This window comes from Erinaceus europaeus, chromosome 7 (genome assembly GCF_950295315.1).
Source record: "Erinaceus europaeus chromosome 7, mEriEur2.1, whole genome shotgun sequence".
Lineage (NCBI taxonomy): Eukaryota > Metazoa > Chordata > Mammalia > Eulipotyphla > Erinaceidae > Erinaceus > Erinaceus europaeus.
This window is the reverse complement of record NC_080168.1, coordinates 76,922,379-77,184,657: the sequence shown is the minus strand read 5'-3', so window position 1 is coordinate 77,184,657 and position 262,279 is coordinate 76,922,379. Positions and strand designations below refer to the sequence as shown.

The 262,279-nt window shown below is 39.5% G+C and overlaps 4 protein-coding genes and 1 non-coding gene across 6 annotated transcripts; 3 read left to right on the top strand and 2 right to left on the bottom strand.

The window, feature by feature from the left end:
* The first annotated feature begins 19,458 nt into the window (after nt 1-19,458).
* On the top strand, nt 19,459-19,653 carry LOC132539648 (small nucleolar RNA SNORA73 family). Its single transcript, XR_009550980.1, has one exon. It is a non-coding gene; the product is annotated as a small nucleolar RNA SNORA73 family (small nucleolar RNA).
* Nucleotides 19,654-23,138: 3,485 nt separating this feature from the next.
* GTF2F2 (general transcription factor IIF subunit 2) lies at nt 23,139-216,965 on the bottom strand. 2 transcript variants are annotated; one of them, XM_007526608.3, is made up of 8 exons: nt 216,682-216,921; nt 194,906-194,979; nt 187,260-187,278; nt 185,464-185,608; nt 126,198-126,279; nt 67,209-67,308; nt 47,028-47,171; nt 23,139-24,323 (listed from the first exon to the last, which is right to left on the bottom strand). In XM_007526608.3, exons 1-8 carry the CDS (start codon nt 216,745-216,747, stop codon nt 24,207-24,209), a joined length of 747 nt encoding a protein of 248 aa, XP_007526670.1. In that variant the 5' UTR covers nt 216,748-216,921; the 3' UTR covers nt 23,139-24,206. The 2 variants fall into 2 exon arrangements, with proteins under 2 accessions (XP_007526670.1, XP_060050796.1); XM_060194813.1 differs by lacking the exons at nt 23,139-24,323; nt 47,028-47,171; nt 67,209-67,308; nt 126,198-126,279 and adding an exon at nt 182,734-182,869 and having other exon boundaries at nt 216,682-216,965.
* KCTD4 (potassium channel tetramerization domain containing 4) lies at nt 130,692-141,304 on the top strand. Its single transcript, XM_007526607.2, has 2 exons — nt 130,692-130,910; nt 139,424-141,304. The coding sequence occupies exon 2, from the start codon at nt 139,539-139,541 to the stop codon at nt 140,382-140,384; it is 846 nt and encodes a 281-aa protein (XP_007526669.1). The 5' UTR covers nt 130,692-130,910; nt 139,424-139,538; the 3' UTR covers nt 140,385-141,304.
* On the bottom strand, nt 179,231-180,028 carry LOC103116665 (THAP domain-containing protein 1-like). The gene has a single exon (XM_060193449.1). The coding sequence runs from the start codon at nt 179,970-179,972 to the stop codon at nt 179,364-179,366; it is 609 nt and encodes a 202-aa protein (XP_060049432.1). The 5' UTR covers nt 179,973-180,028; the 3' UTR covers nt 179,231-179,363.
* LOC107522712 (large ribosomal subunit protein bL33m-like) lies at nt 215,891-216,373 on the top strand. Its single transcript, XM_060194819.1, has one exon. The coding sequence runs from the start codon at nt 215,923-215,925 to the stop codon at nt 216,118-216,120; it is 198 nt and encodes a 65-aa protein (XP_060050802.1). The 5' UTR covers nt 215,891-215,922; the 3' UTR covers nt 216,121-216,373.
* Nucleotides 216,966-262,279: the final 45,314 nt, after the last annotated feature.

The window sequence follows — 262,279 nt, the reverse complement described above, 5'->3', positions numbered from 1 at the left end:
CCAGTCCAACAAGAAATTACCAGAGAAACTAATAGAAAAGGGAAATACTGAATGGTATCCCTCACATAAAGGTAAATAAACAAAGCTGGCTGGCAAGAGAGCTCACCTTGGAAGGTGCCTACTTTGCCACAAGTGTGACTCAGGTTCTAGCCTGGTCTCTGCTACACTGGGGGAAGCTTCAGTGCTATGGCTTCTTTCTTCTGTTTATATGAAAAAATCTGCCTGGGGGCTGGGAATTAGTGCAGTGGGTTAAGCTCACATGGTGCTAAGTGTAAGGACCCACACCAGGATCCAGGTTCAATCCCCTAGCTCCCCATCTGTAGGGGGGTCACTTTATAAGCAGTGCAGCAGGTCAGCAGGTGTCTATCTTTTTCTCCCTGTCTTCCCCTCCTCTCTTGATTTCTCTCTGTCCTATCCAACAGCAATGGCAACAATAAAATAACAATAACAAGGGTGACAAAATGGGGAAAATGGCCTTCAGGAGCAGTGGATTTGTAGTGATAACCCTGGAGGCAAAAAAAAAAAGTTTGCCTGGAGCCGTGAAGCCCTTGTGACAACAAAAGAAACAAGGCGAAGGAACAAGCAAAGTCAAATGAAGACAAATCTTTGGACTCAGTCTGCAGAACTGAGGCTACCAAAGGGTGCTTTGGGGTGGGGTTGCTGCAAGGGTGCTACATTAGTATTTTGGTGGAGGTGTGAGGTTATATTTACACATTTATATTCTTGCAAACCAAGGGCACTTCAAAGATAAAATCATCACTAAAAAAGTATTAAGCGTATATAGTATTAAATAAATATAATGGAGACCATGAAACCTCAGGCTTCACTTCCTAGTTTCTGTCCATGTTCTTTTCTAGTACATCCTATACTCTAGCTTTGACCAGTCATGGGGGAAATGAACTCCATCAAGTCTTCCTGCCTCAGTACATCAGGCTTTCCTGCCTGGGAATGCAGGTTCCTGGGTAGATAACCAGGCTGTAACCATGTTCTGTGGCCTTGGGGCCATGACTGATACTGTGCATGTTTGCAGTCCTGGCCTCCTGGTGAGAGGCTACTTTTGTTCTCATATGCAAAAAGGGACAGGGAGAAGCCCCTAGGAGAGAATTCTGGGGATCTTTGGTGTTAGCGAGCATAAATCAAACCACCATCCACTGTAAGGAAGCAAAGATGTTTATTGACGAATTGCAATCCGGGCCGAGATGGTGACTGGTGTTAGTCTACCAAGCTCGACCCCGAACAGGGCTCAAACCATACAATTTATAGGAATTCAGACTACACTCAGGGAGGGGGAGCACATCACCTTATCAACCTACATCCAATAACAGGCTATAGCAAACACAAGATCCAATCATTTCAAACTTAGCAAAAGCATGATCCATTCAAAGCAAAGCGCGGGCTAGTTTCAAATATAGTAAGATCACACAACCAATAGAATTCAACCAGGCAGGGTCGCCACATCCTCCTGCCATTGGCTATGACCACCCATCCGGTAGGCAGCACACCACAAAGTCTGTTCAAAGGTCCTGATAAGGCTTGTCCCCATGTAGGGTCCTTCGAACAATGGGTGGCCTTCACTGATTAGGTCCTGTTTATTCAAGGGGGAAGGGGCAAGGAATTTTCCACCTCATACTACAAGCAACTCATACTAAAAGCACTTAACAAACAACTGCATAAAAAGGGAATTTCAAGGCTACTGCCTTTTACATTTGGGAACCTAGATAGGGTACTGCTGCTGCAGCTGAGATGTTGGGGCACTGAGGCAAGGAGCAGTTGCTGTTGCTGCCCGGGGAACTGACCCGCTTTGCTGACCTAGAGAGCAACTGCCTAGATGTAGAGCTGCTGAAAAGCTCCCAGCTGCAAGCCTGAGGGAGCAGCCTGGGCTTAAGCTGCAGATGTGAAGGGGAATTATGCTAAAACGGCTTCTGCCAGAAAATGTATGCCTCAGGGTTTCTCTTATCTGAGAGAGAAGAGGAATAAAATGGAAGGACTTGGAAGTGATAATAGGTGTAGGTTGACTTAAGAAGGAAGTGAAGTTAGGATGGCAGAAAAAATGGACAAATGTCGGGCATTAAACCAGCTCCCCCTACTCCATGCTGCATTGCTGATAGCATGGCCTATTTATATAATCATGGTTTGCCTGAAAGATTCCCCACCCATTCCTTTGATCTATCTTCTTTTTACTTTGAGACCCGCCTTGCCTGCAGGGTACATTAATCCTGACAGTTAAAACCCTAGCAACCATTGCTATAGAAGCTTTCTACCTTCCTGCTCTTTCTTTCTCCACCCCCTTTCCCAGCCATCTCTGTTCTGACTTGCCACTTCAGGTTTTACCCTGTAAAGCCCACTTCTGTTCCTGGTTTCGTTCTTTTTTCTTTCTTGTGTCCAGACCTGGAGAAGGGCTGGAGTGCAGAGCAGGAGGTGGCCATTGAGGTTTGGCGCCACATGGCTTAACCCACTGTGCTCACACCCAACTCTGGGGCTCCTGCCTGAATAAAGAATTGTATTACCAAACACAGACTTAAAGTGAAAGGATAGAAAACTATCGTATAAGCCAATGGCACACAAAAATGGGCAAGAACAGCTATTCTCATATCTAACACAATAGAATTTAAAATAGATAAGATATAAAAAGATAGAAATGGACACTACTTAATGCTCAGAGGATCAATCAAAAGCACTTAACAATTATTAACATCTATGCACCCAATGAGAAGCCATCTAAATATATCAAACTTCTACTGAAAGAGCTACAGCAATATATTAACAGCAACACAGTCATAGTAGGGAACTTCAACACCCCACTTTCTCAACTTGACAGATCATTTAAGCAGAAAATCAATAAAGACATAAGGGAGCTAAATGAAGAGATAGATAAACTAGAACTATTGGACATTTTCAGAGTCATTCATACCAAGAAAATGGAATACACATTTTACTCAAATCCACATGGGTCATTCTCAAGGAGAGACCATATGTTAGGTCACAAAGACAGCATCAGCCAATTCAAGAGCATTGAAATCATCCCAAACATCTTCTCAGACCACAGTGGAATTAAACTAACACTTAATAATCAACAAAAGATTGGTAATAGTCCCAAAATGTGGAAGCTCAACAGTATACTTCTTAAGAACTTCTGTGTCAAAGAGGAAATCAAGGAAGAAATCAAAATGTTTTGAGAGTTCAATGAAAATGAAGACACAAGCTATCAAAATATTTGGGACACAGCTAAGGGAGTACTGAGAGGGAAGTTCATAGCTATACAAGCACACATTAGGAAACAAGAAAAAGCACAAATAAATAACCTGATTGCACATCTTAAAGACGAAGAAGAAGAAGAAGAAGAAGAAGAAGAGGAACAACAACAACAACAACAACAAAGGAACCCTAAAGCAACTGGAAAGACAGAAATTATTAAAGTCAGGGCAGAAATCAATAACATTGAAAATAAGAAAACCATACAAAAGATCAACGAAAGTAAATTTTGGTTCTTCGAAAGAGTAAACAAAATCGACAAACCTTTAACCAGACTCACAAAACAAAAAGGGAGAAGACCCAAATAAATCGGATAGTAAATGAAAGAGGAGATATCACAACAGACACCAAAGAAATTCAACATATCAAGCGAGGCTTCTATGAACAACTATATGCCACCAAGCTAGAGAACCTGGAAGAAATGGACGATTTCCTAAATACCTACCAACTTCTAAAACTAAGTAAAGAGGAAGTAGATAACATGAACAGGCCCATCACAGCTAATGAAATTGAAACAGTTATCAAAAATCTCCCCACAAATAAAAGTCCTGGACCAGATGGTTTTACAAATGAATTTTACAAAACCTTCAAAGAAGAACTAATACCTCTACTTTTAAAGGCCTTCCAGAAGACTGAAGACACTGGAATAGTCCCTGCCAGCTTCTATGAAGCCAACATCACTCTGATACCAAAAGCAGACAGGGACACAACCAAAAAAGAAAACTACAGACCAATATCTCTGATGAACATAGATGCGAAAATATTGAACAAAATCCTAGCTGACCGGATACAGCAGTATATTAAAAAGATTGTTCATCATGAATAGACACACTGACCAGTGGAATAGAATTGAGAGCCCAGAAATGAGGCCCCACACCTATGGACATCTAATCTTTGACAAAGGGGCCCAGACTATTCAATGGGGAAAGCAGAGTCTCTTCAACAAATGGTGTTGGAAACAATGGTTTGAAACATGCAGAAGAATGAAACTGAACCACTGTATTTCACCAAATACAAAAGTAAATTCCAAGTGGATCAAGGACTTGGATGTTAGACCACAAACTATCAGATACTTAGAGGAAAATATTGGCAGAACTCTTTTCTGCATAAATTTTAAAGATATCTTCAATGAAATGAATCCAATTACAAAAAAGACTAAGGCAAGTATAAACCTATGGGACTACATCAAATTAAAAAGCTTCTTCACAGCAAAAGAAACCACTACCCAAACCAACAGACCCCTCACAGAATAGGAGAACTTTACATGCCATACATCAGACAAGAGGTTAATAACCAACATATATAAAGAGTTTGCCAAATTCAACAACAAGACAACAAATAAACCAATCCAAAAATGGGGGGAGGACATGGACAGAATATTCACAACAGAAGATATCTGAAAGGCCAAGAAACATATGAAAAAATGCTCCAAGTCTCTGATTGTCAGAGAAATGCAAATAAAGACAACAACGAGATATCACTTCACTCCTGTGAGAATGTCATACATCAGAAAAGGTAACAGCAGCAAATGCTGGAGAGGGTGTGGGGTCAAAGGAACCCTCCTACACTGCTGGTGGGAATGTCAATTGGTCCAACCTCTGTGGAGAACAGTCTGGAGAACTCTCAGAAGGCTAGAAATGGACCTACCCTATGATCCTGCAATTCCTCTCATGGGGATATATCCTAAGGAACACAACACACCCATCCAAAAAGATCTGTGTATACATATGTTCTTGGCAGCACAATTTGTAATAGCCAAAACCTAGAAGCAACCCAGGTGTCCAAGAACAGATGAGTGGCTGAGCAAGTTGTGGTATATCTACACAATGGAATACTGCCACGGACCACTCAGTGGATGAGCAGCAGGAGGGTCAGGGGTCTTGAAGGCAACCTCGCAGGTGGGTCAGGAGTAGGCGAGGGAGAACAGATAGACACCACACTCTACTGGAGGGTGAATCTGGACTCATTTTAATAGTGAAACTGCATTAGCTTTTATACCTTTTTCAGGTTACCTAAGCAACCAGCTCATAAAGAAATAACAATAGTCTTGTGGCTTTGGCAAGCTACATGTTATTCCCCCATAACTGTAAAGAATGGGTACAATACTTTGTATCATTCTGTTCTCAGGGGAGGTCATACCCAGAATTGTTTTAGACTTTTGCTGAGGGCTATCTCTACCATTAATCTTTAATGGGGGCATACAGATCTTTGCCTAGTCGTGGACCACTGCTCATCTAGGTCTGGTACAGTTTAACTATTAATCTTTCTTTGTTTCAATATGTCAACTTGTACCTGGGAGGCCTCAATCTCTGTATTGTTTCTATGAGGGGCAAGTCATAATATGACTTGTTTTGTCTGTCTATGTTGACCCACCTTCTCTGCTTTCATAATGTAACTTTCAAATATGCTCCTGTGTAAGGGAGAGGGGGTGCTTCTGACTCTCCATTTCCACCAGGCACTGCCAAAGCATTATTAATCATTTGTGACAGTATAATTGTTTGTAGCAATAACGGGGAGAGAATGCGTCGACCCATTCCCGTCCTTCTGCCCAGCTTCTTTGAAGTCTGAATGCAGGTCCAGAGGAGATGACTTTGTCAGTCTCTCTGGTGGTCGTGACGGGGCGGCGCAGAATACTACTCAGGTATAAAAAATGGTGACTTCACTGTTTTCAGCCGATCTTGGACGGACCTTGAAAAAATCATGTTGAGTGAAATAAGTCAGAAACAGAAGGATGAATATGGGATGATCCCACTCTCAGGCAGAAGTTGAAAAACAAGATCAGAAAAGAAAACAGAAGTAGAACCTGAAATGGAATTGGCGTATCACACTAAATTAAAAGACTCTGGGGTGGGTGGGTGGGGAGAATACAGGCCCAAGAAGGATTCAGAGGACCTAGTGGGGGTTGTATTGTTATATGGGAAACTGGGGAATGTTATGCATGTACAAACTATTGTACTTACTGTTGAATGTAAAACATTAATCCCCCAATTAATAAAAAAAATTTTAAAAAGAGAGGAAAAAAAAAGAAAAGAAAAAAAGAAAAAAAAAAGATTGTTCATCATGACCAAGTGGAGTTTATCCCAGGCATGCAAGTTTGGCTTAATATACATAAATCAATCAGCATGATCCACCACATCAACAAAAGCAAGACCAAAACCAAATGGTCATATCAATAGATGCAGAGAAAGCCTTTGACAAAATGCAACATCCCTTTATGATCAAAACACTTCAAAAATTGGGAATAGAAGGAAAATTCCTGAAGATAGTCGAGTCTATATATAGCAAACCTACAGCCAACATCATACTCAATGGTGAAAAACTGGAAGCATTTCCCCTCAGATCAGGTACTAGACAGGGCTGCTCACTATCACCATTACTATTTAACATAGTGTTGGAAGTTCTTGCCATAGCAATCAGGCAGGAGCAAGGAATTAAAGGGATACAGTTGGGAAGAGAAGAAGTCAAACTCTCCCTATTTGCAGATGACATGATAGTATACATAGAAAAACGTAAGGAATCCAGAAAGAAGCTTTTGGAAATCATCAGGCAATACAGTAAGGTGTCAGGCTATAAAATTAACATTCAAAAGTCAGTGGCATTCCTCTATGCAAACACTAAGTTAGAAGAAATTGAAATCCAGAAATCAATTCCTTTTACTATAGCAACAAAAAACAATAAAATATCTAGGAGTAAACCTAACCAAAGAAGTGAAAGACTTGTATACTGAAAATTATGAGTCATTATTCAAGGAAATTAAAAAAGACACTAAGAAGTGGAAAGATATTCCATGTTCATGGACTGGAAGACTTAACATCATCAAATGAATATACTACCCAGAGCCATATATAAATTGAATGCTATCCCCATCAGGATCCCAACCACATATTTTAGGAGAATAGAAAAAATGCTATAAATGTTTATCTGGAACCAGAAAAGACCTAGAATTGCCAAAACAATCTTGAGAAAAAAGAACAGAACCAGAAGCATCACACTCCCAGATCTCAAATTGTATGATAGCGCTATTGTCATCAAAACTGCTTGGTACTGGAACATGAATAGACATACTGACCAGTGTAATAGAATTGAGAGCCCAGAAGTAAGCCCCCACACTTACGGACATCTAATCTTTGACAAAGGTGCCCAGACTACTAAATGGGGAAAGAAGAGTATCTTCAACAAATGGTGTTGGAATAAATGGGTTGAAACATGCAGAAGAATGAAACTGAACCACTATTTTCCACCAAATACAAAAGTAAATTCCAAGTGGATCAAGGACTTGGATGTTAGACCACTATCAGATACTATCAGATACTTCTATCAGATACAAACTATCAGATACTTTGAGGAAAATATTGGCAGAACTCTTTTCTGCATAAATTTTAAAGACATCTTCAATGAAATGAATCCAATTACAAAAAAGACTAAGACAAGCATAAACCTATGGGACCATATAAATTAAAAAGCTTCTGCACAGCTAAAGAAACTACTACCTAGACCAAGAGACCCCCTCACAGAATGGGAGAAGGTCTTTACGTGCCATACATCAGACAAGAGGTTAATAACCAGAATATATGAAGAACTTGCAAATCTCAACAACAAGACAACAAATAAACCCATCCAAAAATGGGGGGAGGACATGGACAGAATATTCACAACAGAAGATATCTGAAAGGCCAAGAAACATGAAAAAATGCTCCAAGTCTCTGATTGTCAGAGAAATGCAAATAAAGACAACAATGAGATACCACTTCACTCCTGTGAGAATGTCATACATCAGAAAAGGTAACAGCAGCAAATGCTGGAGAGGGTGTGGGGTCAAAGGAACCCTCCTACACTGCTGTTGGGAATGCAAATTGGTCCAACCTGTATGGAGAACAGTCTGGAGAACTCTCAGAAGGCTAGAAATGGACCTACCCTATGATCCTGCAATTCCTCTCCTGGGGATATATCCTAAGGAACACAACACACCCATCCAAAAAGATCTGTGTACACATATGTTCTTGGCAGCACAATTTGTAATAGCCAAAACCTGGAAGCAACCCAGGTGTCCAAGAACAGATGAGTGGCTGAGCAAGTTGTGGTATATATATACAATGGAATACTACTCAGCTGTAAAAAATGGTGACTTCACTGTTTTCAGCCTATCTTGTATGGACCTTGAAAAATCATGTTAAGTGAAATAAGTCAGAAACAGAAGGAAGAATATGGGATGATCTCACTCTCAGGCAGAAGATGAAAAACAAGATCAGAACAGAAAACAGAAGTAGAACCTGAAATGGAATTGGTGTAGCAAAGTAAAAAGTAAAAGACTCTGGGGTGGGTGGTCGGGAGAATACAGATCCAAGAAGGTTGACAGAGGGCCTAGTGGGGGTTGTATTGTTATATGGAAAACTGGGAAAATGTTATGCATGTACAAACAATTGTATTTATTGTTGAATGTAAAACATTAATTCCCTAATAAAGAAATTTTAAAAAAAGCCCTGCTATTTACAACAATCCTGTTCTGCTTTTCAGACCTCCGAGGTCTGGTATGGGTTTGCAACTGCTTGTGACATACACAGGTGCTTTTATTTAGGTGATCTAAACTGGTGCACAAACTGGGTGTGTGTGTGTGTGTGTGTGTGTGTGTGTGTGTGTGTCTTCAGATGAGTCTATGTGTAGGTGGTTCACAGAATGTGATCTCAGAGCTGACTGACGTTAAAGTTGGACTTGTTGATGCTGTCTGAAGGTGATTAATACTTAAAGCTTCACGCAACTGAGCAGACCCACTTTCCTGGGCTCACTGAAGTTGACAGCTGGGAAGACATACTCACTCTCTTCTAAGCTCCTTGGCTTGGTGCAGGAGGGGGAAATCTCCTTATCCAGAATGAGCAGGAGTGAGAAATGTAGTTACCATCAGACTAGAGGCATTAGCAAAATCTCCAGCTCCTACTCTTCCATGTTCAGGAAATCTATCTTTGTTTTTTCTCTGCTTTACAAACAACACGACTCTCACCTATCTGATGACAGCAGAAAACAATTACTCAAAATGGTTCACTCAGACCTTTAGCAAATCAAAAAAGATGTACTAGGTTTCTCCATTCTCTGTGCCACTCATTTCTCTAGTTTGTTGTGGGTGTACAAGTGGCTCATGCCATTGTTGGCTCTGTGTGGATGCCATCCCAGTGGATTTATCCATCAATGTATAGTCCAGACACTTTCTTCCCTTCCAGAGATGAAATCTCTCATTATTACTCCTAGGGGAATCTGCCAAGGTAGCAGAACAAGCCTCTAACACTCTAAACCAGTCCCAACCAGCTTCTTACCTCTTACCCAACAGCAGCATTCTGTGGTCTGAGATGTTCAGTGCAGAGTAAGTGCCAGGTCTCCCTGGCATCCCAGCACTTAGCGTGGTGCGAGCAAGGTGAGATCCAGTCAGTATGCAGTGAGTGCATATATTCTGTCTGCTAGGGAAAAGCTCTTCCTTAATGGCATGACTTCGGATATTTTCTGACCTAAGCACCCACTGGGGTAAAAATAGTTATGTATTTCTGGGGCAGCTTTTGGTGAGTTTGCTTCAGGAAAGGTATGCCCTCTTTTTGGATATTTCCAGAATATACATATATTCTGAGTACTTCTTCAGTGTACTAAACACACACAAAAAGTTTGGAATAGGGAGGCTTAGCATTGGTGCACCCAGTTGAGTGTATGTACATGTTATCATGCACAAGAACCCAGGTTCAAGCCTCCAGTCTCCACCTGCAGGGAGGAAGCTTCACAATAGAAAAATAATGCTGCAGATGTCTCTCTTTCTCTATCAATTTCTCTGTCCTTTGTAGCTATTTATTTATTTATATTTTGCCAGAACACTGCTCAGTTCTGGCTTATGGTGGAGCGGGAATTAAACGTGGGACTTCAGAGCCTCATACATGACAGTCTGCATAACCATTATGCTAACTTATTCTCCCCCCCACCTCAATTTCTCTGTCCTAACACACATTTAACAAAAAAAAGAAAAGAGAAAAATGGCTGATAGAAGTGGTGAGTTCTATGTAGGTACTAAGCCCCAGCAATAACCCTGGTGACAAAAACAAAAAACAAACAAAAACAACAACAACAACAACAAAAGAAAGTTGAGTTTGATATGGTATTTGCATATTTACATGCAGACTTTCCTTTTTTTTTTTTTTTAACGACACCTGCAACATTGCTTCACCAATTGTGAAACCTCCCCCCTGCAGATGGGGACCAGGGACTTGAACCTGGCTCTTTGAACATGGTAATTAATGTATGCTCTCAACCTCATCGCCACTGCTTGGCCCCCAGATGTTCCACAAACTTGCTTTTTTATTCCAGAGAATAAGGAACTCTTTCCTTGTCTGTGTCTTTTTAAATTTTATCTTTTTTGTTATTATATTTATTTATTTATTGGATAGAGACAGGCAGAAATCAAGAAGGAAGGGAGTGAAAGAGAGAGAGAGAAAGACAGAGAGACACCTGCACCCCTGCTTCACCACTTGCAAAGCTTTCATCCTGTAGGTGGGGACCAGGGGCTAGAACCTGGGTCCTTGAGCATTGTAACACATGCGCTCAACCAGGCGCACCACCACCCAGCCCCTTAAAGTATTTCTTTATTATTTCATAGAGAAAGAGAAATCAAGAGTAAAAGATAAGATAGAGTTAGAGAGACCTGCAGCACTGCCTTACTGATCATGAAGCTTCCCCCCTACAGATGGAGATTGAAGGGCTTAAACCCGGGTCCTTGCACATCATAACATGTGTGCTCAACTAGGTGCAACACCCTCTGACCCCCCATTCAGTATTTTTTTTTTTTTTTACCAGAGTACTGCTCAGCTCTGGTTTACAGTGGTACGGGGGATTGAACCTGAGACTTTGGAGTCTCAGGCATGTGAGTCTCTTTGCATAGCCATTATGCTATCTACCCCTGCCCCCCATTCAGTATTTATTCAAATATTTCATTCATTCTTGAAAGAGTTGTAGGTATTTCAGAATACAGATAAGCTATTGTTTACCTAGCCTTTCCCTGCTGATAGATGGTTGCTCCCGATTTCCATTCAGTTAAATTAAAAAAATTTTTTTTTTTATTTAAGAAAGGATTAATTAACAAAACCATAGGGTAGGAGGGGTACAACTCCACACAATTCCCACCACCCAATCTCCATAACCCACCCCCTCCCCTGATAGCTTTCCCATTCTCTATCTCTCTGGGAGCATGGACCCAGGGTCATTGAGGGTTGCAGAAGGTAGAAGGTCTGGCTTCTGTAATTGTTTCCCCGCTGAACATGGGCGTTGACTGGTCCGTCCATACCCCCAGTCTGCCTCTCTCTTTCCCTAGTTGGGTGGGTCTCTGGAGAAGCTGAGCTCCAGGACACATTGGTGGGGTCTTCAATCCAGGGAAGCCTGGCCAGCATCCATACGAAGCCAAACAAATTGTTGAGCATAAATTTTTTTTTTAAAGCCGAGTTTACTGACACATGCTTTGTATACAGTATAGCTCACCTTCCAAAATGTGCAGGCTCAGTTTTAATGAAAACACACAGTCCCCCTGCAACCACCACCACCACCACAATCAGGCATTCTATTACAACCTGAAGTTTCCTTGTGTCTCTCTGAAGTCAGTCCCTCCATGTACTCTCAGCCCCACAAATAGGAACCTGTAATTTTATCTTTATAAATTGATCTTTACTAGAATTTTTTTTTTAAAAAAACCATTATTTTATTTCATTTTCCAAAGCACTGCTCAGCTGTGGCTAGTGGTGTCAGAGACTGTACCTAGGACCTTGGAGCCTCAGCCATGAGTTTCTTTGCATAATTATTATGCTATGTACCCCGACTCTAGGATGTTTTTATATGATATAAATAGAAGCACACAGCAGAGGCTCATGAGACTGGATTTTCACATGGCATAGAGGCACCCACACTGTTATATAACTAGATCTTTAGTTTTTTACTGGTGAGCAACATTCTCATGCATGACTACAGCACAGGTTATTTTATCTAATCACAAGTTGGTAGTTATTTGAGTGGTTTTCAGTTGTGTTTTTGGTGGGCTTTGTGTCCACACAATTCTACCACTGTCAGTGGACTGTTTCCCTCTAATTTCAGACAGTGAGGGATAGAGAGACATCACAGCGCTTCTACACTGTTTATGAAACTTCATTCCCAGTGTTGTACTGTACACGGTGTTCCTAATGTGGTAAATGGGGTTTGATCCTGGGTTCTTGCAGATGGTAAAGTATGTGTTCTATCAGGTGAGCTGTCTTCCTTCCAACTCTTGGTTTCATTCTTTTTAAAATTTTTAATTATCTTTACTTATGTATTTATTTAATGGATACATAGAGGGAAAGAGACAGAAAGACACCTGCAGCACTGCTTGACCTCTCGTGAAGCTTCCCCCCTGAGGAAGCTTGAACCTGGACTGAGGGCTTGAACCTGGATCCTTGTGCACTGTAACGTGCACTCAAGCAAGTGTGCCACCACCTGGCTCTCTGACCCTTGGTTTCTAGGTTTTTGATAATAAGAGTGAAAGTGGCTATACTGCATGCTTGTTGGTACTACCAGGTTCCTGATTTTTCTTTTATAAAAGACTTATTGAGGCATAGAAGTTGACACATTGAATAAAGCATTGGATTCTTAAGCACAGGGTTATCAGTTCAATCCCTGGCATCGAATATTAGAATAGTGCTCTGGTCTCCTCCCTCCCACTCAATTTCTCATAACCAAATAAATCCTTTATAATACTTACTTTAGTGAGGGGGGAGAGGAGGGACAGAGAGAAAGGAAGGGAGGGGGAGAAGGAAAGAAGAGGGAGACAGGAAAAGAGAGAGGAAGGGGAGGGAGGAGAGGAAGGAAGGGAGGGAGGAGACCCTGATCAAGGCATTTCTCAACTCTGGCTTATGATGGTACTAGGGATTGAACCTGGAGCCTCAGAATCTCAGGTATGAAATTCCTTTTCCATATCTCCCCAGCCTTTTTGTTTGCTTTTTAAAGACAGTCACTTTATGAGAGAAACAAAGCCAGATGCTCTGCCAAAGGAGTGCCAGGGATTGAACTTGGGGTCTTGTGCATACAAGGCCTATCCACAGAGCCAATTCCATTGGCTGCAGGGTTTCTAAAATTGTAGCCACTTTGATAGGCATGGAACACACACTCTTTTGCCATGTTTTTTTTTTCTTCTTTTTTTTAATATTTATTTTTTTATTCCTTTTTGTTGCCCTTGTTTTTTTTTTTATTGTTGTAGTTATTATTGTTGTTGTCGTTGTTGGATAGGACAGAGAGAAATGGAGAGAGGAGGGGAAGACAGAGAGGAGGAGAGAAAGATAGACACCTGCAGACCTGCTTCACCGCCTGTGAAGCGACTCCCCTGCAGGTGGGGAGCCGGGGGCTCGAACCGGGATCCTTATGCTGGTCCTTGTGCTTTGCGCCACCTGTGCTTAATCCGCTGCACTACAGCCCGACTCCCTTTTGCCATGTTTTTATATTTTCTTAATGACCAATGATATTGAATAGTTTTTCATATGTTTATCTCACCACTTACACCTTCTTGTGAGATGTGTACTTACAATTATTGCCCATTTTAAAATCATTATTGAATTTTGAGAGCTCTTTATACAGTCTCAGTACAGTCCTTTGTGTTCTATATTTTTCTACAGGATTTTTTTTTTTTAAGTCTCTTGGCCTGGGAAATAGTGCAGTGGGTGGTGTCTGACCTGTGAGCCTGAGGTCCTGAGTTCAATCCGTGCTGTAACATGTGCTAGAGTGATACTCTAATTCTTCCTCTTATTGATAAATAACAATTAAAGTTAATTTATTTTCCATTTTGTTACCCTTTTTTATTGTTGTAGTTATTATTGTTGTTACTGATGTCATTGGTGTTAGGACAGAGAGAAATGGAGAGAGGAGTGGAAGACAAAGAGGGGTAGAGAAAGATAGACACCTGCAGACCTGCTTCACTGCCTGTAAAGCAACTCCCCTGCAAGGTCAAACCGGGATCTTTAAGCTCAAATTGGGATCCTTAAGCCGGTCCTTGCGCTTCTTGCCATGTGGACTTAACCCGCTGTGCTACCGTCCAACTCCCAAAAGAGCACTGATTTCTTTTTTTTTTTTTTTAATTTTTTTATTTAAGAAAGGATTAATGAACAAAAACATAAGGTAGGAGGGGTACAACTCCACACAATTCCCACCACCCAATCCCCATAACCCACTCCCTCCCATGATAGCTTTCCCATTCTCTAGCCCTCTGGGAGCATGGACCCAGGGTCGTTGAGGGTTGCAGAAGGTAGAAGGTCTGGCTTCTGTAATTGCTTCCCCGCTGAACATGGGCGTTGACTGGTCGGTCCATACCCCCAGTCTGCCTCTCTCTTTCCCTAGTAGGGTGCGTCTCTGGGGAAGCTGAGCTCCAGGACACATTGGTGGGGTCTTCGATCCAGGGAAGCCTGGCCAGCATCCTGGTGGCATCTGGAACCTGGTGATTGAAAAGAGAGTTAACATATGAAGCCAAACAATTTGTTGAGCAATCATGGATCCCAAGCTTGGAATAGTGGAGAGGAAGTGTTAGGGAGGTACTCACTGCAAACTCAAGTGTACTTCTGCTTTCAGGTATATATTTTGCAGTAGTTTATGGATACGTGTGCACATAAGCTCTCTCTCACAGAAACTGGTGTATATCTAGGTTATGGGACTTTGTTAGAAAGTGAACTACCTGAGATGAAATTAGAGTGTACTATAAAAGGAAAGGTCTCACCCGAGTAATGAAGCTGAAGGGTTGTCATTCCACACGTGAAGTCTCTGGATACAGTTTGAGGTGAAGCATGTTGAGGTGGCAATCGTTGCATTGGTTAGGTTGTGATCAGCGGATGCAATATTATTTGGTTTGGATTGGGAGATGCATACGGGAAAGTGGGCCCTATCAAATGCAGCTTCCTGGGCCAGTGGGGGGTGGGAGTGGGCGGGAGGGATGGGTCACAGTCCTTTGGTGGTGGGAATGGTGTTTATGTACACTCCTAGCAAAATGTAGACATATAAATCAGTAGTTAATTAATATGAGAGGGGAGAAATCAATTGTATGTCTCAAAGTTTCTCAAAAGACAAACTGAATCTTTTTAATATATAGGCTATGTATTTGATATGTGGACTCTCTCAAAAGCCTAGACCAAGTAGATTAGAAGCATCAATAGCACAGCTATATACAAGATACTGGATACTGTACAGCAAACCATAACAAAGGGACTTTTCAAAGTTAACCCAATTAACAAATAATGTGATGATAATATTAACTATCGATTGTCTTTTTGAACCCTAAGACAGCAGGAACCTCACATCTCCACTATAGAGCCCCTACTTCCCCCAGTCCTGGAAGAGCACTGATTTCTATCAAGGGAGACATCTCAGGTGTGGTCTGAGGCCAGTGCCAGGCTGCCCCTAGCCAGTGGATAAGTGGGCAGAGGGCTTAGGAGCACTGGCCTCTCAAGCTGAAGGTCCTGAATTCATCCCTTGCATCATCCAGGCCAGAGTCTAAAATTAATTTTAAAAGTCTTCCTTTCAACACTGCTAAAGGCTATTGTTAATTAATTTTTTTTTTTTTTTTTTTTTTTTGCTTCCAGGGTTATTGCTGGGGCTCAGTGCCTGCATTATGAATCCATCGTTCCTGGCGGCCATTTTTTCCATTTTGTTGTTTTTTGGATTGGACAGACAAATAGAGGAGGGGAAGACAGAGAGGGGGAGAGAAAAATAGATACCTGCAGACCTGCTTCACCACTTGTGAAACAACCCCTTGCAGGTGGGGAGTGGAGGGCTTGAACTGGGATTCTTGTGCGGGTCCCTGCCCTTGGCACTATGTGCACTTAACCTGGCATGCCACCGCCCAGCCCCTATTTTTAACTTTCTTTAAAAATATTTATTCTCTTTTGTTGCCCTTGTTGTTTTATTGTTGTAGTTATTGGTGTTGTTGTTGTTGTATAGGACAGAGAGAAATGGAGAGAGGAGGAGAGATAGACAACTGCAGATCTGCTTCCCTGCTTGTAAAGGGACTCCCCTGCAGGTGGGAGCTGGCAGCTGGAACCTTGAACCGGGATCCTTATGCAGTTCCTCGTGCTTTGCGCCACCTGCGCTTAACCAGCTGTGCTACTACCTGAATCCCTATTTTTAACTTTTCAAAGATAAGAGACAGGCAGAGAGAATGAAAAAGACCACACTGCTAAAGCTTACTTTAACAAGGTGGGAACTAGGCTGGGACCTGGGTCACATGACTAAGCAGCACACTATCCAAGTGAGCTACTTTGCCAGCCAAGATGTTAATTCTTTACTGCTATGATAGTTTCATACTATACTGGTGTCCCTCTGGAAATGAACATCTGACAAATATGTCTTGAGCATTTGTGGGATGGAGTTCACTCATGTCTCAGTTGCGTCCTGGCAGTAGGCTTTATTTGACAGTCTACTATTCAATTATCTGATTTTTCCAAAGTCTGTATTTTGCTTTTTCTACAGACTTACTTTATTGTGTTCCCTTTGTTCTTTTTTAAAATTTTATTTATTTTCCTTTTTGTTGCCCTTGTTGTTTAACATTGTTGTGGTTATTAATGTCGTTGTTGTTGGATAGGACAGAGAGAAATGGAGAGAAGAGGGGAAGACAGAGAGGAGGAGAGAAGACAGACACCTGCAGACCTGCTTCACCGCTTGTGAAGTGACTCCCCTGCAGGTGGGGAGCCGGGGGCTCGAACTGGGATCCTTACGCAGGTCCTGGCGATTTGCCCCACGTGCGCTTAACCCGCTGCGCCACCGCCTGACTCCCCCCTTTGTTCTTGAACCTTGATGTTCACTCTCCATGGCGAGACTGTCTGTGTTCGGGAAGACCAGCTGCCCTACATTTTTCACCTCCAAATGTTAAGTCAGGCCATGAACCCACTAGCAGGTAGCCTGTCATGTCTGAGTACAAGGATAAAGAGCTCTCTTACACTAGTCTCATCTCTCAGCTTGCTCCTCCACTCTAGCTAGGTGTTACTAGCTCTCCATTACTTCAGTGGATCATGGCTCCACAGTGTCTACTCCTCATTTCTCTTTACTGAGTAGGATTTGCTGTGGTGAGTGGTAAAATGACTGGGTTGTCAAAATGCAATTCTCTAAGGATAGTTTTGACTGCTTCTAGTTGAACAACATTAAAGAAAATGTATTCAGGGATGAATCAAAGTGAAAAAGGATGCTGGGAGTAAAGGAGTAATTGGGTTGTTTGCATAATGCTGAACTGTACAACTGAGAAAGGCTAGTGCTGCCAAGCCCCTCACAATCCCATTTGGGCTTAGGGTGAAATATAACTACCACAAAAGTTCTTCCATCACACTGAAGTTGCTTTCAATTAGTCTAGCTGTAACCCATTACCATCCTGCTGTATCTTTAGTGCACTAAAGGTGTGTTTAGCTTGTTACTCCACTTTGTGAAGTAATGCTATTTCATAATGCCTTTTTAGTCACCAGGATCATGGTTAGCACTCATGTTTGTATGAGGCCACTGTTCCCAGCAGCCATTTTTTTCTTTTTCTATTTCTTTCTTTTTGATAGGAGGGAGAGACAGAAAGACAGAGAGATATCCGCTGCACTGTTCCATTGTTGCTTATGATGCTACCCCAAGCAAGTGGGGACCAAGAGGGATGAACCCTGATTATTATGCATGGTAATTATGCATATTTTATCTGATCAATCATCACTCAAACTTTTTTTCCCCAAGATTAATGAGAGAGAGAGAGAGAGAAAGAGAGAGAGAGAGACAGAATATCAGGGCATCACTCTGGCATATGCAATGAATGCCAGGGACTGAATTTAGGCTATCATGCATACAAGTATGTATCTTATGTACTTTGAAGGTGTGTCTAGCTGCTACTCCACCCATTGTGCCACCTTTCTGGCTGCCTCTGCACTTGTTCTTTCTGTATTTCCTATTCTACTCATACTTAACTCTTACACTCCTTCAAAATCCAGTTTAGATATAGTTTTTTCTAAGCAAGATATACATATGGACCACAAGCATATGGAGAAATGTCTCAATTAACTTATCATTAAAGAAATGCAAATTAAAAACCACACTGAGATTCCACTTCAGACCAGTGAGAACAGTCTACATCAACAACAGGAAATGACAAATGTTGGTGAGGATGTGGAGAAAAAGGAGCTCTGTTACACTGCTGGTGGGGATGCAAACTGGTGCAACTCCTGTGCAAACAGTATGGGGATTTAACTAAAGATGGAAGTAGTTTATGATCCAGCAATACCACTCTTTGGCATATATCCAAAGGGCATGAAAACACTAATTCAATAATAGGAATCCTTATGTTCATAGCTGCATTATTTATAATAGTCAAGGAGTAGAAGCAAACTGAAAGCCCACTGACAAAGACACCTGGATACAGAAGTTACGGGATATATACTCAATGGAATACTACTCTGCAACTCAAAAAAGATGTTCTACTCTTTGTGCCACAACAGATGGGACTGGAGGTGAGTATGCTTAGTGATGTGATTAAGGTGAAAGACAACTACTGGGTGGTTCTGCTTTTCTATCAACAGAGAACTGAAACACGAAGCAACAAGGGGGAGCAGGGGCAACCAAACTGCTTCTAAGACTTTCTGAGAAACTACAGTAATTATCCTTGGGTGGAAGCACAGAACTTTGGTGGTGGGTGGAGTATGAAATTATATTTCTGCAGTTTTTTATTTATTTATTTATTTTTTTACCAGAGCACTGCTCAGCTCTGGTTTATGGCAGTGTGGGGGATTGAACCTGGGACTTGAGAGCCTCAGGCATGAAAGTCTCTTTGCATAACCATTATGCTATACCCTTACCCTCATTCCTGCAGTTCTATAGTCCTATAAAGCACTATTTACTAATAAAAAAAATCAGTAATAAGAAAACTCCCAAGTCCAGTTCAGATACCAGCTTCTCTAACAAGGCTTTCCTATTCCCCAATGATGTAGTTACTTCTGTTATTCTCTGTGATAGCTCCAGAAATTACACATGATAAAAATAATACCGGTCACTTTCTATGTTGCATAGTGTTCTAAATGCTTTACATATATTAACTCATTTAATTTTCCCCACAATGCTAAGAGACAGATGCTGTTATTATTCAGATTTTGAGATTAGGAAACTAGAACACTAATGGTAAGCAACTTGAGTTGCTTTCAATCCAGGTTATTCTTAAAACATATTGTTGGGCCAATGCGGATACCCTGGGGGTCGCTCTCCCAGGCTCTGTCAGGTGGCAGTGGGAGTGCAGGGCTCTGCCCTGTGATGTAGTCCCTTTCCACAACATCTGAGATGAAGCTAGGCCCCAAGTCCGCGCCTGCATATTCCTACAGCTCAGAGTCCCATGGACCGTGACTGAGGAGATAAACCATGCAGGAAACAGTTTACCTGAACACCCTGCCTGGGTGTAGGCTTTTTTTTTTTCCTTTTCCTTTCCACTCTTATAAGTCTCTGATTTAAGCTCTTGTTTTTGCAGCTCTCACTGGGAATTCCAGGTGGCTGGCTTAGAGCTCTCACGGGGAATTCCAGATGTCTGGCTTACAGGGGAGATGTCTTCACTTCCTTCAGTTACTTCGACTATATTGGGATCCTTTATCTGGCAGGTTGCACAGTGAATTATGAATTGAAAGTGTGTCAAGATATAGCTCACTAGTACAGTCCCTGCTAGTACAGCCCTCGCACTATCACAAATGGAGGGCAGGACTCTTAACTGGGAGACAGAGCAGCAGGTGCCTACTAAGAAGGGTAACTCTGGGAACTTAGGTGTCTTTCAGGAGCCAGGGAGGTGCATCACCCAACTTAGTGCACGGGACCCTTGTTCCCACTTGCGGGGTGGGAACTGAATGTCTTTTCATTTCAACCAAATTCTAACTGTATAAATAATAAATGAACAGATCTGTGTTTCTGTGATTGCCAAGCCCAAATAAAAATTAAATTTTTATAGATTTTAAAAAAAAGCATACTGTTGGGTTGGGGAGATAGCAAAGTGTTTATGCAAAATACTTTCACGCCTGAGACTCTGAACCCCCTGGTTCTATCCCCAGCATCACCATAAACCAGAGCCAAGCAGTGTTCTGGTAAAACAAAACACTTTCCAGCTTATGATATAATGGAGGAAAAAAACCCACATCCTGCCATGTATTTTTTAATAAAGATATTCTATTTATTTGATAGAGGCAGAAATTGAGAGGGAAGAGACCTGTAACACTGCTTCACAGGCTGGGAATCAGGGGCTTAAACCCAGGTCCTTGTGCATTATGGCATGTGTGCTCTACTGGGTACTACCTGGACCCTTGGCATGTTTTTATTGCCGCAGTAGATGGCCCATGTTGCCACTGACCTGTTTCCAAGTCTTCTTCATTATGTGTTTTTTTTAAATTTTTTTTATGCCTCCAAAGATATTGCTGGGGCTCGGTGCCCGGACTATGAATACACTGCTCCTGGAGGCTATTTCCTCCCTTTTTGTTGCCTATGTTGTTGATTGTTGTTGTTGTTGGATAGGACAGAGAGAAACTGAGAGGAGGGGAAGACAGAGAGGGGGAGAGAAAGAGAGACACCTGCAGACCTGCTTCACCGCCTGTGAAGTGATCCCCTTGCAGATGGGATGCCGGGAGCTCAATCTGGGATTCCTATGCCGGTCCTTGTGCTTTGTGCTTAACCCACTGCACTACAGCCTGGCCCCCCATTATTTTAGTTTTTGAGAACAAGGACTTAACTTATTTGTTCATCTTTGTATCACCATTATTGGCATCACCAAGTTGATGGACTTCTTTTGCACTTAATAAGTCATGGTAAAGACGTCTGCAGTGACCGGTTAAGTTAGCAGCTTTCTCATAAGCCGGTGAATGAACACTCACTGGGTAGTTTAGGATGTAAGTAAGTCAAGTACATTGATGATTTGTAAACCTGGGAAGCATCAATGGAATATAGAGAAAAACAAATAAAGCACATCATCCCACAAATAATCTCCAGAACCCGAGCAAGAAATCATATCACTTTGCTGTTGTGTGCACCACCCAGGTTCAAATCTCTAAAGGCAGCAATAACTGGTACAGTTATTATGGAGAATTCTTAAATAAAAATGAAAATACCTTATGGTCCAGCAATACTACTCCTAGGCATTTATCCAAAAGACATGAAAACACTAATTTCAAGGGATATATGCACTTCCATATTCATAACTACATTATTCACAATTGTCAAAACATGGAGGCAACCTAAATGTAAGTAGGAAATTATGGACGTTAGCAGAGTTGGCATTTGCTCCTTATGGTCTATGAACATATTTTCCTTGAAGCCTACTTTCCTCATTTTTTTTTTTTACTTTATTTACTTTTTCTCTTTTGTTGCCCTGGTTGTTATTATTGTTGCTGTTATTGCTGTCATTGTTGTTGGATAGGACAAAGAGAAATGGAGAGAGAAGGGGAAGACAGAGAGGGAGAGAGAAAGAGACACATGCAGACTTGCTTCACTGCCTGTGAAGCGACTCCCCTGCAGGTGGGGAGCCAGGGGCTCAAACTGGGATCCTTATGCCGGTCCTTGTGCTTTGCGCCATAATTTCCTACTTACAGTGGAGGAAACAAAACAAACTTCCCCAAAATCTGCTTCCTTTGTTAAGATGTATCACTTTAAAAGTTATTGTGGCAACACATAGTTTCAAATATTCTCAACTCCCAGCCCTATATTCCTATTCCATTTGTCAGTTAAATCTTCTAAGTGTGTGTACTAAGTGAATATTATATTCTCATCTATTAGTAGTAGATATATCCCTCCTGTCCTCTTATGATGGGAAACTTCACCTGATCTTTATCTCCCTCATCAGCCTTTCCTCACAATCTCAGCACTTACAAGGGCTCAGGATTCTTACTTCCTAAGATTTGGGGTTATCAAAACATATTTATCAGAGCAAGAAAGTTTAGAAATAAAAGAATAAGAGCGCCTTGGTGAAAGGAAGTCTATGACCACAGTCATATCTTATTGACAGTATTAAATAAAAAGGCAGCTTAGGGGCTGGTAGAGTGCACACTTCACCACACATAAGGACTTGGGTTTGAGCACCTGATCACCACATGGGGACAGTTGCATGGGGGAAGCTTCACAAGTGGTGGATCAGTGCTGTGGTGGTTTCTGTTAGTCTGAATGGACGGAAGAAAAGGAAGGAGAGGGAGGGGAAGGAGAGAGAAAAGAAGAGTGTAATGGGGGTAGTGGAATCATATAGGTATGAGACCCAGCAATAACCTTAATGGCAAAGCAAATACAGAAACAAAACAAGATAAAATATGAAACTTAAAAATGGCACCAACCAAACCTGCATTCTCTCATGGAACTGATAAACTAGCGTTTAAGAGGTTCAAGAACAGTGCCAGGTAAGATAAGGTAATAAGTAACTGAAACAAATAAATCAAGTTTATAGGCTGGGAGGTGGCACACCTAGCACACTCACCTTGAAGTTCTGTTATTGTGCTGTTGAAAATCAAGTAGTACAAAAAATTATCTTAACAGATAGGTCTTTTCTTGATTTGTTTGGACCACCTAGAAAATTCTCCTTCATTTTAAAGATTTACATATTTATTTATTGATGAGAGAGAGAGAATGAGAAAATATTAGTGCATGAATGGCACATGTGATGCTGAGGATGGAACTCACGACCAGTGTCTCATCCACTGTGCCACCTCCCAGACTGCCTACCACACATTTTCCTGCTTCTTGGTTGCAAGCACACAGAAAACAGGTAACAGACAGAAACGAGCAGATAAACATCTTTTCACTTTTTTTTTTTTGGTTGCTAAAGCTTCTTTTGTTTTGGTGGTCTGGTTTGTGGGTATGATTACGAAAATTGCCTAGTACGACCAGAGACTGGAAATAAAAACTTTGACCATGAAGATTTATTGTTTTTATTTGAAATTACTTAAAAAGAGCTAAAAGAAACACCTCCATTCCCCAGGAATTGACATCAATCTCCCCATATATACAGTATCAGCCTCACTCCTATGGCCCTCCTGAAGTCTGTTAACATCTTCAACACCCACCTGCTGCATGTGCAGTATAATACAGAGGCTCCATTACTTTGAGATTTGCTGGACAGGGGAGACATTTTTTGAAAAATACCTAATTTCCAACTCTTTTACTAGCAAACAAACAAACAAACAAAAGAAAACAAAACTCACCATTACCATGGTTTTATTTTCCATTTCATATGTCACTATCACTATGATAAAATAATGATGGAAAAATGCTATCTTAATATTAACATAACTAAGTTCCTTTTACTAACATATGCAAATGTCAAGCATGATCATCTGCAATAAAAATGATAGCTTTGCTCTTTGTCAACTCAAATTAGGGACTCTGGGCTATTTCTTTTAGGAGTTTCTGTAATTGACTACTTTTTCCTTGCTATGCCATTTACTCTGAATATCCTTTTCCTCAGCTTCTCAGAGAGAAAAATGAGGACAAAGAGAACTCAGAAAACATTTTTTATTTTTCTTTTTTAATATTTTATTTATTTATTAATAAGAAAGATAGGAGGAGAGAGAAAGAACCAGACATCACTCTGGTACTGCTGTCGGGGATCGAACTCTGGACCTCATACTTGAGAGTCCAAAGCTTTATCACTGCGTCACCTCCCGGACCACCAGAAAACATTTTCTAACTTACATTTTAGAAGTTTTAAAAAGAAAACATCTAATTTCTAGCTTCATCATGAATAATTTGACTTAATACAAACTAAATATATAAATAAATTAGTTCTTTTTCCTCAAAAAACATTTAGGCAGCATACAAGAATTATTGGTTTAAAAAACTTAGCTAGAGAAAAATTCAAGTACCAATCATTTTATCCCAATAGCAGATGGTACTCAAGGATTTGAGTATCAGTGCTGTTTGCTTATGATTACAATACTCTTGAGTTGTTCTGTTAGCATGTTGGGTTAGTTTTCTTAATCACTCTTTTCTTCTTGGTAATGTCTGTACTCTGGCTTTAGCTCCCATCTGTTTTTGTAGATCCCTTTTATATTCTGAACACCAATTTCATTCAAGATTTCCTTCAGGTAGCCCTGGAAAAAAACAAAATGAAGCAAAATAAAAAGTCTTAGTAGACTGAGAAGGCAGGAAACAAAATTAAATGTAAAATGACATGCCAAAGCACATTTATAAGTAATAAAAATCATGATTTTGAAAGTTCAGTATGTTTCAATGAATTTGATAAAGAAGTTTGATAGATAGCCTTTTGGTTGGTTCTATATGTGTGATACATGACAACTGCATTAAATAGGCAACATTATTTGCATTAAAGGAATCTAGATGTCAACAACTCTAGAGCTAAAAAAAAAAAAAATGTCTAACTGAAAATACACAAGGAAAGGCTGGATGGTGGTGCCTCTGGTAGAGTGCATATATTACCAAACAAAAGGACCAAAGTTCTCAAGCCCTTTGCCCCCGACTGAAGGGGGAAGCTTCAGGAGCAGGGCTACAGGCATCTCTTCTGTCTCTGTCTTGCACTCTATCAAAAAGAAAATAAAAGAAAAGGGGGGGGGAGGCCACTAGGAACTGAGGTAGAATCATGCAGGCACCCAACCCCAGTGATAACCCTGGTGGCAATAAATAAATAACAAACCAACCTTGGGGGGGAAAAAATGAAACATACAATAGAAAATTATTAGTGCCAAGTATTCATTAAAATGACCTAGTGTGGGGGCTGGGTAGCAGCGTACCCCAGGTTAAGTATATATAGTGCGAAGCACAAGGACCTATGCAAGGATCCCAGTTGGAGCCCCTGGCTCCCCACCTGTGGGTGGTGGGGGTTGCTTCACAAATAGTGAAGCAGGTCTGCAAGTGTCTATCTTTCTCTCCCCCTCTGTCTTCACCTCTTCCTCACTCAATTTCTGTCTGTCCTATCCAACAACAAAAACAACAGTAGAAAAAAGATAGCCACCAGGAGCAGTGGATTCTTAGAGCAGGCACTGAGCCCCAACAATAATCCTGGAGGTAAAAAAAAAAATGACCTAGAGTAGCCTGTCTTTGAGTTAAGTGGGCTCACTTTCTTCATAGCCAGATGAGATTTTTTTTGGGGGGTGGCAACTGGTCATTTAAAAAATAGTAGCTTAGTGGCACACCCAGTTGAGTGCACATGTTACAATGCACAAGGACCCAGGTTCAAACCCCCAACCCCCACCTGCAGGGGGAAAACTTTGTGAGTGTTAAATCAGGCTGTAGGTGTCTCTCTGTCCCTCTCTCAATTTCTTTCTTTTAAAGATATTTAAAAATATATATTTTTATTTTATTCCCTTTTGTTGCCCTTGTTTTATTGTTGTAGTTATTATTGATGCTGTTGTTGTTGGATAGGACAGAGAGAAATGGAGAGAGGAGGGGAAGACAGAGGGGGGAGGGGGGAGAGAAAGACACCTGCAGACCTGCTTCACCAATTGTGAAGTGACTCCCCTGAAGGTGGGGAGCCAGGGGCTCAAACCAGAATCCTTACACTGGTCCTTGCACTTTGTGCCACTTGTGCTTAACCCACTGTGCTACTGCCCGACTCCCTCCTCTCAATTTCTGACTGTCTCCATCCAATAAATAATGAAAGATAATGAAAAACTTAAAAAAAACAGTATCTTAGAAGGCAGGGGAGTTAGCACACTGGCTATGCAAATAGACTCTCATGCCTGAGGCTCTGAGGTCCCAGCTGAGCACTGCTCTAAAAAAAAAAAAGTAGCTTATATGAAAAAGTGACAAATCTTTTTTTGAACTTTAATAGTCTATGAAGCACATATATAATATGCTTCCAGAATTCTCAGTTATAAGGCAAGCTCTCAACTTCAGGCTACTTACTTCTATGTAATATAGGCAGACGTTATTTGTAGTCTTATTTGGATCATGACCAGGCTTGCCAAGACAGGTAAAGGTTAACAAGTGATAATTAGCCATCCTGGAGGTGGCATAGTGTTTCTACAACTTTGGTCTTAAAAAAAAAAAAAGTATGAGGTGGTGGGGCTGGCATTGGTGCATCTGGGAGAGGACATAAATTACACCAGGCATGAGGACCTATGTTCAAGTCCCCAGTCCTACCTATTTGGGGGGTGCGTGAGACAAAGGGAGAGAGTGAGTGTGTGTGAAGCTTCACAAGCAGTACAACAGGTCACTTTCTGTCACCTCTATTTAAAAAACTGGCTATCAGGAATGACAGCTATGTAGGCAACATTTTTTTTTTTTTTTTTACTCCCAGGGTTATTGTTGGAGCTCAGCCTGCACTATGAATCCATAGCTCCCAGAGGACATTTTTTCCATTTTGTTGTTTTTATTGTTGCCACTGCTACTGTTATTGGATAGGACAGAAAGAAATCGAGAGAGATGGGGAAGACAGAGCGGGGAGAGAAATATAGACACCTGCAGACCTGCTTCACTGCCCATGAAGCAACCCCCCTGCAGGTGGGGAGCCAGGGGCTTGAACCAGGATCCTTATGCAGGTCCTTGTGCTTCATGCTATGTGCACTTAACCTGCTGCACTACCACCTGGCCCCCAGGCAAAAAATTTCTAGCTATAGCCCTAGTGGCAGGGGGAAAATAAAGGATATGGCCACACAAATTCAATCCTGGGCACTGCACATGTCAGAATGATGCTCTGATTCTCTCATGTTATTAAATAAGTACAGTGATAATAAGTGGCCTGGGAGGTGGTTAGAGTAGTTAGAGAGTTGTACTTGAAAACTTGAAGACCCAAGTTTGATCACATGTTCTGGTTCTTCCTCTCGCTTGTGTTAATAAGTTAAAAAAATATTTTAAGTGACAATAAGACATGATAAAAACCATGGGGGCTGCAGTTTTAGGCTTGAAAGAAAAGGAAAGAAGTGAACAATGATTAAAGGCAGAACACTCTATTATGGTTATTTTAGGTTCCTGGAAATCCAATAGTGAAATGATGGTAATAAAAATCTAATACTCAGAAACCTATCATGGAAAGCTAAGAAACTGCACTCATGTGACAAATGTACCCATGTGACAACTACTACTGTGTAAATTATTAGTGATCTAGTAAAACAACAAAAATATAATATTAAAACTCACCTTTGCTTGCTAATTTCCAAGACCTACAACTATCCCACTATCAGCTGACCAATATAAATTATAGCACTTCCTTCTTGAAGTGGAGAAAGAGTAACTTTTGGGAGTTGAGCAGTGGCGCAGTGGATTAAGCGCACATGGTGCAAAGTGCAATGACCGGCGTAAGGATCCTGGTTTGAGGCCCTGACTTCTCACCTGCAGGAGAGTCACTTCACAAGCAATGAAGCAGGTCTGCAGGTGTCTGTCTTTCTCTCCCCCATTCTCCATTTCTCTTTGTCCTATCCAACAATGTCATCAATAACCAAAACAATGTTAAACAACCAGGGCAACAAAAGTAAAAATAAATAAATAAATATATAAATAAAGAGTAACTTTTATGTGCATCCTTCAGGGAACAGTTATAGGGCTGGGGAGATAGCTCTGCCTGTTAGAGCACCAACTTATATGTCTAGGCCCCAGCATCCCTTCTGCCAGAGCTGAGCAGTGCCCTGGTCTGTTTCTCCATAAAATACACAAACACCCAGCTATAGTATATACTGACTCACCCATTGATTGAAGAGATTATTTGTTAATAGTTGAAATGAGGCACTGGCTGGAAAAATAGAAGTTCTTAGCTAGATAATGTTTTTTTTTTTTTTTATTTTTTTTTCTTATTTTATTTTACTTTTTTTAATATTTATTTATTCCCTTTTGTTGCCCTTGTTGTTTTTATTGTTGTAGTTATTATTGTTGTTGTTACTGATGTCGTCGTTGTTGGATAGGACAGAGAGAAATGGAGAGAGGAGGGAAAGACAGAGAGGGGGAGAGAAAGACACCTGCAGACCTGCTTCACCGCCTGTGAAGCGACTCCCCTGCAGGTGGGGAGCCGGGGGCTCGAACTGGGATCCTCACGCCGGTCCTTGCGCTCTGCACCATGTACTTTTAACCCACTGTGCTACCACCTGACTCCCTTTGCTTTGTTTTTTAACCATCCAGGTTACCAATGGAGCTGAGTGCCTGCTCAACTCTCCTGCTCCAGCAGCCTTTTTTTTTTTTTTTTTTTTTAGATAGAGACAAAAAGAAAAAGAGAGGGGAGAGCTAGAAAGAGGGACATCTGCTCCACTGGTCGTGAAGTTTCCCCACTGCAGGAGGGGAAACTCAAGCCTACCTGTTCCTCACATATCACAATGTGTTACACTCAACCAGTTACACCACCACCCAGCCCCCTGCATTAAAAATTTAAAATAAGAAAAAGCAGAAGTGCAGACAGGCCTCCTTGCTCCCTCAAGGGCCTCTCCTGCTGGCCATGGAACGTGGAGTGCTCAAGCCAGATATTTTGGCTACAACATCAATGTTTTCCCCAAAGCATTTCTGGTAGGGAAGAAGGGACAGTAAAAACCTGCCAACACAGAGGGCAACCGAGAAGCAAATTTTGAGCTTTGTTTTACCTGCAGGAGAAAAGATTAAAAAAAAAAAAGGGGGGGGGGGTCCAACATGCGGTCTGCCCCCCCCCCACATACACACACACACACACACACGATAGGAGTGGAAAATGGAACTATTGATTAGCTCATTTGGAGTGCCGACTCTGATTTTGTGTATGTCACCAAAGTGATTAACTGGAAAGATTAAGGTCCCTGGGGGTGGGTAGGAGGTAGGGAGGGAGTGTGGCCGGCCGCAGGGGCTGGGCCTGGTGGCCAGGAAGGGAGAGGCAGCCTTCAGGGTGGGGCTGACCATGACAGACTGGATACCCTGCCTGCATAAAATGACTGTGACCCACCCACCACCACAGAGAAGGATGCTGCCCCAAGCCTTGCTTTATCCTCTGGGCTGCTGAAGCCCCTTCTCTATCCTCTGCCTGTCAGCATGTGCTCTCACCTTCTGGAAACTGCACCCCAGTTTCCCCCTTGGGGAAGTCTGCTGCCCCTGTCCCATGTGGGTTGAAGGACCAGATTGGGGACAAACCAGAGTCCCTAGATAATGTTTTAATGTTTAAGGCAATGCATTCCTCTGTGGAGCTAGATCCCCTGCATCAGAAACTTGTGTGTGTGTGTGTGTGTGTGTGTGTGGGGGGGGGTGAGTATTAAATAAACCCCATTTTAGGAGCCTAAATATTTGGGCCAGACCTGGGGATCTGCATTTTAACAACCCTCTACAAGACTCTGATTTATCTATACCAATGTTCCAGAGAATGTTCTGTAGATACTCCCTAGGATCTTCAAGCCTTCAGAATGTTGCCTAGTTCCCTGAGACTCATCACTGGTGTGGCTGAGCTTCATTGACGGAAGACAGACCACCTGGGACTCATGGCTGGGTTGTAGGCAGTATTTATTTATGCAGGACGCAGCGCAATCTATACCAAGCTAAGCTAAACTAACAACTAACTAAAACGAACAATGTTGTCTTTATATATACTTCGCAAGTAGGGTGTGAACAGGATGTGACGCAGAGAGGGTGGAGAGAAAAGTGAGTGGTGAAAATCAGGGTGTGACAAGGAGAGGATCAGGGTGTGACAAGGAGAAGGGGTGGAGCAGGTGAGAATTCTATCACTAAACCACCAATGCCCTGGAGGGAAGGTGGTGCTTGTTAACAGAGGTTATGTAAATAGAATGAAGTGTTAAGCAGTGGGGATTTAAAACAAATGAAACAGAAGGGGTTTTTAAAAGCATACCAACACTGGTGGAGACTCTGGGGGTAGCCAAGACAGTCTAAAACCACTTTACCCTAAAGTAAGAAACTCTGCAGTTCCTTGGTTGCTACCTAGAAACAAGGATTAGCACTGGAACTACTTGCACAGCCACAGGACAGATTAGTTGTTTCTCAGCAGCTTTCTCAATCCAGCAGCTGAGCTCCAGCAGGTGGCAGCAATGAATCAAATGAGTCCTGGTTTCTCCAGGAGGTAGCTTGACCGCCCTGCCCTGTCCCCCACACCTTTCCTTGTTGGCTTCCCTAAAAGACCCCAGTGAATGAGGAAACATAAAGACCCAGGACACCTAGGTGATTTGCATGCCTGCCACCTACAACTTCAAATGATATTTTAAAAAAGGGGCACTCTTCATAAACTACTTTCTGGCTCATAAATGAAAAATGATTGTCATGTTACTGCCAAGAATGACATCTTTGTAAACCTCCAAAGAATGGTTCATTGTGAGGCTGACTAAGACTCTGTGCACAAATAGCCACACAACTGTGGGGAGAACACAATGGGTCAAAAATGAAAACGGTGGCTGGGCAGTAGTGCAGTGGGTTAAGCGTGTAAGGATCCGGCTCAGTGTAAGGATCCGGGGTTCAAGCCTCTGGCTCCACACCTGCAAGGGGGGCACTTCACAAGTGGTGAAGCAAGTCTGCAGGTATCTCACTCCCCCCCCACCCGTCTTATCCAACAACAACAGCAATGGCAACAATAACAACAAGGACAAGTGCAACAAAATGGGAAAAATGGCCTCTAGGAGCAGTGGGTTCGTAGTGAATGCATACCGAGCTCCAGCAATAACCCTGGAGGCAAAAACAAAACAAAACAAAACAAACAAACAAAAAAACCCAGCGGTCACTGGGCACACTGTGGTTATCTCATAGACACTGCCTTGACTTTAGGTTTTACAGGTGCATTATAATCTGGACAGAAAACATGAATAACTCATAAACAGTTAATAAAAATTGTTGGATTGTTGGTATGCTTCTAATTCTGCTTCTAAAAACCCCTTCTGTTTCATTTGGTTTAATCCCCCCTGCTTAACACTGCATTCTATTTACATAACCACTGTATTCTATTTACATAACCACTGTATGGCATTGGCTTAATCCCCACTGGTTCATGATGTCTTTTTGCTCCGCCCCCTCTCCTTGTCACACCCTGATTTTCACCAGTCACTTTTCTATCCACCCTTTCTATGTCACATCATGTTCACACCCTACTTAGAAAGTATATATAAGGAAAGCATTGTTCGTTTTAGTTTTAGTTTAGCATAGCTCGGCTTAGATTGTACTGTGTCCTGCATGAATAAAGAGATACTGTGTACAACCCAGCCGTGAGTCCCTGGTCGTCTGTCTCCACTCGTGAAGCCAGCCAGACAAAAAATATTAAGGAAGTTGGAAGTATACAGATTCAATTGCTTTCATGTGATATCTAATGCATAATATATAAGTGATGTATATGATAAATGAGTACAATAAGGCTGTGGAATATTTTATTTTTCACAAAGTTATCACCATTTCCCTTTGTAATAATAACAATGGGCAAGGAGGCAGGCTCAGAAGTAGACTGCATGCCTAGAATGTTGAGGCCCTAACTTTGATCCCTGGCAGCACATAATAAGAAAGGTAGGACTAGAGAGATAGTTCACTAGGTAGGGTGCCTACATTGCTTCATGTGCAATCCAGTTTCAAGTCCCAGCTATGGCAAAAGGAGAAACTTCAGTGCTGTGGTGCCTCTTTTCTCTCTATCTAAATGAAAAAGAAAGGAGGAAAGCAAATCAGCCAGCCTGGTGCAGGGAAATTACACATGTGCAACGCCCTGGTTCCATCAACAAACAAAAACAGATATATCAAAAATCAAAGGAAAAATAGCTGCAGAGGAGATAGCCCAGTGGGAGACTCCAAATATGTGTGAGGTTCCCAGTTCAATCACCAGCACCATCCATATCAGGATGCTATGGAAGCTAGTTTGGTTGTTTCTGGTAGAGGGTGAAGTAGTGCTGCATGCCTTTCTCCCTCACTCTCTATTAAAAAAAAAAAAGAAGTGAACGAACAAACTTTCAATGTCACTTTTTCAGATAAATAGTGCTGAGGACAGTCATATTGTAGCCCTTTACTTACATATCTTCTATCTCCCATCAAATATTGAATTCTTATGTCACTGCCTACTCGCCTATCCACCAGAGGCCCTATGCTCTTACGAATGACCAGAAGTGGCTTAAGAGTCAAAGGGGGGAGGGGTTAGGCGGTAGCATAGCGGGTTAAGCACACGTAGCGTGAAGCAGGTCTGCAGGTGTCTCTTTCTCTCCGCGTTTCCCCTCCTCTTTCCATTTCTCTCTGTCCTATGCAACAACGATGACATCAAAATGAACGATAATAACTACAACAATAAAAACAACAAGGGCAACAAAATGGAAAATAAATAAATAAAAAAAGAGTCAAAAGGGAGTAGTCCGGGAGGTGGCGCAGTGGATAAAGCAGCGGACTTTTAAGCATGAGGCCCTGAGTTCAATCCCAGGTAGTACACGTACCAGAGTGATGTCTGGCTCTTTCTCTCTCCTCCTATGTTTCTTACTAGTAAATAAATAAAATCTTAAAAAAAAAAAGTCAAAAGGGAGAGCTAAAAAAGCTTGAGGGGGAGGGAGAGATTTGGCTTAAGGAAGACAGTTTAGAAGTTTCACAGGAATAATCTATATGAACTTCAGTTTTTTCCAACTCCAAATGGATTAAAAATTTATGTGTCAGGAAAGAATAAAATACATAGAAGAAAATGTCAGCAGGATACTATACAATGTCTGCATTGGAAACATATTTTAAGACTCACAGCAAGGGGAGAAAAGGGCAAAAATAAACCAGTGGGATTAATATTTCCAACAAAGTATGGTAAGCTTTGCGTAGCCATTCATACTTATGTGCTGAAAAATATGCTACATCTGACAAGATCCCACTTCAGGATAAAGACAACATACATGAAAGATAGAATGCTAGGAATGCTATGGAGATGGAATTAATAGTTCTAACCAAATGAACAATAGTATCTAGATCTATTCCTTAACTTCCCAGCTACCTGAGGCATTCAATTTTAGCTCTGTTTAAGCTAGCCTGATGAGTTTCTATTCCCTGCAACCTAAAGAGTTCCAAATAATTAACAGACCTGTAATATCCTGCACTTGTTAAAAAAAATTCTTTTTGGGGGGGAAGAAATGCTCAGCATGTCATATTTTATAGACACTTTGCTAGTGCAAGTGGTGCAAAGCATAAGGACCAGCCAGCATAAGTATCCCAGTTTGAGCCCCAGGATCCCCACCTGCAGGGGAGTCGCTTCACAGGCGGTGAAGCAGGTCTGCAGGTGTCTATCTTTCTCTCCCCCGTCTTCCCCTCCTCTCTCCATTTCTCTCTGTCCTATCTAACAACAATGACATCATCAACAACAATAACTACAACAATAAAACAACAAGGGCAACAAAAGGGAATAAATAAATATTAAAAAAATCTTTAACAAAAGGTTATCTTGCATCTTACTTACAAAATTTGATGCTAAATTTTGGTGAAACTACCTCCATTCAAGCCTTTGACATGTCCGAAAACAAACCGAGGCTAGGTTAACATTAACTTATTGCAAGCTGCCTGGGCTTGGTTTACCAAAAGCCTGCTTTGTGTGAATAAGCAACTGCCTGTTTAGTGTTATTTAGTGCTGGGAAACTTGAAGTATGGGTACCACGCTGCTGCAAAATTAAAGCCATACAAACATTTGCCCATTTTTTTTTCCCCCTGTTGATTTAAACTTACACCGTTGTCATTCTTCTTCTTATTATTATTGTTTGTGTGTGAAACTGGGGCTTCACACATGTGCAATTTCATTGCTCCTAGGCTGCTTTTTCAAACAGAGAGACTAAAACATCAGAGTTTCCCCCAGTGTCACAACACCTCCCACGTGGTGCTGGGTCTAACTTGGGCCATGTACATGGCAAGAAACTTCCTCTCTGGCTGTAACCTTAACTTTAATAAAAGCAAGAAAGTTCCTTAATTAAATACTCTGACTTTAAAATTCTCCACTGTGTTGAGGAGATGCCTCAAAAGGCAGAGCACAGCACTTGCATAAGTAGGGAGCCTTAGACTTAATTTTAGGCATTGCATATGGTCTCTCTAAACAAACAAACCATTCAGGGTGGGGTAGAGAGCATAATGGTTATGCAAAGGGATTCTCATGTCTGTGGCTCTGAAGTCCCAGTTCAATCCCTTGTACCACCATAAGCCAGAGTTTATCAGTGTTCCAGTGTGTGTGTAATAAATAAAATAAACATATATAAATAAAATATTTTTTGAAATTTAACCTGAAACTGGAGTTGATTATGAAATAAGAAATGAGTTGGTGTATTGCACCAAAATAAAAGACTCCGGGGTAGGGGGGAGGGTTCAGGTCCTGGAACATGACAACAGAGGAGGTCCTAGTGGGGGTTGTATGGTTATGTGGAAATATTATGCATGTACAAACTATTGCATTTTACTGTTGACTATAAACTATTAATCCCCCAGTAAAGAAATAGTAATAAAAAAAGAAATGAAAGACAAGTACTAGATGATTTCACTCACATGTGGAATACATTTCATAGATAACTAAAACAAATGAAATAATAATAGTACATACTGACATTTAGGCTTTGTGAAAAGTAGAGTGGCATCCGCATAAACAACCTTGATCCATACTTTCAGTGGGGGAGAAGTGATAGGATAAAGATAAGAGGACTACACTCCAGCTCCATCAGCACCCAGAGACACAGAGACAGAGAGACAGAGAGAGAGAGAGAGAGAGAGAGACCTCCATCAGCACCCAAAAGGAGAGGGACATATGGAGGTAGTTATGATGTCATGAGTGGCTTAGAGGGAAACAAGAAATTCAGATAGTTGTAGAGAAGACAGTCTGCCCATGTCTAAAACTTTAGGGGGAACTGTGGTGAATTGTAGTGGGGAGAGTGAAGATTCAGAACTCTGGTGGTGGGAATGGTGTAGATTTAAACCCCTGTCGACATGTAATTCTGTAATATAAAAATATAAAAAATAAAAATAAGTAAATTTAAAAATAAAAGTAGGATGGCATTAGGCAGGAATGGAGTGTTGGGGAGAAATGGGGGTGGTGGAGACTCTTAACTACTGTGATGGCATGGAATTCTGACAGTGGGTGTGGTGGTGAGTTATATACACACATGCAGGTGTGAAATACAACACTAAGATCTCCAATACCATAAACCAATATTGTCAACTGTTAAGTCAGTTTACAAACTGTTTTAAAAACATATAAAGATACAAAGACTTAAATTTAAAAAGACATACTTGACTTGAAGGTGGGTGGCTAGAGGATAAGGAAATTAAGAGGTTCAGCTTTCGATTCAACTTCCGGAGGTGGAGCTACGAGCAGCAGATCTCTTCCTCTCCCCTCCCCTCCCCTCTCCTCCCCCCTCCCCTCCCCTCTCCTCTCCCAGATCAACTAGGAATACCAAAGGAGACCACCCAGGACTGAAACAAGACAGGACTAGAATGACCACAGGAACCCAGTAAATCAACCGTGAGTACAAACACGTGTGGCTGGTGACAGAGAGGAGAGAGGGGCCTAAGGAGAGATTAAGTGACTGCTAACAGTTCAGCAGTTTATCAGTGGAGACACCACCTCCAGTCTGCTCCACCAACCCACCACTGTGAACCCTTTAATTAACGTACTTAGACACAAGTCAATCCAGGCAATAGTGATCAATAATTTGAAAAGTACTGATAAAGGGAACTCATAACATAATATATAAAATGGTTAAAACAACAAGAAAAAACATTGGAGACTCGAACCAGGACAAGAGTCCAGCTAAAAGTCCTCCAGAGGGTGAAGCACAAAATAACGAGTTCAACATCCAAACATTAGCTAAGGAAATAATAACAGGAGTGAGTAAAGAATTTGAAAAAATTATAATCAGAAATACAGGAACAACAAATGAGAATATGGAAGAAAATACTAATTATCTCATGGTTATTAGAGAGCTGAAAGCTGAAATCACTGAGCTAAGAAGGCAACTAGCTGAACAAGCTAAAACAGTATCAGAGCAGGGCAACAAAATAGATGAACTCCAGAACACAGTAGAGAGCAGAAAGAATAGAATCTATGAGGCTGAAGACAGAACTAGCAAGATCGAGGATGAATTAGAGACAACTAAAAAAGAAGTAAGAGATCTCAAAAAGATATTAAGAGATGCTGAAAACAACAACAGAGTCCTATGGGATGACTTCAAAAGAAACAATATATGCATTATTGGCATACCAGAGGAAGAAAGAGAAGGAGAGGAAGAAAGCATTGTCCAGGCCATAGTAGCTGAAAACTTCTCTAATCTAGACAACATCAAAGATATAACAATTCAAGAAGTACAGAGGGTCACAAACAGAATTAACCCAGACCTAAAGACACCAAGACATATCATACTTAGAATGGAAAGGAATAAGGATAAAGAAAGGATCCTGAAGGCTGCAAGAGAAAAACAGAGTCACCTACAAAGAAAAACCCATAAGATTAGCAGCAGACTTCTCCATACAAAAACTACAGGCCAGAAGAGAATGGCAAGATATCTATTGAGTGCTCAATGAGACAGGCTTTCAGCCAAGAATACTGTATCCTGCTAGACTGTCATTCAGACTAGATGGAGGCATCAAAACCTTCTCAGACAAGCAACAGTTGAAGGAATCAACCATCACCAAACCAAGCCTGCCCTGAAAGAAGTTCTGAAAGGTCTCCTATAAACAACCAGACCACCACAAATAGGACATATATCAAAACACTCTAAAACTCTACAAGAATGGCATTAAAATATCTTCAATCTTTGATATCAATAAATGTCAATGGCCTGAATTCACCTATTAAAAGACACAGAGTAGGAAGATGGATGAGAAAACACAACCCAACAATATGCTGTCTACAGGAAACCCACCTAACTCAACAAGACAAACACAGACTTAAAGTGAAAGGATGGAAAACTATCATACAAGCCAATGGCCCACAAGAAAGGGCAGGAACAGCTATTCTCATATCTGACATGATAGACTTTAAAATAGATAAGATTAAAAAAGATAGGAATGGACACTACTTAATGCTCAGAGGATCAGTCAATCAAGAGGACTTAACAATTATTAACATCTACGTACCCAATGAGAAGCCATCAAAATACATCAAACGTCTACTGAAAGAGCTACAGCAATATATTAACAGTAACACAGTCATAGTAGGGGACTTCAACACCCCTCTCTCTCAACTTGACAGATCATCCAGGCAGAAAATCAATAAAGACATAAGGGAGCTAAATGAAGAGATAGAAAAACTAGAACTATTGGACATTTTCAGAGTCATTCATCCCAAGAAATTGGAATACACATTTTACTCAAATCCACATGGGTCATTCTCAAGGATAGACCATATGTTAGGCCACAAAGACAGCATCAGCCAATTCAAGAGCATTGAAATCATCCCAAGCATCTTCTCAGACAACAGTGGAATTAAACTAACACTTAACAATCAACAAAAGATTAGTAACAGTGCCAAAAAGTGGAAGCTCAACAGTACACTTCTTAAGAACTTCTGTGTCAAAGAGGAAATCAAGGAAGAAATCAAAATGTTTTGAGAGTTCAATGAAAATGAAGACACAAGCTATCAAAATATTTGGGACACAGCTAAAACAGTCCTAAGAGGGAAGTTCATAGCTATACAAGCACACATTAGGAAACAAGAAAAAGCACAAATAAATAGCCTGATTGCACATCTTAAAGACCTAGAAGAAGAACAACAAAGGAACCCTAAAGCACCCAGAAGGACAGAAATCACTAAAGTTAGGGCAGAAATAAATAACATTGAGAATAGGAAAACCATACAAAAGATCAACGAAAGTAAATGTTGGTTCTTCGAAAGAGTAAACAAAATCGACAAACCTTTAGCCAGACTCACAAAACAAAAAAGGAGAAGACCCAAATAAATCAGATAGTAAATGAAAGAGGAGATATCACAACAGACACCACAGAAATTCAACATATCATGCGAGGCTTCTATGAACAACTATATGCCACCAAGCTAGAGAACCTGAAAGAAATGGATGATTTCCTAGAAACCTACCAACTTCCAAAACTAAGTAAAGAGGAAGTGGATGACATGAACAGGCCCATCACAGCTAATGAAATTGAAACAATTATCAAAAATCTTCCCAAAAATAAAAGTCCTGGACCAAATGGTTTTACAAATGAATTCTACAAAACCTTCAAAGAAGAACTAATACCTCTACTTTTAAAAGTCTTCCAGAAGATTGAAGACACTGGAATACTCCCTGCCAGTTTCTTTTTTTTTAAAATTTTTAATATTTATTTATTTTCCATTTTGTTGCCCTTGTGTAACATTGTTGTGCTTATTGATGTCATCATTGTTGGATAGGACAGAGAGAAATGGAGAAGACAGAGAGGGGGAGAGAAAGAGAGACACCTGCAGACCTGTTTCACCGCCTGTGAAGCGACTCCCCTGCAGGTGGGGAGCCGGGGGCTCGAACCAGGATACTTATGCTGGTCCTTGCGCTTTGTGCCACGTGCACTTAACCCGCTGCGCCACCGCCTGACTCCCCCCTGCCAGTTTCTATGAAGTCAACATCACCCTGATAGCAAAAGCAGACAGGGACACAACCAAAAAAGAAAACTACAGACCAGAACTCTGATGCGAAAATATTAAACAAAATTCTAGCCAACCGGATACAGCAGTATATCAAAAAGATTGTTCATCATGACCAAGTGGGGTTTATCCCAGGCATGCAAGGTTGGTTTAATATATGTAAATCAATCAATGTGATCCACCACATCAACAAAAGCAAGACCAAAAACCACATGGTCATATCAATAGATGCAGAGAAAGCCTTTGACAAAATACAACATTCCTTTATGATCAAAACACTACAAAAAATGGGAATAGATGGAAAATTCCTGAAGATAGTCGAGTCTATATATATCAAACCTACAGCCAACATCATACTCAATGGTGAAAAACTGGAAGCAATTCCACTCAGATCAGGTACTAGACAGGGCTGCCCACTATCACCATTACTATTCAACATAGTGTTGGAAGTTCTTGCCATAGCAATCAGGCAGGAGCAAGGAATTAAAGGGATACAGTTGGGAAGAGAAGAAGTCAAACTCTCCCTATTTGCAGATGACATGATAGTAAACATGGAAAAACCTAAGGAATCCAGCAAGAAGCTTTTGGAAATCATCAGGCAATATAGTAAGGTGTCAGGCTATAAAATTAACATTCAAAAGTCAGTGGCATTCCTCTATGCAAACACTAAGTTAGAAGAAATTGAAATCCAGAAATCAATTCCTTTTACTATAGCAACAAAAACAATAAAATATCTAGGAGTAAACCTAACCAAAGAAGTGAAAGACTTGTATGCTGAAAATTATGAGTCCCTACTCAAAGAAACTGAAAAAGACACAAAGAAGTGGAAAGATATTCCATGTTCATGTGTTGGAAGAACTAACATCATCAAAATGAATATACTACCCAGAGCCATCTACAAATTTAATGCTATCCCCATCAAGATCCCAAGCACATTTTTTAGGAGAATAGAAAAAATGCTACAAATGTTTATCTGGAACCAGAAAAGATCTAGAATTGCCAAAACAATCTTGAGAAAAAAGAACAGAACTGGAGGCATCACACTCCCAGATCTCAAACTGTATTATAGGGACATTGTCATCAAAACTGCTTGGTACTAGAACATGAACAGACACACTGACCAGTGGAATAGAATTGAGAGCCCAGAAATGAGGCCCCACACGTATGGACATCTAATCTTTGACAAAGGGGCCCAGACTATTACATGGGGAAAGCAGAGTCTCTTCAACAAATGGTGTTGGAAACAATGGGTTGAAACATGCAGAAGAATGAAACTGAACCACTGTATTTCACCAAATACAAAAGTAAATTCCAAGTGGATCAAGGACTTGGATGTTAGACCAGAAACTATCAGATACTTAGAGGAAAATATTGGGAGAACTTTTTTCCGCATAAATTTTAAAGACATTTTCAATGAAATGAATCCAATTACAAAGAAGACTAAGGCAAGTATAAACCTATGGGACTACATCAATTAAAAAGCTTCTTCACAGCAAAAGAAACCACTACCCAAACCAAGAGACCCCTCACAGAATGGGAGAAGATCTTTACATGTCATACATCAGATAAGAGTTTAATAACCAACATATATAAAGAGCTTGCCAGACTCAACAACAAGACAACAAATAACCCCATCCAAAAATGGGGGGAGGACTTGGACAGAATATTCACCACAGAAGAGATCCAAAAGGCTGAGAAACACATGAAAAAATGCTCCAAATCTCTGATTGTCAGAGAAATGCAAATCAAGACAACAATGAGATATCACTTCACTCCTGTGAGAATGTCATACATCAGAAAAGGTAACAGCAGCAAATGCTGGAGAGGCTGTGGGGTCAAAGGAACCCTCCTACACTGCTGGTGGGAATGCAAATTGGTCCAACCTCTGTGGAGAACAGTCTGGAGAACTCTCAGAAGGCTAGACATGGACCTACCCTATGATCCTGCAATTCCTCTCCTATGATATATCCTAAGGAACCCAACACATTCATCCAAGAAGATCTGTGAACACATATGTTTTTGGCAGCACAATTTGTAATAGCCAAAACCTGGAAACAACCCAGGTGTCCAACAACAGATGAGTGGCTGAGCAAGTTGTGGTCTATATACACAATGGAATACTACTCAGCTGTAAAAAATGGTGACTTCACCATTTTCAGCGGATCTTGGATGGACCTTGAAAAAATCATGTTGAGTGAAATAAATTAGAAACAGAAAGATGAATATGGGATGATCTCACTCTCAAGCAGAAGTTGAACAACAAGATCAGAAAAGAAAACACAAGTAGAACCTGAAATGGAATTGGCATATTGCCCCCAAGTAAAAGACTCTGGGGTGGGTGGGTGGGGAGAATACAGGTCCCTGATGGACGATAAATGACATAGTGGGGGTTGTATTGTTAAATGGGAAACTGGGGAATGTTATGCATGTACAAACTATTGTATTTACTGTTGAATGTAAAACATTAATTCCCCAGTAAAGAAATAAATTAAAAAAAAAAAGAGGTTCAGCTTGCATCACAACTGGTTTTCAGCAACATTTCTGACAGAAATGCACAGTTAAAGGAACACTGACAAATGGCTGCTGTGTTAGAGAACAGTGTTTGAGAGCTCAAAGTGGTGTTGGCAGTTTGATGTTTCAAAGGGAGCAAGTAGGTACATTTTCTAATGGTCTGTACTTTAGAAAGAAATGCTCTATATGCATCTATTTTAGACATAACAATATCAATAAAATTTGGCATCACACATTAAAGGCAAGAGATAAGAGACTGCCAGGTGAGAGATAATAACTTGCTATCATAATTCACACTGTACGAGGGGAAAAAAATCAAACTTAAACACTTATTTAAGTAGATATAAAAATACTTTAAGCGAATGTTAAGTTTCTAATTGTACATCAGCTTATTAAAGTTTGGTCTTTAAAGGGCTTGACAATTAACTTTAACTCTTTGAATGATTACTGCAGGGGATCCTAGTGAACGAAGCGGAAAAGACTAGCCCAGGGAACAGTTTCTCTAATCAGTAATTTTGTTTGTTAAAGTGATGGTTTCAAGGAAAGACAGAAATGAAGGAACTAGAAAAACAAGATAATGCTTTAGATTCATTAAGAATATGTCAAAAATGACATTCTAAAGGTCAGAAAGCAGATGGTTACTTGAGAATATACTGTTAGTGTTAGTAACAGAAAGGATGTGTTAAGATCAAAAGTGGCATGGAACTGTAAAATTGAGAGGATGCCATTAAATTCATATACCAATGAACCGATTAAAATGAATAAAATCTCTTTTACAAAGAACTCAACAATCTGTTTTATAATGACACTAGTACTAAATTTAGCTATTAAAATACTGTGCAGGTGACAGCATACTTTTCATAGACATTAGTATGACATGGTTACATAAACTAGCTATTTTTAAACAGTTAAATATTTTATAAACATTTTAACATAAATGTAACACTTAACAAATTTAAACATAAAGTTAAGATTTAAAAAAATTATTATTATTATGTTTATTTATTTTCCCTTTTGTTGCCCTTTTTATTATTATTATTGTAGTTATTACTGTTGTTGTTATTGATGTCGTCGTTAGATAGGACAGAGAGAAATGGAGAGAGGAGAGGAAGACAGAGATGGGGAGAGAAAGATAGACACCTGCAGACCTGCTTCACTGCCTGTGAAGTGACTCCCCAGCCGTTGGGGAGCTGGGGAGCTGGGGGATAGAACCAGGACCCTTCTGCTGGTCCTTGCACTTTGCTCCAGTGCGCTTTACCCGCTGTGCTACCGCCCAGCTCCCAAGTTAAGATTTTTAAATTTTTTTTTTTCCCTCTGTGGGATCAAGGAAAGAATCTGAGCTCCTGAGCATGAATTATACCAGTGCCAAGTGCCCAACTTTATTTTTGAAAGAGCAAAGAGAGAGGGTTCTTCCATGCCACTCTACCATTCATGGAGCTCCCCTAGTGCTCCCATGTGGTGTCAAGTCTCTAAACCAGGGCTTCATGTGCCTGGTATATATGCTGCCAGGTGAGTTACCTTTTAGTCTCTAAAACTTACTTAGTGCTATATTACCATATGGTAAATAAATCAAAAATAAAAAAGTGTATTATATATATTTAATGTGTGATTTGCCAACACATTTCTGCTGAGATATACGGCAGAACTGGAGTCTATGGTGACTACTTGCCCTTTCCTGTAGACAAAGACAAATACAGCTCTGGTCTACTTACGATTGCTGCAGTCATTCCACACTGGCTCTGTCACTTCCCCCACCACAAATGACACAAGGCTTGTTGAAATCCATCTTAGGAAAATACAGTGGTCCTTGGATACTGAAGGTCATTTTCCTTACTTCAAATCAATTCACCAAATATTTCTGAATTCCTAATATGTTTGTGCTGTGGAAGTGTATGAATGCATAGAAAGGAATAATACCCAGTACTGCCTTCAAGAGTCTTATTCTTGCTAAAGTAATTTAGTTCCTACGCAAGAACACTAGAGATTCCTAGGCCCTCTATGAAAATCTGATATGAACTATGAATTTGGTGCCTGAAAAAAAATACCATACACTGTTGTATATACTAAAGAGATTAGTGGATTCACTAAAGTCTACTTATCACTATGAGTTAGAAAGCTCCATTATAAGGAATTCTCTTGCCCCACTAGGGAAAGAAAGAGACAGGCTGGGAGTATGGATCAACCTGTCAATGCCCATGTTCAGTGGGGAAGCAATTACAGAAGCCAGACCTTCCACTTTCTGCACCCCACAATGATCCTGGATCAACACTCACAGAGAAAGAATAAGAAAGCTTCCAATGAATGGGGATGGGATATGGAATCTGGTGGTGGGAAGTGTGTGGAGTTGTACCCCTCTTATCCTATGGTTTTTATCAGTGTTTCCTTTTTATAAATAAAAATTTAAAAATCACAATCTTTGACTCAAAATGAATAAACTTAAAACCTCAAAGCTGCTTTAACCTGTCATCATCTGAATGCTTCTGGTTTTACAAAGGCTTATTTTTCTCCGTATGTCTTCGTTGAGTTATTCCATGAGACTAATTAATATTAATATTAATTTAATTCAAAGTTGCTAAATGCCCTTTTCATATATAAATATGTGTAAGACACAAGGAAAAATAATCTTCATTAAAACCAGAGGAGGCAGAGCTTAGCTAATAAATTATTCTATTTCAAATTCCTAGCTTGGAATGCTGTTTCTAAGACTTTGATGCTGAAGGGAGCAAAATCATTAAGATAAGTTGATAATACTACAGTATGACACTTTCCTCAGTTAGAAAAGTTCTTTTAGACTTTTATAGTTCATATTAAAAATCATAAATCTGTTACTAAGACTTTGAATAAATCAGAAAATTATATAAAGCTCTTTAGTAAGTAGTTGTTTTTATGTAAAAATGTCTTCAAAATAGTGTTGCTTGTTGCATATTTTGTAATCCAGTAAATAGAGCATTTAGAACTAGCATATTTGTGCAAAGATTCATTGACAAGGTATAGGACTTGCCTGCATGAAAGTCCTGGTTTGATCTGCCAAGCTATACATGCTGGAACAGTTCTCTGGTTTTCTTTTTCTCATAAAGTACATATATCAAAGTTAGAATTATCATCCTTAGTATACTGACAAAGCAGACAAAATGATAAAAAAAATTTTTTTATCAAAAAATTGATAGAAAATAAAAGGGGTTTTACATTTTTTTTTAAAACTTCTAAGCAAATTCTTGTTATAATTCAATTTATATTTTGGTAACATTAAGTGTAAAAAAGCTAAATGGAAGGAAATGTGACTCAAATGCCATAGAAAGGATGTGGATTCTTGGTTACTTGTTACCAGAAACTAAAAAAATCTTTTTCTTTCTTCCTTCCTTTCTTTCTCTTTCTTTCTTCCTTCCTCCTTCCCTCCCTCTCTCTCCCTTCCTTCCTTCCTTCTTTCCTCCCTCCCTCCCTTTTTCTTCCTTCCTTCCTTCCTTTCTTTCTTTCTTTCTTTCTTTCTTTCTTTCCCTCCAGGGTTATAGCTGGGATTTGGTGCCAGCACTATGAATCCACTGCTCCTGGAGGCCATTTTTTTTCCATTTTAATGGACAAGACAGAGAAATGGAGAGAGATGGGGAAGACAGAGAGGAGGAGAGAAAGATAAGACACCTGCAGACCTGCTTCACCACTTGTGAAGCGACCACCCTGCAGGTGGGGAGCTAGGGGCTTGAACCCAGGATCCTTGTGCCAGTCCTTGTGCTTTGCATTATGTGTGCTTAACCTGATGCACTACTCTCTGACCCCCCACCCCCTGCTGCTGTTTTTAATTTTATGCATTTATTATTATTTTTTTGATATAGACAGAAATTGAGAGTGAGACAGTAACTAGAGGGGTGAGAGACAACTGAAGGACTGTTTCATGGCTTGTGAAGCTTCCCCTTTGCGGGTAGGGTCTAGGGGCTTGAACCTGGGTGCCTGTACATTATATTATGTGCTCTATTACGCATGCCACCTACCACTGAGCCCCACTATCTGCATTTTTTTTTTTTGCCTCCAGGTTTATTGTTGGGGCTCGATGCCTGCACTATGAATCCACTGCTCCTGAAGGCCATTTTTTAAAAAATTTATTATTTAATATTTATTTATTCCCTTTTGTTGCCCTTGTTTTATTGTTGTAATTATTGATGTCGTCATTGTTAGATAGGACAGAGAAAAATGGAGAGAGGAGAAGATAGAGAGGAGGAGAGAAACACAGACACCTGAAGACCTGCTTCACTGCTTGTGAAGCAACTCCCCTACAGGTGGGGAGCCGGTGGCTCAAACCAGGATCCTTATGCCAGCCCTTGTGCTTTGCTCCACTTGTGCCCAACTCTCCTGAAAGCCATTTTTTTCCCATTCTGTTGTTCCTGTTGTTGTAGTTACAGCTATTGTTGTTGGATAGGATAAAGAGAAATTGAGAGAGGAGGGGAAGACAGAGAGGAGGAGAGAAAGATAGACACCTACAGACCTGCTTCACCACCTGTGAAGTGACTCCCTTGCAGGTGGGGATATGGGGGCTTGAACTAAGAACCTTATGCCGGTCTTTGGGCTTCGCACCATGTGCACTTAACCCGATGCGCTACCAGCCAGCCCCCTCTATCTGCATTTTAAAATGGCTAAGAAATGAAAAGCAAACAGGCATAAAAATTTGGATAACAGATAAAATGGTTATAGTATATAAACTTTAAAATCAACAACTAATTTTTAAAAAAAATATTTAATTTATTTATTATTGACAGAGACAGGAGGAGAAAGAGAACCAGAGCATAACTTTGGTATATGTGCTATCCAAGATCAGACTTGGGATCATATGCTTGATAGTCCAAACCTTTATCTACTGTGCAACCTCCCAGACCACAATTTGACCAATTTGTAGTAGTGTTCTATCAGCATAATGTCCCTGGGATAACTTAAAAAAAAATTTTTTTTTAAATATTTATTTTCACTTTTGTTGCCCCTGTTGTTTTTTATTGTTGTTGTTATCGGTGTTATCGTTGTTAGATAGGACAGAGAGAAATGGAGAGAGAAGGGGAAGACAGAGAGAAGGAGAGAAGGATAAGACAACTGCAGACCTGCTTCACCACCTGTGAAGGGACTCCCCTGCAGGTGGGGATCCGGGGGCTCAAACTGGGATTCTTACACCGGTCCTTACACTTTGCGCCACGTGCGCTTAACCCGCTGTGCTACTGCCTGATTCCTAATAATTTTAAAAGTTCTTTAAAATGGAAACTAGGTCAACTAATTTTTTAAAAACAACTAATTTTTAAAAACTAATTTTTTAAAAGTTCTTTAAAATGGAAACTAGGTCAACTAATTTTTTAAAAGTTCTTTAAAATGGAAACTAGGTCAACACATTTCAGTCTCAACAACATGCATCTCACACATGTGCATCACCATTGGCCTACCCACCCAGGCCCATTTTTTTTCTATCTTTAGAATGAGAGACATCAATGTGCATTATTATATGTCCTCTCTATGTATAGAGTACACACGTGTACACACACACACACACACACACACACACACACACACACACGCACTCCCAACCACTGTTTTGTAATCTGTAGAGTTCAACTTGCTGCCCCCATGAGGGGGCACAAAGTTAGGGAGCACATGGCGGGGCAAGGAATATGTTCCACTAGCTGAGCTATCTCCCCAAAACAGGTCATTTTAAAAGGATCAGTGTGGCAGGGTAGATAGCATAATGGTCATGCAAACAGACCATGCCTGAGACTCCGAAATCCCAGGTTCAATCCTCCACACTACCATAAACCAGAGCTGATCAATGGTCTGGTTTAAAAAAAAAAAAAAAAAAGGATCAGTGTGTACGTATACATACCACAGGCTGTTTTGTGATGTCCACCAAATCCTTAAGTGTGTAGTACTGATGTTTCTCAAAAGCTGAAAATAGCATGTCCAAAACGTGTTGTTTATCAGCTCGAGCTCGTTTTCCATCTTCTTTCTTTTTCCTTTCGTATTCAATCTGTGTGCAAAAGCAAAAGAAATGAAGGCATCAATTCAACATGATGACTCTGAAACACTGGAGTTCTCTTTTCAGTATTCAAATAGCAATTCTATTTTAAGCTACAAGGCAGCAGGTTCAGAACCTGAGGTACTTGTTGCTCTCAGGGCTCTTTCAGGCCTTTAAGACTCTTAAGATGATATAAATGTCAATTTATTGATACAAATAATTTTCATAATTTTCTATAGCTTTATATTACGTTTTCCCTCCCCAATTTTTCTTTGCCAAAATTATATCAATTCAATGTGGCTTCTTAGCTAGTTTATGTTAACAAGTTTATGATCTTATTAGTTTATGTTGATCAGAAACTTTTATTTTTTATTTATTTTTTAATATTTATTTATTTATTTATTGCCTCCAGGGTTATTGCCAGGGCTCAGTGCGTGCACCACGAATCTGCTGCTCCTGGAGGCCATTTTTTCCCTTTTTGTTACCCTGATTGTTTTACCATTGTTGTGGTTATTGTTTTTATTGATGTTGTTGTTGGATAGGACTGACAGAAATGGAGAGAGACGGGGAAGACAGAGAGGGGGAGAGAAAGGTAAGACACCTGCAGACCTGCTTCACCGCCTGTAAAGCGACTCCCCTGCAGGTGGGGGTCCAGGGGCTCCAACCTGGATCCTTCCGCCGGTCCTTGTGCTTTGTACCACGTGTACTTAACCCACTGTGCTAACGCCCAACCCCCAGAAACTTTTATTTTTTAAGCATTTTTTTATTTGCTTGACCACTTGTGAAGTGACCCCCCTGCAGGTAGGGAACTGGGGCTTAAATTGGGATCCTTAATGCCAGTCCTTGCATTTCGCACCATGTGCACTTAACCCACTGCGCTACTGCTTGCCCTAACATTTTTTCTTTTTTAAATTTTTTTAAATATTTATTTTATTCCCTTTTGTTGCCCTTGTTTTATTGTCGTAGTTATTATTGTTGTTGTTGTCATTGTTGTTGGATAGGACAGAGAGAAAAGGAGAGAGGAGGGGAAGACAGAGAGGGAGAGAGAAAGATAAGACACTTGCAGACCTGCTTCACCGCCTGTGAAGCGACTCCCCTGCAGGTGGGGAGCCGGGGTTTGAACCGGGATCCTTATGCCGGTCCTTGTGCTTTGTGCCACCTGCGCTTAACCCGCTGCGCTACAGCCCGACTCCCTTTTTTAAAATTTTTAAGTATTTATTTATTTTCCCTTTTGTTGCTTTTTTTAAAATTGTTGTTGTAGTTATTACTGATGTCGTTGTTGTTAGATAGGACAGAGAGGAATGTCGTGAGGAGGGGAAGATAGAGAGGGGGAAATAAAGATAGACACCTGCAGACCGATGCATTGCCTGTGAAGCAACTTCCCTGCAAGTGGGGAGCTGGGGGCTGGAACCGGGATCTTTAGCCAGTCCTTGTGCTTTGTGCTACTCAATATTTTTCTTCTTTATTGCCACCAGAACTATTTCTTGCAGGATGAATCCACCTCTCCCAGTGGTCATTTACCTTTCTTTTATTTGATCAAAGAAAATTGAGATGAGGAGGAAATAGAGAGGGAGAAAGAGAGATACCTGCAGACCTGTTTCACTGCTTGTGAAGTGTCTTCCTGCAGGTGGGGACCAAGGGCTTGAAATGGGTCCCTATGCATGGTAATGTGTATGCTTAAACTAGCCTCATTTATTTTTGATTATCCACAATACAATAGAATATTTTATTCAACAGATAGATTCTGATAGGTAACATCCTTCAAACCTAAGACTTTGGGGGGAAGGCAGATTATAGGTCACGCTCTCTAAGCAGCAAACAAATGTTTAGGATTCATTGGTTAAAAAAAAGAGTATGGTCAATAACTTGGGTTATTTTTTTCTCATTTCAACACTGATCTTGAACTTTTTCCTTCTCTTACAAAATGAAGCAATAGCAGTAAAATAATGTAAAAATGCTCTTAGTGTAACCACCCAGAAATCTGTATATTTGTAAACAAAAAAGGAAAAAAACCTGTTTATTAGAAACATGTAACTTAGATGCACTAATTTCAGTTGATTAAGCACTAAGTTTTCAAGGAAACCATTTTGATAAAGCATCAGGAATTATTATAAATTATTATAAAAAGAATTTATTTATTTATTCCTGAGAAAGATAGGAGAGAGAAAAAGAAGCAGACATCACTCTGGTACATGTGCTGCTGGGGACTGAACTCAGGACCTCATGCTTGAGAGCCCAATGCTTTATCAACTGTGCCACCTCCCGGACTACAAGCATAAGGAATTTGTTAGAGGAGACACACACAAACTGCAGCAGTCAACCTGGCAAATAAAGCCTCGATAGGTTATGGCCTGGGAGATGACATAACAGAGCACTGGGCTTGCAAGCATGTGGTCCAGAGTGCAATTCCTGGTGTTACATATGCCAGAGTGATTTGGTGGTGCTCTTTCTCCTAAAGAAATCTTTTGGATTCTCTCTCTTTTTTAATCAGAGCACTGCTCAGCTCTAGCTTATGGTGGTACAAGGAACTTTGGAGCCTCAGACATGAGAGTCTCTTTGCATAACCATTATGCTATCTACCCCTGGCCCCTCCTAAAGAAATCTTTAGAAAATATTTATTTAAAAACTGAATCAAGGGTGGGGGTATAGCATAATGATTATGCAAAAAGACTTTTATGTCTGAGGCTCTCAAGTACCAGGTTCAATTCCCCATACCACCATAAACCAGAACTGACCAGTGCTCTGGTAAAAAACAAACAAACAAACAATAAACAAAGCCAACCAACCAACAAAACAAAAACAATAAAAAAGGGCAGAAGGTAGACTGCATAATGGTTATGCAAAGAGACTCTGATACATGAGGTTCCAAAGTCCTAGGTTCAATCCCCACAATACCATAAGCCAGAGCTGAACAGTGCTCTGGTTTAAAAAAAAAAAAAGGGGATGGAGGGGGGGACAGTTGGTGGTACACTTAAAGCAACTGTTACCATTCAATTTGAGTTTGAGCCCCCACTCCCCACCTGAAGGGGGGAAGCTTCACAAACGGTAAAGCAAGTACTGTCTGTCTCTCTTCCTATGTCCCCTTCCTCTCTTAAATTTCTCTTTGTCCTATCAAATAAAGGGGTGTGTGTGTGGTGGATTTGTCATGCTGGCACCAAGTTGCCCCAGCAATAACTCTGGTGCCAAAAAAAAAAAAAAAAAAAAGGCATAAGGAGACTGAGTGAAAACTGTCAGAGAACTGAAGTGGAGAAGAGAATCTCAAGGCAAAGAAAGAGTTAACTAACCAAACTGTAGGAAGGAGAGAACCCCCAGATAACAGAAGACCTTGTGAAAGGTAGGCCCCCCACCCACCTACACCTAGTGGTGTATCTTACCCTGACAGGTCATGAAGCTTCTAAGTCCTGAGGCTAAACTTTCCCTAGACACAGCAACCCAGGAAAAGATAACAGTAACTAAGGTGACCAGACCCTGAACAATGGGTACAAGTCCCACCCCCTTAACTTTGCAGCCTCTGCTTTCTGTTCTCAGCCGTGTAGCCTCCTATGTAAGCTGTACCGTCCCTTTGTTCAGAGCCCAGAATTCTTTAAGAGCATGAGCTCTTTCCATGGCCTGTTAACATTAATAAAGTTCATCCTCGTTGGATCCACTCACTGTCTGGCTCTGAGTCTTGAACCCACAATAGAACAATCTCCTTCTATACATTAACTGAAGTGGTTATAATACAGAGATTAGCTTTAAAAATAATATAATACATTTTGCATTTCAAAATTTATAAATATATCTTAATACATAATTAGAGATTTTAACTGACAAAAATAATCTTTCAATGAAATAAATTTAGGAAATAAGGGGGGAAGGCCTAACTTAATTAGCTTACATTTTTAAATACACACACACTGGAAGTAAAACTTAAATCCACTGATCTCCTTAACAGACCAAGTATGGACTACATATATTAAGATATGAGGCAGGGTGGGTGGGGGAGAGGTATCAGGTCCTGGAACATGATGGCAGAGGACCTGGAACATGATGACAGTGGGGGTTGTACTATTATGTGGACAACTGAGAAATGCTATGTACAAACTATTGTATTTACTATCAACTGTAAAAACATTAATCCCCCAATAAAGAAATTAAAAAAAAAAAGATATGAGGCAAACAGACTGTCTCTTTCAAAGATGTCTCTTTGTAAAGGCTCATGGGTTAACACAGAGAAAGGGTCCTCAACATTTTAAAGTTAGTAACAGAATACTAAAACAAGATCATAATGGTTAAAAAAAAAAGTAAACACATGACAAAGGCTCTGTTGTTAGGTTCGGAAGTATGAAATCGAGCTCATCAAGATTGTCTGTATAAGGACAACATGAAAGAAAAATAAGCATGAGCAACTTTGAAGGACTGGATAGAGAAGAGTAAAATAACTAGAAGAGTTAGAAGTCAGACTGGAGAGGGGACAGGCCAGAGAAACCAATGATCCAGGAAAAGAAATCCAAATATTTCCTCCCAACATGGGGAAGACAGGAAAACAAGTGAAAACATATACATAAAGACAAAAGCCTGTCCTCATTCTTCCCTTCTCCTTCACAGAGAATGAAGATGCAGTACTAAGAACAAAGACCAAAACAGAGCCAAGGTTTATTCAAGAAAGACCCCCACCCCCCACCCCAGTCCTATGGCCCAAAAGACAGAACTGGGAAAATGGCTAGGCGAGCAATAAAAAAGCTACAAAGGGGGGTCGGGCGGTGGTACAGTGGGTTAGGCGCACGTGGCGCAAAGCGCAAGGACCGGAGTAAGGATCCCGGTTCGAGCCCCCCCCCCCCCCCCCCCCCGCCCTGCAGGGGAGTCGCTTCACAGGCGGTGAAGCAGGTCTGCAGGTGTCTGTCTTTCTCTCCCCCTCTGTCTTCCCCTCCTCTCTCCATTTCTCTCTGTCCTATCCAACAACGAACAACATCGACAATGGTAATAATAATAACCACAACGAGGCTACAACAACAAGGGCAACAAAAGGGGGGAAAATGGCCTCCAGGAGCGGTGGATTCATGGTGCAGGCACCGAGCCCAGCAATAACCATGGAGGAAAAAAAAAAAAGCTACAAAGAGGAATGATATAAAACAACTTAAGGGTTCAATTTTTTAATCCCTGCCTTGCTGACCAATGTGTGAAACTTCTCACGTGCTCCTTGTTTGCAACTTTGCATACACTGTTGGAATGCACTGCTTATGTTTTCTATTATGACTGATAGTCCAGAAAGTGTAAGTGGCTAAGAGTAGGAAAGTCATAAGCCAGGGGACAAAAATATCACAACAATTCCTCTGGTCAAGAGTGAAATATAGGACACAACTTGGAAAAGAGAGGAAGATAGAATTAGAGTAATGAGGGGTAAGGAAAGTCCTATTCCTTCCAGGTCTTTAAAAATTATTTTATTATTACTTTTTGTGGCATTGGGGGCCTTGCACATGTGTGATATCATAGCTCCAGGACCACATTTTTCATTCTTTTTATTTCAGATAGAGAGGGAGATGGCAAACGCTAGAAGAAGAAGATAGAGAGGGAGAGATACCACAGCACTGCTCCACCATTAATGAAGTTCCCCTCAATGCCCTTTGTTACCATGTAGTACTGGAGCCCAAATTCAAGACTTCATGTATGATAAGGTACACACTACACAGGTGAGGAGCTTCCAGCCCATTACAAGCAGGATGTGGGATTTTATATAGCCAAAGGTCATTGGTCCTTGAGAAAAGCAATACCAAGGAAGTAGGTACCAGTCAAAACATCAGTGCTAAGCTTTTGCATCCTCTGTAAAGAGTCAAAGTTCCATGATATTCTGCCTGTCTGTCATATATTTTATTAAATTTTATTTTAGGGGATTGGGTGGTGGTAAACCCCATTAAGTAAACACATTACTGTGCAGAAGGACTGGGTTAGTATAAGTCCCTGGTTCATGCCTATAAGGAGGAAGCTTCATGAACAGTGAAGCAGTGCTCAGTCAGCCTCTTTCTCTCTCACGGTGGTGCAGGGGATTGAACCAGGGACTTGACAGAGCCTCAGGCATGATAGTCTGTTTGCATAACCATTGTGCTATCTTACCCTCCTCCACTGTCCTATCAAATTAAAAAATATATTTAAAATTTTGTTTTATTAAAAAAAAGTCAGTTCTATGTGTCTCACACATATGTATTTTCATCACTTCTTGGTTGACTTTTTCATTCTTTTCATTTCAGAAAACCACAACACTGGAATGTTAATTCCCTGGTGCAGTGGCACATGGTAAAACACATGCCCTACTAGGTAAGGTATCTTCTGGACCCTCATTTTAAAAATTAAATCTATTAATCAGAGAGATAATCAAAGAGACATTGAGAGGAGAGATATACAGACGAAGAGAGACAGACACCTGCAAAACCTGCTTTATTGCTTGTGAAGCTTTCTCCCTACAGCTGGGGATGAGAGGCTTGAACCCAGGTCCTTATGCATTATAAAATATGAGTTCAACCTGGTATGTTACAGCCTGGCCTTGGTCCCTATATTTTACAATTAAAATAACTCATCAAGCACAATTCATTTTTCTCTCATAAATTATTCAAGACTAAGATGCATTTTTATTTTTTAATTGTCAACAGGATGATTACTGGGGCACAGAGCCAATACTACAAATCCACTATCCTGGTGGCCATTTTTCCTTCCTTCCTTCCTACTTTATTATATTTTATTTGATAGGGCATAGAGAAATTAAGAGGGGGGGAGATATACAGAGAAAAGAGAGAGAGAAAGCTACCTACAGACCTTCTTCATTGCTCATGAAGCTTCTTCTCCCATGTAGATGGGGAGCGGGGGCACAAACCCAGGTCCTTGTGCTTGGTAATGTGTGCACTCAAGTAGGTGAATCACGGCTTGGTCCCCTAAAACTAAAATGCACTATGCTTGTGCTATAGAGATACTCAACCACCATCACTGAAACCTTAATCACTGACTAAAATTATAAATGCCACCCACTGCCAATTAAAATATTATAATACAGATGCCTATAAATATCTGGTCTGGATTGTTGTTTGTGGAAACACTTTGATTGCTTTGTCAAGGCAGTTTTTGTGGAGGCTTTTACTTCAGCTTTTGAAGTGATCATGACAGACTTGAATATCATGGCTTGCATTTTAAACTCTTATGAAAGATTCTTCTCACCCCTAATATATCTATTTTTGTCTCATGAGTCCTTATCACTAGGGAGGAAATTAATTCTCTAGTCATTACTGTTTAGTATACAAATTCAAATGGACTAATTATATAACACTATACACAATAGGTGAATGTCAAAAAAATATGATAAGTGCTTCAGTACCTATTTTCATTAGTAAAATTTCAAATATATATAACTTTACTCCCCACCCCAATTTACTTCTGAAGACTAACATGTTTAGTAGTCACACAGAAGGAAATAAAAGTATGCATAACAAAATAACTTTGACAGGGAGGGCAGAAGTGTATTTGGTTGAGCACACAGACTTTACCATGAGCAAGTACCCCGGTTCAAGCCCCAACTCCATATCAGCAATGAGGAAACTTCATGAGCGGTGGAGCAGTGCTGCAGGTGTCTTTCTCACTATCTCCCCTTTCAATTTCTATCTGTCCTATCAAATAAAACACATTAATAATGTGTGTGTGTGTGTGTGTGTGTGTGTGTGTGTGTGGTGTGCGTGTGTGTGGTGTGTGTCTGTAACTCTGTAGTTCCTGGGGGCTAGACTCAACATTTTATGTAATGATTCTTTTCTTCCCAACAATAGTTTTCTAGTTTCCTGTCATTTTCTGATCAACAATTCTTGCCAAGCAACTAAACAAAAAAAAAGGGGGGGGGGAGTGAGATTCAAGGGGCTGGGGTGGTGGTGGTAAAAGATAGCTCACCCAGTAGTGTGTTCAATTTACCATGTGCAAGTTTAAGCACCTAGCCACCACACTGACAGCAGCATGTAAAGGTGAAGCTTTATGAGCAGTGAACAGTGTTGCTGTGTCTTTCCTCTGTCTCTCAGTCTCTATAAGGGGTGGGAGTGGGGCAAAAGAGAAAGCGAGGAAGAGAGAGGCAGGTGGAGGAAGAAAGAATCTGTTGGGAGTGATAGAAATCATTTAGGTATGAAACCCAGGAGGCGGTAGTAGAATTGTTCTTAAAAGGGCAGGTACCAAATACCAACTAGAGTATTATAATTATCATTATGACAACCTTTATTAGAATAATAAAACAAGTAAATGTAGTAAAACTTAAGGTTAACTTAGACTGCACTAAAATCCTTCCCAACTTGAGGCCATACCCCACAAAACTAATACCAGTTTGGATATAACAAATGGCGCTCAATTCATTAACTGCTTGGAGCTCATCAAATAAAGAAGGGACTACAAAAGCTGGAAAAGGGCAAGAGACTGGCTCACTTAATGATGGCCTTTTTGGTTACTACCAGGCCACCCCATCACCTGGGGCCCTAGCCAGGGAATCCTTGGCTTCCCCCATAGATAGAGGGCCTAGACCTCTAATAGATCCCTCTCTCCACCATCACTGGCCACTTCCATCAGGAATGTCATCGTAAGCCCTGTTGAGGACCCCTCAAGGACCTTGCCCTGACTATAAAGTAGTAATGGTAGGAACTGCCCCATTCTCCAAAGAGAAGCTGGGTCATCCTACTCTGTCACTTGAGGAAGACTAGGCCTGAAATGAATGCAGCCTAGAATGTTCTCAGCTGTAACCATGGACTGTGAGTTCAGAGTGACAGGGACTCAGAGTTTATACAGGCTACAAATATGAGTATAGATGGGCCCTGGGTCAGATTCATATGTAAACAGTTAATGGTATTTATATATCTTCTTCAAGTTTGGGAGCTGCTCTGCCCTAATCCAGCTTTCCAGTTCTATTCTCAACTCTGACACCAACTTCCCAGACAGTATATTTATTCTACCTATGCTAGTTATCAAGCTTAAGCAAAAATTACTGAAGTCAGTGCCCCCTGGGAACATACCTAAGATAGATTTCCTAGCTTCTTTCCACCCTACAATCCCTATTCTCATCTGCTCTATTCCTACCTTTTAGTTTCTGTTTATTAAGCATCTTGTCCTGCTTTATATCTTACTGCCTTTCAGCCACCAAGTTGCAGATGTTACTATGATTCCATCCTGACCTCCCCGGGCAGATGACCTCACTACTTGGGAAAGACATAAACAGGCTTAGTATGGATCAACCTGTCAACGTCCATGTCCAGTCGAGAAGCAATTATAGAAACCAGACTTTCCACCTTCTGCATCCCAAAAAGAATTTTGGTCTATACTCCCAGAGGGGGAGAATTACTAGAGGAAGATGACTAGAGGGCTCTGAACCCCAATTCCATCAGAACCCTGAAAGAGAAGAGGAAAAAGGGAAGGACACTTGGAAGTAGTAATAGGTATAGGTATGACTCAGAAAGGAAGAGAAGAAGGATCATAGAAAAAAAAAGGCAAATAAATAAATAAACTATAGTTACAGAAATAATAGTCAACCCTATCTGTGACCTTGGGAGAACCATTGCAGTTTTGAATGGAGGGAAGAGGACACAGAACTCTAGTGGTGCGAACAGTGTGAAATTATACCCTAGTATCTCATAATTTTGTAAATTGTATTAATTCACTAATAAAATTTTTAAAAGGGTAGGTAATGAAGACAAGAGATGATATAGTTACTTCTTAAATTTAGATAGTGACAGAGACAGAGAACACAGGACTAAAACTTTCTTCAATGTGGTAGGGGCCATTCTTGAGCCTGGGTCATAGCCATTGCAAACCAGTGCACTATCTATGTGAGCTACTCTACTGCCCTACAATTCTTTTTTAAAAATCTTAGGTTTGATACAAAGATACTTTTTCCGGGTGTCTCCCCAGATACTTTTGTGCACCCCCCAAAAGGAGATGGTAGATTTCTCTCCCCCTCTCTCTCTGTCTTCCCCTCCTCTTTCCATTTCTCTCTGTCCTATCCAACAACAAAGCAACGTCAACAATGGCAATAATAACCGCAACGAGGCTGCAACAACTAGGGCAACAAAAAGGGGGAAAAATGGCCTCCAGGAGCGGTGGATTCATGGTGCAGGCACCGAGCCCATCAATAACCCTGGAGGGGAAAAAAAAAAAAAATTCCTGTCAGGAGTTGGCAGTAGAGCAGTAGGTTAAGCACAGGTGGCACAAAGCGCAAGGACTGGTGTAAGGATCCCAGTTCGAGCCTTCAGCTCCCCACCTTCAGGTAAGTTGCTTCACAAGCGGTGAAGCAGGTCTGCAGGTGTCTATCTTTGTCTCCCCTTGTCTTCCCCTCCTCTCTCCATTTCTCTCTGTCCTATCCAACAATGACAACATCAATAACAACAATAACTACAACAATAAAAAACAACAAGGGCAACAAAAGAGAATAAATTAAAAAAAAATTTCCTGTCTCTTTGGGTCTATACTGTATGCAGGAATTAACCCAGGAACTTAAAAAAAAAAAAAAGTTAAGGTAGTTGGCCTTTACTTTAGATGGATTAAACTAATCTCTAGAAGTATTGTTCTCTTTTAATGCTGTTCAGATGATTTTAGTGTATAGTATGTACAGAGAATCAGTACTAAGATAAGAAAGGGTATGATTCCTTATAGAAAGGGGATTCCTGAATAAGAATGTAAACAGGGAACAGGTGGTGGCACACCTGGTACAGTGCACATGTTATTATGCAAAAGGACCAGGGTTCTAGCCCCTCTCCCCACTTGCAGGGGCAGGAAAGACAGCTTCACAAATGGTGGAACAGTGCTGCAGGTGTCTCTCCTTTGTTTTTCAAACTCTGTAAAGAGAGAGAAAAGGAGAGAGAGAGAGAGAGAGAGAGGAAAAAGAAGGAGGAGGAGGAAGAGGAGAAGGAGAAAAGAGAGAAGAGAAAGGAAAAGGAAAGGGTCACCAAGAGCAACAGAGTCATGCAGGTACTGCATCCCAGCACTAATCCTGGTTGGAGTGCGTATGTGGGGGAGAACAAAGGTTTAAGGATGCTGTGAAAATCACACAGGTTACCTGATGATGGCCACGAAAATCAACCAAAATATGCATACAGAATCACACCGGCAAGAGATGAGAGCTAAAAGGAACCAGTTAACTTCCACCAGCAAAAAATCTTAGCACATGAATTATATGTATAATCTATTTGTAAATGACAAAACCACAGTGTATTAACATGCCTGGATATTATAAAGGAAACACAAATGAAATCCAAAGTAATGAAATAAGAAGTAACAGATGACTTTATGACTAAGCTTCCATTTGCTAAAATTATAAAACACTTTTGCTTTGCTTTCAAATTTGTGATTTGTCTCTGATTTCTGAATGCTGGGTTTTAATTATTTTCTCTATTATGATAGACAGAGAGAAATAGGGCGAGAGGAGGAGGAAAAGGAGAGAGGAAAGACACCTGCAGCCTGCTCTAACCACTTGTGAAACATCCCCCCTGAAAGTGGGGACCAGAGGCTCAAACCTGGGTCCTCATGCATAGTCAACTTGTGTGCTTTACTGGTTGTGTCACTGCCTGGCCCCTGAATGCTTGGTTTTTAAATGAATTACAAACTGTGATAGCTTTGTACTAGCAATGTAATGAAATTTAATGTAAAGTACAACACACACAGAGGTGAAGGGTCTCTGTGTTACTTACTGCAACAAGCTTTTACCTCTAGACTGTAAAAGTGGTGGTGACAGGACCTGCAGGCACCATTTCCAAGATTTCCCTCCCCAACTGCTTTCTATTTGGGGTGCTGCCAATGTAAAACTAAAACAGGAGAAAGAGAGATCTTTCTGTTTTTGTGCTTGTGGTAGCACTATCTGTAGCAGCAGTTTCCTGATCTCTGGTAACCACCCTGTCCCGCTTTTTTTTTTGCCCCCAGGGTTATTGCTGGGGCTCATGCCTGCACTACAAATCCACTGCTCCAGGAGACCATTTTTTCCTTTTTGCTGCCCTTGTTGTTTATCATTGTTGTTGTTATTATTGTTGTTGTTATTGCTGTCATTGTTGGATAGGACAGAGAGAAATCGAGAGAGGAGAAAGACAGACACCTACACACCAATTTCACCACCTGTGAAATGACCCCCCCTGCAGGAGCCCGGGGCTCGAACTGGGATCTTTGAGCCAGTCCCCGTGTTTCATGCCATCCATGTGCGCTTAACCTGCTGTGCACTGCCCGGCCCCCTGGCCCACTTTTTACAACTCTAGCCTTGCTATTCAGTATTTATAAATCATCTGTAACCAATTCCCTATGTCAAATTCATTTCAGTTTGGAACATCTAGAGTTGTTTTTACTTCCCTGTTAGACACTAACTAAATCATCATCAAAGACAGGGAATGGCAAGTTATTAACATATTTATTTTTATAGTGGGTGCTGCATATGCAGATTCCACAGCTCCCAGCTGACTTCTTCATTTTTTATTTCAGATAGAGAATGAGAGAACCACATCAACATCCTTAGAATTTCACTCCATGCTATAATGCCAAGTGGTGCTGGGGTTCAAACTAGGAATAACAAGCAGGATATGGCACATACTGCACTATCTCCTGGCCCCAAGAAGCCATATTTAAAATGATATTGACAATTCCCTTTCACTTGGAAGGGCCACCTTTGTCAGATCTGATCCTATCATCTAGCTACCTGGTAAAATTACTGACACATGATTTTAGAAGATGAGTGTCAATTATTCTATTTTCTTTTTTTTCAAAAAAGAATTTATTTATTTATTAATGAGAAAGCTAGGAGGAGAGAGAGAAAGAACCAGACATCACTCTGGTACATGTGCTGCTGGGGATTGTACTCGGGACCTCATGCTTGAGAATTCATGCTTTATCCACTGCGCCACCTCCCGGACCACTATTCTATTTTCTTATTCACAGTTGCATTATTATCTTTAATTTACAGGCTAAAATAAATATTGCAACCTATAAATCCTTGAATATAGCAACAAACCTAAATAACTGAAAGCAAGGCAGAGGAGATAAATAACTGTTATGCAAATAGACTCTTGTGCCTGAGGCTCCAGGGTCCCATGTTCAATCTATGCCCTGCAGTACCATAAAGCAGAACTGAGCAGTACTCTAGTGGGGGGAAAAAAAAAGTAAATGAAAATGTGAGGTGATGAAAGTACTACGGTCAGTCCCTTTGTGCTATCTAATTTCTGTTTTACTGCTGAAGAATGACTGTCTAGCATGCGAACTGTATAAGGGTGGCAAGGTCAATTTACACAGCCAATTAATCAGTTCAACTTTCTTTTAAGAATCTGATGTAGTGGTGGGGCACCCAGTTAAGCACACATATTACCATACTCAAGGACCTGGGTTCGAGCCCCTGCTCCCCACCTGCAGGAGCAGGAGGCCTTCATGAGCGGTGAAGCAGGTCTGCAATTGTCTTTCTCCCTATCTACACTTCCCCTTCCAATTTCTCTAACCTACTGAATAAAATAAAAAAAATTTTAAAAAAAGAAAGAAAAATAGCTGCCAGGAGCAGTGGATTTGTAGTGCCAGAACGAAGCCCCAGCAATAACCCTGGAGGGACTAACAATATAAAAATTAAATAAAGTAATTTGATGTAGTGCCTCACTATTTGCTATATCACTAAGACCTATCTTCCTGATTAGCAACATCTCTAGAACTTATTTTATATTTTTATAAGAAAGAGAGGGAGACAAAGCACTGCTTCACCATTTAGGGAGTTGACTGCAATCAGGTTCTCTCTCATGGAAGCATGCGCTCTTCTCACTGACCTACTTCCCAACCTCTACAGTGTAAATGTTTCTAAAGTTATTTTTCTTTTCCTTCTGTAGGTGAAAAGTAAGATAATACATTTTATTTTAGCCAGACTACTGCTCAGCTCTGGTTTAAGGTGGTGCTGAGAACTAGACCTGGGAGCTCAGAGTCTCAGGTGTGAAAGTCTTTTGCAGAATCATATGCTAGATCCTCAGTCTCAACAATAAGATAAACAGAAGCTTCCTATTTCACTATTTTGCTCATTCACTACTCTGGAAAACCATTATCCTCCAAAGATTCTTTCACTACTTCAAAGGTTGAAGGTAAGAAAATCTGATGGGGGGGCCAGGTGGTGGTACACCTGGTTGAGCATACATGTTACAATGTGCAAGGACCTGTGTTCAAACTCCTGGTACCCACTGGTACCCACCTGCAGGAGGAAAGCTTTGCAAGTGGTGAAGCAGGGCTACAGGTGTCTCTCTCCTTCACTATCTCCCCCTTCCTCTCAATTCCTGGCTATCTCTATACAATAAATAAAGACAATAAAATATTTTTTAAAATGATGTTCAAATATTTGCAAAGTGCAGAATTAATCACATTCCTAAGGTTAAGTGGCCAGTAATTTTGTAGGAAATAAAATTAAAATCTGCAAGTTTTTTTTTTGCCTCCAGGGTCATTGCTGGGGCTCGGTACCTACACTATGAATCTACTATTCCTGGAGGCCTTTTTATCTGTTGTTGTTATCATTGTTATTATTATTGTTGTTATTGCTGTCATTGTTGTTGGGTAGGACAGAGAGAAATCAAGAGAGATGAGGAAGACAGACAGAGTGAGAGAAAATAGACACCTGCAGACCTGCTTCGCCTGTGAAGCGACCCCCTGCAAGTGTGGAGCCGGGGGCTCCAATCGGGATCCTTACACAGGTCCTTGCTTCGCACCATGTGCACTTAACCCACTGTGCTACCACCTGGGCTCCCCCATTATTTTTTAATAAAACATCTTTTAAATATGACTCCTCCTCTGTACCCCACCTCTGGCAGTCCTCCCTTCCAATATGGTGGTGAGGAATGAGTGCTTGATATCAGTATTGAGTTAGACAACTTTTTCATTCTTTGAAGGAGAAAGAAATTTAGTGGAAAGAAGAAACACAGAGAGAAGGCAGACACTAGAGTAGTGCTCCATCATTCATGGAGCTCCTTTGTAGTGCCACCCACGGTGCTTCTATATGGTATTTGGGTTTGAACCCAGTCTTGTATCACACCCACACACATATTTTTTATTATTAATAAATAGTGATTTATAAGACTATTTGCTAATAGGAGTATATATTAACACCATTCTCTCCAGAAAAGATCTGTGTCCCTACCCCCAACCCCCTATAGTGAAGCTGAAAATCTGTCCTCCTCTGCCTCCAGACTTTTTTTTTACTTTGGTGTAATAATCCAAACTCAGTCAAATTCTGCTTTGCATTTCCTTTACTGTTCTTCTTTCTCAACTTCTGTTTATTAAGTGGGATCATGCCATACTCATCTTTGTCTTTCTGACTTATCTAACTTAACATAATTCCTTCTAACTCCATCCAAGATGGGTCAGAGAAGGAGGGTTTATTATTCTCTGTAGCTGAGTAGTATTCCATTGTGTATATATACCACAACTTTCTCAGCCATTCATCTGTTGGGCACCTGGGTTGTTTCCAGGTCTTGGCTATTACAAATTGTGCTGCTATGAACATAGGTGTACACATATCTTTTTGGGTGGGTGTGATTAAGTCCTTAGGATAAATCCCTAGGAGTCATATCTTAATCCCAAACAACTTTTTTTTAAAAGATGTTCACAAAGTTAATAATTATAAAAAATATACTTTTGAAAACGTTGACCATTATCAATCAGTTCAAGTTTCAGAAACTTTATGAAGATCTGAGCCAGAGGAAAGGCCACTAAGGGAGAAACCTGACAAGCTATCTAATAGTTTTCAGGCTTTCAAAAAAAAAAAAAGTATTCTAGGCTAGGGAGGTAACACAATGATTGTGCAAGAATACTCTCATGCCTGAGGCTCCAAGGTCATAGGCACTTTTCCTCACACCACCATAAACCAGAGCTGAGCAGTGCACTGGTAAAAAAATAAAGAAAACAAACAAAACAACAACAAAGGAATGAAAGAAAGAAGGGGAAAAAAAAAACACTGAAGAAAGAAGGATTCTAAGAGAATGCTAACAACATTAATTCTTTTTGGCTCAGTAAATGTTTTTTGAATGGCAAATATCATAGGTATTCTAACCCTGATAGCTTGTGAATTAAGCAGACATATTTCAATTTAGTGTATAGAATAGCTCCATATACAAAATGGGAGTTAAAATATTTGGAGATGATGACATATGTATGTAAATTTATGTATGTACCATAGGTGGATGAAAACATTGCTAGGGGTAAATAAATGCAAGGTGGTTTCTTTCTGATCAAATGCAGGAAGTACTAAAAATATTATACTGCTTTCCACTGCCTAGCTCATTTTCTGTATGTATCCCTTATTTTTATCCTGAAGATTGCATTCAGAGAGCCTCAACTGTTAAAATACTGGGCCTCATATTTACATGGCTTCATGTGGCAAAACTCTGAGAACATTTCAATATTATATTTTTTAAATTGACTATCTTGATTATACAACCTCTAAGCAATTCTTGATGAACTGTGCTGATGTTTCTCAACCTCTGAAAAGTCAATGTTTTCTGATGACAAAAGTTCATATACTTCCTACGAGCTGATAATATAAAAACGAATATGCTTTTAAAAGCTATATTGGTACCTCCATTTACTGATACTTGCCATGGGGGGTGAGATAATCACTAAGCATTCAAATAATGTTATTGTAGCAGATTATAGTCAATTTTTGTATTTATATATACAATTTTTTTTTTTTTGCCTCCAGGGTTATTGCTGGGGCTCAGTGCCTGCACCATGAATCCACTGCTCCTGGAGGCCACCCCCCCTTTTTTTTGTTGTCCTTGTTGTTGTAACCTTGCTGTGGTCATTATTGTTGTTGCTGTCGTTCGTTGTTGGATAGGACAGAGAGAAATAGAGAGGAGGGAAAGACGGGGGGGGGGGGAAGATAGACACCTGCAGACCTGCTTCACTGCCTGTGAAGCGACCGCCCGACCCCCTATATACAAAATTTTAATGAATGATTACTTTGTGACTCATTTAACTACAATTGCATTAGTATAATGATTAACTCACACTATGGAAACTGAAATGTCACTTAATGTAAGTGGTTTTATAGTTTATATTTTAGCAGGGAGCTCAGACTACAAAATATTTATACAAAAGGACAGTATGAAGACATGACATTTCAAATATATCTTCATCTGCTAGGTAGATACACTTAGAATACCAACTAGACAGAAGCCAAAACTTTGATATAAACAGAAGTGCCAGTTTTGACTGATCTAAGAGGGATTTTCCTTTTGCCTCAGAAATGATGTTCTGTAGCAGTATAGCAAACTGACACCTGTATTGAAATTTTGGAAAAGATGGTTCTCAGATAGAAATGTAGCCTTCAAGTATCAAAGAAAATATAGATTATAGCTCAGCTGAGGAATGGAAAGGCAGGACTTGAGACTGAAAGAAACAGCTGTTTCTTAAAAGATAAGCATTTTTATTTGTTTTACCAGGAGTAGGTATTTCAGACACAAAGAAGAAATTGAAAAAAATATATCTTGTGGGACTGGGAGATAGCTTACCAGGTAGGACAGGGACCTTACCAGGCATGGGACTCTGGCTTCAAACCTTGGTACAACATGAGAGCACCATGGTTGGCATCAGAGGAGCTCCGTGGCTTGTGGAGCAGTGCTGTGTTCTATATTCTGTCTCTACCTTTCTGCATTCTCTCACTCTGTATAATAGATGGACAAGACAACTTATCTGAGGAAGGCTGCTGAACTGTGGTATTGCATATGCACAAGGCCCTATAGCCATGTTAAAAAAAAAAATCTGTTAAGACAAATCTTGAGTCTAATACTGTCAGGACCAGGTATACACTTTTCTAATTTTCTTCCCTCTACCTATGCCAACAGAAAAGCTGCCTGCAATAATTCAAAACAATTTTTTTGACATTGGCTTTCAATATTTTCTTATATTAAACAATACAGGGACATTATTGGCCCAGGAAGTGGGACTATAGATAAAGTATTGGACCTCACGCTTGGAGGTCCTGAGTTCAATCCCTGACATCACATGTGCCAGAGTGATGCTTTGGTTCTCTCCCTCCTTTTTCTAGTCTCTTCCTCATCAGTAAATAAATCTTAACAAAGAAAAGGGGGGGGGCTGGGGGGGTGATGCACCTAGTTAAGTGCACACATACAACGTGGAAGGACCTGAGTTTACATCTCTAGTTCCCATCTGAGGGGGAAGCTTCATGAGTGGTGTAGCAGTGTTGCAGCTGTCTCTATATATAATCCCCCCTTCCCTATCAATTTTTCTCTGTATCCAGAATACATAAATAATATTTAACAATTTTTAAAAGAGGATCATTACTGTGTACACACACACACACACACACAAACATGTTGACCAGTGAGTGCACTGTTCAACTCCAGTTTATGATAGTGTCAGGGACTGAATCAGGGGCCATGGAGACTCAAGCATGAAAAGTCTGTTTGCACTTGGTCCGGAAGGTGGTACAGTGGATAAGGTGTTGGACTCTCAAGCTTGAGGGTCCCCAGCTGCTGGAGGGAAGCTTCACAAGTAGTGAAACAGTACTGTAGGCATTTTTCTTTCCCTTTCTATGTCCCCAATTCCCTCTCAATTTTCACTGTCTCTACCCCCCCCCCCCCAACAAATACACAAAGCCAAATACAGAAGCCAGGCCCATAGGCAGAGAAAGAAGCATAGTTAGGGGCAATAGAAAAAGCTTATCAATGAAGAAGGAAGGCAAAGACAATCTATACCTATACCATTTTGTTTCTATTTTCACTTGGCTCCAAAAAGTATGTATTCTTGTCCAACAGTAAGAAGGACTACATTAGGAGAAGAAAAAGAAGTACACCTTTACTGACATGTCTAAACAGGCAATATAAATATCTCGCTTGGATAACTGGACATATCTATCTCCAACTTATCTTACTTCCTGCCTGCCTCTCTGCCATCTTCCTTCATACTTTATTAAGTTGAGGTAACAGCAGTTCATATCACTACATGTTTTAGGAGCCTTTTCATACTTCAAAAGCAAACTGTCATCCTCTGCTTACCACCATGTGGAGCTCACCCCCCCACCCCTCCCTGTCCTAATGGATTCTCTCTACCACCAATTGCACTTTGACCGTTCCCTTGTTTCTTTATATATTATTTATGAGCGAGATCATCTGGAATGCCTCTCTTTCTGATTTACTTCACTTAGCATCATACCCTCTAACTCATCTTCTTATCCACTCATCCATCTACTGTTGGGCATGTGGATTTTTTTAAAAAAATTATTATTTTAAATATTTATTTTTTTATTCCCTTTTGTTGCCCTTGTTTTATTGTTGTCATTATCATTGTTGTTATTGATATCGTTGTTGTTGGATAGGACAGACAGAAATGGAGAGAGGAGGGGAAGACAGAGAGGGGGAGAGAAAGAGAGACACCTGCAGACCTGCTTCACTGCTTGTGAAGCAACTCCTCTGCAGGTGGGGAGCCAGGGGCTTGAACCGGGATCCTTAAGCCAGTCCTTACACTTTGTGCCACCTGCGCTTAACCTGTTGCACTACCGCCCGACTCCCAGGCATGCAAAGTTTTTCCATTATCTTGACCATTTAATTAGCACTAGAGTGTACACAGGAGTGCGTGCATCCTTCCAAATTACAGGCTTTATATTATCCAGATAGATACTGAGGAACAGAATTGCTGGGCATTACTGTAAGTCGGTTTCCAGCAGCTTGACGTCATACTGATTTTCTTTTTTTTTAATATTTATTTTATTTATTTATTCCCTTTTGTTGTCCTTGTTGTTTTATTGTTGTAGTTATTATTGTTGTTGTCGTTGTTGGATAGGACAGAGAGAAATGGAGAGAGGAGGGGAAGACAGAGAGGAGGAGAGAAAGATAGACACCTGCAGACCTGCTTCACCGCCTATGAAGCGACTCCCCTGCAGGTGGGGATGATTTTCAAAGAGGCAATATCAATTTATATTTTCACCAACAATGTACTAAAGGTTCCTTTTTCTCCATAGTCTTACCAACACTCATCGTTTCTGGTCTATGTGATCTAGACCATTCATACGGATGTTAGGTAAGACAGATGACTGAAAGAAAAAACACAACAAAGACTTACATTGTATTGATGATTAGCAACAGGCTTGTAATTGGTTGTCACAACTTTGTCAAGTTGTTGTGATAGTCTTACAGGTTTGGACGATTCTTCTATCTGCAACCTAAAAGCAGAAAACACTATTAACAAACATGCTTGTTGAGCAGAGTGAAACCTGAATAGGCATTTCTGTAATTTTTCTTATAACACAAGTAGTAATGCTTGATGGAGAGGGAGACAGTATAATGATTATGCAAAAGACTTTTAGCTTCCAGTGTCAGACAAGCTCGAGATTGGGAGTGCTCAGGATGGTATGGCGTAGATTGCAAAAGACTTTTGTGCCTGAGGCTTTGAGGCCTCAAGTTCAATTTCCCACACCACCATCAATCGCCAGAGCAGAGCTGCGCTCTGGTAAAAATAAAATAACACTTTCTATCTATAAACAATCTCAGAAAGTGTACAAATCTTAATATTTTAAAAACACTGTATAGGGGAGGGGCTAGGCGGTGACATACCTGATTAAGTGCACATGTTCCAATGCATAAAGACCTGGGTTCAAGCCCCCGTCCAGCTTCATCAGTGCTGAAGTAGTGCTGCAGGTGTCTCTCTGTCTCCTCACTATCCCACTTCCCTCTCAATTTTATCCTATTCTATCAAATAAATAAATAAAAATTTAAAAACTTTACAAATAAAAAAAAACACACTGAATAATGGCTATAATACAGAAACCAGACCATAAACTTAGAATACAAATTATCTCCTTATAATTCTGCAACTTCTTTTTTTTTTTTTGCACCCAGGGTTATCACTGAGTCTTTGCATCTGCACAAGATTCCACTGCACCCACCCAGTTTACTCTATTTAAAATTTATTTTATTTTGAATTATTTATTTATTGGATACAGAGAGGAACTGAGATGGAAGGAGGAGTTAGGGAGAAAAATAGTGAAACCTGCAGACCTGCTTTAATGCTTGTGAAGCTTCCCTCCTCCAAGTAGGGACTAAGGACTTGAACCCAGGTCCTTGTGCATGGTAATGTGTACACTCAGCCAGGTGCTCCAAAACTGGCCATCCTTTTGTTTGTTTGTTTACTTAAAGAGAGATGTTGAGAGACAGAAGGGGACAGAGACAGCAGACCACCAATGCAATATCTGTGGAGCCTCTTCAGTCCAGATGTGGCCAGGAGCTCAAACTAGATCCGTAACATGGTAAAGTACGCATTCTACTGGGTAAACTTATTCTTAAGGGGAGGGAACTACTGACACATTTGATTCCAGGGATTGAACTCAGAACCTCTTGCCTGAGAACTCAGTACTTTATCCACTGTACCACCTCCCAGGCTGCATAACTTCCCCCATTCCCCCCCCCCTTTTTTTTTTTTGCTTCTAGGGTTATTGCTGGAACTCAGTGCCTACACAATGAACCCACTGCTCCTGGAGGTCATTTCCCCCCCATTTTGTCGCCTTTGTTGTTGTTGTTGTTGGATAGGACAGAGAAAAATTGAGAGGAAGGGTGACATAGGGGGAGAGAAGAGAGACACCTACAGACTTGCCTATGTTTGAGAGGGAAGTCTCACCATTCATGAGGCTTCCTCCCTGCAGGTAGTAGGGATGAACTAGAAAGGAAGTGAAGGCAGGACCATTGAAAAAATAGGAAGAAAAAATATATATGTATATATTTTACAATATATATACATATATATTTTACAATTAAAAAAATATATGTATATTACAAATTAATTATTTCATTTAAAAGGATATTTTACTTATTGACTTATTGAATAAAAACAAAGAAATTGAGAGGGAGGGGGAGATAGAGAAAAGAGACACCTGCACCAGTGCACTACTGCTCATGAAGCTTCCCCCTGCAGATGGGAAGTAGGGGCTTGAACCTAGGTTCTTGCTCACTGTAGTAAGTGTGCTCAACCAGGTGTGCCACTGCCCAGCTCTGACTACTTCATTTTGTATATAAGTACAGTAAAATCTGAACCAGGTACTAGGGTTTGAACTTGGGGCCTCTGGTACCTCAGGGAAGAAAGTCTTTTTGCACCACCACTATGCTCTCTCCTCAGTCCTATAATGGACTTAAAATGGTTTGGTTCAGTGAAATAAAAATTAGAAAGAACTTTAGCTTAAGATTGCTTCAAAAATCACAACTTGCAGTATAAAAGGTGTGTTTGCATAAAATTCTTATTAAGTCTTTAAAGTTTATCTTCTATTTCTTCCTAATTTTAGGTATATATAAAACCAAATTACATAGAATGTATAAGGTATCTACCAGTTGTTTCTTTAATTGGAAGGCTATAAGAACTGTGGTTTTATGATAATCCCTAAATTCACATGCAATCAAGTCTATATGAAAAGAAGTATTTTAATTCTTTTTTTTTTTTACCTGTTTTACAGCTTTTTTTAAAAAATTATTTTTTATTTAAGAAAGGATAAATTAACAAAACCATAGGGTAGGAGGGGTACAACTCCACACAATTCCCACCACCCAATACCCATCCCATCCCCTCCCCTGATAGCTTTCCCATTCTCTATCCCTCTGGGAGCATGGACCCAGGGTCGCGAAGTATTTTAATTCTTGCAATGATTTAAAATCTGTATCTATCCTTTAAATACATGAAAATGTTATAAACGGGTAGGTACGTTTCTTATAAAGAAATCTTTTAGAAACACACAGTAAAAGCAACTATAAATTTACATTCAGATTTTGATTTTCCTGTGCCAAATCTCTTTCTAGGAGCAAAGTTGAAAACACTAGCTAGAAGTCACATAACATCATATCCTTGTAGAATCTAGGATACATCTTGCTTATCTCTCCAGGGTTATCCACTGTTCTTCCATATCTGCACCAGTCTTCAGCTGTGCTAAGACCAAGATTAGGAATCACGTCTTGGCAATTATTTGGCAGCAAAGAATGGCTCTACTAGAAGATAAACATTATAATGCTTTCTTGTGACTAACTGCAATACTAAAGAGGGGTGGGGGAGTTGGCATTATGGGAATTAATTGCATGCTACTATGAAGTAAACAACCCTAAATAAACATGTGATATTAAAACAGTTCTGCTGATTCTTTTTTTTATTTTTCTTTATTAGAGGGGGGACTGATGGTTTATAGTCAACAGTGAAATACAGTAGTTGGCACATGTGTAACTTTAAAAAAATTTTCTTTATTGGGGGATTAATGGTTTACAGTTGACAGTAAAATAACAATAGTTTGTACATGTGTAACATTTCTTAGTTTTCCATATAACAAACACTATAAGCCCCCATCTAGGTCCTCCTTCATCTGTTTATTCTTATATGAAGTGAGGCAAAAGGTGAGTAGAAATGACTCCTTTAAGCTGAGATGTCTCAAAGTTATTTAGAGAAAATTCTTTAGAGAGAAATAGGTAATCAGAATGAGAGAGAGAGAGAGAGAGAAATATGGCAGCCTGTTTCTGAACTCACCTTTGTTCTAACCTTATCTCTAGTCCCCAAAGTTAGCAGTTCTTCTGGGGTGGGTCGACATCTCTAAATGGTGATCTTTCTGTTATACACTCACTAAATTTTCTTCCTTGTTTGAATCACCTTACTCCACAAACTGATTTTAGGAGACATTCAAAGAGGGAGACATGTACTAGTTTCTTACTTTCACATTCAATGCTTGTTCCCCATTACCTCACAGTTTGAAATTTTCTCAGGGTTTCCGTTTGTTTAGGTAAATGCTTCTTTATAAGTTGAAGTGGTAGCTTATTCTTGTCATCCTCTTACAACACTTAGATTTATTTGCAGCCACTGCGTTCTGATTCAGATTTATGTGGCATACTTTCCTTTCAATTCTAGTGCAACAGTTCTAAGAGCCAATTCTATCACCCATAGCCAATTCCATCATGTGCCATTTTTACATTCTTAAAGTGTTTAGTCTTCTAAATACAGAAAGGAAAAACACTGAATTAACTTTTAAAAACTAAAGATCACATACAAAATTAACCTTATTATACATTAAAAAAAGTCAACTTCGAAAGTTGTGTTTTAATGAAAAGAGGGTATCTTATGACTTAAAACCAGAAAGGTTAATCTATGGACTGAAAATACAATGTATTTTTATAGAACTAATCCTTAAAATACTTTATTTGACTTGACTACTTTAAAATAATATAGCAGGGTTCTTTACTTAACACTAAATAATTCATTTGCCATGATTTCATGAAGTGTCAGAACAATTTGCAGCTTCATCTTACCAGTGAATAGCACTAAATTAAACACTATTGACCTCATCATGTCTTCAAAGCAAAAATTAAGTCTACCTAGGTTTGTCTAAAATGATAGACATTGGAAATGCTTTGTAAAGCAGAGCAGCAAACTACACTCAAAAGTTTTTAGGACAAGTCAAACATTTCATTGTCTTGGTCACTAAAAACAACAACAATAAAACACAAATAAACCAACCAACCAAACAAACAAAAAAAACAAGTTTTAACTTTTCAAGAAATTTAAAATTATTGCAGTCTGGGAGGTGATGCAGTGTATAAAGCATGGACTCTCAAGCATGAAGTTCTGAGTTCGATCCCCAGCAGCACATGTACTAGAGTGATGTCTGGTTCTTTTTCTCTCTCCTCCTACTTTATTAATAAATAAATAAAATCTTAAGAAAAAAAAGAAATTTAAAATTGCCACCAGTGTAATTGCTGGGGCTCAGTGCTGGCACTACACATCTACCAGTCTTAAGAGGACATTCTTTCCCAATCCTTTCTATTTATTTCATAGGACAGAGAGTAGTTGAGAGGGAGAAGGAAGAAACACCTGCAGACCTGCTTCACCATTTGTGAGGCTCCCTCCCTGCAGGTAAGGAGTGGGCTCTCAAACCCAGGTCCTTCCTGAATGGTAATGGGCACTCGACCGGGTGTCCACTGCCTAGATCCAGATGGTGCTATTTTCAAGAAACAGTGTTAGAAGTGTCAGGGAAATTGTGAGGATGTGGTTGAGCTTGGCAGGGCTTGACCTGAGGAATGCGTCTATCCTGTCAGTCTCTCTCTCTACTGAGAGGTTGAGCAAGGAGGGACAAGAGTAACCCTAAAGGTTTGCCCATCTATCAGACTCCCTGCCTCAAAAAGCACCTTGCATTTCTAATAATATGGCCATTAAATAAAAAGAAAGGGGGAGATTTCGGGAAATTGTGAGGAGCCTCACAAAGCACCCTGCAATCCTGATACTATGGCCTATCTATATAATCATTGTTTTGACTGAAAGATCCCCACCCATTCCATTCCTTTGATCTATCTTCTTTCTACCCTCAAGACCTTCCCTGCCTGCAGGGTAATATTAATCCTACCAGTTAAAACCCTCGCAACAGTTGCTAAGGAAGTTTCTGCATTCCCAGCCCCTTTTGCCTTCCTTCGCCCCTTTCCTAGCCATTTCCGTTTCCGACTTGCCACTTCCGGGTCTGCCCTTTAAAAGCCTTGGCTCTCTGATCAATAAAGAATTGCATTGCCTTGCCTACGCCATGAGCTTGGTTCATGAGTCATCTCCCTCATGGTGCTGAGTGAGTAGCAGTCCAGGCTGGCTCCGGTCACGTTCTTTCCAATCCAGAGAGTACCCACCTGGGAAGAGGCACCCCCACGCTGGCCCGACAGAAGAGTATTATTTTGTGGTTATTTAGGTACAGCCAAGTCTTTTTACAAAACATTAAAAAGATACATGTGGTTATCTTCACTTCAGGACAATTTAGAATATACCTCCACATTAGAAGGTTAAGGCTCACTGAGTTGCTTGCCTTTCTAAAAAAAGAATCAGTTTTATTTCTTCCCAGCAAAGTAAAAGCTTGAGGACTGTATGACCTAAAAATTGCAACACTAATAAAATGATAATATATATACATTTCAAATGACAAGATATTTAAGGAGTACTCATTAACTGTATTTGTTCTGAAAACATACAAAGAATTTTCTATATCACCTAACTTTCTTGTTTTATTCCATGAAACAAAAACAGAACTGGAATTCTATTTTTTTTTTCCTTTACCCCAAAGCAGTGAATATAAAATATCCTTAAAAAATAGATGGGGGAGATAGCATAATGGTTATACAAAGAGACTCTCACACCTGAGGCTCTAAAGCCTCAAGTTCAATGCCCTGCACCACCTTATGCCAGAGCTGAGAAGTACTCAAGAAAGAAAGAAAGAAAGAAAGAAAGAAAGAAAGAAAGAAAGAAAGAAAGAAAGAGAAAAGAAAAGAAAGGAAGGAATAGGTGTGACTTAGGAAGGAAGAAAAGGCAATGCCATAGACAAAAATGGGCAGATTATATATATATTTATAGAAATAACAGTCAATCAATATCTGTGACCTTGGAAGAACTACTGCAGTTTCCAATGGAGGAAATGGGGACACAAAACTCTGGTGGTGGGAACAGTGTGGAATTATACCTGTTATGTCATAATTTTGAAAATCAATATTAAATCACTAATAAAAAGAAATATATATCTACATTATACATATAATATATACTATATATATTCATTCAACCCATAACCATGATCTTGGGAGAACTATGGTTGTTACTGTTAGAGGAGGGCGCAGAATTTTGGTGGTGTGAATGGTATAGAATTATACCCCTATTATCTTATAACTGTAAATCACTATTAAATCACTAGTGAAAAAAAGGATTATCACAAAAAACTATTTAAAATCATATAAAAATATTTAAATTGAGTTCAAAGAAAAGCAATTTTGGGAGTCAGGCGGTAGTGCAGTGGTTTAAGCACATGTGGCGCAAAGTGCGAGGACCAGCCTAAGGATCCCGGTTCGAGCCCCCAGCTCCCCACCTTCAGGGGAGTCGCTTCACAGGTGGTGAAGCAGGTCTGCAGGTGTCTATCTTTCTCCCCCCCCCTGTCTTTACCTCTCTCCATTTCTCTCTTTCCTATCTAACAACAACGATATCAACAATAAAAACAACAAGGGCAACAAAAAGGAAATTAAAAAAAAAAGAAAAACAATTTTCCTCTTTATATTGCCACCAGGGTTATTGCTGGGGTTTGGTATCGGCTGTAAAAATTCACGTCAGGAAAAAAAAAAAACCTAGTATAGTCATGGGTTCTTTAGAACATAAAATAGGACTTCTAATTATCTACAAAATGGAGACCCCCCCCAACTCTTCAGTCTTTAGGTTCATGATTAGTCAGCATTTTTTGGCTCTATATGTTAACTCTTTTTTTCAGCCACCAGTTTCCAGATGCTAAGATGATGCCAGCCTGACCTCCCTGGGCAGATGACCCCACCAATGTGTTCTGGAGTCTCTCCCCAGAGCCCCACCCCACTAGGGAAAGAGAGAGACATGCTGGGATAATGGATCAACTTGCCAATGCCCATGTTCAGTGGGGAAGCAATTACAGAAGCCAGATTCTCCACCTTCTGCAACCCACAACGACCCTGGGTCCATACTCCCAGAGTGATAGATAATGGGAAAGCTATCAGGGAAGGGGATGGGCTATGGAGTTCTGGTGGTGGGAACTGTGCGGAGCTGTACCCCTCTTATCCTATTGTTTTTGTCAAGTGTTTCCCTTTTTTTTTTTTAAACTTTTTTTTTTAAGTCAGGCTGGGGAAGTAGCACAGTTCTTTTATTTATTTATTTTTTATATTTTTAATTTTCCCCTTAGCTGCCCTTGTTGGGGGGGTCTTTTTTTGGTGTTGTTGTTGAAGTTATTATTGTTGTTGTTAACTATGTTGTCATTGTTAGGACAGAGAGAAATGGAGAGAGGAGGGGAAGACAGAGAGGGGGAGAGAAAGAGAGACACCTGCAGACCTGCTTCACTGCTTGTGAAGCGACTCCCATGCAGGTGGGGAGTCGGGGCACAAACCCGGATCCTTAGGCTGATCCTTGTGCTTCGTGCCACCTGCACTTAACCCACTGTGCTACCGCCCGACTCTCCAGTGTTTCCTTTTTATAAATAAATTTTTTTTAAAAATCCATGGTTGCTGGCGGTATTTCTCTTTCTTCTCTCCACCTGCCCCTCCTGCTCGCCCCAGATAGGATAGACAGAAATTGAGACAGGAGGGGAGATACAGAAACATCTGCAAACCTGTTTTCACTGCTTATGAAGCTTCCCCCCCTGCAGATGGGGTGCAGGAGCTGGAACCTGGGTCAATGCATATGTTAATGTGGATGCTCAACCTGGTGTGCCGCTGCCAGGGCCCCTTTCCTCAATATTTATTAACATGCCTTCAATTGTACACACACAGATATATAGAAAGGAAAGCATAATCTTCTTTAAAACAACAGAAAAATTTTTTATTAATGTTATAGGCATTAAACTATAATAATGGTCCTGAATTAACCATAGAAAACTACTTAAATATCTTTATTTCTCCACTTATCAAGAAAAATTGTAATGAAAATTCAATTTTCAGACTGTACTGATACATTCTGAAAATGTAGTAAGATCCTTGCAACAAAAATCAGAAGTAGCATATACATTATTCAACCATTTTCAGTATGAACACTGGCAAGATATAACAAAAGGCTGGTAAAATTCTATTGCTGTAAGCTGTTGGGAGGTCATGAAAGAGAAGCCTATACTTTTTTTCTTTCATTTAAAAAAATATTTTATTTTAGTGAGAGAGAAATAGATACATAGAGAAAGGCCAAAGCACTGCTCAGCTCTGACTTATGGAGGTACTGAGGACTGAACCTGTGGCCTTGGAACCTCAAGCACAAAAATCTTTGGCTTAACAATTATGCTGTTTCCCCAGCCCAAGTCAATGCATTTTTAGTTAATAGATTCTTATGTGAAAGTGAAGTAACTCAATAATAGATGTTTCTTTGTTCTTTTAATTTCCCCCCCCTTAATGGGGGGATTAACGTTTTACACTCAACAGTAAATACAATAGTTTGTACATGCACAACATTTCGCAGCTTTGTATATAATACTACAACCCCCACTAGATCCTCTGCCATCCTTTTTCCAGGACCTGTACTCTCCCCCAACACAACCCAGAGTCTTTTACAACTCCAGTCCTACTTCTGCTTAGTGTTTTCTCTTCTGATGTTGTTTTTCAACTTCTACCTGGGAGTGAGATCACCCCTATTCATCCTTCTGTTTCTGACTTACTTCACTTAACATGATTTTTTTCAAGGCCCATCTAAAATGGGCTGAAAATGGTGAAGTCACCATTTTTGATAGCTGAGTAGTATTCCATTGTGTATATATACTACAACTTGCACAGCCACTCATCTGTTGTTGGACACCTGGGCTGCTTCCAGGTTTTGGCTATTACAAATTGTGCTGTCAAGAACATATGTGTACACTGATCCTTTTGGATGGATGTGTTGGGTTCCTTAGGATATATCCCCAGGAGAGGAATTGCAGGATCATAGGGTAGGTCCATTTCTAGCCCTCTGAGAGTTTTCCAGGCTGCTTTCCACAGAGGTTGGACCAATTGACATTCCCACCAGCAGTGCAGGAGGGTTCCTTTGACCGCACAACCTCTCCAGCATTTGCTGCTGTTACCTTTTCTGATGTATGACATTCTCACAGGAGTGAAGTGGTATCTCACTGTTGTCTTTATTTGCATTTCTCTGACAATCAGAAACTTGGAGCATTTTTTCATGTATTTCTCGGCCTTTCGGATCTCCTCAGTGATGAATATTCTGTCTATGTCCTCTCTCCATTTTTGGATGGGGTTATTTGTTTTCTTGTGGTTGAGTTTGGCAAGCTCTTTATATATTTTGGTTATTAAACTCTTGTCTGATGTATGGCATGTAAAGATCTCCTATTCTGTGAGGGGTCTCTTGGTTTGGGTAGTAGTTTCTTTTGCTGTGCAGAAGCCTTTTAATTTGATGTAGTCCCATAGGTTTATGCTTGCCTTAGTCTTCTTTGTAATTGAATTCGTTTCATTGAAGATGTCTTTAAAATGTACGTGGAAAAGAGTTCTGCCAATATTTTCCTCTAAGTATCTGACAGTTTCTGGTCTAACAACCAAGCACTTGATCCACTTGGGATTTACTTTTGTATTTCATGAAATACAGTGGTTCAGTTTCATTCTTCTGCATGTTTCAACCCATTTTTTCCAACACCAGTAGTAACAATTTTTTTTTTTAAGATTTTATTTATTTATTAATGAGAAACATAGGAGGAGAGAAAAAGAGCCAGACATCACTCTGGTACATGTGCTGCCAGGGATTGAATTCAGGAACCTCATGCCTGAGAGTCCGATGCTTTATTTTCACTGCACCACCTCCCGGACCAAAGTAACAAATGTTTTTTAAGCAAATGGATGAATAATAATTTTGCTAGATTGTTAGATCACAGAGGAAAAGAATTCCATTCTAACACATACCATAGTAATGCCTGATTTATACATGTAGAGTATTTCCATATCTAAGCAGAAAACCGAAATGCTGATTTCTTAGTCTAGCTTTCAGCTGCAGAATCAGGGAACTACAAAAACAAAACAAACTCAACCAAAAAAATCCTACATGATATATATATATATATATATATATATATATATATATATATATATTTTTTTTTTTTTTGCCACCAGGGTTATTGCTGGAACTTGGTGTAGGCACCAGGAATGTGCTGCTCCAGGTGGCCTCCCCCACCTTCCTACCAGCCCCTGCCCACCACTTTCTTTTCTACTAGACAAGACAAAGAAATTGAGAGGGGAAAGGGAGAAAGACACCTACGAACTGCTTCACAGCTCATGCAGGTGGGGAGCAGGGGCTCAAACTCAAGTCCTTGTGCTTAGTAACATATGCGCTCCACCAGATGGCCCCCACGTTTTTATTTTTATCAGCAACTGCCAATGTTGGATTCATTTTATCATGTAAATTTAATTAGCTTAGCAACCAACTATTCTTTGATCTACAGCTGTATTTGACTGCAATCTATGCCATTAATAAAATGGTAGGTTTTTTAAAAAATGCTTATTTATCAAGATTTAGATTTCATTTTTGAAAGGCAACGAACACAGCAGTAAAGAAAAAAGCTGTGTCTCAAGGGGGAGAGAGCTGACATTTGCAGGGTGAAACAGAAAACTCTCTTGGCAAGAGGAAGGAACAGCAGTGCAGCACTAGGACCACCTGTGAGAACATACACTTGGGCCAAAATGAGATAGCAAATAATCAAGTTTTGGAATGAGGCCCAGGCTGGGAGTAGGCCACGGGGTTGTGGGAAGGGTAAGTGAGGTACTGATCAGGTGCATGCCTGACTTATATGGAAAGGTCTGTGAAGCCTTTTTTTTAAATTTCTTTATTGGGGAATTAATATTTTACATTCAGTAAATTCAATAGTTTGTACATGCATAACATTTCCGGTTTTGCATATTAAAATACAACCCCCCACTAGGCCCTGTCATCCTTTTTGGACCTGTATCCAACACACAACCATCCCAGAGTCTTACTTTGGTGCAATATGCCAACTCCAGTTCAGGTTCTACTTGTGTTTTCTCTTCTGATCCTGTTTTTCAACTTCCGACTGAGTGTGAGATCATCCTAATTCATGCTTCAGTTTCTGACTTATTTCACTTAACATGATTTTTCTCAAGGTCGATCCAAGATGGGCTGAAAATGGTGAAGTCACCATTTTTTGATAGCTGAGTAGTATTCCATTGTGTATATATACTACAACTTGCTCAGCCACTCATTTGTTGTTGGATACCTGGGCTGCTTCCAGGTTTTGGCTATTACAAATTGTGCTGCTAAGAACATATGTGTACACAGATCTTTTTGGATGGATGTGTTGTGTTCCTTAGGATATATCCCCAGGAGAGGTATTGCAGGGTCATAGGGTAGGTCCATTTCTAGCCTTCTGAGAGTTCTCCAGACTGTTCTCCACAGAGGTTGGACCAATTGACATTCCCACCAGCAGTGCAGGAGGGTTCCTTTGACCGCACAACCTCTCCAGCATTTGCTGCTGTTACCTTTTCTGATGTATGACATTCTCACAGGAGTGAAGTGGTATCTCATTGTTGTCTTTATTTGCATTTCTCTGATAATCAATGACTTGGAGCATTTTTTCATGTGTTTCTCGGCCTTTTGGATCTCTTCTGTGGTAAATATTCTGTCTATGTCTTCTCCCCATTTTTGGATGGGGTTATTTGTTTTCTTGTGGTTGAGTTTGGCAAGCTCTTCATATATTCTGGTTATTAGCCTCTTGTCTGATGTATGGCATGTAAAGATCTTCTCCCATTCTGTGAGGAGTCTCTTTGGGTATTGATTTCTTTCGCTGTACAGAAGCTTTTTAATTTATGTAGTCCCATAGGTTTATGCTTGTCTTAGTCTTCTTTGTAATTGAATTTGTTTCATTGAAGATGTCTTTAAAATGTACGTGGAAAAGAGTTCTGCCAATATTTTCCTCTAAGTTTCTGATAGTTTCTAGTCTAACATCCAGGCCCTTGATCTATTTGGAATTTACTTTTGTGTTTGGTGAAATATAGTGGTTCAGTTTCATTCTCCTGCATGTTTCAACCCATTTATTCAAGAGACTCTGCTTTCCCTAGTTCATAGCCTGGGCACCTTTGTCAAAGATTAGATGTCCATAGGTGTGGGGCCTTACATCTGGGCTCTCAATTCTATTATACTAGTCATTGTGTCTGTTCATGTTCCAGTACCAAGCAGTTTTGATGACAATATTCCTATAATAGTACAATTTGAGATCTGGGAGTGTGATGCCTCCAGTTCTGTTCTTTCTTCTCAAGATTGTTTTGGCAATTCTAGGTCTTTTCTGGTTCCAGATTAACGTTTATAGCATTTTTTAGGAGAATCTGTAGATGGCTCTGGGTACTATATTCATTTTGAAGATGTTAATTCTTCCAACCTATGAACATGGAATATCTTATAGCTTCTTAGTGTCTTTTTTTATTTTTTGAGTAGTGATTCATAATTTTCAGTATATAGGTCTTTTACTTCTTTGGTTAGGTTTACTCCTAAATATTTTATTGTTTTTGTTGCTATAGTAAATGAATTGATTTCTGGATTTCATGTTCTTCCAACTTAAGTGTTTGCATAGAGGAATGCCACTGACTTTTGTATGTTAACTTTGTAGCCTGACACCTTACTGTATTGCCTTATGGTTTGCAAAAGCTTCTTGCTGGATTCTTTAGGTTTTTCTATATAGTATCAGGTCATCTGCAAACAGGGAGCGTTTGACTTCTTCTCTTCCAATCCGTATCCCTTTAATTCCTTGCTCCTGCCTGACTACTATGGCAAGAACTTCCAACACTATGTTGAATAGTAATGGTGATAGTGGGCAGTCCTGTCTAGTACCTGATCTGAGGGGAAATGCTTGTGAAGCCTATTTTTAAAATAACATTTATACAAGATTCAGTATTTTGGGAATAGGACAAAGAGAATTCCTAGGGTAACTCTAATAGTGCATGATAATCTCTTAGAATGAAGATTTGAGTGGCAACAATGAAATGTTAAGGTTTGAAATAAATATGTAATTGAATTATATTATTATCTAGCAGAACTATTGAAAAGATTGCAACAAATATAAGTACTTGTCAAAATACTTGGGCAAGTCTCTCTTACATTTATTTTTCTAAAATAATAAAGTTGATCTTGTTCATAACCCTAGGGCCTAGAATAGGCATGTGATGTAAAAATACAGAATAAATTGGGTAAAAGAATGAGAAGAAACGTTTCAGGTTGCATTTAATTAGAGCTGATAATTTGCTTGTCAAATCATTGGGTTTACAGTAAAATGTTAACCTTTACATCTGTATCTGAACAGAAGAAACTAAACTGTATTAAGATTCCATTTTTACTCTACAGGAAATAGCCAATAGAGGAAAATACTAAACTATCTATTTATACTGTCTGATATGGTAGCCCACTAGCAATATCAACTATTTAGACAGTAAATGAAATTTCACGTTCAGTTTCCAGGAATACCAACCACATTTTAAGTGCCCAATAGCCACATATGACTACTGGATGGACAGTACAGATAGTATAGATGATGTCTATTACCAGAGAAATATTACTAGAGAACACAAGAGAAGCACAAATTCAAACATCAACAGTAATCAATAAGGCAGAAAGTAACTAAGAAGTCGTCAATTGGTCCAAATACTTTGTAGAAAAGAAAGCCCATTTGCTGGGAAATTGTGCCGATGCAGTCACATCTGCCATGTTGTCCCCTCAGGCTACTGCTAGTTCCCGGGAGAGTTGGGACATTCTCGGAGTGCCTGTTAGCCATGTTGTGCCCTCAGGGCATTGTCTATATCCCCACGATATCTGGAGTGCTTTGGTTACTCCTCCCCCCTCCCATTCTCACAAGAGTTATCATCCTATCCTGGAGTGCTATGGTTACTCCTACCCCCTTCCCATTCTCACGAAAGCTGCTCCTATAAAAGCCCTTTTTCTTCCGCACCTCTCTCTCTTGCCAGCGCTTCACTCCGGTGTTCAGACGCAGGAAAGGTTACTGCGTGAGGCGGCCATTTTCACTACCTCCACGTGGCCCAACCTGCTTCTCTAGCACCCAACTCTGAGGTGCCAGCACAAATAAAGATTTGTGTTTCCTCTTCGTTCCGGACCCCTTCTCTCTCATCTCCGCGGCCCGTGCACAACAACATCTTTCTCAACAACACCCATTTGGTGATAATCAAATTTTCTAATAATTCAAGAAAAGTCAGAATCATATAGTTGAGTAAAATCATTAAACACTACCAACTGAATTTTCTTGTAGGCTATGCCCTTCTAGCATCTCGCCCCCCAAAAAAGAAACTCCACCTTACATAACTTGCTATATTCATGCATAATCATAGGATTTTGTTTGTTTGAGAAAGGCAGTAAATTATTGCCCCACCAGTTTTTTTTTTTGAGAAAGGCAATAATTATTGCCCCACCAGAGTTTTTTTTTTTTTTTTGAGTGTGACACATGTATATCTTAAAACACTAGCATGAAGCCTATAATTTTTCTGAAAGAGTGGCAATTCTCTTCATTTCCACTGCCATCTTCATACCCTGAACAGAATCCATAAGCTGGCTAATGGACTCTCTAGGTTGTTCTTTTTGTAGTTGCCACCTAGGTTTCACCACTCCACATCAGTTTTTTTCAGGCAGAAAGAGAGAGAGGGACAGAGAGGCCCACCACTAAGTTCTGTGCTGATTTTTAGTTTAAGCACCAGCTGGAATATATTCCCCTTAAGAACAATGTCAAGTGCCTAGGGAAACACAGTAACTGAGAGGAGATATTTCTACACCACACTTTAGACAAGTGGTTGACAGCAAACATCAATAAGAATTTATACAGCTCAACAAAAAGAAAAAGAACCACCCAATAAAAAAGTGGAAGATAAGAATAGTTCTCTAAAAAAGAGACATGGTCCATAGACATCTCTAAAGAGAGACATAGATGAGTGCCTGAGTAAGTTATGGTATATATACATAATGGAGTGCTACTCGGCTATTAAAAACGGTGATTTCACCTTTTTCATCCCATCTTGGATGGAGCTTGAAGAAACCATGTTAAGTGAAATAAGTCAAAAACAGAAAGATGAATATGGGATGATCTCACTCATAGGCAGAAGTTGAAAAACAAGATCAGAAGGGAAAACCCTAAATAGAACTTGTGGAGTTGGTGTATTGCACCAAAGTAAAAGATTCTGGGGTGGTGGAAGGGTTCAGATCCTGGAACATGATGGCAGAGGAGGACCTAGTTGGGATTGTATTGTTATGTGGAAATGTTATGCATGTACAAACTATTGTGTTTTACTGTTAACTATATATAAACCATTAATCTTCCAATAAAGAAATTAAAAAAAAAAAGAGATGGAACTGCTTCACTTCACTCATCATAGAAATGCAAACTAAAACCACTTTGAGAAGCAAGTCAAATGCTGTTTCAAGTTGGTGAACTTTTACTATTCAATTAAAAAATACACATGTATAGCCAATAAATCGGTATCAAGTCCATATTAGCTAGGAAAGTATGTTCAGTGGGGCATTATACCCAGTGAAGTGATGATTAAAGTTAGAATAGGTTTTCTTCTAGATTCATAAGAAAAAGTCATTCTAGCTTTTTATATATGTAACAAACTAAAACAAATGACAGTCAAAAATACATTAGAGTAGAACAAACATCTTAAGTTATTTGCTAATGATAACCATTTTTTTAGACTACTATTATAAAAATATTTTCTCCATCTTCATTATATGAAAAAATTCAAAGACACATCCCAAACAGTTACTTTGAAACAAACTGCATAGTGGAGTACAGCTGAGTCAAACACGCATTTCATTCTTATTTTTCCCTGGTGTTGTGAATAATTTTGCCTAGCATTCTTATATTTTTTTTCTTTTAGGCCTTTCTAATTATTTTTCCCTAGATTTTCTATAGTTCTGGATTATTTCATATGCCTTATTTTACTCTAACAGCAAAGACACTAAACAGTAACAATTAGGTCCATTTAAGCCAATAATTCCTAAGAATTCTTTGTGCAGGGGGCGGGGGGTAGACAGAACCCAATTTAACAACATTAGAAATCTAGACTATACAATTTCACTCCTTGGAACTCATGACTTTACCATTCCCACCTGTCACAGCTCCAGATCACTTTCGTGAACTGAAAGTGAATTTTTTAAAAAAAGAATTCTATTTTTAAAAATTTATTTATTAATGAGAAACATAGGAGGAGAGAGAAAGAGCCAGATATCACTCTGGTATATGTGCTGCTGGGGATTGAACTCAGGACCTCATGCTTGAGGGTTCGATGCTTTAGCCACTGCACCACCTCCCGGACCACTTTTTAAAAGAATTCTATGGGCTGGAATTCTTAAAATTCTCCACATCAGCTAAGTAACTGTCTCAAACTTGTTTCCTTGTAGATTCCTCACAACAAAGTTCACAAAATCTCATTAAGATTTGTTTACTCAGAAAGACGATGATGACAGAACTGAAGTCAAATAGGGGTCAGGGGGTGGTGCACCTAGTTGAGCACACAGGTTACAATGTACAAGGACTCCGGTTCAATCACTCCATCCCCACCTGCAGAGGGAAAGCTTCACTAGTGAAGCAGTGTTGCAGGTATTTCTTTTTCTTCCTCTGTATGTCTCCCTTCTTCCCTCTTGATTTCTCTCTCCCTATACAATAAATAAAAAAATATATATATATATATATAATAGAGAGTGTGACTTACTAGGGACCACCATACACTTGGACCTTTTCAAATCAGATACATCTTGAATGGATAAACTTCTCAGAAGGATTTAAATTAAATTTAGACAGTGCCATTTAAGGATAACACTTTTTGGTTTTTGTAATTTTTAGCTTTGTAGTTTGTTAAGCGTGCCAGGGATCAAACACAGAGGCTTACGCATGCCATCTACCACTGAGCTGCCTCCATGGGCTAATTGTTAATTTATTATTTAAAATAGTTATTTTATACCAGAGAGAGAAACACAGCATATACAGCATATATATATATATTTTTTTTTCTTTTCTTTTTTTTCTTTTTTAACCAGAGGACTGATCAGCTCCTCTAGCTTATGGTGGTGTGGGGAGGTTGAACCTGGGCCTTTGGAGCCTCAGACTTGACAGTCCGTTTGCATAACCATTATGCTATCTACCCCTGCACCTCACAGCATGGCTTTAATTTTACAGAGCACTGTTCAGCCCTAGCTTATGGTAGTATGGGGTTTGGGAATGAGGATGGGGAGTTTGAATCTGGGACTTTAGAATCTCAGGCATGAGTCACCTTGCAGAATCATTATGGTATGTCCCTTGCCCCAAAGTATCACTCTGGAACATGCAGTGCCAGGGAACAAACCAGGAATCTTAGGCATGCAAGTCTGTTATTCTGCCAGTTAAATACTTCCCTAACCACAGGCCCAGTTTTTAATTTTATATTCAGATAGACACAAAGTATCTACCATTCATGGAGTTTCACTTTTCTTTTTTCCTTTCCTTTTGTGCTCTTTGGTGTCGCTGCTGGAGATCAAACCTAGAACTTCATGCATGGGTGGCATATACTCATTAACATCCCTGGCTCCTATCTCTGTAATTTTATGATAAATAAAATGAATAGCATAGAATAGACCAATATGGGGGATCAGGTGGTAGCGCAGCGGGTTAAATGCACATGGTACAAAGCACAAGGAATAGCATAAGGATCCCAGTTCGAGCCCCTAGCTTCCCACCTGCAGGGCAGTCGCTTCACAGGTGGTGAAGTACTACAGAAATGTTTCAGTCCACTTTTTCTAAATACATAAAATACTACCTTTTTTTTTTTTTTTTTTTTTTACGGCTAGCTTTAATAGAAAAGCAGTAACTTTTTGTATACTAGGAAAAGGATTTCTAATAAGATAGTGAAAATAATCCTCATCCTTTAAGAATTTAGACTCGAGTTTTTTGTCTGAGAAGAGGCTAGTATATATAAAGAACTCACAAAAATCAACAACAACAAAATAAATGCAGAGACAATGAAAAGTTTGAGAGGGAGGTAACTGCCAAATAATCTAGGGATGTGGACAGACAATATGCAGTTTGTGCGTACACCTAAAATTACTCTCTGGAGCTTCACTGTCCAATAAGGCTGCCTTTCATCATCTGTGGCTATGGAACACCTGAAATATGGCTTGTTTGAACTAAGAAATGATGTAAGTTTGAAGACATAGTATTAAAGAAAATTAATACCAATTTATTAACAAGAGAAACAGTGGGTGGGGTCGGGGGAGAACCAAGGTATCACTCTGGCACATCTGGTGCTGGGGCTTGTACTCAGGAGCTCATGCTTGAGTGTCCAATGCTTTATACACTGTACTGCTACTTCTAGGACTAGTCAACTAACTTAATGCTAGGGCTTGGTGCCTGCACTACAAATCCACTGCTCCTGGCAGCCATCGTTTCCCCTTGTTACTGTTGCTGGATAGGACAGAGAGAAATTGAGAGAAGAGGGAAAGACAGATAGGGGAGAGAAAGACTGATACCTGTAGACCTGCTTCACCGCTTGTGAAGCAAACTCCCTGTAGGTGGGGAGCTGGGGATCAAACTGGGATCCTTTCGCTTCATATTATGTGCACTACCACCAGACCCTCTCAACTAACTTTTAAAATAAGCTTTATTTATTGATCAAGAGCACTACGGGATTGAACCTGGGACTTCAGAGCCTCAGGAATAAGAGTCTGTTTGCATAACCATTATGCTATCTACCCCCACCCTACTGATTAATGATATATCAAAATACTGGATATATAGGGCTAAATAACTATATTACTAAATTTTAAAAAAGTAAACAAAAGTAGCTTTAATTTATTTTATTGTTACCAGGGTGATCACTAGGACTCAGTAATTGCACTACAAATTCATTGCTCCCAGCAGCCATTTCTCCCTTCTCTTTCAATCCTTATTTGATAGGACAGAGAGAAATTGAGAAGAGGAAGTGAGGTAGACAGGGAGAAAGAAACACATCTGCAGCATTACTTCACTGCTTGTGAAAGGTTTCCCCAGCAGGTGGGTAGCAGGGGCTTGAACCCAGGTCCTTGTAAATGGTAATGTGTGTGTTCTACTGGATGCATCACTGTCTGGCCTCCGTGGCTTCACATTTTTGTCAATGATTTTACAGAATATTAACTTCTACAAAATGTTAGAATATCAAGCTCTTCTCCATGTAAGCCAACATTTTAATGCATTTATCTGGGCCCAGAACACTGCTCAGCTCAGGTTTATGGTACTGCTGGGGATTTTACCTGGGACTTAGGATCCCAGGTATAAGTCTTTTCGTATGATTATTATGATATCTCCCCAGCCCAGACTTCAAGTTTAAGTCTAATGCTCTAGCCACTTGCATCACTTCCTAGGCCATGCCACACAGTCTTCCTCAAATAAACAATGTCCATTAGGTGGTCTGGGAGGTGGTGCAATAGATAAAGCATTGGACTCTCAAACATGAGGTCCCAAGTTCAATCCCTGGCAGCACATGTACCAGAGTGATGTCTGTTTCTTTCTCTCTCTCCTTCTCCTATCTTTCTCACTAATAAATAAATAAATAATATATATATATTTTAATATTTATTTTATTTATTTATTCCTTTGTTGCCCTTGTTGTTTTATTGTTGTAGTTATTATTGTTGTTGTTGTTGTTGGATAGGACAGAGAGAAATGGAGAGAGGAGAGGAAGACAGAGAGGAGGAGAGAAAGATAGACACCTGCAGACCTGCTTCACCACCTGTGAAGCGACTCCCCTGCAGGTGGGAAGCCGGGGTTCGAACCGGGATCCTTATGCCGGTCCTTGTGCTTTGCACCTCCTGCACTTAACCCGCTGCGCTACAGCCCGACTCCCAATAAAATATATTTTTTAAAAAAAAATGTCCATTAGAAAATGTTTACCTAAACTACAGTTTACACTGAGATCTACAGAAAACACATTAAAACAAACAAACAAACAAACAAACAACAACAACAAAAACAGGGGTCAGGTGATGGCTCACACAGTAAAGCACCTGTAATATCTCAAGAAAGGACCTGATTCAAGCTGCCAGTCCCCACCTGCAGAGGGGAAGCAACACAAGATGTGCAGCAGCATTACAGGTGTCTCTCTATTTCTCTCTGTCAGGAAACAAAAGACTGCTGGAAATAGTGGCACACCAGGGTGATCTCTCATACCAAGTCCCAGAAATAATCCTGGTGGCAAGTTGAAAAAAGAAAGAAAGAAAACATATTTATGTTTAAGTAGTGATTGAAGTGAGTGGGTATTAAGGAAGAAAAATGAATGAGGTGACAGTTTAAAAAGGATGACCTAATACAAGTCTGACAATAAAAACAGGAAAAATTACTGTGATGAGAAGCACTTTCTAATTTTCATACCTATTAGATTAGACATTAAAGACATAACCAAATCGTTTAAAGCTAAGCATCCAAGATTAATAAGCAGCTCCAACTGCTAGCCCTTTTTAGGATGGGATTAAATAAGCTGTTTATGATGATATGAGCAAAGTCTCTCTAGTCAGACACCATGATATATACTTGTAAGTATGAATCATTTTTCTAAATTAAAAATTCTATGATCTTATGACTACGTGATGGGTGCCAACAGCACATAACACTGGGATCAAACAACTCTGATTCAGCAAATTAAAAAAATGCCATTTTACAAAATTTCAGTTGCCTCTGAGTAGAAATCAGGATTATTAGCTACTTATCATGTCAAACTGTAGGAAGCTGCCCAGGCGTATACTAACCAAGACACTGTTGCCATGGTGACTAAGCAAATATAGCAAATGGCTACTTCATTAGTGACTCTATGAAACTATAAATGCTGGAAAAATGTGAAATATCTAGCATTAAATGGCCACCAGAGTGGGCTGGAATTCAAAGAGAATTTCTTAAAAGATAAGTTTAATTCTGATAGTGGCGATTTAATAGTCTTTGGAAAAAAACAAGAAGAAAGATTCTGGTTCTAAGTAGAGTCAATTCAAGTTTGGGGGATGGGTAAAGGGGGAAGTTAGAGTGATTAGGCTTAAGGGAGACTGCTCTGTTTAGAACCATCTGCTATGGTACTGATACTGATAGTAAGGAGTAAAAGTCATTTAGATTGTCATTTAGGATGGCAAAAGGAGAAGTATTCCCTATTGATTCACTGCGTCAGACTTTCCACTGTAAATAGTTATAGGCCAGATGGTCTCGCTTTCTCTCCATCAAGGAGGTAAATACAAGGGTGAGAAAGAAGGTTTCTGTATGTTTCAACTTTACATAATTTAAACTTTATATTTATGAACGAAAATAAAAGCTGGATGTAAACTGTGATACAGTGACAAAAGATTAATGCTGGCAAACGCTAGAAGAAGATTAATGCTGGAATTAGACATATTGAAGTTAAATGGTCTAGCATTCTACATACTCTTACTCTAAACACATAAAAGCAAAAATTATATTATTAAGAGAGTCCAAATACTAGGGGCCAGGTGGTAGTACACCTGGTTGAGCACACACATTACAGTGAGCAATGATCCAGTTCAAGCCCCTGGTCCCTGCCAAAGGGAGGTTGGGCAACATACTCTACCTACTACTTAAGAAAGATGGGTTCTGAAATTAGTGCAGCCTGGAATGTTCCTAACTGTGACCACAGAATGCGAGCTCAGACCTACAGGGATGCAGAGGTTACATAGGCTCCTGTGCTGAATATGGGTCCCAGATCAGGTCAATGGGGTTTATAGTTAACAATATTTATATACTTTCCCTATACATAGGAACTACTTTCTTTCCTGATCCAGCTTTCTAGGCTTTTTTCCAACTATGACAACAACTTGGGTCCACCTGCATGTTAGCTTTGAGGCTCAGGCAAAAACAGGTAAAGTCATGCACCCCTTGAAATATACCTGGAATAGACCTTTTCTAAAACAGAGACCCCAAATCTTCATCTGCTTATATTCTTTCCATTAGGTTCATGATTAGTCAACAATTTGTTCTGCTTTATATGTTAACTCTTTTTCAGCCACCAGGCTCCAGATGATACCATGATGCCAACCTGACTTCCCTGGGCAGACAACCCCACCATGTATCTTGGATCCCCGCCTCCCCAGAGCTCTGCACCACTAGGGAAAGAGAGAGACAGGCTGGGAGTATGGATTGGCCTGCCAACACCCATGTTCAGTGGAGAAGCAATTACAAAAGCCAGACCTCCCACCTTCTGCACTTCATAATGATCCTGGGTCCATAGTCCCAGAGAGAAAAATAGGAAAGCTTTCAAGGGAGGGGATTGGAAATGGAGTTCTGGTAGTAGGAACTGTGTGGAATTGTAGCCTTCCATTGTAGCCTTCTTATCCTATGGCCTTGTCAATCTGTCTTATAAATAAAAATAAAAATAAAAATAGGGGGTCCAGTGGTAGCGCATCAGGTTAAGAGCAAATGGCGCCAAGCCCAAGGACCGGTGTAAGGATCCCAGTTAGAGCCCCTGACTCCCCACCTGCAGGAGAGGTCATCTCAAAAATGGTGAAGCAGGTCTTCAGGTGTCTTTCTCTCCCCCTGTCTTTTCCTCCTCTCTCAATTTCTCTTTGTCCTATCCAACAACATCAATAACAACAACAATAATAATCACAACAAGGGCAACAAAAGGGGAAAAAATAGTCTCCAGGAGCAGTGGATTCATAGTGCAGGCACCGAGCCCCAGTAATAACCCTAGAGACAAAAAAAAAAAAAAAAAAAGAAACTGTGCTCATTTGTACAATTTTAAAGCATTAACCCCCCTCAATAAAAAAAGGGGGAGGCAAGAGAAAGAACTCCTGTCATATTCAATGTAGGGATAGTGCCTAGCATAATGCATAAAGAGGGAGCCCTACAGCATACAATCAAGGTTTAAAGAGTGTATATAGGGATTGACTGCAGGCTGTGTGTGTGTGGGGGGGGGGTAGGGGGAGAAGGCAGGGTCTTGTGTACATGTTATTTCACCATTCTGATTTTTTTTTCCATTCAGAAAAAGAGACAGAAAGAAGAGAGAAAGACACTACAGCATGAGCAATTCCTCTGATGTCATAGCACCTCCCATGTGGTTCTGGGGCATAAACCTGGGTCACATGCATAGCAAGGCATGTGCCCTACCAGTGACCTATCTCCCCAGCCTTATAGAATATCTTGATATGTTATTACCACTAAATTGATTTTGAAACTGCAAACTTCCCCCACCGTAGAATCTTGAATAAATAGCAAGGAAATAAGCTTTGACAATCAACAGCGTAATAGAATTCATTTATCTCTATGATTCAGTTTTACAGCAAAGCACTTGGAAAGATGTCAGGGAATCTAATTAGCAATACTTTATTATATATATGAGATTTGGTACAAGTGTGTCACATTAACACAAGGAATAAGTGACCTAAAGAAAGGTTCCCAAATGAGACATTCTACATATTCCCTATTTTGTAATTTATTAAATGTAATGACATCGGCACTAACCAGAATGGCAAAGAAGCAAAAGAGGGTATCACAGTAATCAAAACTGTGTCATAAGGTCAAGCATGACAGCTATGAGCACTTAACTCATAGGTGAGCCAATAGGACCTTCACTCAGAGTGAAGAATGTTAAAACTGGCTTTTCAGCTCACAGGAAATTAAAAACAGTAAATCAGAAGGGAGAGAGGGGCTGCAGTAGACACTAATACAATCAACATGACAAAGTGATAGCTGCTAAGAGGGGAGTGAGAACTATATAAAACAGTCAAAAGAATTCACAAAGTGAAAGACTCCAGTGTTGTTTTATGCAAGAATAAGTGAGCCTACTCTTGAGAGTATCTCAGCGGATCTACCAAGTTTGTAAGAAAAACTAAACCAGGGCCAGGTGGTGGTGCACATTATAGTGTGTAAGGACCTGGGTTCAAGCCCCTGGTTCCCACCTGCAGGGGGGAAGCTTCACAAGTGGTGAAACAGGGCTTGCAGGTGTCTCTCTCCCTCTCTCTTCCTCCTTCCCCTCTCAATTTCTCTATCAATATTAAATAAAAAAAATTTAAAAAGAAACTAAACCAAAGAGTTAAGACAGATAGCTAAAAACTCTGTATAGAAGGTAGGGATAGAGATATAATGAGTAATACATTTCAGAGTTTCATTCATTAAAGCTAATTTAATTTAAGTCAGTATACAAAAAAAAAAGTGAAAGGCTCTGACTAGACTCATAACCAAAGAAGAGATTCAGATGCCATACAGACATGGAAAAAAGTTCAGTTATCACATAAGTGCAAATCAAGATCACAATGAGATACCACTTCATACCTATGAGAATGTCATAAAACAAAAAGGGGAGAAGCAACAACTGTTGACTTGGATGTGAGGCAAAAGGAACTCTTCTGCACTACTGGTGGAGATGTAAATTGGATCAACCTCTGTGAAAAGCAATGGATTTTGGAGATTCATAAGAACATTAAAAAGGGACCTAAGGGGGGTCGGGAAGTAGCGCAGTGGGTTAAGTGTACATTGCAGGTAGCACAAGTATCGGCATAAGGATCCCAGTTCGAGCCCCTGGCTCCCCACCTGCAGGAAGGTCACTTCATTGGCAGTGAAGCAGGCATCTTTCTCTCTCTCCCCCTGTTGGAGAGTGGGCCCACTGCCCGTGAAGTCCAGGCCGTTGTTTCCATGAGGTCCAAGAGGGTTGACCCCAGGCTCTCCCCACCTCTGGGTAGAGACAATGGAAGGTTCCCTTGACCTCATGAACTAATGATGGATGGCTTCTCCGGATGGGGGTTACCTTTCTGTATATTCCCCTCCTCTCCCGTTAAAACAAAGGCCATGAATTACTGTACACTATGTATGGCCAAACTTGAAAACCCACCACAAACGTTCTGTTACTCAACTGTCCCCCTCCTCCCCCTCCTCTGAAGTGCCTGTAATTTACTCCCAGGGAAAATTGCATTGTGAGCTTATGATCAAACCTTGTATAGTAACTCTTCACTTGTGATCAAATAGTTTGTAGGTCAAAATGTGACTATGCATTGTGTTGCTTTGTGTTTGGGTTAATGATTACCTTAACCTTCTCTCTGTGCAATGGGTATATCTGCTTGCTTTCTCCCTCAATAAATGAGTTGTCCCACTGAGGATCTCCCAGAGCTGACTGCTTGTCTCTCTGAGCATTTGCCTTCACCACGCAGTGCTACCCCAGGACTCCCAGGGGGCCGCTTTGACCTTTGCCACCAGTGGCTGGGGGGTGGGGGGCCCAGAGCAACGGCCTGCATCTCCCTCTCTGTCTCCCCTCCTCTATTTCTCTCTGTCCTATCCAGCAACAACAGCAGCAATGACAACAATAATAATGATGAGAGTAACAACAAGGGCAACAAAATGGGAAAAATGAACTCCAGGAGCAGTGGATTCGTAGTGCAGGCACCGAGCCCCAGCAATAATAATAACCCTGGGGTGGGGGGAGAACCTACCATATGTCTGATAATGCCTCTTCTAGGTATTTATCTAAAGAAAACAAAAACTATTCAAAGAGATCTAAGCATGTCTATGTTCACTGTAGTGCTATTTATTTATTCCCTTTTGTTGCCTTTGTTTTTATTGTTGTAGTTATTATTGTTGTTGTCATTGTTGGATAGGACAGAGAGAAATAGAGCGGGGTGGGGAAGACAGAGAGGGGGAGAGAAAGATAAGACACCTGCAGACCTGCTTCACCGCCTGTGAAGCGACTCCACTGCAGGTGGGGAGCTGGGGCTTGAACTGGGATCTTTACGCGGGTCCTTGTGCTTTGTGCCACCTGCGCTTAACCTGCTGCACTACTGCCTAACTCCCAGTGCTATTTATTATAGGTAAAATGTGGAAACAATCCAAATATATGTCAAATGACTGAGAAATGGTTATGGAAGTTGTGGTAATATATATACACAATGGAATACTACCCAGCTGCAAGAAGCAATGAAATCTCTTTTACTTCTTGGATAGAAATTGAAGAAATCAAGTTAGGTAAAATTAGCCAGAAGAAAGCTGAATGCTACAGAAGGATGAATATGGGATGATCTCACTCTCAGGCAGAAGTTGAAAAACAAGATTAGAAGAGAAAACACAAGTAGAATCTGAAGTGGAGCTGGTGTATTGGACCAAAGTAACTCTTGGGTGGGTGGGGGTAGAATTCAGGTCCAAAAAGGATGGCAGAGGACCTAGTGGGAGTTGTACTGTTATATGGAAAACTGAGAAATGTTATGCATGTACAAACTATTCCATTTACTGTCAAATTTAAAACATTAATTCCCAATAAAGAAGTTAAAAAGAAAAGGAAAGAAAAGAAAGCTGAATGCTGGATAATTTCACTAATAGGTGGAACTTAAGAAACAAAGAAAGGGATAATACAAGGTAAAATACATTATCTATGGTCTATTGCAGCAAATCCAAAGACTCTAAGGAAGGGGGGTGGTTTGAAATGGGCTGAGGACCCAGTGTTCTATAGGAGAGGATGAAGCAAGCTGAAAAATATCACCAGGAGAAAAGAAATGATGTAAAACATCACTTCTCCCAATCAAATGACTTTAAAAATTTTGACAGAGAATATATGTATGTGCACATATATATGTGCAGTTCAGGGGTGGAATCTAGGACTTCAGACTTGCAATTCCTGTGCTCTACTCAGCCCTTCACTGAAACTAATTAAAAAAATATTTAAGTGACAAGCTTAAAAAACAAACAACACAAAATTATTCAGTAATACTATTTGAAAAACTGATCAGAAACAGCTCATTACTCTAGAGCCCCAGGAAGAATAAAGATGCTCATGTACCAAACCAGCAGGATGTTTTTGAAAATAATAATTTCAGTTATCACTTTGTTGACATGGTTTAGTTATTCTTATCTCTTTATCTGAATGACTTTATGGCATACACACTGTTATTCCACCACCATTTAGAATCAAAACAGAATTATATAGATGGATCATTTATGACAAAGGAATATATAAGCCTATATTACAAAAACAGTGCTACTGAAATGCACAAAAGATATTAAATAAAAGTATAAACTCATAGTAATTTAATGAACTGCAAGAAAACACCATATGGCATTCAATGTAATTATGTAATAAGTATTAAAAATTCTGTGAACAATAGCATTTGGCATCCACCCCCTCCAAAACTGATGTGTATACCAGATTGCACTGGCAAACAAAGGACTTATAAATGAACTTATGTTAGGTTTATCAAGTAGGTACATACATGTATGTATGTACGCTTAAATTTCTTCTTTTTTTATTTATAAAAAGGACATTGACAAAACCAAAGGGTAAGAGGGTACAACTTTGAACAATTCCCAACACCAGAAAATTTCTTCTATAAAACTTCCTTGTTTTGTACTATGTGTTAAGCTTCTATTTTTCATTAAAAAACATTACTCATTAGTTTAATCAGAGTCAGGAAAAATCAGAGCATCATTCAGAAATATGAAGTACTGATGATCAAACTTGAGACCTCAAACATGCAAATTCAATACTATCACTTAATCATGTCCCCAGTCATTATTGTGAAGTTTTAAGAGCTAAAAGATCAAGTATAATTCATGGAGCAAACAGCATTATTTTTTCAAACTACATAAAATGATATATATCATGAAGTATTTATTTTGCATTGACTAGGTAGCAAGCACTTTTCTAATCATTAGAGACACAACAGTGAATAAAATAGACAAAAAAAAAAGTCTTGCCTTCATAGAGTTGCTTTTCATTGGTAATAACATTACTGGCTATTCTATACCATATAAACTTACCAAGCCCACATAGTCTCTTTCCGTTATATTTTTTCCCAAGTTTCTGTTTATTCAGTGTGAAATGTTTCTGCTTGAACATTAATATTACTGTTGATTCCTTCCTTTTGGTTTTCCTCCAACATTTAACACAATATAGGAAAAGGGATATAGGCATTTTGAGGCCTTCAATGTCATTAAAAAGTTAGTACATAGGTATGAGAGAGACAGTATATTGGTTTTGCAAAAAGTACTTTCATGCCTGAGGCTCCAAAGTCCCAAATTAAATTCCACATACCACCATAAGCCAGAGCTGAGCAGTTCTCTGGTCTCGCTCTCTGTTTCTCTTTCACTCATTAAAATAAAATAAAATTATATAAAAATTAGCATACAGTATATATAACAACTGTAATATCAAGGCATATTAAAGAAAATCAAGTCTTTAAAATGTCACAACTAGTTCATCAAATCTACCTAATGATTACTTACTGTATGTCAAATAAACTTTCCCTTTACAACTCAATTTTCTCATTCGTGAAACTGCAAACTAAAATAAAAATTGAAGAAGTACTAGACTAAAATGGCAATCATATTTAAATGTTTTATGCTTATGAGTTAGATCTTCTTGTATATTGATTGACAAATTATTGATACTAAGAATACTTAAAACCTGTTCATCTCAAAAGCTAAATTAGTCCCTTCTAGTAGAAAGACAAACACTTGACTATCATCATTCCTACTAATTCACTGTACTAAACATAATCCTCCTTCCATAATAAGGAAATATGCATGTTTCCTTAGTCTTCTTTTAGATAAAATAGACTTTCAGGCAAAGAAGTGCTAAGAGACAGAGATGGACACTACATAATACTCAGAGGATCAATCCAACAAGACATAACCATCATCATATATACACTCCCAATATAAATGCACCCAAATACACAAACCAAATATATAGTAATCTCAAGGGAAACATCAACAGCAGCACTAACAGCAGACCTTAATGTAACCTCACAGCCAGAGATCAGGACAAAAAAAAAAAAAAATCAACAAGGATTCAGAAGCCTTAAATAATGTCATAGATGAACTTAACAGAAGTACTCAGAATCTTTCAACTCAAAAGAATTGAAGATATATTCTTTTCAAGTGCACATGGAACATTCTCAAGGATTAATAAATTATGTGAATGTTGAAATCATACAAGTTTCTTTTCTGACCATGAGGTTTGAGGATGGAAGTCAGTCAATAAAGGAAAAACGAAATATATCCATACTATAAAGACTAAGCAATATACTTTTGCATATACCTGGGTCACTGAAGAAATCAAAGAGAACTTAAAAGTTACTTTGAGAATAAAAAAAGTGAAGAATCTAATTACTAAACCCTGTGGGATGAAACAAAAACTCTCTTTTTTTTTTCTTTTTTCTTTTTCTTCTAGCACTGCTTTACCACTTGCGAAGCTTCTCCTTTGCTGATGGCAAAAGTGGGACTGAACCTGGGTCTTCGCACATAGTAACCTATGCACTCAATCAGGTATCCCACTACCTGGCCCCAAAAGCTGTCTTAAGATGGAAGTTTAGGAGATCAGGTAGTGGTGTACCTGGTTAAGTACATTTATCACTATGTACAAGAAGCCAAGTATGAACACCCCCCTGGGGGGAGGGCAGAAAGAGTACAGGTCCTGGAAAAGGATGACAGAGGACCTAGTGGGGTTTGTATTATTATGTGGAAAACTGAGAAATGTTATGCATGTACAAACTATTGTATTTACTGTCAAATGTAAAAATTAATCCCTCAATAAACGAAAAAACAAAACAAAACACCCCCCCACCTGCAGGGGGGAAGCTTCATGAGAGGTGAAGGTCTGCAGTTGTCTCTTTCTCTCTCCTTCTCTATCTCCCCATTCACCTCTAGAATTCTCTGTCTTATCCAATAAAATCAATAAAGTTTAAAAATTAATGCAAAAGAAGAGCCCGTTTATCTCAAAAATAATAAAAAGAGGGAAGATTATAGCAACACCGGCATACATTAACAAAGACCTCAACTACTGGGTTGTCAGATAGGTCATGATGCATTTTTGCATAGACAGAAAAGTATGTCATAACTTTTCCAACAACCCTATAACATCACAACTGAACCAAACAGAAAGGAGCAACAAAAAAACCCAAAAGTTAATGGGAGGAGGGAAATTAATGAAATAGAATCCAGAAAGACCTAAAAGATTAATGAAACCAAGAGCTTGTACTTCAAAAGTATACATAAAATAAAACAGGTGCTGGAGTCACAAAAAGAAAAAGAAAGCTGAGGAGACTTCCGGAGGCAGAGCTACGAGCAGCAGCAGATCTCTTTCTCTCCTCTCCCGGATCAACTAGGAATACCAAAGGAGACCACCCAGGACCAAAACAAGACAGGACTAGAATGACCACAGAAACCCACTAAATCACTGGTGAGCACAAACACATGTGGTTGGTTACAGAGAGGAGCCAGGGAGAGATTAAGTGACTGCTAACAGTCCAGCAGTTTATCAGTTGAGACACCACCTCCAGTCTGCTCCACCAACAAAGGGACAGCTGAAGGGAGGAGAGGACTCCCCAGAGACTCACCAAGTGCAACTCTGAGTCTCCATTGCTACTGCCCTCAGAATCTGGAGCAGCAACAGGGAGGGACACCAGGGGACAGAGATCTAACCAGGAAACGCAGGAGAAGACCTGCACCTTGGGGGCTTAGCTGTGAGGCTGTGAAAGTGTCTTTGTATAACCACTGGATTATCTCTGCCACACCCTGCTTTATCTCTTGGTCAGGAGTCAGTGATTAAGCTAAGAAGCCTATTGATAGTTTAAAAGCCCTCAGGCTCCCATAGCCTACAGGGAAGGGAAAAAAAAGAGGCTTTTAAACCACTGAGCTCCAACTGTTAACTTCCACCACTGTGAACCCTTTAGTTAACTTACTTAGACACAAGTCAATCCAGGCAATAGTGATCAGTAATTTGAAAAGTACTGAGAAAGGAAACTCATAACATAATATATAAAATGGTTAAAACAACAAGAAGCAATATTGGAGAAACAAACCAGGACAAGAGTCCAGCTAAAAGTTCCCCAGAGGGTGAAGCACAAAATAACGAGTTCAACATCCAAACACCAGCTAAGGAAATAATCACAGGAGTGAGTAAAGAATTTGAAAAAATTGTAATCAGAAATGCAGGAACAACAAATGAGACTATGGAAGAAAATACTAATTATCTCATGGTTATTAGAGAGCTGAAAGCTGAAATCACTGAGCTAAGAATGTAACTAGCTGAACAAGCTAAAACAATATCAGAACAGGGCAACAAAATAGATGAACTCCAGAAAACAGTAGAGGGCAGAGAGAATAGAATCAATGAGGCTGAAGACAGAATTAGCAAGATAAAGGACGAATTAGAGACAACTAAAAAAGAAGTAAGAGATCTCAAAAAGAGATTAAGAGATGCTGAAAACAACAACACTGGAAGGGAAGAAGTCAAGCTCTCACTATTTGCAGATGATATGATAGTATACAAAGAAAAACCTAAAGAATCCAGCAGAAAACTACTGGAAATTATTAGGCAATATAGCAAGGTAGCAGGCTACAAAATCAATGTACAAAAATCAGTGGCATTTCTTTATGCAAACACTAAATCTGAAGAAGACATCCAGAAATCACTCCCATTTACTGTTTCAGCAAAATCAATAAAATACCTAGGAATAAAGTTGACCAAAGAAGTGAAAGACTTGTATACTGAAAACTATGAGTCGCTACTCAAGGAGATAGAAACTGATACCAAGAAATGGAAAGATATCACATGCTCATGGATGGGAAGAATAAGTATCATCAAAATGAATATTCTCCCCAGAGCCATATACAAATTTAATGCAATACCCATCAAAGTTCCACCAAGCTTCTTTAAGAGAATAGAACAAACACTACAATCATTTATCTGGAACCTGAAAACACCTAGAATTGCCAAAACCATCTTGAGGAAAAGAAACAGAAATGGAGGCATCACACTCCCAGACCTTAAACTGTATTATAAAGCCATCATCATCAAAACAGCATGGTACTGGAACAAAAATAGGCACACAGACCAGTGGAACACAATTAAAAGCCCAGAAATAAATCCCCACACCTATGGACATCTAATCTTTGATAAGGGGGCCCAAAGGATTAAATGGAAAAAGGAGGCTCTCTTCAATAAATGGTGCTGGGAAAACTGGGTTGTAACATGCAGAAGAATGAAATTGAACCACTTTATCTCACCAGAAGCAAAAATCAACTCCAAATGGATCAAAGACCTGGATGTCAGACCAGAGACAATCAAATACTTAGAGGAAAACATTGGTAAAACAGTTTCCCACCTACACCTCAAGGACATCTTTGATGAATCAAACCCAATTGCAAGGAAGACTAAAGCAGAAACAAACCAATGGGACTACATCAAATTGAAAAGCTTCTGCACATCCAAAGAAACTATCACACAAACAAAGAGACCTCTCACAGAATGGGAGAAGATCTTCACATGCCATACATCAGACAAGAAACTAATCACCAAAATATATAAAGAGCTCAGCAAACTTAGCACCAAAAAAGCACATGGCCCCATCCAAAAATGGGCAGAGGATATGAACAAAACATTCACTACAGAGGAGATTCAAAAGGCTAACAAACATATGAAAAACTGCTCTAGGTCACTGATTGTCTGAGAAATGCAAATTAAGACAACACTAAGATACACCTCACTCCTGTAAGAATGGCATACATCAAAAAGGACAGCAGCAACAAATGCTGGAGAGGTTGTGGGGACAGAGGAACCCTTTTACATTGCTGGTGGAAATGTAAATTGGTACAGCCTCTGTGGAGAGCAGTCTGGAAAACTCTCAGAAGGCTAGACATGGACCTTCCATATGATCCAGTAATTCCTCTCCTGGGGTTATACCCCAAGGACTCCATAACACCCAACCAAAAAGAGGTGTGTATACTCCTATGTTTATAGCAGCACAATTCATATTAGCTAAAACCTGGAAGCAACCCAGGTGCCCAACAACAGATGAGTGGCTGAGAAAGCTGTGGTATATATACACAATGGAATACTATGCAGCTATCAAGAACAATGAACCCACCTTCTCTGACCCATCTTGGACAGAGCTAGAAGGAATTATGTTAAGTGATCTAAGTCAGAAGAGATTGGGTGGTGGGAATTGTGTGGAGTTGTACCCCTCTTACCCTATGGTTTTGTTAATTTATCCTTTCTTAAATAAAATAAATAAATAAAATAAAAATTATAAAAAAGAAAATAAATTCTCCTCAAACTCTTACAGATATCCAAAGAGGGGGAATCACATCCAAGCATGTTTTATGAAGAGGCTAGCATCACTCTGTTCCCCAAAGCAGGAAAGGACTCTACCAGAAAATGAAACTACAGGCCTTTATCTCTAATTAACATTGATACAAAGATCTTCAAAACAATCTTAGCAAATAAAATCCAGGAGAATAATTCACGAAGACTAAGTGGGATTCATCCCTGGTAAACAACATCTGCAAGTCAATCAATATAACCTACCACTTCAACAAAAAGAAAGGATAAAAATCACATGGTTTGGGGTCAGGTGGCAGTGTACTTGGCTAAGCTCACATAGTACTAAGCGCACATAGTACTAAGTGCAAAGACTTGCACAAGGATCCTGGTTTCAGCCCCTGGCTCCCCACCTGCAGAGGGTCATTTCACAAGCGGTGAAGCAAGTCTGCAGGTGTTTTTTCTCTCTCCCTCTCTGTCTCCCCCTAATTTCTGTCTCTCAATTTCTCTCTCTGTCCTATATAATAAAATGGAGAAAGTGGCTGCCAGGAGCAGTGGATCTGTAGTGCTGGCACCTAGAATTGAGCTCCAGCAATAACTCTAGAGGGAAACAAAGAAAAAACCCGATTAAAAAAAAAAATCACATGATCAAGTCAATTGATGCTGACTGAAAAGGCATTTGACAAGATATAATATCCATTTTCACAAAGACTCCCCAGAAACTGAGAACAGAAGGATAATTCCTCAATATAATAAAAGCCATTAATGACAAACCCACAGAAAACATGTTTTCTAATGGGGAACAACTAAAAGCTCTCCTCCTAAAACCAGAAGACAACGATGTCTAATATAACCTATTATTCAATATAGTCTTTGAGGTCTTCACCACTGCAATCAGATAAAAAAGAGATATCAGGGGTCTGGGTGGTAGCGCAGTGGGTTAAAGCACACATGGTGTGAGGTGCAAGGACCAATGTAAGGATCCCAGTTCGAGCCCTCAGCTCCCCACCTGCGGGGGGGGGGGGGGGTCACTGCACAAGCAGTAAAGCAGGTCTGCAGGTGTCTATCTTTCTCTCCCCTTTTGATTTCTCTCTGTCCTATCCAACAACAACAGTAATGACAATAATAACAATAACAAGAGCAACAAGGGCAACAAAAAATATGGGAAAAAATATAGCCTCCAGGAGCAGTGGATTCATAGTTTTGGCACCGAGCCCCAGCAATAACCCTGGAGGCGAGAGAGAGAGAGAGAGAGAGAGATCAAAGGTATATACTGTAAAGGGAGAAATCAACTTAATCACTATTTTCTGATGGCACTTTAATATACCTAAAGAACCCTAAGGACTCCACTAAAAATAGATTCAGTAAAGTAGTATGATACAAAAGGGGGTAGGCAGCATAATGGTTATGCAAAGAGACTCTCATGCCTGAGGCTCCAGAGTCCCAGGTTCAGACCCATACAACACCTTAAGCCAGAGCTGAGCAGTGTGCTGGTAAAATGAACAATCAAACAAATGCTTCTTATAGGAGCTGGGTGGTGATGCACCTGGTTGAGCGCACATGTTACAATGCTCAAGAACCCAGGTTTAAGTCGCCAGTACCCACCTGCAGGGGGAAAGCTTCACAAGTGGTGAAGCAGTACGGCAGGTGTCTCTCTCTCTCCTTTATCTCCCCCTTTCCTCTTGTTCTCTGGCTGTCTCTATCCAATAAAGATAATAAAAAATAAGCTAAAAAAAATCAATACAAATCAGAGGAAAGGGAAATGAAGCAGCAATCTCATCTACAATTAAACCCCGAAAGATAAAATTCCTTGGGGTGAATCTCACAAAGGAGGCAAAGGACCTTTACAGGGAAAACCATAAAATGTTGTTAAAAGAAATAAAAGAGACACAGAAATGTAAGAACATTCCTGGATTGAAGAATAAATGTTCTTAAAGTGGCCATTTTACCAAGAACAATCTATAATTTCAATGCAATTTCTAGCAAGATCCCAACTAACATTTTTCAAGGAAATTGAACAACTTGTGTGAAAATTTGTATGGAACCACAAAAAAAAACAGCACTTCTAAAAAAAATGTAGAAGAATATAGGTATTATGCTTCCCAACTTCAGTTTATACCACAAAGTAATGGTAATTAAAACAGGATTGTACTGGAATAAAAATGGATCAATGTGACAGAATTGAGAGCCCAGAAATCAGTCCATAATACACACCCACCTAATACATGACAATGGGGCCAAAACTATTCAATGGTATAAAGAGGGTCTCTTCAACAAATAATGATAGAAAATTGGAAAGCTGCATGTAAACAAGTGAAACTAACAACCACTTAATACCATATACCAAAATCAAATAAAAATGGATCAAAGACTTGGATATGAGACCAGAAGAACAGATTAGTGAAGCATTGCAGGATCTTTACAACAAAGATCTACTTGGAGATTCAACCTCATGGGCATGGGAAATGAAAACAAGAGTAAATAAATGGGACTACATGAAACTAAAAAGCTTCTACACATTGACAGCAAACTACACTAGGATAACCAAGTCACCCAGTAAATGGGAGAAGATATTTACATATGACATACCTGACAAGTGAATGATATCAAACATGATAAGGAATTGGTTAGTTCAACAACAAAATAATAATCCAATAAAAAAAAGTGGGCCAAAGAACTGAATAGACATGTCTTCTAAAGAAGAGACACATATTGTGCACAGACATATGAAGAAATGCTTCATTTGACTTGTCATTACAGAAATGCAAGTTAAAACTACACTAAGGGGCCATTCTGCCCCTCTGAGAATGGCTTACATCCATAAAACAGGAAATTACAGGTATTGACATGGTTATGGGGAAAAAGGAACTATGCTACACTGCTGGTGGGAACTCAAACTGGTGCAGCTCATTGGGAAGACTGTATGAGGAATCCTTAACAAATGAAAATGGAATTACTTTATCACCCAGCAATACCACTCTTAGGCATATCTAAATGACATTCAAACACTAATTAGAAGGGACCTATGCATCCCTGTGTTCATATCTGCATTATTCACAATAGCCAAAGAGTAGAAGCAGCTTAAATGCCCATCAACAGATGACTAACTAAGGAAGTTAGGGGATATATATATATATATATATATATATATACACACACACACATACATGTGTATATATATATATATATATATATATATATATATATATATATATACACACACATACACACACACACACACACACACATATATATATCATGGAATACTACTCTGCAATCAAGAAAGATGATCCAAAGAGATAAAAAAACAACTACCTGATGGTTTCATTAATATATGGAATCTAGAGAAATTATACACATGAATTTGAAAAAAGAAAAAAAGAGAGAAACAAGCAAACAAACTGTTTCTTTTCTTTCTTTCTTAAAGATTTATTTATTTATTTATTTGAAAGGTAGGAGGAGAGAAAGAACCAGACATCACTCTGGTACATGTGCTGCTGGGGATCGGACTCAGGACCTCATGCTTTAGAGTCTAATGCTCTATCCACTGTGCCACCTCCCGGACCACCAAACTATTTCTTTTTTAAAAACTATTTTATATATTTATTATTGGATAGGAACAGAGAGAAATTGAGAGGAATGGGGAGATAGCGAGGGAGAGAGACAGAGAGACACCTGCAGCCCTACTCTGCCACTTATGAAGCTTTCCCCCTACAGGTGGGGATTTGGGTCCTTGTGCTGTAGTGTATGCACTTAACCAGGAGCGTCACCATCTGGCTCTCTCAAACACACTGTTTCTAAGTCTTTGCCAGAACATTTGTGATTATCTTTTGAGGGATGAGAAAAGATACAGAACTTTGGTGGTAGGTGTGATGTGGAATTTTACCCGGTAACCTTACAATTCTGTAATCATAAATAAATAATAGAAGTGCAAATGTCTAGATTGATTTATATTCATTCAATTTTCAAGTATTTTCAGAATTGATATATTAGAAAGGATTAAGTATAGAATAAAACATAAAAGCCTTAAATAAAAAAAAAAGTAGGAAGGAGGAAAGGAGCTTGAGAGAAAGAGAATAGATACATGCCTGGATAATCATGAAAACTTTGAACATTTCACAGTTTTGCTAAGGTTATCCCTGTTGATATTCAACTGTGAGTGAACAAAGAAAAATTGTGTACTGAGGTATTTTTATCTAACAAAACTGTGAGGCTTTATAGAAACACTACCACATGCCAATACTGCTTCTCATGAGTAATAATTTGAATCTTAAACATATCTAAAAGTATTTTTTAAAAGTATTAATTCTAGGGAAATTCGTTAATAAAAGTACAACCCTAAATCCTAAAATGCAGAAATGAATAGAAAAAAAAGGAAATGGAAAAACCAGGTACAGAAACAATAATAATCATTAGCATTCAACTTAAGGTTTTTTTTTTTTTTTTACTGAGAATCACACTTGAGATTTGATTTATTAAAGAAAGCTGTTAGAACAAAGATGAACAGGGTGTGTGTGTGTGTGTGTGTGTGTGTGTGTGTGTGTGTGTGTTTTCGTTCCATGAACTAACTCAAAAGCTCACTATCTGGTTTGTAAAATTAAGAAAAGTAAAACAGAATGTGATTACACAAAGAGTAAATAAAAAATATTTGTAAAATAAAAAACAAAACAATAATCATTTGGTTTATAAGAAAAAGTTTAGCAGGGGCTTAGTGCAATGATTATCCTTTTTGCATAGAGGAAACCTATAGGGGAGATTTCACATTTCGGCTGAATATTTGTTTGCTTGTTTGTTTTGTGGATGGAGCCAGGGTCATGATTTCATCACTCCTGGGCTAACTTAAAAAAAATTTTTTTTTCAGTTGAGGTCTGGAGGTGGGATGGACAGTACCACAACTTCCCCTGGTGCCATGCACACCTACACAGGACCAATTTTGCTAAGGCTCATACACAGTGAAGCAAATGCTAATGCTCTCCAAGGCCCCTTCAGCTGAAACACTTTGCCCCCTTCCAAATTACTGTATTGGGGGGAAATAATGCTTTACAAGACAGTTGTAATAAGTACACTATGAGTACAGTTTTGTATCTCCAAGCTGAATGTTAAAGGATGAATAGAAATTTGGCACAAAAAAAGAGCAAGGAAAGAGCACTGCAAACAATGGCACATGAAAACATGCATTTGGGGAAGTGTATAATGACATTTTGATAATAGTGTACACATGTATTGCAATGGTAACTGAATAAAAAAAGATCAACCCTTACCCTGTTATACAACCTCTGTTGACCTCAACTAAATCAATGCTACCAGTGCTGCCATGCTATGTTATGCTGCTGCCTTGTTACTACTGATTATCTCCAGAGATGAAAAGCCTGAGATGTCAGCCTCCTAACTCCTTTAATCTGGTGAGATCTTTCCTAACACATTAGATTACCTAGTTCCATTTCAGATGGCATATTTTCTAACACATTTACAATACTAGATACAGGTTATGGCCTAGGGTATGATAGTGCTTTAACAACTAGGAGAAAGTCTGAACTCATCAGAAAAAGGGACTACTTAAGCTGGAAAAGGACAAGATACTGGCTCACTTAACAATGGCCTTTTTGGTCACTATCCGGCGTACTTGGGGTCCTAGACAGGGAATCTTTGGATTCCCCCATAGATAATATGGACTTAGATCCATACTGTAATTACTCTAATAGATCCCTCTCTCTACCATCGCTAGCCACATCCATAAGCCCCTTTGAGGGCTTCTTCAGGAACACACCCTTACTAGGAACTAGCAATGGTAGGGATTGTCCTACTCTCCCAAGGCAGGCTGGGTCATCCTACTCTGCCACTTGAGGAAAACTGGTCCTGGAATGAGTGTGGCCTAGAATGTTCCCAGCTGTGACTATAGACTGTGAGCTCAGTCTGACAGGGACTTGGAAGTTGTACAGGCTCCTGTGCTAAATATGAGTAAATATGAGCCCTGAGTTAGAACACTTTGGTAAACAGTTAATTGCAATTATATATTTTCTTCAAGTTTGGAGGCAATTCTCTGCCCTAAGCCTGCTTCTTAGTTCTAGTCTCAGCTCTGACACTCCTTTGTTAGCTGTCAAGCTAAAGCAAAAATCACTGAGACATAGGCTCCTACGAATATACCTAAAATAGACTTCCTAGCCTCCTTCCACTCTAACCTCCCTACTTTCATCTGCTCTATTCCCAATTTGTAGTTCCTGTTTATTAAGCATTTTGTCTTGCTTTCCACAGTTCTATCTTTCAGCCACCAAGTTGCAGATTCGACATTAATTCTATCCTGACTTCCCTGGGCAGATGACCTCACCAACGTTTCCTAGAACCTCTCTGGAAGTCTACCCCACTAGCGAAAGATATATACAGGCTGAGAGTATGGCTTGACCTGCCAACATCTATGTTCAGTGGAGAAGCAATTACAGAAGTCAGACCTTCCACCTTATGCACCCCATAAAAAATTTTGGTCCATAATTCCAGAGGGATAAAAAATAGGGGAAGTAAACCAGAAGGCTCTGAACCCAATTCCACCAAAACCTGTAGTGTCTGTCACTAGGAGTCTTGTTTTTATACCAGCAATGCAAGGGAAGCCAAAGTTGGAAAACACCAATGGGAGCCAGGCACTGTTTTTTAATCTGAGAGAGAAGAAGAAAAAAGAAAAACACCCAGATGTAGTAACAGGTATAACACGGGGTGACTTATAAAGGAAATGGGTAGCTGGGTGGTTGTACAGAGGGTTAAACACACATGATGTGAAGCGCAAGGACCCAGCACAAGAATCCTGGTTTGAGCCCCCAAGCCCCCAGCTCTGCACAGGTCTGCAGGTGTCTCTATCTCTCTCCCTCCCCCTCTTATTTCCTTTTTGTCCTATCCAGCAACAATAACAATAGCAACAAAATGGGAAAAATGGCCTCAAGGAGCAGTGAATTCATAGTGCAGAGCCCCAGCAATAACCCTGAAAGGGGAAAAAAAAAAAAGGAAGTGAAGGCAGGACCACTGAAAAAAATGGGGAAATAAAGATATAGATAATTATAGAATCAGCATGTATCAGTGACCTGCTGCAATTTCCAGTGGACACAGAACTCTAGTGGTGGGAACCATATAGAATCATATCCCTACTATCATATAATTTTGTAAATCAATATTAAATCAGTAGTAATAAATACATTAAAAAGACTAAAAGATTTTAAAAAGGATCAGAAGTCCAAGAATATTAAGCGGCCAAGAAATAACTCACCTAGTAGAGTGCAAACTTTACTATACTCAAGAACCTCAGTCTGAGCTTCAGCCACCATATGGGTGCATCTGAATAGAGAAAATTTAGTAAGTAGTGAAGTGGCACTAAAATCTCTCTACCTATCTCTTGTCCTCTGGCAATAAAAGAAGGAGGAGGAGAAGGAGGAAGAGGATGAAGAGATGATGGAGACTCCCTGTCTAGGACCCTGGGTGATAAGGTGGCTGGATAGTGACTAAAAAGGCCATTCATTGTTAAGTGAGCCAGTAAGATCTTGCCCTTTGCCAGCTTATGTGGCTCCTCCTTTTTTTGGATGAGCTCAGACTTTCTCTTAGTTGTTAAAGCACTATCATTCGTTGTATTCAAACCAGCATTAGGTTTATTGGATCTAGCCTCAGTTAGGGAGGAAATAGACCTAGGATCTTAGTGGGGTCTTGGTTAGCCTCCAGTTTTTCTACATTTACTTGTTTGATGATTCTAATAAAGGTTTTTATAGGGACAATAACTGTGTTTTACTTGATACATGGTTTTTGCCAGTATATATCTCTAGGCTAGTTGTATAGTGTTTCTTCTAAAGTTACATTAAGTAATGCTCTGTGGTATCTGTCTCTTGTGAAATAAATATATCAGGTGGGGGGGAAGGGTTGGAAGATAAGCGATATTTAGGGTGAAACAGTACCCTGATACTGAAAACACACCTATCTTCCTCTATTAAAGTGAAAATATCAGACTTGAAAGAAGGGAATTGTAGAAAACCTGTTGCTTATATTATACTATACCAGTGCTTTACTTCATATAATTCACAATAGCTTTTACAATCATTTGGAAATATTTCATCAAAATAGTAAATCATGTGAGACAGTCTATAATTCAAAGGGGTTCCATTTTGAATGGTAAATTGTATGTTACTATGTTAATAATTCATCTTGTACATTTTTAAACATAAAGGGGCACAGCTATAAGACAATTATTGCAACTTGTAAGAAAAATCATATAAAGATTATTCTTGGGGGTTGGGCAGTAGCGCAGCGGGTTAAGCGCACAGGGCACGAAGCCCAAGGACTGGTGTAAGGATCCCAGTTTGAGTCCCCAGTTCCCCATCTGCAAGGGAGTTGCTTCACAGTCAGTGAATCAGGACTGCAGGTATCTATCTTTCTCTCCTCCCTCTGTCTTCTCCTCCTCTCTCCATTTTCTCTCTGTCCTATCTAACAAGGACATCAATAACAACAATAACTACAACAACAATAAAAAGGGGTAACAAAAGGGAAAATAAATAAAAAAATATTTTTAAAAAAAGATTATTCTTTATGAGATTGGTCTAGAGATAAAAGTTAAAATTACAAGTACTAAATGTATCCAAACACTAGTTTAAATGGTGAGGGGAAAAAAGCTTCAATTATTGCATTAAACAGCAAGCTTAATTGCAGAAGCTTTTGAGGGGCATAAATCTAGCTCACCCATATGAGTCACAAAGCCCACAATTACATAAAGTTCTACTGAATGAGAGGGTCTTTTTCTAAGTCTCTTATAATAAGACACACTAATACATATTTTACCATGAACGTTAAGAGACTAGGCAGTTGAAGTCTGACAACCTCTCCCCAAGTAAGAATATGAATCACAACTTGCTTCCTACTGCTTGGTGTCTTAGAAAGAGATTCTGTTTTTTTCTCTCCCTATTCTTCTCCCCACCATTACTGGCAAAGCTCTGTTCCCAAAACTAAAGGGTTTTCTTAGATTTGGGGAAGAAAACTCACTAACGGGACAGGCGGTAATGCAGTGCGTTAAGTGCACATGGCGCGAAGCACAAGGACGGACGTAAGCATCCCAGTTCGAGCCCCAGCTGCAGCGGGGAAGATTCACAAACAGTGGAGCAGTGCTGCAGGTGTATCTTAGCTCACTATCAAAAAAGAATAGTGGAGCTGTGCAGGAACCAAACCCCCGCAATGACCCTGGTGGCAAGTAAGTAAAGTATAGCTTGACATATAATTTATCTGACTATTAAATAAAAATTCAAGATGCTTAAATAAAAGTTCTACTTAGTTAAACAACAGTGAATTTTAATTTATCAGATGAGTTGATTGTATGTAAATTTTTACTTACTAACTCAAAATAAGTTTCCTCTTAATAAAATGTCATACAAAATCCACCCAAATGACAGATAAAAAGAAAAGAAAAAAAAAAAAGCAGTAGAGGCTACATTCTCAGATTTTTTAAGTTTTTTTTTTGGGGGGGGGCAACTGAATTCTCGATTTTACATTGTGCCATGCGACACACAAAAAATATTCAATAACATCTCTCTCTCTCTGTTTTAAAGATTTACTTTGTTTACTTCAAAAAGAGAAGCACTCTGGAGTATGTGGTGTCAGAGACCAAGCTCAGGATTTCATGCTTGCTTGGAAACCCAAAGCTCTATCAGCACAAACTTTCTAGACTAAAAAATTTCTTTCTTAGTCTAAATTGCATTGATTTAAGGGCATGCCACAATACTGATTCCTACTTTTATCTAAATGAAAGACAGAATCTCACAAACTGAATCTTATATTCAATTTAGATTTAAAATTCTCATAACACTTGTCCAATTTATCAATAAAATTTAGTACCAACAAGTTATGATAAGAACTTATAACTAGGGAGTCAGGCGGTAGCGCAGCGGGTTAAGTGCATGTGGCGCAAAGCGCAAGGACCAGCTAAGGATCCCGGTTCAAGCCCCTGGCTCCCCACCTACAGGGGCATCGCTTCACAGGCAGTGAAGCAGGTCTGTAGGTGTCTATCTTTCTCTCCCTCTCTTTGTCTTCCCCTCCTCTCTCCATTTCTCTCTGTCCTATCCAACAACAACGACAACAATAATAACTACAACAATAAAACAACTAGGGCAACAAAAGAGAATAAATAAATATTAAATAAATAAATATTTTTTAAAAAAGAACGTATCACTAAAATTAATTTTCTAGTAAAGCAACACTGATTATTCTTAGATATATTTATAAATACAATATATTTTGTAGTCAATGCCTATGTTCAGCAGAGAAGCAATTACAGAAGCCAGACCTTCCACCTCTGCATCCCACAATGATCCTGGGTCCATACTCCCAGAGAGATAAAGAATAGGGAAGCTTCCAATGGAGGGAATGGGATATGGAACCCTGGTGGTGGGAACGGTACCTCTATTATCCTATGGTCTTGTTGATCACTATTAAATCTATCTATCTATCTATCTATCTATCTATTTAATATACCCATTTATGTTACTAAGGGTATAGCTAATTTACCATGCACCAAAAGAGAGTAAAAAAAAAGTCACTGATTAAAAACAAACAAAAAAACTAACTAAAGTCAAGAAAGGTCTACTATGATTTTAAAAATCTCTCCCTATAACATTTTTATAAATGGAAAATGATACAATCCTTACTTTAAAGTTCAAAAACTCTTGTTGATGAAATGATTTAAATTTTTTTCTTTTTTTAAAATTTACTCTCCCCCTTTTGTTGCCCTTGTTGTTATTGATATTGTTGTTGGATAGGACAGCGAGAAATGGAGAGAGGAGAGGAAGGCAGAGAAGGGGAGAGAAAGACATCTGCAGACCTGCTTCACCACCTGTGAAGCAACTCCCCTGCAGGTGGGGAGCCCAGGGATCGAACTGGGACCCTTACGCAGGTCCTTTCACTTTGCACCATGTGCACTTAACCAGCTGTGCTACCTTTTAATGAGACAGAGAGGGGCCAAAGCATTTTAAATAAATACTGGATTAAGGTGATGATGGGAAGTAAACCTTGATTTTTAAAGTCTCAGGCATGAGAGTTTGGTTGTATTACACAGGCTTTGCTATCTTCCTGGTCTTTGATGAAATGTGTGTTTTGTTTGTTTTGCCTCAGGGTTACTGCTGGGGCTCAGTGCCTGTACTACAATTCCACTGCTACTGGATGCCATTTTTCCCATTTTGTTGCTGTTGTAGTTGTTACTGTTATTGTTGTTATAGCTGTTGTTGTTGTTGGATAAGACAGAGAAATGGAGAGAGGAGGGGAAGACAGAAAGGAGGAAAAATAGACACCTGCAGACCTGCTTCACTGCTTGTGAAGCAACTCCCCTGTAGGTGGGGAGCTGGGGGGCTTGAACCAGGATCCTTACACCAGTTCTTGTGCTTTGTGTCATGTGCATTTAACCTGCTGCACTACCGCCCAGACCCCGATGAAATGTTTTTTTATTTTATAATCACGTTACCCTTCTCAAAGCAGGGGTGAGCTCACATACATATGGACTGAAAAATCAAGTCTAGATTTGAAGTGTAGTTCTAGGTAAAAAAAAAAAAAGTTAAAAGCTGAATGCTAATGATTACTGTTGATACATCTAGCTTAGCCATTCTGTTCCATCTCAATTCATTTTAGCACAATAAATACTTTAGCATAATTTTGTAATACTCTATGGTAAGGATTAAGAATATATAACAGAAAGGATAGGAAAAAGTAAAAAAAAGAAAAAAAAAGAAAGGGGAGATGAACAAAAACAAAATTCAAGGTCCCTGCTCTTTTTTTTTTTTTTTTTTTTTGCCTCCATAGTTACTGCTGGGGCTCAGTGCCTGCACAAGGTCCCTGTTCTTAAGAAGTTTGTAACCTTGTAGAAAAGACATGTATGTACACCTTAAGCAGACGAGAGAGAGAGAGAGAGATTTATACATAACATATGTAAAGATTAAATAAAGTGGGGTTGTAGGAAAGGGTGAAGGCAGATGCTACCTTGAGTGAGAGTATCAGCCTTGACAAGATATCACTGAGATCTGGGTTAATTTTCAAGGCCCAGAAAGTCTTGGCAGACAGCGAAGCAGTCATATGAGATAAAGGACACAGCATGGAACAGAGGCACAGATGAATTGTGTTCCTGGAAAAATCATGAAAACATATTTGCATAGTAAAACAGAAAAGTATGACATGGCTTTTCCGACACCTCAATATCTAAGCATCTAACATATATAGGATAGTAATTTTGTGTGTAATTACCTGATCTCCATGTAAAGAATAGATAATCAAAAACCTGAACATCATCAAGGATCATACAAAAAGATATAATGAAAAAGTTTGAGAGTATTTGTACAGTATCTAGATATAAATTTCATGTGCTGAAATGATAATTCTGTTCTCAAGCAATCCTACTTCGATAAAACCTACATATGGAAATCTGCCTTTGTACTATACATCAATTGCACCTCCATATTTCCATTCCTACCTCTACTATACTATCCCCAAATAAGATCATTCCACCGTAACACATAGGTCTAAAGGCCACAAATTCTTCGAATAGTATTTAATGAAATGTTTCAAACTGAACATTATGTTAGTGATCACATTAAGCATTAAAAACACTGGCGAGACAGTGGAGGGAGGCGGAGCTACGAGCAGCAGATCGCTTTCTCTCCTCTCCTCTCCTGGATCAACTAGGAATACCAAAGGAGACCACCCGGACCGAAACAAGACAGGACTAGAATGACCACAGGAACCCAGTAAATCACCCGTGAGTACAAACACATGTGGTTGGTGATAGACAGGAGAGAGGGGCCTAAGTAGAGATTAAGTGATTGCTAACAGTTCAGCAGTTTATCAGTTGAGACACCACCTCCAGTCTGCTCCACTAACAAGGGGACAGCTGAAGGGAGGAGAGGACTCCCAAGAGACTCACCAAGTGCAACTCTGAGTCTCCATTGCTACTACCCTCAGAATCTGGAGCAGCAACAGGGAGGGACACCAGGGGACGGAAATCTAACCGGGAAACTCAGGAGAAGGCCTATACCTCGGTGGCATAGCTGAGGGGCTGTGAAAGTCTCTTACCATAACCACTGGATTATCTCTGCCACACCCTACTTTATCTCTTGGTGAGGAGTCAGTGACTAAGCTAAGAAGCCTATTTGATAGTTTAAAAGCCCTCAGACTCGCATAGCCTACAGGGAAGGGAAAAAAAGAGACTTTTAAACCACTGAGCTCCAACTCAGGGATTGAAAAAACTGTTAATTTCCACCACTGTAAACCCTTTAATTAAATTACTTAGACACAAGTCAATCCAAGCAATAGTGATCAATAATATGAAAAGTACTGATAAAGGGAACTCATAACATAATATATAAAATGGTTAAAACAACAAGAAAAAATATTGGAGACTCGAACCAGGACAAGAGTCCAGCTAAAAGTTCCCCAGAGGATGAAGTACAAAACAACGAGTTCAACATCCAAACATTAGCTAAGGAAATAATAACATGAGTGAGTAAAGAATTTGAAAAAATTGTAATCAGAAATGCAGGAACAACAAATGAGAATATGGAAGAAAATTCTAATTATCTCATGGTTATTAGAGAGCTGAAAGCTAAATCGCTGAACTAAGAATGCAACTAGCTGAACAAGCAAAAACAGTATCAGAGCAGGGCAACAAAATAGATGAACTCCAGAAAACAGTAGAGGGCAGAGAGAATAGAATCTATGAGGCTGAAGACAGAATTAGCAAGATTGAGGATGAATTAGAGACAACTAAAAAAGAAGTAAGAGATCTCAAAAAGAGATTAAGAGATGCTGAAAACAACAACAGAGTCCTATGGGATGACTTCAAAAGAAACAATATACGCATTATTGGCTTACCAGAGGAAGAAAGAGAAGGAGAGGAAGAAAGCATTCTCCAGGCCATAATAGCTGAAAATTTCTCTAGTCTAGACAACACCAAAGACATAAAGATTCAAGAAGCCCAGAGGGTCCCAAACAGAATTAACTCAGACCTAAAGACACCAAGACATGTCATACTTAGATTGGAAAGGAATAAGGATAAAGAAAGGATCCTCAAGGCTGCAAGAGAAAAACAAAGAGTCACCTACAAAGGAAAACCCATAAGATTAGCAGCAGACATCTCCATACAAACACTACAGGCCAGAAGAGAATGGCAAGATATCTATCGAGTGCTCAATGAGAAAGGCTTTCAGCCAAGAATACTATATCCTGCTAGACTGTCATTCAGACTAGATGGAAGCATCAAAACCTTCTCAAACAAGGAACAATTGAAGGAAGCAACCATCACCAAGCCTGCCCTGAAAGAAGTTCTGAAAGGTCTCCTATAAACAACCAGACCACCACAAATAGGACATATATCAAAACACTCTAAAACTCGACAAGAATGGCGTTAAAATATCTTCAATCTTTAATATCAATAAATGTCAGTGGCCTGAATTCACCTATTAAAAGACACAGAGTAGGAAGATGGATCAGAAAACACAACCCAACAATATGTTGTCTACAGGAAACTCACCTAACTCAACAAGACAAACACAGACTTAAAGTGAAAGGATGGAAAACTATCATACAAGCCAATGGCCCACAAAAAAGGGCAGGAACAGCTATTCTCATATCTGACATGATAGACTTTAAAATAGATAAGATTAAAAAAGATAGGAATGGACACTACTTAATGCTCAGAGGATGAGACAATCAAGAGGACTTAAGAATTATTAACATCTATGCACCCAATGAGAAGCCATCTAAATACATCAAACTTCTACTGAAAGAGCTACAGCAATATATTAACAGTAACACAATCATAGTAGGGGACTTCAACACCCCACTATCTCAACTTGACAGATCATCCAGGCAGAAAATCAGTAAAGACATAAGGGAGCTAAATGAAGAGATAGATAAACTAGAACTATTGGACATTTTCAGAGTCATTCATCCCAAGAAACTGGAATACACATTTTACTCAAATCCACATGGGTCATTCTCAAGGATAGACCATATGTTAGGTCACACAAAGACAGCATCAGCAAATTCAAGAGCATTGAAATCATCCCAAGCATCTTCTCAGACAACAGTGGAATTAAACTAACACTTAACAATCAACAAAAGATTAGTAACAATCCCAAAATGTGGAAGCTCAACAGTACACTTCTTAACAACTTCTGGGTCAAAGAGGAAATCAAGGAAGAAATCAAAATGTTTCGAGAGTTCAATGAAAATGAAGACACAAGCTATCAAAATATTTGGGACACGGCTAAAGCAGTCCTAAGAGGGAAGTTCATAGCTATACAAGCACACATTAGGAAACAAGAAAAGGCACAAATAAACAGCCTGATTGCACATCTTAAAGACCTAGAAGAACAACAACAAAGGAACCCTAAAGCACCCAGAAGGACAGAAATCACTAAAGTTAGGGCAGAAATAAATAACATTGAGAATAGGAAAACCATACAAAAGATCAATGAAAGTAAATGTTGGTTCTTCGAAAGAGTAAACAAAATCGACAAACCATTAGCCAGACTCACAAAACAAAAAAGAGAGAAGACCCAAATAAATCGGATAGTAAATGAAAGAGGAGATATCACAACAGACACCGCAGAAATTCAACATATCATGCGAGGCTTCTATGAACAACTATATGCCACCAAGCTAGAGAACCTGGAAGAAATGAATGATTTCCTAGATACCTACCAACTTCCAAAACTAAGTAAAGAGGAAGTGGATAACATGAACAAGCCCATCACAGCTAATGAAATTGAAGCAGTTATCAAATATCTTCCCAAAAATAAAAGTCCTGGACCAGATGGTTTTACAAATGAATTCTACAAAACTTTCAAAGAACAACTAATACCTCTAGTTTTAAAAGTCTTCCAGAAGATTGAAGACACTGGAATACTCCCTGCCAGCTTCTATGAAGCCAACATCACCCTGACACCAAAAGCAGACAGGGACACAACCAAAAAAGAAAACTACAGACCAATATCTCTGATGAACATAGATGCGAAAATATTAAATAAAATTCTAGCCAACCGGATACAACAGTATATCAAAAAGATTGTTCATCATGACCAAGTGGGGTTTATCCCAGGAATGCAAGGTTGGTTTAATATACGTAAATCAATCAATGTGATCCACCACATCAACAAAAGCAAGACCAAAAACCACATGGTCATATCAAGAGATGCAGAGAAAGCCTTTGACAAAATACAACATCCCTTTATGATCAAAACACTACAAAAAATGGGAATAGATGGAAAATTCCTCAAGATAGTGGAGTCTATATATAGCAAACCTACAGCCAACATCATACTCAATGGTGAAAAACTGGAAGCATTTCCCCTCAGATCAGGTACTAGACAGGGCTGCCCACTATCACCATTACTATTCAACATAGTGTTGGAAGTTCTTGCCATAGCAATCAGGCAGGAGCAAGGAATTAAAGGCATACAGACTGGAAGAGAAGAAGTCAAACTCTCCTTATTTGCAGATGACATGATAGTATACATGGAAAAACCTAAGGAATCCAGCAAGAAGCTTTTGGAAATCATTAGGCAATACAGTAAGGTGTCAGGCTATAAAATTAACATTCAAAAGTCAGTGGCATTCCTCTATGCAAACACTAAGTTAGAAGAAATTGAAATCCAGAAATCAGTTCCTTTTACTATAGCAATAATAACAATAAAATATCTAGGAATAAACCTAGCCAAAGAAGTGAAAGACTTGTATACTGAAAATTATGAGTCACTACTCAAAGAAATTGAAAAAGACACAAAGAAGTGGAAAGATATTCCATGTTCATGGGTTGGAAGATTTAACATCATCAAAATGAATATAGTACCCAGAGCCATCTACAAATTTAATGCTATCCCCATCAAGATCTCAAGCACATTTTTTAGGAGAATAGAAAAAATGCTACAAATGTTTATCTGGAACCAGAAAAGACCTAGAATTGCAAACCAATCTTGAGAAAAAAGAACAGAACCGGAAGCATCACACTCCCAGATCTCAAACTGTATTATAGGGACATTGTCATCAAAACTGCTTGTTACTGGAACATGAACAGACACACTGACCAGTGGAATAGAACTGAGAGCCCAGAAATGAGGCCCCACACCTATGGACATCTAATCTTTGACAAAGGGGCCCAGACTATTCAATGGGGAAAGCAGAGTCTCTTCAACAAATGGTGTTGGAAACAATGGTTTGAAACATGCAGAAGAATGAAACTGAACCACTGTATTTCACCAAATACAAAAGTAAATTCCAAGTGGATCAAGGACTTAGATGTTAGACCACAAACTATCAGATACTTAGAGGAAAATATTGGCAGAACTTTTTTCCGCATAAATTTTAAAGACATTTTCAATGAAACGAATCCAATTACAAAGAAGACTAAGACAAGTATAAACCTATGGGACTACATCAAATTAAAAAGCTTCTTCACAGCAAAAGAAACCACTACCCAAACCAAGAGACCCCTCACAGAATGGGAGAAGATCTTTACATGTCATACATCAGATAAGAGTTTAATAACCAACATATATAAAGAGCTTTCCAGACTCAATAACAAGACAACAAATAACCCCATCCAAAAATGGGGGGAGGACTTGGACAGAATAATCACCACAGAAGAGATCCAAAAGGCTGAGAAACACATGAAAAAATGCTCCAAGTTTCTGATTGTCAGAGAAATGCAAATCAAGACAACAATGAGATATCACTTCACTCCTGTGAGAATGTCATACATCAGAAAAGGTAACAGCAGCAAATGCTGGAGAGGTTGTGCGGTCAAAGGAACCCTCCTGCACTGCTGGTGGGAATGTCAATGGGTCCAACCTCTGTGGAGAACAGTCTGGAGAACTCTCAGAAGGCTAGAAATGGACCTACCCTATGACCCTGCAATTCCCCTCCTGGGGATATATCCTAAGGAACCCAACACATCCATTCAAAAAGATCTGTGTATCATATGTTCTTGGTAGCACAATTTGTAATAGCCAAAACCTGGAAACAACCCAGGTGTCCAACAACAGATGAGTGGCTGAGCAAGTTGTGGTATATATACACAATGGAATACTACTCAGTTGTAAAAAAATGGTGACTTCACCGTTTTCAGCCGATCCGGATGGACCTTGAAAAAATCATGTTGAGTGAAATAAGTCAGAAACAGAAGAATGACTATGGAATGATCTCACTCTCAGGCCGAAATTGAAAAACAAGATTAGAAAAGAAAATACAAGTAGAACCTGAAATGGAATTGTTGTATTGCACCAAAGTAAAAGACTCTGGATGTGGGGGGGGGGGTTTGAGGGGGGGGGAGAATACAGGTCCATGAAAGATGATGAATGACATAGTGGGGGTTGTATTGTTAAATGGGAATCTGGGGAATGTTATGCATGTACAAACTATTGTATTTACTGTTGAATGTAAAACATTAATTCCCCAATAAAGAAATACCATAAAAAAAAACCAACAAGGGCAACAAAAGGGAAAATAAGTAAATATAAATAATAACTACCGGAACACTACTCAATTCTGGCTTATGCTGGTGCTGGGGATGTAACCTGGGACCTTTGGTGCCTCAAGCATGAAAGCCTTTTGCATCTCCATTATGCTATCACCTCACCCTCCTACCTTCTGCCCTCTTTCTCTCTCTCTCTCTCTCTTATTTGTTTATTTATTCTTATAACTTGGCTGGGGCTTCACCACTCCAAGCTGATTTCTTCAGCTGTAGAGACAGAGGGAAAGACAGTACAGCACCAAAGCTCCTCCCAGAGGTGAAGTCCAGACCTGAACCAGCATCTTGCACATGGCAAAGCAGGCACAATACCCAATGGAGCAATTTTTCCAGCCTTATTTATTTTCCTATTTTTTAATTTTTTATTTAAAAATGGAAATACTGACAAGACTATAGGGTAAAAGGGATACACTTCTACAGAATTCCCACCCCCAGAAGAACTCCATATCCAATCCCCTCCCTTGATAGCTTTCATGTTCTTTATCCCTCTGGGAGTATGGGCCCAGGATCGCAGTGGGGTGCAAAAGGTGGAAGGTCTGGCTTCTGTAATTGCTTCCCCACTGAACATGGGCATTGGCAAGTTGATCCATACTCCCAGTCTGTCTCTCTCTTTCCCTAGTGGGGTAGGGGTCTGGGGAGGTGGAGCTCTATATATTTCTTACCAAAGCATTGCTCAGTTCTGGTTTATGGTGGTGCCCTAGATTGAACCTGGGAGCTCTAAACTTCAGGCATGAAAGTCTCTGGCATGGTGGTCAGGCAGTAGCTCAGTGGGTTAAGTGCACATGGTGCGAAGCCAAGGACCGGCATATGGATTTTGATTCGAGCCCCTGGCTCTCCACTTGTGGGGAGGTCGCTTCACAGGCGGCGAAACAGGTCTGCAGGTATTTGTCTTTCTCTCCCCCCCTCAATTTCTCTGTCCTATCCAACAACAACAGTAGCGATGACAACAACAATAACAACAACAACAAAATGGGACAAATAGCCTCCAGGAGCAAGCAGTGGATTCGTAGTGTAGGCACCAAAAAAAAAAAAAAAACACTGGCAAAACCGGATACAGCAGTATATGAAAAAGATTGTTCATCATAACCAAGTAGGGCTTATCCCAGGGACGAAAGATTGGTTTAATATACGTAAATCAATCAATGTGATCCACCACATCAATAAAAGCAAGACAAAAAACCACATGGTCATATCAATAGATGCAGAGAAAGCCTTTGACAAAATACAACATCCCTTTATGATCAAAACACTACAAAAAATAGGAACAGATAGAAAATTCCTGAGGACAGTGTAGTCTATATATAGCAAACCTACAGCCAACATCATACTCAATGGTGAAAAACTGGAAGCATTTCCTCCCAGATCAGGTACTAGACAAGCTGCCCACTATTCACCATTACTATTCAACATAGTGTTGTAAGTTCTTGCCATAGCAATCAGGCAGGAGCAAGGAAATAAAGGCATACAGATTGGAAGAGAAGAAGTCAAACTTTCCCTATTTGCAGATGACATGATAGTATACATAGAAAAACCTAAAGAATCCAGGAAGAAGCTTTTGGCTATCATCAGACAATACAGTAAGGTGTCAGGCTACAAAATTAACATTCAAAAGTCAGTGGCATTCCTCTACGCAAACACTAAGTTAGAAAAACATGAAATCCAGAAATCAATTCCTTTTACTATAGCAACAAAAACAATAAAATATCTAGGAATAAACCTAACCAAAGAAGTAAAAGGCCTGTATACTGAAAATTATGAATCACTACACAAAAAATAGAAAAGGACACTAAGAAGCTATAAGATATTTCATGTTCATGGGTGGGAAGAATTAACATCATCAAAATGAATATACTACTCAGAGCCATCTACAGATTGAATGCTATCCCCATCAAGATCCCAACCACATTTATTTTATTTTATTTTTATTTTTTTTATTTAAGAAAGGATAAATTAACAAATCCATAGGGTAGGAGGGGTACAACTCCACACAATTTCCACCACCCAATCTCCATATCCCACCCCCTGCCCTGATAGCTTTCCCATTCTCTAACTCTCTGGGGGCATGGACCCAGGGTCGTTGTGGGTTACAGAAGGTGGAAGGTCTGGCTTCTGTAATTGCTTCCCCGCTGAACATGGACGTTGACTGGTTGGTCCATACTTCCAGTCTGCCTCTCTCTTTCCCTAGTAGCCCACCACATTTTTAGGAGAATAGAACAAATGCTATAAATGTTTATCTGGAACCAGAAAAGACCTAGAATTGCCAAAACAGTCTTGAGAATAAAGAACAGAACCGGAGGCATCACACTCACAGATCTCAAATTGTACTATAGGGACACTGTCATCAAAACTGCTCGGTACTGGAACATGAACAGACATACTGACCAATGGAATAGAATTGAGAGCTCAAAAGTAAGCCCCCACACTAATGGAAATCTAATGTTTGACAAAGGTGCTCAGACTATGAAATAGGGAAAGCAGAGTCTCTTCAACAAATGGTGTTGGAAAAAAATGGGTTGAAACATGCAGAAGAATGAAATTGAACCACTGTATTTTACCAAATACAAAAGTAAATTCCAAGTGGATCAAGGACTTGGATGTTAGACCAGAAACTATCGGATACTTAGAGGAAAATATTGGCAGAACTCTTTTCTGTATAAATTTCAAAAACATATTCAATGAAATGAATCCAATTACAAAGAGGACTAAGACAAACATAAACCTATGGGACTACATCAAATTAAAAGGCGTCTGCACAGCAAAAGAAACCAACCAAGCCCCTCACAGAATGGGAGAACCACTATATTTCACCAAATACAAAAGTAAATTACAAGTGGATCAAGGGCTTGGGTGTTAGACCACAAACTATCAGATACTTAGAGGAAAATATTGTCTGAACTCTTTTCTGCATAAATTTTAAAGACATCTTCAATGAAACGAATCCAATTACAAAGAAGACTAAGGCCAGCATAAATCTATGGAAGTACATCAAATTAAAAGGCTACTGCACAGCAAAAGAAAACAAAAAGACCCCTCACAGAATGGGAGATCTTTACATGCCATACAATAGACAAGAGTTTGTTGTTAAAATCCTACGAATTTTAACAACAAGAGTTTAATAACCAAAATAAATAAAGAGCTTGCCAAACTCAACAGCAACAACAACAACAACAAAACGACCACATCCAAAAATGCGAAGAGGACATGGACAGAAGAGATTCGAAAGGCCAAGAAACATATGAAAAAATGCTCCAAGTCATTGATTGTTACAGGAATGCAAATAAAGACAACAATGAGATACCATTTCACTCCTGTGAGAATGTCATACATCAGAAAAAGTAGCAACAACAAATGTTAGAGAGGTTGTGAGGACAAAGGAACCTCCTGCACTGCTGGTGGAAATGACAGTTGGTCCAACCTCTGTGGAAAGCAGCCTGGAGAACTCTCAGAAGGCTAGAAATGGACCTACCCTATGATCCTGCAATTCCTCTCCTGGAGGTATATCCTAAGGAACCCAACACACCCATCCAGAAAGTTTTATGTATACGTATGTTCATAGCAGCACAGTTTGTAATAGCCAAAACCTGGAAGCAGCCCAGGTGTCCAACAGATGAGTGGCTGAGCAAGTTGTGGTCTATATACATAGTGGAATACTACTCAACTGAATCACTCAAAAATGGTGACTTCACCTTTTTCATCCATTCTTGGATGGACCTTGAAAAAAATCATGTTAAGTGAAATAAGTCAGAAACAGAAGGATGAATATGAGATGATCTCACTCATAGTAGAAGTTGAAAAACAAGATCAGAAGAGGAATCACAAGTAGAACTTGAACTGGAGTTGGTGTATTGCACCAAAATAAAAGACTTTGGGGTCGATGGGTAGGTGGGAGAGTATAGGTCCAAAAAGGATGACAGAGGACCTAGTAGGGGTTGTACTGTTATGTGGAAAACTGAGACATGTTATGCATGTACAAACTATTGTATTTACTGAATGTAAAGCATTAATTCCCCAATAAAGAAATTAAAATAAAAACAAAACATTGGCAAAGGGAGTCAGGCAGTAGCGCAGCAGGTTAAAAACATGTGGTGCAAAGTGTAAGAACTGACGGATCCTGATATGAGCTCCCGGCTTCCTCCCTGCAGGGGAGTCGCTTCACATATGGTGAAACAGTTCTGCAGGTGTCTTCCTCTCCGCCCCCCACATCTTCCCCTCCTCTCTCCATTTCTCTCTGTCCTATCTAACAGTGACAACATCGATAACAACAACAACTACTACAACAACAACAAAAAAGAAGGGCAACAAAAAAGGGAAAATAAATAATTAAATATTAAAGAAAACATTGGCAAGAACAAAAACAAACAAAAATCTCCTGATATATGGTGGGTTACTATTTAAATTTGATAAAACAACCATTAGTTTTCTTCTTATAGTTAAAATATTTGTTTAAGTTTTTTTTTAATTTCTTCCCTTTTGTTGCCCTTGTTGCTTATTGCCATTGTTGTTGTTATTATTGAAGTTTTAGATTAGTTCAAGGCTTAGCAACTATACCTATAAATACCCTCAACATCTAATCAGTCATCTCTCCCTCCTGACTAAAATTTAGTCATTCAAACTTGGGTACTTGGGTCACCACATCAATCTCTTGCTCATTTCCCCTGATTTTAGTCCTTAAACTATGGTCAGACATATCTACCTTTTGCATATGTACAAATCCCTTTGCTTTCTTTCTGCTTAAAAATATTCATTGCCTCTCTGATACCCATGCCATACAAAGTCCAAAATTCTTATCATAACATCTAAGACTCTTTAACAAGTAATTGATGTGGCTGACTAAGTTATGGTCTATATACACAATGGAATACTACTCAGCTATCAAAAATGGTGATTTCACCTTTTTCACCCCATCTTGTATGGAGCTTGAAGAAACCATGTTAAGTAAGGTAAGTCAGAAACAGAAAGATGAATATGGGATGATCTCACTCCTAGGCAGAAGTTGAAAAACAAATCAGAAGGGGAAACACTAAGCAGAACTTGAATGGGAATTGGTGTATTGCACCAAAGTAAAAGACTCTGGGGTTGGGGTGGAGGGACTCAGGTCCTGGAACATGATGGCAGAGGAAGACCTAGTGGGGGCTATTTGTTATGTGGAAAATTGGGAAAAGTTATATATGTACAAACTATTATATTTACTGTCAACTATAAAACATTAATCCCCCAATAAGAAAATTTAAAAAAATAAAACATAAAAGATAATATTGGGTTGTTGGAAAAGTCATGATGTAGTTTTCTGGGTTTTTTTTTTATATGCCATAGAAATGAAACAGGTCTAGGCTGGAGTTTCTGCCCTTTGTTCAAACAAATCCTGCCTCCCAGGCTTGATAAATTCCATGCTCATGATTCTAATGCCTTTCCCAAGCCTGTGGGTCTGCATGTACCTCTACTCAGAGTATTCTTATTCCCATCCCTTTCCATTTGGCCAAGGGAAAAAAATTTCCTAGCTTTTCATACTTATGTCATGTATAACATATTTCATGAAACTCACATGAAGCATCTCTTGAATCACTATGTCCTTAAGTCACTTAAGGAACTGAAGCATGTAATGAATGGTCATTTAGAATACTCAAAAAGCTAAACAATTTTTTAAAAATTGTTAAGAGAAAAGCAGCCATTTTCTAGACATTCTGGGTGATTTGTTTGATTTTACCAGAAGTCATCAAAAACTGTACGAGAAAAAAAAAGATATTGGCAAACCGCTCAGTAACGAGACTTTGCATTTGCCAATTTCATCAGTTATATGAAGCTAAATCTTCAAAAAGACATGTATTATATAAAAAAGCTTTATAGTCCATAAGAAACATCTGCCTATGTTCTAAAGTTATTGTTATAATATTTTTTCACGCTTTGTCACCCTTTTACTTGCCCTGGGGAAGCACTTAAATTAAATTATTGGACAAGAAAACCAGTCTCTGCTTCATCCCTATAATCGCACTGAGAAAAAGTAGAAAAAATTAAATAGATGTGAAATTTAGAAGTGATCTGGTCTCTTTTATATATGAGAACACATCTAGAAAGGCTACTGCCACCATCTGAATAGCATGGTTCCAACTAATATGTCTACACTACTGCAATTTGCTAAAATGTAACTTCCATGAGGACTGAGGCCTTTGTCAGTTTTGTAATAAATGCTGAATGAATAAGCAAATGTAATTCTACTAAATAGGGCTGAAATACATTTAGTATAAAGTAAGTATGTATTTTTAAGACTCTGAAAGTCATAGAACTTGCAATATCAAAAATCTGCAATTATCTTCAATAGTCTGACAAAATGTGAACCATGCATAAAAGTGGTCAGGGGGTAGTCCTGAAGTAAAGTCTCTAACAAAGTACATACGTTTATGTAAAAAGAAAGTTTTCTGAATCACCTTATAAGGCTGAGCAGTCTTATCTTTCTCTTTTCTCTCATAACAAATGAATGAATAAATAAATATTTAAAATTTCTCTGTAGATCAAAATAAGAGGATGATATACTTGAAAAGTATAACATTTTGGATATATATGAGAAATGAATACACTTTGAAAATAAACAGTATTAGGATTTTATAGCTTCTTAACACTTTTAAAATCCTTTTATTTATTATTGAATAGAGACAGCGAGAAACTGAGAGGGAAAGGGGAGATAGAGAGCGAAAGAGACAGAGAGACACCTGCAGCCCTGCTTCACCACTCATGAAGCTTTTCCCTTGCAGGTGTAAACCAGGGACTTGAACACAGGTCCCCAGGATTTTATATCTTTAGAGAATAAAAAATATATATACTGGAAACTGAAAATAAAGTTTTAAAACTTTAATTCCTGGCTATGTTGTAGCTTAAAATAATAAATAGTCCAAGGTCTGAAAGCTCCCTTGTTTTTGAAACCCTCATTTGGTTTTAAAATAAACAGCCTTTGAAGGAAACATTTTCAATAACCAAGTTTCCGTGCAGTCAACAGGCAATCTAATATATGTATTTCAATCCCCAAAAGGAAATGTCAGGGTTATTTTAAAGTTAGAAAACACCAACCTCTTTAATCTCATGTAGTTTTCACTGGCAGCAGGTCGGCATTCAGCTCTTTGTACCACAATTCCTTCCAATGCAAGCTTATCTTGAAAGGAAAGCAAAAATTAATGTATTCAGCAATTCTATATATCATTTTTATATACACAGTAACATTATTTTGATATACTAATTATAGTAATAACTGTTAAAATAAAATAAGGTACTAAGAATCAATTAAACAAAATGAGTATTTTAAAGTTTATAGAGGTATCATAGGTCAGAATAGAAAAAACCTGCTTTCTTGGCTTATGAAAAAACTAAGCTCCTGTCAGGTCTGTTTACTAGGCTGCTGTAGGCCCTTGCCAATAACCACTTTTATAAACTTAGCTTGTTCTAGAAAGGGTACCTTAAAAGGACATAAAACCAAATTTAAAAGAAAAAAATTAAGGATGTGGAGGCTCTATCATTTTTGGCAGAGAAGTAAATTCTAAAAACTCAGTCTAAACTTTGAAATAAAAGGTATACATTCATGTGATTATGTATACCCCCCCACACATATGCAAATAAATTCTGGAATTCATCATGATTACACAACAGTCAGCCTAGAAAATATTGTGAAACTGGGCAGGTCACTGTTTAAGTTATACAGTATATCAGATTTGTCTGCCAGTTACACAGTCTTCTCTTTTACAGAATATGAACTTGAGTGTTTTCAACTTAGACCTTTAAGTGCTACTGAGTATTTGTCCAAATAGAAGGACAACTTTTTCTCTACAATTTGTAAGGATTCTGGTAGTGATCTAGCACAAAATTCAAGAGTAATAGGAAAGGGAGGGGGTCAGGCAGTAGCACGCCAGGTTAGGTGCACATAGTACAAATGGCAAGGACCCATGCAAGGATCCCGGTTTGAGCCCCTGGCTCCCCAACTGCAGGTCTGCAGGTGTCTTTCTCTCCCTCTCTGTCTTCCCCTCCTCTCTCAATACCTCTTTGTCCTATCTAACAGCAACAACAACAATAAAAAAAGATGGCTGCCAGGAGAAGTGGATTCATAGTACAGACACTGAGCCCCAGTGAGAACCCTGGATGGATGGATGGATGGATGGATGGATGGATGGATGGATGGATGGATGGATGGATGGAGAGGTGAAGGGAAATAAAGTTAGTAACTACTAACTGCTAGATAGCAATCATTTTGGTGAAGTTACTCTACAGACCTTATCTTTTTGGATGGAACAAGTGTCCCATATTATTATTGCTGTTGTTATTATTATTGTTAGCTTTAGCATAGTCTGGATATACAGCTGTGACTTTTCTAATTATATCTCAGAAATTTCACTGAGAATTTATCAGGGTCTTGAAAACAGGTTCAGGAAATCCCCTGGTTCATCAACAAGCATGTGTGATTCATCTCTTTAGACAAATGCCTTCATTCATTCCACTAATACTAACTATATGCCTACTATGTGACAGACACCACTAGGCATTTTGGAATCAAATATTACATATTTCCAATATGTAATTTGACAGTATTTAATGCCTTATATACAAAGATATTCCCAATACATTAAAATTCGTTTTCATAGAAATGTCCCCCTATCTAATATTAATAATTAATGGAACTGAGTAATGTGTAATCAAAAACAAATCATATTCAGTGTGCCTCTCCATTGAGGATAAACATTTTAGCTAGAGAAATACTTCAGTTGTCATAGTAATAGTGAGGTCAGCAAAATTTTGATGTATGAAGTGCTTTAAATTTACAAGAAAACTTCACTACTGAAACAATTAAAAAAAAAAAAAAGAGAGAGCACTGCTTAGCTCTGGCTTAACTGAACCTGGGACCTGGGAGTCTCAGGCATGAGAGTCTGTTCGCATAACCATTATGTTATCTCTTTCACCCAGCATATAATTTTAAAACTGAGGAATCACAAAGACTTTTCCCTTTGTGTAGATTTTACCAACATTAACTATATTAGAAACCACAACATACTTAGAAAAACATGAAAAAAAAAAAAAAGGAAAAATGTAGGGATTGGGCAGTTGTACACCTACACATTACTCTGTGTGAGGACCCAAGTTCAAGTCCCTGGTCACCACCTGTAGGAGGGAATGTTCTCAAGCAGTGGAGCAGTGCTGTAGGTGTCTCTCCTTTTATCTTCCTATCTCTTTCCCTCTCTGTTTTTCACCCTCTGGAAAAGAAAGGGAGGGGAGAAATGGCCTCTAGGAATAGCAGAGTGATCAAGTAGGCATTGAGTTCCTACATTTACCATAGTGGGAAAAGGGAGGAGGGTATGGAAAGAACGAAAAAGAAAAGAAAAGAAAAGAAAAGAAAAGAAAAGAAAAGAAAAGAAAAGAAAAGAAAAGAAAAGAACAGTTTAGCATTATTGTGAAAATAGTTTTGAGTCAGAGATCCCTTAAAGCATCTCAGGAACTAAGGCTCTCTGCCTCCCACCTTTAAATACACATAGACAGATGCCTACAACTTGCGATATACTAGTGGGCAGTAGGTTAATTCTCCCGCATGCTTCTATTCAAACTAAGCTAAAAGGTGTTTATGTAATTTGATTACACATTACTCAATTCCATTAATTATCAGTATTAGATAGGGGGACACTTCTATGAAAACTAGGTTTGATGTATAAGGATATCTTGGTATATAAGGCATTAAATACTGTCAAATTACATATTAGAGAGAACTGGAAATTAGAGGACATACATTAAAAAGTGTGGAAATGTACATTTGTATTGTGTTGCTGTGTCTCTAGATTCTTGTTACTTAGAGAAACAGAAAATCAAAACTGAATTGTCAGTATTATATTCATGAAAAGGAGATAGCAAATGCTTAAAATATACGCTATGTTGAAAGCAAAGGCTTTCATTTTTAAAGTTTTAAGATAAATGCAACAGCAGTAGAGGAAAGCACAGTAACACCATTTTACGATTAACACACGTTCAATTAACTGACTCTTTCCATGAAGGCTCCAAAATTCTACTCTGCAAAGTAAAATTTGTTAAGTGTTATGAGACAGAAACATAGCATTTGTGATTAAAAGGTTAACGGGAATTATGCTTGAGAGTCCATTACCTTATCCACTGTACCACTTCCTGGATCGTGGTTAAAGGGAATTATGAAATTATGATAGGGGAAGCATTATTTGTGCTGGGCCTTGAAAAATGAGATATAGATGGAAGGTGAGACAAAAGAACACAAAAGTGGGTGGGAGCAACGTGAGCAACATGATTTTGTCTCCTCATAGTCTCTCTTCTCTCACTTGAATCTGAAATAAAGGAATCCATCCATATCCAATTCACTTCACACAAGAAGTAACTCCCATGGTCTTGTCAATATTTATATTTCTTAAAAAAAGAAATAACTAGGAAGAGCCTTGTATAAATTTGTTTCTACCTTCCCTTAGGTTTTTGGCCATTTATTGAACTCCTTTTTAAGTTCTGGGAAATGTTCCCAGAGTCTTTTCAAAATTCTCCATCCCCCCACCCTCCATCTCTCTCCTTTTGTTTGCTACATTTGGTTTACTTATTGGTTTCTGCTACCTATAGCCAAAATAATATTAGTGAATATGAACATACACCTTAAATATTGTCACCTGACTTGGGTGGGGATGGGGAGAGTGGATGACAGAAAAATTAAAAGGCTAAGTACACAAAGTACATCCAAAAATGAAATCAAGGGTCCATATTCTGATTCTGCCACAAAACTGCAAAGTTTCCTCAGGAGAAGTTGTTTCACATCTCTGAGCACCAGAATCTACATAATCAAGTAATTGGTGCACTTTTACATACAAAGATCTCAGATATCTTCAAAACAAAGCTGGCCTTCTTCTCTAATTAAAAGTACTTTATTAGGGGAGTCGGGTGGTAGCGCAGCAGGTTATGCGCACATGGCACATAGCGCAAAGACAGGCGTAAGGATCCTAGTTCGAGTTCCCTGCTCCCCACCTGCAGGGGAGTCGCTTCACAGGCAGTGAAGCAGGTCTGCAGGTGTCTGTCTTTCTCTTCCCCTCTCTGTCTTCCCCTCCTCTCTCCATTTCTCAACAATGACGACATCAATAACAACAACAATGATAACCACAACAATAAAACAAGGACAACAAAAGGGAATAAATAAATAATATTAATTTAAAAAAACTTTTAAAAAAATACTTCATTATTTCATCAGTATTTGCTTGCTCTAATGCTCTCTAGAGGATTTAAATAAAATCAGGGTCAGAAATTAGAAGCTATTTCTTAGATTTTACTTCTATCCTAGAAATAAAATGTTGAGAAGTTAAGACTTGGAAATACACAAACTTCTGCTTTAACTTGGACATTACTATTCTATTTGCCAGCTTGAGATATAAGTTCTGTTAAAGAATGCAAAAGAAATATGTGCCTAGAACTTGTTATAAGTTAATGGCATTTGTACACTGAATAAGTTAAAAGTAATAAGTAAGCAGGAAGGGTGTTTATTAGCTTTGGCATTTAAGTAATGACAGCAACTGTGTTAGGAAGCCGTCTGGCATCAGGAAGTTACAGACATTCATTTCCACAACAGCATTCTGGATCCAGTGCAATGTGGAGTCCTTTATGAGCACTTCCAACTAAAGGTAAAGCACAGATAAGTGGTCAGAACCAAAATTCTAGGCTGAACTTTGAGATTTTTAAACTTCAGATGCTGTCTATACTCTCTGGAAAGGGACTCAAGGAATAATACCACCATAGAGCAAGCACTTTGAAAAGGTAAGTAATTTATAATTTTCCCATTAGTTTTCATTTAAAATCTTTTTGGATCACTTCTTATTCTCTCTTTTTGCTTAAGTTCTGTCACTTTGTCTATAATAAACCAGTTTATTATAAGCCAGAGGAGGGCCTACTAATAATAAACCAGTTAAGCAAACTTATATATAATCCTATATTACTGAAACTATTACTCTACTCAAAATTATAAACTGATCATATGGCCTTTATTTAATCTTCAGGAATAAGCAAGAATGCTCAGGGTCAGGGAAATATAGCACAATGATTTGCTCAAAAGACTGACACACCTAAGGCACTAGAGAGCTCATTTTCAACATTGGCAGCACCATGTTTCTGAGCTCAATGCTCCAGTAAATAAACACATAAATAAATGTGCTCAGCTATATATAGCATTTGCTTATTTATTTAAAATTTATAAAAGAAGCAGCCATACAAATATTTCCCAAGGTTATCTATCTGTGATATATTTCCTTACATCACAAATATAATTGTGTTATAAATTCTCAATTTTAAACCAGATATGAAAAACATAATTTAAGGATTAGATTGAGGATTTAGCAAACTTCTCAACTTCCTTACTCTGCTCATTAGAAAACTGGTCCTATAAGTCACCATGTCCTGCCTTGTGGTTTATTCCCCTTACTCCCTTCTCTATTCCTATCACTTAAGACAACAGAATCTAAAGAAGGTAACAGAAAGAACAAAGTGACAGAACTTAGGCAAAAAAGTCAGGGTAGGACATCTAGAAGCAGAACTCCTTTTGTTCACATATTTCAAAACAAAATTACCATTACAAGTTTTCAAAGTCGTGTCTCTCATTTTGAGATTGTAGATAATGATTACAAAAATTAACTATCTTCTTCCCAAAGAGGCAAAATTCTGATTTACCGAATAGCATAAAAATGATTTTCATGGGAGTCGGGCGGTAGCAGAGGGTTAAGCACATGTGGTGCAAAGCGTAAGGACTGGCGTAAGAATCCTGGTTCGAGCCCCTGCCTCCCCACCTGCAGGGGGGTTGCTTCATAAGCGGTGAAGTAGATCTGGAGGTGTCTGTCTTTCTCTTTCCCTCACTGTCTTCCCTTCCTCTCTCCAATTCTCTCTGTCCTACCCAACAATGACGACATCAATAACTATAACAATAAAGCAACAAGGGCAACAAAAGGGAATAAGTAAATTTAAAAAATGATTTTTCATATAATAATTTCATTGTTCACTTGATGGCTCATAGAAGTACTTTGTTCATCTAGTTACAATAAAATTTTCCAATGAATAATAATGCATAGGTCATACTTCAAGAGATAACTCATTAAAATAAGAACCTTAAGGTATTACTTCTGCTAAAAATTATAAAACACAGGGTTGCCCGTGTTTAGGCAGAATAAACTACTTAAATTTACCCCCCAATGTACATTATATTTAAAGTATGAGTTAAAAAATTATTTGTAAATTGCTTTCAAGATTACCTCTGTAGCAAATAGCAAAGAAATGTGGAATAAATTTTTGCTTGGACTTTTCATTTAGTCTGTCATATTTGTGCTCCTTTTTTTTAATTTATTCTTTTCTAAACTCAAATAAGGCTTAAAATTTTGCTCATGTAGCAGATTTTGAGGCTTCCTGAAAAAGTCAGTTAATACAGTAAAGCTGTTCCAAGTATACTCAGATGACTAGAATTACATATCTAATACAGTAAAGCTGTTCCATGTATATTCAGATGACTAGAATTACATATCTACGTCACCTTCCTTCCAGATGCTATATTCAATGAGTCTGCTGGTGAGATACTGTGGTCAATCTCTTTCTGCAGGGGCGGTGGTGGTATTAATTAGTACAAGCTCAGCAGCAGACAATAGCTGACGCATACAGGATTCAATATGTAACAAAAGTTCTGACATTCAAACAGAATTAGATTAGCACAAAAAAGCCTTGATTCTTTAAAATGTTTATACATTAGGGTGTAATTTATTTTTTTAACAAAGACACTAAAATATAAGTCATAACTGACTATCAAAATGAATGCTTCTTACATGCAATGCTATTAGCAAGAAATGATGAAGAATCAAGCTACACATTTAAAAAGAAGACAAAGAAGAATCAGGTTGGCCAAGGGTTAGCCATATTTTTAAATGAGTAGACAGTATCACAGAGTTAGATAACAAGGCATCAAATTCAAATGAGGAAGACTGATGCTCAGGGATCCAGGGTCAAGCTCCCAAGCCCCACCTCGAGTGGGAGGAGATTCACAAATAGTGAAGCAGTGTTGCAAATGTCTCTATCTCTATGCCTTACCTCTCAATTTCTTTGTCTCTATACAAAAAAAATTAATAAAATAAAAACTATTTTTTAAAAAAGCATGGTGCCAAATTTAACATAGCTGCTTTTATTTTTCTTTTTAAGGTAATGATTAATTTTTTTAAGGTATAAAAACATGCTAGTAGGAGGAACCCAAAGAGATTTAGTAAAGTTAGAAAATATGGAGACAGAAACAATGTGTTTTTTTTGTTTTGTTTTTTTACTAAAGGTAACTTGTAAAATCATTCCTTTTCCTTAAAAGGAGTGCCTGAATTTCACAGAGGAGTAACTTGTTGAGTTGAGAGGGAAATATAAGACCTTTTATCTTTCAACCAGGACAACTACCTTTATGTTTGTTTTTTTTTAACCAGAGCACTGTTCAGCTCTGGCTTACAGTGGTGCGGGGGACTGGGGATTGAACCTGGGACTTTGGAGCCTCTGGGAGAACTACCTTTATGGTAGCATTTCACTTCCTTTCATGGCATGGCAATATCTCTGGCAATGGTAACTGGAGCAAGCAGACATTACAATGATATCCTGTGCCAATCATGGTAATGAAAATACCTCATTTCCCATGAGGAGTTGGTAGATGCGAATTCTTCTTATCTGGCCCGGAATTAAGTCTGCCTAATTTAGACAGTGAAGATTAGCAGTCCCATATATAGTGGACGGTTTCCTGGAATTTGGGTAGGCACTGGGTCTAACTTATGGGTATATGAAGAACCTAATAATGACATTATTTAGAATCTTCAAAGTTGGATGAAGGGTTATCTTTTTAAGTATTCATTTAAATGTGTGATAACAGACACCTAAGACAGAGGTTTTCTGGTATTAATAAAAGGATATCTTTTAGGATCAGGGAGAGAGTATAACAATTATGAAAAAAGATGTTCATGCCAGAGCTTCTGAAGTCCCAGATTCAATCCACCATAAGCCAGAGCATAACAGTACTCTGTTAAATAAATAAATAAAAATAACAATATTCATTTTTATTTTTTTATCATTTTTACTTATTGGAAAGAGACAGAAATCAAGAGAGAAGGGAGAGATAGACAGACACCTGCAACATGGCTTCATTCATAAAGCTTTCCCCTGCAGGTGGGGACCAGGAGTCTTTGTGCCTTGTAACATGTGCACTCAACCAGGTGTGCCACCACCCAGCCCCACTTTTTTTTTTTTTTTTTTGCTTGCAAAGTAGATGAAATCCTTAAGCCTAGAGATCAAGTAGGTCTAGGTGAGTTAATCTCCAACATGTAGGTTAAACTTTCCACTGAAACCAGTGGTATTATTTAATTTTTTAAAAATTATCTTTATTAATTGGATAGAGACAACCAGAAATTGAGGGGGGAAAAGGGCTATATAGAGAGAGACAGAGAGACACCTGCAACAATGCTTCACCACTCCTAAAGCTTTCCCCCTGTAGGTGGAGGACTCGAATCTGGGCCATGTGCAATGTAGCATGTGCACTCTATCAGGTGCGCCACCATCCAGCCCCACCAGTGATATGATTAATTCCAGTTCTTATCTGCAGTGAAGCAAAGAAATTTACAGTCACATAAACTATGGATGTTTCCCTTGGCATAGGTATTGAAGTATCATTTTTATACTTTTAAGGGCTGTGGTTCTGATTAACACTATCTAGGACAAACTCTTCCCACACCTTATTCCTCCAAGTAGGTAAACACAATCTTAGAACAGACTATGAAGATAGGATGCACATATCACAACAGGCAATAATGATCACCAAAACCCTACAGTTTCTGTAAAATGTAAAATCATGTTGCTATCACAGGGGAATAATGTGGAGTACTAGGAATATGGTGGGACCTACTAGGTACCATGTTTCTTTTTTGAGACTTCAAATTGGAGGAATAGGACACAACAGAAGTTTTATGGACTCTTAATCAGCTTCTTGTTAGAACCACAAGACTTTCATTAAACTATTGGTGCCAGGCCGTGGGAAGCAAATAAAGCATACATGCCAGCTTTGTAGAAGCTAAGAACACCAGAATAAAGTCTAGACTGAGAAAAAGGATCAAGGGCTAGAGCCAAATGATGGGCTGGTTTAGAATCTGTCAAAGAAAGTCAGGGAGAACAAAGAACACAGATCAGTGGTTTTAAAATCCAGACAGGTTATACAAGGGAGATGATCAGTTGTACCCTTGAGTTAATAACCGCATTGTAAATCATTAACTCCCCTAGTAAGGTGTCACTTGCAGTGGCAGCGGGATGCAGAAAAAGGAGGTTTGGAGCAGAAAGGGAACACAATCCTTTATTTGTGCTGGCACCTCAGAGTTGGGTGAGAGAGCAGCAGTTTGGGCCACGTGGAGGTAGCAAAAATGGCCGCCTTGTGCAGCAACTTTCCCTGTGTCTAATCACCTAAGTGAAAGGTGGGAAAGAGAGAGAGGGGCGGAAGAAGGAGGGATTTTATGGGAAGAGCTCTCCTGAAAATGAGAAGGGTGGGAATAACCATAGCACTCCAGGGTAGGATAATAACTCTCGTGAGAATGGGAAGGGGGAGGAGTAACCAAAGCACTCCAACTATCGTGGGGGGAACTGACAATGCCCTGAGGGCACAACATGGCAGATGTGACTGCATCTGCACAATTTCCCAGCAATAAGGGATTAAAAAATAAACTCCAGAACACCAGGCATCAGGAAACAGGAGTGAATGAGTGATATAGCATGTGAAATGCCCCTGGTGAGAAAAGCCAAAAGAAGAAGGACAAATACCAAATGATTTCAACTATAAGTGGGACTTAATATATGGGGAAAGGGAGGGAGGCAACAAGGTGAAACATGGACTAGATAAGATGTATTGCATCAAAGCCAATGTCTGGCAAGGTGGGGGGGGGGGAGTGAAGAGAACTTCCTGGTGCGTGAAGAAACTGTACCCATGTATCAATAAAAACACTGCAAACTACTAACCCCCTCAATAAAAATAATAAACAAACAAAAAAACCCAAACAAACATACACAGGGCAAAGGAGACAACATAATAGCTATGCAAAAGACTGATGCCTGAGGCTTTGAGGGCACAGGTTCAATTCCCTGCACCACCATAACCCAGTTCTGGTCTCTGTATCTTTCTGTTAATCTTTTTCATTAAAATAAAAAATAAATATTTTTCAAAAACGCCCCTGGCTTGATGGCTAGAAACTTTAGCAGTCCTGCTTGCCCCGTGGAAACATGTGCAAACAGGTCAAATAAGATGTAAGGAATGTTATGAATCAAACTTTTGTGTTTTTGTTGGTTTTGCGATTATGTGGTACTACACAAGTGTAGTGACATAAGAATTCCATGAATAAATTTATTTTATTTTTTTAATTAAAAATTATTTATAAAAAAGAAACACTGACAAAGAAACAAAGGATAAGAGGGGTACAACTCCACACAATTCCCACCACCAGAACCCCATATCCCATCTCCTCCCCTGATAGCGTTCCTGTTCTTTAACCCTCAGGGGGAGTATGGACCCAGGGTCATTATGAGATGCAGAAGGTGGAAGGTCTGGCTTCCGTAATTGCTTCCCTGATGAACATGGGCAGGGAACTGAGCCCTTCCCAAAACCGGTACTCCTTAAAAAAATACCTAACTCCAAGAAAATATATACAACATGATTGTTAGAAAATAAAAGTAAACTTTTCCGAAATGACATAGGATGGAAAGGAAGCTTTGATCTTAGTAACTAGTTGACCATTAACAAAAATGCAAAGTCCTACATAAAAGACTAAAAACTCTGAGGGCCAGGAGGTGGCACATCCAGATAAGTGCACAAAGTACAAAGTGTAAGGATACACGCGTGGAACCAAATTCGCTTCAGAAGCAGTCGAGCAGGTCTGTAGGTGTCTTATCTTTCTCTCTGTCTAACCTCTCTCTCAATTTCTCTCTGTCCTCGTCAATAAAATGGGAAAAATGGCCACCAGGAGCAGTGGATTCATATTCCTGGCACCAGGTCCCAGCAATAACCCTGGAGGCAAAAAAAAAAAAAAAAAAAGACTAAAAACTCTGGAGTGCAATTTTATTTTTGGTAAAACATGGTTGACTTTCACGATGCTTAAGCAAAAACTCAGTTTTTAAAATGCCATGCCTTAATTTATTTAAATTTTTAAAGATTTGATTATTTTATTTTCCAAAGAGAAAAATCTGAGAACTGCTCTGTTCTAGGTATTGACGTTACTCAGAACTAAATCTGGGATCTCTCTCTAACCTGCAAGTCTCATGTGCTACTGTTGCATAATACCCCTTGGTCCTTAATTTCAATGGAGTTTTTATAATATCAGTAATATATAAAGATGTTAAAATTCACAATCTGCTATATGGGGCAGGTAGATAGCTAACCCAGAATTGCATGTATGCTACTATCATGCACAAGGACCTGAATTTGAGTACCAAACTATTCATGGACTATTGCTGTAGTGTCTCTCCATTCCTTTTCTTTCTCCCTCCCTCACCTCACCCCACCACCCCCATTAAAAGGAAAAACTATCTGTAAGGAGTGGTAGAATCCTGCAAGCACTGAACCTCAGTGATAACACTGTTGGTAGTTGGGGGGGGGGGCTTACAATAATTAAGTACATTATTTTACAATCGTTTTTAAAAAACAACACTGGGTGCCAGGCAATGGTGCACTGGGTTAAGCACACAAAGGACCCGTGCTAGGAGCCAGGTTTGAGCCCCTGCTCCCCACCTGCAGGGGAGAAGTATCACAAGCAGTGAAGCAGCTCTGCAAGTATCTATTTTTCTCTCTCCCTCTCTAACTCCTCCTTCCCCTTAATTCATCTCTGTCCTATCAAATAAAATAGGGATTCACAGCGCTGGCACCGAGCCCAAGTGATAACCCTGGAGGTAAATAAATAAACGCAAAATAAAAAATTTAACACTGTTTACAGAAAATACAAAGAATATTCAGAAAAATCTGCTCCAGTATTTCTATGAATATAGTTGGACAAAATTATTTTTAATGAAATAGAAATAAACATCAATTATTGGGTTGTAGGAAAAGTCAAAAGGTGTTCTTATTGAGGAAAACACTGGGGAAAAATGTGTCATAACTTTTCTGACAACCCAATAATATACTATCTAAAGTGTAAATCAAGGACAAAGCAGTTTCTCAAAATCATTTATTAGTCAGGCTGTGAAAATAAAAGTATACTGTGGATAAGAGTCACACTTGTTACTCTGGGCCTTTAAATTCTGGAAATTGATCCCTAAAAATGCTTTGAAAAGTACTACAGATAAAGGAAATAAAATGAGAAAGGGGGAAATCAACATATACCGTCTCAACTCCCATGTCAAAGAAAAAGTTTTCATTTTTTTCTCTTGCTCTTTGTGAATAATGAAAAATCAAACAAAAGCAAATTTTCTCATAGTAGCTTATACTTCAGTTTTTTAAATAACAGGTATTTTTATCTTTTGAAGCATGTGAGTGCACACACACAATATTTGTCTACAGCAGTCCTAGTCTTTGTTCAACACCAGGGCAGGTTTGGGGTGAAGTATGCTTAAAATTTTGCATGGAAAATTTCAAGTAGACATGTAAACATCTGACTTTTGCCTTTAGGAAAAATAAGTAAAAACCTTAAAAAAAAAAAAAAAAAAAAGCCAGAGCACTGTCCAGCTCTGGACTGAACCTGGGACTTTGGAGTCTCAAGCATGAGAGTCTCTTTTGCATAACCATTATGCTATCTACTCTCTGCCCAAATAACAACCTTTTTTAAAGGACATTGAGAAATTTTCTTCTCACTTGCTAAAGATCCCAAAACCAGAATCACATGCAAATCCAGTAAAATCAAGTACAATGTCACAAATAACAGGTTTAAGTATTCTTATCAGAGTCTCCAAAATGATTATATCACTGTCTACTGTGTAACTTTTTATGGAAGAGAAAAATTCTACCTACCTAGTTTCTTTCTCTTTAGGCTTCCTATTTGTAATTTACTTTTTAAAAATGTAGTTGATATATATATTCCCCCAAAGACTTATGAAATATTAAGTCTGCCTGACAAAAGAAAAGGCACTTAGAAATGGATAAAAATCCACATTTAACTAGACATTCAGCTTCATGACAAGCTTAACAAAAAATTCAATTTATTCTGAAAAACTTGCATGACTGCAAAGCATACACATGGAGATTTTTTATTTTTGCAATAAATTCCTTCCCTGATACAGTTAAATGCAAATTATCTTTTTCTGCCTTACTCCAGAAAGCTCCCGCATAGTCAATACGCCACCTACTGCAAAACTGAGCTGACAGCGCAGGCGATGCTGCCAGCATTTCCATTCCATCACCAGGCTGGGGCTGAATAAAGGCGTGTTTGTATGGTAGTGTTTCCTTTTGAAAAATCTCAAAGCCAAGAAGAACAAGCTGAAATAGCACTTTCAAAAATGGAGCGTAAATTAAACAGAAGAGAAAAAGAAAAGGAGTATGAAGGGAAACATAACAGCCTGGAAGATGCTGACCAAGGAAAGAACTGCAAATCCACACTGATGACCCTCAACGTTGGTGGATATTTGTACATTACTCAAAAACAAACACTGACCAAGTACCCAGACACTTTCCTTGAAGGTATCGTAAATGGAAAAATCCTCTGTCCATTTGATGCTGATGGTCATTATTTCATAGACAGGGATGGGCTTCTCTTCAGACATGTCCTAAACTTCCTACGAAATGGAGAACTTCTACTGCCCGAAGGGTTTCGAGAAAATCAACTTCTTGCACAAGAAGCAGAATTCTTCCAGCTCAAGGGACTGGCAGAGGAAGTGAAATCCAGGTGGGAGAAAGAACAGCTTACACCCAGAGAGACCACTTTCTTAGAAATAACAGATAACCATGATCGCTCACAAGGACTGAGAATCTTCTGTAATGCTCCTGATTTTATATCAAAAATCAAATCTCGCATTGTTCTGGTATCTAAAAGCAGGCTGGATGGATTTCCAGAGGAGTTCTCAATATCCTCAAATATTATTCAATTTAAATACTTCATAAAGTCTGAAAATGGCACTCGACTTGTACTAAAGGAAGACAACACCTTTGTTTGTACCTTGGAAACTCTTAAGTTTGAGGCTATAATGATGGCCTTAAAGTGTGGTTTTAGACTACTAACCAGCCTGGATTGTTCTAAAGGGTCAATTGTTCACAGCGATGCACTTCATTTTATCAAGTAATTACCTGTGTCACGAACAAAGGCAACAAGCATGCAGCCAGCAAGCTTCGGAAAACCACAGCATCAAAGGCATCCCAAATAATGTGCCCAGCTAGCTCCGTACTCAAGAGCCCTGCTGCTAATCAATGACTGAGCTAACCGGTATGTAAATCCTTCTGCTAAAGATGTACTTCTATAGGGTGCTCCTGTTGATCAGACTCTCACACTTTAAAATGAAAACGGAGATCCTCTACATGTTGTAAATAAAGACTGAATGCACTTGCCATTTGTTTATTTTCCCTTAAGCTGTCTTTCAATCAGAATGTCTTGGGAACTCCTATAATGAACAAGCATGTATATTATCTATCGTTCATTTAAATAAATCATAAAAATATTTTAAGGGCATAGGAGATACTAAATTCTTTCTACTAATGACAGAAACTACAGAGAAACTGAACTGGTAAAATTAACCACTGAGAGTAAATCGTGCAGATTCACTAAAAAAAAAAAAAAAAAAACAGCTATAGTAAAACAAAATGAGATTATAAAAAGGAATTAATTTTTAATGGTAAGCACCAAAAGCTTATTCATTGTTGTTGTATTTCACACTAGAATTATAGTGAAATTGATATTTTGATGAAAATTCCTAGAAAATTGCTTACTAACAATAAAATAATAAAAGTATTGCTAACTGCTTTGCTTGTATTAATGATTACAATAAAAAGTTATGTGTCACTTTTAAAACAAATAGTACCACTTGATGACTCTGTACAATACTATGCATTGATGTAGTAAACTGGCAGGCTACTGCAACACTGGCTGGTTTTCCAAGTCACAAAAACAGCAAATTTGTATCTTTAGAAGCTGAGCTCTATCACTACATGGATAACTTAATCTCAAAAGAGTATCTGGTATTAAAAATAATAAAGGGTTATATCTTCACAATTATGTTATTTTCTAAGATAAGAAATCTTAAATGAGCATCACTAACCATTTGCTTATGAGAAAGCTTTTGCTTTTAAAATACCTGATTTTTTTGAGTATCTGTTTTGATACTCTCAGTCACTGAGTTCCTTTAGTTTATTTCATGCTAAACAAGAAATTATTTTTGAAATATTAACTATTTAAAAATTAAGGTTACAAATGACTGCTGTAACAATCTGAAAAAATAGCTTTAAATATGAATACATTTTGTCCTCCCAAAGAATAGCTCTATCATTTCTAAATCATTATCGTCTTCAATTTTTAAGAAAACTTTTTAATTTTTCATTTATGCTTTAAGTTTTAATAATTAAAACTGGTAATTAAAACTGTTTTAATAAGATGTCTACTAAAGATTTCTGAAAAACTTGACTGAAGTAAGTTACATAAGCTAGCAAACAGGTTAAAAGTTAGCTTACACATTAAAAACTTAGAATAAGGAAGCCACAAGTTCTCCAGAATTCAAACTGAATTCCAGGTATAATATCCAAGGTAGTAGAAAAGTTGGCTGTACATAGTAAAAGAAGTATTTCTAAACCTATTTTACAAAAAAAAAAAAAAGAGTTCATTCAAAATTCATAGTCTCCACATCAAATATATAATCTCTAGTGTATAAAAAGAAAAATCACTTCTATTAAAACATCAAATTACCTTTTATGTACTTCAAAATTAATCAGGATTTGAAGGAATTACGAAAGTAGAAAAATGTTAAATTATAGCAGTACTCTGTAACTGAATTATTTCTATATCTCTTCCTCTAGGTTATGAGCTGACTTTTCCTTGGCATTTGGACTTTAGTAATTAAAAAAAAAAAAAAAAGGCCAACAATTTATTGTCAAAGCAAGATTTTTCTTAAGATTTTATTACAAATGAAAAAAATGGCTCTGCCATGTCATTTTACAGTAAATATTGTTTAATAAATCTAAGTACTGGAAAGTTTTTGCATTAATTCATAAAAGCAGAAGTTAGCTACTGTAATAAAACTGATAGAAATCACTACTGAAAGATGTGGTTCATTTCTATGCATGTCTCTAAAAAAATCTTATCTGGATGATTTAATTCTTCATCAAGCTTTTTATAAAACACAACCTATTAAAAAATAATCCAATTACCTAGAAGAAAATTTTACTAGTGGGTTACTCTTATGTCACTTTTTTATAACTATCTTTTTCAAAATTTTGCTCAATTCAGAGTTGTATTTGTATGTGGGTTTACATATTCAAATGCCTTAGTATGTGTTGTAAGCACATAGAAAATATCATAACATAAAAAAGAAAGCATTATGGCTTTAATTTTATTATTTCTTAAAAATATTAGAAATGCTTTTCATTCAAGACTGAAAAAAATCACCTAAAATATCAATTACAAATCAGAGTGACACTGTCATAATATTCTTAGATGTAGTCATTTATTTTCTCCTTAGATCTGTTCTCCTAAGTAAATGCTGCTTTAAACACTAATCACAAAGTGATGATTTTCTTCTTCATAAGATATGAATAGGTCACTATAATTATCATACACACATATAGTGCTACCTTTTGAATTATTACACTCAGTAATCCTAGGACCGTGCTTTAAATCAAAATAAATAAATAAATAAATAAATAAGGAGCTATGGGTGTATTATTTTTCTAAAAATGTTATATGACAGCAAACAGAACTAATAAAAGACCAAGCTTTTCAAAGAATACAAGAAAAATACCTACCACTCTACAGTGAAGACATCATTGAACAACCTTGTTAAATTTTTGTTTTTTTAAAGAAAACTGTATACTTTTGAGTGCCATTTTTAATAGTAAGAGGTAAGAGTTAATGAGTGTTTTACTACATGCCAGGTAGCAGGCTTCAACATGTTATGCCCATTATATTCAAAACATCCTTTAAAAAACAGCAGTGCACTATTTTCTTCTTACAGCTAAAGAAACAGATTTAGAGGATTAAGGAGTATGCTTAAAATCAGGTATTAATAGAGATGGAACTTAGATTTAAAGCCCAGATGTCATGTTTTTGTAAGTCACTTATATCACTTAATTAGAACTTACATAAACAGGTCTTTATGAAGGTCTAAAAAGAGGTGCTAAAAAGAGAATATCAAAATGTAAGTTTGCTTGTTTGATAAACTCTCACAATGTAGGTATTTTCAAAACGGAGTATGAATTTTGGGAAAGCAAATAGTAATTTTAATGTCATGTCATTTAAAGAACATGAGATGCATCATCTTGGAAAAGTGAAAAATATCCCAAATCTGTCAATTGACAAATTAGATTTTTTTTCCACATATAAGGTTTGCTGAAAATGGGGCTAATTTTTTATAATTTTTACAGTTCATAGGACTGACACATTATGAGTTTAGAAATATGGCATCATGAAATACATATGGGCTCTGTGAAGTTTGGGCTCATATTTCACCTATGTCCACTAACTTGTTAGCACTGCTGTAAGCAGTAAAGTGGAAAGAACAACGATTGGCTGATAGAGCTTTATAAGGCTTAAATTAAATTCAATGATACATAAAGTGTCTCACCCATCAGAGGTAGGTGTGTGTGTGTGTGTGTGTGTGTGTGTGTGTGTGTGTGTGTGTGTGTGTGTGTGGGGGTGTGATCGGGGCTTTGCTGCACTGGGCCCATTTTTTCAAATATAGAGAGACAGAGAGAAAGAAAAAAGAAGGGAAGAAGAAAGGATACAGACAGAGAGAGAGAGAGAGAGAGAGAGAGGGAGAGGGAGGGGAGATTAGGAAAGACATTACAACACCAAAATTTTCCCCAGTGAGGTTGGTGCCAGGCTTGAACCTAGGTCAAATGTCTAACAAAGCAGGCATCCTCCCAGCTGTGCTATCTTGCTGGTCCTATCATATACTTTAAGAAGACATCACACATGGAAGTCCTGTGCTCTAAATGCTGAGCCTTCTCTCTGACTCCCCTCCCAATAAATTTTCAGGAAGCACAGGTTATTATTTTATCAAGTACAGGGGCATTTTTGTGAAATAACTGTAAGATATAGATACAAAAATTTACATTTATATTAATTAGGTTCTCTACTTATTCATGAGCAGAATAGAGAACTTAAAAAGAAAAAAAAAAAAAGGCAGTTAGAAAAGGCAGAAAGAAAAGTGAAACAACCCATAGCACCAATGCTTGCTTCTTTCAGTGCTGTAGGAGTCGGGCTCAAACCTGTCGTTTACAGTACATGGCAAAGCAGCACATTACCTAAAACAAGCTACTTTGCTAGTCCCCAGAATAGAGAACTTTTAACAAAAGGATGCTTAATACTGTCATGAAATACCACTATATGCAAATATATGGATATAGATAGCATATGGGGGATACTGCTAAGAAGTCTCCCAACAATTATTAGTTTTTAAGAGAAAGGGAAGGTAAAAGGAAAAGAAGGAGAAACAACACATTACCACTCCATCATTCATGAAACTCCTTTGATGCTTTTCATGGTAGTGCTCCTCGTTTGAACCCAGCGTCTTGCACATGCAAGGTACACTTTATTAGGTGGAGTTATCTTCCAGCCTCAAAACTACATATTTTTATTATGTGTCTTATAATAAAAACTCATGAGATGGTTTAACTTATGAAAATTTTATACATTCAGTCAACTTCTCTACTGAGATTTTGCTAGAAGGAAATACCAATTAATAACCCCAGCTAAATATTAGAAAAACATTTACTAAATGACTCTGTTTAATCTTTCCTCAGCACAGACAGAGTCTATAGCTGTCTAGTCAAGTTGCTTGAAATCAGAGATTTTATCTTACTCAGATTGTATGTTTGGCACCAAATGAAAATACGAATTCTAAGTAGAAGAACAAAAAAAATTTGTACGTATTTAATGTTCTGTAGGTAAACAACTTTTATTAGTTTAGAAACACACATCATATGTTTCTTGGGATTTTTATCCTGTAACTTCATATATGCAATGTAAAAAAGCAAAATGAGTGGTCTGGGAGATGACACAGTGGATAAAGCATTGGATTCTCAAACATGAGGTTCTGAATTCAATCCCCAGCAGCACATATACCAGAGTGATATGTAATTCCTTCTCTCTCTCTCCTATCTTTCTCATTAATAAATAAAATCTTAAAAAATGATTACAGCTGTTTTTTATCAACAATGTAAAATTCATCAGCATTAACATGTGTGATAACATAACCTTACACACAACCCTGCCTAATAGAGACAACAGTGGTGGTGGCCAGAGACAGGGCATGGGAATGGGTGAGGCTAATGGATGGGAACAGGTAAAAAGTTATGGATCTGCAGCAAGTCCTGAGGAAACAATGTACATCAAGATGACTATCATTAATAAAGTATTGCAATGTTTGAAGGTTGCTAAGAGAGTAGAACTTAAAAGTTTTGTTCATTAAATAAATGTTTATGTATTATGATATAACAATTAAGACTTAACGAGTGATCATTTTACAATGATGTGTTAAAATCAAGCCATTATATTGTATACGTAAAATACAATATTGTATGTCAATTGCACATCAATATAGTCCTGTCTAATAAATTATGATTAAAAGTCCTGCCTAATAAATTATAATTAAAAGCTCTAACTGTAGGGGAGTCGTGCGGTAGCGCAGTGGGTTAAGCGCAGGTGGCACAAAGCACAAGGACCCGGTAAGGATCCTGGTTCAAGCCCCAGGTCCCACTTTCAGGGGAGTCACTTCACAAGTGGTGAAGCAGATCTGCAGGTGTCTGTCTTTCTCTCCCCCTCTCTGTCTTCCCCTCCTTCTCCATTTCTATCTGGCCTATCCAACAACGATGACAATAATAACCACAACAATAAAACAACAAGGGCAACAAAAAGGAATAAATGAATAAATAAATATTTTTTAAAAAGCTTTAACTGCAAAGTCAAAATTATAGAATCTGATTTAGTTATCCCTGCTAACAAGCAGAGTTGTAATATGTGCCATTCAAAATCAACATGCAAATTAGACATTTTCTATATGCAACTCTGAGATATGTTGCCTCTGTAACAGACTTATTTTACCTAATCACATTGTATTTATGACAATATTAAAAGTAATTGCTTTTATGAAGAAAAAAAGGGAGGTAGCAAAAGGAAGGAAGCTGGGCAAATTAAAGTGAAATTTGCCTAAAGTAATTTATAGAGATGACTTCTACTTTTTCAAAGAAGATTTACAGTATTAGTGAGTTACAGTATTAGTGAGTGCATGTGGGAGGAAGGAGAACAAACAAGAGCACCTTTCTGACAATACACAGTGCTAGGGATTGAACCTGAAGTTGCACACAGTCAAATTCTGGGCTCTACTCTATTCATCCCACCCCTCCCCTTGACAAAAATACAACTGTTCAAGAGTTTCTAACAAATTCATTCTTACTCTAAGCTGTTATAAATGATGTATTTTATCATATAAACCCCCAAAATGAAAAAAAGGTACAGTATTAAACATTTTTTAAATCCAGTATAAAAACTCTAGTTTTATTTTGATTACCAGTTGTTTTTTAGTTTTTTGTTTTTCTTAAATACTGAACTAGGTACTAAAGAGTAAGACAATTGTCATACACTTCTACATTCCATGTTTTAAAAAACTATTCCCTAAGGGAGAGGGAAATAGCATAGCATAACGGTTAAACAAAAGACTTTAATGCCTGAGATTCTAAAGTCCCAGGCTCAATCCAAATGCCATCAAGTCAGAGCTAAGCAGTGCTCTGGTTTAAAAAGAGCAAATACAAACAAAATATGTTAATTTAACCATGTAGCATAATAGGAATGTTTTTAGTAGTTATGTTTTTAAAATATTTAATTTATAAAAAACTCATTTTTGAATGCAGGTCCATCTTCTTTTCTTAAGTAATTTACAAATTGTCCTCTGGGTGGTTAGCTTTTTTTTTTTTTTGCTTCCAGGGTTACTGCAGGGGCTCGGTGCCTACACCACAAATCCACTGCTCCTGGAGCCTATTTTATTTTTCTCTTTTGTTGCCCTTGTTGTTTTATCATTGTTGTGGTTATTATTACTGTTGTTACTGATGCCATGATTGGCTAGGACAAAAAGAAATCGAGAGAGGAGGGGAAGGCAGAGGCAGGAGAGAAAGATAGACACCTGCAGACCTGCTTCACCAATTGGGAGGCGACCCACATACAGCTGGGGACCTGGGGGCTCAAACCGGGATCCCTATTGTGCTTTGCACCATGTGCGCTTAAGCTGCTACACTACCACCCGACCCCCGGTGTTTAGCATTTATCTTTCTACATCTTAACAGTGTGGAAACTGAAGAGATCTACTGATTTCTTAATTTCACCCCACCGATTTTGCATCATTATACCATGCTTATTAAGTAATTTTTAAGATTCTTAAAAAATCTGTTGAATAATTTTAACTCTAATTACAAGTTGCTTAAATTTGCCAGCCTTCTAGGTGTTTGTTGTTGTTGTTGTTTTTTTACTTTAGTATAGAGATACAAGAGCACAGAAGCAGAGAAAGAGTGAAAGATACCACAGTATTGAAGTTTCATGTAGTGCTTGAACCTGGGTCTCACAAAGGGCAAAAAAGAGCACTAGCCAAGTGAGCTTGCTAGATAAGGTCTTTTTCCCCATGAATCACCCAGGACCTTCCAGATAAACGGCTGACTACCATGACAAATAATATAAAATATAATCATAAATGAATAGGAAAGATACATCCCCCAATACTCAGTTGGTCAAGGCACCAAACCTCTTTTTCTATAAAGCATTCAAATCAGATGCATTGGATCGACCTTCTCGTGGTGCATCCCGTGAGTACCCATTCATTGGGGAAACTGACGATCCACATGGATCCCAATCACTTTCAAAGCCAGCAACAAGCAGCTCCTGACAGCTTTCAACCTGACGCTGTTGACTGGCTACGGAAGAAGGGAAAACGCTAGAAGAAGAAGAATCAGATGCCCTGCTAACCACGAGAAGCAGATTGTTTATGTTTCTTCCACAGGAATCCCAGAAAAAAAAAAAAACATCTGGACCCCTGCACACCCTGACATCACCCACTAGATGGCACGACTACAGTGGCACACCCCCCGAAACGCTAGATGTCACCTGACGCGATCTGAAGAATCTGATTCGCAGACTCCAAGGACAGAACCTTTTTACTGCCTGTCTGCCTTTCCTGCTTTTGCTTTGACCTGTCACGTTTTGGCGGTTCCAGCTCACAATCTACAGAAAAGCAGAATTCCAGAGGCTGACCTTCCTCATGCAGCATTTCATCCCCTGCCATTTCTCCCCCTAGTCGCCTACTTTGGACTGAGACTTTTATCGGACTTGCTGGTATACCCTTTGGACACTTTAGACAATTTATAGCAGCTTTTTTCCCTTCACGTTGCTGGTTTTTCATAGACTGACCCTGAGTAGTTCACAGACTTTACACACTGTTGCCCTGGGCATTAGATAAAAGGAAAGGGGGAGATGCTGGGAAATTGTGCCAATGCAGTCACATCTGCCATGTTGTCCCCTCAGGCTACTGCTAGTTCCCGGGAGAGTTGGGACATTCTCGGAGTGCCTGTTCAGCCATGTTGTGCCCTCAGGGCATTGTCTATATCCCCGCGATATCTGGAGTGCTCTGGTTACTCCTCCCCCCTCCCATTCTCACGAGAGTTATCATCCTATCCTGGAGTGCTATGGTTACTCCTCTCCCTTCCCATTCTCGCGAAAGCTACTCCTATAAAAACCCTCCGTTTTCCGCAACTCACTCTCTTGCCGGCGCTCCACTCTGGTGTTCAGACGCAGGAAAGGTTACTGTGTGAGGTGGCCATTTTCTCTACCTCCACGTGGCCCAACCTGCTTCTCTAACACCCAACTCTGAGGTGCCAGCGCGAATAAAGATTTGTGTTTCCTCTTCGCTCCGGACCCTCTCTCTTCTCTGCGGCCCGCGTACTACAACATCTGGCTCAACAACAATAGTGTCTGCTTAGACTTAGATACCCTCCTCACCTACTTCCTATTACAGTTCTCTCACTCACTCCAAAGCTAACCTCATCAAAGCAAGGACTGCAAAAGTTGAATAAGGGCAAAAGCTGAATAAGGTTCCCTCACTCACTCCAAAGCTAACCTCATCAAAGCAAGGACTGCAAAAGCTGAATAAGGGCAAGAGACTGGCATACTTTAACTATGACTCTTTAGTCACTATCAGGCCACCCCATCAGCTAGGGCCCTAATCGGGGAGTCCTGAGATTCCCAAACAGACTTGATGGGCCTAGACCTTGAGTAAATCCCTCCCTCCATTGTTACCGGTCATTTCTATAAGGAACAACACGATAGACTCCTTTGTGGGCCCCTACAGAACGTTGCCCTCAACTTGAATCAACAATGGTAGAGAATGTTCCATCCTCTGAAGGGAGGATGGACAACATTCTCTATGCTACACCTGAGGAAGATGGGTCAATGTTAGGGCACCCTGGAACGTTCCTACTCATGACCACAGAATGTGAGCTCAGATCTACAGGGATGCAGAGGTCACATGGGCTCCTAAGCTGAATATGGGCCCCAAATCACATCAAATCAATGGTGTTTATAGCCAACAATATTAATACCTTTTTCCCATATTAGGGAGCTACTCTCTTCCCTGGTCTAGCTTTCTGGTCCTTTATCCAACCATGACATTATCTCCCCAGACAATAACTTGGATCCACATGCATATCAGATTTCAGGCTCAGGGGAAAAAAGATAACTAGTATAGCCACAGGCCTTTTGGAATATAACTAAAATATGCCTACTAGCTATCTACAAAATGGAGGACCCCCCAACACTTCATCTTCACTATTCCAGCCTTTAGGTCCATGATTGGTCAACAATTTGTTTGGCTTTGTATGTTAACTCTCTTTTTCAGCCACCAGGTTCTAGATGCTAGCATGATGCCAACCAGACTTCCCTGGACAGACAACCCCACCAATGTGTCCTGGAGTTCCACATCCACAGAGCCCTTCCAAACTAGGGAGAGAGGCAGGCTGGGAGTATGGACTGACCTGTCAATGCCCATGTTCAGTGGGGAAGCAATTACAGAAGCTAGACCTTCAACCTTCTGCATCCCAAAATGATCTTGGGTCCATACTCCCAGAGGGTTAGAATAGGAAAGCTATCAGGGGAGGGGGTGGGATACAGAGTTCTGGTCGTGGGAATTGTGTGAAGTTGTACCCCTCTTATCCTATGGTCTAGTCAAATGTTTCCTTTTTATAAATAAAAAAATTTTAAAAAGATAATAAAGAAAAAAAAGAAAAAGGAAAATGTAAACTCCATTATAAATTATGTAAAGCCACTTAAATTTTAGAATGACAAATACTCAAGTGCTACGGTGTAAGAAGCAGTGTATTGTCTGAATAAAATGGAAGATAATAATGAAAAACAGTCACTGTTAGTGAATGAGGCTCTTGTCTGCTGGAGTGAAAAAAGTAGTTGACTTTTGAAAAAATACTATTCCTCAAAATGATCAAAACATTCTTCATTCTCCAGTATGAGCAATCAAAAGATAAAAAGGAGATGTATATGAACTATTTATAGTTGTATGACAACATCAAAATGGAACTGAGTCGCTTATCAAAACATGGCAGCCCTCCTCCAACCCCCTACACATACACCATCACCATCAAAAACCAAAAAACTCCAGAGTGCTTCTGGGATTAAATACAGATGCTTGACTAATTCTAGGCATTACCCAGTACTTCATCTCCTCTTCTTTCTCTATCTCTCTAGGTTCAGTATGACAGAGGTTTTGAACTACAGTCCCTATCTCTTAGGCTGTGAGGATGCTGCCAATTTTCAACACTCCCAAAGCATTCTCACTAACATGTACACATTTTCAGGAGTTACAATCCTCAAAGTAAGGGAAGTCAGTCATTATCACAGCTGGATTTGCTTCCCAACATGCACATGTATCCATCCAATCTATCCCCATGTCTTGTGATTTTACATGGTATTCTTTACATTCCAGCAGAATTCCAAATTCACCATACTCTCAAACTTCTGCACATCCTTAGTATTTCAGTTTGAAATATACATATTGTGCTCGCTTATAGTGGACCCTAACTAATCCTTCAGGTCACAACTAAAATGCCAAGTTTTCAGTGAAAATGAATCCAGAATAATTTGACAACTCTCCTACTGAATTTCTGCTATCTCTCCTCCACAGTATTTAAGACAAAGGAATACTCCTTAACACCTTCTATGAAGCCAACATCACCCTGATACCAAAAGCAGACAGAGATGCGACTAAAAAAGAATACTACAGGCTAGCTCAATATACACAAATCCTAAAGAATCCAGTAGAAAGCTCCTGGAAGTTATTGGATAATATAGTGAAGTTATACAAAATATACAAAATTTCAGGATACAAAATATATACACAACAGTGGCATTTCTCTATGTAAGAAGATATTCAGACATCAATACCTTTTACTGCTATAGCAAAAACTATCAAGTATTTAGAAATAAAGATCAAAAAGGAAGAACTTATATACTGAAAACTATGAATTATTCTCCAAAGAAAGAGAGATTCAAAGAAATAGAAAGATATTCCATCCTCATGAATCCTTAACATCATCAAAATGATCATACCCAGAGCCATATCCAAAATAAAAATCTAATCACAGATTAAAAAAAAAAAGTGCAAATACAATTCCTTATTATTTCCTTCAGGGATGAAAAATAAATATTTGAATGCTTTATAACATCTTTACAGGACTATACAATACTTAAAAATGTTTCTATTAAACTTCTGTTGGAACTCCTAACACAAACACTGTAGATTACACTGTCACTTTGTACTGTGTTCAACGAGGCTTTTGACTGAACTCTTCATTTCTTTCCCATTTTATCCACTTCAGGAAGGACTTCTCAAAATTATTCAAAATAATCCCACTACTTCAAAAAAAAAAAGGAGACAGGACTAAAATCAGGCAGGCTCAAATTCAAATGTTTTCAGGAATGGGATTGGTAAAGTAAGCATGAGAAACAACCAAATAGTAAATAAGTAATAACAGCATTACTCAGGTCATCTAGAAAATAAATGTTCTACCTTAAAAAAAAAATAATTGTGTGTGCAACAACATGCATTTTTAAAAAATCAATAAAAATAGGCTAGGAGACTAGATTCCGCTTCTTAACCCCAATGGTATTTGAGTAGCCATAAGACACATAAAGCTATGGGTTATAATCATGAGTTCTACTAATCTTTAATATCTTCCTCATCTGCCTTTAAAAAAATATCTCATGAGTCTTGAGAACTGTGTTTTACAACTTATAAAATACTGCATCTGCATCTGAGAAATGCCTGTCTCAAGGATGAACATTTTCTGGCTACTGGCCCCTATTGTACTCTATTTTAACAGCATCCCTTTTAGTTTTATAAATTTAGCCAGTATGACCCTATTGTATCCTTGTATGTACTACACTCCAAAAATGCAGAAACTATAGAGTAGATATAAATACCCCCTTATTTACACACACACACACACACACACACACACATATTGTATTGCAGTCATTCTTGGTTTCTAAGGCAATAATGTCTTAACTCAGAAAGTTTGTTTATAGGGATGTCTAAACCAAGACAGAGATAGAAAGTGTAATTCTATAGTTGCTATATTCAGCAGTTACAATGAGACCTAACCCAGTACAGCTAATGTCTTTATTATGTTTTTACTTTTTCAAAAAAGTATGGTGGTACTGGGGTTTCAATTAGGGACTGCTCGCGTGCCTCAGGCACAAAAGTCTGTTGTGTTAACAGTTGTACTATTTCCCTTATAAGAAAAGAAAAGTTAGTTATATAAAGACACATAAAGAAATCACATACACCAAAGTGGGGGGAGAATACAGGTGGGGAGAGAATACAGGTCCAAAAAGGATGGCAGGGGACCTAGAGGCTGAGGTCAAAGAGATAAAGGAAGTGATCATAGAACTTAACCAGCACCTTAAAAACAAGAAGAAGCAAAGGTCTGTCGTGATCTTGACCCACCCTAATTCCTCTGCATCTTGCCCTGAGGCCCCTATTTTGGCATCTTGCCCTGAGGCCCCTATTTTGGCAGACACGTGTCTGAATTCTCCTTTGGACTCCACAGCCACTTCTTCGGCCACCCCCATTTTGGCAGACACGTGTCCAGAACCTCCTGCTGCCTCCACGGCTGCTTCTTCGCCCACCCCTGTTTTGACAGACACATGTCCGAATTCTCCTGTAGCCTCCAAAACCACTTCTTCGGCCACTTGTCCAGAAGCTTCCACTTCGATGACTCCTCCTACCGCTACACACTTATCAGAGCAAGTCCACACATTTCCGGTCAATGTTGCCCCCAATAGACAAAAACCTCAGGCCTGGTATCCATATTCCGCCACAGACCTGAAGGAACTACACCAGGCTATCAAGGATGACGGTATTCATGCCCCATGGACCAGGTCCATTTTACAAGGCCTGCTTCAGAACCTTAATACCCCCCAAGATTGGAGGGATGTGACTCGTGCTACGCTCCCAGGCCCCCTCTTCCTGCAATGGGAGGCATTCTTTCGCGACGAATGTTTACAACAATCGCGGAAAAATATTCAAAATCAGCCAGAGGGTAATTTTGATGCATTGTTTGGAACAGGCCAATTAGAAACAGGGATTCAACAGGCGGAAGCCAAGTTTCCACCGGGGTATTTTGATCAAGTACGCCTGTGTGCATTAAAAGCATGGGAGTGATTAACACCACCCATGGGAGCAGCCTCAGCCCCCATTCTCTCCCTGCAACAAGAACCTGATGAATCCCTCACTAAATTCATTGCCAGGGTCCAGTCGAGTTTGGAAAGGAAGATTTATAATCCTGACGCTTGTTTTCTCCTCCTGCGATCCATAGTCTGGGATGGAATGCTTCCGCATTTTCGACAGGCCTGTATCACTCTTAAAAACGAACACCCAGATACTTGGATCTCAGGATCTCAGATCAAGCTCTTTTCAAGGACCTATGTTACAGGCCTATGCAGCTACCTTGCATAAGCAAAAAGGGGCTTGCTTTCAGTGCGGTCGACAAGGGCATTGGCGTAACCAATGTCCAGAAAATAGACCGCGACCCCGCCTCCAGTCAGGGCGACCCCACCTCCAGTCAGGGCAACCCCACCTCCAGACAGGGAACCAGAGACTATGAATGCCTTGTCCCAGATGCCAGAAAGGATTTCACTGGAGGAGAGATTGTTGGTCAAGGTTCCATAGGAACGGCACGCCTCTGCCAAATGTAAACAGGGATTTAAACTAGGTGTGGGGCTTCCCTTAGCCCCGCCCCCAAGGGGGAATGAAGCAGGTCGCCCGCTTGGTGCTGTGCCCTTCTTCCACAAATAGAAGCCCAGCTTGGGACCCAATCCGTCGTTACACCCACCACGCCAAGTAACAATAACAGAGGGTGAGCAGAAGGAGGAACCCGCGGTATGTGGGAACTTCCAGCATAGAAATAACTGGCTGGAGCAAGAGAACAGCTCGAATTCGGAGCCTGAGATTTTATGGACCACCCCTGTTTTAGAAAGGGGTCACCCAACTATGACAATAAAGATTGGTAATATTCCTTTTAAGTGTTTGATTGACACGGGAGCAGATAAGACAATATTAAGACAAGCAGAGGTTCCCCATAGTTGGGAACACCTCCCAGGACCACGCTTACATGGTGTTGGAGGATTGACTCAGGCATTCCGGACACGAGATTCCCTTGTGTGGGAAGATCCAGAAGGGACTACCGGACGCTTTCAACCTTTAATAGCTGATATAAGCACCAATTTATTGGGAAGAGACTTGCTGGAATCTTTAGATGTAGTGATATCCTCAGACACCTCTGCAGGACACCACACTCACTCCTGTGAGACTGCTAGACCCAACCAGCACCCCCAATACTAACTGCCACTGTTCATAACAGAACTCCCCGCTTAGATTGGCTTTCTAATGAGCCTGTCTGGGTGGAACAGTGGCCTTTGCCTAGGGAGAAGCTAGAAATTTTAAAAGAACTCGTCCAAGAGCAGTTATCTTTGGGACACATTCGTCATTCTCGGAGCCCATGGAATACTCCAGTCTTTGTGATTAAAAAGTGCTCAGGAAAATGGCGCCTCCTCCAAGATCTTCGTGCAGTTAATAAAACCATGCAGGTTTGGGGCTCCCCCCAAAGGGGTTTGCCTCTTGCTTCCGCAATTCCCACAGGAATTCCAATCATAGCTATTGATATACAGGATTGTTTTTTCTCTATTCCCTTACACCCACAAGATTGTAAATGTTTTGCTTTCTCTGTTCCTTCTATTAATAATGCCAGCCCTGCTGATAGATTTGAATGGGTGGTACTGCCCCAGGGCATGGCTAATAGTCCTACTATTTGTCAAGAGGTTGTTAAATCTGCCCTTTTCCCATATATTCATAAGGGCCTTAAGGTTTTTCATTATATGGATGATGTGTTAATATGGGGAGAATTAGATACAGATCTCTCCGCCCTACGTGATTTTCTAATCCCTGCCTTAAAGAGAAGTGGACTTAATGTAGCTCCTGAGAAGATACAGCTAATCCCTCCAATATCTTTCTTAGGCTCAGAGATTTCCCTAACGCAGATTCGTCCTTTAAAACCTTCTGTTACTTTTCCTTCTAATCTCACTCTTGCTTCTTTACAAAGTTTTCTTGGAAATTTGAATTGGCTTAGGCAGTATCTTTATCTGCCTACGAGCTGCCTGCAACCACTGTTCGATCTGTTAAAAGGAAACAAACAGCCCTCCTCAAAGCGTATGTTAACCCCCGAAGCCTCCTTGGCTCTGGAAAAAGTTAACCAGGATCTCCAGGACATGCACCTCGTTCGGTTCTCCCCCTCCTCTCCAGTAAATCTTCTAATCTTTAACTCCACCCCCACGGTAGTGGGGGCATTGTGGCAGAAACATGGTGTTCTCGAATGGCTTCATACGCCAGTAGGCGGAGCTCTAAGACTCCTTACCGAGATTGATGCCTTAGCATTTATGGTTCACCAAGGAAGAAACAGATCGGTTCAGGTCTTAGGAAGGGAACCAGATTCAATCATTCTTCCCTTTTCTCTCACTGATACAGAATGGCTCATACGCCACCATTCTCGTTTTGCCATAAGTTTAATGGGTTTTCCAGGACAATTAGATAATCATTTTCCCTCTAATAATTTGATAGCTTCTTTACCTCTGTTGCCTCTACTAGTACCTAAACTTTTCTCTCGAGATCCCATCCCCTCTGCTCCTACAGTGTTCACTGATGGTGGAAAAAAGGGAGCTGCTGCCCTTATATATTATCCAGACCAGCAATACCCCAAACCTCTCTTTACTGAACTTCCTGATAATTCCCCTCAGTACAAAGAACTTTATGCTGTTTTCCTTGCATTAAAAGCTGTACCAGAATCCTTCAACCTTTTTTCTGACAGTGTGTATACTGTTAACTTACTTCCATGGCTTGCTCGATCTTATGTAAGAATTGATGACAACCCACTTTCTCCTCTTTTAATTCAAATTGCCTCTATGCTCTGTTCTAGAACCCATCCACTGTATGTTCAGCACCTACGTTCCCACAGCCCTCTTCCTGGTCCCCTGTCCGAAGGGAATGCTGCAGCCACCTTGCCTCCACAGGAATTCTCCTAGCCTCTGTCTCTAATCCTGCTGACTTTCATTCCCTAACCCATGTTAATCTTAAAGGTCTTCGAGCTCGATTTCCTGATATTCCTCTGCCACAGTTAAAACGTATTCTTGCTACATGTTCCTCCTGTGCAGGTCTAATCAAAACACCTGCTATTCAGACTCTGGGGGTTAATCCTCGAGGTTTAAAAGGCAACGCTCTCTGGCAAATGGATGTTACCCACATACCTAACTTTGGCAAACAAAAATATGTGTTCGTCTCAATTGATACCTTCTCTAAGTTTATATGGGCTACAGCTCAGACTGGAGAAAACTCAAAAAAACTTATAAGCCATATGCTCTCCTGTTTTGCTGTAATGGGCTTACCTCTTCAACTTAAAACGGATAATGGACCTGCTTTTACCAGCAAACAATTTAAAGATTTTTGTTCCCTCTGGAACATTACTCATACCACAGGCATTCCGTATAATCCACAGGGACAAGGCATTGTTGAGAGGGCCCATCAAACTCTTAAGGCTCAATTAAATAAAGAAAAAGGGGAAATGTACCCCCCCTAATATCCAGCTGGCAAAAGCCTTAACTACATTAAATCTCTTTAATATTTACAAAAACTCAGACCAACCGCCTATAATTCTTCATTGGCAAACACCACCCACCCTCCCAGCTATTAAAGTCAAATGGAAAGACCCACCTGATAAAATTTGGAAAGGACCTGACCCCCTGTTGACTATGGGGAAGGGTTTTGCATGTATTTTTCCACAAAATTATCCAAGCCTGTTTGGGTTCCTGCCCGCCATGTCCGGCAACACCCACATGATGGCGCTGATATCCCTGAAGAACAAGAAACACTGCAAGAAGACTGGCTGCAAGAGGAATGGCTACAGGATGCACCCCAGGATCCATAATACAGCATGGCAGAATAAAAAAAAAATCTGATTCACAGAACTTCCCCCCCCCCCCGAATGAATGTCTTATGCTATGACTGGCCAGTTGTGTTTTGTGAGTGAGTGGAAAAAAAAAAAATTGAGTGAGTTGAGTGACCAAAATTTTTGTATGACCCATTGTGCTCAGAGTACTCTGAAAGTTAACTGACTTTATATAAAACGGCTGGACGCAGCCATGGTTTCTGGAGACGTCCAGAAACAGTCCAAAAATTGTTCATTCCCCCTTTTGATTTCTTTTTTAAGTCTTGATATCAATATGAAAAGTTTAGTCTTAAACTGTGTGAGTAAAGATGGTTCAACTATGACAGTAGATCTAAATTCACATTTGAAATGATATATCTTATTTACAAGTTTTTCTCCTCCTGCGTGTTATAAACTATTATGTTTAATATGCATGTTTCAAGTTTGGTAAACATTAACTTAACAGTTAAATTGTAACTTCGAAGCTACATTTTTACGAGAAGAGGTAAAAATTCATTTAAGTAACTGAGTGTTTAAGGTAAAACTCTAAATATTCAATGTGACAATTCATCATCTCCTAAGTTAAAATACAAATTCTCTATACAGGACATTTTTGGAGGGCCCCCAAAAATGTCCTGTAAGCTATCTTGTGGAAATTAATCCACAACAAATTTGGCATCAATCCGATATTGTAAATGTACCAAAAAAAAAAAATTGTCACTAAAATGTGTTAACTCTAGTAACCTGAGTTTGCCTAAAAGCCCAATGTAAAAATAGTTAAGAATCAATACATGTGACTTAAATTCGGTATGAAAACTTTGCTATATAAAGACTGCTACATGAGGTCACGTAAGATGACCTTTACACGAAATTATAAAGATACCTAAACCAATTATAATCATTGAGTTATCAATTGTAGTAAACTTCTAATTTGTTACAAAGTTTTTTCATAAGTAATTGACTACAGCTATGACAAGCCTTCGCATAAAGAAGCATCTGCTCATATAGAATCACCAGAAATCCATCTTGGACCCCTGACCTCTGACATCACCCACAATTACAGCCATCCCCCGAAACCCATGATGTGACCTGACACGATCTGGAGAACCTGATTCACAGACTCCAAAGGACAAGAATTTCCTACTGCCTTTCTCTCAACCATCGGTGTCTGCTCTTCCTGCTTCTGTTTCGTCCACCATGTTTTGGCGGTTCCAGGACACTCTCTACAGAGAAGAAAAGTTCCAGTGGCCGTCCTCCTCCATCAAGATAGACGTGTGGCATTTATTTCCTGGCCTTTGACATTGGACTGATGCTTCTATAGAACTTGCTGGACACTCCTTTTATACTGCTGGACTTCTTGAAGAATGACTGTAGCAGTTCATAGAACTTACCACCAGATGACTCGGGATTTTGCAATGCCAGATCACCCCTCTAGCCCCTCGGCTTATCAGGCCCCCACTCCTCCACCCATCAGGCTCACTCTGTCTCTTGCTACTCTTACTTATCCCTCCCTGTCTTGTGCTAGTTCTTTTTGAAGACACTTACACACTATCATTCTGCTTTCTTCCCAACAGGTTTCTGTTCACCCCTACACTGCTATTCCCCTGACAGAGATGAAGCCTTTTACAGACATTGACCCAGTTATATATGGCCATTAAGTAAGAGGAAGATGTTGGGGAATTGTGAGGATATGGTTGAGCTTGGAAGGGCTTGAGCCTGAGGGGTGTGTCAATCCTGTTAGTCTCTCAACCACGGAGAGGTTGAGCAAGGAGGGACAGTAGAACCCCAAAAAAGGTGTGCCTCTTATCAGTCTCCCTGCCTCACAAAGTGCCCCGCACTCCTGATACTATGGCAAATAGTTAAAAAGAAAGGGGGAGATGTTGGGTAGTATGCCACCTCCCCCTGGCTTCTGTTTAACCATATGCCTATATAGGGATTTACTGATCCAAAGCTTTGGTCTATTTACATAAATCACTTTTACATTTACATAAAGCACTCCCTCCAGGGCATTGGTGGTTCAGTGATAGGATTCTCGCCTGTTCCGCCCCCTCCTTGTCACACTCTGATTTTCACCAGTCACTTTTCTCTCCACCCTCTCTATATCACATCCTGTTTCCACCCTACTTGGAGAGTATAAAAACAGCTGCTCTTCTGATTAAAGACACTTGGAAATTGCTTTCCGGCTCTGAGAGTTCCAGAGTGTATCTCCTGCGGAAGTTAGTGCGGCACGAGTTCCTGATCCCTCTCCCACACAGCAGCCTAGATCGGCTGCAGTTGAGTTCTCTCCAAGCCAGAGAGCACTAGCTCGGGAAGAAGTACCCTCAGGCTATCCCGGCAATATGGAAAACTGTATTTACTGTCAAATGTAAAACATTAATTCCCCAATAAAGAAATTAAAAAGAAAAAAAGAAATCACATACACTGAAGAATAATATGACCTAATAGAAAGGAAGCAAGAGGGTGGCCATCACATTCCAAAAATGAAGGTATTAACTGAAATCAAACCTGACTTGATACAGCATCTAAAACTGTGAGAAGATAAATTTCTGTTGTTTATGTCACAGTCCATGGTATGTTGCCCTGGCAGCCCCAGAAAAGTAATACTTTGCAATTTATTTATTTATTTGGCATTACCAGGTTGACTTTTTCAGATAAAGACAGAGATCAGGAAAAACTGTACAACACCAAAGCTTTCTCCAGTGCAGAAGGTCTGGCAAGAGGTCTGGCTGACTGATTTTTAGAAAAATGTGTTTTCTGATTTGCTTCTTTTTTTCAGGACTCTGCATATATAATTTCATCACTCCTAGGCTGACTTTTTCTTTCAAATACAGAGAGATAGAGATAGAGGCCAATGGCAGGACCAGAGTTTTCCCTGGTGCTGTGGCACTCCTAAGTGATGGCAGGGCTTGAACGTGGGCTGTGAGCATAGCAATGGCATAGACTCTACCTGGTGAACTGTCTCTCTAGTCTTAGTGCTTTGCTTCTCTTGCTACTTTTATTGTTAATAATATATTTATAAAAAATATATCCTACACTTAACAAAAGTATACAAATTATAAGTTTATACTTTTGGTGAATTTTCATAAAGAAGACATACACATATAACCACAACACAGAAAGAAATACAGAATACTTAATATGTGGAAAACTGAGAAATGTCATGCACGTACAAACTATTGTATTTTTTAAAGTTTTTTCTTTAACTTGCTTTTTTTTTCCTTTCCTCTAGGATTATTGCTGGGGCTCAGTGTTCCTGGAGGCCTTTTTTTTTTTAAGATATATTTTTTTAAAAATATTTTATTTATTTATTTATTCATGAGAAAGATGGGAGGAGAGACAGAACCAGAGATCACTCTGGTACATGTGCTGCCAGGGACTGAACTCGGGATCTCATGCTTGAGAGCTCAACACTCAATCCATTGTGCCACCTCCTGGACCAAGGCCATTTTTTCCCATTTTGTTGCCCTTGTTATTGTTCCTATTGTTATTTTTGCCATTGATGTTATTGGATAGGACAGAGAGAAATAGAGAGAAATGGTGAGACAAAGTGGGGATGAGAAAGATAAGACACCTGCAGACCTGCTTCACAGCTTGTGAAGAGACCTCCCTGCAGGTGAGGAGGCAGGGGCTCAAAACATGGATCTTTACGCTGGTTCTTGCGCTTTGCGCCACATGCACTTAACTGGCTGCACTACCGCCTGGCCCCCCTTAATTTGCTTCCCCTCCTTTTGTTGCCCTTGTGGTTTTATTGTTGTTGTAGTTATTATTGTTATTGATATTGTCATTGTTGCATAGGACAGAGAAATGGAGATAGGAGGGGAAGACAGAGAGTGGGAGAGAAAGACACCTGCGGACCTGCTTCACCACCTGTGAAGCGACTCCCCTGCAGGTAGGGAGCCAGGGGCTCCAAACCAGGATCCTTGCACTTCACACCACATGTGCTTAACCCACTGCACTACAGCCCAACTTCCAAACTATTATATTTTTCTGTTTACTGTAAACCATTAATTCCCCAGTAAATAAATAAACAGAACACAGGTTGACAGCTAGGCTTTGATTTAAATTAATGGATTCAACTTGAATTTTCAAGACTAACAAAGATCACTTTTTTGTTTGTTTTAACTTTTAAGCATAAGTCTTATTTGGACACAAACAGTATTATTGAGAAATACTGTAATATCAGAAATATAAACCTTTTTAAGGTCTAACATGTAAAAAAAATGAAAAAAGAAACATCAAGTCTCCATTCCAACATTCTTTTTTTCTTCCTTTCTCTCTTTCTTAATAGGAAGAGGCTACGGTAATCTTTGAGACACACAGTAAACTTATTATTACATAGGCTCCAATTATTTTTTCTTTCTTCTACTTAACACCTTTTAAAAGGCTTTGCAGAAAGTGAATGTCAACTGAACCAGTGATGCAGTTAATTTACTTGCATTACTTTTCATGAATTTTAGACTTGTTTCCAACACATTATTTTTTTACCTAATCAGACAGTGTATACACAGAACACTGTCCCTTTGCAATTGTCTCCCTGAGGAAATGATATTCAAATGACAAAGTTGTATGACTCTGAAGTAGTTATTTCAAAAAGCTGGAGTATATAGAGAATCTGAACATTAAGAAAGCCTAGGGAGCCAGGTGGTGGCACAGCAGGTTAAGCGCACGTGGCACAAAGCACAAGGACCGGAGTAAGAATCCCGGTTCGAGCCCCCGGCTCCCCACCTGTAGGGGAGTCGCTTCACAAGTGGTGAAGCAGGTCTGCAGGTGTCTATCTTTCTCTCCCCCCTCCTCTCTCCATTTCTCTCTGTCCTGTCCAACAACAATAATATCAATAACAACAACAATAATAACTACAATAAAACAACAAGGGCAACTAAAGGGAAAATAAATAAATAAATTTTAAAAAAAAGAAAGCCTAGAAATTGAAGCTAGAAAAAGGATCATAGGTGGTATCTGAAACAAACATTTTGAAATAATAGCTGCAGTTCCAGAAGGAATTGGAGAAATTCAGTGTTGGGGAAGAAGAGAAGAATGGGGATGAAAAGGAAGGATGTGTTTAGCTGGTTTAGAAGATTGTGAGGCAGCACAATGGGGAGGAACACAATGGTGGTCAGCTGGAGCAGAAGCATGGACCTGACACAGACAACAGCAGGAACAGTGACCAGGAGAGAAAGCAGTATCTGAAATGATAGAAACATGAAGAAGAAAAAAAAAAAAACTGGTGTGCTCTAAAACTATCTTGACTTCCTATTTAAATCTTCTTGAATCTCAATCTTGGGGTATTTGGAATTATGAAAATGTGCTTTGCATGCAGTGTGACAATAAATCATACAAGGCTTTAAAATCATTAGAATGAGGTGACAGAATAAGGATCGAGAGTCAAAGAACATACCATGCTCTCACTTTAAGTGGGTATGATCAGATGTAAATGGTATAATGAAGTAATTTAATGAAGATTATACCAATTTTGGCCTACAATTTTAAGGTGGGGGTGAGAGAGGAGAGACAGCACAGCACTATTCCATTACTTGTGGAGATTCCTCTTTGCATGGTACTCCTATGTGGTAACCAGGGACTCAAGTCTGGTTCCTTGTACACTGTTGTGTGGTCTACCAGCTGAGCTATCTCCCACCACCTTGGTCTGTAATTTGCTTTTAAAGGTGAGGGTGTGTACAAAGTTATCCTCATAAAGCCAGCATTTCCACTTTCTGAATAAATAGAGCTATAGTTTATCATCTCTTAACTCAAATGTCTCTAAAAGTTTACTCTGAGGCAAGGCTTTTAAAGTTTAAGTAGCTTAGTTTTGAGGTTGATCCCAGAAAACACTGGAAGAAGATGCAAAGAGACTAGAATGAAAGCAATCAATGAGAAAGAGGAGGAGGAGAAGAAGAATCTAGAAAATTGGTGCTAGCTGTGGGGTAAACTGTTCTACTGTGGGTCTCTGGAAAAAATTCAGAATTACAATGTGTTCCTTGTAGTCAATCCACTTGAAGGTCAAGGGACCCTCGGCATTAATCTACTAGCTCCTGTCAGGGACTGGCTAATGTTAAGGTGCTGGTATATTTGACCTGCCCTCCAGGCAAGCAGAGCAGAGAACAGAAGAGAAAGCTCTCAGGCAGAAATGTAGAAGTTGGCCAGTGTGTGCAGAAATGGTGCTAAGAGACAGTGGGAGGGGGCAAATATGACATTTAGATCATAGTTCCTAATTCACAGAAGTCTTTCCCTAACTTGAAAATGTAAGAAATATTATTCTTCATTTAGAAGTTACAGGGGAAAAAAAAAAAAAGGCTGAAAGCTGCTCTAAATACTGGACATTATCCTCTGCTGGAAGTATAGCTGTTCCTTATATGGTAGGAATAAATAAATAAAACCACCAAATCCCCCATGATCATTAAGTTTTACACAGCCAGATAAAAAGCCAGTGATGGGTGGTGATTTTTTTTTTTTCCTTTCTACAAACTAGAAACAAAGGCCACAACTTCCAACTATAAACAATCCTAAGAAAGGTTCTTTCAGAGGGAAGAAAACTGTGTCTGTAGGGTTTTTTCCTCTTCTTTCAAATAGCTAATGACACTGTATAAGTAAGAAGCTGTGGAATGAAGACACACAGAGTTCTCTTTTTTAAAGACTTGTATTTCTTTACAAACACAGCTGTCTTTCAGAGTACGCTGGCTCACCCTCCGTGTTTTACCTCTGGGTAGGCCACAGCTGTCTATTTCTAAGAGTTGGCAAGAACTTATAAGGATAAGGTTTTTATTTCAGAACTTAAAAAATGTTTTCTAAGTCATTTTTGCATTAGTGGTTATTTTTTTTTAAGATTTGCTTTAAATTTAAACTCATCTAAGATGCAACTGTTGCATATTTTTTTCAATTAATTTCTTTAATATCTCAAGTAAGAAATTAATGCTCTAAACTAAGGTTTGTATATAATATCCCTAATGTTTATATCAAAATATACACATATATTCCCAACCCATATTAGCTATATTAAATTAGAAAACAATTTTATCCCATTTATCATATAAATTATATTACTTGCTTCTATTTTACTGTTAACTTGTTTTAAAAGTTCTCTATTCCTTACTTGTTTTCAATATTTTTTAATCATGTTGATAAAGTTTTCTTTGAAGTCTATTTGCTAACTGTAACTATGTGCAATTTGTAAATAATCTGATATTTGATAAATATACCCAAGTACTTATGCTTAACACACAAATTTAAAATTAGTGTCTTGATTCTACACTAGAAATGATTTTCTCAGGTGGGGGTATAGCATAATGGTTATGCAAAGAGACTTTCATGCCCAAGGCTCTCAAGTCCCAGGTTCAATCCCCCACACCGCCATAAGGCAGAGCTGAGCAGTGCTCTCGTAAAAAGAAAAAGGAAAAAAATAAATGATTTTCTCCCCACAAAGCTGGGACCTCATATATGTCAATTTCACTGACCTTCGACTGACTTTTATACACACACACACACACACACACACACACACACACACACACACACAGACACACTCACTTTCCACTAGTGCCACGACACTCACATGTGGTTCCAGGGTCTGAAGTTGGGCCAGAGAAGATACATACCCTACCCAGTGACCATTTCTTGCTTCTGGTCTTCTAACAGTTTTGCAGACTTTGCTTAGTGCCTCCACAGTAACAAGAATGAATTAATAAACCATTTTCTACAAGTAGATATTATAAGCAATATACTGCAAACCACTGTGACCTCAGAACTGGACCCTAAATCAGAAAACTGAACACATTTAAAAAAGGAAAAAACAAGAAACAGTAGAATTAAAGCATTATATGGTTCCACTGACTAGTTAGTTATAAGATATTTTAAAGTAAGTGCTTTTTCAACTGGAGAAACAGCATAGTGATGACACACAAAAGAGTTTCATGGCTGAAGTTCTGAGGTCCCAGGTTCAATCCCTAGTACCAGCATATGCCAGAGTTGAGCAGTGCTCTGGTAATAAGTAAATAAATAAATATAAAGAAAAAAGGGGGATGCACACCCAGTAAAGTGCATAGAGTACTAAGCACAAGGACCTGTCCAAGAATCTGGGTTTGAGCCTGCAGCTCCCACCTGCAGGGGGGATATTTCATGAGCAGGTCTGCAGGTGTCTATCTCTCTCCTAGACTCCCTTTTCTCTCTGTTTCTCTCGGTCCTAGCCAATAAAATGGAAAAAATGGTCACCAGGAGCAGTGGGTTTACTGGCACCAAGCCCCAGCAATAACTCTGGAGGGGGAAAAAAAATTGGAACCTTTTTTAAAGCTATAATGGTATTTGGCTAAGCATCTTTAAAAATATTCCTGTAGGTGGCTGGAGATGCAGCTAAGAGGTAGAGAGAACATGTCCCCATAATGTAGGAACACATGTGCATACTCTCTGAATAAATTAACTCTGAGGGAACAAAGGACAGTGACTGGGATACAGCTGAAATGAGAATGTCACTAGGTTAATAATCTAAATTTAGGTAAGTACATGGAAGCTCACATTACAATTTCTCCAATTTTGTACTTGTTTAAAATATTTTTTTTTTGCTTTTAAAAAATTTATTAGTAATTTAATATTAATTTTCAAAATTACAAGATAACAATTCCACACCTTTCCCACCACCAGAGTTCTGTGTCCCCCATTTTGTCCTTTGGAAACTGCATTAGTTCTCCCAAGATTGCAGATACAAATTGACTATTATTCCTATAACTATCTGTATTTACATATATGTGCCTATTTTTTTCTATGGTCCTGACCTCCTTTCTTTTATTTTTGCCTCCAGGGTTATTGTTGGGGCACTGTGCCTGCTCTAGGAATCCACTGCTCCTGGTGGCCATCTTTTTTTAGCATTGTTGTTGTTGCTGCTATTGTTGGATAGGACAGAGAGAAATTGAGAAAGGAGAAGACAAAAAGGGGGAGAGAAAGACAGACACCTGCAGACCTGTTTCACTGCTTGTGAAGTGACCCCTCTGTAGTCGGGGAGATGGGGAGCCTGGGGCTCAAACCAGAATCCTTGCACCAGTCCTTGTGCTTCGCACTATGTGCATTTATCCCGGTGTGCTACCTCCCAACCTCCCCCCACCCATTTCCTTTCTAAGTCACACCTACTACTTCTGAGTGTCCTCCCTTCCTCCCTGCCCTTCTCTCTCCGGTCCTGATGGAACTGGAATTCAGAGCCCTCTGGTCATCTTACCCTAACACCTATGGACCAAAATTCTTTATGGGGTGCTGGACATGGTGCTTTAATTTTTTTTTTTTTTTTTTAACAATGAAAAGGGGTTGGAGAATTCAGGGAGATGGAAAAGAAAGAAGAATTTACTGCTTATTTTCCTTCCACAATAAGCTTTTATGAGTCATGAAAAATCCTAAATATAAGGCTTCTCCCCCCCCCCCCCCCCGCTTCTATCGCTGAAGCTCCTGGTGACCATCCCCCACCCCCCATTTATTGAATAGGACAGAGAGAAATTGCAAGAGGACGGGGAGATAGCAAGACACCTTCAGACCTGTTTCACCACCCGTGAGGCTTCTCCCTTCAGGTGCGAGTGGGGGCTGGAACCTGGATCCTTGCATAAGGTCCTCATGCTTCATAGTCTGTGCGCCATCACCCGCCATCCTCCTCCCTTTATCTCTCTTTGACCCTCAACCTCTATAAAAAAAAAAATGGCCACCAGAAATGGTAGTCATGTCAAACTCCAATAATAACACTGTTGGCAAACAAACAGAAAAATATTCCTTTTAGAATACTAATATCATTAATTGTAACAAGTGGCTTGTCTACTAGGCACAACAGTTTCTCTAACACTTGACTGCCTCTCTTATCCTTGGCAGTACTGACACTTGGAGCTGGATGACGCTAATTAATGAGGGGTGAGCGGGGCACAACAGGATGGTTAGTAGTATTCCTGATCATCAGATGTCAGTAGCACACCCCTAATTGTGACCATCAAAACTGTGTCCAGATGCTGCCAAAGTTGCCCACATTTGAGAACCACTGCACTAAATAATATATAAATATGCATTCAGAAACCGGCAGGTTACTCACAATCTGCAAACAACTACCAAGATATTTTGTTTATGCAAGGCAAACCCAATAGCAAATTTATGAAGAAACTGAGGTTTATAAAATGAAGCTACATATCACCTCAAAGATTAACATGATAAGTAGCTTCACAGAGCTTTAATGAAATAAAATTCAAGACAAAGATGGGGTAAAGTACCAACACATACAAATGAAATATAATTTTTTAACAAAATAATCCATTCTTAATCACTTGACAGCATGTACAAAATATGTCATTAGACTAAGGAAATAGCACAGTGGTCTATGCACTAGACTTTCATGCCTGAGGCTCAGAGGTCTTAGGTTCAATCCAAGAAACCACCATAAGCTAAATAGTGCCTTGGTTTAAAAAAAAAAAAAAAACTATAAGTGCAAGGGAGACAACATAATAGTTATGCAAAAAACTTTATGCCTGAGGCTCCAAAATCTCAGGTTCAATCCCCAATACCACCATAAGCCAAAGCTAAGCAGTACTCTGGTGTTTCAAATAGACAGATAGGGAGCCAGGTGGTAGTGCATCTGTTTAAGTGCACACACTAGAGTGCACAAAGTGCTGGGTTCAAGCCTCTAGTCCTCATCTGCAGGGGGAAAGCTTCACAAGTGGTGAAACAGAGCTGCATGTGACTCTGTCTCTCTCCCCCACCACCTTTTTATTTGAAACTTTAAAAAAAAATTTTAATTTTATTTTGCCTCCAGGGTTATCGCTAGGGCTCGCTCAGTGCCTGCAGCCAAATAAATCCACTGCTCCTGGAAGCTATTTTTTCCCCTTTTGTTGCCCTTGTTTTATTGTTGTCGTTGTGATTGATATTGTTGTTGGATAGGACAGAGAGAAACTGAGAGAGGAAGGGAAGACAGAGAGGGGAGAGAAAGATACCTGCAGACCTGCTTCACCACTTGTGAAGAGACCCACCCCCTGCAGGTGGGGAACTGGGGGCTCAAACCAGGATCTTTAACCCACTGCACTACCAGCCGACCCCCTCTCTCTCCTTTTCCCCTCTCAATTTTTCTCTGTCTCTATCCAATAATGAATAAATAATTGGAAAAAAACCAAAAACAGATAGATAGATAGATAGATAGATAGATAGGAAAGAAAGAAAGAAAGAAAGAAAGAAAGAAAGAAAGAAAGAAAGGAAGGAAGGAAGGAAGGAAGGAAGGAAGGAAGGAAGGAAGAAAGAAAGAAAGAAAGAAAGAAAGAAAGAAAGAAAGAAAGAAAGAAAGAAAGAAAGAAAGAAAGAAAGGAGATAGGGTATATTTTTCATCTTATCGTAAATCATAAAGTTAGCATGGGGTATATAGCTTTTGTTATATTATTCTACTTCAGTTTACCTCTGAAATGTTTCAAAATAAAAGGTTAAAATAGTTCTTCTCTCTATTTCCTTTTTTTCCCCCTCCTGTTCTACTAACCACACAACTGATTTTGAATCCACATTCTGACAACTACTAGTTGGAAAACTGAAGACAAAGGTTATAAGCTACATGTTGTTAGTCAAGTAATAGCCTCTGTAAATTCTTTTCCTCTTATTAGATAAACAACAATGTCTACTCATAAGTTTGTTGTATAAATAAATAATTCATATAAATTGTTCACCACAGTGAACAAAAAAAGGGCTCAAAGGATATCTACTTCTGTTAGCTACCACTACTTAATGATATGAAAGATATAAACATTTTATATTTATATGCCTTAGTAAAAAGTGCTTTCAATTGTCCTTATCCAAATTGGACAATATAATAGCACTTTTGGATAGTACATCTGCATGGCTCAGGCTCAAGCCCAGTTCCCACTGCACTGGAGGAAGATTTAGTGCTGTGGTGTGGTGTCTTCACTCACCCCTCCCCACCTTTTTTTTCTTTGCTATAACAGCTTCACTAGGTTTTATGATTTCATGTTTCTTCTTTTCCATGTGCAAAGGCCCAGGTTTAAGCACCAGTCCTCAACTGCAAGGAGAAAAGCTTCAGGAGTGATGAAGCAGTGCTACAGGTGTCACTCTTTCATTCTCCCAATCTTCCCTTCCTCTCTCAACACCCTTATGTCCTATCAGATGAATAAATATTTTGAAAATGTGTTTTTAAAAAAGAGTAGTATTCAGACTGTAAGAACTAGAGAAGGAACCATACATGTATATAATGAATCTTAAATGAAATGGAGTTTTTAGGGGCTAGGTGGGAGATTGTTTCTAATATAGCAAACAGTTTACCAAGTGCAATGATCAGTCACCACAAGAGAGCACAATGTAAATGAGAAGCTTCCCAAGTAGTGGATCAGTGCTGTGGTGCCTCTCCTTCTCTATCTACCCCTGCCCCACCGGTTTCTCACTCTCTATGTAGGAAGGAATTTTTTTTTAAAAAGTCTGCTCGAAGTGGTAGGTTGTAGACTTGTATAGGAACAAAGCCTTACTGAAGCCGTGGGGGGGGGGGGAGAATTTCTAGAAATAAAAATTGACTCAGTGATTGTTTAAATAGTTTATGCAAATCACACTGTGAGTTTGCTTGTATGCTACATTTGATATGTAAAAAGCTGGGCTCTTGTCAAGATCTTAAATATACATAAATCAAAACAGAAAACTACCTGTAAAAATAGGAAACTATAGAAAATCAAAAGGAAGAAATGAAAGCATACCTGTCATTTCTTCCAGGTAAGATAAGTTTTTCCTAAGTTTTTCCCGACTGCTATACAACACAGGAAATGTACAGGTTTGATAAAGCCCGAGTGTTACAGAATGTTAAATAGGTAAACACAGCATGTCTAAAGGTAAAAACATAAGAATATTTTTCTGATATTTTCCATAAAAAACACAAAATAGGGCACAAATAGAGATCCCAAACAATTATTCATAGAGATCACAATGCAAACTATAGTAAATTTTAGTCTATAAAATTTAAGTGTGGTCTGGGAAGTGGCACAATGGATAAAGTATTGGACTCTCAAGCATGAGGTCCTGAGTTCAAACCCTGGCAGCACATGTAAAGAAAAAAAAAAATTAAGTGGAATTCATGAGTAATGGCTCTGAACATTTAGGTTGTATTAATAAATCCACAGTAATGACAAACTGAAAAACAAAAACCTAAATATGACAATGGTTGTTGCATCAATTATAGATCAATTCTGAGAAATACCACAAATATATTTAATTCACATTAAAATACTGTTGGTGCAATTATTACAAAATACATACAGGAGAGACTATATTATCATAGGTATCAAGGCTAAAATAGAACTCAAAAATCTTCTATCATGGAAATTGGGGTCAGGTGGTGGTGTACCTAGTTTAGCACACGTTACAAGGTGCAAGGACCTGGGCTCGAGCCCATGGTACCCACCTGCAGGGGAAAAGCTTCACGAGTGGTAAATTAATGTTACAGGTGTTTCTCTGTTTCTCTCCTCCTCTATCACCCCCTTCCCTCTTGGTTTCTGGATGCCTCTATCCAATAAATAAATCAAGATTAAAAAAACATAGAAACTGAGTTAAGTTCCTCATAAATAATTACTTTTGACCACATAATCTATATTAAAGTCCCAGGAGGTCACAGGGATGGGAGCTCTTGTGCATGCAAGCAAGATTCAACTACTCCTGGACTGACATTTTCATTCTTTCTATTTCAGAGAGAAAGATAGATGGAATGAAGGAGAGGGCTGGGGAGAATAGTACAATGGTTATGCAAAAAGAAAGGAAGAGAGACACCATAGCACTGCTCCTCTGATTGTGGAGCTTTCCTCCTGGTGTTATCCATGTGAGGTGCGGCTTGGAATTGGGTCTTTATGCATGGTAAGGCATTTGTTTTACCTGCTGAGATACAGTGCCAGTCCATTAATTCCATAAAATCTTTAAGAATTAATGTACTGTAGAAGCAAGAAAAAAAAAAAAGATTTGTCAAGCTAGTCTCTAATCAGGAAAAAAAAAATCTATTCAGTCTATGCAATGAACATCTATAACTGTTAGCAATTTTGGATGACAGTACTTAAAAAACATCTCTCAAAAACCTTTGTTGGTTTTCTCCAGTTAAACTATGAAGATTCTGTTGTAGGCAATTGCAGATTTGTCAGAATGAGTCACAATAACACACATTAATTCAAGACAATGGTTACTTCTGGAAAGGGAAATGGTGGTGGGACTAGAAAAAAGAAAAATGGGATGTCAATTTTATTTAAAACGCCTTAGCTCCTTTAAAATGAAACACACACACACAAAAAAACATATACAGGGCAAATGTCAACAGTTATGAAAAATAGCAGCAGGCCTCAGGTCTTGGTACTTTTATTCTCATTCTTTTCTATAAGCTTTAAATATTTCATTATTAAAAAAATATTAAACTGAAGAGTAAATTGTAAGTCTGAGTTAAACTTGTGATTTTAAATCTTAATGAAGTCTTATACTCTCTCTTTTTTTTTTTCTTCCCATTGCCTTTCCTTCTAACTTATTAAAGGTACATCATACCAACCCTGTATTTGTGCATGTATACCTAGATATGGGAAGAATACAGACATGCCTTTTATGTTCTCTGCAGTTACTGAGAAAAGGAACATTTTCTGCTACTAGGTTTAATTTTTTCCGAGAATTGACATGACGCAGGCAGTGGCAGCAAAATTTAAAGTTGAACCTCTACAGTCAGCCATAAACCTTGGTGGCAGTTCAGCACATATATAAAACATTGAGATCATACATTTTTGTTTCAGCTTGTTCTTCCGTTCAAGTACAAGACAGTACAATTTCAAATGTTAGTAGTGTGTCTATTATTCAAAAAGTAAGAAAAACACAAAACTTCCCACAGGAGCCTCTGCACAAATTCAGTGGGAGATTAGAAAGCCCATTGTGACTGCTAAGGTGTACGGGATTCAGACGAGGTACAGGGAGGGCAACTTGGAAGGTCTGAAGAATTCCTCAGTTTGGAAAGTAGGCATTTACCTGAGCAACTCTAACAATATTTCTATCACCTATGTTTTAAATGATCATTTAAAAAATGTGCTTTCAAGTAGAACCTGAACTGGAGTTGGTGTATTGCACCAAAGTAAAAGACTCTAGTATGGGTGGTGGGGAGAGTACAGGTCCTGGAAAAGGATGACAGAGGACCTAGTGGGGGTTGTATTATTATGTGTAAAACTGAGAAATGTTGTGCATGTACAAACTATTGTATTTACTCTTGACTGTAAAACATTAATCCCCCCAATAAAGTAATTTAAAAAATCACACAGCAGAACTTGGACTGGAGTTGGTGTATTGCACCAAAGTAAAAGACTCTAGGGTGTGGAAGACAGCTCAGGTCCTGGAACTTGATGGCAGAGGCAGACCTAATGGGGGTTGAATTGTTATGTGGAAAACTGAAAAATGTTACGCACGTACAAACTATTATATTTTACTGTCGGCTGTAAACGATTAATTCCCCCAATAAAGAAACTTAAAAAAAAGACCATGTCTTTAAAAACTGTTTTATTTATTAAGCATTTTTTATTTGTAATTAATAGTGGCTTACAAGATTGTATGGTTACGGACCAAAGTTCTGTGTTCCCACCCTTCCAATGGTAATCACCAGTTGTCACAAAGTCATAGAGACAAAAACAAAAAGGACTGTAGTCAGTGTCTATAACATGCACTGAAACAGATGTGCCACCTGATAACTATCCTAAAAACCACTGGAGGAAGGTAGTGTCTCTATTAGACTACAACCATAAAAAAAAAAAAAAAAAAAAAAAAAAAGGCTTAATGTCTTAGTGGGTATCTCAAAATCAAACTACAGCTTTTCTCACTACAACATGCTAAATCCGCATTCCTCAGAGCACAGTCCTAGAATACCAATAGAACCTCAAGATTATCCAGGTATCTTCAAAAATCAAAGCAATTTCCATTAAAATATTTAACTTCTTTTTTCACTGTGCTGGTAGTTGTGGATGAAATTGTCATGGCTGGGACTGCAAAATAACTCACCTGGATAGTACACTATTTTACCATTACTGTGACCCAGATTTAAGTCTAGTTCCCATCACACTGGAAGAAGGTGTTGTATCTCTCTGCCTGTTTCTCATTTCTTCTCTCTCCCTCTCGCTCTGAAATAAATCAGCCTGAAGCAGTAAAGCCCTGGTAAGGAAAAAATAATATTGATAAAAAATAAAAGAATACAACTGTAATGGTTACAACAAATGAAGGTAGTGGTACCATATATTAGTGAGCCTTTTACCACATCTCACAGTGAAAGGAAGAAAAACATAGTTTAATATAAGTATGGCCTTATGAACAGTAAAAATCATGCTGTATTCAGTTTTGACTCTTGATATATATATCTTTGCACTCTAGCACCAAATGGGAAAGCACTTCTGCTGGATATCAACATTGGTGTCTCAAACAAAAATGTGTGTGCCACTGTTTGAGTTGGGAGCTGAACTAACTATTAATTTTCTTTCAGGGAGGATTGTTTTGGACTTGAAAAATTACTCACAAACTGTAGGTGCTCAGACTAATGTCTGAAAGATGTTTTCTCAAAAATGAATAGAATAACTGCATCCTTTCAAAGAAAACAACTTATAGTATTTGTTGCTGTGAAATTCTATCTTTGAAATGAAAATTAGAAATTCTGAAAACTTACACCCACTACCACAAGCTTGACAACTTTCCAATATTCAAACTTTCTGCTTAAATTGATGATATTGGTTTACTGTAGCACTATTCACAACAGCTAAGATATGAAATCAACCTTAGTGCCCATTGACAGATGACTAAGTAAAGATGATGTGGTATAAAACATAGTAAAGGACAATTCAGTTGATTTAAAAAAAGAAAGAAATGTCATCATATGCAGCAAAATGGAAGGGACTAGAGGGAATCTACAAATTGAAATAAATCAGAAGGAAAAACATGAGTAAAATATTATTATATATATACACATATATATGCATAGTATTGAGAAAACAAAGGGTAATAAACTAAAAAATAAATCTGTTGCCACCAACAGCAGGACTGAGGTTATAAGGGGAAGAGAGTGGGCATAAAAGCAAGAATGGAATGGGTCTAATAGCCAGTGGTGGGTGTTACAGATAATTTCTACAATGATAAATGTTATTAATCACTACTCTCCTTTCTAATTATATATTTGAAGAGATCAGTTTTTAGATACTTTAGGTGAAATACCCTGTCACTGTAAAGTGAATACAGAAGTGGATATAAAAACCCAGCTTGTCTTAAAGACAGATATTACACAGATTTGAAAATTGCTATTACAGTGGTATACCTGGTTGAGTACATACATTAATTACTATGCTCAAAGACAAAAGCACCCACTCCACACCAGCTGGGAGGTGGGGAAGCTTCACAAGCACTGAAGCAGGGGTGCAGGTGTCTTTTGAAATCCTCTCTATCTCCTCTGTCCCTCTCAATTTCTCCTGTACTAATTAAAAAAAAAAAAAGCAAAGAGCTGTGGATTCATCATGCAGGCACCAAGCCTCAGTGATAAATCTGGCAGCAATGAAAAATAAAAATTTTCAAAAAGAAAAAAAACTACTATTACTCTCACTATAGTTGTTGGAAAATGGCCTTTTTATTTATTATTATTAAAGGTATGTTATTTAGCATATAATGTTTCGTTTTGGAGTCCTGAAAACAATATGTTTGAGAATCATTGTACTTACACAGCACTAGATAATGATGGGACTGAAGGAAATGTCCCACTGCAAGTCAACTAATAATATGCATATGGTGATAACTGAAAAAGTTTAATTCAAGTTTAAAAGCAATAAAAGAAAAAAAATAAATGAAGAAGAAAACAGCTAGTCTGAATACGAACACACACACTCAAAGTTCACTTCAAACCTCTGAAAATATATACCTGATATTTCATTCTCAACATGTGGGACGTGCACCAAGTTAGCTTCCTCAATGAGCACCCAAGAATTCAGCTTCAAACTGAAACACTGTTTATGCTTCATTTACTACACTTGCAGAGCAGTACCACAGAAGGCAAACTAAAAATTCTACAGAATCAGGTTAGTTTTCAAAACAACTAGCAATTCAGTATCCCCAGTGTGCCAATACATATAATTTCCCTCAAAAACAAAAACTACATTCTAAGATGTACTTGCAAATTCAAATGTGAAAGTAAAGTAGGCATCCATCAAATAACTTCTCACATACTTGCAATGTATTTTGGGGAATATGTCTTATTATAATATGTACAATGGTTAACTAAGTATCACAGTACACTGTGCTGAACTAATCTGATTAGCAAGGGAAACATCTGTGCCCATATATAAACATATATATAGAGAGAAAGACAACAAAATAAAGAACAAAGAAAATCAGTATTTAATATTCAATTTCAAACCTCAAGGTTTTTTTTTTTTTTTTTTTTTGCCTCCAGGGTTATTGCTGGGGCTCAATGCCTGCACTATAAAGCCACTGCTCCTAGAGGCTATTTTTTCCCCTTTTGTTGCCCTTGTTGTTTATCACTGTTGTTGTTATTACTGTCATTGTTGCTGGGTAGGACAGAGAGAAATTGAGAGAGGACAGGAAGATAGAGAAGGAGAAAGACACCTGCAGACCTGCTTCACCGCTTGTGAAGAGACACCCCCCACAGACGGGGAGCTGGGGGCTCAACCTGGGGGCTCGAACCAGGATCCTTATGCCCATCCTTGCACTTCGTGCCATGTGCAATTAACCTACTGCGCTACTTCCCAGCCCCCACTTCAAATGTTTTTTAAAACTGTATTGTTAACTCTAAAGGAAGAAAACTTCCTTGCAAATCACTCATTAGTTTTCTTACTTAACATTATACAAAGTATTTTAGAGTACAAAAAAAAACAAACTGTATCAACAATTTTTTCTCACATCTCAATCTAGAGACAGAGAAGGAGAGAAAAAGAGATATATGACAGCACCTGCTATGCATAGTGATCCCACATGGTGCCAGGGATTTGAGGAGGTTCCTCACACAGGGTGCAGTGTGCATTTTACCTATCTTCCAGTCCTAAACACATTTGTTTACACAAGTCCATCCACGATGAGCTCAACCTTACACCTGACCACAAAGGCTAGCTAAGGAATTGATTGAATGATTTCCCACTAGGGAAAGAAGGAAACAGGCTGGATCAACCTGCTAAAGACCATATTTAGTGGAGAAGCAATTACAGAAGCCAGACCTCCTACCTTTGACACTCCATAAAGATCTTTGGTCCATACTCCCAGAGGGATAAAGAATACGGAAGCGGGGAGTCAGGCTGTAGTGCAGCGGGCTAAGCGCAGGTGGCCCAAAGCACAAGGACTGGCATAAGGATCCCGGTTCAAACCCCGGCTCCCCACCTGCAGGGGAGTCGTTTCACAGGCGGTGAAGCAGGTCTGCAGGTGTCTATCTTTCTCTCCTCCTCTCTGTCTTCCCCTCCCTCTCTCTATTTCTCTCTGTCCTAACCAACAATGACAACAACAATAATAACTACAACAATAAAACAACAAGGGCAACAAAAGGGAATAAATAAATAAAATAAATATTAAAAAAAAAAGAATACGGAAGCTTCCAATGGAGGGGAGGGGACACTGAACTCTGGTGATGGGAACTACCCTTTTTCAATCTTGTTAATCATTATTAAGTTACTAATATTTTTTAATTACTTACAAATCTGTTTTACCTATTGTTACCAACTGAGTTGCACACAGTAGGCTTAAAAGCTAACTACTCTTTTTTCTTCCCTTTTTGTTGTCCTTGTTATTTACCTTATTATTGTTGTTACTGCTGTCATTATTGTTGGATAGGACAGAGAGAAATCAAGAGAGGACAGGAAGACAGAGAGGGGGAGAGAAAGACATCTGGAAGCAACCCTCCTGCAGATGGGGAGCCAGGGGCTCGAACCAGGATCCCTACTCAGGTCCTTGTGCTTTGCACCATGTGTGCTTAACCCACTGCACTATGACCTAGACCCCAGCTAATACTCTTGCTTATTATTCATCAATTCCCCACACTGAACTCCTTGCTAGTGCTGTAACATGCCAGATTGCTCCCACCTCAGGGCAGAAGTATTCCCTAAGTTCCTAAAATACTTCATTCAGCCTATCTCTGCTTATCTACCTCCTTTGACTTCATTCAAATTTCAGCCTCTCAGTGAAATCCACATTGGCTGCAATGTTTAGAACTGCAGGTTCTACTCTAAGCTTGGTACTCCTTATCCCACTTTCTGCTTTGTCCCTAGAGAGTTTACCAACTTCTGAGACTACCAATCTGCTTATCTGTCATTTGTTGCACCTCTTAGTAAAATGCAAACACCATGAAGGTTGACATTTTGATCACTAAATAATCTTAAGCCTCTATAAAAGAAGGATTGCAAAAAGTAGGCGCAGGGCTAGGTAGATAGCTCGGCTTATCAGAGCACAGAACTTGCATGCCTGCCTGAGGCAGCAGGAATTAAAGGTTCAATTCTCATATCACCTTACAACAGAGCTGAGTGGCACTATAGTTTCCATGTCTTTCCCACCTCTCCCATAACAATTTTTTAAAAGGAAGCACAAATATCCCTTTATTGAATTAATGAATTATAATAAAGGAGTCAGAAATAATGAAGACTCAGAACAAAAAAAAAAAATGCCATGTTTTTATCAGTTCTAATCCTGCCCATTTCCTCTAATATTTTCTAGCCCAGTAGTGGAACCATCATTCAGATGCCTAAGACAAAAAAGCTTAGAAACCATTCTAGATTTCTCACTTTTCTATCCTACCGTAGTGACATGAGGTTTTAAATTTTCTTACTTTATGTTTTATAGTCCTGTGCATTATTAAGAAAAAATGAAGAGCAGAGGATAGCAATTTTTTTTTCACCTGAAACAATCCACTTTATATGATTATTGAACAAGATTGATTAGGAATGAAATGATTTCATTTTCTTCTCTGAAAACAGCCAGTCTTGTGTTTTTAATTGACTTGTCAATTTAGCTTTGACAAGTGATTAACATAAATAATCTTCTGACTTTATAAGAATGTATGAATAAGACTATATATATATATATATATATATATATATTCTGAGAAGTTAGGCCCCATGATCTTATCTAAACTTCTGATTTAAAATATAAGTAAGCTCTCTCAATAAAATAAAACTGCGTTAATTTTAAAATTTTAAACTTAAATCATTCTCACTTTACTGTTCTCATTTTATTTTTACATACTTCTATAAATACTCAAATTAAAGAACAAAACTCTCCAACTCTCTTGAAACAAACTTACAGTAGGGTTCTGAGGTTAGTTTAAACTTTTTAAATAGTTTGTTAAGATGTAAGAACCCTGGAATTACAAACAAAAATGTATACTTTTAGAGTATATATCTAATTTTTTTTTTTTTAATTCTGTAATGTTTTTTATACAAGTAAGCAAGTACATCCTTCCCACCCTCAATGGAACCTCTTTAAAAGGCCGAAAAAGATATGTGGTGCTGCCCCATTAAATAATAATAATAATAATAATACAAATTTCATGTTCTTATGCCGGTACTTCAACTATTTCAAAGTAGTCATTTGGTAGAATCACATAACCTCTCTCTGGTGTGTCTTCTTTCTCTTTGGAAGTGTAAAACCTCCTTTAACTTCTTAAGCTGTCGTTCCTGTCTTCTGCATCGCTGCTGTGCAGTCTTGAACTTCTTTCTCAGTTTTTCAACTTGTTGTTCTAGCTGATGAATTCTTTTTCTCTGGTGCATGGTATCCTCCACGGTATAGTTGAGGTCACAGGAATCTGAGAGGTTATCATGGGTCTGAAGAGGAGGCATGAGTAATCCAATTGCAGCATCAACTTGGGAAATGAGAGGTGCTAAAGGAGGCGGGTGAAGCTGTCGCTGTGGTTCCAGTAGCTCTTCCTTCTTGTCATGCGGTTCAGTACAGAGAAATATTGTGGGCACAGCATTCTCCTTCAATAACTTGTTGTTGCATTCCCTCTTAAAGCAGTCTGGAGTAAAGTGTTCTGAACAAATACTGCTGTACTTTGTTGACTTAAAGTTTTTTCTTCTATCAGCTGCTTCACATTCTTTACAAAGATTAGGTCGTGTAAGAGGAAACTTGTGAAAAGAAATGGGCTTATCCTTATTGTATGGGTTCTTGCAGCCGTAGGCGGTACAGGACTGCACCATCCTTCTGGTCCTTAGTCACTTCCTTTCTGCTGCCCCTGCAGGCAGGCGAAGCTGCTGTCAGTGTTGCCGCCTTTGGTTTTAACACACTCGTTTCTTCTGCTGCTTTGGTCAGCAGTTACACAGTGACAGTGTCCTCACTCAAGGGGGCGGGGGGCGACTATCGTGTCTTTTTTGTTGTTTGCATTAGCAGAAAGACTACAGACATCGCCCGTCTCCCATCTCCAAGATGGCGGAGACCGGATAGCAATTTTTTAATAAGTAGATACAATTCTGTACTTGAGAGGAAATGAAAAACCATTCAAGATAATGCTTCCCTCACGCATATTTCAATGTAAAAAAAATGGCTTGCATCATGTAAAATGATTCAAGTTACTTATACTTTGGCAGGTTCCCAATTAACATCATATTGTAGTGGTGGCTGTGGAATTTACTGGAGTCACAGAGGTCTCCTCTGTGTCTGGTAGAAGATATGCAGATGTTCTGTTTATCTAGCAATTAAAATAGATCAAGACAGTTGCAGATACTGGTATGTTATTACATCCTAGAGAATCAAGGAACTCAGCTGTAGAACTGGCATATTAATGAGTTGCCCCCGAAAAAGAAATAAATTCTTATTAACAATTCTACCAAGATTTTTTTTCTTGGTAATCTAGGCAATCAAAAACATAAAACATAAAATTTAATGGTTGAGGGGAGTCAGGGGGTAGTGTAGCGGGTTAAGTGCAGGTGGCTTAAAGCGCAAGGACAGCGTCAGGATCCCAGTTCGAGCCCCTGACTCTGTCTGCAGGGCAGAGAGTCGCTTCACAAGTGGTGAATCAGGTCTGCAGGTGTCTATGTTTCTCTCCCTCTATCTTCCCCTCCTTTCTCCATTTCTCTCTGTCCTGTACAACAATGACAATATCAATAACAACAATAATAACTACAACAATAAAAAAACAAGGGCAACAAAAGGAAATAAATAAATATTTTTAAAAATCTAATGGCTGAATTTTATCAGATGCACAGCCAGATAGCTAGAATGAACACATCTGCCTTAAAATAAACTTTAATTAATCCTAAAATGTTTGAAAATAAGATACAAAATGAGTAACAGCTAACAGCTACTGGGCATTTACTAATATCAAGTGTTGTTCTAAATGTTTTAAATTAACTTATATTTCTATAAAGGTAAAATATTATTATCCTTGGTTCACAAATAAGCTCAGAAAGGTACAAAGAGAATTAAGGAACAATTACATGAAACAGAATAAAATTATGAGGTAAAAAATGTCCATTATTAGTGCACGCTATGCAGTGGCAACTTAGATATGTGTATGTGTTATCATAGTTCTACAAATCAAGAACATATCGTCCAGACTCCAGAAGAAGGATGACAATCTCGATCCATTTCCACACCCTTGCCAAGATAATCTTTGTAATACCATGTTCACTTTAGAGTACTCTGTAGCCAAAAATGTGAACACAAACTGTTCAACAAGGGCATAACACTAATGAAAAGCTCTAGAAGATTAAAAGTGGAAGATTAATTTTGAGGATAACAAGCCTCAGCTTCCTAAACCATTGTCTTCTGCCTAGGAAGTAACCACAAATAATGTTTTTGGGACACTGGTAACCTAATAAATTATAGAAAGTCAGAAATAAAAGTACTTTTTCTTACAAAGGAAATTCAAGCTTCACAACTTCAAGGTCCTTCTCATTGTTTAACCAATCTGGTAAAATGTCTCTTCCACTGTTGGGTTAACCACAAAAGCAGAGAAAACCTCACAGGTTCAACAGTCTTATTACATCCTATCAATCAGTTTTAGAATACTTGGCTATGCCCTCTACCCTGCCCTGCACACTTTTGTATACAGTAAATGTCTGCTGCATTGTTAAATCATCTCTGCCAGAAAAAAAAAAGTGTTTAATAAGATTTTTTTATGCCTGAGACTCCAAGGTTCCTCAGTCAATCCCCAGAACTACCATAAACTAGAGCAAAGCAGTCAGTGCCCAGGGGTCGGTCGGTCGGTCGGTCTCTCTCTCTCTCTCTCTCTGGAAAATATTTTACAAAAAAATTATCACTTACTGTTGCTATGAAAAATAATCCAGGTACATTGGCAGGGCTAAATCAAATTATCAGATGCACAGCCAGATAGCTAGAATGAACACATCTGCCTTAAAATAAACTTCAATCCTAAAATGTTTGAAAATAAGATACAAAATGAGTAACAGCTAACAGCTACTGGGCATTTACTAATATCAAGTGTTGTTCTAAATGTTTTAAATTAATTTATATTTCTATAAAGGTAAAATATTATTATCCTTGGTTCACAAATAAGCTCAGAAAGGTACAAAGAGAATTAAGGAACAATTACATGAAACAGAATAAAATTATGAGGTAAAAAATGTTCATTATCTCTCCCCGCACACTTTTGTATACAGTAAATGTCTGCTGCATTGTTAAATCATCTATGCCAGAAAAAAAAGTGTTTAATATGTTCTACCTCCCATAATACTAGATTACAAATTACTATAGCATTAGAACAAAGCACTAAAACAAATCTTTAAACCACATGATTTATAAAGCTATTATTTATCATTTTGATAGATTCTAAATCCAAGGGTTCAAAAAATAGTAATTATCTTAAACCATTTTACTCAAGGTATCAGAAAAATTATTTGGGCATATTCCTTTTAAAACAATGATGCTCTTAACATACAATGACTTCTTATAGCTTTCTTTATGTTTAATGAAGACATAACAAAAGCATGAAACGCTCTCTTTTGTACAACTATGAATATTTATTCATGTATTACACCAAAGCAAAGGACTCTAAAGTAGGAAGGACTAGAAAAGGGTGTAAAAGGTCTTGGTGCCCCAATACATAAAGTTGAAGGTGGAAGTATTTTACAGACACCTGTCACAGAGAAAAAAGTATATCCATGTGTCGATGACTGTTCTGTAAACCATTAGATTTCCACCCCCTCATAAAATATCTTGAAAAGAAAAATTGTTTCACTTAGTTCCACTAAAATGAGGTGGCCTAAGAGTTGGGTGGTAGGTAACGCAGTGGGTTTAGCCCATGTGGCATGAAGCACAAGGACTGGCATAAGGATCCCGGTTCGAGTCCCCAGCTCCCCACCTGCAGGGGAGTCGCTTCACAGGCGGTGAAGCAGGTCTGCAGGTGTCTTTCTCTCCCCCGTTCTGTCTTCCCCTCCTCTCTCCATTTCTCTCTGTCCTAACAACGATGACAACAATAATAACTACAACAATAAAAACAAGGACAACAAAAGGGAAAATAAAATTTTTTTTTTAAAAATGAGGTGGCCTTTTGCTTGACTACCTAAATTCAGTGAACAGAAACTAAAAAGCAATAAAAATAAATATATAAAAACAGCTTTCTCTGTATTTAGTTCATAAACAATAAACCGTTGCTCCTGATTTACTGAACTATTAATATCTCTTATAGGTCAGCAAAATAGCTCGATTGGATTGTGCAGCTGTACCCCACCAGTTATGATCCAATCCCCATTACAGTGAAGGAAGCTTTTGTATTGAGCTCCTTTTCATTCTCTGTCTCATATCTAAAAATAAATAAATAAATAAATAAATAAATAATAAATCTACTGCACACACATCTTTAAAACCATACACAGTGCTTCTTGGAAACTAATATCTATTAAAAGAAGTCAACTTCTCGGATCTACAGGGATGCAGAAGTTACATAGGCTTGTAAACTGAATATGGGCCCTGGATCACATCAAATTGATGGGGTTTACAGTCAATAATATTTATACACCTTTCCCATATTTGGGAGCTACTCTCTTCCCTGATCCAACTTTCTTCTCCTTCTGCCAGCCATGACATCATCTCCCCAGACAATAACTTTTGGGTCCACCTGCATATCACACATCAGGCTCAGAAACAAACAAACAAAAACTAGTATAGTCATGGGCCCTTTGGAATATAACTAAAATAGGCCTACAAACTATTTACAAAACGGAAACACACACACACACACAACCCCAACTCTTCATCTGAACTATTCCAGCCTTTAGGTTCATGATTAGTCAACAATTTGTTTGGCTTTATATGTTGACTCTTTTTTCAGCCACCAGGTTCCAGATGCTACCATGATGCCAACTGGACTTCCCTGGGCAGATGACCCCATCAATGTGCCCTGGAGGCCGGCTTCCCCAAAGCCCTACCCCACTAGGGAAAAAGAGAGACAGGCTGGGAGTATGGATCGACCTGTCAATGCCCATGTTCAGCGGGGAAGCAATTCTAGAAACCAGACCTTCCACCTTCTGCACCCCATAATGATCCTGGGTTCATACTCCCAGAGGGATAAATAGGAAAGTTATCAGGATGGGATATGGAGTTCTGGTGGTGGGAACTGTGTGGAGTTGTACCCCTCATATCTTATGGTTTTTGTCAGTGTTGGCCTTTTTAAATAAAAAGGAAAAAAAATGAAAGTCAACTTCTTGAGCCCTATTTTTTTTTTTTTTTTTTTTTTGCCTTCAGTGTTATCACTGGGGCTCAGTGCTCGCACTATGAAACCAGTGCTCCTGGAGGCCAGATTTTTATTTTGTTGTTGTTTGTTATTGTTGGATAGGACAGAGAGAAATCAAGAGAGATAGGGAAGACAGAGAGGGAAGGAAAAAAAAATAGATGGGGCCGGGTGGTGGCACACCTGGTTGAGCGCACATATTACAATGTGCAAGGACCTGGGTTCAAGCCCCTGGTCTCCACCTGCAGGGAGAAAGTTTCATAAGCGGTGAAGCAGAGCTGTAGGTGTCACTGTCTCTCTCCCTCTTTGATTTTTGGCTGTCTCTATCCAATAAATAAAGATAATCAAAAAATTTTTAATAAACAAAGAAAAAAAATAGACACCTGCAGACCTGCTTCACCACTTGCAAAGAAACCCAAGTTATGTGCGCTTAACCCACTGCGCTACCACCCTACCCCAACAAGAAGCCAATTTCTATGCAATAAAGAAACCCTTCAGTACAAAAAACATAAAATAAAAAACTCAGATAAAAAACCATACGCCAGATCTGAGCAGTGCTCTGGTGTGCTCTGGTCTCTCTTTCTCTATCTCTCTCAATGAATATACCTTAAAATATATTCTGTAATTAAATAGTATTCTTTCAAACACAACTTAAAGTTGTTGAATATCAATTAACCAAAGCAGGCAAGAATGACCTTATCCTGGCAAAGCTCAGAACACTGTTTCTTCAACATATTAGAAGACAGCTTGTAGCACCACACTTTTCCATCTGTTTTGTTATATTTTATCATACCCTAAATGGAAACTAAACCCTTCAAGTATCAGAGAAAATTTCATCAATCACAGGAAAGTACTTACAGCAAAGAACATGATATGAATAATATGAAAAACAAAGGCAGGCAAAATAATATAGGGGGAACTGCCTTAAGAGTGTATGTTGAGACAGAAAAACCTATTCAACAGATAATGGGATCATATTAAATAATTCTACTCCCACTTACCTGATGAGCTCTCAGTAAATACTGTTAATGTCTGTCCTCCAACACTTTGCAAGACAAATGGATGTTCTCTAGGCGCACTAACTGAAGCCGGTTTTCCACCAATATCATGAATATTTGCAAGATCCTCATTCAAAGTAAATGATACCTTAAAGAAATATTAGCCAGGACTTATTACAATGTAATTTTATCTTTTTATTTTTATTATTAATCTTTTTAGACAGAGAGGAAACAGATAGAAAGACAATATAAAAGACCATAGCACTTAAGTACAGTGGGGACTGGGCTCAAATCTGGGTCACACACATAAAGCAGTACACTGTACTATACTATACTACACTACACTACACTGCACTACACTATACTATAGTACTATAGTAGAGCTATATTGCCGGCCCATTACAATATACTCCAGGACTTAAAATTGCTGGAACAGGAATTGATTACAAAAATTAAGTATGTTTATAAAAAATGTGAATCTTTTGGGGTCAGGTGGCTGCACACCTGGCTAAGTAGACACATTACAGTGCACACAGACCCAAGGCTCAAGTCCCTGGTCCCACCTGCAGAGGAAAAGCTTTACTAGTAGTGAAGCAGGGCTACGGGTGTATCTCTGTATCTTTCCTTCTCCATCTTCTTATCCCTTCTCTATTCAATAAAAAGAAAAGTGAATCTTTTTGTCATTCTACTGAATACTTTTTTTAGAATATCAAAAAAAATCAGTAATATTTTGCCATAAAAAGAAAAGCTACTCCTACTTGTCAGAATAATAGGACTAATCTACTAGAAAGATAGACAGATTTCAAATGTTTTCTCTGTTATATAGCTGAAGAAATTTTTTTTCAAAATAAGAATAAAATTATCTTTTGCTAAGATCTTTGAAGTTTAGGGATCATGTCTTGTTAGACAGTCTTATATACACATATGCTAGCAAAATGTTTGCATATAAACAAAAACAGCTAGTAAATCAATGGATATTTTAAGTGTGCTAATAAAGCAACTGAATTTGAACTTGAAAATGTGAAACTCACAAAGTTCAGACACTCCCATAAGCAGAGGTTATATTTCTTTTTAAACTTTATTGACTAATGTATGATATGCTTTATCTTTTAATATTTTAACAAATACAACAAAATATTTACAAGAATAGCAATACTGAAGTTTAGAATAAAGACACAGAATGTGTTCTTTCATGGCCCAGGTGTAGCACAGAGGATAAAGCATTGGACTCTCAAGCATGATGTTCCCACATCTGGTCCCCATCATCACATGTGCCAGACTGATGTTCTGGCTTGATGAACCACACCCCCACTCACCCTTTCTCATTAGTAAACAAATAAATCTTAAAAAGGAAAATAAAGTTCTTTCAAAATTATCTTTCACCACATTATCACATTTCTCTAAAAAGAACATCAAAAAAAAATCTATAAACATAAAACACTAATCTCCCAACCACATAGGAAGATCATGCAAATTATGATCGAGACTAAGTCAAAATCTAAAGATTTTAAAATAAAAAGATGCTTAATGCACTGAAATTATATTTAAATACTAATGAAGTAGTATTTTCATAGTACTAATAGTGAGGATATTTAGTTCAATGTAGAAAGACATTAAGAATGAACTAGAAAGAAATTCATCCATTCACACAAAAGTAGTATTTATATTTTTATGCTTACCTAATCACAAAATACCAGTCTGCTGTAGAATATTCAAGAATACAAATATCACTCTCTTTTTACTAATCCACAGTAACATAATCTCATGTTATAAGTAACATTTTCATTAAATAATCTTACCTCAGTTCTTCCTTGATTCCTGAAAGGGAAGGAGAAATAATTATTTAGATTTCATGCTTTCTTTTTTTTTTCAAATGTAAGCTAAAATCAAAGCAATTACAATAAAGAAAATGTTTTGTGATAACTCTATTTTACATAAAGTATTACATTTACAAATAAAATTGGGTACTTTCAGGGAGGTATGGCCATACACTAAAATACTGCATTTATAGGGCAGAGGAGACAGCATAATGCTTATGACTTTCATGCCTAAGGCTCAAAAGGTCCCAGGTTCAAAACTCAGCACCACCATAAGTCAGAGTTGAGCAGTGCTCTTGTATAAAAAAAACAAAAGGTATTTTTTTCACTTATTTATTTTAATGAGAGAGATAGAGAGAGACAAGAGCACTGCTCATGTATGGTTTATGGTGGTACTGGGGATTGAACCTGGAACCTTTTGAGCCTCAGGGATTAAAGTCTTTTTGCAAACCATTATGCTACCTCCAACAGGCAAGGTTAATTTCAAAAAATATTTATTTATTTTACTGTAATGAGAGAGATAGAGATGAATATTATTTAATGCTCAGAGAATCAGTCAATCAAGAGGACTTAACAATGACTAACATCTATGCACCCAATGAGAGGTCATCTAAATTTACATCAAACATCTACTGAAAGAGCTACAGCAATATATTAACAGCAACACAGTAATAGTAGGGGACTTCAACACCCCACTCTCTCAACTTGACAGATAATCAAGGCAGAAAAATTAATAAAGAAATGAGGAAGCTAAATGAAGACATAAATAAACTAGAACTATTGGACATTTTCAGAGTCATTCACCCCAAGAAGCTGGAATATACATTCTATTCAAGTCCACAAGGGTCATTCTCAAGAATAGACCATATGCTAGGCCACAAAGACAGCATTAGCAAATTCAAGAGCATTGAAATCTTCCCAAGCATCCACAGTGGAATTAAATAAATGCTTAACAACCAACAAAAAATTAGTAAAAGTCCCAAAATATGGAAACTCAACAGTATACTACTGAACTACTGGGCCAAAGAGAAAATTGAGGGAAAAATCAAAATGCTTTGAGAATTCAATGAAAATGAAGACATGAGCTATCAAAATATTTGGGACACAGCTAAGGCAGTACTAAGAGGGAAGTTCATAGTCATACAAGCACACATTCAGAAACAAACAAAAAAACCTCAAATAAACAACCTGATTGCACACCTTAAAGAGGAGGAGGAGGAGGAGGAAGAGAAGGAGGAGAAAGAAGGAAACCTAAAGCAACCAGAAGGACTGAAATAACTAAAATTAGGGCAGAAAGAAACAACATTGAAAATAAGAAAACCATACAAAAGAATAATGAAGCTAAGTGCTGGTTCTTTGAAAGAGTAAATAAAATTGACAAGTCCTTAGCCAGACTCACAAAATAAAAAAGGGAGAAGACTCAAATAAATAGTATTGTAAATGAAAGAGGAGATATCACAACAGACACCATAGAAATCCAATGTATCATCTAAGGCTTCTATGAACAACTACATGCCACCAAACTAGAGAACCTGGGAGAAACTGACGAGTTCCTATATACCTACGAACTTCCAAAACTAAACAAAGAAGAAGTAGAAAATATGAACAGGCCAATCACAGTCAAAGAAGCTGAGACAGTTATCAAAAACCTTCCCAAGAATAAAGATGGTTTCATCAGTGAATTCTACAAAACCTTTAAGGAAGAGTTAATACCTCTACTTCTAAACTTTTCCAGAAGACTGAAGACATAGGAATATTCCCTTCTAAATTTTATGAAGCCAATATTGCTCTGATACCAAAAGTAGACAGGGATACAAAAAAAGAAAACTATAAACTATCTCCAATGAATACAGATGCTAAAATATTGAAAATTGTAGTCAATCGGATACAGCAGTATATTAAAAATACTGTTCATCATGACCAAGTGGTGGGTTGCATTGGATCGACCTTCTCGTGGTGCATCCCGTGAGTACCCATTCATTGGGGAAACTGACGATCCTTCCTAGCCGACTGAATCCACATGGATCCCAGTCACTTTCAAAGCCAGCAACAAGCAGCTCCTGACAGCTTTGCTGTTGACTGGCTACAGAAGAAGGGCAAACGCTAGAAGAAGATGACCAAGTGGAGTTTATCCCAGGGATGCAAGGTTGGTTTAATATATATAAATAAATCAGTGTGATCCATCCTAAAAGATTTATGTACCTATGTTCATAACAGCACAATTTGTAATAGCCAAAACCTGGAAGCAACCCAAGTGTTCAACAACAGATGAGTGGTTGAGCAAGTTGTGGTATATACAGACACAATGAATACTAATCAGCTATTAAAAATGGTGATTTCACCTTTTTCACCCCATCTTGGATGGAGCTTGAAGAAATCATGTTAAGTGAGATAAGTCAGAAACAGAAGGATGAATATGGAATGATCTCACTCAGGCAGAAGTTGAAAAACAAGATCAGAAGGGAAAACACAAAGCAAAATTTGAAGTGGAGTTGATTTATTGCAATAAAGTAAAAGACTCTGGGGTGTGGGGGAGGGTTTAGATCCTGGAACATGATGGTAGAGGAGGACCTAGTGGAGGGTGTACTGTTATGTGGAAAACTGGGAAATGTTATGCATGTACAAACTACTGTATTTTACTGTTAACTGTAAACCATTAATCCCCCAATGAAGAAATATTTAAAAATAAAAAGAAAATAACACAAGTACAATTTTTTAGGAACATCACATAATTTTACATGACAATAATGGCCTAAATGATAGTAATTATTTTTTTAAATTTTTAACTATATTTATTGGATAGAGACAGCCAGAATTCAAGAGGAAAAGGGGTGATAGAGAAGAGAGACAGAGAGACACCTGTAACCCTGCTTCACCACTCGCAAAGCTTTCCCCCTGCAGGTGGGGACCAGGAGTTCAAACCCAGGTCCTTGCACATTGTAGCATGTATACCACCACCTGGACCCTTAATAATTCTTAGAATAGAGCATTACCCTCATCTTCTTCATAACTGGAAGTATTTATCAGGCATTAAATACTGCCTTCCTAGTTGTCTATTTTCTTACTCACCTCCTCCTCCCCTAATTCCTCTGCCTCAGTGTTGTCTCTTTCAAAATGAACAACCACAAGACGTTCACCTTCCCAGCTTTTGGTATATCACATAGCAGTGTTGCTGCTTAACTTTGAACAATATGAAGTGGTGGCAAATACCACAATCACACCATTTAGGGCATACTATCTGGACTGTGTGCATGATACTATGCGAACACATACTATCTTATATGCACTGGACCTATATTAACACCATCTCCTTTGCATAAAAAGAAGGAAACAAGAAAGGAGAAGGAGCAATTAACCAAAGTGATAAAACCAGTTAAGTGATACAATCCCAGAGCATCTCATTCCTAGGTTCTTACCCATAACCAGTATGTCAAGCTGTTTTTGTTGTTTTTGCCTTCAGGGTTATTGCTGGGGCTCAGTGCCCCACTACAAATCCACTGCTCCTGGAGGCCTTTTTTTTTTTTTTTCTATTTTATTGGATAGGACAGACAGAAATTGAGAGAGAAGGGGAAGATAAGACACCTGTAGACCTGCTTCACCAATTGTGAAGTAAACCCCCTGCAGGTGAGGCACTAGGAGCTTGAACCCTTTACTTGTGTGGGTCCTTGTGGTTAGTACAATGTGCCCTTAACCCAGTGTGCCACTGCCACAAGCTGCTTTTTTTAAGCCACAATGACTTTGCTTTTATAGCTTTCTCATTATCCTACTCTCATTCTACTGAACCTCTTTATCCATATCTCAAAGTGCAGCACTAATAATTGAACATAATGTTTACACTGTAAACTGGTAAAGGGAGAATGAGATTGTCATCCCACTTCATATTAAACAACAAGCAACTTGTTAGTGGAGACTTTTGTTTATAGCCACATAACCCTGATTTCTAGCTTGAAATCCATTAAAGGTTTGCTAATCTAGTCAAATGGACTGCTAAATCATTCTTCATTCACCCTACACTTTTTAATAGTGAAATTAGTAATTGGATACCAAAAGTGAAAACTAAGTAAAACTGGCAATGTAGACAAGACAGGATAATATGGTTAGGAAATGTACTAGAAAATAAGATACTTTCAAGCATTCCACATCCATCTTAGGGTGCTAGTTACTCAGCTGTTCTCATCTCCAGAAGTATCTAGATCTTCTACAATTCAAGATTATGTATCATCATCCAGGTGTTTCACAGCACGTAGAAAACTGACTTGCATGCATGAGCCAGAAGCAGTGAAATCTCATAAGAAAGATGCTTTAGCTCAATAAATAAATACAGACAGACAGATATGATTTACTTTTCCAACTTTGGTTGGTTTGGACTGCCTAGAACTACCCCCATAGAACAAAATGGTTTTGTTCTAAGCCATTAAATTTTGGAGTTTTATCAAAAAATAAAAGTTGTCCCTACACCTATATATAACTAGCTTTTGACAAGGGAGCCCAAACACTGGACAGGGAAAGGAGAATCTCTTCAACAAATGTTTAGAAAAATTGGATTGAAATGTGCAGGTGAATGAAACTGGACATTTCCTCACACACAAAATTCAGCTCCAAATGGGTCAAAGACATAACAATAGACCAGAAACTATCAAATACATATAGGAAAATACTGGCAGAGCACTTCAGATCTATGCTTTAGAAATGAGTTCAAAGACTCAAATCCAACAGCAAGGAAAACAAAAATAAGCCAATAGAGCTACATCAAACTGAAAAGCTTCTGAACAGCAAAGGTCACCATCACTAAAACTGAAAGACACCTTACTGAATAGAAGAGCTTTATATGCCATATCTCAGATAAAGGACCAATAACCAAGTACATAAAGCACTCACTAAATTCAAAAGAAAAAAACATTAAAAATGAGGAGAATACAAGGGCAGAATCTTCACAGAAGAGATCCTGAGGGTCAACAGACATATGAGAAAGTGCTCTAAGTCCTTGATTATCACAGAAATGCAAATAAAGACAAATGAAATATCACTTCATACCTTTGAGAATGTCATGCATTAGAAAAGACAGAATCAGCGGTAGCGCAGCAGGTTAAGTGCACATGGCATGAAGCTCAAGGGCTGGCTTAAGGACTGGTTCGAGCCCCTGGATCCCCACCTGCAGGGGGTTTGCTTCAAGAGCGTTGAAGCAGGTCTCTAGGTGTCTATCTTACTCTGCCCCTCTGTCTTCCCCCCCTTTCTCCATTTCTCTCTGTCCTACCCAACAACAATAACCACAATAACAATAAAAAAAACAAGGGCAACGAAAGGGGGAGAAAATAGCCTCCAGGAGCAGAGGATTCGTGGTGTACCGAGCCCAAGCAATAACCCTGGAGGCAAAAAAAAAAGACAAAATCAACAAATGCTAGAGAGGTTGTGGGGGTAAAGGAACCTGTCTACACTGCTGGTGGGAATGTAAATTAGTCCAATCTCTATAGAAAACAGTCTTGAAATTTCTCAAAATACCAGAAATGGACTATCTATCCTATGACCCAGCAAATTCCCTTCTGGGGATTTATCCAAAACAAACAAAAACACCGGGAACTGGGCGGTAGTGCAGCAGGTTAAGCGTAGGTGGTGCAAAGTGCAAGGACCAGCATAAGGATCCTGGTTCAAGCCACCAGCTCCCCACCTGCAAGGGAGTCTCGCTTCACAGGCGGTGAAGCAGGTCTGCAGGTGTCTATCTTTCTCTCCCCCTCTCTGTTTTCCCCTCCTCTCTCCATTTCTCTCTGTCCTATACAACAATGACGACATCAGTAACAACAACAATAAAACAACAAGGGCAACAAAAGGGAATAAATAAATATTTTAAAAAATTTAAAAAAAACAAAAACACCTATTTAAAGAGATCTCTATACACCTATATTCAAAACAATTTGTAATTCAGTACAATTTATAACAGTCTACACCTAGAAACAACCCAAATATCCAATGACAGATTGAGTGGCTGAGAAAGTTGTGATATATGTATATATTTAAATGTACTCAGCTATTTAAATGATGAAGTCATCTCCTTTGCATCATCTTGGATGGAACTTGAAGGCATGTTAAGTGAGATAAGCCACAAGAGAAGGACAAATACTGGGTGATTTCATTCATAGGTGGAAGTTAAGAAACAAGGGCAGAAACAGTATATACAAAGTAAAACTTCAAGTGGGTGTGGTGTATTGCAATAAAACAAAGACTCTGGAGAAAGAGGAGAAGGGAGGTTATGGCGTGCGGGGGGGGGGGGGGGGGGGACTGGAAAACTTTGGTATCCTAGTGTGTGACGGTAGAAAGGACCTAAATTGGGAGTAAGTGTTTTGCAAACACCTATCACAGGGAGATGAGAAATTGTACCTATATATTAACAACTGTACTATAACACCCCCCAATAATAACAAAGTGGGGGGAAAAAAAGAAGAAAAAGCAAAAGTTGGGGCCACGTGGTGGTGCACCTGGTGGCGTGCACAGGTCACAATGCAGTTCGAGCCCCTGGTCCTCAACTGTAATGCTTCAGGTGTTTCTCTGCCTCTCTTCCTTTCTATCATCTACTTCCTTCTCAATTTCTGCTGTCTCTATCAAATAAATAAATAAATAAATAAATAATTTTTTAAAGTAAAAGTTAACCCAGAAAGAAAAGGAGGTTGGTAACAGACAAAAGCTGTTGCAGAGGCAAGAGAGCGCACCGGGTAGAGTGTGTGCCTTGACTTAGGTTTAGGTTCTGGCACCACATGGAAGCTGCCACAGCACCAGAGAAACACCAGTGCTGGGGTATCTTTTCTTCTCTCAGTCTCTCTATCTGAATGAAAAAGTCAGCTTGGGGAGCAGTGAAGTTGCATGTCCCAATTCACCGGGAAAGAAAAAGATTGAACAAATGATCAAAGAGAATGGACAACAAGGTATCAGATTGACATCAGCTAAATTTTGGAGGCTTCCTTTCTAAAAAAGCATTTACCCAACCAGGAAAAGCACAGTGTTACAGTGTTTCCTAGAGACTCCTTAACCTTTACTTATTTTCTCTTAAGCAGATATAGTAGCATTGTAGCAAAATACTTCTACTGAAGCATGTAATTCTGAGCACCCAGGTATACCCAAACCAAGGCTCCTCCTTACAAGATGTAAGAGGATGGAAGGATGAGCTTTTTCCAAAATGAAGACCCCAAATCTTCATCTGCTATATTCTTGCCTTTAGGTTCCTGATTATTTAGCAATTTGTCCTGCTTTGTATCTCAGTATTTTTTCAGCAATCAAGTTCCAGATGATACCATGATGCCAGCCTGACTTCCCTGGGCAGAATACCCCACCAATGTTATCTGCCTCCCCAGATCCCTTCCCCACTAGGGAGAGAGACAAGCTGGGAATATGGATCAACCTGTCAACACTCATGTTCAGCAGAGAAGCAACTACAAAAGCCAGACCTTCCACCGTCTACACCCCATAATGATTCTAGGTCCATGCTCCCAGAGATACAGACTAGGAAAACTGGAGTTCTGGAGTTCTGGAGGTGGAAATTGTGTGGAATTGTACCCCTATGGTCTTATCAGTATTTCCATTTTATAAATAATTTTTTTAAAATACCTTTTTAAAATGTCAAAAACTTGTAAATAGCTTACTTGGCAATCCGCAGTTTCCCAACTTCACCTTTTCCAGGGGCTTTAGCCCACTGCTGCGACAAATATTTAGGAACCTAAAACAAAACATCAATAAAGTTATATTCTGAATGTGACCAAAGCTTTTTAAGCATAAAATGGTATGTTGTTTCTATCTGCACTTATGTCTGTGATCACCATTCATTAAATATTAAGCTCTTCTTCATTGCACTACAAAGGATACTGAGACATGTAAGAAAAAATTTAGCTCATAAGAACCTTAAATTCAATCTAGCTAGTGGCACAAAGCTAACACTGGTCAAGTAATCTGACATTAATGAACAGTTCAATAAAAACTCAGATGAAAATGGTTTCTCAGAGGAGCGAAACATTCTGACATGACACTACTTAGTGACATCTGAGTTCAAGATGATTCATGTAATATGTACAATATTATAACTTTGTCTAATATGTTTAAGGACCTCTAAAATAAAGTGTAACAGGTAATAATAACTAATAAACATAGTTATTATTTTCTTGATATTATTTTAAGCACTCTATATAGGTCATACTTTAATTCTCACATATCTATATAGTGAATATGGTTAATTACCCTCATTTTATAGATTATGAATCTGGAACACTCAGGAATGTAGTTTAGTCAAGGTTATATAATTAGTAAATGATGAAACTGGGATTCAAACCACAATTATCTTGCTCTAGGGTTTTTTCTTTTCTTTTTTTTTAAAGAATTTATTTATTTATTTATTTATTTATTCATGAGAAGGGTAGGAGGAGCGAAAGAACCAGACATCACTCTGGTACATGTGCTGCTGGGGATCGAACTTGGGACCTCATGGTTGAGAATCCATTGCTTTATCCACTATGCCACCTCCTGGACCACTCTAGGGTGTTTTCTTAACTAGTATACTATACTATACTATGTCTGTAACTTCAATCAGATCAGAAGAGATTCTTCCCCTACCCCTTTGGAGTCAGGGTTATTGCTGGGGTTCTAGGTCTACAGGATTCCACTGCTCTTGGCAGACTTCTTGAGATGGAGGACAGAGGTGAAGGAGAGACAGAAAGACAACACAGACTGCTCCACCACTCATGAAGCTTCCCTTGTGCAGGTTCTCCTGTGTGGTGGTGAGGAGCTCAACCCATGTCCTCATGCATGGCAAAGTGTGCACTCTCCTGGGTGAGCTATTTCCTGGTCCCCAAAGAAGGGTATTAATTCTCAAAGAAATTACATGCTAAGCTCCTACTATATGCCTTATATCTTTTCTTCTAGGACACAGTTTGAATTCTAAGATCAGTACATGCATCTAAGGTTATCCTATCATGAACTATATAAAGCATGAAGCACACACATGCCTAACATAAAGACAATACCCACTGAGTGTCAGGTGTTACTATTTTCCCACAATGAGCCTGGAGAGATTAACATGATCATCCATGCATAACTGAGTTAGAGAGAACTATCCAGACTGGAAAGGAGGGACTTCCAGAGGTATGGCTATGGAGTAGGAGGAGCCCTTTCAGATAGATCTCCAGATAACTAGAAAGAAAAAAAAAAGCAGTGGAGGGTAGACAGCATAATGGTTATGCAAACAGACTCTCATGCCTGAGCCTCCAACATCCCAGGTTCAATCCCCCTCACCACCATAAGCCAGAACTGAACAGTGTTCTGGTAAAAAATAAATAAATAAATAAAAGAAAGAGAGAGAGAGAGAGAGGAAGGAAGGAAGGAAGGCTGAAACTTCTTCAGAAACTCACTAAGCCACAGGTGAAAGTGGGTGGAAAAGGGGTGAAGAAGAAATACTTGTAATTCAAGAAGCCATACTTGGTGACAGCTGGCTCAAAACTGGAAGTGAAGCAGCAGAACACATTACCTAGGTGAGAGAAGACTGAGGATAACATTCTGGTTCCTCTTCAAGACTGTCAATACAATGCTTGGCTGAATCTAGATTTAGCTGCTGTACAATAGGGGTGAGAATTTAGGGTCCATCCCCAATTTGTTGCTTCCTATTTAGTGACCAAAACAGTTTCCTTTCTGAAACACTTTTCTCTCTTATCTCTCATGTCTTTTCTTTCTTATCTTGTCTACTCTTAATCATGAGTGAGTGATTAAGTGAAAAATCCATGTATAGTTAAAAAGCCATCGGGGCCAGGTGGTGGCACATTTGACTAAGTGCACACAGTATTAATAAGCACAAGAATCTGGCGTGTTCAAGACCCCGCTCCCTACCTGCAGTAGGGACACTTCACTAGTAGTGAAGCAAGTCTGCAGGTGTCTATCTTTTTCCCCTCTCTGTCTCCCCTCCCCTCTCAATTTCTCTGTCCTTTATCCAATGAAAAGAAAAGGGAGGGGGATGACCACTGGGAGTGATGAATTCACAGTGCCAACACCAAGCTGGAGGCCAAAAAACCAAAAACAACACCCTGGAGGCCAAAAACACAAAAACAAAAACAAACAAACAAAAAAACACCTCTGATTGGCTCAGGCTCCCATGGCCTGAAGAGAAAATAAATCACAGCCAAATTCCTGGAGGCAGAACAAAGGATTACTAGCTATACCTCAAGGATTGCGGTAAAGCAAAAATAACTTAAAATTTACAACTGTGAACTCTTTAACTCACTTAGACACAAGTCAATACAGTTAAGTGTGACCGGTGAATTGAAAATAAGTGACAGAGGGATCATTCAAGACTGAAGAAACTGTGCCCAGTGAATGAGGGCACCATCTCACTGTTGCAGTCATCTACTTCTCTTCAATTTGAACACAAGAGATCCTATCTCTTATCTTCCAAAGGCAGTGGTGTCACCATTACAGTAACAATTCCACCCACTCCTGAGACTCACCAAAGGTGACCAGCTTCAGGAGTCCAGGAACCAAAGACCAGAGGCTACCTCACACAATACCTGAACAGCAGCACCCAGGACACAAATTTCAAGACATCAAATACAATGGTCAGACCAAAAAAGAAACACTGCAGAAATGAACCAGGATAGAAACCCAGAAAAAAATTCCAAGTCAGAAGACTAGAAAGGAGGGATCCTAATGAATAGCCTCTTGGAAACTACAATTTTAAGTGAAAGCAGGTCCTCAGATAGCATATTTTTTACTTAACTTAACAAATTCCAAAACAAATTTTGGAATTTGTTTTTTTAATCAACAACAAAATAGAGCTCACATACCTTACCATGACCAAGGATTAGTGTTTAAGCCCCAGCACCATGGACAATAGTGGGGAGGGGGGAGCTCCACAGATGTTAGAGTGATGTTCAATGTCTCTCCCTATCTGAAATTTTAAAAATGAAAAACTAGGACCAGCAAGATAGCTCATCTGGGAGCATGCCTGCTTTGCCATGTACTTACGCCATGTTTGAGCCAGACCCACCATTCTGGTTTCTCTGAGCTGTGGTTTCTCTGTCTATCTGAAAAAGTCACCCCAGAGCACTGAAACACTGGCAAGGGAAGGAAGGAAAGAAGGGAGGGAGAGACAGAGAAAGAGAAGAAACTTAAGGCATCACACATTGGACTTGACTCCTTATTGGCCTGATATCCGCTTTGCTATGCCACTAAAAAGAATAAGAAGTTGTAAAAGATTTAAGAGACAAAGTTTTGAAGATTTCATACCTTAGCAAAACTGCACTGCCCTCCAATTATTCATACAAGCTTAGATTAGACAAACTCCTTATGGTAACCCTATCTACCCCTATTAGGGATAAGAAGAAAACCCACTGACACATAAAATAGCTTTATTAACTCAACTAACTCTGAACTCCAGATTTAGTGTTTAAGGAGGCTTGAATAAAGGCTCAAATGATGTCACTAGGCTTCTTCTACCTTCTCTCTTCTCTCCCCTATGCTGACTCACTTCATACACAGCCTTTCTCCTTGTATAACCAAAAAGCTGGAGCAGCATCTGAAGAATGAGAGTTCTCCTTCCCAAAAGTTTCCAGCAAAAGTCTGTGATGGCTCTGACTAGGTCATGTGTACTTCCTTTGGGAAGTGAGGTAGGGATATTAAGGGGTGTAGGGGGAGGCTCCACAAAGTGAAATCAGAGTGCTGTTAGTGTCAGAGAAAGTATATAATGGTTAGGTAAAAATGTAAACTCAACAACATTTCCTGTCAGAACTAAATACAAGATCTAAAATTGATCTGCACAAATAATGATACACCATCAAAAAAAAGTAATGATATTTGACTACTGGACTATAAATATTATTACTTTATGGTCTCAATCTGATGTATTATCTAACAAATCAGCCCTTTTTTGGCTTTGTTTTTTTATTAGTGATTTAATATTGATTTACAAAATTATAAGATAACAGGGTAGATAATTATAGGAATAATAGTCAACTTATCTTTGATTTTTAACCCCCAAGAATCTTTAACTACTGAAATACAAAAGAAAATCTATATTCTGCAGAGGGCAACCTATTAATTAATCACAAGTTACATTCCCTAGTGGACTCTCTGCAGGTGACGCAAAACACAAGGACCGGTATAAGGACCCCGGTCCGAGGCCCCAGCTCCTCACCTGCAAGGGAGTAGCTTCACAGTGGTGAAGCAGGTCTGCAGGTGTCTTATCTTTCTCTCCCCATCTCTGTCTTCCCCTCCTCTCTCCATTTCTCTCTGTCCTATCCAACAATGACATCAATAACAACAATAGTAATTACAACAATAAAACAACAAGGGCAACAAAAGGGAATGAATAAATAAATAGTTTTTAAAAACTTGTTTTAAAAAAAAGCCCTGCAGGGGAGTTGCTTCACAGTCAGTGAAGCAGGTCTGCAGGTGTCTATCTTTCTCTCCCCATCTCTGTCTTCCCCTCCTGTCTCCATTTCTCTCTGTCCTATCCAACAACAATGACATCAATAATAATTACAACAATAAAACAACAAGGGCAACAAAAGGGAATAAATAAATAAAATAAAAATTAAAAAAGTATCTTAAAAATATATATATAAAAAACCAAAAAATTTCTGTGCAAAATAATTAGCTAATAAAATAAATGGAGTCAGGATTAAGATTGTTATAGACCAGTATGCTGAAGGGAAATGGGAGGGGGGCAAATAATTATAATGATGAACAGAAACGTAGATCCATTAAAGAAAGAAATGAAAACATGCAGATGGGAGGTTGTGAAAAGGTGTTAATTAGAGGCAATGATTCAAAGGGATGAACAACTGTCAGAGTCATAGTACTGAGGAGAGAACTAGAAGTTAAGAGATGGAGGCCAGAATGATTGAGATACAGATTGTCCAAGGGATATTGTCACTGATAATAAAGTCTTAAGGTGTCAGAATATAAGGATTATTTGAACAAATAGCTTGGAATCTTATCTTTCTTTCCCCTTAGGGCTTAACTAGGGAATATAACTTTTGAAAAATATTTATTTATTAAATTTTTTTTAAAAATATTTTATTTATTTCTGAGAAAGATAGGAGGAGAGAGAAAGAACCAGACATCACTCTGGCCGGGGATCGAACTCGGGACCTCATGCTTGAGAATCCAAAGCATTATCACTGCGCCACCTCCCAGACCACAAAATATTTATTTATTATGAGAAAGATAGGAAGAGAGAGAGAGAGAGAGAGAGAGAAAGAACCAGACATCACTCTTGATTATGCTTGAGAGGCCAGTGCTTTTTTTTTTTCTTTTTATCTTCTTTTTAAAAAAATATTTATTGTCTGCAGGTGGGGAGCCAGGGGCTCGAACCGGGATCCTGACGCCGGTCCTTGAGCTTAGCGCCACCTGCGCTTAACCTGCTGTGCTACAGCCCGACTCCCTGGTTATATTTTTATTTTATTTTTAGTTATGATAGAGATAGAAATCAGGAGAGAGACACCTGCAGCCTGCTTCAACACTTATGAAGCCTCTCCCCTGAAGGTGGGGACTAAGGGCTTGAGCCCAGGTCCTAGGGCATGGTAACCAATTATCTTAACTTCAAGCTATTCTCTTAACTTTTTTTTAGATGTTTAACTCCTATCTACACACACACACACACACACACACACACACTTTCATAACTGTACACAAGTAGCTAAAGAAAAACTCAAAACCATGCTAGAGAGGTGGAGCCAGCAGGACCAAATAGAAAGGACCTGTGCTTTCCTCTTCTGTAAAGACAAAAGCAGTACTTGAAAAACCCACACAGAAACAAACTTTCTAGGTGGCAAGATACAGATACCCTTCCCAAAGAATAAACAAGCCCCATCCACACAAACCAACCAGAACAGGAAGAGATCTATAGGATTTGGGATTCTTTTAATTGCCACCAGGTTTATCACTGGGGCTCAGTGCTAGCACTACAAATGTACTGCTCCTGGAGGCCTCTTCTATCTCCCTTCCTTCCTTTCTCTCTTTTTTTCATTAAAATAGAGACATTGAGAGGAGATAAAGGAGAGAGAAAGAGAACCTGCAGACCTGCTTCACCACTTGTGAAGTGTCCCCCTGCAGGAGAGGGGCAGGGGCGGCGCCTCTGCATTAAGGCATTGATAACCCAGGGCTTAAAAGAAGAAAAAAAATTAGGGACTGTTTTTAAGAACACTTTTATAGAGTTCAAAAGAGGCAAGTCAAGCACTGGTCACAAGTCTGCAAGTGTTTCTTGAATAGCTCTGTGCAGGGGCTAGAGGGTGGGGGGTAGGGGGTCTGTGTTGACTGGGTTGGCCCTGTCAGAACTCAAAAGGTGGACCCAGCTGTATCGGCTCGGTTGGAGCCCAGATGCTGGCCCCACCCCATCCTGAGGGTTGTGGTCAGCATCCTTGCTTTTCAGTGGTAGCATGAGGGATGAACAACTCCATAAGAGTGTTTTAAAAATTAACTTCCCAGGAAGTGAGTTAAAAACAATAAAAGCCTGTTCTTGAGTTAAAAAAAAAAAAAAAAAAGGAGAGGGGTAGGGGCTTGAACCTGGATCCTTGAGCATAGTAATATGTGCACTTAAGCAGATGTGCCATGACCCTACCCCATGATCTGGTGGGAAAGGTGCAGGCTGTGTCTGAGGCACAAATTCTAGGAGAACATTCCTTTACTGGATCACAGTCTGTCAGATTCTGTTCCTCGCCAGTCCCAGAGGGTACTCAGAGCTGTCACTACCTACATTGAGACTCTCGTCACATGTAAGAGCTCAACTCCCACCCACAGCAACCTGGGGGCTGCAAGACCAGGAGTTTCTGGTCACTATCTGGGTTCAAATACAGTCCCTAAAGGACCCACATCTTCATAGAACATTAAACATCGAACAAAATGCGAAGACAGGAAATTACTCACACTGGTACACTGTGAATCCTTCCCTGAAGTCTAATCAAAGGCATTTTTCCCCTCAACTCCACCCTTTCTCTTCTCCCCAAGTTCTCTAATCACCCTATCCCCATCAGAACGATGATGTCACAAGTAGCTAGCAGAGTGGCCAGATGACTTTGATGTCCATTGATCCCACCCTCCTGCTATTCACACCCTTGTGTAATGTCTTCAGTTGAGAAAAGAACCAATAACTTGCTTCTGTGATTAGCTTATGTTAAGACTGATTTCTGCCTCATTTTTCTCTGTTTCTCATTTTATACACCTCGATGAAATACACTGGCATGTTGGAGTGGCACATGTGGCCAACCTAAGGGCAGGTCCAGCCAAACTCTCAGTACAACAACCCTTGAGAAACTGAACTCTGCCAACCACAGGAGTTTGGAAACAATCGCTTCACAATTAAGAACTCAGATGAGGATCTAGATTTGACTGTCAGTTGATTGTAGCCTATGTGAGATTTGAACTAAAAGATCCTAATCCACAGAAACTTTTCAATAATAAATCTGTATTTTAAGGTACTGGGTCAGTAATAATGTTATATATGACAAGAGACAAATACACTGAGTGACAAGCATTCTTCCAAAATAATTTAAGTGTATTAATCATTAAATCTTCATATGATTCTATTAACTTCTCAATCTTACAAACAAGGAAACTTAGCAAATTTGATCAAGCGCAGACTTGTAAGCCCCCTACTCCAATTTATTTACTTAGGAGAAAGAAAAAAAAAAAAGAGCATTATTCTGGCACATGTGATGCCAGGGATCAAACTCAGAACCTCATGTTTTAGCAACTATACCACCTCCCTGGCCACTCTTAGTTTCTATTAACTATCTCAATTTTCCTACTTCTCTTTACAGCAAAACTGCCTGAAAGAGTTGTTTTTGCTGGCTGACTATGGTTCCCTTGTAAAATTTTGGTTTATTCTAAGTAGGTTTTCCTGCCAACACTCCACAGGAACTGATGGCCACTGTCACCAACTATCTCTATACCAACAATCAATGTTTAGTCTTCATCTTGCATTCTTTTTTTTTTTTTTTTTTTGCCTCCAGGGTTATTGCCAGGGCTCGGTGCCTGCACTATGAATCCACTGCTCCTGGAGGCCATTTTTCCTGTTTTGTTGCCCTTGTTGTTGTGCTTGTTGTAGTTGTTATTGTTGTCATAGCTGTTGTTGGATAGGACAGTGAGAAATGGAGACAGGAGGGGAAGACAAAGAGGAGAGAAAGATAGACACCTGCAAACCTGCTTCACCGCTTGCGAAGCGACCTCCTGCAGGTGGGGAGCCAGGGGCTGGAACCGGGATCCTTACATCGGCCCTTGCACTTTGCGCCATGTGTGCTTAACCCGCTGCGCTACCGCCCAGCTCCCTTCATCTTACATTCTTACCAACAATATTAGTAAACTAATCATTTCTTCTTTCTTCAAACACTTTCTTCACCTGGCTGCTACATCCTTACTTTCATGAACTCTCCTTTTGATCTGCATAACTAGTTTCAGTCCCCAGACTTCTTTTCTCTGCCCATCCTTGACCCTCTATAGTATAATCTAGTCTCACTGCTTTAAATACCATCTATACTAATTTCAACTTGCAAATTTATAGATAAGTCTAAGCAACTGACCTTTATACAACTTAAACAACAGGAACAGCATAAGGTTTATGCTACACATATAAGCATATTTTCCCCCAATAAGTATAGCTTGGTTCTCCACATCTATGAGTTCTTCATTCACAGACTCAAACAACTTTAAATGGCATTTGGCCGAATCCAGAGACACGGAACCCACAGACATGAAGGGTCAACTATAAGAGGTTTAAACATTCATGGAGTTTGGTATCTGCTAAGGGGTGAGGGTACAGGGTCCTAAAATCAGCCCCCCTTGGGTACCAGGGGATGATTATACATCCAACTGATTATTCAAACTCTCCATCTGAATAGTCAGTAAACATTTCAAACTTAAAAATCTAAGATTCTGATTCGCATCTACCCATGGATGCAAAAAAAAAAAAAAACAAAAAACTAAGATTCTTATTTCTCCCCCATAAGTCTGCAAGTCTGCTCATCCTGCAATATTCCATATCTTAATAAAGGTCAACTCAATTATTCTGGGCACTTCAAGCAGAAATCTGTATAGCATTTCTTTTTTCTCACATGCCACATCCAATCATCTGGCATATTTTGTCAGCAACATTTTCAAACTGTATTTGAATACCAGTCCTTTCTCACAAATTCCAAGGTTACCAACCTTGCCCAAGCCACACTATTTTGCTCCATTTCATTCAGACTGTGGGGGCAGGGTTTGTTGTCAAGAGTTTTAGCACTTCAAGGCTACCTTTTTCAGACACAGAGTCTTTTAACAGGCAACATTTGAACAGATTATTTCATAGTGCTTACTATGTAACAAATACTTTCCTAAGTACTTTACAAGTATTTATCATTTATTTTCAGAACAATTCTATTATTTTTCCATTTTGTAGATGAAAACACTGAAGCACCAAAAAGTTCATATCTAAGGTCTCACAATCACTAGCGGTGAAGCTAAGAATTTAACCGAGGCAGTTTAACCCTACGGTGGCCTTGCCAAAGTAGCCTCTCTAGGCTACTGGCTTCCCATCTCATAGAGTGTAAGTTTTGTGTCTTAGTTGATTCAGCCCCCTTTTTCATGGCCTCATTTCCTACCACATTCTTTCAGTCTACTCTAACTTCATGGGTCAGTGAACAATCTCAGCACCATTTTGACTAAGGGCCTCTGATCTACTATTCCTTCTGTCTAGAAGACTCTTCCCCCAGACACCTGCACTGTATGCTCCATTATTTCCTTAGTTTCTGCTCAAGGATCACCTTGTCAGTGAAAGCCCTTTACACCTCATTGAAAATAGCACCAATTACTTTGCTCACCCTGCTTTATTTCTCTTCAGAGCACTTACCTCTTACTCACTGTATAGCTGCTTTACTGTCTGTTATCCCCCACCTCCACACTAGAATATAATCAATCTGTGAGCAGCAGGTAATCTGTCAAACCCTGAGCATCCAGACTAGCCTGGCACATACTATAACAGAAACGAAGTTACTAATTAATGAATGTTAAAGAAACATTACCTAGTGCCAATTTAACGACAATTACTATAATACAGGGGACCAGGCTGAGACCCCAACCAACACACAGGAGCATCATGCAAACGGGAAACTTCACAAACGTGTAATGGTGCTGTGGTGTTTCTCTCTCTTCATTTCCCACTCTCTATCTGAAATAAAGGAATTAAAAATAAAAATGGAGCAGCAGAATCATAGGTGCAAAGTTCCAGCAAAGCCCTAGGGAAAAACAAAACAGCAGCATAAAAAATTTTTAAAAACCAGCAATATTGGGCTAAAACAAGGATATAGAATTTATATTATTATTTTTATTATTAACATTAGTGATTAGAATTTATTTTTAATAAATTTTATCTTATTCCAGAAACTTTATTTCAGAGATCTATCTTAAATAATGGGGGGGAAGGAGCTAATGCCAAAAGCAAAGTGTTACCAAGTAATCATTATTGCCATGGCTAGTACCCCAAAATGCTGTCAGGATAAAAGAAGATAAGAACATTTTGAAGCCAGTGAACTTTTGGATGAAAAAATCTCTTCTTCAATAAATGACTAAGTCAAAAGATTCTGGGATCAAACTGTTGGGAGACTATGACCTTAACTATCAAACATGAAAACAATCCTAAGTAAAATAAATGAATAATTAAATACACATTATGACAAATTTCAGAATCAAATTCAGCACAATTAGTTGTATCTAATACAAGCAACTGCCAACTTAAAAATAGTGTTCCAGAAGCTAACTGATAAAAAAAAAAAGTTTGGAATTCACACTACATTGTCAACATTTTAAAAATAAAAACAGGGTCCCCAAGTAAGTCTACCAGCTTATGTAATTCAAAAAGTGACCAATGGAGGAGGAACATAATGAAGATTGCACAACAATCACATATAGCTCTCTCCATACCAAAAACTTATGGAAATGGCTTCTCACAGGCTTCAACTCATCAAGTGTGAACAGTGGGAGCAAGAGGGGAAAGGAAATATGGCATATATGCATGGTTCCAAGGTTCCAAAATATATCTTTAAGATAGATACATAGAAGCAGAAACAGTGAAAGATACCATAGCACTTCCTTCAATGTGGTGGGGGCTGGACTTGAACCTGGGTTATGCACATGGTAAAGCAATGATGCACTAAAAGCTATTTCAACAGCCCAACAGTTTTTTTTTTAAATAAAAAACATTTTTCTTTTAAATTAAAAATTATATATACTTAAAAAAAAATTATATATACTTAAGGTATACTGTGATAAAAAAATACATAATAAGATTGTATATCATGATAAAAAAATAATACCAGTTACTATAGTCAAGTTAATAAGCATATAATCTCACATAATGAGTATGTGATGAGAGCACCTGGAATCTACTTAGTAAATTCTCTCAAAACATGCTTGACAATGTCACATGTCAGCTATCTGTGCTTACACTATCTCCCCATTCATTAAAGAAAATCAGATGAAGACAAGATAATAGGCATAATGGGATGTTTTCTCAGATTTCTCAAGACCAGAGAAAGTGACAGAAAATAACTCATTTAAGCATTATTTCCTTGCTGAATCATCCCTAGAACCCCTAGACTTAGACTAGATCAAGTTCTTTAGTTATTCATACTAACAGAAAAGCCTTGCTTTAGTGTCTTTATCTGTTAGTTACTGTTTGTATTAAGACTAACATTTGGTTGATGCATTTTCTGCATCAGACTATAAGCCCCAGTTAGAACATGTCTGTCTTTATTCACCATAATAAACCTGCTGAGTGTCTAGCACAATGCCTGGAAATCACTGAAAGCTTGTTGAATCAGTCTGTCCACCAGTCACTCAAACTGGCTAAAGGAATAAAGTCTGCTGGGAAATTGTGCCAATGCAGTCACATCTGCCATGTTGTCCCCTCAGGCTACTGCTAGTTCCCTGGAGAGTTGGGACATTCTCGGAGTGCCTATTCAGCCATGTTGTGCCCTCAGGACATTGTCTATATCCCGCGATATCTGGAGTGCTCTGGTTACTCCTCCCCCCTCCCATTCTCACGAGAGTTATCATCCTATCCTGGAGTGCTATGGTTACTCCTCCCCCTTCCCATTCTCGAGAAAGCTACTATAAAAATCCTTCGTTTTCCGCACCTCGCTCTCTTGCCGGCGCTCCACTCTGGTGTTCAAATGCAGGAAAAGTTACTGCGTGAGGCGGCCATTTTCTCTACCTCCACGTGGCCCAACCTGCTTCTCTAACACCCAACTCTGAGGTGCCAGCGCAAATAAAGATTTGTGTTTCCTCTTCGCTCCGGACCCTCTCTCTCTCTTCTCTGCGGCCCGCGCACTACAACATCTGGCTCTACAACAAAAGTCAACCCTGCATTTGAATCCAAGGTGGTACAGCGTCATGTACTAACATCACTCACCCAAGTTTCTTTGCCAACTTTCATCATCAAGTATCTAGCTTCCCAACTACTAGTCTCCAAAGTTCTGTTTCTTCCAGAGTGCAAGCAAATTAAGAGCATGGTAGTGATGTGACACCCATGTCACCATTTAGGGCTAAAGTCTTATCCCCCCCAAACACACACACACCTATTGGCAGTGTGACTACAGACAGCCTCACCTGTTGGAATGCCTACACTGAAGAGAGACCCTTAAGGGAAAGGGGTTTGGGAACGTAGTGCCTTATGATGGAGGATGACAATTTGGTGGAGGATGAAGTATACTGATATCTATCTTGGGAAAATGTGAAACTACCCCTGTGTGACAACAATCAACATTTCCTCAATAAAATGATACTAAAGTAAAAAAAAAAAAAAAGATGGGAGTTGGGCAGTAGCGCAGCAGGTTAGTGCACATGACGCAAAGCGCAAGGATTGGCATAAGGATCCCGGTTAGAGCCCCACTCCCCACCTGCAAGGGAGTCGATTCACAGGTGGCGAAGCAGGTCTGCAGGTGTCTTTCTCTCCCCCCTCTGTCTTCCCCTCTCTCCATTTCTCTCTCTCCTATCCAACAACGATGACATCAACAATAATAACTACAACAACAATTAAAAAAACAAGGGCAACAAAAAGGAAATGAATAAATATTTTTAAAATATTTTTAAAAATATAAATAAATAAATAAATAAAATTTGTAAAAAGAGAGAGAGACTTAAGCCAAGATTCCCCACGTTTCCTGGAGCAGATCACCACTACTATTTGGTCAACACAGGGCAACCCCCTAAGGACTCTGTGGAATCATCCTTGGGTTTCACTGAGACTCAATCATATACTCTGCAAATCCTCAGTAACCTCCTTTCCATCCTGAGGTGGTGAGCACTCCACAATAAACCCCTGACAGCTAATCCCATTCCATAATCAGCTTCCCAGGAAAACCAACCTATGGCAGGCAGCTTTTAATCTCACATTTATCTTTTCTTAAAGATAAATTGACAGAACTGATAAAAGCCAATCATTGAAATAGGCACCTCAGGCAGAGGAAACAGCATAATGATTATGCAAACAGACTCCTGCCTAAGGTCCCAGATTCAACCCCCGCCCCGTACCACCATAAACCAGAGCTGAGCAGTGCTCTGGTTAAAAAATAATAATAATAGAAATAGTCACCTCTGCCCCAATTTTATAATGTGAAAAACATAATCTGTACCTGCTTCATGTTTGTTTTGTGAAATACTTAGTACATGAGAAATCTTTTTTTTCCTCTTCTTTTCTTTCCCAGGGTTATTGTTGGGGCTCGGTGCCTGCACTACAAATCCACTGCTCCTGGAGGCCATTTTTTTTCCCATTTTTGTTGCCCTTGTTGTATTTATTGTTATTGTTGTTGGATAGGACTGAGAGAAATCAAAAGAGGAGAAGACAGAGAGGGGAAGAGAAAGATAAGACACCTGCAGACCTGCTTCACTGCTTGTGATGCAAACCCCCTGCAAGTGGGAAGCGGGGTGGTGGTGGTGGTGGTGGTGGTGGTGGTGGTGGTGGTGGTGGTGGTGGTGGTGGCTTAAACCGGGATCCTTATGCTGGTCCTTGCACTTTGCACCATGTGCACTTAACCTGCTATGCTACCACCTGGCCCCCTATGAGAAATCTTAAGTTTCTTTTTCTCGTATTATCTCAAGGCTTGGGGATATCACCATTCAGTCTCATCTCTTTCTGGTATGGAACTCTTTGGTTGCCAAGGACCAAATGCTGAACTATCTGAGAAAAATAAAAGCTAAGCATAGGGTAGTAGGTAGTAGTAGTTCACTCAGTTGAGCACATACGCTAGCAGGAGGCAAGGAGCTAGGGTTCAAGCCTGAAGCACCCACCTGCAGAGAGGAAGCTTCAAGAACTATGGAAGAATGCTACAGGTCTCGCTCTCTCTCTCTCTCTATCTCTATCTCTGTGTCACCCCAGCAAAAGAGAATGGAAAGGGGAAAAATAAAGGGTGGCCAGAGTGTTTTAGTCATTGGGGCTGACACAGCTCCAGCAATAAGCCTGGTGGCAAAAAAAAAAAAAAAAAAGCTAAATTTAATAACATCTTAGTTGTTGAAGATATAATATTCACAGCAGGATAGTCTCCAGTCCTAATCCTCTCCAACAAACACTAACCAAAACACTAATAAGAGGAAGGTTGGTTAGGCTAGAAAGAATTTTTGCTGGCTAGAAAGCTGTGTGTTAGAACTACCGCCAGTTCTTAGAAGTATCTCTACCTGTGTATTCCTAAAAAGAGCATTTCTTATATACTTTAGGCCCTAGCACAAATATTCATGACTTGGAAAAAAAAACAAAACGAAAAAAAACTCCTACTAGTCCTAAGAACTTTGTCAGCTTTATCTTCTCCTCATCCCCATTATATATTATACCTTACCATCTAGACAGCCAAAACTAGGCTGACTTTTCAAGATGTGCAAGTACTGAAAGTTAAAGAAAATAAATAAGCCAAACTATATTTAGTTATCACCCAATTTTTTCCCCTTTTTTAAAAAATTTCTTTATTGGGGGATTAATGGTTTACAGTCAACAGTAAAATACAATAGTTTGTACATGCGTAACATTTCCACATAATAACACAACCCCCACTAGGTCCTCCTCTGCCAACATGTTTCAGGACACAAGCCCTCTCCCCCTACCACCACCCCAGAGTCTTTAACTTTGGTGCAATACTCCCCCAATGTTTAAATCATGATTTAGTACAGGGTGTGCAGCAGTAGAATGACTGGCTACCTAACCATGACAACAAGAACAGGACTATACAAAGCTATGAGGCTAAAAATGTTTTGTAACGTGTTAAATTATTTAAAATGTTACTATCAAAATGTTTACATCACCATTCCCTTGCCTACCAAAGATGTTCAAAACTCCAAAAATGCTTTGGGTTGGTGAGATAGCTCCTCACCTGCTTCGCCATGTAAGCTACCCAAGTTTGAGCCTGACTCCCCACTGCACTGGAGGAACCTCTGGTTCCTAGTGTCTGTTCCTCTCCTCTTTTGTCCCTGTGGGTCTCTATCTGAAAAAAAAAGTCAGCACTGAGTAGTGAAGCCCTGATGATGACAAAAACAAACAAAATCTATAGCAGAAATTTTGGATATTCCGGTACACAACCTACTACTTATTTGCCTTTCCCTGAAGACTCTACTTCTCGTCAGCCCTGCTGGAAAGTGTCCCCCTCCCCCCACCCCCGCCAGCCCCCAACTAATAAACTAATAGGATCTTACTTATTTATTTTTATTTTGGATACAGACAGAAATTGAGAGGGGAGGGGGAGACACACAGAGAGAGGGAGATACTAGCAGCCCAACTTCACTGCTCATAAAGGTTTTCCTGCAAGTGGGGACCTGAGCCTGGGTCCTTGCACACTGTAATGTGTGTGCTCTACCAGATGTGCCACCATCTGCCCCCCACACAGGATCCTCTTAAATCATCACCTTCTGCATGGAATCTTCCATGTCAGTCAAACAATTTTATTGCTGAAAACATTCAGAGACTTTATACATGTAGCTCATATTGTATTTAGCGTATTCTTTTTTTTAATTTATTATTAGATAGAGACAGAGAAAAATTGAAAAGAGAGAGGGAGGGAGGAAGGGAGAGATGGAGGGAGGGAGGGAGGGAGGGAGAGAGAGAAAGACTGACCTGCATCCTTGCTTCACCACTCCTGAAGCTTTCCCCCTGCAGGTGGGGACCAGGGGTTTGAACCTAGGTGCTTGTGCACTGTAATGTGTGCACTTAGCCAGGTACATGACAGACTGACCCCAAGTAATTAGCCCATTCTATATCTGTCAATTGATCAAATTTATAGAGCAAATACAAGTTGACCCATAAGCTTTGAGAAACTCTAAGAAGGCACATAAAGAAGTCCTCTCTCCCCAATGGTGGACCTACCATGCAGCAAATGACCTTCAATGAGCAAAATTCCACATATTATTCATAAAAAGAAATAATAAAAATAGAATACACTTGAGATCAGCATGTTGTCTATTCACTAATTCTGACTGGATAAGAATAAAGATATTCTCTAAGCAACACGTTATATTTTAATACCACACAAAGAAAGCTAAAAATGAAACAGGCCATTACAATTTGGCACATTCAGATCACCTATTCCTATAATTAAGAAATGAAAATCCTCCAAGTACCTTCAAAGTATGAGCATGAAAATCACCCTGGAAACTAATCCCTGTAAAGATTAAACAAGTTCAAACTACCTGACAGGTGTGTAAATCAAATCTCATTGCCTACTGAGACTTCTTAAACTGGGGCAGAAATAAAAACTCTCTAAGGGGAGATGTGGATGGATTTTAGAACAGAAAGTATTTCTAGGTAAGCTTCATCTTCTTTCAGAGATAAGGTGGTCAGAGTGCAAAAACTGCAAGAAAGTCTTTTTCACACCTATGAAAGAGGTGTTTGCAAGCCTGCTATTATGATACTTAAGATTAGAAAAAGAATATGATATGCCCCAAGGAAACAATGACATTACAGGCAAAATGGTTCAACAGGTAAGAGTGTAGGATTTGAGGGGGCAAGGTGGTGGCACAGCTGGTTAAGTGTTCACATTACAGTGCACAAGGACCCCGGTTCAAGCCCCTGGTCCCCGTCTGCAGGGGGAAAGCTTCCTGAGTGGTGAAGCAGGGCTGCAGGTGTCGCTCTCCCTATCACTCCCTCCCCTCTTAATTTGTCTTGATCCATTAAAAAAAAAAAAGTATGGGATTTGTATACGTGAGGTTCCCGCTCTGAACCCCAGCAACCCACTCACATGTAGTAATTAAAGAACAAGCAAAAAACTTATAACTACCTTTGTAAAACAAATATAAATCATTGGCTTTTAGTTCCTCTTATAAGAGATAAAAAGTAGGGAGCCAGGCGGTAGCGCAGCAGGTTAAGCCACATGGCACAAAGTGCAAGGACCAGCATAAGGATCCTGGTTCGAGCCCCAGCTCCTCACCTGCAGGAGAGTCGCTTCACAAATGGTGAAGCAGGTCTGCAGGTGTCTATCTTTCTCTCCCCCTCTCTGTCTTCCCCCCTCTCTCCATTTCTCTCTGTCCTATCCAACAACGACATCAAATAACAACAATAATAACTACAACAATAAAACGACCAGGGCAATAAAAGGGAAAAAAAACAAATAAAATATAAAAAAAATATTTTAAAAAAAGAGATAAAAAGTATATCTTACTTATTACATATTATGTAAGAGAACAATATAATTTATATGTAAATATGTAGAAGAAAAATATATATAAACACCATAACTATTTAGCTTGTTCACTTTTTAAATTTGTGATTAATAGTGGGTGACAAGACTCTAAGGTTACAGAGTGTAGTTCCACAGCACACCCACCACCAAAGTTCTAGGTCCCCACCTTCTCACCTTCCAAATATAAACACCAAAGTTCTTGCAAGTCTTAGAAACAGTTTATTCGTAGAAACAGTTTATTGGCTTCTGTTTGTTTGCTTTTTGTTTTTGCAAGTTCATGTGTATCAGTTTTCTAGATTCCATATTAATGAAACCATCCAGTACTGGTCTTTCATCTCTTTACTTATTACACTAAGCATAATCACCTCCACTTTCATCCATTTTGTCCCATGGGACACTCATCTTTTTAATTACATAGTATTCCATGAAGTATATATTCCATAATTTTTTTTTTGCCTCCATACCTTGGGGCTAGGTGCCTGCACTAAAAATCCACTGCTCCTGGAGGCAATTTTTCCATTTTATTGGATAGGACAGAGAGAAATAAATTGTGAGAGGAGGGTAAGATAGAGATGGGGAGAGGAAAGATAGATACCTGCAGATCTGTTTCACTGCTTGTGAAGCAACCCCCACACACACACAGGTGGGGAGTTGGGGGCTAGAACAGGGATCCTTGGGTCCTTGCACTTCGTACTATGTGTGCTTAACCTGGTGCACTACCACCCAGCCCCCTTTTCCAAATAACTTCTTTCTCCAGTCATCTGGTAATGGGTTTTCCATTGTTTGCATTCTTTGGCTCTTGTGAATAATGCCAGCTTATTCATTTTAGAGTAATTACATTATTTCATGTTTTCTTTAGTCACTCATCAGTTCCTGATAACTTTCACTGAAAAGTTTCCCTAACTACTCAGATTTCATTACCACATACCTTCAACCCTGCGATGATTTTTCTAATTTTCACACTGGTTATCTTTCTCTCAAGCTTTTTATGTTTACCTGAAAGAATAAATTTCAGGTTCACAAAATAGCAGAATGGCTATGCAAAAAGACTAATCCCAAGGCCATGCAGTGGCACACCAGATTATCACACACATTATAGAGTGCAAGGACCCAGGTTCAAGGCCCCAGTCTCCCTCCACCTGTGGGGGAAAGCTTCACAAGTGGTGACGCAGGGCTATAGGCGTCTCTCTGTCTCTTTCCCTCTATCTCCCCCTCCCCTCTCAATTTCTATCTCTATCAAATAATAAATAGGTTAAAAAATATTTTAAGACTAATCCCTCCAAATGAGTCCTTACTGCTAGTAGATTAAAGTTAAAGCATTGCAATTTCTCAATGAGATGACCCCAACTTTCTTTTTTACAGACCCAGAATGTACTCTATGTAAAAATAATCTGTTAGCCAACACATACACTGTTCATCCACATTTTCAATCTTGCAGTTCTTTTACATTCTGCAAAGTAAATTATGCTATGCCTATCTCCACCCATTCAAACCTTGTGAAGCAAATGACAATTTGAGCACAGATGCATCTGTCTACATTTCCAGCACAATGTATCTCAAGGTCGGCCACTGGAGGGAAAGGGGGCTTTTTTCAGCCTGAAAGGAAAATCTTCTCACTTAGCATATAGTGAGAGAGAGAGAAAGAGAGAGAGAGAGAGAGAAGCGCTGGTTTACTCCAGCCTAAGATAACTCAAATGAGTGCACAAAGGCCAGGACTGAAGTAGGTCACACATTCATTTATCACGTGTCTGATAAGCAATTACTACATATTAAGTACAATTCTGTTTGTGATTGGCAATGGTTCTATGTTCAAGGATTGTGACTATGAATCCAAATGAAGGGTTAGTGGGAGTCAAGGAGGTAGCCAACCAATACTGAACAAATGAACAATGAATGGCTTTAGTGGTGGCAACTTCCTTTAAAAATAAATATAGGGGAGTTGGGCAGTAGCGCAGCGGGTTAAGCGCACGTGGTGCGAAGCTCAGGGAACAGTATAAGGATCCTGGTTCAAGTGATCCCGGCTCCCCACCTGCAGAGGAGTCGCTTCACAGGTGGTGAAGCAGGTCTGCAGGTGTCTATCTTTCTCTCCGCCTCTCTGTCTTCCCCTCCTCTTTCCATTTCTCTCTGTCCTATCTAACAACAATAACATCAATAACAACAACAATAATAACTACAACAATAAAAACAACAAGGACTACAAAAGGGAAAATAAATAAAATTTTAAAAATTAAAATAAATAAATAAATATAGGATTGGACAACGAAATAGCTCCCATGGATATGGGACTGTTTTGCCTTGCTGTGTGACGCAAGTAGGAGCCCCACCACCACTGCACTGAAGGAAGCTTCAGTGCTATGGTCTCTCTCACTTTCTCTCTGCCTGTCTCTATCTTAAAAAAGAAAAAGAGAAAAAAAAAAAAGGAACAAATACAGGATTGACCTGCGAATCATTCAGAGAGCCCCTCAAATTTAACTGATGAGAACTCAATCATGTGATAAAACCAGTAAATGAAACATCAACAAAATAAAGGTCCCCTAAATTTTGTTTCAGATTCACGCTGTCACATTTACCCTTTGAATAAACTTGGAATCTCCTCTGAAATGCCCCTTGGACATAAAAGATAGCTGCCTTGGTGGCAGGGTAGTGGTGCACCAGAGAGAGCACAAGGAAGAACCCAGGTTCAAGCCCCCAGTCCCCACCTGCTATGGGGAAGCTTCACAACAGGTGAAGCAGTGCTGCAGGTGTCTCTCTTTCTCTCTCCCTGTGTCCCCTACCCCCCCCCTAGGTGTTTCTCTGTCCTATTAAAGAAGAGAAAACAAAAAAGCAAAGATTTCTGTCTTCACAAAAACTCACTGGCAATCGGCCTGATCCCTCAACTCTCAAAGAACCCTGCAGCTCAACGGCCACTCCTTCAGGAGTGAATTCTGGAAGCTCTTTGCTCTCTGGAGAACTCCCATCAAGAGAGCTCAACAGAGGACTGTCAAGGGCTTGTCGCCATGTTCCTGTCATTAGTTTCCCTTGCCAAGAGCAAGTCAAAAGTCATTCTGGTGAGAATGGTGAGTGAAACTGGGACAGGTTTCTCCTTCAACACGAAGAGGAGCAAACTGCGGGAGAAACTGACTCTGTTGCATTATGATCCACTTGTGAAACTAAAAGTCCTGTTTGTGGAACAGAGAAAAATACGCTCCCTCTAAACAATGGATTGAAAATGAATTTGATTTATAAATGAGAAGCCCAAGGGTGGGATACCGATGCAGAAATTCTGCAGCTTGTCATAAAAGAAGAGGAAATGGTACGGAATCACTGCCTCCTGTGATTTGAAGGCCATTGTGAAGGAAAACAATACAGTGAAAGAAAGTTCTTCGTGTCGGGACATATATCATTGCATCACATTTATTTATCTTTCTGGATATTTTTATAGCCCTTAATAAAGCATATTAAATAAAATTTTTTTTTTTAAAAAAGAGCTCAACAGAGACGAACTCGTTCTACTTTCTGGCCAGAAGAAAGTTGCAAAGCAAACGCACAACTCAACTTCCTGCCGCAACACCAGCTCCAGCCAGAGGCTGGGCTTCCTCAGCCCGGGCTCACGGGCACCACTCAGATGGGGGGAGAAAGGCTGCACTCCGGCAGGGTCCAACTCCGTGGGCAGCAAAACCACGCGCAGCACGGCAGCAGGGGCATCCTCGTCCGCAAAGAGAAAAGAGAGCGAGTCCCGTCTCTGGGGACACCTGGACGTGCGGGAAAGCGTTTACCTTCACCAGCCACACGCCGGTGTTCTGCTTGGCGCCGGTCAGGTCGAGTTCCCCGCGCTCCGCCATGGGGCTGTCCCCGGGGACGTGAGCGGGTCTCAGGAGCAGGAGGTTGGGAGGGCGACACACCAGAGCACAGGACAAGCAGGGACGGAACACCGACCCGGCAGAGCCCAGGTCCACCTTCCGGGACGTGGGGAATCCAGGCAGAGGAACACGCCGCCGGGAGGCATGCCGGGAGACTGCGCCTGCGTAAATCACCATCACTACGGCGCGCTGCTGCAGACAAACTTCCTGCTTCCGCGACTAAGTGGGCGTGACTGCTGGAGCCACCCGAGGCTTTACAATCCCGTAACTTGAGCCAAGTGTCTGCAATATGGTCAGGGCAAGTGAAATGTCAGAATACGACAGTAGAGTTAAAAAGTAAAAAGAAAAGAAAAAGTGGCAAAGACTGTCAGTATTTGTTCAACTCTGGCTAAGCCTTGGAAGGACAGGGCAGGAGTTGTAAAAAGAAAGTGAATTAGCACAAAAGGGCACTGGAAGTGGACTGAGTAAATCCCGGGTGCACTGAAAACATGCTGATGCCTCTGACTAAGGAAATTCCAAAGCCAAAAGTCCCTATCATTAATTATACCAGTGGCAATAAACATGTAAAAGGCAAACCTCATTGTTTAGGTCCCCTACTTAAAAGTTTCCAATCTTCTTGCCTCTAGAATAAAGTTCAGCCTTCTCTACATAGGCCCTCTCAGTTTTATCTCTGCTATTCAAGTCACTAACCACACAGAACCCTTGAGTCTTTCCTCAACACTCAGGCTCTCCAGACTCAATTATTCTAAGACTCGCACTAGATTCAGATGTTCTGTTTTTCCTTTACCCTCTGTCTTACCCTTTTCCTCGGCCTGGGTGGAAATGACTTGCTATGAGAACTATCAACTCCCCCAGAAGAAGTTCGTTCTCTCCTTCTCCCTCTATGTCTAGCTCTATCTCACTTCATCACAGTGCGTTACTTAGCAGGTTCCACTATAATAAACACATTTACATGCTACATTTGCATTCCAAATTGTGAGCTCTTTCTAGGCAGAAACAGTTGTTTTATTCACTTTACATCCACAACATCAAGCACAGTGCTTGACACACTGTCAGATTTCAATAAGTTTTGGCTGAATGAACATTTACTAAATAGTAACAAGTGAATGAGACTGTAAAAATGGCAAGTAATATTTTGAATCACACACCCGGCCATGCACAAAACTGAAAAAAAGTCCCTTGTCTGTGTGCTCAGAAAAGGCCACCAGGTCTCTGAGATCCACTGGGAAAAATAATAAGCAAGATGAGAGAGAGACCAGGCATTTCTTTAAAAGGAAGATTGTATTCTTGTACCACAACCTGGGGATGGGTCTTAAAATATATAAAAGATAAGTAAGTAAACAGAACAAAGTTAAGCTTTGATCAAGTAAAAAGGATAAGTTAAAATATTAGACCATGAGAGATGGGTGCCTGAGGCAGTGTAATAATGGACTTTAAAGGATTATGACCTTGATTTTTATCTATGGTCATCATGTGTGTGTGTGTGTATATATATGTGTGTGTGTGTGTGTGTGTGTGTTTTACCAGAGCACTTCTCAGCTCTGGTTTATAGTTTATGAACACTGCTTAGCTCAGTCTCTCTCCATCTCTCTCTCTTTCTCTGCCTTCTATATCTAAATATAGAAGTTATCCCAGGAGTGGTAAAAACCACACATATGCCAGGTCCTGCTTCTGTAAAAAAGAAAGACAAAGGGGAAAAAAAAATGTGTGTGTGTGGGGGGGGGAGGGCACACTCATATAAATGGCTAAAGAGAAGAAATGACTAGAGAAAAATGAGAAATTTGAAAATGTTACCTTCTTTTATTTTTCTGTTTTTATTTTCCACCATTTTTAAGATTAAAGGGCAAAGAGAGAGAGTAAAGAGACCACAATAGCAAAGCTTCCTTCAGTGCATTGGGGACCAGGCTCAAACCTGGGTCACACACACACAGCAAAGCAGCACACTATCCAAATGAACTGTTTCATCTGTCTAAAAGTGAAGATGTTGGGAATGATATTATACAGGGAAGAAAAAAAGCAACTGAGTACCTCACCCTCAAAGTAGAATAAATGACCAACTTTCCCAATCTGTCCTTTTTCAATCTTCCTTCCAGTTTGAGGATGGGCATCTATGGAACTGTTTGTGAGAGTCAAGGAGGACAAAGCTCTGTGGAACAGTCATAGGTTTACTCTGGATACCAACAATCATGTATTTTGCTGCCAGATCCTTTCCCTTCTTAAAGACTTACTGCATGGCAGAGTCTAATATATGAGAGTCCAGCTTTATGTCCCTTCCTCCACAATCCTACACTCTTAATAGTCATCATTACATATGCTCTCTTGACTTGTGCTTGTATACATTCTAAAACCTAAGTAGTTCTTTTGGAGTATAGCACACTTAAGTATAGGTCACACTTTGTAACTCACCTTTTGAAGTTGTTTGGGACTAGAATTAATTATAGTCCTGGGAGCAAAGAGGGGTAATGAATAAGTAAGTGGTCCTGAGAAGAATTAACACTGTTATACAAGGCAGCCACCTTCTGAGGAGTCATTATAATTTCCTTAGGGATTTGTAGGGAGTCAAGGAGTCACTTCAACTGAAGGTGAGGTAGCTGCTTCTACTGAGGGTGGATACTTAACCTGGCAAAGAAATCTCATTAAAATGTAGGGACTTGGACCGGGTGGTGGCATACCTGGTTGCATGCACAAGCACCTGGATTCCAGCCCCAGGTCCCCACCTGCAGGGGGAAAGCTTGGCAAGTGGTGAAACAGTGCTATAGGTGTCTCTTTTCCTCTCTCCCTCTCTATCTCCCACTTCCCTCACAATTTCTGGCTTTCTGCCAGACTTCCCGGGGCAGCTGACCTCACCAGTGTATCCTGGGAACCCCAACTCTCCAGAACCCTGCCCCACTAGGGGAAGATAGAAACAGTCTGGGAGTATGGGTTGACCTGTCAAAACCCATGTCCAGAGGAGAAGCAATTATAGATGTCAGACCTTTCACCTTCTGCACCCCATAATGATCTTGGGTTCATACTCCCAGAGGGATAAAGAAAAAGAAAGCTTCCAAGAGAGGAGATGGTATACAGAACTTTGGTGTCTTATCCAAATAAATAAATAAATAAGTAAAAATTTCTGGCTTTCTCTATCCAATAAATAAAGACAATAAAAAAATTAAATGTAAAGACTCAATAATCCCTACTTAAATAGATATATATTTATAAAAGAAACCAGAGCAATACTCAATTCAAGTAGATACTATGCCAGGGGGAGAGAGAGAGGGAGAAAGACACCTGCATATCTGCTTTGCCTCTTACTACGTGTCCCTGCTAATTGAAACTAAAGCCCCAGGCATGCACTTTTTTTTTTTGCTGTAGTTATTGTTGTCGTTGTTCGATAGGACAGAGAGAAATAAATAGAGGAGGGGAAGACAGAGAGGAGGTAAGAAAGACAGACACCTGCAGACCCGCTTCACTGCTTGTGAAGCAACTCCCCGGGCAGGAGGGGAGCCATGGGCTCAAACCGGAATCCTTATGTGGGTCCTTGCGCTTTGCGCCATGTGCGCTTAACCCACTGCGCTACCAACATGCAATTCTTGAGCATGCAGTTCCTGAGTCAAGCTTTACTCCCTGACACTCAATGTTCCCAATTCATGAGTTTCTCCACATATCCACTTCTCAGCTTATAAGATTCCACTTCTCCCTAGTCAGGCGATAACTCAGTAAATCCTGGCTAGGCTACGAATGTAATGTGTGTTATATTTCTGCTACTCACAGGACAAAAGTCCATCAGAGGACACATAGTAGCTTCCAGCCCTCTTGTAATGTCTGGAAATTAAAATCCAAAGTCCCTCCTTTGCTTCCATTGTTTTGTCCATTGACATGGGGGAAATCAGCCAGTTTCATTATAGTCATCTGTTTCCCCCAAATGTGATCATACAGTTTCATTATAGTCATCTGTTTCCCCCAAAAGTGATCATACACAGTCACCCCCAATCCTTGATTTTTATAGGTGCTTGTTAGAAATGCTGAATACACAAATACACATGCAGTAGTCCTCCACATCCTTGTTTTTTTTTCTTTTTTTTCTTTTTCTTTTCTTTCCTTCCCCCCCCCCCCAGGGGTTATCTCTGGAGCTTGGTGCCAAAGGCTGGAGAGGTTGTGGGGACAAAGGAACTCTCTTGAATGGATGGGGTGAATGTCAATTGGTCCAACCCCTGTGGAAAGCAGTCTGGAGAATTCTCAGAAGACCAGCAGTGGACCTACCCTATGACCCTGGAATTCCCCTCCTGGGAATATATCCTAAGGAACCAAACATACCCATCCAAAAAGATTTGTGTATACCTGTTTTCACAGCAGCACAATTTGTAATAGCCAAAACCTGGAACCAACCGAGGTGTTCAACAACAGATGAGTGGCTGAGCAAGTTGTGGTATATACAGACACAATGGAATACTACTCAGCTATTAAAAATGGTGATTTCACCTTTTTCACCTCATCTTGTGTGGAGCTTGAAGAAATCATGTTAAGTGAGATACGTCAGAAACAGAAGGATGCTATGGAATGATCTCACTCGTAGGCAGAAGTTGAAAAACAAGAACAGAAGGGAAAACACAAAGCAGAACTCGGACTGGAGTTGGTGTAGTGCACCAAAATAAAAGACTCTGGGGTGGTGGAGGGGGGAGTGTTCAGGTCCTGGAACATGATGGCAGAGAAGGACCTAGTTGGGTTTGTATTGTTATGTGAAAAACTGGGAAATGTTCTGCATTCACAAACTATTGTATTTTACTGTTAATTTCAAACTATTAATCTCCCAATAAAGACATTTTTAAAAATAAAAAGAGAGAAAAAATAGTCTGAGAGGTTAAGGTGGGTAAAAGGAGTCAATTTTATGGAGCTTGATAGAAGCTAGAATTTTAGTGGTAAGCAAATGTAGTATTTACAGGTATTTGTTGATAAGGCATTATGCCTGAAATTGATATAATACTATAAACTGATGTTACTTTTATTAAAAAAAATAGTAATGGAATGGTGAGGTAGCTTGCCTGGTAGAGCACACACTTTATCTTGTTCAAGGAGCCAGGTTTGAGTCACCAGTCACACTTGGAGGACCATGTAAATGGAAGGCTTCATGAGACATTTCCTCTCCCTCTCCCTCTCTCCCTTTTCCTCTCCCTCTCCCTCTCTCCTCCCCCACCCCTCTCCCTCTCCCCCCTTCTGTCTCTCTCAGTCTCTGTGGGGAGAAAAAAGAAAGGGTAGGGGGTTGGGGGGGGGAGCAGTGGAATATGGCAGACCCAAAGCCCCAGAGAAACCCTGGCTGAGAAAGAGAAAGAAATAAAGGAATGAGGGGGTTGGGCAGTGGTGCACTGAGTTAAGCACACATAGTACTCCGGGTTCAAGTCCCCGAGTCCCTACCTGCAGGGAGGTTACCTCACATGTAGTGAAGATAGTTTGCAGGTGTCTTTCTTCCTCTCTGTCTCCCCTCCTCTCTCAATTTCTCTCTCTGTCCTATCCAATAAAATGGAAAAAATGGCCAACAGGAAAGTAGATTCATAGTGCTTGCAGCAAGCTCCTGCTATAATACTGGAGGCAAAGAGAAAGAAAGAGAGAGAGAGAGAGAAAGAAAGAAAGAAAGAAAGAAGGAAGTGAAGGGATGATGAAGGAAGGAGGGAGGGAGGGAGGAAGAAGAGGAGAAAGAGAGGGAGGGAGAGAGGGAAAGGAAAAGAGAGAGAGATCAGAGAAAATACTAAAATTTTTACAAGTACTTAATAGAGGGTCAGAAGAAGATAGCTTACCTAGTAGGGAACCAGCCTTGCCATGCCCATGACCCAGGCTCAATCCTATACAATATATGGGAGTATCATGACAGCAGATGAAGTTCCAGTGTTATGGTGTCTCTCCTTTCTTCCTTCTCCTCCCCTTTCTCTTTCTATCTGAAATAAAAATAATGAGAAAAAAGCTGCCCCAACAACCTCACCACTGTGTTCAGGATCTCACCTCTCCAGAGTTCTACCCCACTAAGGAAAGATAGAAACTGGTTAGAGATATGGATCCACCTGCCAATGTCCATATTAGCAGAGGAAAAATTACAGAAGCCAGAACTCCCACCTTCTGCATGCAAAGAGAATTTTGGTCCATCCTCCCAGAGGAGGAGAAATGTTAGGGGGAAGATGACCAGAGAGCTCTGAACTCCAACTCTCTCAGGACCCAGAGAGAGAAGAGGGAAAAAGGAGGGACATTTTGAAGTAGTAATAGGAGCATGGGTGACTTGGAAGAGAAGATAAGACCATAGGAAAGAAATGACAAATATATACATATATAGGCATATAGTTGTAGAAATAATAGTTAATCCATATCTGCAACCTTAAGAAAACTGCTGTAGCTTACAGTGGAGGGTTGGGGATTCAGAACTTTGGTGGTGGGTGCATTGTACCCCTGTTATCTTGTAATTTTGTAAATCATTATTAAATCAGTAGTAAAAAATTAAATATCAAATAAAATTTTTAAAAGTTGGCACAGAAACCATGAAATTACACATGTGCAAGGCCCCAGAAACACCCCCCAGAAGGAGGGAGGGTGAAAACCAGGACATCACTCCAGCACATTTGATGCTGGGCATCAAGCTCAGGACCTCATGCTTGAGTATCCAGCATGGTACCCACTACACCACCTCCAGGGCCTCCCCCACACCAAAAAGATATATTCACAAAAATATTATTATTACTAAAATATATTATATATTTTAAATGTTTTGTTATGGGTGGGGGTATAGCATAATGGTTATGCAAAGAGACTTTCATGCCTGAGACTCTCAAGTCCCAGGTTCAATCACCCATACCGTTATAAGCCAGAGCTGAGCAGTGCTCTGGTAAAAAAAAAATGTTTTTGTTATATTTTATTACTAATGTTGAATAACTACCAAGTTGATAAATTAAGCCCAGTGTGTATATATGGGAGAAGACACAGTATATATAAGGTTTCAGTATTTCAGGGATCTGTTAGAGACCTCAGAATTTGTCTCCTGTGGATCAAGATGGACAGTACTTTATGTGTTTCTGTTGTCAATTGTGTCATGAATTATAAATATTCTCTTTACTACTGGAAATAGTCATTAGCATCTTTAAATATGGTCATATTAGGGAACCAATCCAGGAACCCTAGAAACAAACCAGAAAACTCATCCTTGACATTCTGTTCCTCTGGAACCAGTCTTAGTACCAAAAGCTGTATTAGTCTGGGCCAGACTCCAAAGTCTGAGTCATGAGAGAAAATTTAACCAGGATTTTGTTTTCTCTTTGTCTTTTTTGCCTTATTGCTAGAATTCCCTCATGCCTAGTAAATCAAGAACACCATAATTTCATCATTTAACCCATTAGCATATAAGCAGTGAGTCCAGGTTTGAGCCCCCAGCTCCCCACTTGCAAGGGAGTCACTTCACAGGCAGTGAAGCAGGTCTGCAGGTGTCTATCTTTCTCTACCCCCTCTGTCTTCCCCTCCTCTCTCCATTTCTCTGTCCTATCCAACAATGACAGCCATAACAAAAACAACAACAATAAACAACAAGGGCAACAAAATGGAAAAAAGTAGCCTCCAAGAGCAGTGAATTTGTAGTGCAGGCACTGAGCCCCAGCTAAAGCCCTGGAGGCAAAAAAAAAAGTTACTGGTTGAACACCTCCACTATATGGCACAAAGATCCAGGTGCAGTCCCTGGTCCCCACCTGCAGGGGGGAAGCTCACAAGTAGTGAAGCAGTGCTGCAAATGTTTCTTTTCCTCTCTCCCTACTGCTGGGATAGTGTGGGGGTGCCTCTTCCTGGGCAAGTACTCTCTGTGTTGGAGAGAACTCGACTGGAGCCAGCCTGGGCTGCTACTCACTCAGCGAGATGAGGGAGATGACTCAGGAACCAAGCTTGTGGTGGCGAGGCAATGTAATTTTTTATTGATCAGAGAGCCAAGGCTTTTAAAGGGCACACCCAGAAGTGGCAAATTGGGAACAGAAATGGCTAGGAAAGGGGTGGAGAAAGGCAAAAAGGGCTGGAAAAGTAGGAACTTCCTTAGCGACTGTTGTGAAGGTTTTAACTGGTAGGATTAATAATACCCTTCAGGCAGGGAGGGTCTTGAGGGTAGAAAGAATAGATCAAAGGAACGGAATGGATGGGGATCTTTCAGACCAAACAATGATTATGCAGATAAGCCATAGTATCAGGAATGCAAGGTGGAGCAGGGGGAGCTGGCTTAATGTTTTAAGGAATGCCAGGCTCCTGGAGGCAAAGAAAATGCAGGGTGCTTTGTGAGGCTCCTCACAATTTCCTGACTTCTCCCCTTTCTTCTTATCTAATGGCCATAATATCAGGGATGCAGTGTGCTTTGTGAGACAGAGAGTCTGATAAAATGGGACAAACCTTTGGGGTTACTCCTGTCCCTCCTTGCTCAACCTCTCAGTAGAGAGAGAGACTGACAGGATAGACGCACTCCCTGCCAGGCTCTACCACATCCTCACAATTTCCCAAAACCTACCTCCCCACCTCTCTGTCTCTATCCAAAATAAAGCAAATAGCTCACCTTGATAGTGTGCTGCTTTGTCATGTTCAAGACCCAGGTTTGATTTCAGCCTTTCATGGAAGGACTGCATGGAATGGCACCTCTGTTCTGTGGTTCCCCCTTCCCTGCAACCTCTCTGAATCTAAAACAAACAAAAACTAAAATAAAAATAAAAACATATGATCCAAAAATTCCACTACTAAACATCTATTCAAAGGATATTTGTACCAGTGGCCAGGCTGGGTGGTGCACTGGGTTTAGTGCACATAGCATGAAGCATAAGGACCCACAGAAGGATCCTGGTTCAAGTCCATGGCTCCCTACCTGTGGGGGGGGGTCACTTCACAAGCAGTAAAACAGGTCTGCAGATGTCTACCTTTCTTTCTCCCTCTCTATCTTTCCCTCCCCTATCAATTTCTCTCTGTCCTACCAAAAAAAAAAAAAAGGCCACAGAAGCAGTGGATTCATAGTGCAGGCACTGACCCCTAGCGATAACCCTGGGGGCAAAAAAAAAGGGTATTTGTACCCCTGTTTCTAGCAGTATTATTCACAATAACCAAAACACTGAATTATCCTAAATGCCCAATGGCAGTTAAAAGGATTAAAAAATTATGGAATATATACTCAATGAGATATTATTCAGCTAGGGAGTCGAGCAGTAGCACAGCGGGTTAAGCGCAGGTGGCGCCAAACGCAAGGACCAGTGAAAGGATCCCGGTTTGAGCCCCCAGCTCCCCACCTGCAGGGGAGTCGCTTCACAGGCGGTGAAGCAGGTATGCAGGTGTCTATCTTTCTCTCCTCTTCTCTGTCTTCCCCTCCTCTCTCCATTTCTCTCTGTCCTATCCAACAACAATGACATCGATAATAACTACAACAATAAAACAACCAGGGCAACAAAAGGGAATAAATAAATAAATATAAAAATTTTAAAAAAAGAAATATTATTCAGCTATAATTACAGTAGATTTAGGGAATCAGAAGGAGAAAGAGAAGATTACTGAGGAGAATTTGGGGACCTAAGTTTCTATAATGGAATAAAATGATGTTTTGGTTGGTGTATTGCACCAAAGTAAAGGATGCTGGGGTTGGGGTGGGGAGGTGTTCAAGTCCTGGAACATGATGGCTGAGGAGGACCTAGATCGGGGGTTAGAGTGTTATACAGAAAACTGAGAAATGTTACACATGTACCAAATACTATATTTTACTGTCAACTCTAAACTATTAGTCCCGCCAATAAAGAAAAAAAAAAAAAGATGGTTTGGTTGATGGTGAAATGTACCCCTTGTGGAAATGTACCCCTTGTGACACAAATTTTATAACTCAACATTTCCTCAAAAAGTGATATTGGAGCTGAGAAAATACTTTTCAGCTGTAGCAAGAGGCAAAATAATATCTGTTGTGACAACGTGGGTGGAACCTGAGGCGTTTAAGTGACAGAAGTCAGGAAGTATTAATCTTGTAATAAACTTGGAAAAACTGGAAAATTTATTTATATGTGGAGAGTACATAGTAAAAACACAAAAATCCTGCCCCCCCCAAAAAAAAACATATACACATACACACTAAAAATTACAGTGGTTACCAAGGGGAAAAGAAGATATTGGGAGAAAAGAGTAAGGGCATCACCACTGAAACATTGGTGGTGGGTGCAGTGAGGTATGAAATTCTACTCCTGAAATTCTGTAGTACTTCTTCTTCTAGCGTTTGCCCTTCTTCCGTAGCCAGTCAACAGCATCAGGTTGAGCCTGATGTAAAGTTTCGAGACCTCCTTTGAATCTGGAGAGGTGGCAGTCGTTGACTATGTGGGTCATAGTCTGTCTGTAGCCGCAGGGGCAGTTCGGGTCGTCTCTGGCTCCCCAGCGATGGAACATAGCAGCGCACCGGCCATGGCCTGTTCGATAGCGATTGAGGAGGTTCCAATCATAACGTGCCAGGTCAAAGCCGGGTTGATGCTTGCAGGGGTCTGTGATGAGGTGTTTGTTCTTTACCTCAGATGACTGCCAGCTCTGTTTCCTTCTGTAGTACTTCTGTAGTACTATAAGCCAAAGGTAAATCAATCAAATTTGTTTTTAATAAACAAAGAATCCTTTTTAACAAATCAGTCTTATAGGGGGCCAGGCAGTGGCACACCTCTTTAAGTGGATGCATTACAGTGCACAAGGATGCAGGTTCAAGCCTGCAAGTCCAAACCTACAAGAGGAAAAGCTTCAGGAATGGTGAAGTAGTGATGCAGGTGTCTCTCTGTCTCTCTCCCTCTCTGCCTCCACCTTCCCTCTCAATTTCTCTGTCTCTATTCAATAACAAATAAACAAAAATATTTAAAAAAATAAACCAGTCTTATGATTATTAGTTATTAATATAAAGAATTTATTCAAAATTACACATCAATACGGGGACATGATAAGCAATCAGACTTCCCCTTCAGTAGTGATTTTATGGTAAAGAATTTTCCTTCAATATCACATCTCTGAATCCTTGTCTTTCTCTTCTCCCCAACACTTCTCTCTTTCAGAGAATGCTTGCTCTTTTTGGGAGATTCCATGCTTCCCAGTCATATACAAACAGAGAATGGTCTCTAGAATCATTTTCATATTTTTTTATTGATTTAATAACGTGTTGGGCTGAGCTTCACTGATGGGAGACAGACTACCCAGGACTCATGGTTGAGCTGTACACAGTATCTCTTTATTCATATAGGATGCAGCGCAATCTAAACCAAGTTAAGCTAAACTAAACTAAAAACACAATCCTATATATACTCTCCAAGTAGGGTGGAAACAGGATGTGATGCAGAGAGGGTGGAGCGAAAAGTGACTGGTGCAAATCAGGGTGTACTACAAGAGGAGGCGGAGCAAAAAGACATCATGAACCAGTGGGGATTAAACCAATGCCATGCAGGCATGCTGGTGCTTAGTTATGTAAATAGAATAGTGTTAAGCAGGGGGGATTAAACCAAATGAAACAGAAGGGGTTTTTAGAAGCAGAATTAGAAGCATACCAACAATAACGTTCTACAAGACCATAAGATAAGAGAGATACAATTCCACACAATTCCCACCAACAGAATTCTACATCCCATCCTCTCCAATGGAAGTTTTCCTATTCTTTATCCCTCTGGGAGTACAGACCCAGGATCATTATGGGGTGCAGAACGTGGAAGGTCTGGCTTCTGTAATTGGAATCTGTGAAACAGAGATAAGTCAGTGGGAAGAACACAGTGAGTGAATGAGGAAGTAGTAGCAGTTCTGCTAGTTCCAGAAGGAATGGACAGTCAGATCATGTAATGCCATAGAGGTTTTATCCAGTCAAATCTAAGGGCTGGGGAAATGTTATTGCATAGTACTTATGCAAGAAACTTCCATGCTTGAAGCTCTGAAATCTCAAGTTCTTGTTCCCAGCACCACGACAATCAGTACTCTGATTTAAAACGCACACACACAAAAAAAAAAAAAAAAAAAAAAGCTACTTCTAGAGGTGAGGCTAAGAAGCAGCAGTTGCTGTGTTTCTCTCCTCTCTTCTCCTCTCCTCTCCCGGATCAACTAGGAATACCAAAGGAGACCACCTGGACTGAAACAAGACAGGACTAGAATGACTGCAGGAACCCACCAAATCACCAGTGAGTGCAAACACGTGTGGCTCATGGACAGAGAGGAACCTAGGGAGAGATTAAGTGGCTGGTAACAGTCTGGAAGTTTACTAGTTGAGACACCACCTAGAGTCTGTTTCACCAACAAAAGGATGGCTGAAGGGAGGAGAGGACTCCTCTGAGACTCACCAAATGAATGTGAGTCTCCATTTCTACTGCCCTTAGAACCTGGAGCAGTGGCAGGGAGGCCCTGTGCTGACACCAGGGGACAGAGAACTAACCAGGAAACTCAGGAGAAGGTCTATACCTCAGTGGCCTAGCAGTGGGGCTGTGAGAGTCTCTTTGCATAAACACTGGATTTTCTCTGCCCCACCCTGCTTTATCTTTTAGTTAGGAGTCAGTGATTAAGCTAAGAAACCTACTTATAGTTTAAAAGCCCTCAGGCTCCCATATCCTACAGGGAAGAAAAAGAACAAAAGAGACTTTTAAGACACTGTGCTCAAACTCAGGGATTAAAATAAGATTGAAATCAATGTCAATTCCCACAACTGTGAACACTTTAATTACCTTACTTAGACACAAGTCAGTCCAGGGAAGAGTGATCAGTAATTTGAAAAGTACTGAGAGAAGGACCTCATAAAATAATATATAAAATTGTTAAATCAACAAGAAGAAATGTTGGAGAAATGAACCAGGACAAGAGTCTAGCTAAAAACACCCAAAGGTTGAAGCACAAAATAATCAAGTCAACATCCAACCACTAGCTAAGGAAATAATCACAGGAGTGAGTAAAGAGTTTGAAAGAATTGTCATCAGAAATGGAGAAATAACAAATGAGACTCTGGAAGAAAACACTAATTATCTCAAGGTGATTACAGAGATGAAAGCTGAAATAGCTGAGCTATGAACACAACTAACTGAACAAGCTGAAACAGTATCAGAACAGGGTAACAAAATAGATGAACTCCAGAAAACAGGAGAGGAGAAAGAGAATAGAATAAATGAGGCTCAGGGAAGCAATTACAGAGGTCAGACATTCCACCTTCTGCATCCCACAATGACCTTGGGTCCATACTCCCAGACGGATAAGGAATAGAAAAGCTATTAGGGGAGGGAATGGGATATGGAGATCTGGTGGTGGGAACTGTGTGGAGTTGTACCCCTCTTATCCTATGGGTTTGTTAATGTCTCTTTTTTAAAATAAAATAAACAATAAATAAATAAATAAATGAGGCTGAAGACACAACTAGCAAAATTGAGGATGAATTAGAGACAACCAAAAAAGAAGTAAGAGATTTAAAAATATAGATTAAGAGATACTGAAAACAACAACAGAGACCTATGGGATGACTTAAAGAAATAATATACACATTATTGGCTTACCAGAGGAAGAAACAGAGGGAGGGGAAGAAAGCATTCTTCAGGACACAATAGCTGAGAACTTCTCTAGTCTAGACAACATCAAAGACATAAAGATTCAAAAAGCCCAGAGGGTTCCAAACACAATTAACCCAGACATAAAGACACCAAGACACATCATACTTAGAATGGAAAGGAATAAGGATAAAGAAATGATCCTAAAGGCTGCAAGAGAAAAACAAAGAGTCACCTACAGAGGAAAACCCATAAGATTAACAGCAGACTTCTCCACACAAACATTACAGGCCAGAAGAGAATGGCAAGATATCTATCAAGTGCTCAATGAGAAAGGCTTTCAACCAATACTACTGTATCCTGCTACACAAGTCATTCAAGCTAGATGGAGGCATCAAAACCTTCTCAGACAAGCAACAGTTGAAAGAATCAACCATCACCAAGCCTGCCCTGAAAGAAGTTCTGAAAGGTCTCCTATAAACAGTCAGACCACGATAAATAGGCCATATATCAGAACAGTCTAAAAAACTATAAGAATAGCATTAAGATATCTTAATCTTTCATATCAACAAATGAAAATTGCCTGAATTCACCTATTAAAAGACACAGAGTAGGAAGATGGATCAGAAAATACAACCCGGAGATTCGACTTCCGGAGGCAGAGCTACGAGCAGCAGATCACTTTCTATCCTCTTCTCTCCCAGATCAACTAGGAATACCAAAGGAGACCACCCGGACCTTAACAAGACAGGACTAGAATGACCACAGGAACCCAGTAAATCACCCGTGAGTACAAACACATGTGGTTGGTGACAGAGAGGAGAGAGGGGCCTAAGGAGAGATTAAGTGACTGCTAACAGTTCAACAGTTTATCAGTGGAGACACCACCTCCAGTCTGCTCCATCAACAAGGGGACAGCTGAAGGGAGGAAAGGACTCCCCAGAGACTCACCAAGTGCAACTCTGAGTCTCCATTGCTACTACCCTCAGAATCTGGAGCAGCAACAGGGAGGGACACCAGGGGACAGAGATCTAACCGGGAAACTCAGGAGAAGACCTATACCTCGGTGGCATAGCTGAGGGGCTGTGAAAGTCTCTTTGCATAACCATTAGATTATCTCTGCCACACCCTGCTTTATCTCTTGGTCAGGAGTCAGTGATTAAGCTAAGAAGCCTATTGATAGTTTAAAAGCCCTCAGGCTCCCATAGCCTACAGGGAAGAAAAAAAAAAAGAGGCTTTTACACCACTGAGCTCCATCTAGGGATTGAAAAAACTGTTAACATATATAAAATGGTTAAAACAACAAGAAAAAATATTGGAGACTCGAACCAGGACAAGAGTCCAGCTAAAAGTCGTCCAGAGGGTGAAACACAAAACAACGAGTTCAACATCCAAACATTAGCTAAGGAAATAATAATAGGAGTGAGTAAAGAATTTGAAAAAATTGTAATCAGAAATGCAGGAACAACAAATGAGAAAATGGAAGAAACTTCTAATTATCTCATGGTTATTAGAGAGCTGAAAGCTGAAATCGCTGAGCTAAGAAGGCAACTAGCTGAACAAGCTAAAACAGTATCAGAGCAGGGCAACAAAATAGATGAACTCCAGAAAGCAATAGAGGGCAGAGAGAATAGAATCTATGAGGCTGAAAACAGAATTAGCAAGATTGAGGATGAATTAGAGACAACTAAAAAAGAAGTAAGAGATCTCAAAAAGAGATTAAGAGATGCTGAAAACAACAACAGAGTCCTATGGGATGACTTCAAAAGAAACAATATATGCATTATTGGCTTACCAGAAGAAGAAAGAGAAGAGGAGGAAGAAAGCATTCTCCAGGCCATAGTAGCTGAAAATTTCTCTAGTCTAGACAACACCAAAGACATAAAGATTCAAGAAGCCCAGAGGGTCCCAAACAGAATTAACCCAGACATAAAGACACCAAGACATGTCATACTTAGATTGGAAAGGAATAAGGATAAAGAAATGATCCTAAAGGCTGCAAGAGAAAAACAAAGAGTCACCTACAAAGGAAAACCCATAAGATTAGCAGCAGACTCCTACATACAAACACTACAGGCCAGAAGAGAATGGCAAGATATCTATCGAGTGCTCAATGAGAAAGGCTTTCAGCCAAGAATACTATATCCTGCTAGACTGTCATTCAGACTAGATGGAAGCATCAAAACCTTCTCAGAAAAGCAACAGTTGAAAGAAGCAACCATCACCAAGCCTGCCCTGAAAGAAGTTCTGAAAGGTCTCCTATAAACAACCAGACCACTACAAATAGGACATATATCAAAACACTCTAAAACTTTACAAGAATGGCGTTAAAATATCTTCAATCTTTGATATCAATAAATGTCAATGGCCTGAATTCACCTATTAAAAGACACAGAGTCCCTCTCTACCATCCTCTTCTCTCTTGATTTATGGCTGTCTCTAGCCAATATAAATAAAGATAATAAAAATAATTAAAAAAAATTTTTTTAATTGAATGAATAGTTTACTTAGAAGTTATTATTATTATTATTATTATTTTGCCTCCAGGATTATCACCAGGGCTTCGTACTTGCACTACAAATCTGCTGTTCCTTTAGCCATTTTTCTTTTTTTTTAGAGAGAAAAATTGATAGGGGAGGTGAAGATAGAGAGGGAGAGAGAGAAACATGGAAGAAAAAAAAAAGACACAGAGTAGGAAGATGGATCAGAAAACACAACCCAACAATATGCTGTCAAGGAAGAAATCAAAATGTTTTGAGAGTTCAATGAAAATGAAGACACAGCTATCAAAATATTTGGGACACAGCTAAAGCAGTCCTAAGAGGGAAGTTCATAGCTATACAAGCACACATTAGGAAACAAGAAAAAGCACAAATAAACAGCCTGATGGACATCTTAAAGACCTAGAAGAAGAACAACAAAGGAATCCTAAAGCAACCAGAAGGACAGAAATCACTAAAGTTAGGGCAGAAATAAATAACATTGAGAATAGGAAAACCATACAAAAGATCAATGAAAGTAAATGTTGGTTCTTCGAAAGAGTAAACAAAATCGACAAACCTTTAGCCAGACTGACAAAACAAAAAAGGGAGAAGATCCAAATAAATCGGATAGTAAATGAAAGAGGAGATATCACAACAGACACTGCAGAAATTCAACATATCATGCGAGGCTTTTATGAACAACTATATGCCACCAAACTAGAGAACCTGGAAGAAATGAATGATTTCCTAGATACCTACCAACTTCCAAAACTATGTAAAGAGGAAGTGGATAACATGAACAGGCCCATCACAGCTAATGAAATTGAAACAGTTATCAAAAATCTTCCCAAAAATAAAAGTCCTGGACCAGATGGTTTTACAAATGAATTCTACAAAACTTTCAAAGAAGAACTATTACCTCTACTTTTAAAAGTCTTCCAGAAGATTGAAGACACTGGAATACTCCCAGCCAGCTTCTATGAAGCCAACATCACCCTGATACCAAAAGCAGACAGGGACACAACCAAAAAAGAAAACTACAGACCAATATCTCTGATGAACATAGATGCGAAAATATTGAACAAAATTCTAGCCAACCGGATACAGCAGTATATCAAAAAGATTGTTCATCATGACCAAGTGGGGTTTATCCCAGGCATGCAAGGTTGGTTTAATATACGTAAATCAATCAATGTGATCCACCATATCAACAAAAGCAAGACCAAAAATCACATGGTCATATCAATAGATGCAGAGAAAGCCTTTGACAAAATACAACATACCTTTATGATCAAAACACTACAAAAAATGGGAATAGATGGGAAATTCCTGAAGATAGTGGAGTCTATATATAGCAGACCTACAGCCAACATCATACTCAATGGTGAAAAACTGGAAGCATTTCCCCTCAGATCAGGTACTAGACAGGGCTGCCCACTATCACCATTACTATTCAACATAATGTTGGAAGTTCTTGCCATAGCAATCAGGCAGGAGCAAGGAATTCAAGGCATACAGATTGGAAGAGAAGAAGTCAAACTCTCCTTATTTGCAGATGACATGATAGTATACATGGAAAAACCTAAGGAATCCAGCAAGAAGCTTTTGGAAATCATCAGGCAATACAGTAAGGTGTCAGGCTACAAAATTAACATTCAAAAGTCAGTGGCATTCCTCTATGCAAACACTAAGTTAGAAGAAATTGAAATCCAGAAATCAGTTCCTTTTTCTATAGCAACAAAAACTATAAAATATCTAGGAGTAAACCTAACCAAAGAAGTGAAAGACTTGTATACTGAAAATTATGAGTCACTACTCAAAGAAATTGAAAAAGACACAAAGAAGTGGAAAGATATTCCATGTTCATAGGCTGGAAGAATTAACATCATCAAAATGAATATACTACCCAGAGCCATCTACAAATTTAATGCTATCCCCATCAAGATCCCAAGCACATTTTTTAGGAGAATAGAAAAAATGCTACAGATGTTTATCTGGAACCAGAAAAGACCTAGAATTGCCAAAATAATCTTGAGAAAAAAGAACAGAACCAGAGGCATCACACTCCCAGATCTCAAACTGTATTATAGGGCCATTGTCATCAAAACTGCTTGGTACTGGAACATGAACAGACACACTGACCAGTGGAATAGAATTGAGAGCCCAGAAATGAGGCCCCACACGTATGGACATCTAATCTTTGACAAAGGGGCTTTTTCCATGGGGAAAGCAGAGTCTCTTCAACAAATGGTGTTGGAAACAATGGGTTGAAACATGCAGAAGAATGAAACTGAACCACTGTATTCCACCAAATACAAAAGTAAATTCCAAGTGGATCAAGGACTTGGATGTTAGACCAGAAACTATCAGATACCTAGAGGAAAATATTGGCAGAACTTTTTTCTGCATAAATTTTAAAGACATTTTCAATGAAACAAATCCAATTATAAGGAAGACTAAGGCAAGTATAAACCTATTGGACTACATCAAATTAAAAAGCTTCTTCACAGCAAAAGAAACCACTACCCAAACCAAGAGACCCCTCACAGAATGGGAGAAGATCTATACATGCCATACATCAGATAAGAGTTTAATAACCAATATATATAAAGAGCTTGCCAGACTCAACAACAAGACAACAAATAACCCCATCCAAAAATGGGGGGAGGACTTGGACAGAATATTCACCACAGAAGAGATCCAAAAGGCCGAGAAACACATGAAAAAATGCTCCAAGTCTCTGATTGTCAGAGAAATGCAAATAAAGACAACAATGAGATATCACTTCACTCCTGTGAGAATGTCATACATCAGAAAAGGTAACAGCAGCAAATGCTGGAGAGGCTGTGGGGTCAAAGGAACCCTCCTGCACTGCTGGTGGGAATGTCAATGGGTCCAACCTCTGTGGAGAACAGTCTGGAGAACTCTCAGAAGGCTAGAAATGGACCTACCCTATGACCCTGCAATTCCCCTCCTGGGGATATATCCTAAGGAACCCAACACATCCATCCAAAAAGATCTGTGTGCACATATGTTCTTGGCAGCACAATTTGTAATAGCCAAAACCTGGAAGCAACCCAGGTGTCCAACAACAGATGAGTGGCTGAGCAAGTTGTAGTATATATACACAATGGAATACTACTCAGCTGTAAAAAATGGTGACTTCACCGTTTTCAGCCGATCTTGGATGGACCTTGAAAAAATCATGTTGAGTGAAATAAGTCAGAAACAGAAGGATGAATAGGGATGATCTCACTCTCAGGCCGAAGTTGAAAAACAAGATTAGAAAAGAAAACACAGGTCAAACCTGAAATGGAATTGGAGTATTACACAAAAGTAAAAGACTCTGGGGTGGGTGGGTGGGTGAGGAGAATACAGGTCCATGAAAAATGATGAATGAAATGGTGGGGGTTGTATTGTTAAATGGGAATCTGGGGAATGTTATGCATGTACAAACTATTGTATTTACTGTTGAATGTAAAGCATTAATTCCCCAATAAAGAAATAAATTATAAAAAAAATTAAAAAAATAAAAGCATGAGATCCTGAATCTGAAAAAAAAATGATAAAGAGAACAGGAGAAAAAGAGAGAGAGAAAGAAAGAAAGGAAGAAAGAATACATCACTCAGGTACATGTAAAAAAAAAAAGAAAAAAAAAGAAAATACAACTCAACAATATGCTGTCTAAAGGAAACCCACCTAACTCAACAAGACAAAAGCAGATTCAAAGTGAAAGGATGAAAACTGTCATACAAGCCAATGGCCCACAAAAACGGGCAGGAACATCTATTCTCATATCTGACACAATAGACTTTAAAATAGATAAGATCTAAAAAGATAGGGATGAACACTACTTAATGCTCAGAGGATCAGTCAGTCAAGAGGACTTAACAATTATTAACATCTATGCACCCAATGAGAAGCCATTGAAATACATCAAACTTCTACTGTAAGAGCTACTGCATATATATTAACAGCAACATAGTCATAATAGCGGACTTCAACACCCCACTCTCTCAACTTGACAGATCATCCAGGCAGAAAATCAATAAAGACATGAGGGAGCTAAATGAAGAGAAAGATAAACTAGAACTATTGGACATTTTCAGAGTCATTCATCCCAAGAAACTGGAATACACATTTTACTCAAATCCACATGGGTCATATTCAAGGAGAGACCATATGTTAGGCCACAAAGACAGCATCAGTAAATTCAAGAGCATTGAAATCATCCCAAGCATCTTCTCAGACTACAGTGGAATTAAACTAACACTTAACAATCAACAAAGATTAGTAATAGTCCCCAAATGTGGAAGCTCAACAGTACACTCCTTAACAACTACTGGGTCCAAGAGGAAATAAAGGAAGAAATCAAGATGTTTTGAGAGTTCAATAAAAATGAAGACACAAGCTATCAAAATATTTGGGACACAGCTAAGGCAGTACTGAGAGGGAAGTTCATAGCCATACAAGCACACATGAGGAAACAAGAAAAAGCACAAATAAACAGCCTGATTGCACATCTTAAAGACCTAGAAGAAGAAGAACAAAGAAAACCTAAAGCAACCAGAAGAACAGAAATTATTAAAGTTAGGGCAGAAATCCATAACATTGAAAATAAGAAAACCATACAAAAGATCAATGAAAGTAAATGTTGGTTCTTCGAAGGAATGAACAAAATCGACAAATCTTTAGCCAGACTCAAAAAATACAAAAGGGAGAAGACCCAAATAAATCGGATACTAAATGAAAGAGGAGATATCACAACGGACACCACAGAAATTCAACATATCAAGTGAGGCTTCTGTGAACAACTATATACCACCAAGCTAGAGAACCTGGAAGAAATGGATGATTTCCTAGATACCTACCAACTTCCAAAACTAAGTAAAGAGGAAGTAGATAACATGAACAGGCCCATCACAGCTAATGAAATTGAAACAGTTATCAAAAACCTTCCCAAAAACAGAAGTCCTGGACCAGATGGTTTTACAAATGAATTCTATGAAACCTTCAAAGAAGAGCTAATACCTCTGCTTTGAAAAGTCTTCCAGAAGATTGAAGAGACCAGAATACTCCCTTCCAGCTTCTATGAAACCAATATCACTTTGATACCAAAAGCAGACAGGGACACACCAAAAAAGAAAACTACTAATACCCCTGATGAACATAGATGCTAAAATATTGAACAAAATTCTAGCCAACTGGATACAGCAGTATATTAAAAAGATTGTTCATCGGGAGTCGGGTAGTAGCACAGCGGGTTAAGCGCACATGGCACAAAGTGCAAGGACCTCTGTAAGGATCCCAGTTCGAGCCCCCAGCTCCCCACCTGCAGGGGGTGTCTCTTCACACTTGGTGAAGCAGGTCTGCAGGTGTCTGTATTTCTCTCCCCCTCTTTGTCTTTTCCTCCTTTCTCCATTTCTCTCTGTTCTATTTGGCTATAACAACATCAATAACAACAATAATAATATCCACAACAATGATAAAAACAACAAGGGCAACAAAAAGGAAAATAAATAAATAAATAAAATATTAATAAAAAAATTGTTAATCATGACCAAGTAGGGCTTATCCCAGGGATGCAAGGTTGGTTTAATATATGTAAATTAATCAGTGTGATCCACCACATCAATAAAAGCAAGACCAAAAACCATATGGTCATATCAATAGATGCAGAGAAAGCCTTTGACAAAATACAACATCCCTTTATGATCAAAACACTACAAAATGGGAATAGAAGGAAAATTCCTGAAGATAGTGGAGTCTATATATAGCAAACATACAGCCAACATCATACTCAATGGTGAAAAACTGGAAGTATTTTCCTGTAGATCAGGTACTATACAGGGTTTTCCACTATCACCATTACTGTTCAACATTGTGTTGGAAGTTCTTGCCATAGCAATCAGGCAGGAGCAAGGAATTAAAGGGATACAGATTGGAAGAGAAGTCAAACTTTCCCTATTTGCAGATGACATAATATTATACGTAGAAAAACATACGGAATCCAGCAAGATGCTTTTGGAAATCATCAGGCAATACAGTAAGGTGTCAGGCTACAAAATTAACATTCAAAAGTCAGTGGCATTCCTCTATGCAAACACTAAGTTAGAAGAACATGAAATCCAGAAATCAATTCCTTTTACTATAGCAAGAAAAACAATAAAATACCTAGGAATAAACCTAACCAAAGAAGTGAAAGACTTGTATACTGAAAACTATGAGTCACTACTCAAGGAAATTGAAGAAGACACAAAGAAGTGGAAAGATAGTCCATGCTCATGGGTTCAAAGAATTAACATCATCAAAATGAATATACTACCCAGAGCCATCTACAAATTTAATGCTATCCCCATCAAGATCCCAATCAAATTTTTTTAGGAGAATAGAGCTAATGCTACAAATGTTTATCTGGAACCAGAAAAGACCTAGAATTGCCAAAACAATCTTGAGAAGAAAGAACAGAACCGGAGGCATCACACTCCCAGATGTCAAATAATACTATAGGAATATTGTCATCAAAACTGCTTGATACTGGAACATGAACAGACAGACTGACCAATGGAATAGAATTGAGAGCCCAGAAGTAAGGCCCCACACCTATGGATATCTAATCTTTGACAAAGGGGCCCAAAGTATTAAATGGGGAAAACAGAGTCTCCTCAACAAATGGTGTTGGGATAAATGGAACTGCAGAAACATGCAGAAGAATGAAACTGAACTACTATATTTCACCAAATACAAAAGTAAATTCCAAATGGATCAAGGACTTGGATGTTAGACTAGAAACTATCAGAAACTTAGAGGAAAATACTGGCAGAACTCTTTTCCGCATAAATTTTAACGACATCTTCAATGAAATAAATCCAATTACAAAGAAGACTAAGGCAAGCATAAACCTATGGGACTATATCAGTTTGAAAAGCTTCTGCACAGCAAAAGAAACCAATACCCAAAGAGACCCCTCACAGAATGGGAGATCTTTACACCATACATCAGACAAGAGGCTAATATCCAAAATAAATAAAGAGCTTGCCAAACTCAGCAACAAGAAAACAAATAGCCCCATCCAAAAATGGAGAGGACATGGACAGAATATTCACAACAGAAGAGATCTGAAAGGCCGAGAAACACATGAAAAAATACTCCAAGTCTTTGATTGTCAGAGAATGAAAATAAAGACAACAATAAGATACCACTTCACTCTTGTGAGAATGTCATACATCAGAAAAGGTAGCAGTGACAAATGTTGGAGAGGTTGTGGGGACAAAGGAACCCTCCTGCACTGCTGGTGAGAATGTCAATTGGTCCAACCTCTGTGGAGAACAGTCTGGAGAACTCTCAGAAGGCTAGAAATGGACCTACCTTATGATCCTGCAATTTCTCTCCTGGGGCTATATCCTAAGGAATCCAACACACCTATCCAAAAAGATCTGTGTACACATATGTTCTTAGGAGCAAAATTTGTAACAGCCAAAACCTGGATACAACCCAGGTGTCCAACAACAGATGAGTGGCTGAGCAAGTTGTGTTATATATACACAATGGAATAGAACTCAGTGTTGTTGTGGTGGTCTGGTGTTGGGCTGCACCGTGGAGAAGAGAGCAGACGTCCAGAGCAAAGGGGTACACAAATCTTTATTATAGGATGGGGGGGTTTGGTTCAGACCACGTCGAGCCAGCCGGCAATGGCTGTCCCCACTACCTGACCATGGGGGGAAAGCAGGGAGCGAGACGTCAGAGAGGGAGAGCTGAGAGCCCAGAGAGATTGACGCAGAACCCCGCGAGAGTTCCACAGTTGGAGAGTTTCAGAGTTCCAGAGTTCCTGAGTTCCAGAGTGAGAGAGAGTGCTTGTGCCGCCGCAAAGAGACAGCAGAGTTCTGTTTGGTGATTAGTTTGGTTTAGTTTATGAATCGTTGTTTCTGAATAAAGAAATACAGCTTCCCTGCCCAGTCGTTGTCTCTGCATCTCTGTTACCTGCCCGTGAAGCAAGCCCGGCCGGCAGGAGCCGTTCTGAAATTTTAACAACAACTCAGCTATTAAAAACAATGACTTTGGGGGTTGGGCGGTCGCACAGCAGGTTAAGTGCATGTGGCACAAAGTGCAAGGACCAGCATAAGGATCCCAGTTCGAGCCCCTGGCTCCCCACCTGCAGGGGAGTCACTTCACAGGTGGTGAAGCAGGTCTGTAGGGATCTATCTTTCTCTCCCCCTCTCTGTCTTCCCCTCCTCTCTCCATTTCTCTCTGTCCTATCCAACAACGAACAATATCAACAACAACAATAATAACCACAACAAGGCTGCAACAACAAGGACAACAAAGGAGGAAAAATGGTGACTTCACCGTTTTCAGCAGATCTTGGATGGACCTTGAAAAAAATCATGTTAAGTGAAATAAGTCAGAATCAGAAGGATGAATATGGGATGATCTCACTCTCAGGCAAAAGTTGAAAAACAAGATCAGAAGAGAAAACACAAATAGAACCTGAACTGGAATTGGCGTATTGCACCAAAGTAAAAGACTCTGGGGTTGGGAGGGGGAAAGAATACAGGTCCAAAAAGAATGACAAAGAACCTAATGGGGGTTGTATTGTTATATGGAAAATTGGCAAATTTTATGCATGTAAAAACTACTGTATTTACTGTTGAATGTAAAACAGTAATTCCCCAAAAAGAAATTTAAAAGAAAAACCTAACAAATGAAACAGAGTAAATCAAAGACTTTATTATTATATTTATTTATTTATAAAATGGAAATATTGACAAGACCACAGGATATAAGGGGTACAATTCCACACAATTTCCACCACCAGAACTTTGCATCCAATCCCCTCCCCTGATAGCTTTCCTATTATTTATCCCTCTGGGAGTATGGACGCAGGATCATTGTGGGGTGCAGAAAGTGGAAGGTCTGGCTTCTGTAATTGCTTCCTCCCTGAACATAGGCATTGGCAGGTTGATCCATACTCCCAGCCTGTCTCTCTCTTTCCCTAGTGGGGCAGGGATATGGGGAGGTGAAGCTCTAGGACACATTGGTGGGGCTGTCTGTCCTGGGAGGTCAGGTTGGCATCATGGTAGCATCTGGAACCTGGTGGCTAAAAAAGAGTTAAGATATAAAGCAGAACAAATTGTTGACTAATCATGAACCTAGAGGCAAGAATATTGCAGATGAGGATTTGGGGTTTTCATTTTGGAAAATGCTGGCAGGTCTATTTTAGGTATATTCTAAGGGACCCATGACTTTACTGTTTTTGCCTGAGCCTGAAATCTAGTATGCAGATGGACCCAAGTTATTGTCTGGGGAGATGGTGTCATAGTTCGAAAAAGGACTAGAATGCTGGATTAGGGAAGAGAGTAGCTCCCAAATATGAGGAAAGTATATGAATATTGTTAACTGTATAACCCATCAATTTATTTGATCTGGGGCTCATATTCAGCACAAGAGCCTACGTAACTGTAGAGGTTCCTGGGGGGAGGGGTATGAGGCAGGAACGAGTTCGCTAAAGGGGTCTTCCAGCATACTATGGCAGCAGATAATACACAAACCTCTTTACGGACCCGTTGTGGGGAACAGAACAACTTGATTGACGCAGTTACAAATTTATAAAGGGGTAGCTCTTCAGGGGAAGTAGCCAGCTGGCCAATTAGGTCAATATCTCCTTATAAGGGAAAAGAGAGTAAGGCAATGATAGGGTATGGATGGTGCAACAGGGAAATAGAAATATAATGAAGGCGAAACCCACCAGAAAGGGGGGAGGAGTGGGTGATGCAGCCAGGGTGATAGGAAGGTTGGCATTCCTCCGAGTACTCTTGCCACATCTCGCTCGACCACAAGGCTGGCATGCCAAGGAGAGAGACGAGCTTCTGGGGGTCAGCTGTCCATGCTCAAGCACACATCAGACCCACATGTAATCTCTGCATTGCTGTAGGTCCAAGCTCACATTCTGTGGTCATGAGTCGGAACATTTCAGGCTGCACTAATTTCAGGACTCCTCTTCCTCGGGTGATAGGTAGAGTATGTTATCCAACCTCCCTTAGGAGAATAGAACATTCCTTACAGTTGTTGATCCACACTGAGGGCAAGGTCCTATAGGGGCCCACAAAGGGGTCCATTTGTTGTTCCTGTTGGAGATGACCAGTGACAGTGGTGAGAGGGATCTGTTAGAGGTCTAGGCCCATCATGTCTGTGTGGGAATCCCAGGATTCCCTGACTAGGACCCCAGGTGATGGGATGGCATGATAGTGACTAAAGATTCATCATGAAAGTATGCTAGTCTCTTGCCCTTATTCAGCTTCTGTAGACCTTAGTGTCCCTGACAAGGTTAGCTTTGAAGTGAATGAGGGATGTGTAGCTGTGGAGGTAGATGAGGGGGGTAGCTAGGTCTAAGAAGAAACTATTTCGTTAGGAACTTTATGGTGTTGTTTTGGGTCTTTCTACTTGCTTGCTGCATTTTTTTTTTTTTTTTGACTCACTGCAAACTATAGTGCACCTTTTCTTTAAGGTCTATGTTTTCCCCTAACTTATGGCTATGTATACATATGCCCTATCTCATGGGCCTTGATCTATGTCTAGGTTTTGAGGTTTGTTAAGGGGTGTACCACCTGAACTGGAATTAAGGAGTCCTATGAGCTAGGAAATGTCTCACCATAGTGAAGAGTTGACATTCCACGTCTGACATCTCTGGACACAGTCTGAATGAAGTAAACATGCTGAGATAGTAATGGTTGCATTGACTGGGTTAGGATCAACAGATATTAACTTTTTTTTAATTGCCAGCAGGGTTATCACTGGGGCTTGGTGCTTGCAGGACACTTCTGGTGACCATTTTTAATTTTTTCTTTGTTTTTATTTTGATAAGAAATTGAGAGGGAAGTGGGGAGGTAGAAAGGGAGATAGAAAGAGAGACACCTTAGTGTCAAGTGGTGGTGCACCTAGTTGAGCGCACATGTTACAATGCTCAAGGACCCAGGTTCAAGATCCCAGTCCCCACTTGCAGAGGGAAAGCTTTGTGAGTGGTAAAGCAGGGCTACAGGTATATCTCTCTCTCTCCCTCTCTATCACCCCCTTTCCTCTTGATTTCTGACTGTCTCTATCCAATAAATAAAGATAATAAAAATTTTTTTAAAAAGACACCTACATCCCTGCTTCACCCCTCTTGAAGCTTCCTCTCTGCAGGTGAGGACTGTGAGCTTGAACCCATGTCTTTATAATGGTAATATATGCAGATGTGTCACAGCCAGGGCCCTAAATTCAAATACTTTTAAACCATAGTATAAAATAATCAAATTTAATTATTTTTTACAATACCCTTACAACTACTGTGAGGCCAAAGATGGTGTGGTGGGAGGCATTATTGCCCTAACCCAGGTGGGAGAGGACAGTGGTTTGGAGGTGGAGATGAAGAGAATTAGCTTGATTGGCAATATATAGAGAGATTCAAGAAGTAGTATTGACGTGGTCCAGGAGGTAGCACAGTGGTTAAGGTACTAGACTCTCAAGCATGAGGTCCTGAGTTCAATCCCTGGCAGCACATGTACCAGAGTGATGTCTGGTTCTCTCTCTCTCTTATCTTTCTCATTAATAAGTAAATAAAATCTTTAAAAAAAAAGAGGTAGTATTGAAAAGACTTTGTAATTCCTTGCTGTATAGCAAAATAGGACTATCTTTCAATAGTCTGACTGATGACAAAGTTCAGTTGAATTGTTTTTGGTAGGTGCCTTGTGTCTGCTATAACACATGACTGTGGCAGCCTACAAAAAGCCTTACTCTCAGCAGTCTGGCTAATTGCCCATTAGGGATTACTCTGAGAATAAAGTGTTAAAGCATGAAAAAATTTAATTTATCGTTGCTGTAATAAAATCCAAATTGTTTCCATATATATAATTTACCAAAATATGTATAGTAATTTATGTATTAAATAAAATGATAGTAGGGAAACAGCACTGGAATACTTGATAAAAGTGCCTAGATTAAAAATCACAGATAGCAGTGAGTCCTAAAATACCATATTAAGCAGATGGATCCTCTCTGGTGTTCAGCTCTCAAAGCCAGAGAAGCCATGCATGCTGAATACCAATGAGAAATTATGTCCACATTCTTGCTAAGAGCAAAAACTAGGGACTTACTAGACAGATAAGACTAACTTTAAACATACAGACATTAGGGGCAAGATAGTTTACACACACAGGACTAGAAGAAGATACTAGCTAAAACAAAGCCACGACTCTCCCCATCAACTGGTAGAGTAAAGAAAAGTTCAGGGGCTGGGCATTGGCACACCTGTTAGAATGCACATGATACAATGCCCAAGGACCCCAGGTCTCCACCTGTAGAGGGAAAGGTTCTCCTCTCAATTTCTATTTCTATTTCTTTCTTTTTGTTCGTTTTTCCTTTTTGTTGCCCTTGTTGTTTTATTGTTGTTGTAGTTATTGATGTTGTTGTTTTTGGATAGGACAGAGAGAAATGGAAAGAGGATGGAAGAAAGAGAGGGGGGGAGAAAGATAAACACCTGCAGACCTGCTTCACCGCCTGTGAAGCGACTCCCCTGCAGGTGGGGAACCGGTGGCTCGATCTGCGATTCTTACGCGGGTCCTTGCGCTTTGCAGCCATGTGCGCTTAACCCGCAGCGCTACCGCCCAACTGCCTGTATTTCTATTTAACAAATCAGTAAATAAAATATTTTTAAAGTTCACGTGGTTGAGAGATAACTCACCTGATAGGATGCATGCTTTGCCTGGAGCAGGCCCCTGCCTGATCCCTGGCATCACAAAGGAGTGCCACAACCCTGGGGGAAGGCTCATTGCTGTGTCATATCTCTCCTTCTTTCTGTCTCTGTCTCTTTATCTGAAATGAAAAAAAAAAAAAAAAGAGCAGTAGAATCTCACATGTTCAAGTCTTCAGACCTAAAAAAGAGAAAAAAAGGAGGAGGAGAAGAGGAAAACAAGGGAGAGGGGAGTGAGGAGGGAGAAAAATATCAACTGTAGTCTCCTTTCTGTAGGTAATTTGTTAATTCAGTTCTTACTTCTATGTAAATGACTAAATTGATGATAACACTGCTCTACGAAGCTGTTGGGAACATAGGGTCCTACCTGCAGATCTGCTTCACCATTCATGAAGTGACCGCCCTGCAGGTAAGGAGCTGGGGGCTCTAACCGAGATCCTTTGGCCGGTCCTTGCGCTTAGCACACTGTGCGCTAACCCACTGCACTACTTACTGCCTGGCCCCCTATTTTAATTAATCAATTAATTAATTAATTAACTATTGGATAGAGACAGACAGAAATTGAGAGGGGCGGGGGAGACAAAGAGACAGGGGCCAGGTGGTGGTACACCTGGTTAAGCACTCACATTACAGTGTGCAAGGACCCGGGTTCAAGCCCCTGGCCACTCCCTCTCTCTGTCTCTATCCAATAATAAAAATAAATTAAAATGTAAAGAGAAAGAGAGACAGCCTTGAACAGGCAGTCTTTTTATTTTTTATTTTTTTATTTTATAAAAAGGAAACATTGACTAAACCATAGGATAAGAGGGGTGAGGGGTACAGCTTCACACAATCCCCACCACCAGAACTCTGTAACCCATCCCCTCCCCTGATAGCTTTCCTATTCTTTAACCCTCTGGGAGTATGGAACCAAGGTCATGTGGGATGCAGAAGGCTGAAGGTCTGACTTCTGTAATTGCTTCCCCACTTCTTCTTCTAGCATTTGTCAACTGAACATGGGCGTTGACAGGTCAGTCCATACTCCCTGATAGAGATGACTGGTAACAATGGAGAGAGGGATTTATTCGAGGTCTAGGCCCATCATGTCTGTTTGGAAATCTCACGACTCCCCGACTAGGGTCCCAGCTGATGGGGTGTTGGTTTTCTTTTAATTAAAAAAAAGGGGGGGAGTCAGGCGGTAGTGCAGCGGATTAAGCCCATGTGGCCCGAAGCGCAAGGATTGGCATAAGGATCCCAATTCTAGCCCCCGGTTCCCTACCTGCAAGGGGGTCACTTCATGGGTGGTGAGGCAGGTCTGCGGGTGTTTGTCATTCTCTCCCCCTCTCTGTCTCCCCTCCTCTCTTGATTTCTCTCTGTCCTATCTAACAACAACAGCAATGACAACAATAATAATAATGACAACAGCAACAAAATGGGAAAAATGGCCTCCAGGAGCAGTGGATTCCTAGTGCAGGCAACAAGCCCCAGCAATAACCCTGGAGGCAAAAATATATATATTTTTAATTTTATATTTTAATGTTAGTGTTTAGGTGTACTACATCAAAGCAAAGGACTCTGGGGAAGGAAGAGAAGGGATGAGGCTGGAGGTGCTTTGGAGTCTAGGTGCATGATGGTGGAAAAGGACCAAAGTTGGGGTTGATAATGTTTTGCAGGCATCTATCACAGGGTAATCAGAGATTTCCATGTGTCAACAACTATACTGTAATCCATTAATTCCCCCATAAAGAAAAAAAAAAAACAAAACAAAAGCTTTTTTTAAAAAATGTAACAGAATACACTTATTTTACCAATTTAGGCCAGGAAGTAGGTCAGCTCATAGAACACAAGACTTATCAGCTGGGGCCCTATTCGGGGAGTCCTGAGATTCCCAAATAGACATGATGGGCCTAGACCTCGAATAAATCCCTCTTTCCATTGTTACCAGTCATCTCTATCAGGAACAACACAATAGTCCCCTTTGTGGGTCCCTCTAGGACATTTGCGCCACCTGAGCTTAACCCACTGTGCTACCGCCTGACTCCCAGCTTTCTTTCTTTTTTGTGATTTTGAAAGCCATAAATGTCAATCCACTAAGGATTGCAAGACTGTTAAGATTCAAACTCTTTAAAAAATGTTTATCCATTTTATTTGATAATACAGAGAGGGCAAGGGGAGATATACAAGGAGAGAGATACCAGCAGCACTGCTTTACCACTTATGAAGCTTCCACCTCTGCAGGTGGAGACTGGGGGCTTGAACCAGGGTCCTTGCACATGGTATAATGTGTGAGTTCAATGGAGAGTGCCACCACCCAGCCCCAAGATTCAAATTCTATCTTTCCTTCTTTGGAAATTATTTCCCCCAATTTTTCTTTCTCTTTCTCTCTCTCTCTCTCTCTTCCTTCCTTCCTTCCTTCCTTCCTTCCTTCCTTCCTTCCTTCCTTCCTTTTGTTCTTTTTTTTCCCTCCAGGGTTATTGCTGAGGTTCAGCACCAGCATTAGGAATCCACTGCTCCTGAAGGCCATTTTTTTTCATTTTTTATTGGATGGGACAGAGAGAAATTGAGAGAGGAGAGGGAGATATAGAGGGAGAGAGAAAGACACCTGTAGACCTGTTTCACCATTTGTGAAGCAACACCCCTGCAGGTGGGGAGACGGGGTCTCGAACCAGGATTGCTGCGCATGTCCTTGCGTTTTGTACTTTGTGTGTTTAATGTGGTGCGCAACCACCTGGCCTTCCTAGACACATTTTTGTAACTCCTCAGTGATTCCAAGTTATACTTGGGAAAACAGAACTAACTGATCAAGATAAAAATGACTCCTAAGAGGAGACAGTAGTTAATGATATTTATGTTCCATTGCTATATTTTTTTCTTTTTGGCTTTAAGAATCAAATTAAACTACAGCAGGAGAGAAAGCCCTTAGCAGCTACTTAGCATTTTGTATTCTTTTGTTCTTATGTATCCTTCATTAGTAAGATAATCAGAATTTGCCTACTTCTTGAACCCAAAGGGCATTCTGAAAATCACACTTTAAAACTGATGTTATTATATTGATTCTTTTACACGGTTCCCTCCAAATTTCAGAGACTTGAGCAATGAACACTTTGTTATGAAAGGGATATTAATTGGTTTCCCTGGAATCAAACTTTTTAAAAAAAAATCATGAATCTAATGGCCCCAGTGAATCCATATGAAGAATGAACCATTAATTTTACAAGAACCATAATGAAATTTTTTAATCTGATGCAAATTTGTTTTCAATAGATTTTTTTCTCTTCTAACATCTTCTAAATGAAATATTTACTGTGACTCTTTAAGATCAGCTTATTCATTATCTTGGTTAACTGTGTGAGGCTTTCTTCCAAGAATTTCTTCCCTCAATGACTAAAACATCTTTCTCACTTTTTTCCCCCCAGCATAAAGCATGGGTCACTGATGACTTACAAAGTGCATCTAACAGTACTGATTTTCTGCATTGGTTTTGGATACAGTTGACAGGTGGTAGAAAGACAAAGGTTAGGATAAAAACTTTTCTGCATATTTAGATAAATTTAGCCAATGTGCAGAGGCAGATGAGAAAAAATCTATGTGTATCTGCTATGATGACATTTTCTTCTACCCAGGTTGTTTTTGGGGCTTCATGCCTACATAATTCCACTACTCACCCAACATCTTTTTTTTGGATAAAAGGAGAGAGAGAGAGAAAGAGGGGGGGAGCTGAGAGAGAGGTAAAGACATCATGACACTGCTCCACTGCTTGTGAAACTTCTCTGTGCATGTGCTCCAACATGGTGGCTGGGAACTCAAACCCAGGTCCTTATAAGTGGTAAATTTTATGCTCTATTTGCTGAGCCATCTTTTGCCCCACTATGGTGCTATTTGAATTTAGATGAATTTCTTGGTAATATTTAAATTCCACCAAGAAGAAAAATAAAAACTACTATGCTTGGACTGAGAGAATACTAAAGCAAACTACTATATAAAATCACAGCTTGAGAGTCTGGCAGTAGCGCAGCAGGTTAAGTGCATGTGGAACAAAGCCCAAGGATTGGCATAAGGATCCCAGTTTGAGCCCTGGGCTCCCCACCTGCAGGGGAGTCGCTTCACAGTCAGTGAAGCGGGTCTACAGGAGTCTATCTTTCCCCCTCTCTGCTCTCTGTCTTCCCCTCCTCTTTCCATTTCTCTCTGTCATATCTAACAACAATGACATCAATAACAACAACAATAAAAAAACAAGGGCTAAAAAAGAGAAAAAAATGAATATAAAAAATTAAAAAAAATTAAATCACAGCTTTTCATCTTAGGCAAGTCCTACTCTTAACGCTGGCTATGATTCAAGGGTGGCTTTAAAATCTATCCCAGTGTTTGTGTGTGGGGGGGGGCTGTGACTCAGTGGATAGTGTAAAGGATATGCAAGCACAAGGCTCCAGATTTACCCTCTTTGTGCCACCTGTGCCTGAGCAGCGCTCTGACTGCTCTCTGTCATACAAATAAACACATCAGTAAAAATAAAGTAATTAAACATGTATATCCTGACTCTTTTATATTCCTTCCTCCCCTGCCCCATTGATACAGGCCAGACCTGGTGACATAAATAGTCAAACACAATGTGGTGAAAGTGAAGCTATAGGACTTACATGGCTAGGACACAAGGACAGTCAGGCTTGTTTTTCTTTTTTTTTTTTTAATATTTATTTTATTTATTTATTCCCTTTTGTTGCCCTTGTTGTTTTATTGTTGTAGTTATTATTGTTGTTGTCGTTGTTGTATAGGACAGAGAGAAATGGAGAGAGGAGGGGAAGACAGAAAGGAGGAGAGAAAGAGAGACACCTGCAGACCTGCTTCACCACCTGTGAAGCGACTCCCCTGCAGGTGGGGAGCCGGGATTCGAACTGGGATCCTTATGCCGGTCCTTGTGCTTTGCGCCACCTGCGCTTAACCCGCTGCGCTACAGCCCGACTCCCAGGCTTGTTTTTCTTAGACAAAGAGAGAAGTATTAACCAGGCTATTTCAGTAGGGAGAATATGCTACATCTAAAGAGCAGGGTAGTTTTGTGATAGGTTTTAAGTGTTGTTTTTGGTTTTGCCAGAGCACTGCTCAGCTTTGGCTTATGATAATGTATGGGATTGAACCATTATGTTCGGCCCTCTGCAGTTTTCAGATAGCTTTTAAAGATTTGTCTATTAATGACAGAGAACCAGAACCTCACTCTGGCATATGCAATGTTGGGGATCAGATTCAGTACCTCATGATTCAAAGCGGATCAATCTAGTCACTGTGCCACCTTCCAGGTCACTTCATAGTAGTTTTTTTGGTCTTCTTGCCTACATGATTCTGCAGGCTCCTGGTGAACTCTTTATTTACTTTTACATAGAGGATAAGTGAGGAAGAGCGAATTAGAGAGGGAGAGGCAGAAAGAGAAAGGTGAGACACCATAACACTACTCCACCACTTGTGAAGCTTCTATGATGCAGGTGCTCAAAGCTCAAATGTGTGGTGAGCGAGGCTCAAAACCCAGTTCAAGCACAAGCTGAAATGTTTGCCCACCAGGTGAGCCATCTCTCAGCCCCCTCCACATGATAGTTCCTTATAGGGAGTGGTAACAGTTACTGATGGGGTGACTTACAATTTGGGTTCTCTCTGTCCCCCCCCTTTAAAATTTTATCTATTAATGAGGGAGAGAGAACCTGAGCATTACTCAGGCACATGTGATGCCAGGAATCAAACTCAAGACCTCATACCTAAGAAAGTCTAACTCTTTATCCACTGTGTCACCTCCTGGTCCCACAATGTGGGTTCCTTTGCAAACAGAAGACTCAGGAATCTGAACAAGGTTTTCCTTCCGGTGAGCTGGTTTCAGGGAGGACAGTGCTGGTCTTAATCAATCATGAGGCAGAAAACAGGAAGATGGGTCCCGGCTCCCCACCTGCTGGGGAGTCACTTCACAGGCGGTGAAGCAGGTCTGCAGGTGTCTATCTTTCTCTCCTCCTCTCTCTATTTCTCTCTGCCCTTTCCAAAACGACTACAACAATAAAAAAAAATTTAAAAATTAAAAAAAAAAAAAGAAAACAGGAAGATGAAGGATCATGCTGGAAGGTCTGTCTTGTCAGCAGGTTTGGGCAGTGTTTGTCAGCTCCCTCTTTCTGGGTGACACTCCAGTCACCAGTGGATAAGTCCTTTTGTATAGCTGTTGATGTAGTGTGAAGATGCTTTGGAGAGAAACTTTGCAGCACCAAGGAGCCAGCAGTGTCAATGAGCCCCTTGGAGGCAGCTCCTGTGCCTTGGTCAGATCTTCAGAGGGTCTTAGCACTTTACTCATGAATCCTCCAGCTCAGGCTCCAGCCCACCCAGAGCAGAGGCATCAACAAATAAGCCAACCCTCTCCCTGAACATCTGATGTTCTGTTGGCAGACACACTTCCTTGTGCTCCTTCAAAATATTTTCTTAGCACACAAGAGGCAAACAGGATAGCATCTAGGAAAAGAAATGCCCTTCCTCTAGGAGTATATACTCAGAGAGACTGAATCAGGGAAAGTGGGTCACTGGGAGTGCTGGATTCATCATACAGGCATGAACCCCATCGATAACCCTGTTAACAATAAGAAAGAAATACGCACACACTTTAGGACTAGAAGAATAGCTTACCAGATCAGGTAGGCACCTGCCTTGCTATGATCAAGGCCCAGGTCTGAGACCAGGCATCACGTGGGAGTGATACCATATCAAGGGCAGATCTAGTACTATGTTCTCTCTCTCTTTCTTCCTCTCTCTCTCTCTCTCTCTCACACACACACACACACACCTTTCTATCTGAATGAAGAAGCAATTTCACTGGGATTAGTGAAATTGAACATGACAAGACCCTGACTTGTTAGGAGGAAAATAAGAGGAGGAAGAGGGAGAGAATAAAGGAAGAATTTAGGTTCCTGTCTACCGTATTAGAGTTTACATTTAAATAATCCCCTGTGGTCAGTAAAATAACTCAGCCTGCCTTGTGATCCACACTACCTAGGTTCAAGCCCAGACCACAAGTGAAGCGTTGGTGCTATGGTATCTCCCCACACCCCCACTCTCTGTCTCTCATTATCCGGAAAAGTCACTGTGTAGCAGTGAAGCCCAGCAATGACAAGTAAATGAATACATAAATAATCCCCAGATAATTCAAATGCATGTGAAAGTTGGAGAATCCTGGCTCCCTCACTTGGCTGTGAAACTGAAGCCATCTTACCTGTCTTCTAGTTTCAGATTTTTTTCCATCTTTAAAAGGACAGGTGGGGTGGTGATTGATTAATCTATGCATTCATTTATTCAATAAATACTTCTTAATAAATCATTTCACTGGAGATTCAACAGTGAGTAAAGCAAATCAGAAACTTTCACTTTCTTTCTAGCTCTAACATTTTAGATATTTTCTAAAGTCTAATCCCTTGACAGGTTGGTTTATTTTTCCCTGACACTTCTTCTACCATAACATGATACCAGTTACAACATCATGCAACTTAGCATAGAAAGACAGGTGCCAGAGAAAATGGGGAAAATTCCCTTTAGGCTAGTATCTTCCCTGCCTAAAACCGAAGTAGTCTGTGCACATCACTAAAACACTATTACCACTGACAGCCTGCTAGAAATTGCCTCCACAAGGATTCGAAGACTCTGACTTAACTTTCAAAATTGTCTCACAAATCACTGGGAAGCTTCACAGTATTTTTGAAATAGTGAGATCCTGACATTTGGAAATAGTGAGATTCAAGCATCCACTCTGTGTTTTCCAAAGCTGTATTTCTACCAATATCCTATGGCGTGTACTAGAAAAAATGGCAGAAGATCATCTATTAAAAAATAAAGCTGGGAGTTCAGCGGTAGAGCAGCGGCTTAAGCGCAGGTGGCGCCAAGCGCAAGGACCGGAGTAAGGATCCCGGTTCGAGCCCCCGGTTCCCCACCTGCAGGGGATTCATTTCACAAGTGGTGAAGCAGGTCTGCAAGTGTCTATCTTTTTCTCCCTCTTTCTGCCTTCCCCTCTTCTCTCCATTTCTCTCTGTCCTATCTAACAACAACTACAACAATAAAAAACAAGGGCAACAAAAGGGAAAATAAATAAATATTAAAAATATAAAAAAAAAGCTAATGTTCCTGATTCTTAAACAATTTGTTCTGCTTTATACATTAATGCTTTTCAGCCACCAAGGTGTAAATGCTACCATGATGCCAACCTGATTACTCTGGGCAGACAACCTCTCCAATGTACCCCACTTCTCCAAAGCCCTGTCCCACTAGAGAAAGATAGAAACAGGCTGGGAATATGGACCGACCTGTCAATGCTTATATCCAGTAGAGAAGCAATTACGGAAGCCAGATCTCCCACCTTCTACACCCCATAATGATCTTGGGTCCATGCTACCAGAGGGATAAAGAATAGGAAAGCTTCCAATGGAGGGGAAGGGATGTGGAACTCTGGTGGTGGGAATTGTGTGGAATTGTGCCCTCTTTATCCAACGGACTTGTCAATCATAATTAAAATCATAAATTAAAATCATAATTAAATCAATAAAAGTAAAGTAAATCCTATAAAAATAAAGCTGACATTTGTCACTAGGCATGAGCAAGAAATCTTTTTACTTTCCAAATCCCACCAACAGGCAGCAAAAAAGAAAATGGGGGAGAATAAAAGGACAAAAATAGTAAAATAAGATGGTACAAGGTACAGTATCATCAGAACTAACCTCTCCTAAAAATTAATCTCCACATGAAGTACAGGGACCTGCATAAGGATCCTGGTTCAAGCCCCCGGTTCCTGACCTGCAGTGGGTAGCTTCAGAGGCAGTGAAGCAGGTCTGCAGGTGTCTATCTTTCTCTACCTCCTCTATCTTCCCCTCCTCATTCTCTTTCTGTCCAATTCAACAACAACAACAGCAATAACAATAATAACAAAAGCAAGGGCAACAAAATTGGGGAAAAATGGCCTCCAGGAGCAGTGGACTCATAGTGCAGGAATCAAGCCCCAGAGATAACCCTGGAAGCAGGTAAAAAAAAATCAATTTCCAGGGCCAGGTTGTGGTGTACCTGGTTAAGTGCACACATTACAGTGTACAGGGACCCAGGTTCAAACCCCCAGTCCCCACTGCAGAGGGGAAGCTTCACAAGTAGTGAAGCAGTGTTGCAGGTGTCTCTCCCTCTCTACTTCCTCTTTCCATGTCAACTTCTCTTGGTCTCTGTCCAAAATAAATAAATAAATAAAATATTTTAAAAAATGAATTCAGGCAACCTGCCCCTGACCTGGCAATTTAACTTAGCAGCCTGTAAAGAGCAAAACTAAAGCTATTATTTTAAAGTGCTATTTCTTTTTCCTTAAAGGTGTGATTTATAAAGTTTTGGGGTGTCTCTCTCCTTCTCCGGCAGGGTGTCCTCCAGGGGAAAGGCAACAGGCTGGTTCTTTCTCGCTCACGACAGGGGTGACACGAAGTAAAAGACACCAGGGGACTCTTAGCGTGAATCTAGAATCTGAGTCCTTAGAGTCCCAGAATCCTAGAGTCCGTTTATTAGCAAAGTGGACATGAGTTAAATAGAAAAGCAATGGAGGTAATTATTGTTGCAATATGACAGAAATTACAGGTTTCTTAACAGTCAGCATGCCCCTAAGGTAGGGGGTTGGTATGACAGGAATTGATGAGATACAAGACAGTTATTTTCCATAACACAAGCAACTTAATTATCCAAAGGTATTTGAGAGAAGCATAGGGGTTAAACCCATAGGGTGAGGCAGAGAGAAGATGGATATCAAAAGGCCATATAGTTTGGAATTTCTCTTGTCTGGGCTCTGAGGTGTGTGATGAAGTGTGTGATAAGGTGTGTTCTTCTGTGATCAGAAGGTGACTTTGAATAAGTGAATCTGCAGCCATGTGGCCTGCAGTTAATGGAGGGAAGTACTGGGGTATCTGTGGGCCTGAGAGTCAAGAAGGAAAGAACCAAGTCTGAGTTTCCCCCCTTATGCTCACCTCGGTTGAGAGAGACTTACCAAGAGGTTATCTTCTCAGACCTCCATCCAAAGATGGGGGTGGTTCTCCCTAAGCTCTATCAGGCTCACACATGTTCCCAACAATAAAGTAACTCTTGTTAAAGTCAGAAGGGAAAAAATGATTTATAAGACAAAGGTATTTTGTCAACTTCATTAAAATGGCTCCTTTTTTGGTCTAACAAATAGTACTGTTCTTTTATGCAAATGACAAGTAAGATGCTGTCCAACTATTAAGCTCTAATCTTGTACATTTACATAAATATGATCAAACAATATGTTTCTGATGATTTGTTGGTAAAGACATTTTGCTTAAGAAACTGTGCCGCTGTGTATCAGTACTTTCAAGTCTTGAGTACCTGACTCATATTAACATTGAGGACATATCAATAAATACTTTTAAAATTAATAAATGAAGAAGAGCTCAGAAAGACAACTGAAATGTAATTTAGAGGCTCATCTGTCAAGGACTCAGTTATCGGTTATACCTTAGCAAGGTTATTTCAATGAAAAGTAATAACACTAATTTATAATTTTTCATTCCAATTTGAGTCCAAGGTTGCTCAATAGTTTAACCTTTTGTGAGACAAGAATGTTAACTGCTCTGCTGGATGAGGCAAACATGTAACAGCCAAATGAATTGGTAACTGAAAATCTCAACATAATGAGTTCAATTTGAGAGTTGGGAATTTTAACCAAGACAAAGCAGTGTCTAAAGCTCTAAAGACTGTGTGCGCGCACCCACTGCTGAGACACACTTCATAAAAAGTATAAGCTTCAAAGAGGCTAGCCAAATGTTTTATGTTCACTGCATGCTCATTAGTAACTGTTCTCATTTTTCCTGTTCACTTCTTTTCTCACTGATCTTAAGGATGCAATTAAAATCCCAGTGACTTGTGGTTTCTGCTGGAGAGATAAACAGTACCTTGACCCTATGTGATCTGCTGCATGAATAGAGATCAGGATTTCATCTTCGCACAGCTCGATTTTGGGTGGTTGCTAAGGAGACTGTTGGCATCTTTGTGTCCTAGGTACCATATTGCTGGGAAAGAACTGCAGCAGCCTTGCCTGTTACTTTCCCAGAGAGAAAATCTGAAAATTCATTAGGGCAGGAAACATTTTAAAATTCTGCTGGTCTACTTAATGTCTTGAGTGCCTATGGCCTTGGAGTGCACCTTGCAGCATCTAAATGAGTACATTCCCATGATGCTGCTGCAACTTTATTGTAGAAAATATAAGTATGATAGGCTCTGGGTACCAATGTCTCTGACCCAGCCTTTGGCACAGGCCAGCTCCTGTTAATTTGTTGTTTTTTTAATTTTTTATTTATAAAAAGGAAACATTGACTAAACCATAGGATAAGAGGGGTACAACTTCACACAATCCCCACCACCAGAACTCTGTATCCCATCCCCTCCCCTGATAGCTTTCCTATTCTTTAACCCTCTGGGAGTATGGACCCAGGGTCAGTATGCGGTGCAGAAGGTGGAAGGTCTGGCTTCTGTAACTGCTTCCCCGATGAACATGGGCGTTGACAGGTCAATCCATCCTCTCAGCCTGCCTCTCTCTTTCCTTAGTGGGGAAGGGCTCTGGGGAAGCAGAGCTCCAGGACACACTGGTGGAGTTGTCTCTCCAGGGAAGTCTGGTTGGCATCATCATGATAGCATCTGGAACCTGGTGGCTGAAAAAGAGAGTTAACATACAAAGCCAAACAAATTGTTGATCAATCATAGACCTAAAGGCTGGAATAGTGCAGAAGAAGAGTTGGGGGGGGTCTCTCCATTTAGTAGATAGCTAGTAGGCATATTTTAGTTATATTCCAAAGGGCCTGTGGCTATACTAGTTTGTTTTTTTTTTTCTTTTTCTTTTTCCCCGTGAGCCTGAAATCTGATATGCATATGGATCCAAGTTATTGTCTGGGGAAATTATGTCATGGTTAAAAAAGGACCAGAAAGATGGATCAGGAAAGAGAGTAGCTCCCTAATATGAGAAAGGTGTATAAATATTGTTGACTGTAAACCCCATCGATTTGATGTGATCTGGTGCCCATATTCAGCTTAGGAGCTTATGTAACCTCTGCATCCCTGTAGATCTGAGCTCACATTCTGTGGTCATAAGTAGGAATGTTCCAAGCTGCCCCAATATCAGGACCCATCTTCCTCAAGTGTAGCATAGAGCATATTGTCCAGCCTCCCTTCATAGGATGGAACATTCTCTACCATTGTTGATCCAAGTTGAGGGCAAGGTCCTATGGGGGCCCACAAAGGGATCTATTGTGTTGTTCCTCTGAAATGACCGGTAACAATGGAGAGAGGGATTTATTGGAGGTCTAGGCCCATCATGTCTGTTTCAGAATCTCAGGACTCCCCGATTAGGGCCCCAGCTGATGGAATGGCCTGATAGTGACTAAAGAGTCATAGTTAAAGTATGCCAGTCTCTTGCCCTTATTCAGCTTTTGCAGTCCTTGCTTTGATAAAGTTAGCTTTGGAGTGAGTGAGAGAACTGTAATAGGAAGTAGGTGAGGAGGGTATCTAAGTCTAAGCAGACACTATTTCATTATGAACTTGATACTGGCTCACTAAAGACTTGTGTATTTTTGCTTTCAGGTATATATTTTGCCCTAATTTATGGATACATGTGAACATGTGCTCTATCTTACGGGACCTGGTCTATATCTAGGTTTTGGGACTTTGTTAGGAAGTGAACCTTCTGGAATGGAATTTAAGAATACTATGAAAGGAAAGGTCTCACCTGAGTAGTGAGGGTAAAGGGTTGACATTCCATGCCTGATGTCTCTGGACACAGTTTGAAATGAAGCATGCTGAAGTGGTACTCGTTGCATTGATTAAGTTGGGATCGGCAGATGTGATATCATTTGGTATGAGTTGAGTGAAGCATGCAGGAAAGTGAGCCCCACCCTAGAGGTTCCAGGACTGGGGGAAATATAGGCTCTATAGAGGAAGTGGGAGGTTCCTACTGTCTTAGGGTTTAAGAAGACAATAGATAGCTACTGTTATAATCACATTATTTGACAATTAATTATCATACACAACATCACCATAATTTATGTCCTTTGACATTATTTGTATATAGCTGTGCCATCGGTTGCTTCTGTTCTCCCTGGTCTAAGCTTTTTTTTTAAATTTATTTTTTATTTTTTTATTTAAGAAAGGAGACATTAACAAAACCATAGAATAAGAGGGGTACAGTTCCACAATTCCCATAACCCGATCTCCATATCCCATCCCCTCCCCTGATAGCCTTCCCATTCTCTATCTCTCTGGGAGTATGGATCCAGGGTCTTTATGGATTGCAGAGGGTGGAAGGTCTGCCTTCTGTAATTGCTTCCCCGCTGAACATGGGCGTTGACTGGTCGATCCATACTCCAGTCTGCCTCTCTTTTTCCCTAGTAGGGTGGGGCTCTGGGTAAACTTTTAAGAGAGTCAACATATCAAAAACTCAGCCTGTGTATTAAAAAGACAGTCTGTGATTTGATTTAAAAAGTTTGAGACATTCAATCAATTTTCCCCTCTCATATTACTTAAATAGTGATTTATATGACTACAAATTAATAGGAGTGTATATAAACACCATTCCCACCACCAAAAGACTATATTCCATCCCATCTCCCCTCTCCTCCCCCCCATGCCCTATGAAGCTAAACATCCACTCTCACCCTCAACCCAGTGTCTTTACTTTGGTGCCCTACTCCATCTTTGTTTTTTTGTATTCTCCACCCCCCCACCCCAGAGCTGCTCATTCCTGTAAAGGTCAGCGTCAGAAGACCACAATTCTATTGTAACCTGCCTCTAACAAGCCTATGACCCTAGGCAAGTACTCTCTCTGATCTTCAGTTTCCTTATACTCTAATTTCCTACAGTTCTATTTATTTTATGAGCGGAGGTGGAAGAAAGAAAAGAGCACATGAGAGAGAAGCAGAGAGAGGCTGTCTCACCCTGTGCCAAGGACTGAACTCAGACTTTCACACATGCAAGGTGTGTGTTCTATCCACTGATCCACCTCCACAGCGTTTCTTATTCTTTTTTAAAATTTTAAATTTTTTTTTACCATCTTTATTTATTGGATAGAGACAGCCAGAAATCAAGTGGGTGATAGAGAGGGGGAGGGACGGAGAGACACCTGCAGCACTCCTTCACCACTTGCAAAGCTTTCCCCCTGCAGGTGGGGGCTGGGGGCTTGAACCTGGGGGCATGCACATTATAATACGTGTGCTCAACCAGGTGCACCACCACCCACCCCTGCTTTTCTTACTCCTAAAACAGGAAAATAGTGATACCTCACAGCATCACTATGAACATTTGAGAAAATCATCAGAGGGCCAGGTGGTGGCACACCCAATTAAACACACATAGTACTAAGCACAGGAACCTGCCAAGGATCCAAGTTCAAACACCCATATCCCACAGGGAGTACACTTCAGAAATAGTGAAACAGGTCTTCAGGTGTCTATCTTTCTCTCTCCCTCCCTCTCCTTTCTGTTTCTCTCTACCCTATCCAATAAAATGGAAAAAATGGCCACCAGGAGCAGTGGATCCATAGTGCAGGCACAGGGTCCCAGCGATAAACCTGGAGGTAAAGAGACAGAGAGAGAGAGAGAGAGAGAGATCATCAGAACACATGGTCAAGAGTTACTTGTAAGCTACAAAGCTGATCTAAATTAGTATTCCTAAGAAAGTTGCATCTAGCCAACTCTCAGAGCTCAGCCACCACCATGTTCATTTTTCAAAAATTTTTTTCACTCTATTGAGGAGTTAGTGATCAGTACAGTTGTTGGCACATAGGTGCAATTTCTTATCTCTTCAATGATAATTTTCTGCAAGATATTCTCCTTACTAAGCTAGGTCCCTTTCTACCATCATGCACCCAAACCCCAAAGCCCCCACTATCCCAATCCTTTTCCTCTTTCCCCAGTCCTTTGCTTTGGAGCATTACACCACACCCAGGCTGAGTTTCACTTTATGTTTTCTATTACTGTCTTGTTTCATAAGTTCCACATACGAGATAATTTTTTAATGTTTATTTATTTATTCCCTTTTGTTGCCATTATTGTTTTATTGTTGTAATTATTGCTGTTGATTATGTCATCATTGTTGGATAGGACAGAGAGAAAAGGAGAGAGGAGGGGAAGACAGAGAAGGGGAGAGAAAGACAGACACCTGCTGACCTGCTTCACTGCCTGTGAAGCGACTCCCCTGCAGGTAGGGAGCCGGGGGCTCGAACCAGGATCCTTACTCCAGTCCTTGTACTTGGCGCCATCTGCACATAACCCGCTGTGCTACCACCCGACTCCCACGAGTGAGATCATTTAAGCATTCATCCTTCTCTTTTTGGTTGATCTCACTTAACACCATGTTCCTCACCACCACGACCACCACCACCGTAACAGCATATTTATTATGGAATCCTTAGGATCAGACCCATGCAAGGAATCATAATGAGAAGATGAAGATGTGGGGTTGTGAATGGATTCTGACACAACAGCCACAGCCACTCCTAGTGCTGCAATGAGCTCTGAAGCTAGTATGAGTCTTCAAGACTATCCCAAATAAAGCTAAGATGCCCAGGCCTTCCCCCCACCTCTGTTATGAATACTTGTATGTTTTCCCTAAATGTGTGTGATGAAGCTCTAGTTCCCCAAAGTTGTGGTATTTGGAGTTGAGAACTTTGGGCAACAAGGAATTCTAGATGTGGGACCCTAACAGCAGTGTGTCATTTTAAGAAAAAGAAAAAAAATTGAGTTATCTCCCTGCCATGTGAGAATATAGTTAAGACTGTAGTTGTCTTCAAAACAGAAAGAGAGTCCTTACCAATAACCCACCCAACTTGGCACCCTGGTCTAGAACTTCCAGTGTTTATTGTTTAAGCCACCCAGTATATAGCCCTTTGTCATAACAGCCTAATATGACTAAGGTGTCCTACATTGGTCACTGGATATGGGCTACTCCAGGAGATACATGATCTTTGTCCATGCAACTCAGGTCATCCTGGAAGGGGTGAGTTAGCTGAAGGCTGTCTGAATGTAACACATCACAGTGGAATCACTATTACTATTATTATCACTCTTATTTCCCTAACAAGAACTCTTACTGTACCTAATTATTTCATGTCAGACAGATATAGAAAGCTCATTACTGACTTCATGGTTCACTTGGACTATTCAGCTTGATTTAGGTCTGCTCCTTACCCCTTTTATATGTCTCTTTAAACTAAAGTGCTTCTTAACTATATGTTTTAGGAGGCCATCTCCTGGGCTTCACTCTTTCAGGACGACTGATTGACTTATACCAGAACACTGTTCAGCACTGATTTATGGTGGTATTAAAGACTGAACTTGGGAACGTTAATGACTCAGGCATAAATATTTTTTACATTTATTTACTTTGTATAACATCTATGCTATTTCTTTGCCCTCTGAAATGGTTTTTTTCTTTTCAAATAAAAAAAAAAAGGAAGATAAGGGGGCCAGGCAATAGTGCAGCAGGTTAAGCACACATGGCGCCAAGGGAAAGGATCCCGTTCAAGAGCCCAGCTCCCCACCTGCAGGGGGGTCACTTCACAGTGAAGCAGGTCTGCAGGTGTCTATCTTTCTCGCCCCTTTTCTGTCTTCCCTTCCTCTCTCAATTTCTCTCTGTCCTATCCACAACAACAGTAGCAATAACAATACAATAACAATAACAACAAGGGCAACAAAATGGAAAAAATGTCCGCCATGAGCAGTGAATTCACGGTGCCAGCACTGAACCCCAACAATAACCCTGAAAGAAAAAAAAAAAAGAAGACAAGCAGAGAGAGAAAGAGAGAAGGACAGAAACCATAACATTTC

Bases quoted from the DNA above. Each gene is read 5' to 3' on its own strand.
- GTF2F2 (XM_007526608.3), bottom strand. From the start codon at position 216,747: ATGGCGGAGCGCGGGGAACTCGACCTGACCGGCGCCAAGCAGAACACC. The intron at 67,309-126,197 runs GTTGGTGTTTTC...TTCTGCTTTTAG, and splicing joins AACTACATGAGATTAAAGAG to GTTGCAGATAGAAGAATCGT. The intron at 47,172-67,208 runs GTAAGTCTTTGT...TTTTGCACACAG, and splicing joins TTGCTAATCATCAATACAAT to ATTGAATACGAAAGGAAAAA.
- LOC107522712 (XM_060194819.1), top strand. From the start codon at position 215,923: ATGTTCCTGTCATTAGTTTCCCTTGCCAAGAGCAAGTCAAAAGTCATT.
- LOC103116665 (XM_060193449.1), bottom strand. From the start codon at position 179,972: ATGGTGCAGTCCTGTACCGCCTACGGCTGCAAGAACCCATACAATAAG.
- KCTD4 (XM_007526607.2), top strand. From the start codon at position 139,539: ATGGTAGTGTTTCCTTTTGAAAAATCTCAAAGCCAAGAAGAACAAGCT.